The sequence below is a fragment of the Rattus norvegicus genome, chromosome 5, assembly GCF_036323735.1.
Source record: "Rattus norvegicus strain BN/NHsdMcwi chromosome 5, GRCr8, whole genome shotgun sequence".
Taxonomy (NCBI): domain Eukaryota; kingdom Metazoa; phylum Chordata; class Mammalia; order Rodentia; family Muridae; genus Rattus; species Rattus norvegicus.
Window position 1 is genome coordinate 47737265 of NC_086023.1, and position 288358 is coordinate 48025622.

General features: G+C 38.0%; 1 protein-coding gene, 1 long non-coding RNA gene and 1 other non-coding gene across 12 annotated transcripts; 2 read left to right on the top strand and 1 right to left on the bottom strand.

The window, feature by feature from the left end:
* Positions 1-34511: 34511 nt before the first annotated feature.
* Positions 34512-187925, top strand: Epha7 (Eph receptor A7). Of its 10 annotated transcripts, none has more exons than XM_006237962.5 (17): positions 34524-34942; positions 38861-38925; positions 42397-43066; positions 93299-93454; positions 94208-94543; positions 157202-157326; positions 159937-160120; positions 164099-164207; positions 164814-164869; positions 169026-169139; positions 170049-170234; positions 170773-170834; positions 172041-172250; positions 172949-173098; positions 181468-181661; positions 182611-182766; positions 184162-187802. In XM_006237962.5, exons 1-17 carry the CDS (start codon positions 34846-34848, stop codon positions 184274-184276), a joined length of 2985 nt encoding a protein of 994 aa, XP_006238024.1. In that variant the 5' UTR covers positions 34524-34845; the 3' UTR covers positions 184277-187802. The 10 variants fall into 10 exon arrangements, with proteins under 10 accessions (XP_006238026.1, XP_006238024.1, XP_006238025.1 ...); XM_006237963.5 differs by having other exon boundaries at positions 34551-34942; positions 159937-160105; positions 169014-169139; XM_039109224.2 differs by having other exon boundaries at positions 34551-34942; positions 159937-160105.
* On the top strand, positions 107367-107473 carry LOC120103208 (U6 spliceosomal RNA). The gene has a single exon (XR_005505302.1). It is a non-coding gene; the product is annotated as a U6 spliceosomal RNA (small nuclear RNA).
* LOC120102846 (uncharacterized) lies at positions 143097-164066 on the bottom strand. The gene is made up of 4 exons (XR_005504678.2): positions 163931-164066; positions 162862-163024; positions 160129-160241; positions 143097-143595 (listed from the first exon to the last, which is right to left on the bottom strand). It is a non-coding gene; the product is annotated as an uncharacterized LOC120102846 (long non-coding RNA).
* Positions 187926-288358: the final 100433 nt, after the last annotated feature.

A 288358-nucleotide genomic window follows, 5' to 3' on the forward strand; every position in this document is an offset into this window, starting at 1 on the left:
ACAATATTTTTGAACCTTGTAAAGGTAGTATAGATGCCCCACCTATGAGACAGTACCAGTAATTAAATATCTCACAATGAAAGTACCATGGGGCCAGTTGGATACAGAACAGAATTCTAAGAGAACTTTCAATTAAAGATTAACATCAATACTCCTAAAATTATTCAGGAAAGTAAAAAGGAATGAACACCTTCAAATTCTTTTTATGAATCCAGTATTACCACAATACTCAAAAAACAGAGGAAGACATAACAGAAAAAGAAAATTATAGGTTAATCTCTCTGCTGAAAACAAATGAAAACTATCAAACCAAATTCAAGAATATTTAAAAAATAATTTCTATCATGGTCAAGTCAGCTTTATCTCAGAGATGCTGGGATGGTTCAAGATATAGGATTCAATAAATGGAATCCACCGTATAAGCAGAATGAAATACAAAAGCCACAGGGACATCTCATTAGATATGGAAAAGGCCTTAGGCCTATTCCAACAACCTTTCATGATAAAAGTCCTGTAGACTTCAGCAATATTGTGGTCATATTTCAAGATAATTAAGGCAATGGGATACAAGCTCACAGCAAACATCATGCTAAACTCAGGAAAAAACTCAGAGCATTTCTGCTAAAATCTATAACAAAACAAGGATGTGCATTCGACTCTATATGTTCTAAGTAGTACTTGAAATCTTAGCTATATACAATATTCTATACAAAAAGAACAAAAATATGCAACCAGAAAGCTTTTGCAGCTGATAATTCACTTAGTATACAACAGGAAACCAAAGAAATACAAAAGTAAGTAGCCTTTCTGTATACAGCCATCAAATAAACTGTGAAGGAAACTAGAGAACCAAAAATGTCCAGAATAGCCCAAAAGCCTATCTTGGAATATATCTAAGGGAATTTTATAAGCCCTACATCAGTGGTTCTTAATCTGTAGGTTCCAACCCCTTTGGGGGGTGGGTGGAGTCAAAGAACCTTTACCCAGGAGTTACCTAAGTCTATTTAAAAACAGATGTTTTTATGTTACCATTCATGACAGTAGCAAAATGACAGTTAACAAGTAGCAACAAAATAATTTTATGGTTGGGGCTTACCATAACATGAGGAACTATATCAAAGGGTCGCAGCATTAGGAAGGGTGAGAAGCACTGCCCTAAAGAACGTCCACAGAATACAGAGAATATGATCAAAGTGCCTAACTTTTCAGCGGATTAATAATATTGTTAAAAGAATTAGGAAAAAATGAGTGAAAACTCTACTCTCTCTTAGTAGTACAACATTTTAAAAAGATTTCAGTGAGTCTATGACATAAAGAAGTAAACAACTTATGACTTGACTGGGATAAAACAAAGTTAAAGGTTAATAACAATAGTAAGTGCACTTATAGGCTCTACAAAATAAAAATGTTCTTAGAAAATCATGGCAGGCATTTTTTTATTTTTTTATTTTTTATTGGTTATTTTATTTATTGACATTTCAAATGGTATCCCCCTTCCCAGTTTCCCCTCCACAACTCCCTATCCTCTCCTCCTTCCTCCCTGCCTCTATAAGGGTTGCTCCTTCACCGCCCCCCCCCACACTCCTGCCACAGCGCTCTAGCATTCCGGACCGTGGGTCATTGAACCTCCACAGGACGAAGGGGATCCCCACCCAGTAATGCCCCATAAGGAAGTTCTTTGCTACATTTCAAGCTGGAGCCATGGGTCCACCAACGTGTACCCTTTGGCTGGTGGTTTAGTCCGTGGGAGCTTTAGGGTGTTTGGTTGGTTGGTATTGTTTTCATATAGGGTTGCGAACCCCTTCAGCTCCTTCAGTCCTTGCCCTAACTTCTCCTCTGGGGTCCCCACGCTCAGTCCAATGGTTGGTTGCGTATATCTGCACCTGTATTGGTCAGGTTCTGGCAGAGCCTCTCAGGGAACAGCTATACCAGGCTCCTGATAGGAAGCACTTACTTACATCAGCGATAGTGTCTGGGTTTGGTGTCTGCAGACGGGATCGATCCCTAGATGGGTCAGTTTCTAGATGGCCTTTCCTTTAGTCTCTGCTCCACTGTTTGTCCCTGCAATCCTTTTGACAGGGGGAATTCTGGATTAATATTTTTGAGGTGGCTGGGTGGCTACATACCTCAACCAAGGACTGTACCTATCCACTGGTTCTCTCTCCCCTTCGTTGAGTATTTCAGCTAATGTCCTCCATCTTGGGTCCCTGGGACTTTCTAATGGCTACCACCAGTTCCCCCTCCCCCACTGCTACTCTCCTTTCAAATTCCTGACCCTCTGTACTTCACCCCCATCTCCTCCTGTATCTGAACTAGCACCCCATTTTCTCTCTTCTTCCTCTCTCTCCAGATCCCTCTCTTTCTATTTCCCGATATTATGTTCTTCCTGCTTCTGAGTAGGACTGTAGCATCCACACTTTGGTGTACTCTTCTTTCTTCTTGGGTTCTATATGATCTGTGAGTTGTATCATGGGTATTCCAAATTGCTTTTTGGCTAATATCCACTTTCGGTGAATACATACCATGTGTATTCTTTTGTGACTGGGTTACTTCACTCAGGATCATATTTTCAAGTTCCATCCATTTGCCTAAGAATTTCATGAAGTCATTGTTTTTAATAGTGGAGTAGTACTCTGTTGTGTAAATGCATCACATTTCTGTATCCATTCCTCTACTGAGGGACATCTGGGTTATTTCCAGCTTCTGGCTATTCTAAATAAGGCCACTATGAACATAGTAGAGTATGTGTCCTTGTTATATGTTTGAGCATCCTGTGTGTATATGCTCAGGAGTGTTACAGCTGGGTCCTCAGGTAAAACTATTTCCAATTTTCAGAGGAACTGCCAGACTGATTTCCAGAGTGGTTGTACCAGCTTGCATTATATACATATCATGCAAATTTATATGTGTGCACATCAAAAAGCTAACTGTAATAAATTTCCTTCTATACTCAAACGAATAACTTCAAACACATACCTAGTTAGCAAAAAGTAATTGTGAGAAATATTACACATGCATTTCAAGACCCCTTACAGTGTTCACAGTCCTTTTATAAAAATAAAACATATATTTCCTTTTTTAAGAAAGTAACAGCGTGGCATGGCAGAGAACTCAGAGAGTAGGTCCAAATGAAGCAGAAACGCTCTTACAAACTGAGAGGAAATGAGAAAAGTTGGAATAGCCTCTAATGGAATCAGAAATCACTACCCAAGTCTACCACAGGAGAAGCAAGGAATCAAACCCTGAGTGCATTTGAAAGCTCATGATTGTGCTTTGTTGATCTTTTAGCATTGACAGCAGTCTGATAGAAGCAGCAAACTACATGGGCAGAGAACAGCGTATGCTCTGGAGTGAGTGGTCTGAGAGCCAAGAAATGGTGTGTTGAGATGTGTCACATTTAAATGGGTGGGCTAAATTCCAGTCAAGGAAACAAAGCAATGGAAATGAATGAAGCCGCTTGGACCTTAATCTGATCTCACCAGGAAAGAACAGGTGTGGAGAATATGCTTAAATGCAATAGTTATATTTACTGTGAGACAAACTCCGAAGGACAATTGAAAGAAGGGTGTAGGACGAGCCCTGCAGAGTGGACAAAAGGATGTGAGAAGCTCTGTTTGGATTCAGACAAAAGTCAAAAGGGAGTTTTTCAGAGCAGGTGTTAGATCCCAGCAGGAAGGCTGGGCATGGTCATAACCTGGTTAATGGGCCAGGAAATTTAGCAGAAAAAAAAAAAAAAGATAAGGTAACTATTCAGAAACAGGTCTGTAGGCGGGGAGGAGGAGTTCAGTTAGTAGGTGGGTGTTTAGAAGTAACACATTTGCACTCAGTTAAAAGGAGTGGAACTATTTAGCTCTTTTGGAAACGAATTGCGGAGACAACAGTCTCTTTGACTCCAAGGAAGCTACTGCAGAGCTTCTCCATATATGGGTAGTTCAGGCTAAAAGTTACCGGACTAAGGTCTTGAGTAGCTCTTGCATGGTTGACAGTGGTGCAAAAGTAGGCTGACCACACAGAGTACGCATATGGACTGCAACACTAGTGTTAGAAAATAAAATTAGGTTCTGTGAGGAGTGTCTGCGTCAGCATCAGGTCTAGTCCACTTAGATTTCAGGGCCACCAATCGATGAGGTTCTCTAGCTGTGACTGATTCTCACCATTGGTCATCTTCTAAGTTGTTGTTAGTCTGTGTCTCTACCAAAGCGGTACCAAATGATTTGTAGACATCGCTTTCTTTATATTTCTTTCAGGACATACTTCCCTACCACATTCATCAGAATATCTGTCACATCTCTTTTCAAAGGCTTGCACAATGATTCATAGAAGCATTTCCTAAGTCATACTGTCATCGAACTAGAAAAATGACTCAGTAGTGAAGAGCACTTGCTGTTCTTGCATTGAAATTAAAGCCATTTCAAATACCCACATGGTGGCTCACAGTCATCTGTAACTCCAGTTCCAGGGTGAGCTGATGCCCTCTTCTGGACTCTGTGGATGCCAGGCATGAGCTTAGTTCTCACACACACACACACACACACACACACACACACACACACACACACACACACACAGAAAAAAAGCATACATATAAAATAAAATGAAGAAAAAGCATACATATAAAATAAAATTGAAAATAAGTATACTATTACAAATGAAGGTGACATATTCACAAACAACAAAAGCAAAATTAGGCAACAAAAACAACAACAACAACAACAACAACAACAACAACAACAACACGTCTCAAATCAATTTCACCTAAAAATGATGGTGAAGCAAATGCTTGCAAGACCTTGAAATAGAGGAACATGGTCAATCACTTAGAATGGTTAAGAGGGGGAGGGGAGTGCATGTGAAGGATATGAGAAGTGAAAAGAGTGAAACTCAAAAATTGTAGAGAAATACCCAAAACAAAGGGGTTAAAGGTACATTTTTCTTGACATAGTTTTTGCATTACGTTTACTGTAAAGAGATTGCACATGAAAATTTCGCTACAAAGTCCACTGTTATAAAGAGCATGGGAAGCTACTTAAATCTAATTGAGCATCATTTTAAGAAGGATTATTTAGGAAAGTGGCAATTTTGTTTTTACACCTGTGTGGTACCTCATCATTAACTCTGAGTATAGAAAATTGAATGTGCATTTATTTTGCCTTGGATAAGAACTCACAACTTATTTTATTTTTCAGTTCGTTGTCCTCGCAGATTAATGCTTTATAGCTATTTTTGTGATACCTTATGTTTTTAAATTTTATTGTAGTCTATATAGAAATGTTCAAAAATTGGGTTGGGGATTTAGCTCAGTGGTAGAGCACTTGCCTAGCAACCACAAGGCCCTGGGTTCAATCCCCAGCTCCAAAAGAAAGAAGAGAAAAAAATTTATAGGCTATTCATATCTTTCTCCCTATTGATATTGATTACTATTTGCAGGAAGTTTTAAATTTACACTTTATGTATTCTGGGTACAAAGACTTTGTAAAAATTTTTGTAGAAAAATATTTGATGCTTTGTGGCTGGACCTCTCTGTGTAGCCCAGACTGCCTGAATGGTGTTGGCATTGTGTCAATCACTGCATTCACTACACCCACCTCAGCAAGCTTATTTATCCTCGGAAATATTCTAATATATTTTAATTGACTATCATTCTTGAATAAATGATCTTACCAAACGGATTTTCCTAAAACCTCCATCTACATTATTATAGTCTGTATTTCAGAAATAAGCTTATATTTTATAAAAAGCACTTTATTCCTTTTAGCTTTGTTTTGCACACACCCTTGCCTCGGAAAACTAAACTTTTCATCATGTCGGGGGGTGGGGGTGGGGGAGAAAAAACAGCAAAGGCCATCATGACTAAATTTCTTAAGTAGAATAAGAAATCATGAAGGTAGAAGAGAACGTTATGAGTCAGAATCTTAACAAGAAACAGATGCTCAGTCAAATCGGAGTACTCAGGCAAAGTACACAGGCACGGGGCCGTTTACAGACGCAGGGCAGAGGAAAGCCCCTAACTTAAGAGTCCTAAAGCTGCCAGCAGGATTCAACCTAAAGAGATGGAGGGAGCAATACAGGGAGAGAGCTGAGCAAGACTAACCCTGAGCGCACACCTTGCCCTCCTGAAGATCTTCTCGGGCCAGGCACAGGCATCCAGTTTGTGGGGATGGTACTTGTTCATTTCTTCAGACACATAACTGAGCTGGAAGGGTAAGCGGAGGGTTTAAAAGGGTAAAATGCAAGGGATATGGGTAAAATTTTTCTCCTGAACTTTTCCTCTGAAGTCATCTGTAAGGTGTTTGCATCATCAAAAACATTCAACCGGGTAACTAATTGTGGACAATAACTACTTTGATTGAATTCTTTCTGTTTCCCTGTCATGGTTAGTTGAGTCCATGGTTTGGTTTAAGAGAAATCTTTCTTATCACTAGATCATAATCACGAAAGATAATTACATGTGCACGTGCACACACATGCAGGGGCGCACACACACGCGCGCACGCACACACACACACACACACCGACTTTAAAAATTAATATATTCAACAGCTAGTTTCATCATTCATTCTTTCGATCATTAACATGCACTCTGCTAGACACTAGGGATTTAAGTGGAGGGAAAGTCAGAGTGTGATGAAGGAGACAAATTTAGCAAGTAATTAGAATACAATGTAAGTGAAAAGTAGTTAAAGACCTCAAAACTGGGAAACCTTTACAAAAAGCTAACTTTTGACCTGGGGCTCTATGAAAGCCTTACTCTAGAAAAGAGGAGAACTTTGGCAAAGCAAAGAGAGGGTCTGATATGCTTAGGAAACCACAAAGAGCACAGTGTTGTGAGTGAGAAACAAAGACACAGATGTGGCGAAAGATGCTGTCGGACCAAACAGCACAGGCTGCTTGTGATGTGAGCAGCGGATGCTTTGTCCTGAGAGAAACTCCTTTGAAACTTTTGCCAAAACATTAATGCAGAAACTAAAGCCGGTTACTGACCTTTTGGGTCTGTCCACAACACCTGCCTCAGAATTCTGCTCCAAATCAAAAGAAAAAGTTCAAGTTGTATACTTTGTTGCAAAACTAATGAAGAATTTGTATTCTATATTTTTCTACTTGATAACATGAAAACAGATCCTTTGACCTATTCAGAAAGGAGTAAAATAGATGTGAAGGAAAACTTCACCACACCCAGTTAAAGGATTCTAAACGCCCCTTGAATAACCTACGTATTCTCTCACCAGAGCTTTGGCAAAGCACATTAGTTAAATTGTGTAAGAGGCAGAGGAGGACCAATTGAAGTTTAAATATCCAAATAGATACAGCCAATAAAACTTTTCAGAAATAAATAATTCAATGAAAGGAAGACCGACTGAAATCACTTTACAATATTAGGTTCATAATAGAAACAGTGTAAAAGTCAAAGCATTTCTTAAAAATGTAATATCTAGTGTCTGGAAAAGGGGGAAAAGAAGGAAAAGGAGGGAGGATGATGTTTTCAGTGTTGCTAGCATGGAAAATTGTTGGTGGCATATACGGGGAAAGGGTAGGAATTAGCAATAAACAGTGAACACAGTGCAGAGCATACTGAGTGCAATCAAGGAAAAGTCACACTGCAAGTACAGCTTCTGCAGGACTGATGTTAAATCAAGTTCTCATAAGAAAGGCTTAAATTTACAGTCAAATTTAGAAATCCTTAAACTCAATCTGGTCTTGTGCGGTCTTCGGAATGTTAAGAATCCTTATGCACTAGCATCTAGAGATATGGAGGCTGACTTGAACTTTTTCTAATGTTTGGGCAAACATGGGCCAGATCATGCCATTACAAATGGGCCACATATGAAGAGAAGGCTGGGCTGCTTACCCTGGTAGCCTCCCTTTCTTGCCCAACTGCCTACATGAGGGCATTTTGTAAAACTAGGTGGAAGGGAAGTACCCAGCAGTGACAATGTGAAGGAATTGTGACAGTGGAAGGGCCAAATCCTGGGCAAACAATAGGGAATGAGGAAAAAGAACAGGGTGGAAGTGTGCTTTCCATGATGTGAAGGCTGAACCCAACCAGGGAGCCAAAAAAACATCAGACTCAGTGCCTTCATGATGTCATCTGGACTTTATCTCCCATTTGTAAGCTCCTCTAAAATATAAAAGGGCACAAAATTGTGTCACCATAAAAGACTGAGCAGCAAGAAAGGTAGGAAAGGGAAGAAAAATATTCTCCAATACAAAAATAAATGCATTTCCCATCAGTCAGTAATCCAAGGCCTACATTAATGCCACTTTTTCAAACTAAGATGTGATGTCTCTGTAGCCCCACTCAGATGGCAGTCCTACCATTTTCTTTCTTGCTATCTAGAAGATTGTCACTGTTCTACGTTTTGTAGCTGCTTGCTATACTGGTTTTGTCTGTTTTGTCGGAATTTAGCTTTTTAAATTCAAAGATCTCACCCTCTTGACACTTACAGGTAAGGAAAGGTTCCATCCTTCCTCTGATCGTTCAGAGAGGAGTAATAAACTTCTCTTTCTACCACTTGCTCTGCTGTCCAGATTTAAATGAATTCATAAGGGTTTGAAGATGAACCTTCATAGAAGGATATTGGCATGTGCAATTCTGTGTTCAGCAGTGTCCTGTAAACCAGATAGTGTAGCCTACACCTAAGCCATGCCCTATGGAGGTGGAGGAAGAAGGATCAGAAGTTCAAGGTTAGTTCTGGTTAAATTGAGTCCCAAGCTAGCCTGGGCTACAAAGTTCCTGTAGCGAAGATTGATTCATTATTTAATTAACTAATTATTTAAATGACCTGAATTTAAGTATCCATTCCAGTCCTCTTAATATAGAGTATGCGAACAAAATTAACTATAGAGCCCAGATTTACTCTAGAGAGAGTGCCTCCCCTACACACACACCTTTTTGTCTCAGCCTGGCCATATAATCCCAGGAAAAAATATTTAACTCCTTCCAGTACTTTTAATGCCTCCAAGCTAGGTTCTGAGGTTTCTCTGAACTTATACAAGCATCGCAAGTCCTCCCACAGAATGTTCTTCTGCATTTTGTTTCCTTTCCTGGAGAGAATCGTACATGCAGTGACTGTTTGCAGGATTCAGCCACAATCTGGATGACACTCAGTGAAGTGTTGCTGTGGAACTGGTGAACTGGACGCTTCCTCATTTGACACCCATTTGCCTCCATTTTCCTTTACTTGGACACTGTCCTCTGCCGTTTTCTTCATTTTGGCTTCTCTTTCTTGTTTAATCTATTGGCAGCAACTCTAACATCCTAATTTCCTTCTGGGGAGTGTTTTAATAAAGTGTTGAGCATGTAACTGATAGAAGATTGATATGAAAACAAATCCCTCTTCAAGTACCGAGGTATTTTCTGTGCTGTTCGGAACACATGGATACTCTATCCCAAGATTCTTAGCAGTTGAGTGACTGACTGCTTTGCCCACCAGTCTTCATGCTAGGATAGGTGGGGTAATTACATTTTACACTTGCCAACCACAAAACAACAGCTCTGTGCATGCCTATTTTTGAAGACATTATCTCCTTCGGTTTGAACACAAAGCGAGTTCAGTCAGCTTCGCCAAATCGTGGTTATTCAGTGACAAAGTTGGGACTGAACGTGAAACTTCCACCCTCAGCTCCTGCTCCACCACGCTATCTGACAGTGACAGCTACCTCCTTACAGATCTCGACACTCAGATATGAACGTGAGAAAATTAGTGGCAGCAGTCATTTCAGTGACAAAGGTACAAGACACTACATGGCACCTCAGGTTTCAGGATGAGGCTTTGACAGTATGAGAGGTGCTTTATTAAAAAGCCATGACTCTGATTGGATTATGCATGAAACATCTACTAGAACCCCTCTCTTTTAAATTACCGTTTTACTTTTTATGGTACTGATAGAAGGGAAATTGTATAATTTGCTCGTGTGTCAGAGGTAGGCTGCTTGTTTACTGCTAATGATAATCAAAATAGCTGACGTTTAATAATGTTCTGGTAACACTTAAATCAAACTGATTATACTGGAAATCTAATAAAGGGTAACGACGGCATTTTTAATATGCTTCTGGCTGTTGAAGTGCTGCCAATCTGTAAAATATTTGAATTCCAAACCACAAATGGATATGTATTCAATTGTATAATCAAAATAGAGGAAATAAAAACACAGCTTTGACTGCATTGGCTTTTAACATTAAATTAAAGGAAAATAACTGAGAATCATAAAAATATGCTTCAATTTTAGATGTTAATTTGGGGGAATTAATATTGTCTCGTGAGCAAGATGAGTTTCCCTGATGTAACTGAATTCTTTTTGGTAATCAGGTTTCATAGGTGTGAGTAGAAGCAGCTGCAAAAGCAAATGGAGTTTGCTCAGAAAGAATATTAATAGTATTCTGAAATTCCTCATTCCCGTGAGGAGAGCAAAAACTTTAAACTAAATACTTTAAAGAATACACATTTTACATGTTTCTCTTATTAGTTACGAGAGTTGCTTATTAATCAATGTTTAACAATGTAATTACAGCTGTTTTAGTCTCACCAGATAACAGAGATTAATAAATGACCTGCAACTAGTGAAGTGTGCAGGGAGGGTAATGAATCCTTCCATCAGCACATTAATTTATTAGTAATAAACAAAGACCATGATGAAGTAGGAGAATTGCTGGCTTTCTGAATGCTGAAATCAAATTTCCAGATGAAAGCATTTAATCATTCGGTTTTCCCTCATTTCGTTCTCTTCGTGTTTGATAATGAGTTGGGATTTGCCTTTTTGGACTGTGTTAAATAGTTCATCTGAGGCTCGGTCTCTTCTATTATTTTCAAGTTTACATCGATCCAGCATTCATTGTTATATATTAATTTTATCTAGCAGTCAATGCAGCATAAATATGATTTCAATGTATTGAATCCCTTACATTGAGAACAGCCCTGTGTCCAGCTCTGTAAGCTACTGTGGGATTAGCCGTGATCTTGCATATTGAATCAAAATGCCTATGTTATCACAAACATCCTCAAAAGTGGAAATGAATGAAATGTATTGCTACATGGATATATTGATCACATATTATATACATTATACACACATATATACATATGTCTATACAGAAGCACTGCACAATGATTAAAGTATGCTTTATGAATATTTTAAATAGTAGTGTACTTTTAAAATTCTATGATATTTAGCTGTTTGAATATAAATTTTTACCCCATGATGTTCATAGGCATGAGAATATATAGTTGTTTTGTTACTTTAATTTTGTGTTAAAGGTTAAAGTGCGGCCTAAATCTAAGTTTTTTAAATTAGAAATGAAACTTGCTCTCAAAGAAAATAGAAGTCCGTGTTATCACACACTTTTTGAATATGTGATTTGGTGGAAATCTCAAATCCATACATATTTGCTGAACTTCATTGTAAGGTTTACATTCTGAAAAGAAGGTATACCTCCCTTCAGGTATCAGGAAGGAGTGTAGGCTAGACATAGTAGATAAGAACTGTAGCAAATGAAACTTACAGTAATTTCTCGCTCAGGTGGAAATGAACTGAGCAAGAAAATTATTCTCCTCTGATGAGAAAACGTAAATTATAGAATTTTTCATAGGGCCCTCGGAGTCACAATGGTCGCTGTCTGTACCTATATGGAGCTAGTTCTCAGGCTGTCATCTTATCCTGTTGCTCATCTAGCCTTCTGTGAAAGGAAGGCTTCTCTTCCATGTAAGAGAGGCAAGAATCAGAGGAACTAGAAGAAAATAAGATTTTTTCAATATTGTAGAAATTAACCTATGAAGATGTTTAGTGTCAAAATTGTCCTGAAATACAGATGTGTTTGAGGAGAAATGGGGGAGGGGAGAAAGTTAAGTAGTTTTATCTTAGGACATTACTGACTCACAATATAAAAAGTATTCCATTTTTCACATTTTTTTCTTTTTTTAATAACAACGAGGGCACAAATTTTGACATTTTCCTGGCATGGTTAACCAGGAATTCAGAAAGATATTATGTCAGGTTTTTCTTGTGATTCCCCCCTCTGGGATAGCCAGCATATTCCACTTGCTTGCCTTATGTTTTGCTTCATTTAAAACTTGTTAGGTACTTTCTGTCTGGAGTGAGTGTCTCTGAGTACTGATTGAACCTAGACCCTCATGAAGGTTAAGGAACTGCTTTCCTGCTGGGTTATACCCCCTGCCCTCTTTTTCCCTGCTATATCTTTGATATATGATCTCATTAAGTTACCCACTCTGATGCAGACACATTTTGTACCCAGTTAGACCTGGAGCTCCCCGTGTTAACCTTTGGAATAGCTGGGATACCAGACCTGTTTCACCAGACAGATTGGAGGCGCATGTATTGTGCAATCATTTTACCTGTGTAACGGCTACGATAGTAGCTTCTAAGCTGATAGTACAGGAATCTCATCTTTGCTTTTCTACTGTCGCTATACAATGCCATGAACAAAAGCAATTTGTGGGGGAAGGGCTTATTTTAGCTTGTAGGATTAAGGAAGCCAGAGCTAGATTTTGAGACAGGAACTGAAGCAGCTCTAACAAAAGAATACTGCTTACCACTTTGTTCTGTTATACAATCTAGGAGGACCAGCCCAGGCTGGCACTGTGCACATTAAGCTAGGCACTTTCACAACAAAACTTAATCAAGAAAATGTTCAATAATCACGCCCACAGGCCACTCTGATAGAGACGACAGTTCCTTAACTGAGGGTTCCTCCTCCTAGGTATTTCTAGGTTTGAGTGGATTGAGAAAAACAAGCCAACAAAAGAATGGTATACTGAGCAATGTCTCTTTGGAGGTTTGTAAGTTTCATAATCACTGTAGCATCAGGAAGCAGATGAAATAAATGTTTGATTTTTTATTTTATTTTATTTTATTTTATTTTATTTGCACTAGTATGGTACCTGAACTTTAAAAACAGAGGTTAGATATTTGAAGAATATAAATTTTTGAGAAACCTGAGATTCCACCTTACTCCAGTGAGAATGGCTAAGATCAAAAACTCAGGGGACAGCAGATGCTGGGGAGGATGTGGAGAAAGAGGAACACTCCTCCATTGTTGGTGGGATTGCAAGCTGGTACAACCACTCTGGAAATCAGTCTGGCACTTCCACAGAAAAATGGATATAGTACTATTTGAGGACTCAGCTATATCACCCCTGGGCATATACCCACAGGATGCCCCAACATATAACAAGGACACAAGCTCCACTATGTTCATAGCAGCGGAATGTCCATCAACAGAGGAATGAATACAGAAAATGTGATACATTTACACAGCGGTATACTACTCAGCTATTAAAAATAATGACTTCATGAAAATCACAAGCAAATGAAAGGAACTAGAAAATATCCTGAGTAAGGTAACCTAATCACAAAGAACTCACATGGTATGTACTCACTGAAAAATTGTTGTTAGACCAAAAATGCTGGGGAAACCCACAATACAACTCACAGACACAGAAGATTACATCAAAGTGTGGACGCTACAGTCCTACTCAGAAAGGGGAAGAAAATGACCTCTGGGAAAGAGGTATCTGGGTGGGAGAGAAGATAGGGAGGGAAAACGGGGAGAGGCAGTTCAGATATGGGAGCAGATGGAGGAGAATTACGGGGGGGTCAGGAATTTGCAAGTAGGTGTGTAGCAGTAGGGGAGGGGAACTGGGGGTAGCCACTAGAAAGTCCCAGATGCCAGGGACCCAAGAGGTTCCCAGGACCCAACTGGAAGGACATTAGCCAAAATACCCAACAAAGGGCATAGAGAACCTGTAGAGACCATATTAGTGGATAGGCATGGCCCCAGTCGAGAGATGGGACCCTCAATAATATTAATCCAGAATTCCTCCTGTCAAAAGGAAATGCAGGGACAAAGAGTGCAGCAGAGAATGAAGGAAAGGCCGTTCAGGGACGGCCCCACCTAGGGGTCTATCCCATCTGCAGACACCAAGCCCAAACACTGTTGCTGATGCCAAAAAGTGCGAGTAGCAGAATTCGGCAGCTTTGGCTGTGTGGCTCTGGTTTAAGAGTCAACAATAGAAAGGGCTACTGGGATAACTGATGTTAATTTGCTGGAGCTAAGACGTTAGCAGTGACTAAGAAGAAGCCAGCAGCACTAAGAAAAAATCTGATGGGAACTGTTTTCTGAGAGCGTCGAGAAGCTGTGTTCCAAAGGTAGAGAAGGTCACACCGTGTGCTGCAGCTGTACGCAGTAGTGTGTAAGAATCACCCCGGTGGTACTGGTTTTGAAGGCATGAAGAGGTAGTGGAGAGCAGCTGAGTCTTGGCACTGGGAGAGGCCATGGAAAGCCACTGGGAAAGGTACAGATTCAGTTGACAGCCAGGACTGAAGGGATCATGCAAAGAAGTTGAAGTTTATTACTGTGAGGCGAGCCTATGGGAGACTATTGATAGGGTTTAGTTGCAGCAGAGCACCCCAACTTATTAGAGATGCCGGTGCCATGGGAAGATCACCACGAACAGCAGCACCAGTGGTGTGGAGTCAACCAGAGCATAGAATGCTACAGAGGGCGGAGCTGGAAGAGGGACCCAAGGCTATATGAGAAGCCCAGAAGATCATGTGTGGGTCACAGACATTGGAGTAAGAATCTGTAAAGTTGAATTGCCATGGAGCCCACAAGATGTTAGAGAAGCTAGAGCCATGAGATATCTCCTGAGGGAAGGTGCTAACAGGGTGTGGAACCAACCCAGGAGAAAGAAGTTATGTTGCAGTCAACGGAGATAAAAGTAGTTAGTGATCTGAAGAGTGCTTTGACATTAGACATTGAAATGCAGAGTTTGGACCTTGCCCAAATGGTTTCTTGTTTTGCTTTGGTCCAGTATTTCCTCACTATGAAGCTTTGGAATGGTAATATATATCCTGTAATGTTGGAAGTATGTTATCTGGATTCTGATTCTGATTTTATACAGCATTGCAGTTAAGTCACTGAATGAATCTCAGGAAAAAAAAAACTTTTGAGGTTTGGACTTTTGACATTGTTGTGATTGCTATAGACAGTGAGCACTTTTGAACTTTCAGACCCTCCTCCTAGCCACATGGGAGCTAGTGTTCTCCTGTTTGCCTTTGAAGCAAGATGCAGAACTCGTAGTTCCTCCAGTGCCATGCCTCCCTAGACACTGCTATGTACCTAATGCCGAGAATGGACTGAACCTCATAACCTGTATGCTAGACCCAATTAAATGTTGTCTTTTTATATGAGTTGCTAGCCTAGAAGCTTAGAATACCTATGATATGACCCATAAACCATATGGAGATTAAAAAGAAGGAAAACCAAAGTGTGGATGCTTCAATCCTACATAGAAGGGGGAACAAAATAATCACATGAGCTAGAGGGAGAGAAGAACCTGAGATGGAAAGAAGAGGGGGAGGAAAAAAATGGGGCAGGATCAGGTATTTGAAGGGATAGGAAAGAAATACAGAGGGTCAGGAAATTGAATAGAAATATGTAGCAATGGGGGGTAGAGAACTTGGAGTAGTCATTAGAAAGTCCCATAAGCCGGGGAAGTGAGAGGCTCCCAAGACCCAACATGAATGACTTAATAGAAATACACAATAAATGTGACACAGAACCTGTAGAGGCAATATCTAGTAGATAGGGCATGGCCTCCAGTTGAAGGATGGGCCCACTGACCCATCTCAAAATTGTTAACCAAAAAATGTCCCTGTCTAAAGGAAAGCCAGAGACAAAAAATGGAGCAGAGACTGAAGGAAAGCCCATCCAGAGACAAACCCACCTAGGAATCCATCCCATCAGAAACCAAACTCCCATACTATTGCTGATGCCAAGAAGTGCTTGCTGATAGGAGCCTGGTATGGCTGTTCTCTGAGAGGTTCTACCAACAACTGACTAATAACGATATAGATACATCCAATTATCAGACTGAGCTGGGGACCCCAGTTGAAGAGCTAGGGAAGGACTGAACTCCTTCCCCATAGGCAACCCCATAGGAAGAGTAATATCAACTAAACAGACCACCTCCAGAGCTCACAGAGACTAAACTGCCAACCAAAGAGTATACATTGAGGGGTCCATGGCTCCAGAGACATATGTAATAGAGAATGGCTCTATCTGACATCAATGGAAAGGAGGCCCTTGGTTCTATGGAGGCTTGATGCTCCATTGAAGGGGAATTCTAGAGCAGTGAAGCAAGAGTGAATGAGTGGGTGGAGGAACACCCTCATAGAGGCAAAGGAGAGGGAGAAGATGGGGTATTGTGGAAGGGCAATCATTTCAAATGAAAATGAATGAAATGATTAATAATAATAATAATAATAATAATAAAGAGTTGCCTTTTTAAAGACATTATGTTGTCTCTTCACAGCAATGAAAAACATAAATAAGACACAGCACTACAATTTCAGAATATGTGCTATAGGACACACTAAAAACCTTTTGTGTGGGGTTGGGGATTTAGCTCAATGGTAGAGCGCTTGCCTAGCAAGCGAAAGGCCCTGGGTTCAGTCCCCAGCTCCAAAAAAAAAGAAAAAAGAAAAAAGAAAAAAAAACCTTTTGTGTTCTGAATGTGATTTTAGGCTGTTGTAAGAAATGAATCGTAAAGTGTAACTAAGGATTTACTATGTCCCATTTGATAGGCTATGGGTGAAATCTGTCACTTTCATTTAAATTGAATTACATACATATAGTAATTAATTTTATATTACTTAAATTTATCATTGGTATACACATAAAAAGAAGAGTCAAAATATTAAAATTCACAGACAAATTTATTGATTTTCAGAAAAGATGGCCAAAAAGAGCATGTGCTTAATTGAAAAGGCCACAGATTTTTCTCTCTTAATCTTTTATGTTCCTGTATCAAAATGTCAGCAACTATATGAATTATAAAGAACAAATGTTTATTATTTCTTTCCTGTACTGGAGGCTGGAAAGTATAAAATTAAGTCCCCAACAAACCCAGAGTTCTGATTGAAGCCTCCTTGGTTTGTCATTCGTACAAGGGACATTCATAAGAGCCCAACCCAATGAGCGAATCTGTTGATACCGTGGCATGCTTGCTGCAAACTGTCTTTTCAGTTCTTCAACACAACCTTTAAAGTGAAAAACATCTACACATTTACATAGTTTGTCAATAACAAAATTAAGATTATGACTGACAATCTACAAAATAAAACTTATAACGCGTATGAGGTTCTCTTTAAAATTGCTGAGAAGAAATCATTTCTAATAAAAATCTAGTCTTGATATTACAGGGGAAAAATAAGTCAGTGAAATAAAAAAGAATTCAAAAGTAGATAAATTGGAAAACTCACAGTAGTGTATAACTGTTTATGTAGTTGAATTCAAGGAAAATATGAACATTAAGTCCAATTAGTCACTGTATATAATATTTATTTTTAAGTGGAGCAAATGTTTGAATCATAAAAATAACTAAAAATTGGCACATATTTTACACAAGTAATTCATATTTGAAGAGATGAATTATTAGGTATAAATCAGGAAGTAACATCTTCCGGTGACTATTAAACTATTTTGTAAATCTCAGCAAAGTATGGTGGCATCCTCCTGTAATCTCAGTACACAGGTAGATGATGCAAGATGGATGCTTTAAGTCTGGGACCAGTCTAGGTTATAACATAGTAAGTAGCTATGTCAGAAAAAGGGACAAAACGTTTTTTTAAATGTCTTCATTACGTATATTACTCAGTTGTAAATCAGTACACACTGGATTTCATATTATTTGAAATAAATTACAACAAAGAATTTAGATTTCTTCCAAATCAGCACTGTGGCTTAGAAATAGAAGAATGCATAAAATGTCATAAGAAAACCTACTATAAGAATTGAAGCTCTTCAATCATACAGGAAGTTTTGATAAAGAAAGCACTAAAAGGAAATTAATGGATGAGTCAGAAATCTAAGGAACAGAATGAGATCATGTAGATACTCTTGCTTTCATTGAACTAGCCTGAGGAGAGTCATTTACAAGAGTAACAATACGAGATTAAAGTAGATAGCTCAATGACTACTAATTTGATAGTTGTCATGAGGGTTTTGACAAGTTGCACACAAATCTAGACATACCCAGCACAAAGGAGTTCTGAAGACTTGCCTCTGTCAATTGGTCTGTTGGCATGTCAGTCTGTCATTTTCTTGAGTGCTAATTGATATTTGGCAGTGGGGGCGGAGCCACTCTGTGAAATGTGTTATCCCTTGGGAAACTGGACCTGAGTCATATAAGAAAGGCAGCTGAAGAAGCTAAGGGGAGCACGCTAGTAAGTAGCATACCTTCATGGCCTCAGCCTCAATTCCTGCTCCTAGATTCCTGCCTTGGCTTCATTTGATGATAGACTGTATCCTTTAAGTTAAAATAAACCCTTCTCCACATGTTGCTTTTGATTGTGGTGTTTTCCACAGAAACAAAAGCAAACTAGAACAGAAGTTGGTACCGGTGAGTAGTTAGTTGATCTAATGATCCTGAGCATACTGTTTGGGGGAAGACTGTAGACGCATTTGGAACTGAAAGAGTCACTGAGTGCTATGAACTTAATGGGCTGTTCTTAGGTGCTTCAAAGAAAGTTAAGAGGAATTCAGGCAATGCAGTCCTGGCTTGGGAAGTTTCCCAAGAAAGTTTGAGAGTTCCTCAAAGAGTCTTATCTATTCACGTGATGCACTGAATAGAAAATTTTTGGGTTTTGGTGGCTGGGGGTTACCAATCAGCTTTTATTTTAAAAAGGTAACATCATTCAATTGAAATTTTTTCTTTTGTGGGACAATGAATGCTGTTTAGTTTTGCAGAAATGTCAGCTGTGATTAACTGAGGTGAAACCTTTTGAGAATTACCTCATCCCCAGCACATAGAAGCTGTGGTGCAAATAGAGTGACTGGTACACATCAAGCATGCACAGCATGACTTGGCCTACAATGTATAAGGGTCTCCCACATGGTACTGGTTTGAAGGCGTGAAGACACTATGGGAAACAGCTGTGTCTTGTCATTCTAGAAGGGTCAGGGTTATCCTTTGCAGAACCTTCTGTTCTCTAGGTTAGTTCCAGCTTGATTTTTCTATGCCCAGTAGACAAGACAGGTGGTGGTGTCTTTAGCAATACCATCTGTCTTAGTTAGGGTTTTACTGCTTTGAACAGACACCATTACCAAGGCAAGTCAGAAGACAGGACAACATTTAATTGGGGCTGGCTTACAGGTTCAGAGGTTCAGTCCAGTATTATCAAGGCTGGAACATAGCAGCATCCAGACAGGCATGGTGCAGAAGGAGCTGAGAGTTCTACCTCTTCTTCTGAAGGCTGCTAGCAGAATACTAACCTCCAGGCAGCTAGGATGAGGGTCTTAAAGCATAAATCCGCAGTGACACACCTGCTGCAACAAGGCCACACTTCCTAACAATGCTACTCCTTGGGTTGAGCATATACAAACCATCAAACCACCTACTGTCTAGGTCTTGGTGACCAAAAGTACTGGGGAAAAATTATGGAATATTTCCCAAAGATTTATGTCTGTTAAAGCTTGACTTAATGCAAAAGTCACAGCAGTTAAGGAGCAGGCACCATTAATTCTGTCCCTTTCATACATTTTTTTTTCTAGTAGCAAAGTATTAGAACTTAGTCAGATTCAAGATACTGAAACTATAGTTGTTAAAGCCTTTTTAAAAAGTAGATGAAGGCTAATGGTGAGATAATAGACAAAATATATTGGGAATGTCTACATGTGGCAACAATGGAAACTAGGAAAATAGAATGTAATGCAGCAGTGTCTTGGGCTATGTTATAATGCAACTTATACCTGAATAGACAGAAATGAGACCTAATAATGAAAATACATTTTTGTCTTGAGAACAATGTCATACATACTAACACAAAATTTATATGAAATGCCATAAGCCCCGCTGATGGGGAAAACATTGTAATAAATAATGTTTCTTTAGATGAGAGATTCATATGCATGTGATCTGCACATGACAGATCACGGAGATTTCATGATTTAATGCTCCCAAAATTAAAATGGCTTCCAATTTTCTTTGCCTTTAAAGAGAAATAAATAGGATTTTTAATAGGACTTTTAAGTAAATATTTTATACATTAATAAATAATATTCAATAATATATTACTAAATAAATAGGGCTTTAACACATTTTGATTATATTCCATCAACTTACTATGTGCAACCAAGTAGGTTAATTCTCAGCCAGTTTTAGCTGACAAGCAATATGTAAAGAGAAAGTATTCATCAGTTAGCTCTTTGAGAGTAAAGAACCAGCAGCCTATTGTATATATGTTGAAAATATTTCTCTGTTCAACTACAGAAAGATTAAAAGTATGTGAGTGTATGTGTGTGTATGTGTACGTGTGTGTGCATTTGTGTGTGTGTGTGTGTTTATGTATGTGTGTGTTTGCCTATGCTTATAAACTATAATGTACACATATGTATATTGTATGAAGTTACATGATTTTCTTCTAGGTAATCTCACTGTGAAAAGCTAAGAAGACATTGTTTCATCCAGTATTGGCAGGCTGCTTTCATGGGAACATCATCTTCTCATCAGTTTTTAAGAGTTTTTCTTTACAAGGGACCTCAAAATTTCATGGCACAAACACTAGTGTTTGCTAGTGTCATTTGACCATAAGTAGAGAAGGGCTTAAGCAAAGACTTAAAATTGGGCTTACCACATCTTTAAATAAGAATTTGTTTCTAATTTGGTTTTAACTTACTTTCGTGGTTTATTTATTTTTGTTTGTTTCTTAGTTTTTTCCTACTGTATATTGATAATAGTTAACAAGGAACTCATACATAAGATGTTTTATTACTGAGACCAATTTAACCAAAGAATGCTAAAGCTAGATTTCCATGAGTAAGAAAGCATCGACTTGAAACAGGTCTCTGATTTTGGTCTTGAATGTGTTCCTGCAATAGCTTTATATTTTAAAACGATAATAATACCCAGTCTTTTAAAAGGGCAAGTAGGTGCTGTGGTGGTTTGGACAGAAAATATCACCCCAAAGGTTTGTGTGTTTGAACATCTCCTCGCCAACTGATGTTGCTGTTTGGTGATTTGGTTCAACCCTCTCACTGGAATATATCACTGGGGGCCAGTTTCCACATTTCATAGCTTCAGCCCACATCTAGTTTACCCATTCTGCCTTGTGTTAGCAGTTGAACAGTGACCTCTAGGCTTCCTGCTTCTGCTGTTACACCTGCTACTTGTTGCTATGCTTTCTACCTACCATGATGGCCTCCTTACGCCTCTGACCATACAGCCAAAACAAATTGTTGTTTTTAGAAGTTGTTTTTGGTTATGGTGTTTTACCACAGCAACAGAAAAGTAAATAACTTACTTAACAATAAGTACTTAAACAATATCTAGGCACTTACTTAAACAATATGTAGACCTCTTTCTGAAATTTATATATTTTCATTTAAAAAAACCCTCAAATTCAAATTCTTTGCCTCTTATAGAAACCCACAAAAACTTACACTGAGAGTAAACCTAGGAGGTACATAGCATTTGTGCCTAAGTATGCTCATTTTATGTATATAAAGTGCTCATTTTCATGTATATAAAGAGATGCAGCCAGCTCTTGCTCCCTATCAGCCTATTTGATGGACGGAAGGAGGAAATAATAGTGGGAGGAGAAGCTATCTCTTTTCACTTGCCTTTGTTGTCTGCCTATAGGACCCTTGCCTCCTACTGGGTTGCCTCATCTAGCATTAATAGGAGAGGAGGCACCTAGTCTTGCTACAACTCGATATGCCATGGCTGGCTGATATATCTATGGAGGCCTGACCTTTTCCGAAGAGAAGCAGAGGAGGATTTGGAGGGAGGGGGCTGGGCTTGCAGGAGTCTGTGGATGAGATGGTAAATACATACACACACACAGACACACATATATATATATGTAATATATATAATATATATGTAAATGTATATATGTAAATGTATATATGTATATATAAATATATGTGTACATGTATATATATGCATGTATATTTGTATATATATACATATATATATATATATATATATATATATATAAAATAAGTTTGATTGCAAGCACGACACCCTGATTTTGTCTCATCTATACCTGTGGAACATCTATTATCATGCAGCTACCTCCTCACAGCTGGGTCCTAGAGCATGCAGGCGTTCTATTAGCTTCAGACACATGTGACATCCAATGAAGCAGGGGTAGAAGGGCAAGTAATCTAGCAATTGCTCACCTCCTGACTTGCTTAGAAGCTAAGAGAGCATCAGCCTTTGGGAGAAGATAGACTTCATTGTAGTTTTATCAACAAGAAATTAGCTTAAATCAAGTGTCATCACAGGCCAGAAGCAAAAGAATTCAAATAGAAATATGGGGCTAGTTGGTTACAATAAGAAGTTGTGTGGAGTAATCTGGTGTAGGTAGAACATTGTAGATAACCCTGTTTGATAGCTGTTGTCTGAAGACCTTCTCATGTCCACACTGTTCTTCTCATTTTCCAGATCCTCTTCTTAGGAAAATTTTAATCCCCCACCCCTGTCTTGAGATCATTTTACACAAGGTCCTAAGGCTCAGAACCTTTGTCCTGAAACAAATCTTGAATAGATTTTAGTAAGTGGGAAGTTGAGATTTTAGGCTCAGTTTCAAGAGCCTCCCAGTGACTGATTCCTTAGCTCCAGTTTATTCACAAGGCAGCCCTGATCTTTTAATTCATTACATAAGGAAAACTTATTTTTTAACTAGTTTCAACCCTTACTTTCTAATCTTACATATTCTACAATATCATGAAACATCACATGATGTATCTTGTTTCCATGCCTTCTCTTTAGATAGTAGATCCTATGGTGGGGTGAGTTGTAGAGTGTGCTTAGTACGTGCAAGGATCTGGACTGGATTTTCAGTCCAAAATGGAAGAGAAATAGAAAAAAAAATTCAACAAACTTATTTTTTTTTCTGCTTAGGTAACATGGGGATAATTATTCAAGTTGCCTTTACTAGTTTTCAGTGTAAAGCTCTTCCCTTGTATGCCTGCTTCAGATTCTCGTGCCTGATCTCTGGGGAGCCTTTGGCAGAGCTGAGCATTTTTTCTTGCGACTTGTTCTATTCTGAACACCATGATTTCTCCTCTTTGATATTTCCTTCCTTGATTTCTTAACCAACTCTGAGTAGTGAAATTCCATGTACTCGCTTCCTTCTTGATTGTCTGTGTCTAGGTCTAGCCTCTAACTGTTATCGTTTGTGGTTGTGCAAGGAGCTTCCTCTCTGATCCCAAGACTTATACCTCTGAGTACTGGGTAATGTGTACAGTAAGCATATAAAGTTAATAAACCCAAAATAGACACTAGATTCTCATCACCTCACCTAACCTAGTTTGTAACAATTTTGCTGTTCTTAGTTAATTGGATCAATTAATCACAATAATTCATCTTTATCTTTTTATAGCTCAGTGCCCACCCCTACATTTTACTACAAGTCCTGTACTGTATTGCAAAATATCGCCTTACCTCTGCTGATGTTATTTTCATCCATATTTCCATTATCTGTCATCGAGATGTCTTCAAACATTCACTACCTGTTTTCCACATGTTGTTTAATCCATTACCCAAAGTCACATCTTAAAATGAAAGACACGTTACTTCCTTATTTAGAGCTTCAAATTAAGAAGCCTTACCATTTAATCGAAAACTTCTTGCCTGGGCCTACAAGATTCACCTAACCTGGCCTCATGCAATTAACCCCCAATTAGTATTAAACTCTCCTTTTCAACTTTAGTTGCACTGACTTTCAATGTATTAGTTAAAAATATCAACTTCAGTGACAACTTAGGGACTTGGTAGGAATAGTACTATTGACCTTGGACAACCTTTCTTCCGATTTTAGCCTAGTTTCTTCCTTCATCTCATTATTCAATTTAACAATGCATATGATTTCCTAAAATTATTTTATTGTACCTTGATTTAAACATTTTCCAATCAATTTTATATTAACAACATTTATTATTTCCAAGCATGATTCTTTGAACTTACGTTATCCTTTTTTTCTCACAAATTGGTCAAGTATGCAGAATTTATGAACCATGAAAACAAATTTCATTCACTCATTGCCATTTCTCTAGTATCTATATCCATTGTGAGAAGAAAAGGAAAAACAATAATTAAAAACAGACATAATCGTGCACTCAAAAGTGGAAAAGAAAATAAGGAACATATTTGTATATCTAAACTTCAACTCTGTTATCTCCAGGTAGATCCCAAAACTCTTGCAATGTGAATTAGTAGTTTACCAGAACATGAGTTTGTGATTGAGCAGGTGTCTAGGTTGATAGGGGAACCCATACCTAAATATCATATCTATAAAAAGTGGATAAGAGACTTACATTGCAAATGTGGAACTATGAAAATTTAGTAAAGACCTAAGGAGCAAATGTAAGGTGAAGAGTTGACAGGCAACAAAAGCATAAACAACATATTAATTTGAGCTTAACCCAATTTCTTGTGATTCAGTGCAAAGATTGAAAAACTAGAAACCAGGATATCTTTGTAAAGCACGCATATCTATTATACATCCAGAAATCTCAACAGCTTAATTATTTAAGACATCCAATAGGAAAATAGGGCAAGAAAGACAGAGACATCTCACCGAAGAGTACATACAGATGGCAAGTTATCAAACTGAACGTTATGACCATCATGATACATTGGTAACATGGAAATTAAAACTGTAGTAAGAAATCATTTAATACCTAAAGTTAGTAGCGAAAAATAAACAGTAATGATAGACCATCTCAGCAAAGTTACAAAGTAGCTATACTTGCTGGACAGAGCGAAACACATGCAAACATTTCTTTGGAATATTTTCACATTTTCACAATCATATCATAAAATATGATTTTGATTGCCACTGTAGTAAGTTTTATGTATCAGTTTCACATTGCTTAGGATCACTTGTGAAAAAAGTCTCACCTGAAGGATTACCTAGGATGACCTGTGACTATGTCTATAGAGAATTGTCTTGATTGTTAACTGATGTAGGAGGGTCTAGTCTACTGTGAGTAGCTTTATTCTCCAGGCATATGGTCCTGAGCTGTATAAGAGAACAAGCTAAACAGGGGTTGGTAATGTGTTATCCAGATTCCTCAGTCGTTTCAGCTTTATGCTCCTGCTTCAGTTCCTGCCCTGATTTCAGCCCCTGATGGACTGTGACCTGGAAGTATAAGACTAAAACCCTTTCTTTTGTTAAATTTCCTCTGGTCAGAGCGTTTTAATGACAGCAATAGAAAAAAGCCAGAATAGGCATCTATTCCACAGAAATAAAAATATATAATCCTACCAAAGTCTCTGTGTATGAACATTGCAGAAGCATTGTGTGTAATAGTCAAAGCATAACACACTGGGATGCAACGCGGAGTTATAACAGCTGCCTGGAATATTTGAGACCTTGCGTAAATCTCAAACACCAAAATAATAATAAGGAATAAAAATTTTAAAGGAAACTGTTTTAATGTCTTTAATGAGTAAATGACTAGCCAAGTGTTTTTCAGAGTATAAGTTGGTCAGTTACTTGTGGTCCTTCCTTGAATGAGCTCTCAGAACATTCAGCAACTTGTTGGAACCTGAAGAATATTTGAGAAATAAAACCAGCTAACCTTAAATGTTGCCTATTCTATCATTTTATTTGCAAGTCAAAATATCAGAAAAATGTCATTTATTCAATGCACATTGTATTTTGCAATTCCTGTAGAAACTGTGGAATTTTTGCAGTTCCAAAATTCTTTCAAAATAAAAGGTATTATTTTTAAATCTTTTTTCTTAAGTTTCAGAATTTTATAATCATGTTAAGAGCACAAGCCCAGGCCTCACCTCAGATGAATTAAATAAGAATCTTTTGTAGAATCCCATCATCTTCATGGGAAAACTTATCATGTTAGTGTTGAACACGCCACACTTGAAAGGTAGTGCTTCCCAATGCAGTTCCCTGGATCTGAGCCCTGGATCAGAACTTTTCCCATCACTTTGAAATAGGTTAGTTATACACAAGTACTTGCTCCTCTCTTTATGCAAGATGCGTTTTGAGAAGATTTGGGGATACTCTGACACATATTCTCCCGCAGAGGAAAGCATTAACCACGTGTGATCCAGAGAATTAGAAACTTGACTATTTACATGCATTGAAACTACAGTTTCCATAGACTAGTCTAGACAAAAATAATTATTAAAACAAAGATAACTATTAATTTCTATCTTAATGTGACCGTTAAATTTTTAACTGTGCATAAAGTTCACGCCGTGTATATATTGAAGAATGATGCTCAATAGCTAGCTTCCCCATTAGGAGTACACAGTACAATGATTAAATGAATAAGTAAATCACATGACTGATGATGAAGCCCTACAAAGCTTCCTGGAGGATTTCAGTATGCTGTCCGTATGAGAATCAGGGATAGATCTGATTGCTTTTGACTGGGATGTTCCTGAGGGTTGGGTTTGAGAAATGCACCAGAATAATACTTACGCTTATTCTAGAGGTTTCCTAAGAGCCCCTGCTCTAGTGCTTTTATGAGACTTATTTTTAGGCAATTGGGTTATACAGGATAGTTTTTATGAACTAAGATCTATGCCTTTGTTATCATCCCTCACTTCTAAGTAGACCAGCTCAAGCTGGATGAGCTCCTGGGCTTCATACTGCCAGGGATTTTTTTTTTAATTAATGCACTAAGCATTTATAATGAGAACTTATCCTGTTTAATTCTCCCATTTCCCTAATAATTATCTTCCCTGTTTTAATATTTATAGCTCTCTTTAAAAATGAATATACATCCTCAGATATATTTTTCCTCCTTTGAATGTTACATATTAGAGACCCTAGCAATCTGTAGATCTGAATTGTTATTACTAATGGCGCTGCCTAAACTCTTGCCTCTAGACAATCTAGATGGGAGGAAACGTCTTTGCCAAACATTTCGGTAGAAGTAACCTTTAAGAGATAATGACAAATTGCGTGGGAAAACTAATTGAAAATTATTTATTAATTTATTCAACAACTTAGTATTTAGTGCATATTCAAGCAGTGATGTAGGTGCCATGGAACTTAAATTAAAATTCCTCTGTCTTCATGTCAGACCTTCAGGTTAGAGACACGAGAACAGCGTAAGTAATAAGTATACTCTTTGGCTGTGAAAACTGTGGTAAAGAACAAAAGGAATAGAAGAGCCCAAGGCAAACTTGAGCAAGCAGAGGCAACTGATAGACCTCAGTAGGTGAAGGACAGAGGCGCCAATCATAATCTCGAAAGACAGTGGCAAATCCTCAAAGATCAAAATGCCTAGCATCAAATTCTCCAAGAACTACCCAACACTACAATTCAAATGATTAACACCTCAAATGCTGGAATCCTGAAAGCTGAAATTTCCCAAACTGTGTAATTCCTCCTGGAAGAAACCAATGAAAGGCTCTAGAAGAGGATTATAAGGAATCTCCAGAAACAATTAATATGATTTCAATTGTGGGTACAGTGGTTGATTCACACTAAGCAGAACGAATCCTTAGAAACTGGTAAGGCACTGCTTTTTGTTGTTGCTGTTTTTTGGGGGGTATTTTGGTGGTTGCAGGGATGGTGGTGCCTGCCCTTAAGTTTTTGGTTGCGAGCATGCGTGCGTATGTGTGCGTGGATGCCTGTGCGTGTGCGTGTGCGTGTGCGTGTGCGTGTGCGTGTGCGTGTGCGTGCGCCTGCGCCTGTGCCTGCGCGTGTGCGTGCATGCTCGCGTGCATGCGTGCGTGTGTGCATGCGTTCGTGTTTCCAGAAGAGATTAGTGTATAAGAGTAATCTAGGTGGGAAAGATTTATTGGATAGAACAAAAATATGAATATATTATCTGAAGTGAGTCATATAGGGAGGGGTGCATTTATTTGACATAGTACAAGACTTCAAAATTTAGCTGTCCTGAAGAGGGCCATGTCTTCAAACTGTATCTGTCCCTATGGTGTTTCATTATAATAATCTTTTATGTGAGTTGAATTTACTTTGAAGTTTTTGCCCCCAAATTATGGACAGCCCCGTCTTTTACCATTCACATTTCTATAACTTTCGTCATTACACCTTTTTAAATAGTGGCAGAATGAACCGTGTGAAGTCTTAGATGTTTTAATTCATCTCATGCATTGTCTGGCTGTGTACAACACTGGTTTGGTGTGAAAAACTGTGAATTTAGATAAAAATGTTGAAACTTCAGAAAAGAGTATGTTTTGGTTGTACATTTTCATTCTCAGGGTCTCCGATCCTTAGGCATCTATGAATGAGGCAGTGATCCAATGCCATTTCTTGATGGATTAGGTCAAAAGACTTGGAATATCTCATACAGTATTGCTCAGGTTTATGGTTGTTATTCAGTTGATGAATAGAGTTCACGACCTGAAATGTGTAGAGGAGCTTTAATCCAACAACATGGCTGCTCCGATCACATTCAAAGACCTTCTAGGTCTGTGTGATCTGGCTGCTATGAGACCCATCCTTATTCCACACCTTTAATCCCAAACCAGGAAGGTAGAAGGAAGCACCCATGTTTGAAAGTGATGTCTAATTGAGAGGTAGACAAAATGACGAATCAGAGAAAGATTGGACAAGATCAGATATGCCCAACTCCTCGTGAGGAAAGAGAGGCAACTTAAGAGGGAGAAGTGCAGAGGGAGAGAAGACAGTTTTAGCTGGAGAATTTTACAGAGACAGGATGAATAGAAAATGAAAGGTAGAGACAGAATGAGCCAGAGAATGAGAAGGAGACAGATGATTAGAACATATTGTCAAAGTTAGAATGTGACTGAGCGACGATTCAGGCAGAAGCTGAAGGAAGTTTGAATCAGTTAATGTGGAGAGGAGTTTTGGGTCAGAACAACTGACTTGACTAACTAGCCTGAAGTCAGAAAGGGCCAGAAAGGGTGAGCTTATTCAACAGTAAGTTTCAGAGGCTAAAAGCATTCTCTGATTCTAGGGCTTGATAAGATTTTACAGAGGCTAGAAACTTCCAGAACAAGGCCTAGGTTGGCAGATGGAGGCCGTAAGCCTCAGAACAATTATATCACACTAATAAAAGATTGTTTTATAGAAATGCATTGACAATTTTTACTCTTTGATTTACTTCTGTATGAACGCACTTTATAAGGTCATCATTATTGTATTCATGGGTTTGCTGTTAATATACTTGAGTACTCATGCCTTAAAATGTATGTTATTAGTGTCTATTTTATTATATAAAGACTTCTGATGTGATTTGTCATGATTTTTCTTGCCAAATAAATTTTTAAAAGGCAGACTAAAAAAAGGAAAGATTGCAAAGAAGAAAAAAGAAAGAAAGAATGGATTAGTAACTCCAAGAACAGACTTCTTTGTTATATTATGGTAACTACAGAATGCAGTTCCTAAACATGAAGAATAACAATTCTCTGGCCTCTGATTTCTAGCAACAAAGAACACCTCTATGTGAAAAGGGGGAACAGACAAGTTGCTAGGTTCTGAGGCCTTGAATCCAAAATTCAGGCCTTTAGCCAACAAATTTCAAGCTCAGCCCTGGATTTTTCCTTGCAGGAATACATTTCTCAGGTACTTGGGACCATTTTATTCTCAGCCAGACTCTTCTGATCTGCTGTCCCTTCCAACATTGTTGATATTCAGACAAATCTGAGTGAGAGTCCTCTACTTCCAGGACTGTTTTTGTGTTGTAGAGATATGACTGTTTCTTCTCAAAGGACAAACACCTGTTAGGTCAGTGCATACTCTGAGGTCCAGCCTTCAGCAGAACAGAGAAGAGCAAGCCAATAGATTTTCAATTTTGCAACTAGGGGGCACCATGCATGCATTTCATTCTTCATAACAGAAACTTTTGTGAACTAAGAGGAGACAGTGAAGTTCCTTATTATTTAGATCTTTTCACAGGGCCCTTAATGTCAGCCAGACATTCTTTACAATCCCAGTTGTAGTATTAAATGTGGCATAAGCAAAGGTTGAGAAAGGAGTCTCTGATACAGTCTTCAATTTAGAGAGTTGCAAGTTTCTTAAGTTGAGCTCTACTGAGGGGTCCAGGCCCAGAACACTCTTTCAAGGGAGGAAAGTGAGCTCTATTTCTAGGTTAAAAGCTCTGCAGAGAACTAGGTGGGCACTAAGGAAGAGAAATGCTACCAGGACTTCAACCTGAGGCTACAGGTGCGCTCAGACACTTCCTTTTAAAAAATCATTGAGAGATTTCAGTGAAACATGTTTTACCTTTTAAGGTTTCCTTTTACCTGTTCTGTTAACTTGGCCTCTGTAAAATGAAGTTGGTTACATCACAATATTTTTATGAAGGCTTTTGGTAGGTGGATACAAATATAAAGAAGTCTAAAATTATCAATAAGGATATATATATATATATATATATATATATATATATATATATATATATATATATAAAATTTCTTAGGGTAAACTTGATTGGTCAGGACACCCAGAGGACCTGATGCCCCCTGGTGGTCACTAAGTTATCACTGCTTTCCTTGACAGCTAAATATCTGAATAAAGAGATGCTAAATTTTAAGATGGTAAACCATGAAATTAAGAAGAAACATTCCACATAATTTGAATTGTGTTTTCATATCCACACTGGTAATTTATGAAAAAATAAGGCTGAATACTGAATAGGAAGAGACTCCTCACACAAAATTACTTTTTAAAAAAGTCTTATTCTTGAAAATATTAACCAGGTATAAAGTGATCTTGAGTAACATGTGACACGTTTTTCTTGTAATAATCAGATCTCTTAATATTATTCAAATAATGGTATATTCAAAACACTTTTGAGTTCTTTGTATGACCTAAGCAATACAGTAACACATTAGCAGTAGTCCAGGAAACTCTTCCTAATTAATCTGTATTAAACTAATTTAATGACTGCAGTTGAAAATTATGATTGAAATATTTTGAGCTTTGCCACTTATCCTATGCCCACCCAAGTGAATGCAGTCTCATAAAGACGCAAAGTATACTCTTGGCTAGTTGCCAGTTAAGTCTGCTGCTGAGAGAACAAGGTGAAATTATTTTGTGTGTGTGTGTGCTTTATATTTTCATTAGGCTGCATACTTGTAAATGTTTTGTATACAGTACATAAATCATGTTAATGCAAATATATAAATGATTTTGTTATGCAGTGGAAATGTTTACATTTTGATTGAATTTACAAATTGAAAATGCAGTTTTCAGTATCTATTAACTCAGATACAAGGTTTCTTTTTCTTTATGGTTTTCTTCTACAGGGTAGCCTTTCCAATTCATTTAAGGAGTCCTTCTTCTCTGAGGAACTTGCATTTGGACAGAAATGGTTCCAGAAGCAGCTCAGCCATCCATTGTTGGTGGTCAGTATTTAGCTTGTCAGCCTTGACGTGGTAAGATGCTAGAGGTCCAGGTGTTTCTGCACCTCTACAGATGTAGTTACTAAACATGCACAGATGAACTCACTGAACCACTTTTGCTATTAGAAAATTCATAAACCTTACCGCCTGAGTGTACTATAATACATTGCAGTATTTAAGAAGGGAAACCTAACTATTTCTCTTCTTAAGACCCTAAGCTATTTTAAAGGCATAAATACTAAAGGAAATATCAGTATTGCAGAAAGTTAAAAGAAAATAACAGTTGTCTTTCTCACCTGGAATAATAGAATAATGGAATAATGGAATAATAGGTGACTTAAGTTATGTTAATTTTTATGTATTTATAATTATGTGTGATTACTAGTAAAGTATTAGAGAAATGATGCAAACTGAATAAAATTCCACACTGCTTTTGTATTTGAAGACAGGCATATTTTTAAAATTCTTTTTATTTTGTCTTTATGGTAAATGTTTCAAAAAGAAGATACACAAAAACAAGATCTTATTGTTTATTCCTATGGATTTAAAATTTAGAACTTGAGATAGACGATTTTAGCAACAACAATTCAGAATGAGTAAATAAAGACAATGAATAAAAATACAAGAATTTTCAAAATTTCTAGTTTTTGTCAAACATGTTAGTTTTGTACATCATTGGTGCTGCTCAATAAAATGAATTTGTTTTTAATTCACTTTGTGTATGCACAACATTAATTCCTAAAATTTACTAAAAAAATAGTATGTATAAAACAGGTATCCAACTAAACTATTTTTAAAAGATGTAAGAAAATTTATTATGTCATCTTTTTAAAACATTCTTTTGTGACTGTTTAATTTTATTAGCTTTACATAAAAATAGAGTCATATATGTTATGCTGTTCATAAATTATGCTTTAATATAATATAAATTTAAATATTAAGGCATGCTATAAAACATTATACATTGAACATTCTCTTCTTCACTGTCACACTTTTTCATTTCAGAATCCTTTCTTTCTTTATCAATATATCTACATACCACAAAAGAAAGAAGGTTGGTGGTCCTAGAAATGAACATCATTGCCTTGCTCTGCAGGGAGAATGTTAGCAGCCCAGCAAAAGAGCAGTTAATCTGGAACTTTCATCTTTAAAAATAAGGGTGTGGCTCTAATTGTACCTGTGTCTGCTGGGAAGAGTGGTATGCAAACAGGAGTCTCTCCACTACTTATACTCCTCAGGGGAAACAATACATTCCTTCGCAGCTTCCTGGTTTAATGGGGAAGAATTTGTATTCCTATCCCTGAGTTGCAGTCATCTTCTGAAAGGGGTATTTTAAACTGTCGAAGCTATCTGTCTTGGTGGCAATCTAGGACGATGAGACCTCAGAGAAAATGTTGAAATCTTGGAAAATTTATTTTGACTATGAGGAAGTGTTTAACACATGTGATCTTGTGATTTTGTGAGTTTTCAAAGGTTAAAGTGTAGAGAGTTACATCTTTAATTCTGACTGTGAGCTTCCAATTTTATCCTGATTGCATCTGTTTTGGTCAATAAGGCTTTGTCTTCTCTTTAACCAGTGTGCCTTGCCTACAGTGCTTTGTCTCCTTCCAAGATTAATCTATTAAGCCTTTTTCATTTTCTATGCATCTTTTAAAGGGCACTTAAGATGCTTTTAAGCATAATTTCTAAAATATTCAATAGACCTAATGGCTAGCAATACGCAAAATTTAATATATAAACGATAGAAGCAACGTGATTAGAAATGAAGCAAAAGTTCATTTCCTTTTTTGGTGTAATTATATTAAGCAAGTCAAACAACAGAAGAAAACCATAAAAAGAGCAGTGTCTGGGGGCCCTTATCTCTTGCTATTTACAATATCCCTAGTGCACATGTCAGAGAGGACCCAGCACACATTTTCAGAGGTCAATCAGTAAGTCCGAGGTTGAACTTTTTGTCCATCAGGAATAAAGGCTGATGAATGGTTGAAAGGATGAATGGTTTTTTTTTTTTTCATTTTTCTTTCCTTAAGAAAGAAATATAGAACAATAAAGAGGCAAAATCATCTTAAAATATGACGTACTTATCTACCTTGACATAGATGATTTGGCCATTACATTTTTAAGGTTTTCATTTTACAATGCCAACCACCTCTTGCTTTGTAAGTGTGCAAGACTGCCTAATAGAAAACAGATTTCTCTACGCACTTATCCTTGAAGCTCGGGTTGGATGAATTCAAGTGGAAATGTTGGTTACATTTTTATTCTTAGCTTTTTTTTTTAAAGAAAGATAATTACAGAATAATTATGGACTAACTACAGAAAATAGTAAATGTTTGCCCAAGTAGAAGGAATGACTATGAGAATTTAGTACCTGGCGGCTTTCTTTAAAACTGAAAATTATTTACACAGTGAAATGGAAAACAATTCAAGTGGGGCAATTTACGAAGGTCCGCAGAAAATGAGAAGCATATAAAAAAAATCGACAGGAAACATTTTCTAAGGTCCTACTTGCTCGGGGGAGAAACTGAAGATAGAGCAAGAGAAGAGCATAAAACAAAAGACTTCCTTTCTCCAGCCCCACTTTCCTTGTTTCTTTTGTCATAGGTTGTTACAAACTCTGGCAAGCATTGTTTGGGGGGGAAAATACTTTTGATTCATTTTATACCTCAAGAGTTTGAGGGGAGTCGTAGCTAAAAGTGTGTCTCGAGTTACAGAACAGGAGTTCAAACTTTGCAAAAAAAAAAAAAAAATGCAGAAAACCTAAGTTATGCGACCCGCAGAGGTAGCTAACAACAAAAAAGTAAAGGCGTTCTAAAAGCATAGCTCAATTTCACTGTTCGGGTTGAGGTCGGTGATTGGTAGTTGAAGGAAGGTTGCTTCGCCTCTGCCTTCTTAGAAGACGTTGAGCAGCACTGCTATATACAGGAGTGGAAGTCGGGAGAGTTATTCTCGGGTTTATCCAGCTCAGTGAAGCTGCAGTAGCTAAAAGCTAAGTGCTCCCGACTGCACGCCGCTGGCCTAAAGCGGCTCAATCCCCACTTTCCCGGCAACCGATCTGGGAGGGAATCCTGGACTCGCAACCCGACTCCGCTCGGCGCTGATTGGTTCCTGCTCAGGACCCCGCCTCCAAGCTAGAGGCGGCCACTTCGTAGGGACCCGCCCCCCAGGCCCTGGGAATCGCCGCCTGGCAGGCGGGCTGCGTCTGCCACTCAGTCGGAGTGGCGGAGGCTCTGGGTTCGGAGCCCCGCCCCCTCCCCCCCTAATTGATATTATTGGAGTGTGGAGCAAGCGGCCGGTCTGCAGTCGGAGACTTGCAGGCAGCAAACACGGTGCGAACGAACCGGAGGGGGGAAAGAGAAATCAAACGAGGAGCAGCCGGCCTGGGACCCAGAAAGGGATCGATGAGAGGAGCGCAATAATAACAATAATAACCCACTTCGGAGCAAACAGCATCTAAAGAGCTGCGACCCAACTGCAGCCTAAAAAAAAAAATCAAACCTGCTCATGCACCATGGTTGTTCAAACTCGGTACCCTTCGTGGATTATTTTGTGTTACATCTGGCTGCTTGGCTTTGCACACACGGGGGAGGCGCAGGCTGCGAAGGAAGGTAAGGCCAGAGGAAAGCAAAGTTTGTTCTGACTTATTTATTTCGCTGTCTACCTGCACGAGCCGACGGGTCCGCGGCGCTGGCCGCCGCGCCTCCGGCGCCGGGCGACCCTCCCTCGACCCCCGCCCCCTCCCCGCCCTCAGTTCCGAGCGACCGGCGGCGACCAGCCGGGACTAGTCGGGGCCCCGAGCTCCAAGGGGTGGCCAGGGACGGGCGCGCGCTCTGCAGCCGGGGCAGCCGGGGGGGCCGTGGTGGCGAGGCTGACGGGCGAGCGAGCTCCTTTGCATCCGGCGTCTCGGGTCTTCGGCTCCAACCGCCGCGTCTGGTCCTTCTCTTGCTGTCGGCCTGCGGTGGACGCCACAGGGAGAGTTGGTTCGAAACCTGGGGAGTGGAGCTCCGCGTCGCCCCCAGCCTCCCCGGAGGGACCGTGACTTCGGTAGCTTGCGAGCGCTCGGGCTCCTGCCGACTCGCTCACTGCGGCGGCGGCGACGGCGTCGGCGGCAGCGGCGCGGGCCTGCGGTGGGCGCTCGGCTGCCGCTCGAAACAATGCGGCCGCGAGGGGAGGCAGCGCGCGCGGGGCCGGAGCTCGACCCGCCGCCCGGAGGACTGGCCGCAGCCAGCAGTCTGCACTGAGAGGCCACAGAGTAAGAAGTCTCCAGTCACTTGGCCCAGGTCCGGTACTCTGGGAGTCCGAGTAGCCAGTCCTGGCCACTGGGGACGAGTTCTGGTACGCCAGGGGAGGCTTCTTTTGACCACAGGATACGCCTGTACGTGGGTATTTTTCCCTGCGTCTCCTTTGAACCATTGGCAAAAGGTAAAATACCTTTCGGTGCCTGTAGTTGGAGCTGGGGAAAAATAAATCCTGTCAAAGGAAGTGTCTTGCTGCTAAAGCGGTGTCACAATACCGGTACCTCATCTGACACGCTTGCGTTTCCAAGGTGGATTTCTTGGATACTTTAGAAGCCTGTTCGGGGGTGTGGAGGAAGAGAGATCTGTTAGATTTAGGTCATGGCAGTACCAAGGGGGGGGGCACATTGGTCCTCGATTCTTTTATTCATAAAACTTAGGATTTCACGCGGTTCTTTTTTATTCTCTTCGTCCACCCTTCTTCGGTCACTCAACGTCCCCAACCCGGTGCAGTATCCTACTTTGGAACAGCCTGACCTTCTGACCCCTTTGCACATCTGCAGTCTGTGTTGACGCTGAATCCATTCAGAGAAAAACGTGCCTCTGAGCTGATGGTTATGTATGCAGGTGGACCAGCGTCTGCTACACACACACACACACACACACACACACACACACACACACACACAGCAAACACCAAACACATTTCAAGCCTCTTGACTTTGGCGACCAGAAACAGACACCCTGCCACCTTGTCCTGATTCCTCCGGAATAGCGGGATCTGAGGAAAAGTTTGCCCCGCATGGCGAAGCGGCGCGCGCGAGCTCTGGCAGACTCCAGCAGGAGTTTGAGCTATAAATAACTGCATCACTAGGGGGAGAGGTGCCTGCAGCCAGCAGGCCTCTCTTGCTCTCCTCCTCCGGTGCTACGTGGAGAGGGTTCTGATTCTCGGAGCCCGAGTTCTTTAGATGCAGACGAGATGTTTAAGAGGCAGGTGGTGGGAACGCGCCCGACTTCTCGGTGGCGACGCTCGGGGCGCTCGGGCGCGCAATCAGGCGGTGGCGTTCCCTGAGCGCTGCTACCCGGAGGTGGCCCGCGGCATCACGGCAACCAAAGAGCTTGGCCGGCAGCGCCGTGAGCAGGTGCGCGGCCTCTAGGGCAGCTAGGGTGGTGACTGACCTCCCGGGTCCCCTTTCCCGGTTCCCTAGCGCCACTGGAGTGGCCCGGGAGCCTAGAGGCTAATTGCCGCTGCTGCTTTCTATCCCGACAGTACGACCGCCGCTGCGCCCTCAGAGGAGGCGCTTCCCGAAAGCCCGTCTGTTCCTGGCGACTCCAGCCCAGGCTGGGCGCCACCCGCTCCCTGGAGTCCCAGGTCTGGAAGTGTAATGGACGCTAGGTTGGCGGGCGCAGCCGTCTGGCTGCCCCGCCCCGCCCCGCCCCGCCCCGATGCTCGGGCAGCACCGGAGCCACCCGGCTCGCGGCATTTGCCGCGGCCCTGGACCCCTAATAGCGGCCAGTTGCCCTGCGCCATCTCCGGGGCGCGCGGCAAGGCAGGCTCGGTGCTGGAGTCGAAAAGGAAGACGCTCTCGGGGCGATTGCATTCAGCATTCCAGAGCCTCGGAAAGCATCACCAGCTCGGTGGCCACCTTCCACTTCCTCTTGATTTGCCAATTTCTCTGCTAACTTGCCAGCCAGCAGGTAGCTGAGGGGTAAAGGAGTAGCAGGAAAGGATAATAGCAGGGTTTATTTCATTCTTAAAACTAACCCCAGAAGGTCACATAGGTTTACAATCCACTGGGTGTTGTCAATATAAAAGCTCCCCATCCCCCACAATAAATTCCAAAAGAGAGTTCTGTGACTTGAATTTGTTTCCTTAGCCTTCATCCTCCTCAAGGTAAAACAATCCTTTCACAATTACTGTGCTTGTAAATACACTATTCCAACGACTTATTAGTGTTCCAAGTTAGAACAGAAATTGAAATTTTGTAAGTGATTTGTATTTTTAATTGAAAGGGAGTCGATCCCCCTTCCCTGACAATTTCAAATGTACTACACTAAAACCAACCTCATGTCTTTGTATCTGTTTTCTTTTACTGGGGAGAACTTTAACTCCTGGTGAAGAGACAGAGTTAAAGTCTACTCATCTTTGGCCTCCTAACATTGTCGTTTTCTTTACCTTACAAAGCACACACATTTTAAAATCGGAGTCTGGAAATGTTTCAATATTAAGAAGTTTATATGAGTACATATTTTCAAGTCAAAATGTGAACAGTTTCCTTGAGGTGATATTAAGCATATGTAAAGAATATTCACGATGATTTCTGTACCAGTGGGTCATTTGTGATGATTCTGAGAGTCAGGTATATTGTTTTAAAACACCCAAGCCATGTAACTCTAAAATCAATTCGGTCGGTAAGTATTTGATAAGAGTAATTATCTTAGAGCAACATCATAAGCAACTGAAAGCATAATGGGTTATTACAGGTAACATTCTAATGAATTATTCCATTAATACAAATAATACTTTAATCACAATTTTCATAAATATTAAATATGTTTTTGGTAGTCTAAAGATGGAATACAATTGCTTGTAGAAGTCAGCTTGGAGATTAAGCCACTTAGAGAATAGTGACTACGTTGAAATGTATCCAATTTAAAATTTCATATATATATATATACATATATATATATGCATAGAAGCTTGACTAGTTCAAAAGCACAACTTGTAGATAACAGAGACTTGTTTCTCATGGTAACATTGCTTAACATGGATTTAACATTTCTGTATTCATATTGATTGAAAACAAATTGCTATGAGGGTTTTTCCCCTTTAAACATTAAACTCCAGTTGTCGAGAAATGATAGGAAATAGTGCTTGTAGAATATTGAAAAGTAGAACCTGGCTGAATAGTAGTGAAGGGGTTATACCTTAGTAGGTTTGTGTCTTGAAGTAGAGAACTCACTGACTTCCAAAGCTATTGGGTGTTATTATTGCACATCCACTGTACCTGATTTTAGCTTTCTACACTCATTTTTGTGTTAGTGTTTCACTGAAAATTTGCTTTTATATTTTAATTAGAGGCTGTCAAGTGCATGTATAATTTAATATATTCCCCCCTCCAGAATGTTTACTATGCCTATATTATTTGGCTGTTCACTGCTCAAATCATTCATATAAATGGCTTAAGCCATCAAGTAGCGATTTTATAAAAAACAAATAGATTATCGTGAGGTGTTTAGAAATGTGTTTAATTTTTTGGTAACATTGGAAATAAACCTTTTCTTTTTCAGTACTGTTACTGGACTCGAAAGCACAACAAACAGAATTGGAATGGATTTCCTCTCCACCCAGTGGGGTAAGTACAGACCTCATACAGTATGATCGCATCTGTTCAGAGGAAGACAAGAAACCTTCCCCCAGAGGAGCTAGTCACCCCCACACATTTAAAATGCTGAAAAGTTAATATTATTTGTTCAGTGTTTTATTTTCTACTTGAGATACTGGATTCTCAAAGTAGAGAACGCATACTTTGAACTTTGAGAAGTGGGAAACTAATCCAAGCCCAGAGTCTTTGAGGGTTTTTTTTTTTTTTTTTCTGTGAGTCGTATCAATCATGCCTGTGCATTCAGGTTCTAAATGCTTACTAATTACAGGAGCTATTCTTTTCCCTAACTCACTTAAGCCTCTGCAGTTGCCTTATGCTCCTGTGTCATAATCGCCAGGTAGAATCTGTGTAATTCTTTAAAACAGTATGAAACCTGTTTTCATCTTCTAAAAATAACCTTGACATTGTCCAAAGTAGACTCCAGTGCGTAACAAAAAAAACCTATAAGAGAATATTGAGACATAAGATTTGCCATAAAATATTAGTTTCTTAATATTTGTGTTGTACTATCTGCAGTTATTAACCAAAACTAATGACAGGAATGTATCCACATTACAGCAAAATCCAGCTGGAGTGAGCAGGACTTAACATTAAATAAGTCTGTCTAAACTGACGTAGAACCTTAATTTTTAACCATTTTTAATATATTCATACAGATGTCTTACTTAAATGTAGTTCAACATCATCTTTATGAGTTATTTCTGATGATGAGCTAGAACAAATTGTTCAATTCTGATAAAGCCAGTGGACTATGAGAAAGAAGTTTTTCTTTAACACACAAGGAAATCTGGGGCTAATGGGGGTACAGAATATCAATGAAGATATAAACACTTTCAACTGATTTTACAATAAAAATGAAAGTCCAGAAACAAAATAATAGAATCAGTATAACATTAGCTGAAAAATCACTGGGAGAACGTCCAGTTTAATACAAAAATGAGAAATTTTAAGCATGCTTAAAATATTCAGAGTTTCTGTTACATTAAAGTCTGAGAAATTTTCCCTGAGATCATATTGTAATTATCTGTATTGGTCATAGGATGTTATGGTAAAGTGACAGATAATTTACCAACATAATCCAAAAGTCGAATGAATTTGAGGTACTTCCTTGGGTGTGAATTCCTTTTTTCACTAGAAGATATTATTGTAGAAAGAGGTTTGTGGTTAAAAATAAATAAATACCTTTCTTGCCAATGACAGATGCAGCCCATTTTCTACAATCCATCAATTAAAGTAAATAGATTCAGAAGATGGTTTTTATCTCTGAGAAGAAGTAAACTGATAAATGATTGCAGTACTTCATCCATGTAATCCACAACATGATGAATTATGACTGTCACTGTTATCTTGGACTCAAATGAGCAGTTTATCAATCCAGAGAATCTTGAGTTAAACTTTAACCGTGTGTGTGTGTGTGTGTGTGTGTGTGTGTGTGTGTGTGTGTGTGTGTTGTGTCTAAGAATCAATAATATGTGAAAAAAATATTATCCCAAGCATTTTCCTTATATGACAGATTTATTCACATGTTCTTAAATAAAGCAATATTTTTGCTGAGCAAGGAGAAAATATTTTTATAATTTTATAAAAAATATTGCACAATATTTATAAAATCCAATGTGAATTGAGACATCTATCCCAGTAGTGTGTCATTTGTTGAACGCTTTGAATCTGAAAAGCTGTGCAATGAAACCATGACATAAATATCAAATAGTGAGAGTTTCCTGTCATGGATTTCTTGAAAATACACTATTTCATGGGCAACAGCATTGATCTCTCATATCTGTAATAATGTAATTGCTCTCAAAATTAAATGAGTGAATACTTGAGATTAGTCCTTCGAATAATCAGTCTTGATATTGCCAAGCTGAGGGATGGTCAGAGAGCACATTTAACTTGGGTGCTTTGGTAGACAGCATAACTGTTCTTTTCTGTCTTTTAATAACTTCAGTCAGCTTAGGAGACATAAATCTATCTACCACTGGAGGAATTTGAGATAATTTCTTAGTTACATACAAGCAGACTATAAGCAGATAACTCAGGAAATAAATGGAAACTATGCACAGTGCTATGCAGTGAAAAAACTGTGCCAAGAAGCATAGCATGAAAATCAATTCTTCCCTGTTTGAGGACCTTTGGCAGCATTAAGCTGTTAAAATAAAAATGTACTAAATACTACATAGCTCTCTCCTACTTGAGACATTTCTGATTTGCCGTATTTTTCATCATTTTTGTTAATTTTATAAAAATGATTTTAGAAATACACAGTAAGTTGATGAAGTGGGTTTGAATTAATGGATACTTTGATCAGGTTTTACAAATGAAAATCATTTCCAAATGTGTATTTTGCATGGTTTTCATCTACATTCTTTGAGTTAATAGATTAGATAATCAGATGCCGGGAGGCTTCAGACTTAAAATACACAATATTTTGTACCTAGTATTTCTAAGTGAGGAAAGGAGTGTAAATCTATAACAGTTTCATTATTCAGATATCATACTGTGAGTTGGGAAAATTTTCAATCCTAGTAAGAGAGGATAAGAATAAATATTGGTGTGAATAATTATTGCTGAAGCCTTTAAAACTCTTGGACATGTGGACCTTGTTTGCTATGAGCAGTAAATAATAAACATGACTTGGTCATCTTTAAATTTGTTGCTGAACTATCTGCCCCATGTTTTTGTGAATGAGTATAAATCAATTCACTTGTAGAATGTATTGCATCACAAGATAAATGGGCGTTTTAAAACCATTCATGCATAGCTTGCTAATTTGCCATGCATCTTTGGCTGTCCGCTGAAAACAATTTGTTTGTACGAGTGAATTTTCCTTTCAGAACCACTTGATAATTATATATGGTTTTATGTACAATTTTAAAATGATGCTGGAAAAAAATAAGTACCTCTGTAAAAGATTTAAATGTTTCTTACTTACATCTCATTTTCAAAAACAAAAATTGCAAAATATGCGCACACTGTGAATTGCAGCACATTGTTCAGTGTTTCTACATTTCGGTACGTTTGGAATCTTGTTCTAAATGCTTGCAGGCGTCTCTGAATTTGAGAATGCTACTGCCACTTAGAATGTCAATTGAGTTATCAGTCCTTCTCCTCTGCATCTGTGCGCTTTGAGGGGTAATTTTAATAATCATTAGCCTTAGCATGTTGTAGTCTCACTAGAGACTGCAGACTTCAAAACATGAAAAAGAGATATTAGTGCTCTCATAGCAGATTTAAAACAAAATGAAATGTTCTTTGTGTGTTGAAACATCGGCGATGCTCACCAAGGTACTGCAGAGTTGGAACTCGACCATCGCTGACTTCCAGGGATCCATACTTGGGGCTCCGTGTTTATTCATCTTATTTGGAAAATACAATGTATCTTTTTTTTTTAACTGAAAGACTGATGAACCCCCTTTTCCCTCTTTTTCAAAAAATTTACAGTGGGAAGAAATTAGTGGTTTGGATGAGAACTACACACCAATAAGAACATACCAGGTGTGCCAGGTCATGGAGCCCAACCAGAACAACTGGCTTCGGACTAACTGGATTTCTAAAGGCAACGCACAAAGGATTTTTGTAGAATTGAAATTCACCTTGAGGGATTGTAATAGTCTTCCCGGAGTCCTGGGAACTTGCAAGGAAACCTTTAATTTGTACTATTATGAAACAGACTACGACACCGGCAGGAATATACGAGAAAACCTTTACGTTAAAATAGACACCATTGCTGCAGATGAAAGTTTTACACAAGGTGACCTTGGTGAAAGAAAGATGAAGCTGAACACTGAGGTGAGAGAGATTGGACCTTTGTCCAAAAAGGGATTCTATCTTGCCTTTCAGGATGTAGGGGCTTGCATAGCATTGGTTTCTGTCAAAGTATACTACAAGAAGTGCTGGTCCATTATTGAGAACTTAGCTGTCTTTCCAGATACAGTGACTGGTTCAGAATTTTCCTCCTTAGTTGAGGTCCGTGGGACATGTGTCAGCAGTGCCGAGGAAGAGGCAGAAAATTCACCCAGGATGCATTGCAGTGCAGAAGGAGAGTGGTTAGTACCCATTGGAAAATGTATCTGCAAAGCAGGCTATCAGCAAAAAGGGGACACTTGTGAACGTAAGTAATATTTGCTATTAAAATTCTTTGAATTTTTAGTTATTAGATATTTTATGCAATAATGACTATTCAAATCTTTTATGCCACTCGCCCAATTCATTCTATCTAAAAGTCACTACTAAACACGATGACTACCTATAGTGTATCTTCCCTGCTGGTATGCAACAGATATTGGTGATACTAGGCATTGTTAGTAAATTTTATTTGTAACATTTAACACATTTGCTAGCATGGATGGAAGTTTCGCAGTGAACTGTGAGGTTTTCAAGAGGCCATCAGCCAAGTGGGCTTTCCACAGGAAAGACTGAAGGAATGTCAGTGGGGATTCTAAGAGATATGACTCCTCCTGTTTCTTAACCTGGATCCTCTGAGCCTTTGATTAGCACAAAAATAGAAGGAACAAGAGCTTAAAATGATGAGCTCTATTCTCAAAGTCTTAGCAAATATAGCACACATATTTAGAATTGTCACTTATAAATAAGGGGATTTTTAATGTGACAGCACTGTTTCATCTCCTTAATTACTTACATTTGCCAATGATGTCATGGTTTTCTGGAGTGAAGAAGAAAAATGGGTGCTCTTCTGATTAGTCATGCTGGAGTGGTGGATCATACTGTAGAAGGGGTCTGAAGTAAAGTTTGAACTATGACGATATAGCAATTGAGTTGTTCATATTTGTTTTTGGACAGTAATAGCATATATTTTCAGTAAGCCTTTTATTTTAAAACAATTTTCTATTAAGTAGCATTATGTGATTAACTATAGGCCATTATTTTTTATTTAAAATAAAATCATGTGTACCATTGTTTCCAATCTAGGTTCATATATTATATATATGTACATATATATATATATGAAGTTATATGGTTATGCAGTTATAGGACTTAATTTTACTATTAACTTACAAACATAATATACACTGTGAAAATGACTTTTATGTATTTCTTGTACTGCTGGGGTGGCAACATCATTTAACTATTTGCAATGAGTGGTTAGTTTAGAGATGACTATAGCTAATAATTGTTCTAACTAAATACATTTCCATTAGCTACTCTGGGTACTCATCCTTGTGTTTCCCCTATATTAGCTTGCTTGATGAAGTAGGTGACCTTGTCCTATCTGCTTTATACAATGGAAAGGGGAACCTAGGAAAAGCAAATAGATAGCTTGCTGTTATGTTAATAACTTTGTGTTAGTCTAATATTCAAACTTGACATTTTCTAAATCTCGAACCTGCGTTTTTTTAAGCAACATTACTATTGTAGTTTTGCTCACAAAGGAAGGATCATCCTAACAAAACAATCTTTCATTGTTAGACTTAAATGTTTCCCACAAAGTAACAGGCTGCCCCTGGTATATGTCAAGCACATTTATTTCTCCCCCCAAAAAACTTAGAAGACTTTTAAAAGAATAAATAATAATCTAAAACTATTTAGATTTCAGAAACCAAGAGTCGTGGTGTCCCTCTTTAATCCCAGGGCTCTGAAGACAGAGGCAGTTGTATTTCCAAATTCAAGCACAGCTCAGTCTACATAGTCAGTTCAAGGCCAGTCAGAGCTTCATGGTGAAATCCTGTCTCAAAACAAACAGAAGAAACAAAACTAAGTTATGATTCTGAACATTTATTTAAGTACATATGATTCTTTGGATTTTTTTTAAATGGCAATTCTAAATTGAGACCCATTATAATTAGAAATTACATACTGAGTTTCCAAGAAATAAAAGAAAACATGTACAATTGAAATTATCAGTATTCAATATAACCTGAAATAATAATTTAGTTGTGTTGGCTTAAATTTAATATTGCATCAAAACTATACGGACTATAAGAAAGGTGTATCCAAAGCAAGCTGGGACAAGCCTGAGGCTGCCATGGAGTGCATCAGGACACAAGGCTGTATGTACAAGGAGACCTGTTGTTTTGTTTGGTTGTTTGTTTTGTTTTTTTTAGAAACCCTTTAAATATTTATTTAATATCTCCTCTTTTGACATAAACATAAAAGCTGAGCTCTTACAGGTTTCACCCGTGTTTGAACTGCTGAATGCATGCAATGGATTAGGACAGATATAAAGTGTTTCCTCCCCAGCACTTAGTTATTATCCGCAGGGCAGATAACGCTGTAAAGTGAATTCAGAACCAACACGTGGAGCTTCTGCTGGCTTAGGTCTATTAGCAAACACAACATTCTCTTAGGGCCCCACCATCCAGACCCCGCTGTCATTTCTCAGGAGAGCACTCAATTAGAAAATCTTAAGATTTCCATCTATGAGAACCACAAAAGTGATACAAAGAGGTACCACCATCCTTTGGAGAAATGAAGTCTTACTGGATAAACAGAATCGTTTCTGTAATGAGCTAATCAGATAGAAGAGGAAGTTTTTACCTAGTAGACATTAACCGTCACTGGAAAAGTAAGGTCGAGTCCAATTGTAAAAATTATTTAAAGATTTCAATAGCAACAGTCCATTTTTTTTCTGTAAAGCACAAGATAATGCTAATATTTTAATTAATGTGAAAGAAAAATTTAGGTTCTGCACAATTATAAATGTGGAAAAAGAAACAAATCAATTTTATAAATATATATATATATAAAACTTCACAATTAAATTTATCTGATAAATAATATTAAAGATTCCAGTTCTTATTTGAAGATTTAAATTTTTAGTGAAACTTACAAATCATTTTGTTCTATTTTATTTTATTTAATAGGAAATGTTTGAGTTGTACCATATTAATAGAAAACTTAACGCAAATACCTTTCACCATAGTTTAAAGATCCATTTGCTATGAAGAAAAGGCCCCAACTTGCCCCAACTATGCAAACCATTTTGTTTAAACATGGTACAATAACCAATAATTATTTTTGGCTTAAGGAGTTAGTACTGCATTTGATGACCAAAATTACTATCACCTGTGTACTACATCTCGGTACCTGAAACAAAAGTGATAATTCTTCATAGTCATCTATCTGAAACTTTGCCATGTATTAGATGGCATCAGCATAAAGAAATACGGTGCCTCTATCTGCCCTTATGTTTGTCTTATTATAAATCAGTGATATTAACTGTGACAAAAATGTTCTTGGGTTTTAAGCATTGGTGATACGGAAGGAACTCTGCTCATTTGTGGAAACCCTGCTCCTTGGCAAGTTTCCAGTGCATGGCTGTGAGGGTGCTTGCCTCTGGATTTGGTCCAGGTCTGCCTTTCTAATATTCCTTCTGTTCCCTCTCAATGATCCTGTTAAGAGTTGGAAAACAAATCCAGTCCCGTACTGAGGAACACTGGTGTTTTGAGAGGGGATGCTGGTATGTCCCCAGCCAAATGTGACTGATTAGCCACTTTAAAGCCTAGTTTATCTGGGGGGCTGTCTAGCGGGTCATTCTAATGTGTATTACAGGATAATGGAAAGGTCAATAACTGTGAAAACTGATCACATTTTTTGTTACTTGATACCAGTTTATTTTGTGAACTTGAAAAAGTAAATCTGTTCCTAAAGCCACATGTTTCTTAAATCCCTGAATACATGAAGAATTTCTATTTAATAATCAAATACTGTGGCTTTTAAAAGCAGACACTTACAATTACTTTAAAATACATAATTCCAATTTTAAGATATTTCTTGTCAAATATCCTTTTTGAAAAATTGTCTTTAAACTGAAACTCGAGTGAAAGAAAACTAGCCAATATATTTTTCTAAGAAAGGACAGCAATTTTTAAAAGAATTACATTTTTAAATTACATTTTGCAATATGGGAAGGTTAGTAAAATTGTTTTGTGAAGTATATTTGCATTTTAAGATTTTTCTTTTGCCTGATTTTCACTATGCACATCTGGAGCTGAGATTTCTTCTGGATTGCTCTAGGTAATTTGCAGTAGATGTTAAACAATACTGGGCCTTCAGTTTCTCATTTAATTGCTGAAGCTCCACCAAGAAGCTGGATCTCAGAGAGATTATTAAGTCGGTGCAGTTAGATGAGCAGATCTGATCTTCATTTTACTCTGTCTTTCCTCAACTCTGCTACATGCTTCCAAGAGATACATTCTGGACTGCAGTGTGTAGGTTTGAGTGACTGCAGAAAGGATCCCGTCTTAGTTTATGGAGAACGTCTAAGTAATTATCTTTCTCAGACGTCTGATCTTCGCTTTTAAAATGTTCTTTCTGACTTAAGCATAGAATTTATACCATAAAAATTATAAAACATGATAATATTATAGAGATTTGATTTTTGTGTGTGTGTTTATATTGCTAAATTCCATTCTTTGGAAAGAAAAATTTGGAATTTTTTTGTGATTATTTGAAAAACAAATTCAAAAAGTATAGACATAGTTTTTATTATGAGGCCTTTCTTCAGTTGTGTCTTATTTTTTTCATTTGATAAGGTAGTAAAATTATTTTAGTAATATGCATATAAAGTTGTAACATACACCATTGTAGAACTTCATTTGAATAAAAAATGTTAGCAATATTTAAAATTACTTCTTGTTTACACTCTGAAAACCTTGGCCATGCTTGAATTTCACAGGTATGAATTGTACCATCAATTTCCATGATAGCCAGTGAGTCTTTGAAGTATACTGCATTGCTAAATGACTATGACAAAAAGTGTAATCTCTATTACAAGTTAAATTGCTGTGATGCAGAAATTATGGAAGCTTCATTTTCTGGATCCACACCTTGCCAGGTGATTAAAGTAGGACATTCTAAACTTTAATTTTCTTAAGTTTAAATTGGGGCTAATAAAAATAGTACTTCCCTCATGGGGGTCTGGTAGGAATTGAATGGAATAATAAATGTTAAACCCTAGAAATAGTATCTGGGACATAAAAAACAATCAATGAAGGTATAATGTTATCATTATTAATAATACAGTAGTATATAATATATAATATGTCATATACAGTATTAATAATACAGTGTTATATATAATACTAGGTAAAGAAATATTATGGCAATAAATAAGTGAACATGTATTGTTCAGGCTGCAGCCAGCATATTATCTTTTAACGTAGCATTCTAACTCTGACAACACACCAAAGGGCATTTAAATAAAATAAAATAGCATTTACTCATCCATTCTCATTTTAAACAATGTATGTGTCTGAAATATTACAAATAACTCAAATGTCCAACGTTAAGGTTTTACGCCACAACCGAACTTAGTTCTTAAAATATCACTGTTCCTGTATATAAATTTTGAATTTTTTTAAAAGATTTTTGAATGAAATCTCAAGTAAAAATGTGTATAACATATTTAGGGAGAAATAGCTAGAATTATAACTATAACTATGATTCTGATAGTCTGCAGTGATTTGAGGTGGTATCTTGTTCTCTCTGCATTAAAAATATCTAGAATATTAACTTTATTATAATTAGTATAATTAATTACACTATAACTAATCACAATTATTAATTATAGGTAATCATATAATTCACACAAGATTAAATAGGAGTGTGTCTTCAGAATATATATTCCTAAAGTGGCATTAGTTTCTGCATAAACAATACAATATTCAAAAGGAGCCTGATTTGGGGTTTCTTGGTAAAACAGCTCATAGATTTTATTTGTTTAAATTTTGGTTGCTAACAGATAGCCAGCCACTCCCAGGTACTATTTTAGTAGCTAGAGATGTCACTGTATCATTCAGCCCAAAAGGCACTGTTACCTGATGTGAAGAACAAAAGCGTTATAATTGAAGTAATAACAATTGGCTTCAATTCTAATGCTTTGTCTCAGGCATGTGCGTCATGTGCGTGTACATTTTATTATTTCTTTATTTTGTGCACCTCTGTGTGTGTGTTCCTGTCTGTGCCACAGTACATGTGGGATGGGAGGACAACTTAGAGGTGCCAGATCTCTCCTTCTACCATGTAGGTTAGGAATCTGAACTAAAACTCTCAGCCTGGGTAGCGAGTTTCCTTACCTACTGGCCAGTCTTTCTCGCTCATGCGCATTGACTTTTTACTGTAAAGAAGCAGGATCACGATGAGGCTGGGATAAGGACCCACCATCCCAGAGAGTGGGAGGCTGCTCTTTAATCAGGCTGCTCTGTCTTCAGGATCCCCAGAGTACCTGAGTAATTATGGAGGACCACATCAGTTCCATCAGTTGCAAAAATCATGTTAATTGAATTTCAGAATATTTGGGAAGCTGATCTAAACCTCAGTATTTTCCCCCATTATGACTATTTCAAAGTATTTGTTCCTGTTTTCCTAAGCACACTATATATACATTCCAAGTCCTTTTCATCTTCCTTTTGTCCCGGTTCTTCAAGTGGCAGCGAGAATGTGGTGTGCGAGACACTGATATGCAGTGCTCTGTTATTACTTAGAAGCTTCGTGCTGCTCGCTGCCTACCGAAATTCCCTATTTTAAGGCTGGCACTTATATCGACTCACCTTAAAGATGCCCATTTTTGGTTGTTTGCTTGTTTGTAATTTCAGTGCATATTTATCACTGAAGTATTGCTGCCTTTTTCCTGATACTCCCCACTCACCGCCTTAAAAACTGGTTGTTTCCCCGCACCCCGCCCCTATGTCCCATGATTTAATGTTTGACCTTAAAAACAAACCTAGTTCTCATCACTACCTCTGTGACCTCACTGTTAGCTTCTGAAGTCCTGCTTCTCCGTGAAAAAGCGTCTGGGACTCCTTCTGTGGCCTCTTTCATGACTCTGACAGGAGTTTATACCTCACTAATTACGGTAACCTGCTTTTTACCATGGGCTGCTTCTTTTCTTCTGGTTGGGGACATGCTTAGAAAACAGGGGGGATCTGCTCTGTGACTGAGGAAGTAGTTCTTAGAGAACCGCTGTTCATTTGTCCCTTTCCTCTTTCACATTCCCTGTCCCCCTTTTTGTGTCTTCCTTTTCAGCTTTCTCATTTCTTTCTTCTGATGAAATAGAGGCCTGGCCTCCTCTTCTCTCTGGTCAGCCTCTTGAGAAGGGAGGGGCACTAAGAGCCCGAAGGACATTTTCTAAACTGAGGTCTGAAGCCTGTTTATAGTCACTATGCACTAAGAAACGTTCCACAGGTACATCTCCCCGCTTGCAATTTATACCTTTAAAATATTTGTTTTAATGGAATGCAGACAAAAGAGATTTAAAAATATAAAATGAATTTTCTGACCCCTGTCATTGGAGACACATCTATAGTCCGTATTCTATCAAAATATTTCTCATTTTGGATTTTATACCTCTAACTACCCCATACATTTCTCATTTTCAAATTCTCAACATATAAAAGCCTTTACTTATTGAATACATGCTTCAATAAACAATACACAGATATGGAATAAATATCTGCAAGGTCTTTAGCTACTCTCGCAACAATCAATTGTTATCTGTGCTTTCCAGAGATACTTGATCAAGCTATTTTGTGCATAGATAAACATTATAATACTTAAAATTTGACTCATGTCACAGCTTACAATTAGAACACCTGTAGGCGTTATTTAAAATTATACAGCTTTTTATGATCTTTGGCCATCTCTCTATGTATGAATTGTTCATTGAAATGTTATTTTTTTCAATAAATATAATAGCAAGGAAAAAGGGGATATAATGAAAGGAAGTCAGGAATGTGAGGTTGATATCTGATTAGGGTTTTGATGATTTGTGCATTAGCATATAATTTTCAAACATTTTTGATTAACCTAGTTTTAGTAAATTTGTGGTGCCTTTTTATATATCTAGTAGAAATTTAAATCGGCTTGAATTTCTGGCATGCAGTCCGGATATAAATCAGTGATCTGTTTAAGATGACTTCCCCATACAACTCCTAGCCCTTTTCTCTAAGATAATTATAACCTATAAAATAATTTGCTGCTGCTGATTTCTGTGTGATAATTATTCTAGGGCAATAATACTTTATGAGAAATTTCTCACTGATATATGATGTATAGTGTTCTTGCTGGTTATAATGCATGAATAAGGGAGGAAAATTTCAGAAAAAATATTTAAAATATCATATCAACTGCATGGTATCTTACACATTTGGAGTTGAACTTGTGTCCTAGGGCATTTCTGTAAGTTAATACAGTAAAGACAGATTTTTTTTTCACATGCAGAATTTAAAAAGTGAGGCTTATATTCATTTAAATCTCTCTCTCTCTCTCTCTCTCTGTGCGTGTGTGCGTGTGTGTGTATGTGTCTGTGTGTGTGTTTGTGTGTGATGCATGCAGTTGTTGGCAGGGTCTACAGCCTTTAGATAAGTAGAAATTGGACATATAGGTAGTTTTTGACATAAGTGTTGGGAACTGAACTCGGGTCCTCTGGAAGAACAGTTGAAGCTCTTCTGAGAAGTTTCTTCAATTCCATGCATATAGATTTTTCTAAATCCAGTAAAAATAATTTGACCTTGAGTTTAGTTCAAATTAATGATCTATAGACATTTTATGTTTTAGCTACAATACAAACTGTTAAGACTTATTAAATGCGAATCGATATGCTATAGACTAAATCTAAAATATCAGCATTTTCTAGGAACAAAAATTTTGCTTGTGCATTTAAATGATGTACTTTGAATAACGATATTGTATATCAGTGCTGATATCTTAAAAATTATAGAAGTCATGAAAGGACCCAGAGTATGCTGCATTCTACTTAATGTATCATCTAATTAGGACTTAATTCTTTGCCCTCACCTCTAGGGGTGTGACCCTCACTCCTGAACTGCTGGAGTGAAGCCATAAAGAACACATCGAAGAGTTTGTTCAGCTTTTATAGAAAATCTAAATCTGGAGAGGAGAACCTGTGATGATTTTTACTTTAATAATGTACAAGAATTGATGAGATACAATATTTAACTATGTATTTCCATTTATTATTGAAGTTGGTTAACAACAATCTGTTATTATAACTTACTCTATTTGGTAGGATCATTCTTTGTAAGAAAAGCATAGGAGAGTATTTGGTTTAGAAGTGGCTATGCATAGTGTCTTTGAAAGATTATAGTCTTGTTAGTTTGGGGACAAAATAAATGCTTGTTTTGAAAAAAAGATGAAATATTAGGGAGGCTCACTAAATTTTCAGTTCTTTAAATGCTCTGTGTTTATTTAAATACTAGTTTACTGTTATTAACTGAACCACTTCCCATGTAGACAATTACACCAAATGATGTTAATGACGTTAATTTAAACTAATAGCTAGGTTAAACAAATAAACCAAATGGATTCCTTAAATATTTCTTTGTATCTCCTACTTTTAACAGGATGGAATAACTAACATTTCATAGCTTGTCTAAGTTAGATGCTAGTTTGCTTAGGTTGTCTGTCTCCTGGAAAAGAAATATGAGGGAGGATGTATACATACATACATGCATACATGCATACATACATACATACATACACACACACACACACACACACGTATACCCTTTACTCACCCAAGTAAAATACATTTGTAGCATGAAGTTTTTATGGATATTTTGTACTTTAATACATAATGTTTTACAAGACAATTAGGTTGATAAATTCATGGGATGCAAATGTGTCCTGAAGATCATGAACTATAAATTAGGAAAAGGTCATAATAAATGGACAAGTAGCTTCGTCATTCATAATGTAACATTTTTGAAGATTATTTCAAAGGTAAAGTCACAGCTTACTGTTGAGGGTCTTTTTTTTTGTTTAAACTTATCTCAGAATTGCACAGTCCGTAAATGTGGTACTTCATAAATATACACATACATGTGCATACACACACATCACAAATAAACACAACCATATGTGCATGTGTGTATATATGTGTATGTGTTGAATATGTGTGTGTTGTTATATATATACATATATACATATACATATGCATATATATAACAACAAAATAAAAGCATAACTCAACATAAAAATAAGATTTCTTTCTCCTTATTGTCTCATTTTTAGATGTCTTTATTGATATGCACTAATTCCTGAATCTATCAGTACCAACTAGTTCTATTTTTTCCTCTGTAGAAGTCACACTTACAAATCACAAAATAAATTGAAAAAAAAGCAAAACAAAACAAACAAAACATTCCTGTAAGATATGTTTAAAGTATTGCACACTTTAAAAACAAAACAAAATAAAACTACTTCGGTAATATAAACTGCCAAGCTGAAAGTTTACAAAATTCACGTTTCCCTCATTTTGTAGCAGATACTTATGGTTTCCTAGGATATATGTAACAAATCAGAGCTGCTTAGGTATCGACTAAGGAAGAAAGTGAATTTCATGCTATGCGTTCCACAAATTCCGTTAGCGTTTTGATTAGCAGAAGGCCACCATTAGCAATTCGCACAAGTTGATTATTTTGACCGTTGGATGTAAAAGCTCTTTGAAGTAAAATCAGTGGGTATCGCATATAATGTCAGTCACCTAGGCTTTGGGCAGAGGGAGATGCTGTGTTATTTATCCTTCTACATGCACTTCCTCTGCAAAGTCTTCAGACTTGACCGGTCAGCACTTTCAGGGCAGAATGGCAATTTGACATTTGAAAAATCTCTATCCCAAAACCATCAGAATCTATTTCTCAAAACTGACCAACTAGACAGGTGGTATTTCAGTTTGCAATGAAAAGGTAACCTATGTGCTTACACGGCCCAGCCCTCCCCTAATGTTTTTACTTAGTTATAGTTAATTAAATACATTAGGATGCCTAGCATTTATTTTGTGTAAAGTTAAGTACAGGAACTCTGCACTTACCTGGTTTCTAATTTCGCGTGTAGCATTTTCCCCGGACAGGATGACAGAACCTTTCCCTGTTGACTGTGCACGGAACATCATTCTTCATCATCAGTGTCCCCCACTCCTCATTAAGAAAAAGTAAATGCTCGTTGATGTCTCCCCTCAGTCTGATTTTTCTTTCTTTTGTTCAGGCATGCTCCTTTACAATGTTTTAGACTTTATCAGTTGCTTTCATTTCCTTACACTATCACATGCTTTAAAACTTCAAAAAATACACTCAATCATCTTAAGTGTGTGTGTGTGTGTGTGTGTGTGTGTGTGTGTGTGTGTGTGTGTGTGTGCATCTAACCATACATATACAGAGAAAGGTAGTCTCTTATTTTTGAGGGGCAGGATCTCACTATAGAGCTGAGTTTGACAACCTTGCCTGAGGTTTTTCCTGCCTTACCCTTCTAAGTACTTGGATTTTTAGCTGTACATTACCAGACCTGGCCTCTCCTGTCTATTAAATGAATCGAATAGTAAAAGTACACTTTTTTCATTGTGTCCTCATTCATTAGAATGTAAGTATATGTAAAGAGAATTTTAATATATGGTTTTGTAAAGAAATGGAAGAATTTTAGATTTTGCTTTCCTTCTATGCCAATAATTTTGCTTATCATAGCCCAGTTCTGAACATACTAGTATTTAAATAAAAGAACTGGACTCTGTTATCTCACATTGCTTATGAGATTTACACAGGTCTCCTCTACTGGTGATCTGTTTTTTAGGGTGTTTTTTTATGTTTTATTGAAAGTGCGAGAGGCTGAACTCAGAGGTCTGTATGTGTTAGACACATACACCTCTGCAGAGATGAGGATAATCACTGATCTTTATTTTGAGATGGAGTCTTTTCATGCCAGTGAGGCTGACTTCAAAATAGAAGTGATTCTGTTCCCTGAATGCTGGGATTACAGGCTTGTACTATCATGCAAGGCACTGTGCCTTTGTGCTGTGAAAAGTAGCTCACTTCCTTGGGGTCTCTTATAAAAATCCGTGCATTCTTTAAATCATTGACATTACTCATTATTTACAAAGCTTCATGATATCAAACTTAGGAAAGCAGTGTGATAAAGGAAAGTGAAAATTACCCATTAAGTCAGCACAAGGTAAACTTTCTATCTCTCGTCTTCTAACCTGTTTTATCATGGTAAGATGCTCACGGAGCTGTGCTCTGTACTGTAGGTTTTTGTCCCTGATGTAACAGTAGGGGGGTTTGGCTGCTCTGTGTAAGCTCAGAATCGACATCTCAGGATGAGTACTCCATCAAGATGTGCAGATGAGTGGCTTACAAGCAACACTCTGAGCCTTATGTCTTCAAAAGCTGTAACATCAAACCGCCATGTGTTGAAATTTGAGAAAGAGAATTGATGCTAACAATAAAGAAGAATTTAGTGATGAATTAAGAGGACCTTTTTCTTCTGTAATAATAATAATAATAATAATAATAATAATAATAAATAATGGTAATGAGGACACTAAAGGGGCAAGGTTGGAACACTGTCACGATTTCTTTTGATCCTTCATTTTAAGGTGTCCCTGTCATCATACACCTTTTCACAGACAGCCAGCAGTGTTATTTCTTTAATAGAGCATAAATATTCAAGAGCTTGTAAAAATAGCTCGTTTAAATTCATATAAACTGGGACTCGATCACTTGTTGAGAAATGAAATAGAGTAAACCAGCACTCACATTAAGTGTGATTTTTTTCTCTATTGTAGCCATTTCATTTTCACTTCTGTTCCCTGTTTTCCTTCTCATCCTCATTCTTCTCTTCCTCTTCTTTTTCTTAACGTTAATTTCCTAATGTATAAAAAAAAATGTCAGGTCAACTTTTGGACGTGGGAAATCTGCAAAGAACAAAATGTATAAATCTGCAGGGCACCTGTATTTATTATTCATTACTGTCACTTGCCAGTCACCGTGGGATCTGATAGATTGCTGCCATTGGCTGACGGGCATATTCATGGGAATATATATTGGCAGAGTGTGTAGGTCACTTGAAAACAGACAAGCACCCCGGCTCAAATTTGAAGATGAGGATTTAATCATCTTGCTGACTTTTCTTTAAATAGTATCAGTCAAATTGATATTAAATTATCAATACCACACTTGATCCACAAGATTAATTTTTGATCTTTAACACAACTTATAAATCAGAGAAGTGACTGTGATTTTCCAAGGGAAACAGGTCCCTAGTGTGTGACCTGCCTTTCAAGGAAGAACTTTAATTTGTTCACTATAGGTTAAACAAAGGCTATTCAGAATAAATTTTACAGTTCTTTTTTACATTAAAACTCTTACAATTTTTGAGGAAATACAACTTAATTGAAAAATAAAAATAGAAAGTCTATATACTCTGTGGCTTTGAAAAGAATTATACTCATGCATTGCTCTTAGAATAACTGCCAGTATTCTTTTGAATGGACAGACTTGTTCAAATGAAAACACGTATAATTTAGTCTGTAGCTACACTTGATATAGACTAAATGTCTTTAAGAAATTTAATTGGTAATTTTCTATAATAATTTTGTGAACACGACTGAAACATACAGAATTTTAGGATCTTTTAATCTAGGCTTAATATCTTCATTTCTAATAATGGAAACTGGTTTTTAGTAATTTTTTTTCACCCTAAAAAGGGCTGTCATGGCTTGGAATTAGTAACATTGTTTTCATCATTTTTAACAAAAATCTAACTTTATTATCCTATTTCCTACTCCATTTTTTACTGCATATCAGTAAATTTATATATGACTATACTTACCAACTACCAAAAATTTAACATTCTGGAACATTGGAGTTCTAACCACATGTATGATTTAAAATAGTAATTTCTTCAAATAGCGCAATACCGATATCTATGAGCCAAAAATTCTTTATCATCTTTATAACGGAATTTTTGAATATTGGGTTGTAGTTATGTAATTTTCTTCATATTATTCAACTTTTAGTAACAAATGCCAATACTAAAATTGTTCATGGCCGGGTCATGGTCATCCACCATGCAATCCTTATGACCCTCTTAAATTATCTTCCCTAGAAATTAAATATTTTTATATTTTGTTTGGTCTTTTTTTCCATCTGGGATGGTTTATTTAGTGAGAGAAAGCAAAAAAAAATTAATTCTCGAAATTGTGTAGAATTTTTTCAAGTACATGCATTTTAAATTAGAAATGTTGTGTACTCCTATAAAAGGAGTCTGAAGAACTTTCTCCATATACCTAATGATTCTTTATAAAAGTTTTTGTATTAGTTAGCAGGTGACACTGAATTTGAATAGTCATTTAGAAATGTGCTGTGAGATCATACAAGGGCTACCTTCTGCAGATAAATGACACTGATCTTCATTGCAATGACGTGGGGAAACAGATACAGAGTTCAGCATTTTCGTGGTTGACCTGATCTTTGCCTGTCTGATTGCATCCTTTCTAAAGAGAGCGAGGATGCGATGAAAAACAAAACAAGACATCTGTGCCCAGATTTAGTTAGCCAAGAAGGGCAAGATCTTGTGTTTAAAGCTTAGAGGACCCATTTGATGGAAATGTCTGGACTCGTTAGCACCAATGAAGCTGAAGGCCACTGGGAAGCTCAGGGAAGGTACTTTGCTTTGGAGACAGGAAAAAAAAGAGGCAAACTATGACACTTGGGGGGTAGGCCAGGAAGAAAATCATCTACTCTCTTTCCTGGCAGGTTTCTCTCAGATTCTTGCTCTGTTCAGTGGATGAACCAAGACTCTACTTTTGATACCAACCAATTGTCACCCAAGTGTAAATGAAGCTAATATTCACTGACCTTATGCACAGCAAATGAAGGCCTGTATGTCATTTGGAAAATAATGTTATATGACACTTCAGTAAGTGAGTGGCATTCAGAAGGAAGGAAAAGGGAGAAAGATGGTGAGAAAGATTGATGATTGATTGGTTGTTTTGATCAAATACTGATGTACCTTTCAGCTACTCTCTGTCTCTAGGTGACTTTTTGGACACGATTTTGGCTGTTGTGTTTTTATTGTCATATCACAACATTCCACACAGAGCCAGATCATGCTGTAATGTAAGGCTTCACTTGGTTTTCCTCTGTCTCTGCATCCAATACCTAGTCACGGAGACAGGATTCACTTTTTGCTAGTAGAAGCTCGAGACTTTGAAGATGATTCTGATTTGTTAGGTCACATTGAAAACAAGACAAGACAGAATTTTTATCATTACAAATGTGGGCTGCTCTCCTTAGAGGAGATGGAAAGGCATTATTTTGTTGATTGGTTTTTAAGCAGTCAATAAGTTCTTTATCTTCTAGTTGGAATTGTCAATTATTCTTGTTTTCCATTGAATCAAGATTTTTGTCACATTTTCCTCCTTGAAGATTATATACTAATAATATATTTGGGGCTCTTCTACTGAAAGAATTCCCATCAGTGTCTTAAAAAGTTCTCATAAAATGACGGTTAATTTGCAGCAGCACCCTTAAATATCTGTTACATGAACACTGTGAAACAGTAGCTCAGTTTTTTAGATAACACCACCACCAGCAGAATTGGAAAGATAACTTTATAAAAATAAAAAATGATTTCCAAGAATGAGTACAATTTGGGGATTTGCAGAAAAAAAATCAATTAAATCATCATCCTGAGTTTCTGATTTGGGGAAGGTGATTTTCTGCCATAGTAGATTCTGTGAGGATCACCAGGAGAGACCTGCGTCTAATTGACACCAACCACGTTGGAACTGAAAATAAACAGTTGTAAAATTTTGCAATCTGTGGATGGATTCTGGTTCACCTCATCAGTCTTGTTTATTTGTACTTATTAAAGAAGTGAACGCGTTTTGGTTTTTTTTTCCTACCGACTTAAAAGGCACCACTGAATCAGTCAGATAATTTTCTCTCTGCTCTCTCTCAACAAGTAACTGAAATCAGATGCGATCCTCCATTGTGCTCCCGGCAGCACTTCTAGCGCCCTCAACCTCCTCACACAAAGACGCCAACCATGAGGGCACCAACTCCTTAGTTCTTTTCTTTTTCACGCTCAATATTTGTCTCAGTTAAAGCATCCTTCAAAGTAAATGAAGTTTCACTGAGTTCTGACATTCCTCTCACTAGTTTCTTACACTGTGAAGAATTTGCTAACTGTGTTTTTGTATCTCTGCATAGGCCTACATTTGTGTAGGAGTATAAGAATTGTACAGACCTGTTTTAAAAATATTTTGACCAGTGGTCCTCTTTTTCAGTATGTCTTTTAATTCAGAGATTATGATATAATCACACCACTCTCTCTTTCCTTCCCTTCCTCCAGACCCTCCCACACAGCACTCTTTCCTCCTTTCAGACCTATAGCCTCTTTTTTCACTGATTGTCACATATGTATTTGTGTTTGTATGTACATATATATTCAGAAACGCAGCCTGCTGTATTTGTCAATGCCTGCACATAAACAGCAAATTCAGTCAACGAAGTCATTATTTTTGAAGTCATATCAGGACAAATGTTTTTGTTAGTGTCAGCAGTGGTGGTTATGCGGTAACTATCACTGATATTCAAACATTTTGAATGACAGTAGTCAGTTTGTATAACGTCTCAGACGTAAATGCAACAGTGCAGAAATGAAAAGCACCTCCTCCTTTGGTGTTGTGCTCGGGTGACAGAAATAATGCTATCCAGCTTACCTCATAAAAGCTGTGTCAAAGCCAGTGTGTGTGTGTGTGTGTGTGTGTGTGTGTGTGTGTGTGTGTGTGTGTATTCACCATAAATACATACCTTTATATATTACGTATTTCACGTGGACTTTCTCTATTTCTTCAGAAATGTCATAGAAAGACTTCCATAATAGAATAAAAAAAGAAAAGAAAGACAAAGAGAGGAGGCAGCAGTGTTGGTTAAGCTCTTAATGCGTCCTGGAGGTCGTAATTCATTGATTTAGCAGGTGTTTTGTGAAAGTGACAGACCACCTCTCCTTCATGAAGTCCTCTTGGATGACTAACACTGTGAGTTAAAGAGTGCCATTTTATACTGTGTTAAAGAAAGTTGCAGCTCCTCCCCTCAGCTTGTACTGCCTCCAGTCTGTACCTGTACTGCTAGCCGACTATAGGGCTGGTTTTTAATCTTTGGTCGATTGATTTGTTTTCTAAATTGAAAAATCAGTACAGAAAGCTTCTGATAGATTTCCAAAATTATTCTTTTGAGCTAGTATTACCATATCATGGGACGTCTTGGTTTCTCGGAAAAAGAAGTCCGAATTGAAGTGTCATTCACGTCTTGCAATAACAACTTTTGCACTACAATATCAATGATCGCTGAGGCCCTGTGCTTACAAAGCACCTGTTAGGCCTTTAGGTTTTGGTCACACTGCCTTAGTAGATGACGGCTTTGATTTGCAGAAGAAGAGTCAATAGAAGATTCTTAAAGATGCCTTCTAAGTCCTACAACTTCCCACATGAATTATAGCCTCCTGAGCCAGTCCTAAAATGTGCTTCACAGATCTTCAAACTTGGTCAGACAAGAAACAAAGCATTTTATTCGTAGTTAATTGTAATTATTATCTATTAAGAAATGACATTTTATTCTATCTGATATTAATTTCATGGTTCTGAATAGTAAGACTATTAAAATTGACTTATTAAATGAATTTATTAAATATTTCCAGCAGTTTTCATTTATCTTTAAAATAAATCATGATAAAAATTATCGAAGTAAGTTAAACTTTAATTTATCTGTTAAGGTTATATTTTTAAGTTCTTACCTAGAAAATTAATGTTATCAAATAGACAGTATAGGGCTAGGGAGACAGCTTGTGGTAGAGATTTGGCTTAATGATATCCTAGACCAATACCTAGTACTAGAAAGGTAGGGAGGGCATGGAGAGAGGGGGATGGAGAGGGAAAGGGAGAAAGACAGGGAGTGCAACCTTGTGTTTATTGTTTTTACAATAGCAAACAGTGCTATACTGTGTATCAGGGTTGGATTTTTGTATTGTTAAATAGAAAAAAATGTCATTTTTCATTTAAGTAAAAAGGAAAAAAATAGTGAAATATTCCTTGGTGCGAATTTTTTCTGTCAGTGACTTCATATCTTCAAGGAATATTTATGGGAAAACAAAGTGAATGGATAGCATTCTGTCTTAAGTATTTCTGCGTTTCCTACTTAGAACGCAGAGGTGAATGTGAGATAGCTTTCGGTAGCATAATCACCTGGAGAATGATAATGAAGCCAACAGTGACTTCCCTCACTCAGAGCCTCAGAAGTGGCTGTCTCTCCTTTGGTGACAGTGGTGAGGGATGAAGAGCAGCAGTTCCCAAAGAACTGAAGCAATGTGGCCCCCCTTTCCTGCTCAGACAGCCAGCAAAAGTGCACACGCTGACAGAAAGGTGACCATTCCTTTAGGGCAGAGTTGATTTCACTTCTGATTCTCACTGTGCTATTGGGGTCAAGGAATTCTGGAGAAGTTTAACCAGTGTTTGCTGTAGGGAAAAAGGAGTGACTTCCTCGTTCCAACCTGCAGATCTCCAAGGTGAGGTGTAGACCAGAGTTTATTCTGCATTCCTTTGTCAGTACAACTCAGGCTTTTTTTTTTTTTTTTTGACAGTGGTAAGAGAATCCTGTGATGAAGGAATTCTAAACTGCCAGCTATAGAGAGATCAGGGGACCGTGATGTATGTGTGGATATTGCATTATACCACATACATATTTAAATTTAGTTCATGCCATTTTATATTTAAAGAAATCAGCTCTTAACGCTGTCTGCTGTGCTCCAAAGTATGAGCATAGAATGAATGAAAATCAACTTTACTTCAGTCCTAGATATTTTCTGCTATGTCTGCTCTATCTCTGGAACGACCTGGGTTTTAATTTTTAAGTAGCTAGAAGATAAGTTGGCAAGTGGTATGTTTAAAAGAAAGCCAATGGTTGTAGTCTATGCTCTTAATTTCTGGCTAATTGACTGAATACCTCTCTTCCCCTCCATTTCTTCCACCTCGAATCCTTTCTCCTTCCTTTTTGTCATTTAAACTTATAAATGGAAGCAGGTAGCTCATATGCATATTGGCACGTTCATAAATATGCAGAGCATATCTGAGATCTGTTGGTGCTGCAGTTGTCCCATTTTATCTGTGTCATTTCCCTGTTTGAGAAAATTATCCTTTATGTACTGCCTGCCCGAGCCACCTTCCTCAAGCCGTCCTCCCTCCTCCCTCCTCCCCCGTGAAAGCACATTGCAAGAGTAAGAATGATCACCATGGTGTGGCTTGTTCTGAGTAGAACCAGGTTACATTTTCTCTTATGACTGCCACAGAACCTTTTCCAGCTTTTTCTGTAGCTGGGCTTTTCTTGTTTCTACACAGTGATATCATAGAAACTTTTCCAGAATGGTTTCCATTCACACTTTTAGAGTTAGAATGACCTTTCTTTCTCTCAAGGTAGAAACACATGTTTCGGAATCTGTTTGAACCTCCAGGGCGATAAGGCCTGGTGAAAAATTCTGGAGAGATTGCTCTCGTTAGATACACTCATAACACGTTTGCAAGGATGATCCTGGCTACATTGAAATAGTTGGTGACAATTTAAATTATTATCAGAATTTAATGGATTTTACTGAGGACAAATGCTGAAAGTGACAAGAGTATAATATGTGCAGGTGTTAGGGATTCCTCCTTGCAGCACGGAGAGTTAAAGACCAAACGCAACAAAGACACAGACATTAGCAAGCATTAGACTAAAAAGGCTGTTGGGGAAAGATGCTTGGGACATAAACCAATCCAGACCAGCTTAAGAAGCATATCTTCAGAGTGCTTTGTCTGTTGAGCTGTATAAAGGTATTGACGGTTGATAAACTTGCATATGCATCTCTAAATTTAATGTTAACACTGTAGCCATGTATTTAACTTTGGGTAATCAAGTTTACCATGAATTTTAGCTTACATAATCAAATGTAAAACATAGAAAGAATAATATTCTGTATACCCTAATATCGTCAAACTTCCTAGTTCTTAAGTTTTGACTCACTGTAATCAAACCTGTCCATCCTCTATGAGTACGTGTGATTGAAGTAGAGGCTGGAAAATTACACACATAATGACAATTAGTTCCTAAATACGGCTCCTGTACAAACACAAAGCTGTATTTTAAGCACCAACAATTTAATACTCTATTATCCACAGCACATTCAGTTTGCGGCTCCCTCTAAATTTACAACATCCAGTTGGGGATCACACAGTTGGGCCTCACATTTTAAAACCTGTGTTTTATTTTTTTTGTCACAGTGGTTTTTTTATAAAAACTTTTTATTTATTCTGTATAAACTTCATATCATGTACCCAAATCCTACTCATCTCTCACCTCTCCCCATTCCTCCAAATCATCTCTTTACTCTTGTATCCTCTCCATCAAAAGGAAACAAAAAAGAATATACATATACATATATATGTGTGTATGTATGTGTGTGTGTGTGTGTGTGTGTGTGTGTGTGTATACAAATACACACACGCACTCACAGTCACCATGGAACTTTCTTCAGTGTCCAAACAGTTTTACTTAAAATTGTGAGTTCAAGGATTCTGCTACGCTATCAATACTAGCTCCTTATGGGGACTCTCTTAGACTGCCTGTTCTTGCCCTAAGTCATGGAGACCCTGAAGCTTTGGGTCTGCTTTTTTTTTTAATTATTTTTATTGGATTTTTCATTTACATTTCAAATGTTACTCCCTTTCCCAGTTTCCTGTCTATAAACCCCTATCCCATTCCCCCTCCCCCTTCTTCTGTGAGAGTGTTCCCACTCTCCAATCATCGACCCCTTCCCGCTTTCCTGCCTTGACATTCCCCTACACGGGGTGGGGGGTGGTTCATGAAGTCGTTGTTTTGATAGCTGAGTAGTACTCTATTGTGTAGATGTACCACATTTTCTGTATCCATTCCTCTGTTGAAGAACATCTGGGTTCTTTCCAGCTTCTGGCTATTATAAATAAGGCTGCTATGAACATAGTGGAGCACGTGTCTTTGTTATATGTTGGAGCATCATTTGGGTATATGCCCAGGAGTGGTATAGCTGGGTACTGTGTCTTATTTTCTGAGGAATCTCCAGACTGATTTCCAGAATAGTTGTACCAGTCTGCAATCCCACCAACAATGGAGGAGTGTTGTTCTTTCTCCACATCCTTGCCAGCATCTGCTGTCACCTGAGGTTTTGATCTTAGCCATTCTGACTGGTGTGAGGTGGAATCTCAGGGTTGTTTTGATTTGCATTTCCCTGATGACTAAGGATGTTGAACATTTCTTTTTTTTATTTTTATTTTTATTTTTTTATTTTTTTAATTTTATTTTTTTAAGGAAAAGTCACCTCTTAAGATATTCCACATTCTATATTTGTTTAATATTTCCTAAGTCTTTCATGATTAGGTCCAGATGACAGTTTTTGGAAGAGAGAACTCACACCTGCCCACCCACCACCCTCCCCACTTTTCCTGCCTCCAACTTTTCCCATGAGACCTCCGTCTCCGTCTGATTCTCCAATGCTCCCTCTTGACCCATTGACCGCTTCTGTATTTATTTTAGATGAAGTCAATATTTGAGTACTCATATGGACATGTCTTTATAGCTGACGTAGATAACCTATCAGGGGATTGGTCCATGAAGAAAGCTAACTCTTACTCTCACAGGCTATTGATTTCTAGTAGGTCTTCATGTAAGGATGAGGCCATGAGAAATCTCCCATATCGATGTTGACATGACAACTGCAGCCATTGCTCAGGTCTTTTTTAGAAAACCATGCTACTTTTGTTTGGGGGCAGCCTCTCTTTCATGTAGAATGTACTCCTTTGCAGTCGTCCTCCAGGTCCTCTGGCTATTACTGTGAATCTCCCTGAGCCTAATGTATAGGAGTTGTGTTTTCGATGCACCAGCTGGGGCTCTACCCCCACAGAAACTTATTATTAGTGCATTGAGCAGTTGTAGATCGCCTCACTGAAATGGCGTCTGCTGCAAAAAGACGCTTCCCTGATGAGAGGTTAAGAACTATATTTACATGCAAGTTTCAAAAAAGAAATCTTAATTTCCATTTGAGAAGAATGAATTGAGTATTAACTTTCTTTCCTTTTTTATTTTTTAATTTCATAATTTGACCCTAATACACTGTAGTTCACTTTACCCTTTTTTTGTTTGTTTCTTGTCTGCCTCTCCTCTGGAGAGATCTTGAATACAATTTTATTTTCTATGAAAGCTCTGTAATAAGAAGGGACTTGATTTTCAGAAAAGTTTTTGAGATGGCTTTTAGATTTATATTGTCTTAGGGAAGTGACATTCACTCCCCCCTCCAAAAAAAAAGTAGAAATAGAGGACTTCCTGCCTAATTAGCCATGTGAATGAGTAAGTGACTTTAGTTGCTGATGACTTTCTTTTTTCACACTGACAGTAGCCTTTTCTAGACTTCGAATGTGGACCGCATGATCTAACATACATGTGACAGAAGCATACGGGAAGTGGTCAATAAATACGCACGGAAATGAATTGTGTTTGTGAAATATTTAAGGATTCTTGAGCTCATGTAGTGCTATTGATGAGGGTGAACTGTAATTGTTATTTTTCTGAAAGTTGCTTTGTGGGTTCGTATTTTAACAAATTTGTCCGGAAATGATCCGTAACTCTTACCGATTTTTTTCTTTTTACCCCTGCAAAATTTCTCCAATCTTCTGTAATCAGTTTCTCTCTGTTGCTGCTGTTTAGTTCCAGTCTCTGTTCTAGCTTAGAGATATCCGTGACTTCTTAGTTACGGATCTGCACGTGCCTTGTTTCTCACCAAGTTTTTCTTCTTCCCCTTTGTTCTGCATTTATTCATTGACTTCTGTGTATGTTGCATGGCGTGTATCCGTGGAAATGTGTGTGCTACTCTCAGGTGTCAGTGTTTTTCATCCGCAGGGACGGAACTCGTGTCCCAAGCCTACTGAGCCATCTTGTCAGTCCCATGCTTTTTAAAAGATGTTAAATGTTTATGTTTATGAATATTAAATGCTTATATTTTTAAAGTTAAATAGTCACTTACTTTAAGTGCACCATTTCTTTATGTAATACCCAAGGTATTTCTTAATATGCAACTGAATATCCTTTTTAACTTTCCAATGTCTACATTTTACATGCTATCTCCTGACCCTGAGAATCCCCAGTGGTTTATTTCCCCTTTTACCGTCACATGTTGGAGTTTTCTCTTGGAAGATGTCATTTCTCCCGAGATTTTTCTCGCCTCACTGTGTTCTTCTCTGGTCCCTTTCCAACAAGGCCACAGTTTTGCCAGTCAGATAGGATTGCAGTTAGCTTCATGAGATCATAGGTTTCTAGAGAACAACGCTATTTCTCTAGGGCCCTTGCCCTTGGCATTCTTCTAGTCTTGCCTATTGGAAATGGAACAGTTAAAGACATCAGTGACATTATTTAGCTAAAGCAGGGAAATGAGGTTACATTTTCTTATCCCAAATGCCATGCCTATGTGAAATTTTGATGATATTAATTCAGATGGTAATTTTAAAAAGCCTGATAATTCTTAAAGGACATTTCAAGTAAATGTACAAGAATGAGGGTCTGCGAAGACTGTGAATCTCGATGGGATATTCTGGATTTTTAGATCTTGTTATTAAGTTATATTTATTTCCACAAGAATATGGTCAAAATGCTAAAGTAATTCAAGAAGCAATTTACAAAGTTCTGTGGTATTTTATGGCAAAGATGGAAACATACCGAATGTGTTAATGTGGTTCGTAGGTAGCTAGTGGGCCATATGGATTTCCATATATTCTCTTTGATTCCTTTGTGGACAATGCAAAAAACAAAAAACATATGCCATGTACATCTCTATATAGCCAGCCTCCTACTCATAACTTTAAGTGGAAAATAAGATCATGAAAACCAAGTATGATACCAACAACCACATCCTTTCCTTGTTTTTCAGTCCTGTTAGCATATAAATTAAATGGACATTTTTGCTAATTTTGAGCAAATGTGGGATACTGTTTGTATTGGATAACTATTGGTGTTGATACATGCAATGGTCTTTATTTGCAGAAATATTTTATTCTACATTTAAATTGCAGTTCTGAGAAATTTAGTAACTACGCTATTGATACAGAGAGAATGAGCTCCGCAGAGTTAAATGTAAGAAGCATTTAATTATTCATGATACATTTTCAGCTTCCTGATGGCATAGGGAGAAGTGTATTATTTAAGCACATTACTATATAAGATACTTTCCTATATGTAATTCCATGTAAATACATGAGAGTTTTTGTAATAGTGGTCTTTCAGCTATAGCTATTAGTGACATGCCATTACAATTTTGATATCAGTTACAGTGTTTTTTACTCAGTTAATATGTTATCTAGGGTAAGCCACAAATGAGTTATAGATGTTTTACCAGCTTTTATGTCATCATTCCTCAAAGACACTTTTCTTAAGGAAGAAATTGGTATATTATTTCACATGACTTCTAAATAGAATTAGTAAATCATGGCGTAGGTATACACAGGAGTAAGTGCAAGGTTAAAATCCTCACTGTGCCCTTGATATTACCATATTCGGTGTATCACATATGTATTCAACTCTATGACAGAAATGAGCTTTGCCTGTCAGATATTGTACATCACAATCTCTTGTCATTCTTCTTATTTTTTCAAAAATACAGGGTTTAATTTTTTTACTCTAAGAAATTAACTCAGGTTTCTATTAGTCTACAGAAAATACTTTAGGTAAAATATCATCTTTGAATTATACATTAGAATCTAATATGCTGCAGCAGTTTAAAGATCACGTCTGTCGCCCCTGGTCCTGTTTAGGTCTTTGCTTTTTGGCCAATCAGCTCTTTCTATCCAGATATTCATGACATAAATGTTATTTCAGGATTCGAATACTAGCAGTTTCTGCAGCATAAGAATCCTGTGATTAGTGGGAATGATGGAGAAATCTGGCCACAGTTTGCGTTTTCCCATCACCGCAGCTGTTGCCCAACAGGAAACTTCCATCAGGAAAACTTGGGCTCCTATTGGTAATCTTCACAAAGTTATCTCTTTATTTATGACCTGGAAAATATTTATGACCAGAAAATATACAGTGTATGTATTCTGTACACCTTGCTAGAATTTGTATTTTCAGGAGAGGATGCGTGTATAAATAACAAAACATGACATGTGTTAGAAAATTATAAACTGACTGAATTTTTAATTTCATTTGGAAGCAACATTTCAACCTGAGGAAAGTAAAGGCTTTCAGAGCATACTATAATGTTTCAGTAGACAAGTGTGAGAGACTCTCATGACATTTTAGCCATAGTGCCTATTAAGAGTGAAATGGATGGTGGTAGACCAGATAGATGGGTTTGTATGAGAAAAAAATATACTGCTAATACTAAGAAAAACAATGTTTTATCCAGCCGTTATCTGAAAGAGTTCCTTTTGCAGCAGAGGAAACTAATACAGAGACCCACACCCAGAGAGACAGAGACAGACACACACACACACACACACACACACACACACACACACACACAGAGAGAGAGAGAGAGAGAGAGAGAGAGAGAGAGAGAGAGAGGGAGAGGCATACACAGTTCTAAATGAATGATCCCCATCAAGTCACCTTCCATCAGAACTCAGTGAACCCCACAGAGGAGAAAGCTGAAGGGTATAAGAATCAGAACGGGACTCTCTGATTCAACCCAGCAAGGCTTGCATGAGCTCACAGAGCCTGAAGTAGCAATTGCACGATGTACCCAGGACTGTACCAGGTGCTCTGCACGTATATCATAGCTTTCAGTTTAGTGGTTTTTAGGGGTCTCCCGAGTGTGTGGATGAGTGGTTCTCTGCCTCTAGTGCCTTCTCTTGAGCTTCTTTTTATGCTTCTCTTCCCCCCCCCAACCCCCCCGGAGCTGAGGACCGAACCCAGGGCCTTGCGCTTCCTAGGCAAGCGCTCTACCACTGAGCTAAATCCTCAACCCCTTTATGCTTCTCTTGATTTACCTTGTCTAACTTCGATATGCCAGGTTTTGTTTTACATTGTTACATTTTATTTCTGTTAAAAACGAAGCACAAAAAATAGCTAGATTAAGTTCCGGTGGGTTTGCCTTGGAAGACTCCTTGAGAATTCATCACAATGGCTTTTAGTCTGAGCTGCAGACATTAAGAAGAGGGGAAGACATGATTAGTTCCGGCGAGATCTAGTACATCCAAAGTGTGAGGCAAAGACACAGAGGACGAGACTGGCTGAAAATAGAAGGGAAGGGATACATTTGACACACATTTTGGAGACAGAACTAGTGCTTAGGAAAATGGTGGGACAGTGAGGGTTTCGTAGGATCTGGGATTTGGAGTATTTCGCTGTTTCTAAAGCTTGTTCTTTCTAAGCTTCCTCCTTCAGCCAAAGTGCTTCAGCCAATGATGCTTCTGATTCAGACTGGGTTTTCCAAGTGCAATGCTTAGATTTTATCTTTATTTTTTTTGAAAGTTCATGTGTTCACTTTCCAAGGCTCTTTCTTTGACTGTCAGCGTTGTCACTGATATCTCGCTACCTAGAAGTCTCTGAATATTTCATTTTATTATATTAATGCACGTTGTAGGTTACAGTTCTCTAAATAGGACCGGAAACCTAAGCCCCCCACCCCTCCAAAAAATTAAACTCTTACTGTAGCACGTCCTAGTCCTGACCTCAGATTACCTCATTCCATGACTTCCGTTCTTTGTCTTAAATTGAAGCATTAAGATAAACTCCAGCCTGAGAGATGCTCAATATGATTTTAATATGAAGTCTAATAACAAAAATATATCAGTGACACTCCTGTCCAAAATAAGTAAAAGTTAGTTTAAGTATCAGGCTGTTTGTAAGCTGATACTTGAGTTCCATAAATGGAGGGAAACTGTGCAGGGTGAAACTCCCCTGTCAATTGATGGCCTATTCAAACCAAGAAATCTTCATGGTGGCTCTCTAGTTTAGGACTCAGACTTCTCATTGGATAAAGAAAGATGAAAGTTCTAAATTCAAATATCCATTTTCCTCAAGATCTCACTGTTGATGATTAGGTGTTCTTACTTCTGACTTAGAAATATACACGGTGGCCATGTACAGTATTGGTGATCCCACTAAGCTGTGACTTGAGCATGCTGTGGATTTTCAGAGGTGTGTTTGAAAATAATGTAAGTAGAGAAAAATGAATGGGAAGAGATGATTAAAATTAAATCCCAGTGCACTTTTTCCACACGCATGTGGTGTGGTATAAGGAAAGCCTCATCCCATCACCTATGATATGCTGAAGGCAAGAGAATGTTTACAGGAAGCAAGGCTTGAGTGATAAGGCAGAGGGCTGGGAGCAGAGAGTTCATATCTGTCCTGAAGAGAAAGTTGAGTCAGTGAAGCTTAGCCATTTGCATAATCCATGAAATAAAGACATTTTTCTTTCTTTGTGGGGTGTAAAGTATGAGACAAAGGTTTGAGAAAGGTCAGTTTCAAGTTATCTTCCTAGTTTGCCAAGCAATACAGTGATTAAGACTATAAAGAGTTAAACATGTGCTTTTAAATTGCTACTAAGGGTTTGGAATAGAGTTTTTAATACCTCTGAATATTCCTGGTGCTCTCAAAGGAGAAAAAGTTAGGGAATACTATTTAAATGGGAAGAAAGCAAACTTCTAACTGAAATCAAAAGAAAGGATTTCAATTTTTAACTGGGAAATGAAAATTCTGATTCCTCATGTTAGCTTAAATATGTTTTGTTTGTTAGCAGATGGGCAGGCTACCAGTTTATCTTGGCAAAACACTAAACAGAGGTACACGGCTCTGAGGATGACAGGTATAAAAACAACACCCAAAATCTCAAACCAAAACCAACCAAACCAAACAAACAAACAAAAACACTCAAAGAGCACTTTCTCAAAAGATTCTCTTCTGTCATTTATTAGGTCAATGGTTTCAATTTTCAATTTTCAATACACACACACACACACACACACACACACACACACAGAGAGAGAGAGAGAGAGAGAGAGAGAGAGAGAGAGACAGAGACAGAGAGAGAGAGAGAGAGAGAGAGAGAGAGAGAGAGAGAGAGAGAGAGAGAAAGTTTCTGTGTACCTGCATTGAAACAAATGTTGGCTAATTTAATTTGCAACGAACTTGCTAATTTTTAACTATCTAGTTCATTATCCTAAAATACATGTGTTAACAGTAACAATACTGACAGAAGAGTTTTTTGTTTGGTAGAAAATGCTCTCAGGACATATTTTAAAGTGATAACAGTTTTCTGAAGTCACTATTTTCAGAGAAAGTAGTAGCACAAAACATCACAGAAAAGCGACGACAGAAAATAGCACAGAAATAGTGATGTAAAATATCAGAGAAAGTAGTGATTCGAAATGTCACAGAAAGTATCCATACAAATTACATTCTTTTAAAGCCATTGAATTTGATCGTGCAAGTTGCCCACCTCTTCTCGAATTTAGGTTAAGTTATTCCTGGAATATCTAATAATTTGCAGTAAATATTTTTATTTTTTTTCTTTCAAGTTCAGAATTTATAACATTGCAGTTTTCTTTGCTTGGAACTGTGCTGCAAAGGGCAGGTGTCCGTGGAACAAAGACCACGCATGAATGTCAAACTAGCCGTTGTGATCCTTTGAAATGGACACATACCTACACTAAAATCTTAGAAACCCCTTCCATATATCATTTCCAAACAGGACATCATTGTGCTTCCAGAGACTTTCCAAAAATTGAAACAAAAAAAATGTTTAGGGAGCATTGCCTGACAACAGCTAAAATAAGTGCAAGGAACATGGGGACATTCAGTCGCCTTCTTCAGAAACTTTAATAGTTTCAGGAAAAGTTAAGGAGCACCTGCCATGTTGAATTTTATAATTATGAGTGATGCAGGAGTGCTTGCCAGTACATTCATGAATAAGTGGGGGGGGGGGGGAAGAGGGGCTTTATAAAGTAACAGAGTCCTCCAAATGGAGTTTAAAGACAAGGCGCTTCTTTACTGGGTGAAAGTTATCTGCTATACAGAAAGGCCTGCTGAATGAAACATTTGTCCTCAAGTTCCTTTTAATCTGCTCTGGGGTTCTGACTGTTACCTCACTTGGAAGAATGTGCCAATTTTGTAGGGATGAAGAGAATCGTATCCGTGTTTTGTTCCCTTAGCTCCTTGATGCGTGTTTCCTTGAATTTCACAGTGCCTGCATATTCTTAGCAGCTCTCATTTCAGACTATCACTTTCTTGGAGTAAAGTGTAAGAATTGATATTCACGTCTACTTGGTGCAGAATATTCAAGAAATGCAATCCCAGTGAGAATGCCACTTACTAATGGATATTTCTTTCCCTGGGGCACCTTAAAGAATCCAGTTATAGAGTTTCGACCCTTTAGTGCCTTTCATTGCTTACCAAAATAGTTTATAGAGCGTCTGCTAACCTGCAAGGTGGCTTATAGGAGCGTGTTGCGTTTGTTTTGTTGGTAGTTGTTATTCACAACTCAATTTTCTTACTTTACTTAAAAGGATGTTCTTTCTCTATCAAAATATTGACTTTGTCTTCCAACAGTTTAGAAGTGTTGCACAGGTATCGTGGGGTATCTAATTGGATTGGATTTGTTTTCCCTTCGTTCTTTACTTCCCTAAGTCAAAGTTAAGGAGCAATTAAGCAGAATTGATCTCAGTAAATGTTGCTGGAAACTGAAAAAAAATTAATAACTTTGGCGAGCAACTCAGACTCTCAGCAGTAAAGGACACCTTTCGTCAGTATAAGGATATGGTCAAACTAACAAACCATGCACAGTTCTAAGCTGAGTTTCCTTGGAAGTGTTACTGTGGAGTGTACTAATTCTAATTCCCACCCCAGGACTATATCACCTGGCTGCTAAGAGTTAACAGAAGGTCCCAAATCACCAATGTGGGTACATACAATAAAGTTGGGTTACTAAGAGGCTTACTAAAGTAACTCAGAGAACCTTTATGAAGCCCCGTCCTCTGGCTGTTATCTCATTGCAGTGTATGAAGTAACACATGAGTGAATCTATTAATAGCTACCCATTCTTTTGCCCTTGAAAGTTCTTACAAAATATATAATGACCTCTCATATACACCATTTGATTTCTCTCCAAACATTTTTCTTTCCAGAATAATTATAGTTAAAATATTACTTAAAATATTTACTTTCAAAATATATTCTTGTGAACTTCTGGTTTGTTATTTTTTTTAAATAAAATCATTTCATCTACCTATTGTATCTACAATCCTAGTTACATGCATGTAATGGGTAACTGTACCCAGTAACAAAAGTTAACCACAACATCCCAGTTAAGTTCTTAAACTGGGGCCAAGTGTTCATACTTCTCGATGGGAAAGTGAATGTAATATTTTGGTCTAACTTAGGGCTGAGAATGTAAAGATTGTAGAGTTACTTGGCAGAAGATACTGAATGTGCAAAATGAAATAGATTCTAGAGGAAACCACAACTTATTTGTTTTATGTGTCTTTTCACCCTCTGGAATTGACCCACATTTAGAGCACAGCTATATTCACACACACACACACACACACACACACACACACACACACACACACACACAGAGCTTACACGTTATGTATTTATATTCAGAATGCTGTACCAGGTCATTTTAATCTGACAGTACTTTGAAATATCACATCCCTCTGTTGATTATATTATTTACACGTTTTATAGCACTGATGGTTTAATGTAGGATCTTTCCCAGGCTAGGCAAGCCCTCTTCTCAGCTATGTCCATCCTATCTTTTCTCGTATTATTTAGAGTGATTACATATTTGCGTATGCTTTTATGTTAGGTATATATGTGCTTTATCTGCATTGCTCTACGGAATGACTTGTCAGTAAGCAAATGTGTCTGTGCACCTTTTAGAAAACTGCACCTCAGTAAGTCGATACTGGATTGTATAATAAACAGACAGAAAGGTAGAACTCTGGGCACAGTCCAGAAGCAGGATCCAGAATCCAGTATTCAAGATCGTGAAGCACGAAAATCTACCGGAATCGTAAATGACTGTAGAAATAGAAGACTGGCTTCCAAACCGAATTTTATCTCCAAATTGTGTGGTTCCTTCATCTCTCTGAGTCCGAGCTCTCACCGTGCCATTTATATGTTGCTGGATGCTACGAGATCCAGTTCATGGTTAAGTCCAGCTACACTCTAAGTTTCTGTGTTTTTAATTTGAATCCACAATTATGTGATGTGCACTTGAAAAGCTTACATGCTGAAGACTGAGATGAACGTAGTCAGAATTGTGGTGTTCTCTCTCAGAGCACTCTTAGTGTCCTCTGCTCTTAGAATAGCCACTGTATCTTGGGGTCTTTGCCATCATCTGCCCGTGTGAATGTTTGCAATGTTTTTCTCCTTTCCCCGTTTTCTTTTTTCTGCTAACAATGTCTTTAAAGTCACAGATTGCTTCCTACTTCTATTAGAGTAAAACACAGTCCCTGACTCCTCTGGCCCCCTTTTCGTCTGGTTTCTGGCCTTGCCTATACTTTTATTATCACCTCTGTGATGGCACCATGGGCTTTGCTGGGCTGGTCATTACACTGCCTGTGGTTTGCTTGCCTTATAGTTGTTTTTTATTTTCTTGAATATCTTTTACTTACTTTATGATTTCACTTACACCAGAACAATGCCAACTATCGTGTTCCTTCATAGAGCATAACGCCTTATTAGAACTGCTTGTTTGATTGGTGAATATCTGCAGATGGAGGACGCTTAACAGCTCTCACTCTGTCTTCCTACCCTGAGCCTTGTTCTTGGTCTAAAGACTAAGGGAGAAGCTTTATTGTATTTTAAACAATTAGCAAACCGTTACATTAATTAGGAATATAGGAAAATAACTGCACTGCTGTTACACTGCATGGATGTATGTGATATGGATTTTGAAGGAACAATGGAAAGAAATTATTTAACCCAATATTGGAAATGGAGTAGAGAATTCATTGTTTACTATTGAAGAAATATTAAATTCCTTTCATATTTTGAAACAGACGATAGAGCTATAAAGTAAGGAAAGTGGTAATATAAATGTCTGTGGACTGAAAAATGGCTACGTTACCTCAATGCTTGCCTAGCAAATATAAGAACGTGAATTCAACTACAAGAACCCACATAGATAGAAGCCAGATGTGCTAGCCTGTAATTCCAGGCTTGGAAGGCAGAGACAGCTGGACCCTGGGCCTTGGGACTCAGAGAGTGTAGCCTGATTATCAGTTGACCAGCTTCAAGCCAGACCTCCCTCTTGCCACCACAAAATGGTAGAAACCACTGAAGAATGAAGCTGCTTGGTATCTCGGTCTCTAGGAACTCCCAAGGTCTGGATCAGTTGACACTGTTGGTCTTTCTGTGGGGTACCCTTCCCCTTCAGCTCCATTAGTCCTTCTCTACCCTTCCATAGGGGTCCCCAACCTCAGACGATAAGTATCTGCACCTGTTTCAGTCAGCTGCTGGATGCCCAGTGTGGGGTGGGGTGTAGCACCCTCTCAGAGGTGGACGGAAGGAGGGATGGGCTGAAGAACTTTGGGAGGGGGCACCTGGAAGAGCAACATTTGGGATGTAAATAAATAAAATAATTACTTTTAAAAATTAATTTAAAAGCAGAATGACACTGGGGATTATTCTCTGTCATCTACCTGCTTTTCGAGCAGAATTTACTTTTTTAAGCAGTTAATCTAGATACTTAGAAGATAAACTTACCTTTTCCAAGAATATTCTGTTGTTCTTGTTGATCTACTATTTTTGAGAATTCAATCAAAGCCCTCATTTGCTTTGTTAGTCACTTCATATACATGCAGATAACATAGTAACTGAAGTAAAACTGTTGCCCGGTGACAGTAAAGATGGATTTCTAAACAGTGGTATATTGGGATACCATGTATGATAGACAATTCATTGTCGTGCAAAGTTTTTTTTCCTTAGTTTGAGGAACAATACCCACTTTATGCCCCATTGCCAAAACTAAATGCAGTTACAGAAGTTTCAAGGCACTGTTAAAATTACCCCCACATAGAAATTACATCAGCAGAAGAGATCTCTGCCATCTTCCTTCACGGTAATTAGAATGTGAAGCATAATTACTCTCAAGTATTGTCAGGAATGGAGAGTTGTTAAGGATCGATCGTGGACAGCTTGTCTTAGGTAAAATGCAAACACATCTTAGAAATGGAGGAGGTGAAGAAAACTTATAAAAGGAAGGTAATGAGTTTGTAGATTATTTTAGAGCAAGGGTCTCAAGTTTTCTAATCCTGGGATCTTTAATACGCTTCCTCATGGTTGGGGACCCCAGCCATAAAATGACTTCATTGCTGCTTCATTACTGTAGTTTTGCTACTGTTATGAATCATTATGTATAGGGGTCATGACCCACATGTTGAGAACCACTGTAGTCTACTTCAAGAGTGCAAGAAAGAGTTAGAGAATATGCCTGGGTATTTGGTTCAGGCTGGATTCGGATAGGAGGGTTAAGGAGCCCATGCATCTTCTAAAATATGGAACTCCTGTTGCCAGTGCTCCTTTCGACATATGATCTGATTGAATTTCTCAAATCTATGGGTCTTAGTGTCCCTTTACATTTATTTTTTTAATTAAACAATACAGCTTTCTAGAAAATACACCGTAAATAGGGGGATCATCTTACAGTTCATGTTCTCAAGAATTATTATAAGGTGTCTTTTCAAATGATTTATAATAGATGTTTAGTTGTAAGATTCCAGTTCTGAATTAATATTTAATATTGCGACTCAAAGGAGACTGCACTGCCTGGTTCCTGGTAGTGACAGTGTGCTTATTCTCTTCAATGTGGCCTCTCTCTGAAAGTTCTGTCTTAATTTCACTATTTATCACAAGAAAATGCCCTCCTCCTATTTTTGTCTAATCTCCACCACTTCTATTTATACTAAATCATCTCTATTAAGACATCTGTGAGCACACTGGCAAGACAGACAACAATGGCTAAAACCCTAAAATATTTATCTATTTGTTTGTCTTTTGTATCTTTGAAAGACAATAATGCAAGCCTTTATTTTCCCTAGTGTTTTGAGAAAAAAAATGATGTTCCCCAAGAATGTATGGAAAATAGAATGATCCAAATTTTTATTCCTCATTTGCTAAAAAATAAACTCTTATTCTTTTCTCATACATTAAACTAAGGGACCACAGTTTCTACTCCTTTCTCTCTTGCCAGTCCCTTCCCCTGCCTCCCTTTTCACCCAAATGAACTTCTTTTTTTCTATTAAAAAACAAAGCAAAACAATCAAAGAGAAGTGAGAGAGAGAGAGAGAGAGAGAGAGAGAGAGAGAGAGAGAGAGAGAGAGAGCGCACAGGCCTCCTAGGGATATTGGATATCAACTGATACACAATAAGCAATAAGACTGGGCACAAACCCTCGTATCACAACTGGACAGGGCAACACAGTTGGAGGAAAAGGGTCCCAAGCACAGTCAAACAAATCAGAGACACCCTAACTCCCACTGTTAGGAGTGCCACAGGAACACCAAGCTACACCATCATAACATAGGCAGAGAAGCTAGGTCAGACACATACAAGGTCTGATTTTGGCAATTCAGTGACTCTCTATGAACTCTGCTTAGTTGATTTTGTCGGCCATGTTTTTCTGGTATCCTTAACCCTTCGTTCTCCTACAATCCTTCCTCCCGTCTCCTAAGGAACCCTTCCAATCTCTTCTGTGGGTTTCTTCATATGCTCTCATCTGTTGCTATTATCCATCATTCTTTGTAATTAATTAATTAATTAATTAATTAATTAGTTTTTACACTCCAGATTTTATTCCCCTCCTAGTCCCTCCACCCCACCTGGAGAGTTCCATATCCTGTAACTCCTTCCCTTGCCCTCCACATTCCCTGTCCCGGCCCCAGGGAAGAAGCTGAGCTGGTTGAAATACAAGTTGTATTCTCACCAAAAATCATTGACTGTTTTCTTTCTACTAGTTGTCTACATGCTACTAGAGTATCTTAAGAGTTTCAAATCTCTAAAATTGTTCACACTTTGTTATGTTAATTGTTTCAGCAATGTGTGGCAAGTTACATTAATTTAAACATGTGTTTAGCATATTTTATCCACTGTGGAATAATTGATAGAATTGTTCCACTGTCAATATAACAATGTATTAGGCCAAGAAATTTTGGTCAGGATAAATAAAGTCTAATGAAAACAGAAGGGATAGTGGGTGAAATTTCATAAACTTAAAAAAATTAGTTTGCTCTTATTGAAAGGATCCAATATATATTGAAACTACTCAAGAGACTTAGGGTGTACATTTAGCTAGGTACATGATTTATATACCTAATTAAACAGAATTTTTATAAGACTGGGAATATATATATATATATGTTATACATTATTATACAGTATTTAGTTTTATTTCATACATTAAAAAATACCTTTGGAGAACATGATGAATCCTAAGCCAGGAACATAAACTTCACATTATTATTAAAATGTCATATTATTTCACATAATGCTATGTCAGTTCTATGTGTTAAACCACCTGCAAACCAGTAATATTGAATTCCAGAACATAGGTGGTGGTGAGAAGGAGAACATGTTCTAACCTGTTTCTAAAATAATGCTGAGTGAGAGAAGCATGATTAAATGTGAGGCTTCCTAGTCTCTCAGGAGTGGTTGAAGAAGTCAAGTGTTCTATTCCATACCTGTCAGGTGATCTTCTCATTTGACCGATTTGTAGTTTTAGGTTCTTTTTCTCTCCCTCTGTCTCTAAGTCATCTCTGTCTCTGTCTCTCTGCCTCTCTCTCTCTGCCTCTCTGTCTCTGTCTCTGTCTCTGTCTCTGTCTCTCTCTCTCTCTCTCTCTCTCTCTCTCTCTCTCTCTCTCTCTCTCAGACATGGCCTTATTCTTTTTTTTTTTTTTTTGATTCTTTACTCTTTTTCCTGAGTGTGGAAATTGAACAATGTGTGCCACCAAGCCTGGCTGGCCCATTCTTTAAATAGATTTCTTGCATCAAAAGTTTTGATATAAAGAAAAAGTTGATAATGATTGCTCATAAAGTTCTCTGTTAACTTTAATTTTTGCCTTTTGGTATCAAAGTAAAATGTAGTAATTTTCAATATAATAATAAAATTAAGTATAACATATACAACAGAAAATGTATGTCAAAGACTGTTCCTCTATATATCTATATCATATGTTTATATATCACAGCCATTTTAGTAGAAAATATTATATGTTACCTCTTCAGCTACTTTGGCTGTTGTTTTAATTTATGCATTAGCATAGTAGATGTATACAGTATTCAGAAGAGAGCAGTTTTGAGAAATTTGCAGTTGTCTTGGGCTTATAACTTTATTTAAATGGGTTCTAGATCTAATAAAAATTAATGGATTTGCATTATAGGTATAAGGATGTGGTTACTACATAAGCATATGTAAATATTAAACTTTCTTTGTGGGAATAAGAATGTTAAACTAACCATATTATAACACTTAGGTTATTAAAGCTTAAAGCACAAGGCCATGCAGTTAGGTGCATGGATACTTTCATGAGTAACCAGAAAACTGAGTAACTTAGTAACTTAGATGGACATCTTATAAGGCCAGTATTTCATGCTGATAACAAAAACAGTATGTCTTATTTGTATGACATTATTTTCTTTGAACTCTAGCTTTGTGAAATATTTTATGACACTCAACACTGTTTATATAAAAAGAAGAATTTAAGTCTGGAAATCAAAGAACTAAGCAACCTTTATTGACATCATGTCTAGACATAGTCCTTTAACGTCTATAGCTTGAAAGGACTCACCCTCTACCCTATTTTTTAAGAACTTTATTTAAAATATACTAATTTAAGCTACAAAATAATCATGTCAGAAATGGCAGAGGGAATGTCTGTATTCTCTTAAGTTTAGAATGTCTTCCCTCCATTTTCAAACTGGTTTTCTCTTTGACTTTGCCACTGGTGTTATGTTCACTCTAGAGAGATCAAAGCAGTCATGGAAAAATGTCTACTATAAAATCTTCATCCCCCCTGTAATGTCCGTTCTGTCACGGAGTGCTTATTTCAGAAAGTACATAATGCTCTGTTCTTTTTTTTCCTAAAATTACATAGTACCAAATTATTTACCCTTCAGCCTATGTATATTCTGTTTATTGAGATATATTTATTAATTTCTGGCTATAATTGGATGAACATTGACTCGAAAGGGTAATCCAATTTGTGTTTAATAAAGTCTATCCTAAAATTTTTATTAGGCCTATGCCGCCATTGCACAGCATCTGCCTGTGACAATTTTCTTCTTTTATATTATATCACGGCCTTTTTATCTTCAGCTCTTCACAGGCGTGTACTGTCTCAACGGCCTTTAGCTGTCTTCTCTCTTCTAGTTAGCACCGATGGGCATTTCCATATTTGCAGTCAGCTTTTGGATTGCTTTCATATTCCAATATTAAGATAATTTAATACACTCTCAGCCCTCCATCCATAACACTGTTTTATGGCACCATTAGCCTAGAGATAAAGCACGTCGTTCTAACCATTTTTCCTTTTAATTATAATAATGATTGATACATTTTTTTATTCGGATATATACAGTCTACATTATTCCCATGAGAAGACCTGTCAGTTACTCAGGTTTTCTACATCTCTGTATGAGTGTTGAGCACACTGCTTGGCAGAGCTAGCCATTGCCTTTAGTGGGGTCAGAGGAACTCAATGGTTTTATGCTATCTTGGCTCCAGTGGAAACCTACAAAAGATGAACTAGCATGGGGACATGCCAATAGATTTAGATCACCCACGTTTTGTCCTATGTATATTATAGGCCAAAGATCAAATTAATCCTTTGAATCCAGAGACATAATGGTAAAAATGCAAGTATATATAAAAGGACAAATTGATGTATATGCGTGCTTGTGCCTATAATCAATGGTAACAAAAGATGTAATGTCCTATTGTATTTAAGTTAGCCTTTGTTCACTCTACAATAATTATTTTGAAGAGAGCCAGTAAGGAATAAATCAAAGGGGTTTCCATAACAAAGGGCTTTAGTGATATTTTGTAGTTACTAAAAGAAACCTTAATTATACGAATTTATTTTAATAGTGGCCTGTCTTGTTCCAAGTTTCTATACAAAAATGAAATTTTTATATACTTACCATGTGACAATGCTGGGTAATCTAAAATTAGATTTTTCCCCCTCACATTTAGGTGTATTATATTTGTGGGAAAAATAGTCTTTAAAAAAATAAAGCTCAGAGCCCCGGAAAACCGTTACCCTTTTACTGTTTTACTTTTATTCCCTTTTTTATTGGATATTTTTTATTTAAATTTCGATTGTTATTCCCTTTCCCAGTTTCCTGTCCATAAGCCCCCATCCCTTTCCCCCTTCTTCTATAAGTGTGTCCCCCCTCCCTCACCACCCCCCCTTCCTGCCTCCCCACCCCTACACTTTGGCTTTCGATAGAGCCCTGAGCCAGTAACATTTTCTTTCCCACCTGTGATTTACAACTGAATTGTTTTCCTTTCTTGATTTCTCTCTTTCATGTTTAAGGAAGATGTTCCAATTACATTGATAAAATATTTTCCTTGTCCTTCTCACATTTATTTATGCTGTTCTATTAAATGTGCTTATAGAGTCATGTTAGGTAGCAATCATGTGAAACAAACAGGGCTGCCGTGCTGTCATTGGCCTGGGCAGTGTATCAGGGAGTTTCATTAGAAGCAGAATCAGTGGCCTGAGGTAGTTGATGTCTCCCTGACCACCATCAGAATGTCACCTGCCAGTCCCATTGGTTGGACTTTTATGAAATATTTGGGTAAAAGGAGTCAGTAAAGTAGTCTTTGAAGGTGCTTGGCATTTCGATTGCTGGTAAGAATGCAGATTCTTTACTGAGGGTAGGTTATCCAGTCTGTGCTCCAGGGACGCATGTGTACCAATGGCATCATCGCAACATCAGCACTTACAGTGAAGTAGATGACACATACGTGAAGAATTAGTTATGGCACAGTGAATTCTGTGACTTTGGTTAAGATATATTAAGATATACAGTGAAGTCTCAGGAAGCCAGGAACAACAACAACAACACCAAAAACAACCAAAGACATGCTGCTTTTAAGTGATAGGCAATTCTCACATCCTTAGTGGTTATTACTTTCAAAAAGAATGAACCCGTGGCGAGTGCTTCTTTATGTATCTCACATGCGAACATTTTAAAAGCAAGTTGGAAGGACGTCCTTCATGTACCTACCTGTATTTTGTGCTTGCGGATTACTGTGGATACAGAGTACGCGGGAACTGAAAACCAATGGGCCATGTACTTGCTAGGTGTGAAGATAAGACCAGCTATTGATTAGCTGGTCTGCTATTACAGTGTCACAACTGTGGACTGCAGGCAGAGAGCACCTCAGACAGATGCAGGCAGAGAACACTGACTGTCTCTCATCTCACTGATCTCACAAATCTACATGTGCAGGAGTGTGTGGCTATCTCCTTCCTTCTCTCCTTCCTCCTGTCCTTCCCTCCCTCCTTTTCTTATTTTTTAAAAGTTTGTAGCTCCCTCTTTTTTCTTTTTTCTCTTTTTTTTTTTTTGAGGAAAGAAGTATTGAGCCCAGAAATACCATTCATTTTTTTGTAAAGATTTATTCTCCTTTTATTTTCAGGAATTAAGGATGAGTGAACCTCTTCACCATCCTGATGCATCTTTTTAAAATGTCCTGCTTCAGGGTAAACGGATTTCTTTATGATCTCTGGAAAATTTTCCCCTGACATAACAGAAGTGATTATCTCTCCACATGTTCAAACGGCCTTAGACTGCTCTGGGGTTATTTGCTTCACGAGGCTTAGCGTTGGTTCACATTTTATAACCAACTAAATAAGGCAAACACAGACTCAAAAAAATAGCTGTGAAGATTGGTTTCTAATATGTTTTGTTGCATTCCTTTTGAAATTATTCTAGCAAACTTATTATGAAAATCCCATGTCGGACTGCTTTTCATCATTTCCTGGTGTTCATTGAGAAATTAAGGAGTCTCTATCCTTTTGGCTTTGTGTTCTGCCAGTACGTTCTGTAAATATGTATGATCTAAATACACCATGAGAGAACAAACTGTTTATCTTGACGATTTTTCCATGGAGTTAAAAGTATTTGTTTCCTTAAAGTCAAGCCCATTACAGATGCTTGTGTTCGTGTGTATTTCTTGTTGAGTGCAAATATGTGTAAACTTGAGGTCATCAGCCCCTGTAGGTTGTTATTGTGTTATTTCCAGAGTCACCAAAAGCATCCTTGAAAGCCAAACCTATAGCTATCAGAAATAGCACTCCGGTTTCAATATAAGTGGTCAATAATAGTCTTTACATGCGCCTTCTGCTTAACTAGCTGCACGGCGTAATTTTCTCACTTCACATGGATGCAGCACTATGACTCTGGTAGCCAGGGTGACTTTGTTTTCTCTGTTCTCAACCGGAAGTCGGAGATAGTCAGGCAGTTGTAAAATAGACGTACTAAGTCACAAAATATATAATTTATGGAGGCCACTTCCTATAATTATTAGAAATTCAGTGCACATGGGCTTATTGCTGAATTGTCAATATCATATAAAGCAGGTATGTTGACGAATTGTTATTTTTTGAGGTTATCATACCTGCTTTTTGAGATAGCCTTCAGGTCCATTGCTTAGCACAGTGGTGGACACACACTGGCACACCATAATTATTCAGTCAGGGAACCAAACAGTTGGCTGCATTTGGCTAACCATTTGGATTTCTTGCTGTACATAGTGCATACCTGTTAGCAGACATACATGATACTCATCAAATATAGAAAATTGGGTGGGATCGAACACTTGTGCAGAAACTGACCCACAAAGTAATAATTGTTACCTATTTATTGTGGGCTATCCCACAATGCCACATCGAGCCCCATGGCTTGTCTTTTATTTTACTAGTCTCTACTGAACCACAGCAATGTTGTTCAAGCTTAATTCCTATACTGTAGACCAGAAGAATGGGCTCTATGAACTTAAACATGTTTGTAAAGCTCATGTAAAGAATAAATGCAACAGAAAACCTCATGTTGTAGGGATGGGGCATCCTGAATACTCACCCTAGAGCCTAGCATGTGCCTGGCATGTATTTGACCCTGTGTCAAACACCTAGCTTAAACTGACAGGCATACTGCCTTTTAGCCATGCAAACAACAGATAATGTAAAATCTAAAATGTTAGTCCTTTAGACTTTTTCAAAGTTTTATTATTTATTTATTTACTCTGTGTGTGTGTGTGTGTGTATGTGTGTGTGTGTGTGTGTGTGTGTTTTGTGCCACATGTGTAGACATCAGAGGTCAACTCGTAGGATTCAATTTTGGCCCATCATGTGGGCTCTGGGGGCTCGAACTCAGCTCTTTAAGCTTAGCAGCAAGTGCCTCTACCTGCTGAGATCTTTTGCTGGCCCTAAAATACAAAGAGAAGGCTTTGAGAAATACTTCTATAAAAGTTATTACATAATGTGCCCTGCTCTTTAAAAGGAGGAATTCTCACTCAGAAAAGTTAGATATTTTTGTGTATGGTCTATGTTGCCTGACCTTTCTCAGTATTTTGTAATAAAAGGAGTGAATAATATAACTGAATTTATAAGTTATATGGTAGATATTGTAATGAATGTAAGAAAAATACTTGAAAGTACCCTTGGCAGTGTCAGGAATGCTATAGCACAGTCAATTGTGCCAGTGACTAGAATCCTCCCTGCTGTACGGAACCTCTCTGGTCCAGCCTGTTGTTCACCCATACTTAGAAAAAGGTCATTTAGTAAATAACAATAAAGTTGTGTCTCAAATAAGACATAGTGCATAGTTACTACAGATTAATACATTTGAGTGTGCTAACCTAGCTGCCCTAATTTAAGGTTTAGCCAATAAGAAAACAACAACAACAACAACAACAACAACAACAACAATAATAATAATAATAATAATGATAATGATAATAGTGCACTTTACTATAGACTGTGAGTAAAGGTAACATTCCTGGATTTTGAATTACTTTTTAGTGCAGTTACCAAATCTTGATAGTAACTAATTTTCAACACACATATGCATGTTTGCGCAGAGAGAGAGAGGGAGAGAGAGAGCTGCAGTCCTAGACTGACATATGGATAGAACTGAGTGAGACTCGAAAGGGTAGGCTATGCTACTTTCAATATTTCTCCTTATTGGAGCTGACTGTTGTTGTTATTGTTTGTTATGATTTTTAATGAGATATTTCTGCATTTTTATGTACAAGAGTTCCAAGATCATTCAGATCTTGGAAAAGAATTTTAAATAGTGGCTCCAGAGAGCTAGACGTGATAGACTAGAAAACGTGATAGGCAGCCAGGGACTGTAAGGGAAATTGATGTGTACATGCGAGACAGCCTTTCTCTTCCATGTTCTTGCTGAAAGACTGAGCAAATGCCCTGCATTTGCATACCACTTTCTGTGATGCTCGGGGAGGATGTAATAGAAATATTCATGGCTTTGAAGAAACCATTTCAATTAATCAGTTTTTAGGTCACTTGGCAGCTAGACAAACTAGCGCTGGTCTATCCTTACACCTTTCCAAAGAGATATGTGACATCATAAAAATGAATTAAACAGGACAACAGAACCCACAAATATTTTGTACTTAGTGTTTTAGAGTTAATAACGAAGCAACAGAGGAAATTGAAACCTACTGCTAAATGGCTTCCCCTCAAGAACATTCTTTCATGGTCAAGTAAGACTTGAACACAGGTGTTTAAAATCGAATTCTCTTTCTCTGCATCACATTACCTCTCTGTCATGGTCTAGCATTTAGAGAGGAAAATAAAGAAGACAAAAAGGGACTAGAACATTTCCACCATACTTTTTAATTCTATTTTTCTACCATTTTGATAATGACATGCTAATCACAATGGGATTCTGGTAAAAAAAAAAAGAGCGCTTAAACATCTCAACTTAGCAAACGAATCACATCCAAATCGATAATTCAGTTAAAACTACTTTGCATGCAGGTCTGTTTCATTTCACATTATGTATTTTAAAAATAAAGCTTCCAAAGCTTTATTGTTTTCATTTCCACCTTATAACATACATACATTAAATACTCAATTAAATAGCCAAAATAAATAACAGACATTCATGCACTCACTAAATTCCCTGCAATGAATAATTCTTTTCAGTTTTAAAACTCTGAAATTGTTTCCAGGCACTTAAGTACCTGCTCTCCTCGAACAGAATATCCTTCATGGTCTCTTTTCTACATTTTTGCAAGTTAGTTATAGGGTAATGTGGATGGTGCTTCACAGACCGTAATGCACTCATTACATCATGTTGCTCTTATCCTCCCTGCCCGCTGTTCATTCTCAATGTGAAAAACTGTAGCCTATCAGTGACAGGAGGTCTGGATTCAAGGCTGACTTTTGTAATTATTCCCACCGCGGGCCTGTCAATAGGATTAAAATACAGATTCTGGATCTGTCTCTTCCAGATGAGGTCAGCACATTGAGCAGGGGGAGTACTATTTCTGCAAGCTGTGCTCCCTCTCTGCCTTGTGGAAGCAGAGATATTAACGTGACACAAATATTTGAAAGCTCCTATGGAAACAAACTCCCTGTCCTGAATTAAGCAAGAATATCCATCTGCAATAAATAAAATGATGGCATTCATTAGAGGGCTGGCCATGTATGTACATGGATTCTGAAATAATATTAAAGGCCAGAAAGTTTCAATTACAGAACAATCCTTTAGTTCATAATTAATAAACTCTTTGCAGCTGTGTTACTGTGGCCGGAAACATCTGCAAAGCCTCATATTTAGCACACAGACACACACAATTCCTTTAGAAAAAGTTCAATTGTGCTTAAAAATCACAGGTCTAGAAATGGAGTAGGACCTGAGGAAGAAGAAGCCAGTTTTATTCAATTAGCACACAGGGAGTTGGGGTGTGGATGATGCAGGGGAAGCAAACGACCTCTGCCTCACTAGGTAACAAGGGAAACAGGGAGACTGTGCGTGAGGAGGTCAGTTCCTCACTCAGAACCTGATACCTGACGTATTTAAGGTTGCTCCTGCAGTCAGACATTGTAGTTCATGATTGAGGCCAGCAAAAGTAGACACAGACGACTGGAAGTTTGACGCTGCGCCAGCCTCTACTGTTCCATGTGTTTGAGACAAGTTTGGCCTATATAAGACACCGTAGCAGAACAAATGAGCAAAAACTTGAATTAAAAATATAAAATCATAACTCTGAATTTGGATTGTTAATCATTTCTTTTACACCATCAGTTTCTGTGCATATAAGACCTATGCTATGCCACTGTAGACTGCACAGTGAATGAGCATGTGGGGAAAAACGTCGAAAATGGAAGTTTTTAGTGGTTTGCTAGTAATTCCTTACATATAAATTCTCTATAAATGTTTGCATACAGACTATATTTGTTGAAAAAAAATTTATATGACCAGTTAAATCTTTGTATTTTTCCTGAAGTTTCCCTGCTGGAACATTTAGATACGAAGCTATATTAGTGTTGGGTTTTATTATTAAAGCTATTATGCAATTCAGTCCGTAGGTCGTATAGAGTAACTGTAGAAGGTCAGAATTTCAGTTTGCAGGGTAGTCGTAGCCCCTGCACATTGCTCTTAGGTGGTTGACATCACCATCACCAGGAAGCCCTTCCCACGAGCAGCACTTGCTTCTGCCTATTGCTCCTCCTGGTGACCATAAATCTGCATCTGTGAATAGATACGTTCTGCTTTGGATATTTCATATAAATGGATTCACATATGTTATAGTCAGTAACTTTGTTCCTACATGTGTCATGTTATTTGTATTGTCCTGTGTCAGTATTTAGGTTTTTGGGGGTTTTTTGTTTGTTCGTTTTTTAGTTTTTTTGTTTTTTTGGGTTTTTTTGATAAATACGTTATATCCCATTACATTTCAAGGCAACAATGTTCACCCACTTGAAGAGCTGTCACATCCTCATGGCCACAGTAGAGCCACTCACTCTAGTTCCCCTTTCTCTGTTTTATTGCTAATTTTCGCCTGGTGGTTTTGAAATACTTCGTTTTGCTTTTATTTATCCTGTGGTAATGTTATACCCGATTATATCTACTCCAGACCCCCTTCAGCTCCTCCAGTGCCCCTCCCATGTGATTTTCCCACCCTCATGCCTTTTTCCAGCTCTCCTTTTAAATAGCTTTTTCAACTGTAGCCATCTTCTTCAATGTCGCTGTGTCTCGTATGCCTTTGATATTGTCTTCTATAATGACCAATGCTTTTCTACATCCTTTTATGCACCTATGAACCTTTATTTATCTTCTGTAAAGAAATATTTTTTGTGATTTCCTTAAATGTGTTTTAGTTTTACAGTAGTTATTTATCTCCGGTTTTGATTGGCTAATAGGTGTGTTTTAATTATGTAATATTTTTTAAAGCCTCATGGCTTGTGTATCTTCTTATTTCAAAACATGATCTTACAATTTGAGATAAGGTTACTTTTTTGTTGTTCATCCTACATGGACATCTATAATTTAAAGAACAACTTAGGACCTTCAGAATACTGGCCATGAATATGCGATTTACTTTCAAACGCATAAATGTCCAGTATGAGCAAAGATTGTGATGTACGTGAAACTGCCATACATGAAATCCATTATGATTTTCAATTTTCTTTGTGGTATATGCATGTGTGTGTGCAGATGTGTGCATAGAAGCCTGAAGTCAATATGTAGCAGTGTGCTAAATTACTCTCCACTTTTAGAAAAAATATCTAGGACCCAATCATGATTTAATAACTGTTATTCAAGGCAACCGAGTCTTTCAAAACTCTCCTAATGTACAGTCAGCATGAGTCTCCAAACAAGATATGGATTTCTACTCAAAATGTCAAGGAAAATGTCAAGTGTGCCTGTATAGGTGGATGTCCCCACTCTCAAGCAGGAAGTCTTTCCTGTCTACAGAGGATCCTTAAGTTCGGTGGATTGTATAAAGAGGATCTTTGTGTGTTTGTTTGTTCATTTATTTATTTCAATATGTCTTGCGAAATAGAATTGCATTTCTTCCCATTTCTTCCTTCCCTTCCTCTCATGTACCCTACCTCAGTTCCTCCCACTGAACCCTCAAGTTAGTAACTTTCTTTGATTTTATTTTTATTCACACACACACACACACACACACACACACACACACACACACACACACACAGAGAGAGAGAGAGAGAGAGAGAGAGAGAGAGAGAGAGAGAGAGAGAGAGCTTTATCTAAATATAACCTGTCAAATCTAGTTCTGTTGGTGGTATGTTCAAGGCTGATAACTAGGCGTGGATAATCAATAAGGATGCTCATCCCTGGGAAAGGCTGATCTTTCTCTTAGCAGCCATCTTTTACCTTCTCGTAGTTCCTTGTCTATGGGTGGGATACCAGAATTTTCCCCTATCCACTTTGACATGTCCATTTGTACTTCCATTGTTCCAGTCTTGCTTATGCACTAAATAATTAGATAGGCCATTCCCCGGGTTTACCTCTATGGGTTATAAACTAAAAGAACCAAATCCAGTCTTGGTGTTTGGACACAGGTGAAGAAGGGAGAGGAGCCATTTTAGCTTATTGCTTAGCCTGGAGCAGAGTGAACAATGCTTAGTGGTTTCGTGCGGACTTAAGGAATGTTCATTTAGAGCATGCATTCTTTCAAACAGAGCTCCGATTGTTCTGCTGACTGCATTAGACAGAAATCAACTCAGAGGCCAGGGCCCTCATTGCTCTAACACCTGGAATCCCGGGACGGCAACTGTGGTAATGTGATTTGTAGGAATGCAGAAGTAGACCCAAATACAGGGCTTCAGAATCAACTGTCCTGACTATTTTTGTATTTGGAGGTTAGGTCCATTAATGCTTTTCTTGCATAATTATTTTATAAGTGGTAAACCGGACTGGCTTTTTGTGCTTTGTTAATGAATTTGAGTTGTAAATATAATTTGAATAAGTCTACTATATAGAAGGATACATTGTCATTAAAAATAATTGAATGTTAAAGTCCAGTTATTTCACAGCAGCAAACAACAGCTCTTACTGTATGCTATCATGAAATGTTGTCGATATTACAGACAATTCTTGTAGTCTAGTATAGGGAGCACACCTAGACTCTTTCTTCATCTGCTTTTCTGTTTAAGGAACAGACAAAATAAGCAAAACTCACTTAGCAAAAAAAAGTTGAATTAGGATAGTAAATTTATTTTTTCATTAAGGTCTCGAGGATGGAAAGACCAATCAAAAGAATCAAATTCAGGGCTTTGCGATATAACACAGAAAATTATTGTTAAAGTCATAGGTGAGAATTTATTTTTATATAGACAATTAAATACATAACCATTCTCCATGAGTGCAACACTATGCTCCTTTTCAACTAATGTTCAATTACAAAATGTGACCGCTTAAACAGGAAGGACCTAAAATTTTGATGTTGCTTATTGCAATTTATTTTTCCATAGGATAGAATGCCATTAATGGTTGCTTTGAGTTCAAGCTTCATGGGTCAAATTTAGAGATAAAACAAAAGAAGAAAATTCGCAGTGGTTATTCCACAGTTCCTATGAAGTTTTTCTTAGAGAAACCACACTTCCATGTACAGAAAATGTACCTTTGTGCATTTGCATGTGTTTACCTCCCAAGTCTTCTCCTAGTGCATTTTAGAAAACCACCTGTATTTTCAGAGCGAAAAGTTGCCAGAGTCCCTGTGCAGACATTTTGTAGTAGTTGGGGGACTAAATTCTGTTTCATGTTCATTCTAGATTAGGCCACTTTATAAGTTTATCTCATCGAGTATTTGACTTTAGCTATTTTGCATAGATAGCTTATCTCGGTTTCTAATTTTAAGAACATCTGTTACTTCCTTCCCAAGGATTTTACCACCCACTTGCTCACTGTTATCTCAAGATATAAAGGTTCTGCTTTTTACATGCTCCTGCTTTTATTTTAATATCCATCTTCTAAAGAATTGGTACTTACTTTTAATAACTCTAAATTGCTAGTTTCCTGTGAGGTTAAATAAACTTGCTTGTTACAACTTATAATTTTCAATGTTACCTGCACTACAACCAAATATTACTTCGAAGGAAAAAAATTAGGAACATTTTTCTTGTATCACCCTTATTTAATTATAGCCATGAATTCATTCCATAATTGTGTGCCAGAATTCTTAGTGAAATTGAGATGGTCTACTTAATATCTTTCATTAAAATGTATTGAGACTTCTAAACCAAAACAATAGGTAGTAACTTAGTAGCAGTGCATAAAAAGATAATAAATATCTACTGAAAATTGCAAAATTACTTAGAGGAAGTAAAATTCTTGAGAGCCAGCCCGAAAAAGGAACTCCTGTAGTGAACAGCATACGGTTTTATGTGTGCAAACCTGTATTCTAAATCCAGTTTTAACTTAGGCAAGTGGAATTATTTGAAGAATTCAGGTTACTTTTGCTTCAAATCTGTTTTCCCATCTGTTAAAAGGGAAACACAATTTAATGCAATGTGAGAGATGAGCAGAAAGGCTGAAATTTCTCAACATTACATATGATAGATGCATTCCCAGCACCGTGCGTGTTCATTAGGAAGCTCGCTTTCTAATTTGGAGGCTGATGGGGTTAGCAACATGGGAGAAAAACCCAGAAGGATTCCAGTCGTTAGCCTTAGCTTGCTGCCTGAACTCTGTACCTGCTAAATATCAAATCGCAGTGCTATTGTGGTTCTCGTCCTGCTTTCGCCCTCCACTACTGTCTGTTAAAAGTAAATGATATCAGTGATATGAAGAAACTCCCTCTGACATTTCTAAGCCTTGCTGTTTCAAGAAGCAAGCCCTTCTTTGCCCTCTCTCATGAATTCTTTTATCCTTGTGTACAGAAGGAACAAGATACAGTGGATATGGATAAAGTAACGATTTTGTGTGAAGTGGGGCTGAGAAGTTTAAACTAGACTCTATCATGCCAGTGAATATCTTTGCTAGGGCAAGATCAAATCTGCATGTGTCGCTAATTTTGCTGTGACATTGTATTGGAGCTGCCTGTTTTCTCTGTACCTCGTGTGCCATAATTGCTGCCGAGAATACGTAAGGCTGCAATTGTGTGTCTTTGTCTCATATGATTGTCCCCATTTTCCACTTGTGTAAAATGGATAACACAGTTTAAAGGGTCAGCTTCTGAGGGCAGTAGTGTTATATTTACGAGATCATGGGAGCGTCCTTGATTGTCTATCATAAGGTAGTGCATGTACAAATTAAATGCGTGTTATGTTATACGCCTAGTTTGTAAACAGTCCTAATTTCTTGAAAGCTAAATAATAATGAGCCTTCCAAAAAACTAAAGCTATATATAAAATACCGAGCATGTAAACAGAAGCAAAGAATGACTCCAACTTTTTGGAAATATGCCAACCCAGTACTATACTTTCCACTTTCCACTATCCATGGAGTTAAATTTGAAAGTTTTTTTTCTGAATAGTACATGGGGAGAGCGAACTAGACCTTCAAGTAAGAGATTAAAACTTTAGAGCTGGGTGTGGTGGCACATGCCCTTTTTTCCCAGCACTTGGAAGTCAGGATGATATCTATAAATTCAAGGCCACTCTGGTCTACATCATGAGTTCAGAGGTATACAGGACTACACAGAATGACAGACGCCCCCCCCTTTAAATTTAAAATTTTAAAATAGGTTTGAATACAATATAATCATTAACTCTTCTTTAGAGAGATAGCTGTTTTTCAATAGAACTTAAAGTACTTATGTTTTATTTTAATAAGTATAAGTAATTCTGTTTAATATGTTTAGAGTACTCTTAAATAATAGTAATAATGCTGAAATAAAAAATTCAAGTTGCAAAATTTGAATTAAAGATAAATATGAGCATATAAAATATCTGAGAATGTTAGATGAGGTGTGGGATCCTCACGCAGTGGGTTCTGAGTGAGTTGCAGTAACCACCTTGGGAAGTAACTGAAGCATCTTTGACTCTCTGCTCACTGCCTACAGCATTCAACTTCCCCCAGCCCAGACCTGGAGCACCATCCGCTCCAGGTCATATCGGACTTTCTCTGTAATGATTGGCCATCTCCTTCACTTAGTATTTAAGTATTCCTTTTAATAAAAATGGTTATATCATGGAGAGAAGCCTGCTGAGTAACTGTCGTATGTTCTACTTGGAGCTTGGAGTCCCTGGAAATTGGGAGCAAAGCTTTTCGGCCATATGCAGATGAAAGTTTGTGTATCATTATTCAGTTCTGGTGTGCAGTTCAGATGTTGGCGTAAAGGTGCTCCGTTTTGACTTGAGTCCATTATCCGACTCTTCAGTGTTCTAATTAGCATTGTGCTTAGCCCAGCTGCAAGCACAAGTTTTCTCTATTGTGTGTTTGTATTATTCTGTTGTAAAATGTATCATGGCTTTCCCCCTGTGCATTTTTTTTTTACAAAAGAAATACAATCTCTCATTTTTCCTGAATATCCCCAGACATAGCAATACTGGCCCACTTCTTACTCTGCGCTCCCTCTCTCCCCTCAGCCTGTGGCCGCAGGTTCTACAAATCTTCCTCTCAGGACCTTCAGTGTTCTCGTTGTCCAACCCACAGTTTCTCTGACCGAGAAGGATCATCGAGGTGTGAATGTGAAGACGGGTACTACAGAGCTCCTTCTGACCCACCATACGTCGCATGCACGAGTAAGTTCAAGCCACAGGAAGAACGGCTTAGATCTCCTTGCCGTTCATTGGTAGCACTCAAGGGAGCATCACACAAGCAGGCCTTACATTTGAAACTTGTAAATTTTTCCATAAGTAGATTCAGTTAGGTAGTAATGTTAGGATAACTTTATCTTGCCACATTTAAGAGGCATTCACTAACATTTTACAGATGCTATTTCTCAGAAATCATTGTAAATTATTTGTCATACTGTAAGTCAAATGTAGTAGTGTTTTCTGAATTGAAATCTTGGTGATAAACAATGACCAGTCTTACATGTTGGTGCCTCAAAATTGATGATTATTTGAGAGGACCAAATAGAAAACAGACCCAGTCATTGCTATCAATAACTCTTGAGCATATTATGAGTGAAATCAGTGTGTTTACTGTAATATGGCTCAAGGAAAAACCATTTAAACAATCATATAACGTTTTTCCTTTTTAACTTTCTTAATTTCTTAGAAGAAACGCTGTGAATCACTGTGGCAAAAATAGCAAGGCAGTCCTTACCCTGCTCATTAAACAGAAAATAAATAAAACCTATTGTCAAGTGAAGTCATCGCAGGGGGCTCGTGTAGCTTCTCTAGTAACTACAATTCAGTGCTTATGTGAAAGAAATCATGTTAGCCATATTCTACTTTCATATTCTACATAGATGCTAGTGTTCATTTTGTCTGCATTTATTTGTCTTCTTCCTTTTTGCCTACTTGTTTATTTATTTTTGGCTTCCAAAGGGCCTCCCTCTGCACCACAGAACCTTATTTTCAACATCAATCAAACGACTGTAAGTTTGGAGTGGAGTCCTCCAGCTGACAACGGAGGAAGAAACGATGTCACCTACAGAATATTGTGTAAGCGGTGCAGCTGGGAGCAGGGAGAATGTGTACCATGCGGAAGTAACATTGGATACATGCCCCAGCAGACGGGATTAGAGGATAACTATGTCACTGTCATGGACCTGCTTGCCCATGCAAATTACACGTTCGAAGTTGAAGCTGTAAATGGAGTTTCAGACTTAAGCAGATCCCAGAGGCTTTTTGCAGCCGTTAGCATCACCACTGGTCAAGCAGGTATGTGCCGCGAGTTCTTACTGACTTCAGAATGTTGGACGGTATTAGTTAGTGGTTTTGCTTGAGTATTTAGTTGACATCATGATATGGATTTTTATTTTGCCAGCATTTTGATTATTTAGCTTTTGCTTACTTCTATTGCTACCTGTTAAATGACATCTCTAGTTATTAATAGCCCCACAGTTCTGGCAGGGAGAGGAAGGGTGGCTGCATTCTAAGCCAGTTTTAAACCGCCGTACTTCGAACCGTTTTGTCGAAAGCTCTGAAGGAGGAGTGCGAAACTACTGTCGAGATACTGGATAGTATTTCCTATGACCATGTTCTCTATGATGATAAAGATAGTGAATGTGGTTGTTGTACTGTTGTACGTTGCTTAAGCAATTTTTTTTACTGCATAGAATTCGATTGCCTTAGTTAGGGTTTTTATTTCTGAGACCATGACCATGGCAAGTCCTATAAATGAAAATGATTAGGGGTGGCTTACAATCGCACAGTTTTAGTCCATCGTAGTCATATTGGGAAGCCTGGCAGCACACAGGCAGTCATGGCGGCGAAGAAGAAGCTGCGAGTTCTACGTCTAGACCTTCAGGAAATGAACTGATTTGAGCTTCTGAGACCTCAAAACCCACCCCTTAGTGATATATCTCTTCCAAGGAAACCACACCTACTCCAACAAGGCCATACCACCTTAGTGGTACCATTCCCTGTGGGCTTATGGGGAACTATTTTTATTCAAAACACCACAAAGATGTTTGAAATGTCTTAATTTTGCTTTTTGAATTTTGCATTGCTGTATTTTAGTTGATCAGTAGATGTGGAATCCTGCAACTGTCCATATTTTGTAACACATACTTGGCCAATTTAATGAGTATTTCAGAAAAATGATAATTATGAACTTGTAGCTTAGCCTAATACATGCTTTCAATTTTTTTTAACTGATAATTGAAATACCTTCCTTAGTCAGCTTTTGTTACAGTTAATATGTTCTGAAAAATGCGTGTCAGGAAGTCAGTTGGAGACGCCAGGCATTTCTAAAACCACCAGAAAAAAATCTTATTACTGGAAGGAGTTTCAGAAATTGGAGCTTTTCTCAACTGACTCTGTTGAAAGATGCTGTGCAGTCGATATTTAGTAGATGTCGCTAAGGACTAGGTTATCAACAGTCCTAAAAGTGGCCCTGCACCCGATTATGAAGTTTGGCGAACATTGCAGTAGGCTTATAAGAAGTTCTTTGTGGTCGTCAGCTGAATCTGAAAGCAATCAGCATGCTAAGAGCTTGCCCTACCCCTCCTTTCTTTGCTAATTTTCATGCCCTAGTACCTGTTTAAATGACAACTGCATATGGACCTGTGGTGTGGAATGTGTGTATATACATCATACTTTTAAAAAAATATAGTCCACGGACTGCCATAGTGTTCTGGAAAGCAATGGGAAGGAGTTCAGGTAAAAAACTGAAACTTTATGAAGAAGTAAGTAATGGATTATTTCCCTAATCGGGTTTACTAAGAAGCAGGCAGCGTGGTGGTGTTCAGTGTTAGGAGCTTGATTAGGGGTGGGCTTGAGATTAGACAGCCCCGGAAGAGGAGAGCAAACAAAAGTGGGCAGCTGGGAAATTGAACTGTGATGCAGTCATGTTGGAATCTTCCGTCTCCAGGGGATGGTCCCCATTTAATGAGCTTCCATGTTATCCTTTATTGAAATGAATTTTACACTTCAGTTTCTCCCAGATATTGACTGTAAGTTTCACTAGGAAGGAATATCATTTTTCAGACCAAAAAAAAAAAAAAGAATTCTGATGAAAGCAGGAAAGTGAGTTCTGCTTCTTGGCAGCTATCTCAGCATCTGGTAAAATAATTTCTTTTGTCCTTCACCAAGGGGACTGTGACCACCACATCACAACATCCATTACATAAAATTAAATCATGGTAAAAAAATATATATAAGGGAGCAAAGTTCAGGCTGTGTTTAGAGAAAAGATGATCTGGGCTGGGTCGGTAAAGATTTCCCTGATGGGCTTCGTGGAGCCATGTGTTGGGAAATCAGACCTGATGTAGCAAGAAGTGCTAGGCTTAGGAGTAAACATGTTGTTGTTGTTGATGGAGTATAAATTTTTGTGTATTTTTCATAACACATTTACATATTAGTTGTAGCTGATTTGCCCCTTTTATTGAAAATTGATTCGCGCCCTCACATAATATATCCTACTCACAGTTTCTCTTCCCTGTATTCTATCCATTTTTCTCTCCACCTCCCCGAGCATTCATTTCTGTCTCTCATTCATTATTATCCCTTAGGCTTCTAAGGGATTATAATAAAATATAAGATAAAATAAAAGCTAACACACTGGAACTGGACAAAACGAACAATGGGAAGTAAAAGTGCCCCAAGAAGGCACAGGGAGCAGAGACCCCTTCCCCCGCCCACCGTGAACACTCAGGGGTCACCAGGGCTACAGCTCCATGTTCAACAAGTTCTTTGGATATTGCGTTCAGCTGTGGTCCTTGCCGTAAGACTGTGGAGATTACCTTTTAGTCTTGGCAATTGCCTGGGTTATTTGGGGGTTCCCATGGAACCCCTTTGGCTAACGGGTATATTAGGCGTGACCTAAACCCAGGACTGGATGCTTCCTTTGGTAACAAGAGACGGCCAGTTTGGGCTTTATCTCTTTTTGTCATTATTTGGCAACTCCAGATAGAGTGCCATAAATACCTCTCTAAATTAATTCTGAAAAAGCCAAAGACTATGAAGCAGATTATTTTCTGAGGGCAGGAGGACATATCTGGGCATCAGTCGGCGTCTGGCAGACACAATAACTTCCATTGGTATCTTAAGTGTCTTTTCTCTCACGTATTATGAGTTTGATTGTATGTTAGTGAATAGCTTCCTTAGAACTCATATCGTACCATTAAAAGTTTGAATGATTTTGTGAATCTTTACAGATAAAACATTGAATTTAAGAATGTGACTTTAAAGGATGACCAGTAAATTGTTTGACCTATATTGTTGCAACTTATTATACTGATTACCTGAGAACTTTCAATAGGGTGCATATGATTATATCAAAGTTTGTTTCTTAAATCTCTTAGCTGTAGAATTCACTGCACGGGAATTCTCATGGTTAAGTAAAGTATGAACTATTCACAAGAAGGGGATCTATTAATGTCTGGTGGACATTAATGACAAAATACCTTTGAGAGTTAATTATGATAAACATTATTATCTCTGGTTGCCATTTCATTCTCTCTCTTTAAGGAAAAATAGAATTACATATTTTATTTTAATTAATTTTATGTTTCTCAATTCCCAGATCTGATTTCTCAGTCTAAGATTTATTTCATGGATCCCTTTAGTTTGATTTGCATGTTTTTTAATGTAATGTTCCAAATTAAGTACATTGGTAACATCATATGATACAGCATAATACATAAGCAAAGCTATACTAAAAAGATGCTAGCATGAGCCTTTATTTTTAACTTTCAGAAATAGCCTTATTCACATGAATTAATGTGATTCAACTAGGAATAATTTTCTCAAAAATCAACCCAAATCGTCTTTTCTATGATTTAAAACGGACACAAATCAACTTACATAGCTGATACATAAAATGAATTTGTTCCGTTTAAGTTGATACATTTTATTATTTCCTGGAAATCTAAACCTTGGTTTAGATTTAAAGGAAACATGCTATTAAGAAAATACATCTTCTGTTTCTAGACCCTTAACTGGTCAGAGTAACATTAAATTCAGCAATCTTCATAAAATATAATTAGTTCACCACTAAGTATGAAAATTTGCAACTACAAAAAACCAATAAAATCATTTAGAAAGTATGTTAATTTCTTAAAGCATACACGCATAAGCAAACCTATGTTATCGACAGCAGAAGAGCTGGGATCTCTACCCTTTCTACGTGCTTATGTTGACTCTTTGACCCCCAATGTGTCCATATCAAGTGATGGGCTGCACGTGGAGGAGAGAGGAAATGATGTCTTCCAGTAGTCTGGTTCCTCACAATCCATGATATAATAAGTGACCCTAGTACGTGCCCTTTCACCCCTCCCCCCTCCTTCCTCTCACATGAGGACAGGCTGTAAGAATACATAGATGAAAAACCGCAATCTCTAAGCCCCAAAGTGAAATCTTGGCAAAGCTGAGCCCTGTTGGGCTTTACTGGGGAATTTTTTAGTCCCTTCAACTGTAGGAAAATAGCTTCTTTAAGTGAGCCTATGGAATGTTCTAGCAGACCATGCTCATTAATATAACTATTCGTATGTGAAATAATTGGATTTCACATTATTTTGAAAGAAAATATTTTTTCTATGAACATGAGGTTAAATAAGGCATCTGGTCCTTTGGGTACCAGGCAAAATGTGAGAGTTGTAGATATTTACATGTTTTCGGGATTTTCCTTCTCTAAAATTTTGAACTTGTTTAGTGAGAGCCGTGGTACAAGGCCAACTGACCTGTAGTCATGCTGTGTGTGTTCTATACTCAAGACAAGCTGATTACTTATATAATGAGCTATGCAGGCTGTTCTGTGATGCTGCCATATAACTCTATATGAATTAGTTAGGAATTTTTGTTTCTGTTTCTAAGCTTAAAACGTTTGTCATATTCTTGGCGATTTTAATCTAGTAATTTGCACACGATTAAGAAGTAAGTGCTGTACATACATTCTCATGCAATATTTTTATAACTATGTTTTAGAGAATTAAATTTGTGACTTATTTAACTTTGAACCACTTCCTTTAAATAAATCTTGGATCGATACCCGTACACAGTCTATAATGACAGCATTATGTACAGGAATTCTTATGCTACGTATGGCCCTTCATGAAAGCTCTTTCAATTTGCTGTTGAAATTTTCTTGAGTCCAGGCACTAGCCAATTGAACTAAATTCCATAAAAGAATATTTATAAAGAAATAATCACTCCATTTTTGGTAGTAATAATAATAAATCAGTTAAGTGATAAATAGAAAGTTGCCTTCACTAAAATGTGCCTACCTCTTCTTTCTTCTAAGAAAAAAAGATACAAAAACCATGTTCACTTAAGGACCTAAATGAAATGTGCAAGAAAACAAAATTTCAGGATATAATCTTTGGTAGATATCTGTTGAATGGGGAATCTGTTTCTGAAGTTTCCAAACAATTAAAAGTAATTAAAATAACAAGTTCATTACTATTCTAGTAATTGAAATGCACCAAGAGTTTTTAATATGAATTAATTCAGAAGGTGCCTTTTGTTAATCTTTATTTTGTCCAAACCAGTTATCTCCGTGATTACTTTCCGATGTACAGACAGCTTTGGTGTGTGAGTCATTAATCTGTTCTTGCGGAGCCAATGGCCAAACCATTACTGTTACTAAAATAAAAGCTTTGTGGAGGCGCACTGCATTTCAGACAATGAAAAGCCCAAGAGTAGAGACCCACATAACCTGTTTGTGTGTGAACGAATTGTACAAATGGGTAACCAGGATGCTAATAAGCACACTGACCCAGGTATTAGTGGAGCACAGTTCTTGCCAGCTCCAGTTTCTATGCACTTTCCATCTCACCCATGCATGCCCGTTGAGTTCCAGAATGTACATCCTGGCAGCACCTTGACAGCAGGAGAAGATGGTCTTTACATTGATTAGCGTTTGGTTGTTCCGATTCTGCAACAGAAAGAACCATTCTCTTTCCTACTGAAAGAGAGAGTAAATGTTGATTATTTTATTTCTTGCTTTGTTGGTGACGAATTGAAGCAAATTTGATTCAGACAAGCAATCCGGTGGAATAAGGCAGAGCTATCCAGAAAACATCTGTATTTATCTACCAATGCAGTAAATTAGACGTACCTAGAAAAGACATTGATTCACGAGAATCATTAACAGTTCTAACCAACTGATCCAAGTAATAGGGTAAAGGGGAGAACACTATCAAGATCTTGCTTCTCGGGGCCTGTCAATTGGAACTGCAATGGGCCGATCTTTACTTGTTTAAATCTCTTTTATGACTTTGTTCTTTTAGAAGCAATAGGCAGAATCAATTAAGAGGTGAAAGATCCATGAAAAATTATCCAACTTTACTGCACTTCATTTACAAAGAGGTCAATCAGAAAGGAAGAGATAATTGCTCCATCCTAACAAAATTAATCTGGGACACCCAGAGCAGATGATGTATGCTCTGTGACAAAATAAGTGACGGAGACGCACGTGCAAACCTGTAGATTCTTGTCCTGCCGCAGACTAGGGGTGCGACCTAGAAGGGGTGTCTCCAAACAGTCGCCATAGGTTTAAGGCATGCGGTTCTAAATTACGCGTTGCATTTGACATCTTTTAGTTAGTATCTCAAGCTTTGATAGTGTCTAGTCATGAAATTCAATGTATAGAAAGAGGAAGAACATTGAGCATAGCATGCAGCAAGACAATTATATATGATAGAAAACAAACACTGGTTTAGTCATTAGCACCAGTGGTTTATTCAAGTGTTTTAATACTTTTAATGACAACTACCAACTCTGATGTATGTTTTTTACTGCACGGATATGAATATAAATGGTAATGGCTCTATATATGTGACCAAAAAAAATGCTTCTAGAGCTCCCACTGTTACAAGCTGGTAGAGCACCAAGCTTACAGGATGCAAATGTAAATGGAGTAGCATCTGAGGTAGATAGCAAGGTGAGCACTGCACAGGCAGAAAAGGATGCTTTCTCTCTTTCAGCCAGGCACTGTCAGATTCAAATGTCTTAGGAGGTCACCCGAATGAAGACGGACGTAAGTCCTTTGCAGTCAAACATTTGGAGCTATGAAAAACAGTTATGCTGAGAAATTTGAGGTAGAAAATATCATAATCCTATTTCCATGGTCAGAAACAAATACAGTGTGGCATATGCAGCAGGCCTGCTCGGGGTTGGCTGGACTGAATTGTAATAGATTGCTTTTTATGCTGATTTCATACAACATTTATCAAACCGCTAAAGACTGAGATAGAAAATGAGTCTGGGTTTGGTTTGGAAAGAAATGGCTGCCGTCGTTCTTCTCTAATGCATTACCATAACCTTGTTTTCTCCTTGTTTTGACATTTCATTCTATTTTCTTACATGCCTGACATCACTAAAAACCCACATTTGGCCTCACATAAATTTTACTGTTGAGAACCATACAACAGCACAAAGAGAGGTCGAAAGAGGAGTGCGTTAATTCTATCAAGAAAACCTGTACACTTACAACCATCTCTCCTGTTATACATTAGCGTTGAACGCTATAAATTCAGTACACATCACATGGAGAGCCTTGTGTCTGTACATATATTGCCATGGATATTAATATAGCTTATAGTGACATAATGCTGTTTTACTGTATAGTTTGTGTTTCCCGTGTCTTTGTTTTCTTTTCTTTCCCATGTATCATAACCTGTGCACCTCAGTGCGTGTTCACATGGTTTAAACATGGACGGAGTTTGATGGATGCATGCTGGGGTGACAGAGGTATGATTGGTTAAAACTCTGTGTGGGAGTGATTACCTGACACTCTCACTCACATTGCTCTTTAGGAAGATACACAAACACACACACACAAAACACTAATAAATACAAACATACACACCAATACACACACAAACACACTAGTAAATACAAACACATCAACATACACACACACATACAAACACACACAAAATACTAATAAATACAAACATACACACCAACATACATACACACACAAACACACTAATAAATACAAACACATCAACACACACACATACACGTACACACACACGCATACACAGACACGTATACACTAAACCAGAAAATTGCCTAAAAGTTTTGAAATGATTCTTGCTATTTTCAACATCTGTTACCACTGAACAAACTTCGTTTTCTCATTTAGTCATCCTTTTAATTTAATTTTAAGTTTTAAAATTTTACAAACAGAATGCCAGGAAGACATTTCAAGAACCCTTGGGTTTTAATGTCATTTTCCCAGTAAACCTGCTACACCAAATGCTGTCAGGTCAGACAAGATACTGACTGCCTTCCTTTAAACTGCTGTCCAACTGTTTGGAAGTTACATTTTTTATTGGACCAAAGGTGGAAATGGGTGAGTGGATTGTAATTATTGTAACCTGGTGACTCTTCAGTCTGTTTTCTGGACAGACCTCAGCTAATCTGTGGAAGCAAGAAGAGTTGATGTTATATTTTATTTGGTATTAAGTTACTAATGAGGGACCTCAGTGGATTTGAAGAACATCGTCTTTTAAAAAAATACATTGGGTGTTTGCTGAGCCCATTTAAACTTTAATCTATAACTTTATGAATAAAGGGGATTCTGAGGGTGTGTTTATGTTTCTTCCTTCAGTACTAAAGAACTAAGCACTCTGCCTGAGTTTCTATGTTGAAATCTCCTTTTGTCTGTTGTTTGCCTCTGAGCTTTCCTACTCCTGAAACTAGAACCCTATGAAATGTATTTTTCTATAAAACAGCTTAGAATATATCTTCATTAGGACTAAATTAAATATTTATATATAACCTTTTAAGTCTCTTATGGACCAGTGTAAAATCTATTTTGATTGCATTATCTTTTAGAAACTTGAAATAGTTTTATTTTGTTTTTGAGAAGATGGAGTTTTTAGTGTATTTGTATTCAGAGTTTTTCAAGATGTGATTTAAATTATAAAAGTTTAGAAAGTCACACAATTATATGTTTTTAAAAGGGAATCAATAGTAATTTGGGGGGGTTCTTGTTGGCTTTTTTTTTACCATATCCAGGATAAGTATGTATTTTTTACTAAGCACAGTTATGCTATCTATCAAATAGGTAGGGTGCGTGTACAGCATCAAGCTTGTTTTCGGAGAGAAGGAAACTGTTATATGCATTCATAACAGAAGTCAGTAAAAGAAAAGTGTGTTTATTATTTGAAGCAGGCAAATGAGTAACATATAAAACTTTTTATTCAACAACCATCATTTAATTGGACCTTTTGTTTTGTCTGTCTACTCTTAGGTCTATAATAAATATATCTAGGAGACTTGAACACAGAAATTAGATTTAGTGTTCTTCTGGGTAGCTGAAATTACCCTTGCCACTGTTACAAAACATTGTTTTTCTGTTTTTTTATTGTTCTTAGGGTGTAAATAAATGTATTGACGGTAAAGAATTAATAGCACATCCAGAAAGACTTTACTTAATAATAATGATGCAAATAGTTTTTATGCCATTCGATTTATCTAATTTATAACTCTGTTTGATTGCCACAGCATGCCTTTCATCTGTAAGAATTGCACCCTAGGGAGTAGTCCACTTATTAATTCATCACTTGTCTTTCTTTATGGTTGCAAGTCCTATTATAGTATGAGCACAGAGTGACACTCTTTTCTGAAAGCTGCCAGCCAACTGGTTCCAGTCTAGCTGACCTTTTGTTTGTAACCATGATCCTAATGGCTTTCCTATTGGCTTCTGGTTCTCATAGATTACATTACAATCTACCCTTTTGTCTTATGGTATCTTGATGGGGACAGAACAGCAAGAGTGAATTGCACACCTGCAATTACAGAGCTTTAAAAAGAGGAAGGACCTGTTTCAAGTTAACCTGTAGGCTTTTTTTTTAAATGCCTTTTGATTTATCTGTCACTTGATCCATCAGCAATGAATAATTTTCATGGAAGGTGCACTTTAATTACACTCCCATTTGACTTGCATTATCAACCCCTATCTAGGTAATTAATCTCACCAAGTATCCAATTTCGGCCTTTATTGCTGGCAGGCAGACCTTCTGAATTATGTGTGCTTGAATGGATCTTGGGTCTTTTCACCAAGCCGCCCCTGAAAGAGATCTGAGACTCTCCAAATCCCAAAACTATGTCTTAGATTTTTTTTTCCTAAGAGATACTGTGAACAAATTATATTTGGTGTCACACATATACTTCCATAACTTATAATTTTGTATTATATTTAATTATGATATAAAACTAGGTCATAGGTACCTGGGGTACCCATATGTTTGTCATTTGTCAGGAGAAGAAGTGTGCTAAGTTAGTAAATTCAGTGAACACTTGTGTCCCTCTGCTGATGTAAGTTAGATAATAACCATCTTAAATTTCAATGGGTTGTTTTATTTTCAGAGTTTGTTTTTTCTGAATTAATGTAAACAACTGGGTTGAAGATAAATCAAAATCAGAAGGACTTAAAATTACCTTTATATTTTATATTGCCAAACTCCATTTTCTATAATTTTCCCCTTTCTGAGTTTAGGTATTTGACCTACAGCCTAACTTTGAACTTTTAATTGCTTAATTTCCCCACTGACTAATGCCAAAGATGGCTTTTGCTGTTTTAGTTTGCATGTGCAGTTATGCACAAATACTCTGAAATATTTAATTGTCCTTTTTTCTCCCCCCAAAAATGGTTGGACACTGATGGTTTCCAGACCTGAGAATTTTGCAGTATTTTATTTCTCTATTGAGTACACTTCAAAAATGTGGAGAACTTCTTGGGAATAAATCAGGACGGAAACATCACGTTGGCTCTTTGAAAGTCCTCTAAATCCATGACACAGTTTTAAGGGCGGATTTGGCTGCTGTGCAGAAGTGAAGGCCATGTGATCAGTGCACTGGAGAGGTTAATGTGTCACTCAGGAAAATATCTTGGAAGACAGGGATTATGATAGTGGAGAAAAATCCAGTGCTCTCTCATCACATACAGAGCTATCTGCAGAGTGTGGGCTTTGTGTATTTGGAATCTTTTATCAGGTGTATCAGGTGTGAACTTATTTAAAAAAAGAAAATTAAGCTGCTGCCTTGACTGTGTTGGTTGGACTCCTATTACATGCAGTTTGTATGTAGGATACAATTAATTAGAACTTGTTGGAGTTTAATGACTCCATGTGTCTATCTGCAGTTCTAAGCCCTGTCAGGACACCCTCTTATGTATCTCCCCAAGTCCACAGATTATGATTACATTTATAAGATCAAATACAACACCATTAAAATATGATTTTATTTTAATCTTTTAACATGTGTGTAGCTTTAATTTGAGCATTTTGATTACAATAAGTGAATACATTATAATATATAATTACGTATTATGAAAACACTTGACATCTGTCTATAAAATTCCAATTTCTTTTTAATCCAAGCATTGTTTGTCTTTTTATATTTGCAAACAATTTTTCTCCTTTTTTATTTTAGTTTAATTGCATTTTTCCACCCCAAATATTTCTCAAGAAACATTCACACTCACGCACACACGTGTTACATATTTTGATAAAACATATCATTACCCTATATTTATCCTAATAATCAGATATAAATGTATAATTTTATATTTTTTTAAGCTTGGGTTGTTATATTGATCCGTTTCGGGACATCTGAATCATGAAAGTGTGTGTCTTTAAATAGTTTTGTTTTTATTCTCTAGAACCCTATTTAAATTAGAATATGGACATTTCTTTGATAGTTAGAGATAAAGGAATCGAAGTTAAGTAACAGAGACTTTATATAATGAGTCCACGGGCTCTTGACTAGCATTTGTGAATGATTTAAGAGGCAGAAGATTTTTTTTCTGAGTTCTTTTCTTTCTCACTACATATCCTTTAGACATGCTTTTAAATATATATCCGAAAACATGCATTACTTTGGTTATTGAGGCAATAAATATCTTGAGCTGAGATTATGTTTCTATAGGAAAATAATCTCGGTTTCTATGTAGTACTACATCCATGATGCGATAGACCATAGAGACAATGAAGACGGCATGACCACTGGATTTAGAGTTTTAAGTTTGCATTTCAAAGTAATCACTTGCTTTTGGTGCTTGGGCAAATACTCTAATTTATAACTTTAGTTAATCACCATGTTATGTAAGCAGTTATGCATTGGTGGCAATAATGAGCCCAGGTAAATTTTTGAAAAGTTGTGGTATAATACACCTATAGCACAGCAGAATCTTGTTAAAATTAATAAAACGATGTGGATAATTTTATTTATCGTTAAAGTTGCCTCCACTGTTCTAACACATAACACTTTTGATGACCTGGACTGTAAAAGAATTATAAATTATTGACCCTTCTTGGAGCAAACAGTACTACCATGTGTTTGGTATCTAAATAGATCTTCCATAGTCCATACTGCCATGAAATAATAGAAGTTCACTAATTATAGTTCATTTGAAAAATGGCATTATTTCTCAATAAAGTGGTTTCTCTGATGATATTTTTAAGATTCTAAGTATGCATGAATTTTATTTTAATGTACTTGATGGATAAATTGTGTGACAGATGTAGAGTCTTTAAAATACTGTATCAAAATGCACATCATATATATGTATAGATTTTAATATTTATGCAATTTAATACAAGGATGATCAGTCTTTTTATATAAATTTATAATATATAGTTATATATTATAATATATTATAATATGATAATAATATGTATAATATAGTATATATAATTTGTCAACAGAATACAGGAAATAGTCTACCTTTCTACACAAGTTATATTTTATTTTTAAAGACAGATAAATAATATTTAATGATAATGATATTGTAGAACTGACAGTGAAAAACTTCTGATGATCAGTAATTTTTACTTGTTTATGTTTATAAAGAACTATTCTTTATCTCTCTCCTTCAAGCAGTATGAACGTCCAAAGTAGCCTAGTTTCGTTTTTATTGCTATTCAGACAGTTAGCATCTTTGTGGAGTTTTATATATTTGTAAACCTTTATATTTAAGTTTAAATGCCACTCGTCAAGAGACTCAGAGCTGTAATTTGGTACAGTGCTAGTCTGGAGAGAACTGGATATTGAATGACATGAGTCACGTTCTCAGAAGCCAAGTATTGTGCTCGCTTCGGCAGCACATATACTAAAATTGGAACGATACAGAGAAGATTAGCATGGCCCCTGCGCAAAGAAGCCAAGTATTCACTTTCCTAGTTCCAACTAAATTTACAAGGTACCTAAACACTCTTCTTTCATTTAATGTATTTGATTTGTTTCTACTCAAATTACTCATTACCCATTGACCAAAATGAGCCTTCTGTTTGCAGGTTGCTTACCCATATGCAACGTTTTTACACTTTCAGAGCCTTAAGTGGGAATTAGGAAACTAAGTGTGCAACACTTACTAGGGAAGCTGGAACCTTATAATGGGATTCCATGCACTCTTTGGATTTGCAGGGCATAACAAAGGCAGTGGATTCGGACCTTCCTCTACATAGAAAATTGCTCTCTCTGGCTTTAGATTTATTCCCGTGGCATGGCCTGCCTTGTTAGTAGAATTACTCCACATATTTCTTAGGCTACCCAGTCTCTGCTTCTTTGTTGTTTTACCAGCTTTCCTCATCAATCAAATCTCTCCTTTCTTCTGCCCCACCTGCCCTCTTCCTCCTTTCCTTTCTTGCTGGGTATTTTCATGGAGGGTCACTAAGTGCAAAGGGAAAGACACTTATAAGTTTATAACACAGTCAGTATTTTTAGAACCACAGAGGTCCTGTGGATGATGAATGCAGAGCCTGCATTACCTGTTTTATTTTTTCTCTAATTATATTTTTAAAATCCATTGTGATGATGATGATGACTATTGTTGAAAGAGGAGAGATACAGAGACAAGAGAGACAGAGGGGCGGCATGCCACTGCACATGTGTGCAAGTAAGAGAAGAACTTCGTGGAGTCTTTTCTTTCCTCCTGCAGCTTGTGAGTTCCAGAGACTGAACTGACTACTAGACCTGGGTCCCAAGTACTTTGATGTTCTGAGCCTTCTTGCTGGCCAGAGTTTATTGATTTGTGACTGCTGCCTTGTCCTGTGATATTTACTTCTCCTTCTGAGCTGCTTCCAGCTCAGAGCTGCAGTTTTTGAGACCAGAGCTAAGAATAACAGCAAGGCTGTCTGTGCTACTCTTTATTAGTTGATATGAGAAAAATGGAGTATTTTCTTTTTTACCAGTTCCCTATGAGAGAAATCTCTCACCCACTGAACACAATTATATAAACCTCAAGAAAAAATTTTAAAATAGCTGTTTGAGACTCTTTGAAACAGATTTCGTATCTTCCCACTTATAAAAAAATTCAATGCAACAGAATGGCCAAACCACTTTTATATTTGGAAAAGGCACTATTTTTATGGCTAGAATTGGTCAAAAATGTATGGAGAAATAGGTCCAGCTTTTAATCTGTATTCCAAAGAATAGAAATGTTCTTTTCTTACTTCCCAGTTAAGTCCATGTGCAGATACATTCACTTGCTGTAAGACCTGTGATTCTGACCTGTGGGAAATGCTGTGCAGTCCCTAGCACCTCGCTTTTGACCACTGAGCGACCTTTTCTGTGAACATCATCCTCTATTGTTCTGCCTTTCTCATAAGAGAAAAATAAGGCTTTGAACTGTACATTTGATAGCAGTAGCATTACAAACTTGTGATTTAAGGAGACTTTCTATGACGATTTTGACAATAATCATTGGGTCCTATACAAATACAGTGAATGATAGCATGGGTTCCTTAAAGTGATTATTTATACTTCACTCATTTTTTCTCTAAATACTCCAAACCCACACTACTCTAAATGGCAAACCAAAGAACAAATGAGCAGATTTAGGTCTCTTCGTTCTGTCTTTTTTATGCTGTCTCTATTGCTCTGAACATCCTTCAGGTATAGGCTAACAGTACTGAATTGGGAGAAGAATATCATACAAGGGAAGAAGTTGCTATTGTGTGCTAGAGCACACTGGGAACCTGTTGGTAGGGTGAAGCTTTCCATTCTGTTCTTATGAGGTGCCTGTGTTTTCTGAAACACATTTAGCTGCCCCTGTGGCTTTCAGCATGATGACACCTAATGTTCAGGCCACTGTAACGTACAGCTTGTGAGTAGAACCCAGAATGTTCATATATGCTGTCAAGTGTGGAGTTGTACGTAAATCGTGTAACCGTTGTTCATTATTTTCTCTCGTATATTTTAAAGGTTGTAGGAGGAGAAAAACTTGATAGTTTCATTCAACACTTGAGATGGTTTTCTCGTTTTACTAGGTGGCTTTATTTTTTTTTTCAGTATATTTTGTGTGTCTGTGTATGTGAATATGCATACATGTGTGTGCACATGCGTTTGGAGGCCAGAGGTCTCCTTGGAAAACATTCACTTTGTTTGGGGGGGGTATAGTCTCTTTGAACTGGAGCTCACCTAGTAGGTTAGCAGAACTGGTCAGTGAACCCTGAGGAGCTACCTGTTTCCTCCATATTAATCCTGGAATGAGAGACTGTACCACTTTTAGGTGTGTTTTAAGGTTGACTCAGGTACTAATGCCTGTAAGGAAAACATTTTACCCCATGGTCTACCATTCTAAGAATTTTAAAAAGACACATTTTACAATTGAAACTCATGCAGTTTGTGTTGAATAGCAAGGATAGTATCTATGTCTCTATATGTATTGCAGTAACAAACATACATTGTGTTTCAATCACATCCTATGGACAGCTGTCAGCCAGCCTTCTCTGTAGACTATCAATGAGAAATCATGGAATTTTACTTTCTATGACTTGAGGGTAAATAATCTCAATTTCATTGAAGAATAGAAGTACGATTTCTTTTTATATTTCACAAAGCATCAAGGAAAATATGTCAATCCTTAGTTCTCTAGGTCTTGATTAAACATGGGTCTTATAGTTTTATTAAAAATATAGAAAATATGATAGTTTCCTAGTCTCCATTTTAGAAGGGCCTATGAATAATATTTTTTAAAGGAAACTCCAACTCTGGGTACTGTGTATGCTATCATTATCATCTTGCCTGATTCATTTCAGGGTCAATACTCTTTCCCTTCTGTGACTTTCTTTCTCTTACTGTTCTATAACTAATCTGCTAGTATCTCTTGCAAATCACAGGTGCTTTTTAGTAGAAGTAGAAGTGGTAGTAGTAATAGTAGTAGTAGTAGTAGTAGTAGTAGTAGTAGTAGTAGTAGTAATAAATCATTGTTTTTTCTCTTTAAAAAACAAAACAAAAAGATGGAGTTCTTTATCTTCTTCATGGTGCCCAGAACGTTAATAAATCCTTGGGAATTATAATGTAAATACCAAAGAAACTGTTAAATTTTAAATAGACCTCGTGTCTCAGGAATGATCATAGAAAGAAAGATTATGTTACAGCTGTAGACAGATAATACAGCACATGTGTGGATGATTGTGCCATACATTAGCTGCAAACCTCATGCTATTCTAATAGTAAAACCAGAAGGAAGGTATTTTCTTTCTTCCCTTTTTTCAGTATTTCTTGAGTATCCCCATATGTTCTTGAAGGCAGAGAAATTAAGCCTTACATAAAAAGGTTTCAAGAGAGATCAGTCCTTCCTGTTGTTAACACTTTAATGACTAATTAACAGTCAAACCTACAGCATTTTTTTTGTAGGAAATATATTGTTCAAAATGCAGGTGGAAGGGAAGTACTTGTCCAAGATGAGAGGGGCCATGAACCCCGAAGAGGACACTGAACAGGAGGGGCCATGAGCCTCTGGCCCCGCTCAACATTCCTGGTTATTTTTCTTTTCCTGTCCTTGTATTTCATGCCTGTCCTCAGTCTGCAAACCATTGTGATAAATACGAATGCTAGTCATTGTGGAAAGCGTTTGAATGAGGGCACACATCACGATTCACACTAGTTTTGTGTAGTATTAAGACAAAAGGTGAAACATGCAAATGTATTCATGGTTATCAGGGAAGGAAATGAATTTGCGTCAGACTTTTAACCTTGATATTTGTGATTTGATTCAGAGCATCCTTGTTCTAATGCCTAGAAAAGCCAGAGTAACAGGAATGACATCTCAATGTGCTATTTTGGGTGATCCATATTAAGTCCACCTGCTATTAATTGTACAGAGTTTTTAATTGTTCTGTTAATGAAAACGACATTTTGTGAATGAAATAAAAACAGCAATTTGATTACTATTTTTATATTTAATTTCATTGCCTTAAATCTTTTTTTGTAACACAGTGATGATCATACAATTTTTTTTAATTTGGATCTCAAAAATATCCTACATAATGTTGTATTCGAATCTGCTAATATTCAAGTATGTTGTAAAGTATATTTTACGTTTGCCTTCATAATTTAAGCTGTCTTGGCAGTATGGACACAAAGTAGTAATGTTTACATAAACTAGTTTATTTTTGCTGTAGATAAATGTGTCATACTATATCCTACAATAAAGCTTTATTTAAGCACAATCGTGCCTCTGTATGGCAACTGAAAGGAATTAAAAAGTAAGCGACGTAGCAAGGGAAATGGCATGTTCTGGTGTTCTTTAACTTCATACCTGATTAAAGGGCTCAAAGATAGAAAGCACTGGTTCTGCAGGTTTACTGTTCACGGTGTGTTCTCTTCACAGTGATAGCTAATAGCAATTGGATTGTGGAGTTCAGGTGTAATGATCGTGGCTCACGGCACGTATAACACCAGCACCATAACAGAAAGAGAGAGTTTTCCATTAATGTGCACATTTTATTCCACTAATATTATTCACTCAGTATTTCTTCAGACATATTGGTTATTTGGACCTGTTTAGTTTAGTTCTACTCTCCCACGAGGCCAAGGCCTTCTTCTCTGGTCCGTTGATATTAACCTGAAGTAAGGGAGTCAGGGCAGTTTTCTTATGTTGAAACGAGTTATTCTTAAATATGTGCACATAGTAAAATGCCTTCCGAGTCAGGGCCGTAACAGAGTAGCTGGGAAGCAGTTGTGTGTTATGTATTCCTTGGTTGATAAATTATTTCTCTTGAATTATGTGAAGAAATGAAGCACACTGTTGTCTGTTTCCCTTCAGGCAAAGTTGTATAATCAAAGCTTGTTCAGTCAGTCCTAGCTTCAGGATGCTGAAAATGACAGGATGGTTTATGATAGCCACCAAATAATAAAACAGCACCTTTGAAGAAATAATTATTGATTAACAGGGTGTACTGCATAGAATTGTTTTCTATGCGGGTAAAGCTTACAGTGCAGAATGTCTTAGATTAGAAGGGAATGTTGCTTCTTCGCACATTTTATTTGAAGTAATTCTTACCCTTGGCTGTTCTCATCATTTCGTTAACTCTCCACAATCATTTTCAGAACAAAGCAAACATTATCTGTGCATATGAAATATGTTTGTAATCTCTTCTGTAAAAAGGTATCTTTTTCTACGTTTTTCTTAAAAGGCTCATGATTGCATTTAATACGAGGAACTTCAGCCCTTGATTTCTTTATCATCTTCTAACTATATAAAGTGTATTTTTAGGAAGATAGGTTGTTAAAAGTTGCAGAATTTTGAAAGGGCTTAAGGATGAAGGCGACTAAGGAAAATCCTTTGGATTTCACAGAAAAGTATCTATCAGTGAAGATCATTGAATATACAGTTTTCTTTTTTTTAATTTAGGGTTTTTTTTACACTCAAGATTTTATTCCCCTCCCAGTCCACTCTCCTACTGTTTCACATCTCATACCTCCTCCCCACCTCCCTGTCTCCATAAGGATGTCCCCACCCCAGCCACCCCGCCATACCTCTAACTCCCTTGGGTCTCCTGAGTGTTATATACAGTTTACTCATAGAGTGTTCTTGTATATGTGTGAAACAAGAGGACATCTGTTAGGCTATGTCATCTCATTGCTTTTCCTAAACATAGTGGTGACATTCATTCTGTCTGATTGATTTGTACATTCTTTGAAAAGTTATATCCAAGGTGTTACAGGCTCACCGGACTCCCATGGTACTAACTTAACACTGTAGCATCTCTAGTACCATTGAAAACTTTCAAATATGTCGTTTTTTATTTCAAAAAGAATTGACTTGCCATACTTAATGTAAATTGTTAATACATGTTACCCATAATCATGTCCCTTCATTCCAAACGTTTGCACCCCTTCAGTTTCGCTTGAACGTAGTGGAACTGAGGATCTGCTCATACTTGAGTGAGTTTTTGTTGCTAAAAGTAGTCATTAGCGTTGTGGCTCAGTATCTTCAGATCCAAGCATCTCTTCATCTAAATCACATTTAAGCTGCTCCGCACTAGGAAGAAGATGGTACATTTAACAACACACCAAGTTTCATTTTCCAGTTGTGTCACATTTTTATTATATAAAGGATGTTATCCATAGAAAAATATTTTACATATTATCAAAATGTTTATATTTTATGTTTATGTTTTATGTTTATGTCTATTATTTGAGAAAAATCCAAAAGTGTTCAAAAGCTCATATAAATTCATTGATACTGTTCAGTAGCTAGAATGCATTATTTAAGAGACTTTTTTTTAAAGTTGTACAGCAAATAGCCAGTTTTAAAAAGTCACTTGAATGACAAATGTATGCATATCAATATTTCTTATAGCTCTCTATTTATTAGTTGGGGAATATGATTTTTAGAAGGCTTTTAGAGCATGTGTTGCTGCTCTGCTAGATTGTATAAAAAGCACGTGTGTCTTTCCATATTTTCATTGATGTTACTTGTACTCTGGTTTAGAAAATAATGATGAAGCCTTCCAAGCATGCTTGACGTAAACACTGTGTACAACTCTGACAATCAGAAGGCTCATTGCTGCTGTTTAAAAAGAAGCGAGATCAACGTGCTCTGACTTTGTGGAGCAATCTCTTCAGTTATTTATGTTACTTATATGTCTTCTATGATCTCGCAGCAGATCTGCAGAAAAGAAAAAGAAACACTCACTTAATTTAATATAGCTAAAAGTTTAATGTAGTAAAACATGTATTCGAGTAGTTCCTTCAACTATGTGGGTGAAGAGCTAGCGTTTCTCTTGCTGTGATCAAACAACATAGTCCAGGGCAACTTGGGGTGGAAAGGATTTGCTCAACTTAAAACTCTCAGGTCTCACTTCACACTGATTCAGGAGTTCAAGGCTAGGACCTGGAGATAGGAACTGAAGCTGGACTGAGGCAGAGGTTGAAAGATTTTAGAGACTCCAATGGTAGTATATTAAGTCTACAATGCAGTAGTTGCCTCCTGATTGGTAAAGCAGTCTGCAAGGCAAATATAAAATCTAGTCAGAGGTGTAACATTGCCTTTAGTTCAAATCATAAAACTAAGAAGAGATTAAAATTATAAATATACATAAAGAAAGAAAGAAAAAGGGAAGAGATTAAAAACATAAATGTAAACAAACAAACAAATAAATAAATACATAAATAAGAAAAATCAAAGGAGAATGCCCAGGCTGGTGGAGAACGCTCAGAAAAGAGCCAGAGCGGTGATGACCAGTGAAACAGGAAGGAAATTTAGAATTTGATGCCCCAAAGCAAAGCATTGGTATTACAAAGAGAAGATACGTCCGATGATAGTGAGGGAATCACACAGGGGAAGGAGCGTGGAATTCTGAAGGTTATCAGAATGTCTCGTGTCTCATTTGTCTGTACAAATCCAGCTAGTAAATGCAGCTGACACCTCTGTCTCGGAGTCATCCCTGCAAACCTGGACAAGTTAATAGAGGCAGCACATTTAACTGTTACAGACAAATAGATCCTAATGTCATATGCTATACAAAGCAATTTACAGTTATCTAATTTAAGACCCTTTAGATTGTTTTGACTAACTTGGAAGAAAGAGGAAGGAGTAATAGTGATCTTCTAAAAAGTCTGCAGCCTCCTGTCTTAGAAACTCTGACACGCAGTGACAGTTTGTCTCATCGATTTAATAGCTCTTGCGTACTTTGGATGAGTCGCACACTCTCCTAAGCGGTGGTGATGAAAACGTATGCCAGGAAAACAAGGTTTCCGTGTAACGCACTAAATGATGATGTACTGTTGTGATATCCTGGGTCCCCTAACTTTTCTGTAATTTCGAAAATTAAATATACAATTTCTTCTGCACCTTATATACCAAGTAGCAGCCCTGGAATGTGAGTCTGTTCATAAACTTGAGCACGCAATACAGCCTCATGGGCCACTCCAGAAAAATGATTGTAAAAGGAGTAAAAGGAAAGACATTGTTTTTTGCATCTCTCCGTAGTGTAGGTTCCACGGAATCTGTTTTTGTTTCTCTGGAGGGTTTCATGGCAGGTACGAAGGAATACAGCCTTAAAATTTTGAAGAAGAAAACAATTTCTTAGTTTAAATATTGCTTTACATTCCATCCCCTTGACATTTTCAGTAATTTCCTTGATCATTATTTGTGGCTGATTTATGTCAGGCTACTCAAACTTTGTTCTATGTAAATTCTAGCTGTGTGTTTAGTTTTATGTCTAAGGTTAACATAAGAAGTTGTAGCCATATAGTGTCTATTAATAGAAAATTCATTTAAAGTAGTAATTGATGACAGGAGAAATGGCTTAGTGGCTGCCTGCTTCTCCAGAAGAATAGGATTGAGTTCTCAGCACCACATGGTTGTTCACACATATCTCGGTAAAACTGTGAAGCTCTCTTCTGGTCCCCACCGGCACTGCACAAGTTTAAGATCCCACTGAATTGCTTACAGGGTTATATACAGGAGTGGAATTTGGTTTGACCCATTTGAATGATGTTAACTATTATCTCATGGTGTACAGGTAATCTCTGAGGGAAACAAACATGGATTCTAAGGTGCTCTGACTAATGGGGGATAGAGATTCCACTTTCTACACTATTCATGTCTATTAATAATATTTTAAGTGTCTTGTGAGATTTCTCCGGGATGAATCTAAGCTTATTAATACAATCTTTTATAAGACTGCAGAGGGTGATGATCTAAGTTGTTTTATAAACCTAGAAATATTATTCCTGAGCCATCTGTAGAACTTACCGATGGGGAGATACGTTATTGAATCATTGACTCAGTGAATATAGGCATTATAACTATATCTCTCTCGAGCTAGAAAAGAAAACATTATTTAACTTCATGCATTTGATAATAACTACTTTTCTTGGCAAATATTTAATGCACATTTTTCTCGTTGATGTTTTCTTTATTCAAGCCTTTTTGTTTACATATATATGTAAACAAATATATATATTTATATATATGAGAAAGTGAGATGGATAGATATAGCTTTAGATTTGGATTTAAAAATGTTAAAATAAAAATGTAAAATTAAATACGGCAGTTAAAAAAGATTATTAACAAATTAAATATTGACTAAATACATACTTCACAATATTCAAATAAGTGATAGCTTGTTTTGTTAGAATCTTGCTAAGATTCTCTTCCTTTTCCTCTCCATTTGTTTTTACCTGGGGACTCTTAAGTAGTGTGGTAAGGGCAGGACTAAGTATGGAGAGTGGAAAGAAAAAAGTACACTCAGGAAGTATTCTGCTTTCCACTGCTTTGGACAGTTTTGTAATTGAACAAAATTTGACATAATTGATCCTAGAAATAGTTCTTTCATGTCCTTTCCCCTTGTCGGCTTTGCTTATATCACCATATAGCTTAGGGTATCTAACATAATTTTGAATGTCTTGACTGTTTGGCAGTCAGGAAGTAAGGCTCTATGTGTCCTTATGTATATCTTGGAACCATTATTGACTATTTCTTTTCTGACTAACACCCAGTCTGCAAGAATGACCAGCATAGTGACTTGCTCTATGTACATGATGTGGGTTTTTTTCTGTTTGTTTGTGTTTGTTTGTTTGTTTTAGAAGTCTGGTGAACAAATTTCGGGTGCCTGGGTGTTGTGCATGTGCTTTGACTAGAACAAGAATGAAATCTATGTGCATTAAAAAAGAAATCTGGTCACCAATGTTCTTTGCAGATACAATGTGCCATTTTAATAGACTCCAGTTCCCTATGTCTCTTGCATGAGTTCACTTTTCCACAGGACTATTATGAGTTCTGGAGTCATAATAGTCACTTCCCCCGTATCATTATACTTAACCCTTATCTGTTCTGATGACAGGTTTTTTTTTTCAAATGATTCTTCTCCACATGAGAAAGTCTAGTAGCCACTGATTTAGGGACTAGTCCTTGGAACTACCTAGAATAATTTTATTTTGAACTAGAAGATTGTTTTATTTCTTGAGATTTCCTTGCTCCGTCTGAATAGATGGACCCTAATTACAAAGACCTTGATTAAGATGATAAGAACTTATTAAAACACACCGAGACTGTTGACACCTTCATCTTTTGTAAAGGAAGTTACATCAGGACAAACAACATAGATGCTTTCTACTACTCCACCTATCACATTAATTTTGTATTTTCCATTTGATACATGTTGATACATTTGTCAGTATTAGTTTTGCTAGGGTGAAATCTCTCAAAACTGTTGCTCTAGTCATCTTTCCCCTCATTCATGATCTCAGATAAAGTCATCGACTTAAAGCAGACCACCTGAGGATACTTGGAGGTAGTTTTGTTTCATGAGGAAACACATGAGAAAGATGTAAGTGGAAGGACTCCTGGAGTTCAGATTTTAATATTTCAGTTGTAGGGAGCTCTCTTTGAAAACATAGCTCTTTGTACGGATTTGGTGTGAAAATGTTTAGTGGAGCAGATGGAGATCCAGCTGGTAGAATATATGTTTGTCAGGGTATCTGGCATTTAGCTACATCCAAAAATGCTATCAAACTGAAAGACGCTAAAGAGCAGCGCTGTGTGGAAGCCAGTGTGATCAGCCAGGGGTAGAGTTCCTTCGTCTCCCATTCCTAACCTTGTAGGGATACATTTTAACACGCGTGGAACTTTCAACTTTAAAAATAAACTCCGAGAAAATGTAAACAAGATTGTCAAGCAGCTGCCTTTTCCAACTCTTGATTTTTGTAGGCGATTTTTGTGAGCACGCTACCCTGTGTTGAAATGTAGTGTTTAACGAATTGTCTGCCTCTCTGAGCGTACAGTAAACATGTGCACTTCACAGGACTTTGCATTCAGCACATTGAAAATCATCATTTTGGCTTCTTGGGCTTAACTGTAAGAAGTGGGAGAAGATACTCAATAAGATAATGAGGAAAGCAAGGTGAGCAGCCCAAATGTGTTTACAAATATTCTACCCAACAGGAAGCCGGTGTTTAACCACTACTGTAGAAAATGGAGGGTCCGACTACTTAGAAAATAATGTGCTCACTACTGAGTACTAAGACACACACACACGTGTGTGTGTGTGTGTGTGTGTGTGTGTGTGTGTGTGTTCATAATGTGTCAGACATATGACACTGAAATTGTTTAAATTTAGAACATTTGGACAAAAGAAATAATTCCACTTGATGAAAGAGATTTCCCTCATATTTTTGTTTTGTTTTCCATTTTTTATATTAATAAAACAATGATTCACACCCTTAAATTGTACTCACCACAGGGGGACAATTTGCCAATTTGTTTTATTGTTTTTGGATTTAATTTTTACTTAGTACGGGGGTTCACACCTAGGTTCATGTTCAAGGCCGGCAGATGCTCCACCATTGAATCTTTACTACAATCTTACTGGCTGCTGCTGTCTGAATCCTATACACTTCTGTGATGATATTGTACACCACGCTGAATCTTGAAACTCTTTAGAGCAGTGATCAAAGGTATCTGTGGAGTGTTTTTACGAGTCTTGTCTCAGGAGTCTATTTAAATTACTGAGTCCATTGGAATTTTTAATACTTATATTATCTAATGACCTCATGAAGACAGGTTCTACATATTTAAGGTGTAATAAAAAATAAAAGAAAAACAAGGTGTCACTGACATTAGCAAGAACTCTGAGCACAGCTCTAAAATCTCACCTTATCAAACTCTTGAGCACTGAGACACATTCTTATTAGCATACACGAATGAATTAGGACAGTTAATCATCAAAAGTATATATCTGAAACAACAAATATTTATCAGAGGAGCATCCCTCTAGAAATAATAAATTTTAGGAGTCCCTAAGAAGACACATATCTTACAGAGTAGGGTAAAAATAAAATACTTATTTTTGCAATAAAATTCCTGGAAGTCTTTATTGGAATATCTTCTCTTATACTTAAAAGGAATATTAATACCATATTTCCCCTTCTCAAATATCATCTTAAACTATACTTAGTTTATAATACTTTCTTACAGTACAAATTTTATATAGTATAAGTTAAACATATGTGATATGAATTACATGCAATCTAAGTTATATATTTGTATAAATTTATCTATATGCATATACTTTAGAATACATGCATCTATGAGGTATGCAAACTTGTGTGCTTAATTTATACCATGCCAAGCCTGGTGTTAGAGTCTGTGTATGTGTTATTTTTTATCCTCATTAATTAATGTTCATTTGATTAAGTTTAGAGATGGGAAAATAAAGACATAGGGAATTTGAAAACCCAGATTAATACAGAAGCAAGAGTATAGTATGAAACTATGGTCCTTTGAATTATTTTTTAATTTGTATAAAATATAATTTTACTTTCATGTATATTCACTATCCTTTATTAATTTCTATTATGTAAAAATTCTAAAGGATATGTCTACATGTTTACCTGAGGGACTGACTGATTAGTTTAACGACTTTGTGAACAGCTCACTGAGTATGTTGGAGCGAAGGGAGAGCTGTGTAGATTGTGCTGCTGTGAAAGAACTGGATTTCTCTGTGTTTTCTCTGAAGATGCTTTCTTGCCCATTGGAGCCAGATATACAAATTCTAGAAGACAAAGTGGATTTTTTTTTCATTCAAATCCCAGGTTTTCCAGTCTTGATGTATAAATTTTACTACAAACAGCATCCTTATTGTGTCAAACGACTGATCTAAAAAAGTATTTTCATTAGTGAGATCAGCTACAGGCAGACATTGATGGCTGAATTACTTGCATAATGACAACCTGAGAGCTCTAGCAGGCAGAGAAGTAGGCACAAATTTTATTTTTTGGTTGTAGAATTAATGCCTTTCCATATTGGTTCTGTGGCTGTGAACCACAATTAATCTTTTCTTCTTCCGTATTATTTAAATACTTTATTATCAAAATTTTATCCCAAAATGTCGTGTTAGTTACTTGTTACAAACATGGAAATTCTGATTTTGCTGGTACAATGGGCAAGAATCAATTATGTCAAGTTTACATGTATTGCTAGCTTTCGAATTATTCAGTATGCATATCAGATATTTAGTGGCAATTTGATAAATGGAATTACTGACCCACAAAATATAAATTCATATTCCCTTCATGTCATAGTGTGTTTTGAAGAGCTTTAAAAAGAATTAAAGTGCCCATTTTAAGATGCTTTGAGACTGGATGCCTGCGTTACTCAGCAGTTCCTGCATGAGAACAAAATGTACACAGATTATTTTCTAAATCATAGAGCGTTTTAAGGATGGTTCTTTTTGAATTAATCTAAATCAGTTTTAAAACTGACAATTGGATGAGCTCCTAAAACCCCATATTTCACACTTTAATTCTGCCTCAGGACTTAGCTAATTAGGTTAGATAACCTTGGTCCCTAAGACACTGAATAATAGCAAACCTATGTGAGCTGTAAGTATGCTTTTCCAAGTCATATTCTAAATGGATTCTCATGAAATTTAGCTTATTATAAAATACGACAAATTTATTTAGTATAAAATCTATTTTTCCTTCTTTGACTGTGCATCTAACATGTATCTAGTAGTATTTTAATGAAAAACGATAATTAATATCGTCCTTCTATGGGCTATGTTTTGCTAGCTCCATCCCTTACGTAATTGTTAAATATAAAAATGATTTGCTTGCTCTCCAAGCGAAGTACACTTGTGGCACAAATTGTCTTGGGCTGATGACTCTCTTCTTTTAAAATAGGTAGTCATGTCTGGTTCTGAGCACGTTGCCTATGCATTGTGTTATATTACTGTGAAAGAATTCTTTTTGGAATTCAGTCCTGAGACCATTGCTAAAGTTTTGTTGAACGTGAAACAAGCACTCTGCAGGCTCACAATGACAGAGAACTCATGACTGACCATTCTCTCTGTGCTTCCCAAACCCTGGGACCTCAGGCGTGCCCCGCTGCACACTCCGTATATTAAGTCTTTATTTGAATTTTAATTTTATATAGAAATGTTTATCTAAGCTTTTATTAAGTCTGGTTAATATTCCAACACGGCACAGCTTCTTGTGGTTAGAGTACAACCTTCATTAAAGCGTGTCTGAGTGAAATGAAACTGCCACAAAAATATCCTATCAGGTGCACTTTCTATAGTTTTGCAAGAAAAGTAGCTAATCGGCGAAATGGGTCCATGATTTCTTTTTTAAATGAAGTTTTCACTAAGACTACAAAATTCATTCTAGAGATTTTTGCCATGAGGCCTATTTTTATCTTATGTTTTTTTTTCTTTTTGCAACATGTCACCTCATTTAAATATATGCAAGTAACCATAATCTGATTTCTTTTTTGCTATGGATCAACCCCAGGACTTTGCACATGCTATATAAGCTGTCTACTAATTGCATATATCTCCATTGCTCATTATATATGTACAATAAAGTTATTAGATGTGTTAAAAGTTGATTTTTTTAGGGCCCCCAGAATGAAAGACATAAACTCCTGTGGTTTATAGAAGTCCCGTGTATATTTGCAATACTCATTTATTGGTTGCTATTTTATTATACGTACACAATCATATATGTATATGTTCCCATGTATATAGGTAGGCAAGTATATATCCATACATGTGTGTTGAATTCAAAGGACAGACTCAAGTGTTGTTCCTTACATGCTAACTCTTATTTTGTAGAATAGTCTCTCACTGTCCTGATGCTTGCCAAGCCGTCACAGCCTACTCAGCAGCAAGCCATAGGTCCTGGTGTGACTGTGTCACCAGCACCAGTTTGCACATCATTCCCAACTTCTTAACTTCCATTTTGGTGATCAGCTTAAGATCCTCCTGCTTGCACAGCCACTGTTTTACAGAATAAGATAACTACCCAGTCAGTAACGCCTACTACACTGTTGCATTGCCAATCTCCACTCCTGTCAGAGTCTGACATCTACTGTCAACCTACTTGTGACATTGATGTAGAATGGTATAGATGATATTGATACACCTATAACCCGAATACTTTCTTTCCTTCCATGACCACCCATCCACTGCTAGAATTTCTTACTTAGATCGCTGTAGATCTCCATTCTAGAACTTAGTATCTTACTTCCAATTCTGAATAATTTTATGAAGAATAGACAGTCTGCAGCTGTGGAGGGCACCTGCTGGGATTCCCATCTCACTCTGAGTAAGCATCAGGGTCAGCCACATGTGTTGCCCTATGTCCTACCCATCTAGGCTCACTACCTCTCCACTCAAGCATTCTAACAATGGCGGTCTCTGTTGATCTTAAACACATGAAACACATGCAGCACTTTTGGACCTTGGCTCTCTCTCTCTCTCTCTCCACTGTGGCGCAGCCATCCTCCACTGGTTATCTGCTTGGCTCTTTCATGTCCTTCCTTCGAGTAATTGTTCAGATCCTCCCTTCTCCAAAGCTGTCTCCTGTCAACCTTTCTTAATGTGCACGTCGTAAGTTAGCGTTGGCAAAGCGAGTCAGCTCTCACCCTCCTTCCTTAAGGAGCCTTACGAGCATCATTCCAAAGGTATTTCTTTTCCCGATCTCACTTTCTTAACACTGCAAGGCCGCTATGAGCATATGAGGCTCACAGTAAGTATTGAACTTAATTTTAGATTGTGTCATTACCGAGAAGAAAGATTATTAAGTGTATACAAGACAGACCTGCAATTCCAATCTCATTTATGTGACAGCAGAGTGGGAGGCTGAAAGATTAGAAACACTAATTGTACCTATGACTAAAAACCCACACCTTTGGTCATGTTTTCCCTATTCTACCGTTTTTGCCTAATTGTAAAACTAAGAAAAAACATTTTAAAAAACAGACGAGGTAATGAGTGGCCAGCCTTTTAATGTTTCCATGAAAATTATAGGAAGCTTTGAGAACCAACTCTACAGGTGTGAATAATAAAGACAAACAAAGTTTAAAAAAGTGACAGAGAACTTACATTACCAGAGTTTCTCAAAAGCAATCATGTTTAAAACTGTAAGCAGGAGGTATGACTGAAAAGTTACAGACATGTATTATGTTACATACTTTCACTCCTTTGTAACATACTGACTCACCTTGTCCTCTTTTCACTTTCTGGTGAAACATGAAAGGAGCCACAGTTCTTAGATGAAGTTCAGAGGAAACTGAACTTAGCTGCTCTAAGTTAGTGTACTTCTGAGCTCAATGCTTGTTTCCAAGGAGCCTCTGTCTGTACACACCTTTCACTTTCTCACCAAGCAGATGGCGGCATAATGGCAAGCTACGCAGGCACGCAGGCCAATTTATTCTGCCACACACTGGAAACTGTGCTAGATTTTGTGGGCAAAATAAAAACAAGAGAAGGGAACTAACACTTTTGAGAGCCATATTACAAACCAGGCACTATGTTGCTGTTTTCATACACATATTTTTTTTCAAGAAATATTTGCATTAGCCAGGGCCATATGTTAACACGCAGGAAGGGTACGGAGAGTATGATGAGTCCAATTTTAAAAAGTGCATAACCATCATTATTGTTCCGACGTCCTGCTGTATGATCTTTCAATCTTATTAAAAGGGTGGATTTCAGACATACAATATGGTGACGGAGAAAGGATGGACGTTGAAACTAGAACAGGGTTTTGCAGGAAGATTGAGACCTGCAACTGCTATGTATCTTTCTAAGATCCGATGCTTTCCCTTTTAGAGCCTGTGTTTCACCAAGGGATTCCTTTGGCAGCTGTGATGGCAGCAGGAGCCAGGCTCACACCATGCAAGTGGTGGGCAAGGTCAAAGATTTCTGCCCAACAACAGCTGAGGAGACTGAAGAGGAGGGCAGGTGGATGAGTTGAACTGGAAAGAGAATACACTTTAGCTGCGCTTTAATTCTGCTAAAATGGATCTACTCAAGGAGTTCATACTTAATCGTGTGATTATGTATAATCCTGTGACCACGTTTAAATGCAGCTTAAGATTAAATCTATGGCAAAGCCTCATTAAGCGAAAGTTTGTAGCTGAATTAATCACTTGGCTAATAGTAAAAGGAAAGCCTGAAATATGTGTCAGATAATTAATTCATGCATTCAAAAGGACTAAGGTCTATAATAGTAGACCCTATAAAAGGTGCTCCCCAAATGAGTGCCTTTACTTTATGAACACATTTGGCCCCTTAAGTTATTTATTCTAGATACTTAAGCTATGAGCGTACTTTCATTTACCATTTTGAATCCCAAAGACAGCAAATTGGGAAGGTCTTCTCAAATTATTTTCTATCTAACCAAAAATAACCAAAAGCAAAACCACTTTAAAGAAGTTGCTGCTTTTACTCTAGAACACAGAGGATTAGGGGCGGTGAGGAAGAGAAGGGAGATCCCCGAATAAAGTCACTGCATTACACTGTTCTGTGATTGAGTCTTCTACTGGTCAAAAATAATCATTATTTCTCTTTGAGTTTTTAAGTGAATTTCATGTTTGTTTGTGCAGTTATATCTCTTGTACTGTATGTATAGAGGCTGTATGTATAGAGAGGGCATTGTAAGTTCTTTAAATAAATATTTTCAGTTTACAAAGTTGTCAATCAGATAATCAGGAAAATATATAATTCACCAAGGAAATAATCATACATGATATAAATTAATGCCTTGCTTTATCTAGTTTCACATACTAGTATATAATTGCATCATTTGTATTTTATATGCATATTATTTATACTTATGTATTCATATGTATTATATATAATTAATATATTAATTTATATGTATTATATATAATTATTGACATAATTTGGATATGATATGAAGACATGTAAAATAATAGCCTTTACAGTGTAGGCATGTGCAATGAAATTGTCCTATAGATACTCCTCCATAATGTATAAAATTATACCTAACAAAATACAAAAATGTTATATTATTTAATCGTGAGAGATTCTCCTGATTCCTCAAATGACTACTTACTGTTTTGCTAGGTATAGTCGTTTGGGCTTGCAACTGTGCTCTTTAATAACTTGTAGGACTCTGGCCCCAACCTATGTGGCTTTTATGGTCTTCATTGAGAAATCACATGTTAGTATTATGGGACTGTTGCTTTAAGTGACCAAATCTTTCTGTCTTCCTGCTTTCAATACTCTTTCTGTCGCCATTGTTTTGTGTGCCTAACGATTTGACTGCGATAGGGTATGGGGAGCGTCTTCTCTGGTCTCATTTATGGGTTGGTTTTCTGTTTGCCTCTTCAGATATTATAAGCATCGTTTCCCTTAGATGAGATCTAAGAAATCTATCTTCTATGATTTTATTGAAAATATTTTGTTTCCTTGACTGGTATCTCATCTCTTTCTTTTATACCTATTATTTGGATGTTTGGTCTCTTTATACTGTCTCAGAGTTCCTGAATATTCTATTAATTTGTTTTGGCTTCTGGGGATAATAGTTTATTTGACGGAGTAATCCAGTTCCTCTCTTTCGGCTTCAAGACCTAATAATCTATCTTACGTTTGATAACAACCATTAGTGAAGCTTTTTTTTAAATTCTTTCTGTAAGTTTTATTTCATTTGCACTTTTAGTCCAAGAGTCTCTTTATTAAATTATCTTTTCAAATATTGTTTTTTTCTTTTCATTTAATTAGTTGGTGTGTATGTGTTTGTCTGTTTGTTCGCACGCACGTGGTTGTGTCTGTTTCCAATTGGATCTGATTTTTATTCTGATATTTACTCATCCATTCTAAGTTGCTTCATCATATTTATTATTGTTATTGTTATTTGAAAGCTTTGTCTTATATGTCTTTTAAGTTTCTTTGGGGCCTGTTACTATGGGAATATCATTTTATAACAAAATGTCTTATTTTCTTATTTGTGCTTATGTTGTTATGAGGAGGCCTAACCATATGGAGTTGGGTTGTTTGGAGTGTCTCGTGGGATGGGAATCTTTAATCTGTTCCGTTGAGTAGATGTTTGAATCTCTGCTTTCTACTACCCAAACTTGTCATTATTGAGACAAGCTGACTAGGGCTTGGGGCTAGGGACAAATTGTATATAGATGTTTAATACACAAGAGGGTATCAGCAATAGTCTAGGCTAAGAACATGCTAAGTGAGGTTTATAAGACCAAGAGTACATCTTTGATAGAATTGTAGTCTTTGTGGTTACTCAGAACTTCTCCTTAGGAAACAGAGACTATTAGAGTTGGTGATGGAAGTCTTCAATGAACCACAGAGACCATTGCTGTAGTGGAGAGGTTAGAAGCCAGGCCTCTGGGATGGTGGAGTTGGCAGCCTGAATCTAGGGTCCTTACATGGGAAACGGAATCATTGCATGTGGTGCTCAGATTTGGGGCCTTACCAGTTTTGGGGAAACTGGCTTGCCTTGTCCTCGTCATGCTATTGTTGGCGTGTCAGGACTTAGGCTGGACCTTTCTGTGTTAGCATAGTGAAACAATTGCTTCCTTTCCAGCCATGCATCCTCGTTGTACCTCTTATTACTTCCAAAACCTGGACATTGTTCATTTCACTTTAAGCAATTCCATCTCTACAACAACACCAAGAACATTTCCTAACCAGGTATGTTTCCGGCCACAGGTAAAGTTCTCTAAAGATGATCGGAAACTGAGATGGAACAAATAGTCTCTGAATTGCAAGTAAAATTAAACATCTTCATATTCTGAAATTTGTATCACGGAACATAGCGTTTCATGGGCAGGAACTTGAATAAGGAAAAAGAGTCAGTGTGTTGATATGGAAATCAAGTGTGGACATACAGGAGCCACATCAATTATAGGAGAAAAACAAGAGTTACAATTTCCTAATCTTTTTATTTATTAATCATTTTATTTGCTTACATTTCAAATGTATTCCCCTTTCCAAGTTACATTTTGAAACAAAGAGATAGACTGCCCTTTGTTATAGCTACCAGAGAAATCAGATGAGACTAGAGTAGGCTGTTGTTGGAAAGAAAGACGGGAAATTTTGTGCACCATTTTGGATTGTTAAGTATTTAGTATTTTTTCTTTAAACATGTTTTAATTTGCATAAACTAGGCCCCTGAGACAGGGACAGATCCCAAAATGTGCTGAACACAGTCTTGATAAGCTTTTATTCTAACGTTAGGTATATACATTTGAGATATTTGATAATCAGATTCAAAGAAGTTAAGCTAGTTTTATTCTAGTTTCAGTGTCTAAGCAATACACGTGTTAAAAAAAAATAAAACGGAAGATGCTGGAAATAAATGTGTGAGGAACAGGGCGGGGAGTATGTAATGGGGGAAAAGGAGTAAATTGCAAGGTGTGAACAACATACAGTGAAAGGAAATGCCCGTCACCTCATGCTGGACTTCACTCAAGGCAGTCAATGTGCTTTCCACTGTATTGAAGGCCATTTGAAGCTGGCTGAGAGTGGGTGAGGAGACATCTTCCTGTTGTCTCACTTTCTTCCTTGGAGAATTGAGACCTCCCTTCTGGCGTGGACTTCCTAAGAAGGACTTTGAGTCCTTCCACACCGGCGCTGCCTCTTTAAGGACTCCTTACCCTTGATGATTAGAACTCTCAATTTGTTTGTGTCCTTAAAATCAGAAATCCCATGGAAAGTCTCCCACCTAGCAGAGCAATGTGAAAGCATGTCTTACTTGGTAATTGTTTGCCAGATGAATGTCATGTCATATTATGCAAAATGAGGGTGTTTTACTATCTGGAGTTCTTTTATGTTAGAGTATCTGGTTTCAGAGTATGAGGATAAAATTAATTTGGTAGTGAATATAGCACATTCAGATATGTACCGTTTTAAAACATGGAAGAGCATTGCCAGCTGCTATGTACTCAGAAGTTTGCATCAGATTTGACGTATTCGATTGAACTCATTTTTTTGGGACTATATAGTATTATTTTTATGGGACTAAAATAGTTCTTTAAAATATAACTTGCAGTGTTTTCATAATAGTCAAGGGGTAGGATTTTTAACCTGTTTTCTACATTCCACTACGGCAGATAACTGCTTCAGTCTCTCTCTCTTTTTTCTTTTCCTTTTTTTTTGATGGATATTGGATACTTTTTTATTTACATTTCCCCCCTTAATTCCCTACCCCACCCCCTCCCCCTTCTTCTATGAAGGTGTTCCCCCACCCATTCACCCACCCCTTCCCGCCTCCCTGCTCTGACATTCCCCTATGGGGATTGGGGGTGTCCAGCCTTGGCAGAACCAAGGGCTTCTCCTCCCATTGGTTCCCAACAAGACCATCCTCTGCTACATAAGCAGCTGGAGCCATGGGTCTGTCCATGTGTACTCTTCGGATGTTGGTTTAGTCCCTGGGAGCTCTGATTGGTTGGTTGGTTGGTATTGTTGTTCTTATGCGGCTGCAAGCCCCCTCAGCTTCAGTCTTAAAATTAAATTTGTATAAGCCAGTTTTTCGTTCAGGACACTTTAAGAAGCCAGGGGCTCGGTTGGGACTTGGTGAATAGTGCTAATTGACTTTGCCACGAAAGTGGCTCTCTGCATATCTTGGTGAAGAGTGCGTAGAAGAACCTTCTAAAAGGCTTCTCGTGTTTTCTTTTAAGTTGAGACAATAAAGTTTGACACTGTTTTTGAAAATCCCATTCGTTTCAAGGATTTTTTTTCTCGCCACTTATTTTCGTAAGCTGTCACAAGGAAGGTGAAAAATCGGTTTTAGTTGAGAGCTATTGCCATTGAGACCATAAACTGAATTTATGTGAACTTCACTTGTGATACAGCACATGCAGTTTCGTCTCAAATTTGACATCATCATGTAAATTAAATTCAATTAAATAATTCATGTTTATTGAAGTATATAAAATTCATAACCTATTTTAGGCTCTGTCTTTTTAAATGTATTTGAGAGACGACTGATATAGCAACAAGGCAATCGAGAATTTTAAGAACGTGGCTCCGTTATAAAATAACTGAACTGTAAAAATCCACTCCTTAAGAAGTAATTGTCCAAAAGAAAAAAAAAAGTCATGGTCCATGCTTCCATCACCGTTTTCTGCATTTTCCTTTTAAAAATGTAAAAGCAGAAAAAGGTTCTACTCCTGTTAGAGGTCTATGCCTTCCATTTGGTCTGTGCATCAGGCTGCTGACTGACGCTGCTATTTTGATACGGTTAAGTCACTCCTCTGACAACCATTTCTCCCACCCCACAGCCTCTACTAAATGAGGCACTTCAGGACCATATTGTCTTTATTCTTGGGATGACGGCATCTCAACCAAAATGAACCGATTCAAATTCGCTGGGAAAATGTCTTGCCATCGGAGAACTGAATAATGGTGATTCGCTATCTTCACTGTTGTTAAGTGAAGACAAGACTTAGCCAGTGCAAAATCTTGTTTCATGCAGGCTCCAAACATATATGACAAGTACCTTCCCCCAAATGAAAAGGACAGACCATGTCCGAAGGGTCATCAGGTGACACAGAACCCAACTGGCCTACAATGATGACTGCTCCCCGCTCTCTTTCACTGCTACGTCCATTGTCTACACACTGCCTAATCTTGAAGCCATGACAGTTTTTTAGCCAGTGTGTGCTGACCATGAATAAATGGCTCAAAACCGTATGCTTTTAAATATAAGCATTAGATTCACGTTTTATTTTTTTATTGAAAGATGAGAGCTCTCAAAAACCTTTTGATAAGAAAAATAAGTGTGGGCCTAAGTATACCGTTGTTTTCATGACACGTTTTCCTAAAAGAACAATAAATCTTCTGTAGAAATATTTGTTAATTTAGTCCAGAAATATCTGAATATTATCATAAAATTTTATGCAATATGTTATCATAGCCCCAAACTAAACTTTTGTGTTTACCAGAGTCAGAAAACTCTCAAAGAATTGTCCAAGATTGTTTTAAATGCTATTTTTTACTGAGGCTAAGTAGAATGGACAGCATATCATTAATGAGAAATTTGTAATAATGTTCACCATGAGGATATTTTATTTCTGGTAGCACATATTTTCACATTGCTAGATTATTTTCTTACCAAAAATACTTATATTTTCATTGCAATGTTGTCATGATTTCAATTTATGTTCATAATAGGTACACCTTGTATAAACTTACTAATTAAAAATAAATGTAATATATGCTAATTATGTTTAGATCCTATTTTCAGATATGATATTATTTTACTAGAATGTTTTCATACAAAATAGTGTTCTCTCAAAATTAAATTAAGCTATGGCTAACTGTGAGTATGCCTATTCATTATGATATATTTGTTAACACTAATTATATAAACATCTATATATATTTATATATATTTATATATTATATGTGTTAATATATTTAGCGTTTCTTCATAGAAAGATATTTTTAAATCTTTTCTTATTTTTGTTATAATTGAAGGAAAATTTCATTTCTGTCACTAGACTCATAAGAACTTAGTGCTCTTATAGTCAGCAACAGAATTGCACGCAACTTTTATCCTAATGGAAAGGTGGTAGATGAGCAAATGAGCATTGCTGTGTGCTTAACGGACGTGTATTTGCATATCTATTCATAAATTGTTTTGAACTGCGCATGAAGTTTAGCTAAGAATATGGGTTTTGTTTTGTTTTGTTTTGTTTTGTTTTGTTTTGTTTTGTTTTGTTTTGTTTCGGAGCTGGGGACCAAACCCAGGGCCTTGCGCTTGCTAGGCAAGCACTCTACCACTGAGCTAAATCCCGAACCCCAAGAATATGTTTTTAATGGGAGAAAACCCATACTCAGTGTTGCAACTCTCTCAATGAATTAAATAGGATGTGGACATTTCAATAGAATCTCTGGCACATAAAATGAAACCTTCAAATTAGATTCTCATGAAAATTTATTATAGAAAACACAAGTATAAGTTTGTTATGGAATTCAAGATCTAAGACCTATTTACTTTACTTTATAGTTATTTTATTCTTATACTTGGTATGAGATTTTTGTGAGTTTTAGGTTTTATAAAAACATGTTTTCTTTTTCATATTTACCCTGAATTTCCCAGAATCACCTCTTTCCCTGTCCTTTCAACATTTTGTTTCTTCTTCTTCTTCTTCTTCTTCTTCTTCTTCTTCTTCTTCTTCTTCTTCTTCTTCTTCTTCTTCTTCTTCTTCTTCTTTCTTCTTTCTTCTTTCTTCTTCTTTCTTCCTCCTTTTCTTCTTTCTTCTTCTTTCTTCCTTCTTTTCTTCTTTCTTCTTCTTCTTTTCCAAATTCTTGAAGATCTGTTTGTTCTGCTCATATACTCTTGGATATGTGGATACACCCTTAGCGGGGCAAACAACCTATTCTCTCCCAGCAACTAACAATTTCCACTCACTCCGTGTCTTAGGGATGAGACTGTATGTCCAGATTCTCTCCATGCTGAAATTTAGCCTGATTTCAGTTTGAACCAGTTTTGAACATGCTGTCAGAACCTTTGATTTCATAAATTCAGCTGCTTCGTTGTGACCAGAGATGTCTCCTTGTTTTCTTGTCATCCTCAACCTTCTCTGGCTTTTATACTCTCCCCACCTCCTCTTCCATAATAGGCAAGGAGCTTTGAACCTTGGAAAGGAAGATGTAGAATATTTGTTCCCTTTACAGATAAACATTTTATAGACTCTTACTGCATCTTGGCCAGTGGTGGGGCTGTAGCTCACCATAGAGTCATCTCAGATGAAACTTGAGAGACGAGTTTCTTTATGGAGATAATAATAAATCACTAGAAGTCAGTTTAATACTATGCCCATTTAGCAATAATAGTAGTAATGTTCTCCCCTGGGACCTAAGACATGTCTAGGCATAGGTTCTTGGCCTGATAATCGTGCCAGGTATGAGTTTCTTCTTGTGGACCCGGACTTGTTGCTCCCATGATATTCATGCTACTATTGTGCCTATGGGCATGTCTTCCTCAGGTCATTGGCGTGTAATACATGCCTCACAGTGGGCATGACTGATGTTTACATTTCTTCTTGGAGAGCTTGCATAGCACCTTCCAGTTTTCTAAGTAGAAATGGAGATGCAGGGTCAGTAGCAGCTTTACTTCATATGGACAATAACTCAAGTATTTGCTGTCTTCTGCAATTGGAGTTAGCATCAAGTTCTAGAGGGTAAAAAGAAATGCACTCACAGTAGCCTGTCTTTGAGCATCTGTGGGGCTTCATTATCTAGTAATTGCAGAAGAAGTAACACATTCCTGGTACTGATCCTCTTATTGGTTAGCCTCCAGTGCCTCCTGAGAGCATTATAGGGTAGCTCTGTTTAATATATGTTTACATATGCCTTTTAAAAGCTCTTTAGTTTTATGTATTCTTCCCCATATTTCTTCTTTTAGAGACATATGTGGATTCATTTAGTTCAAACAGATGCATTTTTATATAGTAATTTCCACATGAATTTTTGATCATTAATATAGATATAGTGACATGTGTTCTATTTTCTTAGATTAAAAACAGATTATGTTCTACTATGTTAATATGATACCATACAGGTCAACCTATTTTTAAGCAACACAATTCTGGATCATAACTGTGTGTCAGTCATTAGAATAATAACTATCAAATATTGAAACGTATGTGCAAGCGTTCTGGTTACATAAGAGGAAATATTGTTTTCATTTTTCTGCTTGCTGTGGAAATTGTTTACAAATATGTCACTTAATGGTATTGACAAAGGCAAATCAACTCTACTCTCATTGGTAATAGAATAAACTAATTGTCTGAGATTTCCATCTACTTGGAAATGAAATATATATATATGTAAAACTTTCACAATGCCTCAATTTGTCAGGTAACTCTAAAGTAGCATTAAAATTTATTAGAGAACAAGAGAGAAACTATCTTTGTGAAAACTTAATTTTTCAGTGTGTGTGTGTGTGTGTGTGTGTGTGTGTGTGTGTGTGTGTGTGTACGCGCGCGCGCATGCGCTCCAGAATTTTTTTCTCAGATTGGCACTTTTAGATTCAAGTTGCTCAAGTATCTCTTAAAGTTTATCGTAGACAAACAAAAATGGAGGCATAATGATGCTTTGCTTTTTTAAATTTTAACTTTTTAAAATCTACAGATTTTATTCCCCTTCCGGTCCACCCCTGATTGTTCCACATGCCATACCTCTTCCCTGCCACCCACACCCCTGCCCCCCGGTGTCTCCACAAGGATGTCCCCACCCAACCAGAACTCTAAACTCCCTGGGGCTTCCAGTCTCTTGAGGGTTGGCTGCATCTTCTCTGACTGAACCCAGAGCCAGGAGTCCTCTACTATATATGTGTTGGGAATCTCATAAAAGCTGGTATATGCTGCCTGGTTGGTAATCGAGTTTCTGAGAGATCTCAGCGGTCCAGCTTAATTGAGACTGCTGGTCCTCCTACAGGGTTGCCCTCCTCCTCAGCTTCCTCGAGCTTTTCCCTAATTCAACCAGAGGGTCCGCAGCTTCCAGTCATTGGTTGGGTGCACAGATCTGCATCTGATTCAGCTGCTTGTTGGGTCTTTCAGAGAGCAGTCATGATAGGTCCCTTTTTGTGAACCCCATCGCTTCAGTAATGGTGTCAGGTCTTTAAAATGTGATTACCAGTGACCTTTATTAGCATCTTGGAAATCTCTGTGACTTCTGTACCCTAGGGCTGCTTTTGTGTCATCACATGCCACCAGCTTTCCTTAACTACTGTCTTTTCTTAATTCTACCACCTCTCTTTTCTTGTCTTGCACTTCTCTGTTTCACAATCCAATCTTTTCATGCTTTTCTTCTATGAATTCTGTCCTGCACCGAATGTACACATTACAGACCTAATTGTGGCGGAGAAACTTTCCTCCAGGAACTGATATTCTATTGAAGTTAGTTAGTTATCTGACCATTTAAATACATTAATAAGTTGCACTGTATTTTGAGAATGATGAGTAAGAACAGGGGTTGGACCGGAGCAGTGAACCATAGAAATTCAATGAGAATTTTAAGCAACAGAAGCGGCCCGTGTATGCATCCAAAAGACTGTACGCTGCTTCGTGAGTTCTTGTAAATAGAAACTGTAGGCAGGCAACAGAGAAAGTCACACTCAGTGGACTTGTGCCTTTTCACTTAGGTTGCTGGAAAGCCTTGGGCTGGTTTTAGAGAGCTGTGATGTAATCCGACTCTAGAGCCAAGACACTGTAACAACTGTAATCGTATTCCTTGGCCCAGTCTCTTCCTTTCATATCATGGCTAGATGTCCCTTTTATCCAAGGAAAAGAGATATAAAATCCTACTCTACCCCCCACCCCAGCGTACCATAGAATCTAGGACTAAAAGGTACCAACATTGGTTTAAAAAAAAAAAGAATGATTGATTTGCCTTGGGAAAGTGAAAATAAGCCCTAGTCTCGGCACTGGCATATCTCGAGGTAAATCTTCACAGATGTGTTAGTTTGCCAATAAATGCAAATAATCCAATAAAACTGTTTGCACCGTTTGTGTCTCCAGTCTAGAACTAAGAAAAAAATCCTTAAATTTTCAAACTCTCAAGTCCCTCTATTGTCTTTCAAAATATGAATATCAAGCAAGTATGCCAAATGTAGGCGGATTTAGGCACCTCCACGCCTCCCTCCCAAAATGCCTGTTCAAATCAATTAAAATGCTTCCTCGATGCCCTCATTCACTGGATTCTGTGATTTTATCAGAACGTTTCCATTGTCTCCTTCATTTGAATGCTGTGAAGGGCTGTCTTAAACAACAGATGCAAACCATCTCTCTCCTATTCTCTTCTCAGACATTTATGTGTTGCAGCATGTGAGGAGCATATTAAGTGGCCTTCAGGTAATAGAAGTAAGGTTTCCACAGATAGTGCTTGACAATTCAATCAAAGAAAATCAAGGGGAACGATTTATGGAAAAGGGTGGCTTACCGTTGGCATTCCTGAGGACATTTACAGAATAAAGAGCAGCCCCTTCCTTGCTTGTTACAGTATAAAAATTCAACAGCTGCATAAATCACCTATATACAGGTGAGCTTGAAGTATTTAAAAGGCCAGGGAAAGCCTACTTAATTTCTATTTTAAAATCTAGTACAAATAGTATCTATTTTTAATAATGTATTGGTCATGTAGGTATTCTTTTTTCCTGTTGCTTTAAAATGGAATATATTATATCTAGTTTTATATATCTTCACAGTGGATTTCCATCTCTGGTTCATGACCCCTTTGGGGCTCCCATATCAAATATCCAGTATATCAGATACTTACATTATTATTTATAACCATAGCAAAATTTCAGATATGAAGTTGCTATGAGGCAATTTAATGGCTGTGGGTCACCACAACATGAGGAACTGTATTAAAGCGATGTAGCATTAGGAAGGTTGAGAACGCCTGCCGTCAAGTTTTTGTGGGCTAGATCTAAAATGGTAGACATTACTAATAATTCCTGTCTCTCTGTACAGACTTCATATTAGCATGACTCTCTACTAACATAGCATGTCTTGTACCTATTCCTGGCATCCTCTCTGAATTTTATTAGTATATAAGCCCGGGTACTTTCATTAGAAGAGACTGAGTGAGATGATTTGGTAACAGCAAGACATAGCTAGAGCAATGAGAGAGTATAGTGCTGTCGCCTATGGTGTCAAGATAGTCTGCCTCTTTCGTTTTTGTTTCCTTTCCTTCCTCCAACTCTCCCATATAACCCCTACTTGCTCTTTTTCAAATGATTTTAAAATATATTTTAATATATTACATATATATATGGATATTTCAATACATATATAATATTTTCCATATATTTTCTGGATATATGTCTTAGAATACATAAAGAACTACAAAACAAAACAGTGTACTTTTTGGAAGAGAGAGTGGGAAAGCTGGACAGACTCCTTGAGATAAAATAAAAAGCATGGTGTGGAATACAACTCCTCGTTTCTGATCAGTGTGACTGCAAACAGGGTTTCAACTGAAACAGCCCGAGCTGTAAGCAAATCAGATTGAGCTTCAAGGCAGGGCAGTTGTGTTTGGAAAGTCATAACTCTGAGAATAAAGTTTGACATGTATGGAGTTTATGGCCTTGTGATCTCTGATTCGACGTGTGGTTTCCTTACTCTGTGTGAAATATGTAGCCACACTTCAGGAAGTGGCTTTGAGGCTAGACAGTCTGCTGGCACCTGGCTGCGTATTCGTAATGATGTTAACCAATAAGATATGGCTAAAGTCGGGGAACATCTTCTCCCTTTCTTTCTATTTTAGATGTGCTCTCCATAGGGCTACATCTCTTCATGACTCCATGTCCCTCAATGCAGTACTCTCTTCCAGTAACTGTTTTTCTCCAGCTCTTCCCCACTAAGGTCACAAAAGCAAGGATAACTTCATTTATAAGCTTTTTTTAGCACCCATAATAAGAATCAGAGCTACTTGTTTCCAATACTGGATTTTCTATATTGGATCCAGTTGTATTCAATTTACAGGAAACGCTAATAAATAAATCAGTCTAACTCAGAGAGTCCTATGTCAGTGGTCACCACCAGCATACATGAGTGAGGGTAATGGAATCTTAGGAAGGGAAGCGAGAGCGGGAATGTAAATCGTGGTTTGGTAAGGAAGGCTGAAGCCTAGGCTGACCCATGTGATACTTAGAGAAGTGACCAGTGGAGAACCAGAGATCAAAATAGTAAGGGATCATGACTACTAACGCACCACTTCCATGGTAGTTAATGTCGGCATGCATTGTAACAGGACGAGCACGAGCCCTGGAGTGTGTAGATGATGGCAACTTCAGATAGAAAGCGTGTGACCTCGGTATGCCTATCAGCCTATCAGCTGCTATGTAAACATAATCCTGATTCAGAGCTTGCGAATAAAAGACTCAAAGAACAGATTTACCCAACTGGCAAGTTTGGTGCTCTGCTAAAGAGACTGCAAGCTGAAAAATAAGCAAGTTTTCTATATGGAGGCAAGAGTTTTAGAATTACTGACCAAGCCCAGCCATTGGTGGCACACACCTTCAATCGCAGCACTCAGGAGACAGAGGCAACGGAATCACTTGAGTTCTTGGCCAGTGTGATGTACAAAGCAAGTCCCTGCGGCAGCCAGTGTTACACAGAAAAACCTCATCCCAAAAAAAAAAAAAAAATCAAACCAAAACTACTACTACTACTACTAATAATAATAATACAAAATAAAATATAATTACTAATTGTAGACTGATACATTTTATAGATGTCTGATTTATTTAATAAAGATTATAAAGTTATTAACAACAGACATTTATTTCTAAAATTTTACTCCTTGAATATCACATATAGTTATGCATTTGTAGAATAGATTTTCATTTTAGGAAATATGTTTTAGCCTCTGAAAATTCCTGGCCCGCTCTCTACACTATGGGATTCGCGTCAGGAACTTGTGAATATGTTCGTTTCATACAATCAGAGAAACTGAGAGAATAATTTAACCAATTTAAGAATTTTCTCATATTTTCTAACTAAAGTACTTTACATGAATTTGCCATGTTTGCATAATATACTACTAAAATAGGAAGTTCAGTTGGGATCAATTTTAAATCTGTGCGCGTGTGTTTCAGACTTACTGGTTGATGGCTGTGATGTGCTGGGAAAACCTTATTCATAAATAAGTTAGGAAATCCTCACTCCTGTGTTCTTCATTTCTTAAATGGCTTAAGTTTTATGTTAAAATTTTAACTTATCAAGATGTGTCTAATGTGGAACTGTTCCTGACTCCTTTCCCACTAATCTCTCCAAGCTCTTTGATGCTATTTACTGTAAAGTGCCTCCTTCACACAGCCTTTTGAAATGCTAATTTTTTCCCAAGGCTATATAGAGATGAAGCCAATTTCCAGACTTTCTGATCTTATTTAATTCTTCATTATTTGTCTCGTTTGCCAAATGACATTGTTTTACTTATCAAAGATTTAGATGTTTATATTTTATAATTTGTGTCACCTAATTACAGTTATCTCAGTTTTATAAACTTTCATGAACCATTCGTTTTTTTACATCTGAATTTTAACTTAATTTTAATTTTTTTCGTGTTGATTTATTTTTTTCTTACCCTGAGGACATTGTTTAGTTATGATCTCATTGAAGTTATGAATTAATTTGGTTACAATTGATATCAGTCCAACACCAAATTTCCCATCAAAGAACATAGGACATCACTATGTTTAATTAGATAGATCTTTTTATAGTCCCATAAATATCATATTCTTTATATAAGACCTAAATGATTAAAGACAAATAAAGATTGACGTATATAATATAAAGGCTAAAATTTTCCATTGATAAAATTACAAATATTTGCTTTATTTTAAAAATAAAATAGGAGTGTCTAGGGGTGAAATATTTCACAAATCACAAAATAAATAATCACTCATACAGTCTTCCCCAGTGAACTTTTTCACTAGCAGTGTCTACACCACATCAAGTGTTTCATGCTGTACCTAGATATGTAGCCTTTCAAACTCTACAAGGAAAAGAAATCTCCCTGGTTCCAACCCAGGAATCACAGTGTAGCAAAACAGAAAAATCAATGCCCAAAATACAAGAAAATCTGAATTCTATGGAACTTGTACCAAAATTCTATCTTCCTTTTACCCTTTCCTCCTTTTTCCTAATGATTTTTAACTTTAACTAAAGTTTAATTACATCACTGCTCCTTCCCTAATGCTCTCTCCAACCCCACTCCTTCCAATTTCTCCCACACCTTTATTCTCTCAACTCTGTGGTCTTTCGTCTTTGATTATTGTTGTCAGATAGATACAAGTATAGATGTAGCTACAGATATGAATGCATAAATATATAAGTAAACCAGCTGAGTATATTTAGTGTGGTGTGTGTGTGTGTGTGTGTGTGTGTGTGTGTGTGTGTGTGTGTGCGCGTGTGTGTGATTTCAGGGCTCGGGTAAAAAAAAATCTTCAACACAAAGCAAGTTAAAATTCAGATGTGAAAACTGAACTGTTCATAAGAGTTTATAAAACTAAGGTAACTGTAATTAGGTGACACAAATTAGAGACTAATCCCAGGGGAAGTGGAATTCTTACCTCTCTCAGCAGCCCTTAGTTGTCTGTGGTTCTTTGTCTAGGGGTGAAGCGCCATGTGATTTCCCACTCGCAACATTAGTATATTTACTCGTGCTATTGTTTGGATAATGTTTGGGGAGGAGTATTGTAAATACTCCTGTATTGTATTGTAAATTCCCTGTTCTTTCTAGGAGACGTATTCTCACGGTTATTTTACTTCTTGAAACTCGGGGTCTGCATGTAATTTTCTGATTTGCTCAATAAGAAAACTGAACTAAACTCTATTGGATAAAGAGTCAGCAGATTCTTAAGTTTTTCCTGTGACATTAGTAAAAGTTGAGAAGAACTCAGCCATGAGTTATAATCATGGCAAGTATTATAAGCACTGAAATTCAGTCCCGGGCAAACCTGTGATATTTCATAAACCAAGAAGCTGAGGTAAACACAATATATAAAGGCATATATATATATATATATATATATATGTGTGTGTGTGTGTGTGTGTGTGTGTGTGTATACATATTTATATATATATATATATACATATATATATATATATAATGTCTTACACATGTAAAACTGTACCCCAACCTTCATCTGTGTGACATAAGTAAATACCTTATCTTTGTGGACTTTCAAACACCCTTGCATAAAACATCTCTTGACTATATCACTGTTTTCTTCGAAACTTGTCAGTTTTGTCCATGTCCATTATACCCTGAATTTTCTTCATCTGTGTATTATATCTTAACTGTGTGCTTATCTTAACTCAAAATTGTCAATAGGCCAAAAGCAGAGGAGATGAAAGAAAGTCACAGAAGGAATCCCTGGCTAGCAGAGTCAGTGGATACCACATGTTTCTTTGAAACGTACCCTGTTGGGTGGTGAATATCTAAAGGTAACCTTTGCTCAGCAGAGGAGTAATGTTGCTCATACTCACAGAATCCTGAGATGATTCCTTTCTAAACCTGCGCAGAATCGCGTGCAGCATATTAATGTGGCAACAGGGATGTCTTGAATGTTCTTGACAGAGATGTATGCTGAGGTAGAAACTTAGTAGCTTACAAAGCAATTAGCTCAGGCTTTTGTAGTGTGGCTTCATGCAGGCTTGGAGTTGCAGTATATCTGAGCTTCAATTACTGAGTTCCTGTTTTCGGTAAATAGCTGCCCTGTAGGTTGCTAAGTGCTATGGCTGACAGGCTGTATATGAAAAAGCTTTTATTTTAATAACCAGTGGCAACTTGCACTTATAAAAAAAACCTTTCATTTCTCAAAATACTTCTTTGGTTCAAACCCACTGAAGAGAATTGCAGTCACCTCTGGGAGAGTAGACCTAAACCAGTTATTAACCAAGGACCAAATGGGACATCAAAGAATAGGAGTTTCTAATACCAGAGTCAGGGAGCAAAATGGATCCTTGAAATGAGCCTTGGGGTCTGTATGTCTCAGTTCCAGAGACAGGAACCAGAACGCATTCGTGAATGAGGCTTAAGGTTTGTGTGCCTAAGATTGAACAAAGAGAAGTTATATTTCAAAATGTTTTATTTAAGACCACTCTACAATAACCTGGAAATAAGCTACCTCATCTGTCTCAGTGAAAAATCAAGTGTGCCCAGACCATGAAGAAGTGGTGGTGTAACTGTCAGCTGTTAGAGCCATGTGTTTTGTGAGCTTAGAAATTATTTTAACCCATCTCTTAGTGACAAACTGGCGAGAGTGCCTTTCCTAAAGATAACTTATATTAATCAATTAGGAGAATGTTTTTGGACTTTATCAGTGTGTAGCATAGGGAAGTTGGAAAATCAATAGAAATCCATCAAAAACATATTTTGGAATAAATTTCAAATTTTAGAATAGATAGATTTTGTGTACTAAATTTATGAAACGTTATGAGATATAAAAAATATGGCCATTAGTATTGTGAAGCAATTTGACCTATCCAGTCCTTACTGTTTCCTCTCATTTTTTTATGGCAGAGGAAGATAAAATCTTTTTTATGAGACGTCTCCAGTACACTACAGCCTCAAACTTCTATCCTCAGGATCTACATTTTATGTCATGTATCCATTGCACTTGGGATCCGTGTCACTCATCTACATGTCACTTCTACCCCACCTATAATATACATAGACATACACTTACATACAAATACACATACATATGTATATATATATATATGTGCGTGTGTGTATGTATATAATGTTTTCATTATCATATTCATGTCTGCTTTAATGTGTATGTTTATGACATAATTGGTTGATTTTCTGAATTAATTGGAAAAGGAAAATGACTAGGGAGAGCTAAACCAGCTTTGGAGGAAATCATGTGAAGATGTATGTGAGAATGGTCCAATTCAGAAAATTTATTCTGATGAGAGTGAAAGCTAAATAACATAAAGGGATAGAAGTTCCCTACAATTAGAAGAAACAGATATTCAGTTAACTCACTAGTTTACACATAGTAAATAAAAATCAATTTCATGGAAAACATTGTTAAAACCAAAGTGTCCTTCTGACACTTGATTCAATAAATAATTATCAGGGAAACCCTCTCTATGATAAAAGTTTTGATACAGATGACTATAAAATAAAAATATTAATATAAGCCACTTACTGGGAGAAAATATCAAATATGTGAAACATATGGAATCATATTATTTATATATTCTTAGAAGTAACAAAAATCTTAAAACAAAATTATGAAGAAAATATTATAAAATGTGAAAAACTGAACCAAGAAGAATGGGTAATAATTTAATAAACGAGAAAAAAATGGCTCACACTGAGAGTGTGGCGAGATGGCTCTGTAGCACAGCCCATGCTTGTCATCTCAGCACTGGGAGGTCTAGAGCTTGCTGGCCTCCCAGGCTAGCCAAGTCAGGTTCATGGAGAACCTCTCCCCATCCTCATTCCTGCCCTCCCTCCTCCCCCCTCCCCCTCCCCCTCCCCCTCCCCCTCCCTCCCTCTGCCATCTCATCTTCTCACAGCTTTCCCCTTCCCCTTCCTTTTCTTCTCAATTTCAAAATGTAATCAAGATTGTAGGATTTGCAACGTTGTTCTGGGTTCCACAGAATAAAAGGGAGATCATAACCTTTAAATAACAACCTTTAGGAATTAAATACCCAGCAGACAATCTCATCTAGCTTGAGAAAGAGTTCTCATGTTCCACGTGACTTCAATAAGTTGTGTCCAAACAAAGCCATGTATGGAGTAATATTCTATTTACTCCATGTTCTGTGGCCCTCACATTTGATTTTCAGCAATTCCTCATATGAATTTTAATTATATAAAACTATATAATAAAATGAAAATGTGTGGGTATGAATATTGAAAAAATATAATCATAGTTTACTACACTGAAATACATTTTATATTTATAATTATATATAATATATTTGTAATGAAACTCTCTAATACAAATGCATACCAATGTGACATTTTTGTTAAAATCTCTGCACTTTGGAAAACTCCCTTTAATAAATATCCAACTAGTTTTTCTTCAAAGAATAGAAATCGTTAGTTAGATATGGTGATATATGCTATAACAATAGTATTACATGAGTCCACCATCAGCCTGATGTATATAGTAAAACCCAGTTTATTTTTTAAATATGTATGTTTGTATATAATATATAGATAAATAAATTTTTAGAATATATATGATGGAAACATATTCTTCAGTTTTAGAATGTTAAAACATATTTAAATTAATATTTATTCCTTCAGAACATTTATTCCCTAGCAAGAATGAGTAGATTCAAATTTAGCTACTTTAGTTTTCTCAGATATATCACCCCCTATACACTTATGACTCAGAGTCCATCGTTGAAACCTAGGCTATATATTTTCATCTCTGCTTTCAAAATCTTAGCGTATTAAGACTCTCCTCAGCTGACATCCTTGAAGTTGACATCGTCCTGTGACTGAGTAGATAGCAGCAAGAAATTCAATTACAGCAAGTCAGCTCTGTCATTGCACCTGTCGGCTTGCACGGAAAATGATTTGTAAATTGGGCTTTATCTTTCCCATCCCATAAATCTGCTGTCCATAATTGACACTTGTCAACATAGATGAATAGTGGGAGAAAGAAAACAGAAAGTAAATGAGTGGCCCACCTGGGAAAACGATGTCTTGCTGCCCGTGGGAGTCATTTACAAACAGCAGTACCCAGGAACCGGAGTGTGTGTCCCCAAGCAGGTGGCCAGCATTTTCTTCGTCAGAAGTGCAGTCCAGGGCTGAATCCTAATGAAGACAGAACGCAGTAATAGCAATTAACACTCACTCAGCATTTTTTCCAGAGGATATAAATATTACTTCCAGGAAAACAAGGGCTCCCTTCCTGTGTTGAAGCCGAACACTGCTGCACATTTCTAAGTACCGGGTTTGGTGTCTGACCTGTCAGAATGCATTCATGAGGCAAGCATTTTGCCTGTCTAGGGAGTTGATATTGTCACTTGTTACACAATTCAGCATCAGTTCAAAGTTGTTTGATACCAGTGTTGACAGATTGGTTTTAAAAAAGACATAAAAACGATGATATTTTCTTTCAAATCTCAAAGAAGCAGGGTTTCATAAAGACAATCTTGGGAGCAAACACTAACCACGTACACATGACAGAAAAGCCTTCAGGTTGCAGTGCCTACCTGGCTTATTTAACTCCACATCTTCTTCTTCCAACGTTTATCTTAAATTTTGAAGCACTCAATTTTAAACGAGCAAAGTTATTTCGAAAATGCATTAATAATCTTTTGATTATAAAAAATCATTTTTAGACTATCACCCAAAGTATAATGAAAATATAAATGCATAAATGTAAGTGATAACAGATTGAGCACTTTGCAAACTAAATTAGCAAGCTGAATTACGGTTTCAAATCATTAGCCATACAACATGATTTTACACTCTCTTCTCCACATACCCAGCTTATCAACAACTCGATTCTTTAAGTATGCCCTTTTTATTTTAAAATGTTTAATTTTTTATGAAAACAGTTTTTAAATTGCTGTGAACATTTCATGTCCAAATCATTGTCATTTTTATAACTTGAAAGCGTAACGTTTTCTTTACCCCTTTGCTTTCAACAATCAGCGTGAATATAAAATTTGCATCTTCTCCAAAATGAGAGCAGAGCATTAGAAATGGAGCATTGGGGGGAGGATTATTTATGTGACACAACCCCATCACAATTCTTCCTCCCCTTCAGTGCTGGCTCAGTGAGATTTCTGTTGAACTAGGTAATGCTTGCAGAAGTGAAGCGTGGTTACATTTATATGTCAGAGGAACCAATATGTTATTGTCTAAGAGGTAAGCCACTTCTCCATGCGGTGGCTATGGAATAGCTGATGTATAGATGCTGGAATGACACCTGGGACATTCTTGTAGAATGATAAAATAACATGTATTCACAGAATAATGTAGAGATCAGCAGTCAAGGTCAGCTTGTCTTGAAACTCTCATCTTCCTCACTCTACATCCTATATGTGCTAGTCATGCTTGGTTCTTAACATATGTGTGTGTGTGTGTGTATTATAAATGTATAACGTCTATAAAGTATATAATATATTTTATATATTATAAGCTATATATAATATAATAATGCAATACAAGAGTTGAATTAAAGCACTTTAAAGCATCCAAGTAACAAAAAGAAAATTGGCTTCACTTTAGAAAACTTATTGTAAGAATTATAATAATGATTTTGAGTCACAATTTTTATCACTTAGCATAGGAAGTCTTTGAAAAGAAAATTCACTATAATCTGAAAATATCAGGCTGTAATAAATATTCAGCATTTGCAATACAATACATTATGTAGTCAATATTATTCTTACATGAAAATGTGTGTTTATGAGGGATATGTAAATTTAGATAGCTTCTACAAAATCACGTGCTAAAAGCAGTGAGTTGTTCCAGCAAGTAGGGAACCTGCCAACCGATTCTGAATCCTAAGGTTTACTTCCAAGGAACCCACGTAGTAGATGAAGGAAACTGATTCTTCGAGTTACCCTCTGATGTCCACACCTCATGGCACACATGTGCATGACGTGCATAAATAAATATAGAAACGGTAGTCATATTTTCTGTTAACAGATAAGGTAGAAATTGGCATCATTATAAAGTTTTAGCTAGCATTCAGATGAAATAACGGGAATGGATTAATTTTCTGTTATGTATTGTGAAGTCAGAGTTACACTTTAATTTCTTCCTTTCCTAATTATTCACATTATTGCCAAACATCGCTCATTTTTCAAAAATCATCGTCATCATTTCTGTATTTCGTACTAAGACATGTGGTTCCTGGCAGCTTAGCAGTTGTGGTAAGATGTCATCATTAATAAGTGAGAGTGCAGTCACTGAACATTTTGTTCATGGCTTCAAGTCCCATGGCTTTCAAGCCACACTAGACTGACTTGGAAATGTGATCTTCCCACTCTGGGATTTTATGCAATTATTCAACTTGATGTTCATTATGTATGGTGCTCATGTGTATGCAGCCACATGTTTATGTGCATGTTGGTGACTCCGTACTCCGTGTTGTCTTTATGTGAGGAATAAGGCATAACACAATTCTTCAAACTGGCTAGTACGATGCAGAGTAACAGGAATCCTTAGTAGCTTCCAAAAATATTTGATGCATTAATACAAACATATTTATGTAATATTTTGAAAAATCTATATGTTATATGGTTTTATGCATTCTATATATTCAACAATTATCTTTTTTATTATTTTTATTGGATAGTTTTTAATTTACATTTCAAATGTTATTCCCTTTCCTGGTTTCCAGTCCATAAACTGACTATATTTTTAAAGTTTCATAATCCTTTTATCATTTTGAGTTATGTGTTGTTATCAATAGTCACGTTGGTGATTAGTTCTTTCAAAACAGCAGTAACCTGGCACCAAACTTAGCATTCCTTATGTTTCTTTTTAGTGGTGGAATTATAATATATTACTCAACATTTGTTAAATATTTGTTTTAGCTCTATGATTATGTGCCTAATATTAACTGTCTTTTACCATATATATATACACATATGCATGTATACATAATACATGTTATATTATATAATATAATATATATGCATGCATATATGATGTAAGCATATATGAATCATGCAATGCATACACATATGAATTACATATATAGGTATATATGAGAAGTCCTTTAAATTCAGAAGAACGTACTTATAAAATATAGTATAAAGAACTGGCTATTCAAAATAAATTCTTAATAAGTACCAACCACAGAAAATATGACTTTCATTTTTCATTGATATGAGCAGTTTCTAAATAAAGTATGTTTCACGATTGCTTTGTTTGCCATCTGTGACACATTAAAACAGGAGTGAGAGATGTTTTCATAAGTATTACAGAATTTTTCAGAGAGGGGTACCACTGGAAAATATTTATTACTAGACCAAATGGAATATGTACTCACTTGAAAAAGAAATTGAGCATGTTGGTCACTAAACTGAACAGATTAGGTGAGCATCTGCAGAGTAATATTTGCAACATCAGTTATTGGGATGTCTCAGGTGCGGAGTCAAAATGTGTCATTGTGGACTTGTGTTTTTATTTCTCTACTAATAAGGAAATAAAGATCAGATCTATAATATGAATTGCCTAATACTCGGGTTGCTTTCTGCTAACCCCTGAGTCTTAAAATACGAGGACATTTGTCTTCGTGAGGAGCCCAGCGGGCTGTTGCAGCAGGCAAGCGAGAGCGAGCATGTAAGGAACCCATCAGCTTCACATCTCAGGATACAGACAGACGTTGCCAAAGCTTGGTCACAGTTTGTGAATAGTCTGCCAGTTTAAGGGAAAGAATCTCTTTAAAAGAATGTTTAACCTAAAATTAACACTGAAATGAGAAAATGAGAAAGGGTTGCTTTTTATCTATAGGAAAATCTAGTGTGGTTTAAATCTTTCCCCAAGTCCTAGTTTGTGAATCATCCACAACCGTGGTCTTTACCTACCTGAGTCTTACACAACTATGTTGGTTCAATCAGATGAATCCTGTGATGATTTTGAAATTTAAAAAAACTAATAAGCAGAAGGGAACAATACTGAAATGTTATATTTTATTGTTGGAATATAATAGAATCTTCTATCCCTTATTTAAAAAAACCCTCATTCAAGTAAAAGACAACATCCTCAACTGAAAACGTTTCTCTGCCCTGTAAGAGGTCATTGTCAGTGTGCTTATACAAGAGTATAAAGACCATTTGTATTTTTAGAAGGTCGAGAGCCAAGGCTTTATATCCTGACTGATAAAAATCCATTCTGTAAATATTCTGTCTCTAAAGCAAGGCAAACTTTTAATAGTTGTCGGTAGTTTAAATAAGGCAGTGGATGGCTTTAAACTCAAGGAAAGTTAGAAATGGAACCCGGTTTTCTGACAGACCAAGCAAAGAAGTGGTTCAGAATATGTCTCAAGTTTCCTCAGCAATGAACAGTGAAATCGCTGGGTCTTTATTTTCTATACCACATAGTGTATGGCATTTGTTTTTAAAGGGGCATGTCTTGATAGCGTTCTCCCCACTAGAGTAATTTTATTTCATTTTTACTATAAAGTATCCTTTTGAAATTACTTAAAATTTAGGTTTTTGCTTTCCATCTTGCTGTTAGTGATGAAGTAGATCATATTATAAAACTGGGTCATTTATTTGATAAAGCTATAAATGTATTATTTACGTATCTAACAAAGTCAGCATGTGTTATGAAAGGCAGTGGACTCACACCTTAAAATGGCAGTGTAAGTTCCTGACCAAACTTCAAAGGAATCATTCCTAAGCCCAGCTGCTTATCACCGTACACACGCATTCATCTATGCACGAGAAAGACAACTGTGCCAGAATTGGAATTTAGAGTGTCTGATTTTAGAAGAGAATTATTCTGGAATGGGTCCCACACAACAGTTATCTTAATAGAGAAAAAATAAATAGATTTTTTTTGCTACATGCCAGAACTGATTTTCAATATTTAATAGTAATTTAGACATATATTTCTACTATAACCTATTTGTAAACTATGGATATTTCTCTTTGGATCTCAGAATCCCCAGCACCGTGCAGTTCATTTTATTGCTCAAGGTCACACAGCAAAGAAGCAGTGAATCCCACTGCAAAGCCAGCAGTCTGTCTCTTAACCCTTCTGCAACAGTATATCAACATTTCAGGAAAATCAGACGAACTGGGGAAATAAAATATGAACTCATGTGTGATTCCTAGCAACAAAAATTATATATTAGCTGGCATAGGAGAAATGGTGTTTTAACTAGTTGTTACTTAAGGCTGCTGACCAGAAAATCATGAGCCCAATCCTTAACCTGGTTTGATACTGCCTCCACATTAGCATAGATAGATGGGTAGATAGATAGATAGATAGATAGATAGATAGATAGATAGATAGATAGATAGATAGATAGATAGATGGACAGATGGACGGATAGATAGATAGATAGATAGATAGATAGATAGATAGATAGATAGATAGATAGATAGATAGATAGATAGATAGATAGGCAGATAGGTAGACAGACAGACAGATAGACAGACAGACAGACGGACGGACGGACGGACGGACAGACAGACAGACAGACAGACAGACAGACAGACAGACAGATAGATAGATAGATAGATAGATAGATAGATAGATAGATAGATAGATATAGAAAGATAGAGAGATATATTATACATACAATGCCACCAGATCTTTGATAACTAATTTGGATGCATATTCCACTACCTAAACATGCAGTTATAATTTATAACACTAAAATCAAATGTTTTGTTGTTTCCCTTTACACTGTCTCCAAAAGATTTGCTGGCCCCTGGCTTGCATTGTGTCCACTGTGTTTTGCCTTCTAATTATGTGTACGCACCTCCTTTGACCTTTTTGTGAGTTAAGATTTCCTTAATGGGTATTTACTATGTAGCTTAGTTGATGGAGTGTTTTTCGATCATGTATTTAGCTCTGGGTTCAATGCTCAGCACTACAGAGCCTCGACATGGTATTGCCTATGTGTGCCCTCAGGATTCATGAAGCAGGTACTGAAGGATGAGGAGTTCAAGGTCATCCTCAGCTATGTAGAAGGTTTAGACCAACCTAAATTACCTGGGACCCTGTCACAGAAAGGCAACTGATTTTTTAGAAGGCAGGAGGTCAGACTTCATTATCTATCATCTCTGTAGTCCATAGAATTCTTTATACTATACTATACCATTATACTATAATCGCTCGTCGAAAAACTATGTGCTGAAGTTCTGAATGAGCAGAGCTCACATCCAAAAATCAATAGGAATGTTAATGGCGATCTGCTTTGGGGCATTTTAGTATAACAGTGAAGGGTACTTGACTAATACTGTAGTTCTCTGAAAAGACGCTGCTACTCAGAATGTCAGTATAGAAGAGATAAGTAGCTTTTCTCAGAAGGAAAGCATTCGAGGAAGCTGTATAGAAAAATAACTGCTTCTTTCACTAAGAAACCTTGCTTGAAAAAAAAATACCAGTTAAGCAACACACAAAAGCCGGCCTTATGGTACGGTCGGTGTATATCTGACACAGGCCTTCTCAGCAAAGTATGGAAACTGTCCTTGAGTAGTCAGTCTGTGCCTTAGAGGGCGCCTGCTCTAGAATGCTTTGAATAACAATGATTTCAGTATTTGTTTCCTTTTACAACAGTTATTCTAAGTGAATCTTTACACTTCACTCATCTTGCCCCTCGATCATAGAGCCTTATCCTCCACTTTCCACCCGTAAAGAGAAGAGTCTAAAACATTTCTTTCTCCTTAGAAAATTTGTATTAACTAACTGGTGCATGGGCAGTTTTATTCATATTAATCTATTACAGAAAGTGGTCGGAAATTCTCATGCTCATGTTAGTGAGGACATGGTCCAGTAAACAGCATATATATATATATATATATATATATATATATATATATATATATATATATATATATATATATGATTGTTTGTTTTTTTGTTTTTAATCTCTACTTGGTCTAATCTCTTCAGGTACCAGCAGATGGTACAAGTATTATTTTTCTTTTTGTATAACAGACACCCACGGTGTTTCCACCTGCCCTTCTTAGCTTCCTCCCACCAAGGCAGAGCCTCTGTTATAAATGAGTTAATAGGAAAAAGGGTATTTTGGCTCATTGTTTCGGGGGTTCTAGCCCCAATATGATCATATCTGTTGATTCTGGGCCAGTGGAGAGGCACAGAATTATGGAAGCTAGAACATGTGGTTGAGGCTTTTGACACCATTGCAGACAGGAAGCAAAGAGAGAAAGAGAGGGAGGATGGAAGGGAGGGAGGGGAGAAAAAAGGGAGGGAGGGAAGGAAGGAGGGAAGGAGGGAGGATGAGAGGATGAGGACCACGTGCTCTTTCAAATGCATGTCCCAGTGACCTAGTTCTTCCAGAGATTCCCCAGTATATACAGTTTCCAGCACCTCCCAGAGCAGAATCTCACATGGGGCCTCTAATTATGCTTCTGCTGCCTACTTTCAGGAGACGAAGTACCTGGAATTATTAGTCAGGTAGGAGCAAAAATGAGAAATAGGATGTGAAAGTCTAGGCTTACCTGGAGCCTGGCTCTTTCTCATAACCTTCACGGTGTCTATATTACTCAACTGCTTCACGGTGAGATAGAAATCACAATATCTCTCCACCTTGTAGTGTTATAAGGTAGAAAAGATAATTCAAAATGAAAACCCTAGAATTATATGGATGTGGGTAACATATGAGCAAAGAATTTTCCAAGTTCCTAAGGATCAAAATAATTTCTAAACTAGTCAATGCCAAACAAATGTTGGTGGAGAGCAACTAGACTAATAAAAACAAATGGCTCCTGAATACTGATTAAAAAGCTAGATACCTCCGCTTATAGGGTTCCTTAACTTCCCCCATTGTCCTGTGAGACTGTTCCCTCGTTCCTCTGGGAATAACACTACAGGAGGAGGAAATCTCACTAACGGAAGTTGCCTGGTTGGTACTTGCTATATTTGGAAGTTTAAGGCAGGAGGGATAATGGCTCAGTGGTTAAGAGTGCAGGCCGACAGGAGCCGGATGTAGATCGCTCCTGAGAGACACAGCCAGAATACAGCAAACACAGAGGCGAATGCCAGCAGCAAACCACTGAACTGAGAATAGGACCCCCGTTGAAGGAATCAGAGAAAGAACTGGAAGAGCTTGAAGGGGCTCGAGACCCCATAGGTACAACAATGCCAAGCAACCAGAGCTTCCAGGGACTAAGCCACTACCTAAAGACTATACATGGACTGACCCTGGACTCTGACCTCATAGGTAGCAATGAATATCCTAGTAAGAGCACCAGTGGAAGGGGAAGCCCTGGATCCTGCTAAGACTGAACCCCCAGTGAACTAGTCTATGGGGGGAGGGCGGCAATGGGGGGAGGGTTGGGAGGGGAACACCCATAAGGAAGGGGAGGGGGGAGGGGGATGTTTGCCCGGAAACCGGGAAAGGGAATAACACTCGAAATGTATATAAGAAATACTCAAGTTAATAAAAAAAAAAAAAAAAAAAGAACTCTGACTGCTCTTCCAGAGGTCCTGAGTTCAACTCCCAACAGACACATAGTGACTCATAACCATCTGTAGTGGGATCTGATGCCCTCTTCTGGTGCTGTCTGAAGACAGCTACAGTACATTCATACATAAAGTAAATAAATCTTAAGAAAAAAGAAGTGCTTGCTCTCTCTTGTTTCCTCCTGCTCTTTTGCTCCTCTCCCCCCCTCTCTCTTTCTCTCCTCTCTCTCTCCCTTTCTCTGCCCCTACTATCCTCTTAACACCCCTCCCATGCCCTAAAAAATTATTAAATATAAATATAAATTATTAAATATAAGTAAATAAATATTTAAAAAAAATTAAATCCAGAGAATTTTTTTGAAGATTAAAAATGACCAGGAATTACAAATTACCAGTTGACGCTTTGATAGTCCTTCATTAAAGATCAGCAGAATCACATCTTCAGGAATTCTGCCAGAAGGAATCTCCAAAACTCGGGACACTGGCCCTGAACCACTTTTCTGAGAGATTTTGCTACAAAGGTCAAACGCTTAGACTAATTTCACATCAAAACAATAGTAAGCGATTACCTAGTGATTCTAGAGAAGAAAATTTGATTCTCGTTGATATATTGACGGATCCTTTCTCTAACTGTTGTTTTAAGATATGGTATTCTGATCAAACCGTGCGGCAGACATTGGCCAGGTCTGAAAATATGCTGGCATAGCTCCTGCATGCGCCTGAGGAGGTGTCTGACCAGAGCACAATTCTCCCCAGCTTTGTCAAGTAAACATCGTGCTCACTTTCTCATAGATCTTCACATTGTAATTACAGCTCCTGTGCAAAATATCTGCTCATTTCATACTGATTTTCTTCAACTGCTTGTTATAGAATGACATTGGTTTATTTTAGCCTAAAAGCACCCTTCCCTCAACCCAGATGATTTGTGGACCAACTGTATTACACAGCGTGTTCTTGATTGCTGCAAACTCAACTCCCTTTAGTCTTTTTTATGAGCTAGAATGTTTCAGTTACTATCTATAATATGCTATTAACCCTTCAGAGGTACTTAAAGGCCAGTGCTTAGTAAAATCACGCATTGGCATTGTACACATACTCCTACTTGCCCTAGAAATCAATTTGCTATACACACAATACAACACTGGAGCAATTAGGACTAGTCCTCTGTAAGTGAAATAAATTATATGTATTTTTGTTTATTTTAAGATGTAAAAACAAATGCCGTTAGGGACTAGAAGAAGGCTAAATATAATACAATGAAATACTAAGGTACTAATGACGCATGTACCTTTCACTTCAAAAGATGCTTAAAACTGAATCCTGTATTTATAATGCATGCTGGCAAGTGTTTAGTGAAAGAAAATCGTTGTGCTATTCTAGAATATTATAGTACACAAGGTTCTAAAGAATCTTCATGTCAATCCTTTCTACAATGTTTCGTCAGGCTATGAGCTGATCTGGCCTAGCCTGCTCGCATGCCTGCCTTCCTGCCTGCCTCTCTGCCTCCCTTCCTTTTCTCTTTCTTCTTCCCTTTCTTTTTATTTTCTGTTCTTAGTTTTTTTTTTGTTTTTTGTTTTTTGTTTTTTTTGCAATTCGGGAAGCTTTAGGGAAAAACACATCCATGATCATTCCGTTCTTTGGGACTGAAGAAGTATGCATCTGTCTGCTGTCACCCAGGGTCCTGAAAATCTGTTTTCCTGTTTTCTTGTTTTGCACAGTACCTCCCACCAGTGCTACAGTGCCTTCTCTTAACACAAGTCACTGACCCTCGCTGGACATTTCAAATAACTTTATACACACACACACACACACACACACACACACACACACACACACACAGAGAGAGAGAGAGAGAGAGAGAGAGAGAGGCATTCTTAACATTTTAGCAAAACAAAATGAAAGCCTTGATCTGTGATCTAAATATAACTTTGAAATTGAATCAGGAATTAAGATAAAACATTGTATATGGCTGCATAGAAGCTCAAACTGTATAAAATACCTTTATACGTCACAATAATCCGTCCTGGTGAGGGATTATAAATCCAAAGCTCGATCTTACCAGATCAAAACCAAAACCATAACTTTTCTGCCTCTTATTTCACTTTGAATTTCTGGTCTCATAAAAGTTACCAACCTGGTTATCATGCCACTGAGATTTACTATTTTCTTCTGTGGAAACCATGCCTTCATTTCGTAAGATCGTGTTTTAGCTATCATTTAGTATAGATTCCAAATACAATTAACAAGTCTACTACATGGCTTGGTGTTGCATGGTGCATTTTATACCCTCCCATGGTTCAGAAGAATTTTCAAAAACCGAGGAAATCTTATCTATTTCTCTAGTTGAAGTTCTCCTCTTTGACTATTTCTGTACATATTGATGGGAAATGTGTCTGTCAGTCATTCAACAGAAACTCTAGCAAAGGCTGTGGGTGGCTCTGCCGTGGTAATATTTTTTTAACAAATATTTCCAAGTTCATATTATCGCTTACTGCTTATTAGTCTCACATTAGTTCCAATCGAATTATATATTGATTTCATTTTAATAAGTATGGACATTATAAATTAGTGTCATACCATGCAATTGGTTGTTAAACGTTATGTGATTTAGTATTAGATTTCATTTTCAGAAACAAACCATGGGTTATAATTGACTGAGCCCTCGGCCTGAGTAGATTATTGGTGGAACTGTTATACTGTGTTGCAGACAGTAGATCAGATATGGGAAGGTAACCACAGGGTATTGTGTTTTAATGTCAGCCCACCTATGACACGCTCTTACATCAATGACTTCTCCCTTCTCGGAATCCGACTAGTTCAGAGTGATCTGTGTTTATAGATGGCATACTTTGGAGACGCATATATTCTATGCCTAAAATATTAAAACTCTGGGAAAATATTATCAGTTTTTCTGAACCCAAACCTTGTATTTGAAGGGCCTTTCTGTCACATGGCCCAGCATTCTCAAGCGTAGTTGCTAACACTTCTGTCTGTGCCCTCTGAAAGCATGTGCCGGGATATACTGTCAGCAGGAGTTTAAAAGTCAAATAAGTATTCAAAAAGATCAGCGTGTCCCATATAGGCATGGCTTCCTATGGAAGAGAGAAGTCTGTTGTGGCATAGTGCACCTTTAGAGCAATAGGATGGATTTCAAAATATTACACATTTCAAATGGTTTTTGGCACCCTCTTCCCCCATATCCTCAATTACCATAATTATATCTGCAAAATTTCTTTTACGGTTTCACGTAGTGAGCGTAATTTTAGTGTAACTTTCAAAACTCAAGTCTTCTTTTACAGTAGAGCTTGCTCTACGTGGCAGAAACTAAGCGAGGTGTATTTATAGCCCGCATTTTCTCCGTAACACTGAGAATCCAGTTTCGAGAAGGAAACTGAGCAGAGCTTGAACAGTCATGGAAAACTCCAGTATATGGCGTATGCTATCAGTATGTGAAAGTAGCCCGAAGTCTTAAATGTGTTCAACCACATCACCCATTCCTTCCCAACTTGCTTTAACGTGGCACACCTAAATTATATGCAGTAATCAGAGAACAGCAGTCCTGGTGAGCACTGCCTGTGCAGCTCTTTTCAGTATTTCCACATGGGCTGCGTTGTAGGCTTCAGAACAAATGAGACTTTAGGAAACTGTCAAATGCAACATCATCTTATCCGTGGTTGGTCTTGGCACTTCCCGAGGCTATGGAGACCACTCACACATCTCATTGTGAACTGGTCTAAGCATGGTATTCATCAGTTTAGAGATAGGCTTACACAGGTGCTGCAAAGGCAGAAACGTTGCAGAAAAACGGGTTTCTCGTTGCAAATTTGCTTCATTGCAAATGTATCAGATATGCATTTATACCTGTAAATACAGTATTCGGAGAACCTCACCTGAATTCTCTTCAAGCGGAAGCCGTTCCACTTGATCTGCCTAGGTATTTTTTATTAGTAATGTGGACAGAAATAGCTGTCTTGAATCTTCCCTGCCCTTCCTTCCAAACCGCAAAAGGTTTGCACAAAATGTGTTTTCCAGACATCGAGGCAAGAAAGTATTACGAAGCAGAAGAAACAAAAAGCCACAGGGATAAACATCAGAAATTTGCTTAAACGGCTTTGGTCCCGTATAATTGCTTTTCTGTCAGCAGGATTATTAACAATTTCGGACATCTGAAAAATTAAATTAACAGCCTGAAAATATTTTACAGAATGAGATAGAGCATGATCCATGAAACATAATGACCCCACTGAAACTCAGCCAAGTCGGCGCAGCCACTCACTTAGGCAGAGTAGACAACTAGTAAATCATCACCAAGCAAATTGGACAGAGCAAATTAACTTACTGAATTCCAAAGCCTTAGCTACCAGAAAGAGGATACATACGCCACTAGTTAGAACGAAGGAGCTCAATGCATACTATTATCAGCAAAGAAAGAGAGAGCAAGACTTTAGCTTTGAACTGCCTCCACAGAAGCTTGCGAGTCTGGATTACAGGGGTGCATTACATATGTCAAGGTACAAAACCGGTGGTACACCATGCCCTGCTTGACATGGGAGACGCTTCACACTTTCTAGCATGTTCACCTAATGAAGTGTAAAACTTTTCCCCAAAGCTAGTTGCTATTTGTTCAGAATACATATACCGGGACAGAGATAGATAGGTAGGTAGGTAGATAGATAGATAGATAGATAGATAGATAGATAGATAGATAGATAGATAGATAGATAGATAGAGAGATAGAGAGATAGAGAGATAGATAGATATAGATAGAGAGAGATAGAGATAGAAATAGAGATAGATAGATTCACATACACAGATAAATATAAAAACATTTTAAAGTATGTTCCCTTTTAGTGAAGATTCTACTTCGTGAACTTTTTTTTCCTCTACTATATTCCAATTTTTATTTCATTTGAAAAGTGTATTTTTGTTTTGTGTGAAATAAATATTTGGACTCAGTTTATCACTGGAGATTAATCTGAAATCATATTTTCTAGCCATAATTAGCATTCATTTGCTTAATTGTCATCCTCAGCCCCATCGTTTTTCGATTTTCAGTAACTTGAACAATGCTATCTTCTGCTGTTTGCACTTTAATTTAAATTTCTATTAAGGTTTATGAACAGTAATAAGGTCCTGTTTGAATATTCATTAGCTTTTGAATTGTGAGTTCTGAAAAGGTGCTTTCTTTTACCTTAATGAAGCTGGCGCAGCATGGGACTGATCAGTTGTGACATTTGATTCGAGGCACCCGGTGAATTTTCTCATTGTTTATTGACACATCTTGTCCAAACAGCTCCCTCGCAAGTGAGCGGAGTGATGAAGGAGAGAGTGCTGCAGCGGAGTGTGGAGCTTTCCTGGCAGGAACCAGAACATCCCAACGGAGTCATCACGGAATATGAAATCAAGTATTATGAGAAAGTAAGTGTGAGAGAGCCGTGGTGTGGGCAGTCCCATGCCCGATGCCAGCTAACTGCACTGCACACCAGTGCTGGTCATTGCCCTGCGTTCGGAGCTACTCCAGGATCCGGACTTACAATTAGTAACCATCTCTATCGACTCTGGTTTATGACTGAGTCCAAGATCTCTATCTGTCAGCTTTTGGTGTCACATAAGTGAGGATATTATATTTGTAGTGGATTTCTTGAGATTTTTTTTAATTATTCAATAAAGAATGCTTTAATGACACAGAAAGTAATCAATCCAATCCGTTTGGGAAAGTGTCCCCTCTCAGTTGATTTGTTCACTTAACGACACTTTAGTTTAGGGCTTTCATAGGACCGATGTTTTCAAGTACTATTGTAATAGCTGATGATATTGTGCGTCCTCCAACACTGAGATTGTGATAGTATTCTGTTCCTTTACGTTTTCTAACATACGTACTGAATTATGATGTCACATGCCTCTCCTTCTATAGAAAGTCTAAAACTCATGTGCTGCTCCTTTCTCTACGAAGATAGAATGGCCAGGTATTAATCTGGAAGGACCTCTCTATTCATCCATGGCTTGTTTAGAAAGGATAAAACCATCAACTTTATTTACAAACACTTACGTGAGTTTTTACCACACCGAAACACATCACTCAAAATTTAAAATGCAGAACCAACCACTGTTGAACAGTGTGACTTTAATTGTAATAAGCGATGCTATACCCATTTAATGGAGTTAGGCCAGTGCCCCAATACATCGAACCACTTCACTCTTTCGATGTGACTGTAAAATAAATGCTAACATTTTGGCAAATTTTGTGGAATGATAAACTTCATTGAAATGTGTCTAATTGAAGGAAGTGACACTCCACACCAGGAAAGGGAAACCAATGACAGTTTTAAATATGGGAAGTGTCAATGTTCACATTAAAATACTTTGGCTTACTATTTTCATTCCGATTTGGTTTCTTCTTGGCCCCAGCTGCATTTTTATGCCTCAGCTTTGTAGCAAAAAGTACACTTCTTGTCCCATCAAATGTGCGTAAAGGGGATCATTGTTTTTAACGCTGCTTTTGTTATATTGGTTACACCGTAATCCCTAATAGTTATGGTCCTTCCAGAAATTGGCAGATTTTAAAGTCAATAAAGCACATTTTACAGTACAATGTGGCAGAGTTTCTCACAGGGACTCTGCAATCTTTTGCAAATCTTTACTCTGAAATAAGTACATTCAAATTGCTGGGGTTTATTTGCATGAAAGAAACAGAATATATTTACAGCCAGTAATGTGTAAAATAGGCAGTTATTGGAGTGCAGTATTGGAGTGGCAAGACGGTGCCGTGTGAAGGCGCAGGACCTGGGCATCGCTGCTCACCGGCTGTGAGTCCCTCTACCTCTGCTCAGATATGCCTCAACTGTCTGTAATTACACACATACAATACCCAGGATCATCTCTATTAATGGTTATGCGGATGGCTATCATGAATCATCTCAATAAAGTTAGTCCAAGTTTTATTTCCACTTTTGGAAGTATCAGTGTAATGGTAAATAAATCAGGGTGATATTTTCAGATTTTAGTAAATAATTTTAACACTGGTACTTACAGAAGAAGTCGTAAACTACATACATATATTTAAAACATATACAAAAAATACATATATTTAAAAACATATTACTTTTTCAACTTGTCTTCATAAATAGCTTAAGAAATTCACATCAAATGAAAATTCAACTATAACTCTTTTGAAATACTGTTTTCAAGAGTTTTTATGTGCTTGAATTTTCATATTTAATTCTTAAGCTTATCTCATAAATGTGTAGAAAATTTCATATATGTATATAAAATGTTCTTAATACTTATGAGATTCCAAAAGCTACTATATATTATATCATTATGATATCGTTATATATTATAATATTATATATATTTTGGTATATATCAAAAGCATATATATATGTATATATATATATATATATCTTTAATGAACTTTCAAAGTCTTGGTGTTTACATTTGGTAAGTGAGTAAATAAAGTTAAATTTAAGATAATATCAAACCACAACCATGATTCACATTTACTCTCAGACCGAAATTTATGATTTAAAAATTTTACTAAATACTATTCAGTGGATGTAGTTTTCTTCCTTTTTATTGAGAGCAACTGGTATGTCATTATGGTTGCAGAAGTTAGCTGAATTTCTTGATTTGATAGGTTGCTTAATCTTTTTAGTACATGAAAATATCACTCAGAAAAATGTTCAAAGAACCAGATTGCTCTATGAAGTCCTGTACTAAACCAGAGGTTTCCTGGATGTACCTGCATTTTAGTCAATAGAGAAATGTGGCGAAAAAGTTGTGGCCATTATGTCCTGTCCCAACACAGTAAAAGCCCAAACACTGTGATCATTCTAATGAAATTACTTCTCTTTGAAATGTATACAACAAAGGCACAGTTCTCATTGCATTCCATTTTACCTCAGAATCAGTCTTAGAGTATTCCAGAAGGTTCCATGTAGCCCCGGCTAAACAAAAGCAAAGCAGTACGTTAAAGTCAATTACCAGAATCAACTGCTGAATAAATTTTCTCCGTAAATATCATTGCAGGATCAAAGAGAAAGGACGTACTCAACACTGAAAACCAAGTCCACCTCAGCCTCCATTAATAATCTGAAACCGGGAACAGTGTATGTTTTTCAGATCCGGGCGTTCACTGCTGCCGGCTATGGAAATTACAGCCCTAGGCTGGATGTTGCAACACTAGAGGAAGCTTCAGGTAAAATGTTTGAAGGTAATTACCATATTTGGTTCAGATTCTTCACATTGTAAATGTTTCACTGCTTCTTGGGTTAGGATTTCTTTTTCCATTTGGACTGAGGGTGATGATTTGGCATCGAAAATCATTTTTATATCTAAAAAAAGAATATATTTGACATAATTGTTTACCTTATAAAGACCACTCCTTAAAATAATTATTAAATATCTCTTTTTTCAACAGTGTTCAAAATTTCTATCAGTCCTCTAAATGGACACTGTAATGGACATTTAAGTGTCATTCAATTTGTGTGTTGACATAAGGCTTTGTTATTACTTGAATTATGTGCATCAAATAGACACCTTTACATAAAGACCCCAAAACGGTGTCATGAGAGTACCCTACTCATGATTTTGTTATTCACGCTCTATGCTTCTAGCAATGGTCTCCAACACTGAGGGTTTAGAAAGATCTCAAAAACGCATGGCTTTTATTTCGACTCTCTTTTTTTTCTACTTTTGTTATGAATTATTTCAGTTTGACTGGAGAATATGAAGTGTATATGAAATACAAATGAATAGCCTGGAACCCAGCACTCATCCTGGAAGTAGAACATAGTCAATGAGTGTTAAGCCCCTTTATCAATTGTTCCTGTTTCACAATGACTATGTTACATGTCACATAGAAGCAGTGACAGCTTAAGGTGTAAGTTTCTTTTCAGACTGTTCTGAGAGAACTGTGAGTACAGCTTCTGGTGATTCCTCACCTAACCTCAAACCTTGCTGTATTTCCACATTTGGGAGGCTCTTGATGCCCGCTGCTGTTACTTCTTAGACACCAGGCTTACCCATGGTTCTTTCCTGTTGCCCCTTCTCCTTCTAGTATTCCTCTAAAACTTTACACAAATGTGAATGAAGACCATGATATTTCTTTCTTTTTCTTTAGTTTTAAAAAAGCTTTTAAAGTGACAAAGCTTTGATCAGAATTATTTTGACCTCGGAAAAAAATTATAATTTTTAAATGATAGAATAAAACTGATAAATATGCTTTGTCTAAATTGAGGCTTGGTAAATTTGTTAGCCATAATATCTTCTTTTAAATATTATTATATTTTAAAATACATATCAAAAAGTATGTATTAAATGAATATGTACTATCAATCATTTGTAGCGAATCATACATGCAAAAGTGTCAGGTGAAAAAGTTGCCATACTGTGGCACAATGTATTAAATGCCATTAAGTTTTATCAGTATCATTTTTTATGGAATATATAATAGCAAAATTAAGACTGTCTACATTTACTAGCTCCCAAACATCTATTAAAGCAATTGAAGTAGGTATTTTAGCCCTGAAACAAAAAAGTTGCTTAGTATTGAAGTGTATTGCCATAATTTTTAACTGACATTTTCCTAATATCACCTTATGCTTTCTAATGTCTAATGAGATACTTCAAGTTTTGATATTTCTTCTTTAGCTATGAAAGCTTGAAAATGAATTTGTATCCTTTCCTGACTTTGTAAATTTAGACAAAGTCTTTATTTATTGAATTTGGACATTCATTAATACCATTTTAACTACTTAAAAGGAAGTAACTAAGACTTCTAAATTAAGGTGAAATGTCAGATACAGAGTAGTCGTGTGAAATTAATGTTAAAAATGATATTTTGCATTAGGAACCATATGGTAATTTTTATTATCAAGATATCCTCTTCCATTAAAATGTAAAATTGAAGAATTTGCCTTGTCAGTGCCCACTGTAGGTTGTTGCATAGAAATCACTCAATGAATGAGAACTGCCCAGATCACACCAACACGGGCTAGGTTGTCAGGATAAATCAGTGCTCTGACATAGGCGTTAGGAATCTCTCCTTGCTTTATCCATGTGTTGTTCCAGATGCGCACCTCCTTCCCTGAGTGCTGGGCTAGTAGTATCCAAATTAAATGTATACATATAAAATAGTGTGGATAGTGCATAGTTTGGAATATCTAAAGGTCTAAATAGTTAGCCAAACTATTCTCAACAATTTCTTTTTCTCAGGAGCACTTTTACTCTTTATTGAGGAGCCCTCTAAAGGTTGTGTTTATGATAAAACATGCCATATTCACCTCACCTCCTTTAGCCATTAATGTAATGTCATTAGGTCATGGAGCTCCTGATACTGCATTTTTAAGCAAATGAAAGTGTAGAGAAACAGCAGTATATTCATATTCTCGGAAAATAATGCTGGTCTTTCAGATTTCCTGGAAAGCTCTCAAGGACTCACAGGGATGCCTAGTCTAGTCCCTTTGAGGCCTGCTGACTCAGCGAATGAGCTACTCTAAGACTTAAGTACCCACTAAGATGTGAGGAACTTTTAGTGTCCCTAATCTAAGCGTAGTGAAAAGGTGTGCCAAATTTATTAATTCTGGCCATGTGTTTAACTCGAGCAAAAGTCACAATGCACTATTACCGCTCAAAAAAATGGTGATATGCTATACTCAGAAGCAAGGCAGAAGGGACGATTCTCCCTGGAAGAGGTCACTTAGACAATGTTCAAAATGAAATTGCCAGACTATCCCATTGCGCATGCATTCCTAGTTTCCCTTCTCCTTAGTCAACTTACTGTTTTTGCAGTTGCTACAAGATGGTCTTCTGATTACGGCCTCACTAATTCTATCTGAAATTGTCTACCCTTGACATGGATGAAAATATTAGTAATACAAGTCAACTATTGAGAGGCTAAGGTTCAACACTAAGTAAGCACGTGTGAATAAACATTCATAAATGGTGACTTACTGTTCAGCTGAGCTCAGTGTTTCCATTGGAGTCCTGCCTGAAAAGCTAAGGGAAGAACTGAGCCTTAGACAAGCAGAGAATTGACCCCTTGGGATCACTGAACACAAAGCATTTCTACACTTGGGTGTATAATTGTTTCCTTTCCAGTGAGAATCGTTTCACTCTGTATATGCAGAAAAAAGCCAGATAGAGAAACAAAGAGGCAAACATAAATGAGAAGGAAAACAACTAAACTGAAAAGTCATGCTATCTTAGTCATTTGCCTATTAGACTGTGGCAGCGTTTAGAACTTAAAGGTGATTTACTAAAGAAATAAACTTTCCTTTGTTTAGTTCTCTCTAGAGGCAGGTCACCAGGTGACAAATTAAGGAGAGTGTTTAATACACACATTCAGAAACTGTATGTCTAGATATCTCTATATGTTTCCTGTATAATATATGAGTTATCTCTTTAGGGAAGTAAAAGATACATTCTCAAATGGAGACAGAATGGATAAAACAGACAAAATCTTTTGAGGGGTTGGTGCTATTGGCTGAGGCAAGGCATTTTTGCATACATAATATTTCCTGCCCTAGAGACCCGGTCCCTTGCTACCAACAAGAAAGAGTAATGTTTTCCATCATGCCTTGTATGAAAGATTATAGTTGTTGACTATTTTAGAAGTAGGCAAATTATATTGATTTGAGTTTATACGTTACACATTTGTAACTGGGTAATTTTTGGATGTAAGTTTTCATTGTATATTGTCTGTCATAATTGTATCTATCTGTCTATCACCTAACTTGGTAACAAAAATGCAATGCTATAAATAAAACATAACAATTGTTACAGAGCTGGAAGTGATAGGCTCCTGTTTCTTGAAACATCCTGAGTCACGAGCTGCTTTAGAGCAGATGACTCATGGGCTTATCCTCATGGAGACCTTAGAGACCAGCTGAACTTCTGTTAATGATCTTGGCTAGGAGAATCATTAGTGTGTATAGGAAAGACTACAATTCAATAATTGTAAGATATTTTTAACTAGTTGGAAAAGTTTGTTTATCATAAATATATTATTTGCCTGTCTAACCTTGCCACTTCCTTAAAATCCACAGATAAGCATGTATTTAAATGTATATTGTTACTTAAAATGAATTTGAAATTCAAGATGAAGCAAATGATCTCTACTGCTTCATAGACAGCCTTTCCTGTTCCTCCTAACAGTGAGTGGGTCTGAGCCTCTGTATTCTGTTTGTAGCAACAGCGGTGTCCAGTGAACAGAATCCCGTCATCATAATTGCTGTGGTGGCTGTAGCAGGGACCATCATCTTGGTGTTCATGGTGTTCGGCTTCATCATTGGAAGAAGGTAAAGCAAAGAATCTTCTAGTATTTGACATAAAATATGTTGAATTCCCAAAACTGCCAACCATTCATCCTATTAGAATGCCATTAACAGATGTAGCACTCTTTTCTGACATAAATATTAAAGGTCAGTTCGTTGCTTTTATTTCCCCCAAATCAACATGCATTATGAATTTGATCACTGCCTTCCGTATAAAGTGAATGATTGCTGCAATTAATATTGGACAAATTTATATCGGTTACCTTCCATTATTTTCATAATAAATACAGAAGAAACCTAGAAAATGATTTACTCTTTTAGCTGTGTTTTATCAACCTTTGTGAAAACCATTTAAGATTCGTAAACTTTTCCAGTTAAAATATAAAAATGAATACTAATTGATAAATCTAACACCACAAAACTTTCCTGTTATCTGATTTTACACATAGTCTCCATTTTCTGTGAAATCATGTAGATTGACACATTATTATCAAGTAGTTCATAACTGGTTATAATGTATCTGTGTTTATTTATAACTCTAACTAGCAGTGGTCCTGATGATGTTGCAGTCTATTCTATGAGACAAGATCATCCTGCAAACTTTCCACAAATTTACTTTTGTCCCTCCAGGCACTGTGGTTACAGCAAGGCTGACCAAGAAGGGGATGAAGAACTCTACTTTCATTGTAAGTGTTTGGCTTTTCTTTCTATCAGTATACCCAGGTTTGAACAGAATAATGATTCTTCCTATTCGCATTAATGGATCCCTCATGCATCATACTTGAAATTCTGCAATGAACTCAAAATGTAACAGTCACATTACTTCAGAATATTCAACTGCTTTCACATCACAGATTTTGCCTTTTGCAAACCCTGCCCAGGTGTTCTTATTGCTACAGTAGTGAGCCATTACATGAAGCACATCCCTCTTTTCTAGTAAGGGGTGTCCTTGTAAGTTACGATAGGCCCGCCGATATCCCACCAAGTGAGTGATGCTCTCAAGAATCACGCAGCACAGGAAACTAGTATGAATTACTATGGAGAGAGGTGTCGTGGGACATAAATAGTATAATGTTAGTCTCCAATCCTCTCAGGCTTCCCTGAGAATGTGAGGTAGCTGGTTCTTAAAAGCTCATGCTAGAAACCAATTCTGAAGGAGGCCTATCAATCCAAAGAAAAGAGCAGTGCATCTGCGTTACTTTTCTTGCAGAGTGAATGGCAAGTGGAAATAAGGGCTTTGAGAATAAATGTTGATACTTTTACAGATGAAATAAAAGCCTCAGAATCAAATTATTTCAGTTCTGTAATCAATGACATTCAAAACCAAGCATCTTATTCCTAGTTTTAAGCCATGAAAATATAAAAATCCGAGTGTATTCATTATTTTTAATTTCTATACCTTTTATGACATTTCTTTTCCATAAATTCCTAAAATTATATGATGAGTAATTATTATCCAATTGGTCACATTATTCTGATGGTACCTAAGAGTATATTATAATGCCCCTATTCTAAAGTGGTGAGTGTCTAAATGGCATTCAAGGATGTCAAATCATAAGAGTGTCCTCATAATTCTTAAAAACGGCACTCATACTGAGGGTGTGGATCAAATTCAAAATACTTGTCACTAAATTTTACTCCTTTGCGTCTGTTGAAGCAGCAGTCATTTCAACTTCTGCTTTTTGAAAGAGATGGTGTTGTGTAACAATGGTCCAAACTGAATGGGAAATTCTGTAGAATCTTAACACAGAAGCAGGAGGGCATGCTCACAATTGCACAAGTCAAAGGAGAGATGACTTTATCATAAAACCTAGGCTTCAAGTATTCTTTTGTTGAACCCTTACTACACTCTGGGAGGTCCAAGCCTCTCTCTATGTAATTGTATATTTACTCTCTTTAAGTTGACATCCCAGATCATATACAGTTCAAACATTACATGCTGTGAGTCTCCCTGCCTCCATGTGATTCTGTTCCTCACTTAGGACCATTGACTAATTTGCCAGTGAGTTCCCTAAGAAAGCATCATTAATGAGAATCCCATAACCAGTTTATAGGTAGAAGAGAAGGATGGTACAGCTGTTTTTGCCTCCTTTGTGACAGAAAAACAAACAAAAAATTAGCACTTCCCAAAATGAGGAAGAAACCAGTGGGATATGAGTGCCTAAGTTTGTATTTGCATTGAAAAACATCTTCAGAATAAAAATCTAAGACCTGGATAGGATTGCTGGAATCATTCATCATGCCACAGGTGGATAACTTATTGGTGCAGTTGTTTAATATCCCACCATCAATATGTCACTTTTTCTGTCATCTAAGGGATTTATATAAGACATTCTCAAATCATCAAATATACTCTAGGTCATTTGCTTTTAGCTTGTAGAATGATGCAGAATTTAAACGGAACCACAATTTAAGCAAAATTCATGGTATAGCTTTATGTTTAAGAGTCATCGTTCAGTTTTAATATTTCAAAGTCATTCACTTTTTTCAGGTTTTACATCTAACTTTTAACCAGAGCCATTCAGAATGAATGTTTTTATTTGTTAATCTAGACAGAGTGAACTTGCTGTATATAAGTAGTTTCCATCTCCTTGGCAAAATATCTGTGGTGGTTTTGAAATATTTAACATTTAATAGAAATGTAAATGAGGTATAAAACACACACACACACACACACACACACACACACACACACTTATTCTTTTATGTTGGACCAAGCAATAGATGGGAATAATCAGAAATTATTTCAATATTTCCTTTAATTTAAAACATAGACTTTTAAATGGATACTGGAAAAGTGAAGTGTGCTTGATTGCTCTGTTCTATTGAATCCTGTGCATTTTTGACTCATTCTTTTTACATAGCTATCCTGTCACTCGGTGTGAACCACACACTGTAGCCCACGTTATGGCTTTATCTAAAAGACCTAGCTATTTACTCTACATGCTGGGGTCCTGTTAGTCCCTCAGGATATTGGAGATGCAGAGAAACCAGATTTGATTTTTACAGAAATTTGAAAGCCCCAAGTTTAACAGAAGACCCCATTTGTACCAGGTGCCCTGGGCTCCTGAGAGCCCCCAGTATCACGTTTTAAAATATAAATGCAATGGAGGAGCTTAGGGAAGCAATCCCAATTTGCATTTCGTTTCCTCCCACCATTTCTTGTAACAATGTCTTAGAATCCAAGCTGGGTAGTATTTCATGTTTTTATGCCAAAACAGCTTTGGCCTGTCAAAATGTTTTATGACAGCTTGAATAAAGAACCATGAGAGACCCATTTGAGATGCAGAAGGCTACTCCCAATCTAGCTTCCTTATCAAAAACAAAAGGAAACAAAAAAAAAATGAAAGAGAGAGAGATACTAAAAAGGGAGAAGATGGCTCTTTCTCCAACTGCCTGACAACCTAGGAGGTTAACCTATTGTTTTCTTCCCTTCTTTCTCTTTCCCCTCCTCCCTGTACTCCTCTTTTTTCTCTTTCTATCCCCTCTCTCTCTTCCCTTCTTGTGTTTTTTTTTCCGTGTTCAGCTTTAGTAACAAATGAGCATCTGTCAGTTTTATAAACTGCAACAATAACTGTTTAAGACAATCAATTTTGGATAAACAATCAACTACAGCAGAATAAATCAAGATTTTTAAGTCCCACTTTCCTTTATACATTCTGCTTATGTTGTTATATGTTTATTTTTTAAAATCTGATCTTGATTGAATGTGATGCCATAAGCACAGTTAGGCTGCAGTGTAATATATAAAGACATTGTTCTGAGAGTAGTACGATTTAATGGAAAGTTTGTTTGGTGGCTTTGTTAAAAATAATAAAGAATTTTTAAGGATATAGTGTAATTTTCTTCATTGCATTAATATAACCAACTATGCCTACCTATCTTTGTCTTGAACCAAATGAGTAGATTTGGAATACTCTATTGTAATTGAATTTGATATAAAGTGACTTAGCATTTATCTGTTACCTGCATGCTTCTGGGTGCATTGAAAGATTTTAACTTTTAAGATGATACTATGTTGTTGAAATTTTGACTACCTTTTGTGAGGCATACTGGCTACCTCCTCCTATTAGCTGAGATCTTCCAAAGCCTTATAATGAAAAGTTTATATAAACCATTTCTCTTTCAAATCACTGTCATACTTGGTAACGGATCCCAGGAATATTGTAAATTTTCTAATTTACTCTGCACTTTGTATATCCAGCCTCTCTTACCCTCAAGGTGAATATAAATCTATGTCTTTTGAATATTTCTCTTTGATTTTGTGATAGCAGCCCCTCATATCTTGTACTAATTTTATGTATATGTCAACAGTGGTTGGTCTTTAAAAATAAATCAAAGAATAAGTAAGATGTCTAAATGTTTTTAATATTGCTGTCAGGGTAGTGGTCTACCTGTAAACGAAATGTCTTATTTCCCTGGTGTATTAATTTGATGGATTGACTGACTGATAGATTTATCAATGTGTCTACAAGTCCATTCCCACCCTCGGTATGGCTTGAAGTAAGCTGTGATGGCTCTGAGTTTAATCAAACCCTCCGGTCCGATAGGCACAGGCACGCCAGAAATTTCGGTGGATGTCTTTTGTTGATTTACTGGAAAAGCAATTCAGTTAGTAACCTATGAGTTGGATCCTATGCTACCTATAGAAGCTTGCAGATAATACCTAGACGCCAGCAGACTGGAGTAGTCTGTTAAAACTGCTGTGAATGAGGTGATGTGGAAGCAAGGTCACTGTTCCAAGGAGCACTCTGCATAATGACATTCCTGGGCTGACTGCACAATAAGTGCTTTGCTTCATCACAGTCATGCTTTCTTACATCATTACAGTTAAATTTCCAGGCACCAAAACCTACATTGACCCTGAAACCTATGAGGACCCAAATAGAGCTGTCCATCAATTCGCCAAGGAGCTAGATGCCTCCTGTATTAAAATTGAGCGTGTGATTGGTGCAGGTAAGGCTGTTGTCGCTTCCTTATTCAGCTGTTCTATTTAGCCAAGATCGAAAGTCATATATCATAATGACAGCCAAATAATTATACTTCAAGTATAGAACTCTTGCATTTACCTGAACTATTGGAAGCAATGAGGCTGTACTTGTTTATGAAATCTTAAAAAAAAAAAAAGAGAGAGAGAACCGGAATGGGAACGTGTAGTCTGAATATATGTGATTTCAACTGGGGTCTTAAGATGCTGTGTTATTCGCTAACTCGTAGTAACCTTTTGCTGTCTTTCAAGAATAGCCTAGAATGTTAAACATCAGAGTTTTCTTGAATCTTCATATATTGAATCTTGATACATTTCTGCCTTTAAAACTGCCCTTTTTCTCTCTTATCTGTAACAATTAACCATTGAGCATATACATTGATGTAGAAATGTGTATATAAATTAATTACATGGAACACTGTAAATTTAATTTTTTCAGCCAAAGGTGCTTATGCCTAGTAATGTAATGCATATAAATTTCATACTTTAAAAATCTTTAATACATACCGTTCCTTAGACTGTAAAAACAACAGCAATGTTACAATTCGGTAATGTTCCCTAATGCTTTAGTGATTAGATATTTTGATTCAAAAGGCTGACTCAGAAAGTGTGTTTGTTAATCCAACTGAAAAGCCTATGTAACAGTTTAGTGAGGCTTAACTTCTATGAATGAACAAAAGTGTGTCTTCAATTTCAATTTCTTTTTGCCCTTCATTGCATATGAAAAATAAAAATCTGCCATCAATTTGAATGCATTTGTTTTCATTTTAGAAAAAAATCTATTGATTAAAACTTATTTTAAATATTTTGCTTCATTTTCTTGGAAAACCTGCACTAGTTCAGCAATTAAAACGTGCCTGCTTGTTCTTTTACTTCAGGAGAATTTGGAGAAGTTTGCAGTGGTCGTTTGAAACTTCCAGGGAAAAGAGATGTTGCAGTGGCTATAAAAACCCTGAAAGTTGGTTACACAGAAAAACAAAGGAGGGACTTTTTATGCGAAGCAAGCATCATGGGGCAATTTGACCACCCAAATGTCGTCCATTTGGAAGGGGTTGTTACAAGAGGTAGACACCGGTGATATCCTTCACTTTCTAATATGCTGGAAATTAGTAGCGTTGCTTATAAGATTAAAAATCAAATTCTGAGTACATTACATTTCTAACTGATTTTTTACTGGTGTGTAACTAACAAAAAACAATTATTTTTGCTGCTACTTCAGAATATAATCAAGGAAAACACAGGATTAGATTTGAAGAATGAGTCTCATGGCTAGGATGACTGATTAATGTCTGCATTTATCTTCAAAAGCCTTAAAAGTTTTGTAGCTCCTCCATATTGTATATAAAGTTTCACTTGTGTTGTTTTATTGTTGTTGCTCACAAAGTACAAAGGCGAAGGGCAGGGAGTGGCCATGGGTAAAAACCTTTCACAGCCTTGCATGTCTGCCAAACCTTAGCCCTACTATTAGAAACTATCACGTCTGAGCCCCTCGGCTCCTCCAAAGAGCACCATGGGGTTTCGGGGTGAAAGAATGAGAAATTGTCAAGCGTAGGGCCTAGCTTGTGAAATAGCATTTTCTCCTTTTGTTTATCTTATCATTAGGGAAGCCTGTCATGATCGTGATAGAGTTCATGGAGAACGGCGCCCTGGATGCATTTCTCAGGGTGAGTTCTCACCGCATTCTGCCGTGCACGTGGACTGGACCTAAGAGGGGCGCAAGTGTGTGTGTGTGTGTGTGTGTGTGTGTGTGTGTGTGTGTGTGTGTGTGTGTGTGTGAACTGTCTCAAAGTGTGACATATAAACATGGAAACTGTATGAAGTCGGAAAATTATCTTTGAGAGCAACCATAAATTTTAGATTGGGCTACTGAGAATATTTAAGAAAATGTCTTATTAATATTGTTACTTGAAGTGTTAAGGAGAGATATACCAAAGCTGTGTGATTTAAATGTCTATCGCAGTGCAGCGAACAGTTTTCAACGAATGGTATGTGATGTTTTCATAAATCTTTAATTATTAGCAAGCATAATTTTACTGTAGGAAACTTGTCTGTTCAAGATAAGGACATACTAAGATTTTTCTGAATGGAAAAACAAAGTAGGTAGGGTGACCTTCTTTCTTGTAATGTCTTTTGTTTGTGATCTACAGTGACATATTTAACTTAGATTCATAAACAGATCTTACTTGTTGATCACTGTGCTGTGAACAGTACACACTTTCCTGAAGTAACAGACAGGAATATAGACATTTTCATACCAACATCCTCCCAGGAGCATGTCTGTATCTTTTCAGAACTGAGTGGTGCCCCTTTTGGTTTTAAAGGTCTCTCCACACAGTTGTGGGTGTTGTGTTGATGCAAGCCCTGTGGCAATACAACCAAAGGGACAAAAACAAAGTAAAATCAGCCACTGTTAATCATCTTCTGTCTTTAATTTTTCAATATGCTAAATCCAAAGTTGACCTGTTTCCTTTTTTACTATTTGGAGAATAAATAATACATGTGCATCCTGGCCCGATTTGCTCTTATTGGCATACAATGTTTTAGCGTATAGGAAACATGCATCCAAGTTTATCTTTGGAAATCCAAAATCCTGGCTTTTGTTGGAATTTTAGCATATAAACAAGTGGATTTTTATAATAGCCAATTATGTTCAGTTATCAGGAAAATAGCAAATACATGTACACAACTAGGTATTACCGCAGACCTTTCATGTTGACTATCAACTAAACCAACATGTGCTATTTTTCCTACTAACCATCAACATGATACAGAAAATTAATTAACACTTTCTATTTTAAAATGATAAATTGCAAGTGACTTTTTGTTCCCTTAGAGTCCCATTAACTGGACCTTATTTCGTCTTCCTACAGAAACATGATGGGCAATTTACAGTCATTCAGTTGGTAGGAATGCTGAGAGGAATTGCGGCTGGCATGCGCTACTTGGCTGACATGGGATACGTTCACAGGGACCTTGCGGCTCGCAACATTCTTGTGAACAGCAATCTTGTTTGTAAAGTGTCCGATTTTGGCCTGTCCCGGGTTATAGAGGATGACCCCGAAGCTGTCTACACGACTACTGTAAGAAAACACCTATCAGTATGCTTCTTATACGTGAGCTCGCCCAAACATGCCACCCACAATGGCTTAATGTAAAGTTGAGCACCAGGGGACGTGCAGATTGGCCTCAGGTTTTTCTTTCATTTGAGGAAGCTGGTGTTATTATTACAGTCTACACATAAAACCACAAAGTAAGGGAGACGAATAATAATGTTACATCTTACCCTGGTGTTTCACTATCTGGGCTTATACTATGTAAATATTATTTAGTTAAATACGATATCTACTTACTGGCATATTGTCACAGAAGTAACTATAAAGGTGTTTAAGTACAGACACCAAAAGCTAACGTGCGACTTTTACGATATTAGTTAGAAAGGATAGCATGTGAAATTTTACTTAAATGCCACATTTTTCACTCCAGTTTACTGGCAGTGCGGTCAGATTTGTCATTATCTATTCATTAGACTCTCGCCCTGACACACGCAAGGTCCATTAAGAACAGTTGCCTTAGAAATGAACGCATAATGAGCGCCTAATAGAAAGATTGGTAACTTTGAATACCGAGAAGTTCAAGGTTCACAGACCTGATGCTGCTGGGCTGCCAACCCATGGTGAAACATTTAACATAGCTGATGGTCTGCCCATGAATGATGTATAAGCCATCGTGCATACTTAAAATGTCAATGTCTTTTTTCTTTTTTTTTTTTTTATACCAGGGTGGAAAAATTCCAGTAAGGTGGACTGCCCCTGAAGCCATCCAATACCGGAAATTCACCTCAGCCAGTGATGTGTGGAGCTATGGGATTGTCATGTGGGAAGTAATGTCTTATGGAGAACGACCTTATTGGGACATGTCGAATCAAGATGTAGGTGACTCGTTGTACAGACAAGACTGACACATTCACACCCACTTCTCAAGTAACAGTGTCAAGTGGTTCATTAAGCACATATTTATTTTAGATTTATAAAAATATAGTTTGCTGGCTTCCCATCATTACCAGTGCCAATGATTTTAATAGTTATCACGAATAAGACGGTTTCTTTTACTTAGAATGAATATGAGGGTTTTTTAGTCATGAATATGAATTTTTTTTTACTTTTTTCATTTTAATTCTGTTGGTACAATAGGATGGTGAAAGTGATATTTTTTTCCTTACTGATGATAATGGTACAAAGGGAACCTCTTAAAAAAATTGGGTAAAACCAATGTAGCAGAGCATTGGTCTTCGCTGGCATTTAGAAGGATGCTAGCAGTAAGTGAAATAGATTTGTACTTCTTAAGTTGAGAGAGACATAGGCAAGGAGAGCCATCAGCTACAGCTAAAACCCAGGTATAGATGGCTATCTTTGTAGTTCAGAGTCCCTGTGGCTTTTAAAGGCGTGTGCTGTACACAGGATGCTTTGCGATGCTTCAGATCTCCGCATTAACCGAAAGGCACGCGCTTGAGAAGAGGGAGGTGCTTAATCATTTATATAGTTTTTTGAATTGAGCAATACACCTTTTCCTGGCTTTGCTTTGTTTTTAGTGTTTCAAAGACAAAAACCTAAATGACGCTTCCTTTTGGCTGAGGCAGACTTGCTAATATTTGACAGGTTTCAATGTCAAAGATTTCTTGGACTGTCAGAATGCGGCAAACAAATCCTTGGGGTAGAGAAAGGGAATATTTACATCCCCAGATACTCCATGGAGTTTCATCTCTGCTGACAACTTTCCTCTCGTACTAGTCTCAAGCCTAAAAGGATTGACAGCAATGTGAAATGACTTAAACTCAAAGTTTACTTAACTTCTAAACATGGTAGAAATGGTTGAGGAGGAAAAAAAAAACACTTTTAAGTTTTAAGTTTGGAAATTACCTTATTTGTTTGTTTGCTTGCTTGCTTTTCTTTAAAAGGAACATCACAAAGACTTATTAGGACAGAAATATTTTTGTTGATCAAATAGCGTTATATCTGGAGTGGGGAGAGTTCTGACTTCAGTGTCTAGCACCAACCTTTTAACTTTTTCATCCTGATGGTCTGAGGTCAATTTTGGCCTGGGGTTTTTCTAGTACACAAGATTACCTACTCACTGAGTTTATAAAGAGACATGTATGTTAATATTGAAGCATTCTTTGTTTTATAGTTGAGCATTAATATATAACTTAAGGAATTATGCTTCATTTTCAGTGTTGAGATGGAGATAAAATTGATTTTATTTTTCAAGAGAAAAGGTTCTCTTTTGGAGTCTGGCCAGAGTTTATAGCCAGTGGGTAGATCTGTGGATTCCCTGCTATGTTAAAGGCTTCACCGTGTAAAGAAACACATTGCGTTTTTGGAGATGGTTGCTCTAATCAGATCTTTTCATATGTGCAAGTGGCCTGCCATTGAGTTACATTCACAACCGTCCGTCCCGATAGGTTATTAAGTGAACTGATTCATTTGCATTCTCTAAAGTTAGCTGCCGGGCTTCTGTGGAGTATTTTAGAAAGGCTTCAAATTCCAAATCCACTGGATTCTAGAAGACTTTTCGTAAGATACTATGAAAACGCGATGTAAATTGATGGCTGTGTTCCTACACAAATCTTCAAAAATCTAACCCAAATATACCATGAAGTGAAGTGCCCACACTCACAATAAGGAGATATAGAATGGGGAGGTGACAAAGGGGTCACTGGTGCTGAGAGTTGACTGGTGCTTTTTCTTCACTCTGGACAGAGAAGAAAGCAGGAATATGGGACAAGAAATTAGTAATATGGATGGCCAATATATTCAAATAACTTATCACCTCAGAAGCATTTGAATAAGTATTTTTTTATTTTCCATTAGCTATAACTTTCTTTAGTTTCAACTGCAATCGAAGCAGTATAATTTGTAATATGAAATCAAGAGGGTAAGCTTTTCCAGTACATTTACAGCTTTCATTTTTGAGAAAGAAGTGTGGATAGTTACCTGTTTTATTTAATAGCCTTTCAAAGAAAAAAATCTTTATGTGTTTACAAGCAGTCAAGCACTAGGATAATTGCAAAGTTTGCAAACATTCTCTTGACCTTCATAACAACTGCCTTTTAATTGGATTTACCTGGATTGGTCAAAATGAAATATTTATTTTCAAGTGACAAAATTTTAATATTACTATATAGTCATTTTCTGTTAGTAGTACTTGAGAAAGTATTTTCTTGTTTTGTTTGTTTTGTTTTTATGGTAATCAAAGCACAAGGTAGATAAATCATCCCTTTTACTTGTAGGTAGTTGGAAGTGTGATTTAAAAAAAAAAGAATGAGCTTCCATAAAGATGATTTCTTAATTTCATCAGTTAGGAGGTCACTCACGAACTGCAGCGATGCCTCAGAGGACCAGAGCTTTGCTGCTCTTTCAGGGAACTCAGATTCAGTTCCCTGCAATCAGTTAGGGAAACTACTCACAAACACTTCTTACTGAAGTCCCAGGCTGCTGACACCCTCTTCTGATTTCCATAGATAAATCTGCACATAATGCATACAGACACATACTCCTACACATAGAAGAAAGAGAAGGAAGGAAAGGAGGGAGGGAGGGAGAGAGAGAGAGAGAGAGAGAGAGAGAGAGAGAGAGAGAGAGAGAGAGAGAGAGAGGAGGGGGAAGGGAAGGGAAGGGAAAATGGAAGAGAGAAGAAAAGGGAAAAGGGAAGGGAAGGGAAGGGAAGGAAAGGAAAGGAAAGGAAAGGAAAGGAAAGGAAAGGAAAGGAAAGGAAAGGAAAGGGAAGGAAAGGAAAGGAAAAAGGAAAGAAAGAACACAGCTTTGCAGAGATAATATACCTATGCCTAAGTTTATTTACAGGTAAGTTGTGAGCCATCAACTTTTACCTTTTAAAAGTTGAGTCGTATTTTATGGCTTTATTTTTATGTATATTAAGATAGAAACAAAAATTGCAATTATTTTCTGTAATTTTTAATGAAATCCCACAAGTGGAGTCCAGCATGTCTAGTAGCATGCAGCAGTCTGGAGGGGTCAGAAGTTATCAGAAGTAAAACTTAGCATCGAGAAACTCTAGAGCCAGTCATGCTTTGTCCTATTTTGAATTATTCTAAGCCTGTCACCAACAGACCTGTGTTATTTCTTCTGTTAACTCTGGTGCCCCTACTGTAGTAATAAGGGGACACTATAGTGGCAAATTTTATATCTAAATCATATTAACAGTGTAGACAGGTTGTCTCTGTGACAGGAGTGACGACAGATCAGTGCAGGCAAAATCAACATGTTTCTGGTAAGTTCAGAAAATATGTTCAGAGTAAATTCGCAGAATACATAGGTCACTTAATATGTATGCTTTGTTTGTTTCCAAGAATGTGTAAACACTTGGGAAAAAAATAACACTTCTTAGTCTCCTAATGGGAAATATAAATTAGTTTATAGCTGCATGGTCTCTGGTCAGATCGCCTACATCCAATTCCCTAATGTCTTGGGATCTTACTGCTGTGAACAGACACCATGACCAAGGCAACTCTTATAAGGGCAACATTTCATTGGGGCTGGCTTACAGGTTCAGAGGTTCAGTCCATTATCATCAAGGCAAGATCATGACAGCATCCAGGCTGGCATGGTGCAGACGAAGCTGAGAGTTCTGCATCATCTGAAGGCTGCTTGAGTGAGGGTCTTAAGCCCACACCCATAGTAACACACCTACTCCAACAAGGCCACAACTCCTAATAGTGCCACGCCCTGACCCTGTTGCATGTAATTATTATAAAAACAATACAGGCTAATGCTGGATACGCTCCAGTAATGCAGTCTCCCCTCGCTGCAAGCCACGATCTTCCCTATTTCCTGCTGATCGCCTGCCTCTGAACTAATATCTTCCCAGCCATCCACCCGCTGTGGCGAGCTGTCACAAATCCCTGTGACCCAGTAAAATCAAAACTCCAGAGGCTAGTAATTTATCAGCCAGATTTATAACAATAAATTCTCAACCCACAGAACGCCCACACAAAGAACTCAAAACTTAATTGATACCATTACAAGCTGCACACCTAGATTGGACAAATTGCCCCATATTATTTAATGCTCTTCTATGATATCCATAGCTACCTGTGGCTGTTTCAAGCCACGTGGATCCGGTTCGTCTTCCTCTCCTATAGGTTCCATCCTGTCTCCCCATCTCCGTCTCCCTCTCTGTCACTCTGTACCCATGTCTAAAACTCTTGGCCCACCTTCTTTATCCACTGCCCAATCACAGGCTCCAGCCTTGTCTTTTACCTGCCCTCACCTGCTTACAGACAGTAATCTACACGGCCCAAGCATGCACAAACCATCACACCTAGTAACTATGAGAGTTGAGCACTTTTTAGGTGGTGAAAACTCTTTATCTAACGTCATGATACTAATAGTATTTGCTTAATATTGTTTCTGTAACAATCAAGATAATTCCACTTCAGAGCCATATTCCTCATACTGTAGAAATGGTTGTGTCTTCAACTGTTGGTTGTTTTTCTGATGAGCTAACAGCAAGAACAAACTCCAGAATGTGGAACATCAGTTTCCAGCAAGGTGCACGTTTGTTGACCAGTTTATCACCAAAGAATAAAACATGACTTGGAAAAGCATTACCAGAGAGTCTCTGGCACTGCTCTGATGGAGGCCAACATTGTCAGTGGAAACGTCTGGGTCCAACCTGAGGTCTCATGTTAGGATGTGGTGAAGATTTGTACTCTGGTATCAATGCCGTGAATATCTAGCCCACTAAGCTTTCAGCAGTCAGAAGAATTTTGTTTCCCACGGAGGTCAGTAATTTTTATCAGGAGGCTTCATAAATTTCTAGAAGGCAATGGGAATGCCTACGAAAGTTCACTAACTCCTTCCTGTAACGTATTAGTAGTACTTGCCTCATTGGCCCAAAGTTCTAAACAGTCATGGGATTCTAAGCTCAAGAATCCTAAAAGACATCTTGAAAGCTCAGAGCCCTCTTGAAGTGTACGTTGCGATGCCAGACGATCATAAAAATCAATGTATTTTAAGACATGATTTTGAACAAAAGGAAAAATAGGAAGATAATTCTTCCTGCATTATTCTTCTAAGGTAACCTAAAACAGTACAGACAGGATAGGGCATGGAGGAGATGCTGGGAACTGAGCAAATGCTGTCAATATTGAAGTGGAATTTTTGTCAAATTAGAAAAATATTATATGTGTTGTGTATAAGCAACCTTGGGTATAAAGACAGTCACTCTTCCCAATGGGGGAAATAACTTCCCACTTGTTTATTGTGTGGTCATTTTAATGCATAAAGTTTTGGGAGCTATTTTTTATTTTCGTTCCACAGGTTAAGCCTCTGTTTAAATCACTTAGCCTGGATAACTCAAAAGTACACCTACTTCTCTCTGAAGTGCTTTGCGAACTGCACTTCAATCTAAGAACAGCATTGTTGCGTGAATGTGAGATAAGTTTTTGTTATAACCCAATGATTACTTGCACTTAATACTTTTACAGAGGACCTGGGTTCAATTCCAAGAAACAGTCTCACAACCATGTATATATATTCAGTTCCAGGGGATCCAATACCCTCTTCTCATCTCTGTAGGTATTAGGCACACACAATGCTACTGATATAAACATGTAGGCAAAGCACCTATACACATAAAATAAAAAAAATAAAACTTTAAAAATATGATTCCATATGTATATGTACAAATATTTGTAATACATACACATATATGCAATCTTTATAAAGTTCCCATTTATGTTTATTTATCCATGGGATAAATAGCATGACAAAGATGTATTTGGGGTGAATGTTTTCAGTTTTATATGCTTGCAGTTTGGGGAATCATCAGCGCTCATATAACTTCTATTAATGCTCATAATCATCGCTACTAAATGTTTCCCTTTTATTGTTCAAAAATAAGCAGTACTTGTAGAAACTTACCCTGAGACCAAAACAGTAGTCTACAAGATGTAGAGCAGTTGTTTCAGGATTATATTTTTCAGGACTTAGAACCATGGAAACATGGTATCTAGTTGCCTTATGCATACAAAACAGAACTCAATACCATTCTCAGATTTCTGGCCAGGTTAACTCTAAGTTACGTTGGATGAAACAGAAAAAGATCGAAGGCAATAAGATACATTCAATTTTAAATGTATAGATTGTGATAAACCCATGAAGCCGATGGGCTGAGATTTGAACTAATGTAATGCAGTACAAACAACTGTACAATCTGAAAAGATTTGGCACTAGGATTTTATGGTTAACACTTTGTTAAGTTTATTTACCTTTTCACATTATACTGTATGCACACACGTTTCTCTTAAAGGACAAAATGGACTCACCTTTATTTTCTGTGTGTATAATTGATTTTCCTCCTAAATGAGTGAGTGCTAGTTGTCTGATACATTTCACCCTCCTTCTAACACATGTTGCCATGTGACATTCCTGTAAGCGAACATATATCTTATTGATAAGTGTCCCTAACAATACCAAAGTCATTAACATTTATTAATGTCAGTTCTTTGTCTGACTTTATCTGCCTTTTTTCTTTAAAAACTCAAGGTTAGTTTTATGTAGTTTCTGTTCAAAAAGTCTTTTGAGATTGTAATATATTTATAAGATTTTCTCCCTTCTATTTTCTTCCTTCAAATATATATCCAAGCTCTCCTTTAATTTCATGCCCTGCTCTTTAATGAGTTATTACAAGCATGTGTGTGTGTGTGTGTGTGTTCCCAAATATAATCTGTTGATTCTATATAATTTTACTTGCATGTATGATTTCCACGCTGACAGTTTAGCACTAGACAGCCCATGGGAATGCTCTTCCCTAGGGAAGCCCACTTCACCTGTTCTTATCTTCCCTCAGTTGCCTACAGTTCTTAGTATAGGGTTGAGGACTCATGGCTTTTTCTCATCTACTGTGGCTTACTCATCAGTGTCATCCTTGTTCAGTTCGTGTCTTAGTGGTCACATTGGTGAAACCGTATGTGGATGACCCCTGCCATTGCTAAGAGATACAATCCTAGAACAAACTCCCTGTTCCTCTCTCTTACAAGCTTTCTTACCCTTCTTCTACAATGAGCTCTGAGCTTGAGGGGGAGGAGTGACTTGTAGACGTATCCTTTGTGATTAGGCTCCACAACTGTGCATTCTGGTTGGTTGTAGTTTTGTATAGTGGTCTCTGTTGCACAAGTGAATTATGGTTTTATAACCACAGTTTACTAAATCGTCATAATTCCTAACAACGATCTATAAACATTTGCCCTTACACCCACTGGCTTTTCTTAAAATTTTAGTACTATCATGACAGTAAATGTCAAGGGTTTCTATTTCTCCTTCAGTAATATTTTTAATTTCTTTTTAAGCCCTTATCTAAGTATTGCTTACTTTCCTATTGCCTTCCCTGTGCTACTCTGATTCATAATAGTTTTAGATTTTTAAGATTCCTTTTTCCGTTTCCTATAACTAAGAACACTGAAGATAGGAAACATAAACTCTCAATATCTCTTTAAAGAAATGTCCATGCAAACATATTCTATGTTTGTAATTAATATTCAAAATTGATACAAATAATTTTCCTGGCAGTTATTTATCTATAAAATGCCTATGGTAAAAATTTTTTTTTAAACCAGGGCTATGAATCATTAAGCCTTGACTGAAAACCCATCTGTTTTCTGTCATAAGACATTCTCGATGCTTGTCAGATAGGTGAATGTGGAGACGCACCAGAGCAGACTGTATCCAGCAAGCACTTGAGTCACATTTCCCAGAGCAGTAGCCTTCTCGGGAGTTAAAAGAACAGTGTGTCCCATAGTAGGTTCTGCCATGGCATTCACAGCACGAGCTCTCTTGTTTGAAGAGTGTCATCTGCTCTCATCGAAAAGTGCAACTCTTTGACTTACTTTCAGTAACTCAATTTCCTTTTCCACTTTCATTATCTTTAACTTCTATGCACATGTGTATTCTTACAACTATATTTGGCCGAGAGAGTTCCATAACATGTCCCCTTTCGAAAACCTCTGGGGTGGCATTAAAAATATTTCCATCTCTTGCTCCCTGTGTGAGCTTAATTGCTGTTCCCTATTGCTGAATTAACTAGGAAATGTCATCATATCCTGCACCTCCTGGACCCCATAATAACATGCTTTATATATTCATGAATGTTTTGGAAAAAAAAGTATTTATAAGCAATATGTCTCACTCTTATCTGGATAAATCATTTTGCCTTCCAAGCAGTTCATTTTATTGTAATTGAGGCTCAGTTGGTAATCTTTTTTAATGTTCTTTTGGCTATCAGGTCATTAAAGCGATAGAAGAAGGTTATCGCTTACCAGCACCCATGGACTGCCCAGCTGGTCTTCACCAGCTAATGCTGGATTGTTGGCAGAAAGAACGGGCAGAGAGGCCAAAGTTTGAGCAGATAGTCGGAATTCTAGACAAAATGATTCGAAATCCAAGCAGTCTGAAAACACCCCTGGGAACTTGTAGCAGGTAAGAAATCTCCAGTGAGATAGAACTGAATGAAATTAAAATATCCACATAAACCATTTACGTCATCACTCTTTCCCCAAAAGCAAGCTGACTTCTGTGTTCAGCCATAAATCTATACCAGAATGCTATGTTCACAAAGCTTTATTGGGTTTTTTTTTTAGATGATTTACCTTACTCACTATTTAACAAAATCCTTTCATTGTTGTTGGACTTCTTTTTCCTTAGGACTTCTGAGGACATCGGATGTCTTTCTCAGAAAGTGCCGCCTGGGTCTTTGTGACCAGCTCAGTTTCTCAGTCACTCAGTTGCCTTCAGGCCTGCATTGTTGCTATCTAGCTCTTATTATAAGGCGCTGGCTTTGCTGTAGAACGTAACTTACTGCTTTTCTTTGTTATCTGATACATGCTTCGGTGGAGTTAGAAATTATCAAAAGTAACTTGGCATAGGCTGTGCAAGATGTGTTAAGAACAATCCCCTCCCTCCTAGCATGGGACACAGCAGTAGTTTTTCAGCTCCAGCTGCAGAAAAGCTTGCCCCTGGGGGCTGCACTCAATGGGGTCTATTATCTCCATGGGGCTCCCAGTATGTCATCAAAACAGAGAATGTTTAATGCTCTGAATAGCACCTTGGCGGCCTGTATGAGTTAGGATACCGCCAGATACTTGTACTCTCAACTACTAGTAAAAAAGCCAACGAGCGTCTATAACTCCCCCAAGCATCATCACCTTTGTGGGGTTTGTGAGCTTGTAGAAGACACAAGCCAGCGAACACTCTTACAATGAAAACGAACATTTAGGTATTTGTAGTTTCCGGTTAATTTACTCTGTTTGGGTTTTAGTTAAGACATCTTACTGTAATTCCTATAACATTTGCCTTGTATGCATCCAGACAGCCTTTTCTGGTAACTGCTGAGGATACGTTTTTAGTGCTGTGTTTTACTCTCACCTAGACCCATAAGCCCTCTTCTGGACCAGAGCACTCCCGACTTCACTGCCTTCTGTTCAGTGGGAGAGTGGTTGCAGGCTATTAAAATGGAGAGGTATAAAGACAACTTCACAGCGGCAGGTTACAACTCACTCGAGTCGGTGGCCCGGATGACCATCGAGTAAGTTTCTACTTACTAAATTGTATTTAATAATTGTTTGGGTACAATTCATGATTCATTATCCTATTTAGAATAAAAGTCTGTAGATCACAAGTTCGAGGGGGAGAAAGCATTTCTTTAAAAAAAATGCTTATGTGACAACAGTGCTTTTAAATAAGTTTTCTTAAAGAGACTACTATTTTATGAAATCAATAGTCACATGTTAATTTTGTAAACTATAAAGCTACAACTCAGAAAATGTAAATATCCTTTACGGTAGACTCAACGGGAGTTTGACATCTAATTTTCTCCATAGCCAGCATTCTGGAGCCTGCACTTTGGGACTTCCTTCTTATTGACGACTGTCTCATTCAGGTTTCCATTCACTGAGGAATAGTTCTGCACTCAGCTTTAAAATGACTATGAATAAATAAACTCAAAAGACCCAAGTTTTCCTTTCTAGTTCATTGATTAAATGGTCTTTAAAACTCTCTTAAAGCCCTCTCAGCCTAGCAACTACATAGTCTTTCTGCATACAACAAGAAATGACATACATGTGAACTTAAGCACACGATCCCCTTCCGTTTTCCAATACATGAGGTTGGCGTGCTTATACCTGGGTCCCCAAAGTAATCTTTATCCCTGTGACTCTGTGCTTTTGAAAGAACCTGCCATGTAATACAATAGCATTACATCATTGCAGTGTTTCTGGAACTTGGAAATATCTAAGCTCAATTCTTGCGGCTATCAGAAAAGGCACATAGGAATAGTTATAGTTAACTTACTGCACATGTGAGCTGTGACTGTAGCATTGTGCGTATATGTAGCAGTCCTACTCTTGCTATGGAATTGAAGAAATGCAATAGTTATAGCTAGGTATACGTGGTCAACGTTACTCACAGAATCCAGCCCACTGCACACTTTTCTGTGACATGTACTTCCTGAGCTTTCTCCTGGGCTCTAAAACCTATTTCCATTGTTATAGCATCCCATTTTTTCCAGTTACACAATTTAAAACGTCCAATATTTCAAGTAACATTCTGCCACCTTTTTCAATCGGGAGTAACATTTTAAGGTTGAAACAATTTTCATATAAACTTTCAGGTGAACTAAAAAGCAACAGTATGGTAAAGTAAGAGAGAGACTCGTCCATCCAGTTTTTTGTTTTTTTTTGTTTTTTGGTTTTTTTTTTTTTTGGGGTTTTTTTTTTTTTGGTTTTTTTTTTTTTGCAAATGAGACTGTCCAAACAAGTCTGTGTACGACTTTCTTAGGAGTAAGACTGTAGCCCCCAAGAGTACTGTTACTTAGTATACATCAGCCTAAAGGTAACAAAATATGTGAGTGACTGTCAATGAGCACATGGTGCTCATCCATTCTTTGTAACGTATCTGATAAGCATGCCCTTGTCTTTTGCAGCGATGTGATGAGTTTAGGGATCACACTGGTTGGCCATCAAAAGAAGATTATGAGCAGCATCCAGACTATGCGGGCACAGATGCTGCACTTACACGGAACCGGCATCCAAGTGTGACACATCCGCCTCCCTCAGTGAGGCTTAAGACTGCAAGAGAACAGTTCCGGCCTTCAGTATACACATAGAATGCTGCTAGAAGACAGTTTGATATACTGGGTCCTTCCTACAATAAAGAGAAGATTTTAGAAGCACCTACAGACTTGAACTCCTAAGTGCCACCAGAATATACAAAAAGGGAATTTAGGATCCACCACTGGTGGCCAGGAACACAGCAGAGACAATAAACAAAGTACTACCTGAAAAAAACATCCCAACACCTTGAGCTCTCGAACCTCCTTTTTATCTTATAGACTTTTTAAAATGTACATAAAGAATTTAAGAAAGAATATATTTGTCAAATAAAATCATGATCTTATTGTTAAAAAAATCAATGAAATATTTTCCTTAAAATATGTGATTTCAGACTATTCTTTTTCCAGAACCATCTGTGTTGATTCTGCATAAGGACTTTGTTTTAGAAAGTTATTTGTAGCTTTGGACCTTTTTAGCGTTAAATTTACGACACGTAACTACACTGGGTACCTTTGAGGGAATCTCAAACTTAAAGGAAAACAAAACTACGGCACATCGTTGAGGATATGACTTTGTCCTTCCTGGCTTTGGTATCCTGGCTGTGTCATTTTGTTCTGTTAAACCAGTGATGTTTTGTTATTGTTTGCGAATTGGCAGGTAGTTCAGAATTGCAAGTTGCCAAGAGCGCTGATATTTTTTAACGGGAATTTTTTTTTCTTTGTAAAAATCAGACAACATACTAACTTTTCAATGAAAAAGACAAAGCAATAATGATCCATAAATACTATAAGGCACTTTTAACAGATTGTTTATAGAGTGATTTACTAGGCAGAATTTAATAAAAAAAATGTCAAATTTTAGGTTTATGTGTATATGATAAAAAGGCTGAGGCTTTATCTGAAGAGGCTGGTGAAAGTGTTTCTGGAGGCAGAAGCTCTCCAGCGTTGGCTCACCCCGTCGGAGCACATCAAGAGTTTCAGTCTTGTGACAGTAAGAAATTTAGGAACATAGTTGACCTATATTTTGTATTCTTTCTTGTTGAATGCAGTCCAAATACAAAAGTAACGAATTCAGTTTTCTACTGTTACTCTGAAGCAAGATCACAGGGGGCAGTTCACTTCTCACCACTCACAGACTAATGTGCAGCAAATACTTCTACCACTGCAGTGAGAAGAAAGCAAAACAGAGGTATTTTATCTATGAACAGTCACACACACACACACACACACACACACACACACACACACACACACACCCCTTTTAGGTCAAAATTCATTTACCCCAGAAGGAAGAAGTAAAGGGTCTGGCTTTTCTGTTTCCACTTTATTTATCAGACCATATTATTTGGTTACTGTGTTAGAATTTCATAAGCAATAATTAAATGTGTCTTTATAGGTATTTCAGGAATGTATACATATTTGAGTAATGTTTTTCAAAAGTTAGAAAAATCATGAACTACCCCAAAACCGAACTGTTGTACTTCCAAAGAAAATTGGGCTGTTTATAACAATTTTACTAGAGAAAGATCCCAGGGATCGGTCCTAATTGGTGTTGTTTGGTAATGTGGGCCTCCACAAACAAACAAACAAAAACAGGTAACACGCGAAATCTGTAAATGTTCCTTTGTAAAACTTGTAAATTTTATTTATACCGTCTTGTTTTGTATACACATTTCTCAGTAGTGGCTCCAAGTACATGAAAATGCACTATATTTTTCTATTTTACTTGCAGAGCTTCTCAAAGAAACAGGTATTTTCAGTGCTACATAATGTGTTTTTCCCACATTTAGGACCAAAGATGGCTATAGAAAACTCAAATGGATTGCTTCCCAAACCCCTCCCTATCCATTTTTGTTTTTTTTTCTTTTACCACTGTACAGTGTTATTTGATATTTTAATTTATTTTTTTTGATTGAATAGAAAACTCATTTTAATTTCTCTAAAAATGTTTTTGTCCCTAAGGAAAACAAAAATCTGTAAAAATAATTTTAATTAGCGTAATCCAGTCACCCTAGACACTTCCATTTGTAATCTTTGTAATAGACTGTAAATATATTTTTGGAACTATAACACAATGTGCTTGAGGGTTATTTTTCAGTGTGTGCAGTGTATACAAAAGTGTTTATACTCAGTACAGCACTTTACAATTCTAATCAGTAGCGTTGGCCTTTGTGCGAATGAGTGCGAGCTTGAGCGAGTGTTCTCTAATTCCGTTTGGATTCTGGACTCACTAATAATGAAGTTCTTTTCTTGTTCATAGCTTAAGGTGCTTATTTTTTCTATTAAAAATTAAATTAACAAAAAAGCCATTCTAGAAATAGAAGACGCAGTATGGTACATGCAGACAGAGTCTTTCCTGCTTTTTCTAGTAATAGATTTATAGTTGAGTAGTCTTTCTTGAGTAGAAGGGCAGAATAAAAGTGTTTTGTTTTGTTTTATTTTGTTTTTAATTTTCTTTTCAAAAATAACTTTTTCCTTCAGCAATATACCTCATCTGCCTTAAATTTTTTACAGCTCTTTACAGGGAAAGGGGAGAAGGGATGGGAAAGACACAGCACAATAGGAAGTGGATGATTGCATCGTGCTCTCTCTTTTGTAGGTTTCTTTTTCTAATCAACACTATGATTTTTGAAGTACGCGAACGTGAAGCAAACATGGAGAGATGAGGAATTAGCATTGTGAACCTGATTGTAATCCTCTCTTCCAGTAAGAGATGAGACGCTATTGCAGTGAGAATGTACAACTTGCTTGCACCTTGAAATCTTTTTTGATAATTAGTGCTCAGGGGGAGGGAAGTAGAGAAAGCAAACGCCCAACAGAGAATTCCAAAAGGACAGAACACACAACAGGAAGTTGCCTCCTTGCTTTAATGTAGCCACCTTTTTTTTATAGAACACCGCCCACCCACACCACCTGGTTTGCATTCAGTTCTGAAATACTTACAAGTAACTTGTTGCATTGAGAACGAGTCTTTTCTCAGCAATGGATCAGGGCCTCGTTTTCTAGACTGGTGGCTCATGCTTCTCAGAGCACTATTGGTTGAATCATATTGTATACTTATGTAATCTACATTAGCTAGTACTCTTTAGGACTATATTTTAATTGCTCCTCTTCTTGGTGTTTTTAAGACAATGGAAAGGGTGTAAGTCACCTCTCTTTTATTTAGGTAATGCTGATCCCTCCCCTTTTGTTTCCTGAGCAGCCCAAAACTGTACTGCTCCCCTATGTGCATGTTCCAATGAATTACTGATGTGTATTTTTTTTTCCTTTTTTTGCTATATGTGGAGAAATCATGGGGAACTCGGGGCGAAATATGCTTTTTGTTGGTTGAATTTTGTCCCTCCTTGCCTAAGAATTACTACAGGGGTCATCCTTTTATAAGGACAAAAATATGCTTTTGAACAGTGTCTTCAATGTATCAAGCACAAATAACTCTTTCTTCAACACGAATCATAAGTCTCTTTTTACCAGCTTAAAATAATAAACAAGTCTATTAGACAATGTAAAGAAAATCCTGTCTCCAGTCATTGGTGGGCTCCTTCACATTCCTTATGCTTTCCTTTCCTACCTAAGAAGATTTTGTGAAAATAGTTCTGCGGGGCTGATCAGAATATGAATAAAACTGATTATTCCTATTCCCCCCTCATGGATACTGACCTAATTTCGCTCTAATCCTTTATTATGGAATAACAAGACTGTTTACAAAGGGCCAGATTGTTGAACATTTGAGTTAGAATCTGGTTTTGTTTGTTCCTGAAGCAAGTACATGAGAATACCAAGACTATTTGCATACGAAAGGAAGTAGGTTGTTGCTGGCCCTTGACAGACATGCTAAACATCTGACTGAGGAGAGTGACACTGGGAGCATTTGCATTTTTACTACTGGGTAATGCAAACAGGAACCTGGCTTAGTGATCAACTTGCAAAGGAAACTGAGAAAACCAAGGACTCTTACAGCAGCAGCATCTAAGGGTACAGAATGGACAGAAAACACATAAAGAACAAGTGCTGACTAGTGCTGACTCAAGGCGCTCTTATCTGTGATGACGCTGATGCTGGTCTGAACCAAAATGCAAGGAGAATTTTGAAACTCAGGCCTACCCTGCCAATTCCTCCTGAAAACACTAACAATATAACAGACAAAGGTGTAAGGCAGTAAGACAGGGAGAAAAGCCCCATCATTAGTTGAATATATAAATGATTACGGGGTTGGGGATTTAGCTTAGTGGTAGAGCTTGTGCCTAGCAAGCGCAAGACCCTGGGTTCGGTCCCCAGCTCCAAAAAAAAAGAAGGAAAAAAAATGATTACACACTTGAGAACACAGAGGCAAATTTCTAAAACAAGCAGAAATTTATTAAAGTTCTCTGTCTATACGTGCTATAAAGTCATCTTTTTTATCACCACTGTCTTTCACCAGGATTTTAAAGGTATAATTCATAAGCATGTGACCACTACGAAGCAAAAAAATTATTTTAGTATTTACAATATTCATCATTTTTTTTGGTATAACATTTATTTTTTGTTTCAATTAAAAACTCGTTATCAGTTCTGAGAAAACCTTCTGAAGAAAGACATAAAAAGCAAAAAGCAAAAGGGGGAGAATCATGTCTCTAAATACAGAGATCATAATTACATATATTACCAAATGATAAAAGCCAGCACGAGGTGACTAGGACATTTTAAAACTACATGTCCTGTCCTCAGGCCCTTTTCTCCGGTCACTTTGCTGTGTGTATCTCAATATAGTTTGATGAATAAGGGCAGGAAAGTAACATTGCAGTACAAATTCTTTAAGTTGCATTAGAGTTAAGTGCTGTAGGGGTTTTTTTTCCAAGTTCAGTGATTGAATGTAATTAAATCTATAATTAAACAATAAAGGGTCCCTTTTGATTGACCTTGAGGTTAAAATAAATATAGTTAATTGACTCAGTTTAATTGGTCCTATTGCTCAGATGCTTTGTGGGTAAGAATAAGAAGCAGTTGTCTAGTATTTCATAGATTGGTAACAATCAAAGGAATTCCTAAGATTTACCATAGTTATAGCAATCCTAAATTTGATACTTTGGCAAAATATTAAGGTGTGATTTATTATGAGCTTCCATGGATAACTGAATTCCAATGAGCATGATCTGCACTTATATCGGATTACTTCAAATGCCCCAGGTTTCTGAAGATTATTTTTGCTTTCCTTTTAAAATCCGCCACCTGTAATAAGATATGTCTATAGATTTTGTGTAGGGCCAGGATAAGCAAACATTAGTGCATGGGTATAAACAGATGTGACTACAGAACTTACTTAATGATGCTCCTGAGAAGAATGGGGCCCGTTTACTTAAAGTGCTGTTCATCCTAGTTTAGGTTAAGTAAAGAACATGTTCAAGTCTCACCACTGTACGACATAAGCCAAAGTACATGAAGTGCATGCTTGGATAACAAACTAGAAGAACGGACAGAGAATTAAAGTGGCTATGCAGAGCTGGCATTTCTATGTCACTGTTAATAATTTCTGAAATGAGACAAACAGCTCAAAAACATTATTTTCTGGGTGACGTGAATTTATAAACACATTGCATGCATACCGTAGGCTTCTGCACAAATTATGAAGAAAGCCTAATGTCAAATTCCTTGGGCAATATGCTGAAGACAGAAACTGCTTCCATTAAATACATAGAAATGTATGGCTCCAATGGACTCTTTCGGGTAAAAGAAATGCATACCTTGAGCTTGAATACTCACAGGATGTTGTTGATGTGCTGGCCCAGCATTGCTGTGAGGCCAGGCTTTTGCTTAGCTCCTCAGCAGCCCCATGCCAAGCTCCATCCATTAACTAGAACTCAGTATAACAGAAATAGCAGGAGTTGAATGCTACACACAGTCTCAGCCAGACTTGAAGTGAACACATGTAAATGCTTACTACTGCTGTTTCCAAGGCCTACAAGCTAGGTTTGCTATGAGAGAGCTGTACAAGGTACACATCTAAACATTAGTTCTTCAATAATGTAGAACCTCTCAGGGTTTTTGTTTTTTAATTTAGTTTTACTGTATAGATGAAGCTGGCCTTGAATTCATAGCAATTCTCCTACTTCAACCTTCTCTTTTAAGGATCCTCCTCTCCCACAATATTTTCTCTAGACTTTTTCTAAAACTATGAGTCAGAATTAGTTCTCTTCTTTGTGCTTTGCCACCTTGCAAGTATTGAGGTCACTCAATCCTGTTCTCCAGATGATTGGAATGTTTCTCTCCTGCACTAAATAGATTAAGTGCTCTTGGTATGTAGAAACCAAATGGAATCCAATGCCAGTGTTTCCTTACACTCGGTAGATGTTCTATTTTTTTAATTGATTTTATTTTTATTGGTTATTTTATTTATTAACATTTCAAATGTTATCCCCCTTCTCAGTTTCCCCTCCAAAATCCCCTATCCCATACCCGTCTTCCTGCCTCCAAGAGGGTGCTCACCCAAGAGGGTGCTCCACCACCCACCCATCCACTCCTGCCCTACTCTCTAGCAGTTCCCTACCAGGGGACTGGAGACATCGAGCCTTCACAGGACCAAGGGCCTCCCCTCACCATGATGTCAGATAAGGCCATCCTCTGCTACATATGCAGCTGGCACCATGGGTCTCTTCCATTGGGGTCCCACTGCTCAATCTGATGGTTGGTTGCAAGCATCTGCTTCTGTATGGGTATGGTTCTAGTAGAGCCTCTCAGAAGACAGCAGTATCAGGCTCCTGTCAGGGAACACTTCTTGGTATCAGCAATAGTGGCTGGGGTTTGGTGGCTGCATATGGGATGGATCTCCAGGTGGGGCAGACTCTGGATGGCCTTTCCTTCCGTCTCTGTTCCATTCTTTGTCCCTGTATTTCCGTTAGACAGGAACAATTCTGGGTTAGAATTTTGAGAAGGGTGAGTGGCCCCATCCCTCAACTGGCCCCATGCCTAACCTCTGGATATGGTCTCTACAAGTTCTCCCTCCCCTTTGTTGAGTATTTCAGTTATTGTCATCCCCACTGGGTCCTGGGAGCCTTTTGCTTTCCTGGAGTCTGGAAATCTCTGTTGATTACCCCCAGGTGCCCATCCCCCATTACCACTAGCCACCTCTGTTAAATTTCGTGACCCTTTTCTCCTCCACACCTGATCTTGTCCCCCTTTTTCCTCTCCCTCTCCTCTCTTCCTCCCAAATCCCTCTCACCCTTCTGTGATTATTTTGTTCTCCTTTCTAAGTAGGACTGAGACATTCACACCTTGATTTTCCTTCTCTTAACCTTCATGTGGTCTGTAATTTGTATCATGGGTATTCAGAGCTTTTTCCCTAATATCCACTTATCAGTGAGTGCATACCATGTGTGACTGTGTTACCTTACTCAAGATGATATTTTCTAGTTACATCCATTTGCCTGAGAATTTCATGAAGTGATTGTTTTTATTGGCTGAGCGGTACTCCATTGTGTAAATGTACCACATTTTCTCTATCCATTCCTCTCTTGAGAAACATCTGGGTTGTAATTTCCAAAACAGGAAATTTACACTTCAATAGTATATCTAAACTAAGTATATATAAGCTGGTCTCTACAACTGATTTAGCCACTCATCCTCTTGAGGCCAATGTCCGTGCCATGTCACAGAAGTTTCTCAATGGCTATACCATGTCCAATTACAATAATTCTTCATTTTAGCTGACTTAAAACTCTAGACGGCAATATCACAATGCTCAACATGTGTCCTAATATCCAATAACCTCAGCATTCCAGAGTTATATGTTAGTTGATGTTTATGTAAAAACATTATATTCGTATCCATTTAACTGCTCATAAACTTTTGGGTTGGTAATATATATATTATATATGTGTATATTAAACATGCATGCATATGTATTTAAATACTATTCATATAAAATATTTATATGATATATGCATATATAATATATGCATATAGAGTTAATAATACATTACATATATGAATTAAAATTTGTATGCAAATAATTCACACTTATCCTTTTTTCTTTTTTCTTCCTCCAATAGTTATACAAATCATAATTTTCTTATCTTGTGACCACTTCTTTCCTTTGACAAGACACACATGTAGCTGAACCTAAGGCAATGTCACATTATTAAAGTTCCATTATTCTGTTTAACACTCTTACATGTGTGATTAAATTATTTCATTTTATTTATGTAGATTAAATTAAGTTATAAAGATATGCTGCTGTAATTGTACATCTGTATTCTCTGGCTTCCAACTAGCAGCAAACTTCCTGCACAGGAGACCTAAGCAGAGCCTTTACACAGTTAGTATCAATGATAAACCTCAAATCCTCTAGAATCCTCTAGAAGCATGGATTTCATGATGCTTTTGTCTTCCAGGATTAATTGGTGTGTGTGTGTGTGTGTGTGTGTGTGTGTGTGTGTATGTGTGTGTGTGGGTGTGTGCCTGTACATGCTTGTTTATGGCCTTACCTCTGTACAAGATAATCAGACATGTCTTTAAACATGATTAAAACAGAAAAATTGAAAGTTAACTACCCTGAAGCCCCTCAGAGCAAGACAACATAATTTATTCATGTGGAAGTTACAGTAGTTAAACTCGGAAACATTTTGTAAGAGTTGGTCTGCCTCTCATACAATAGGAGTCTGTGTGCAGGTGCAAATTCAAAAATTTTCTTGCTTAGCTACTGATGCTTACTGTGATGTTGCAGTGTATGACTTTCCATGCTCTTAAGGTCATGAACTCTACATTATGCTTTCTACACACACACACACACACACACACACACACACACACACCATTACACAGACACACACACACTACTACACATACATGCACACACACACACAACTACACACACACACACTCACACACACACACACACATATATATATGTATATATATATATATATGTATGTATATGATCTTTCCATTGTAGTAAAGCAAAGATTATCTGCTTATCTGCATTTCTTTATGATCATGGCTTCACTTCCATGATTGTTCAGTTCCATATATTCATAATTACTGCAGAAGCTAAACAATGTCTGTACATTCCATATCAATAATTTTAACTGAAAGAACAATTTTGTAGCTGCGTTTGGTACTAAAACAACGTACCACACATGGAACAAATACAGTGAATCACAAGTTTAGGAGGACCTAAGTCTTGATTAATCAGCTAAAATTATCATGTGTAGACCTATATACACTGATATCAAAAAAGAAACTTTATATGTTGACAGGATAAAAAGAACCAAAGGTGAGGAGAAATGTTTAGGCTTTCTACAGCAGAAGCAGCCACTCTGGCTCTAACACCCACTGATTCCTTGACATCTGGTCAAACAATTTAACCCCATTAAACACAATTTCCCCATTCATCAGAATGGAGAGAACTGCTTTGCTTGTTTCTAATTAAGAATACATGGAATTAAAAGGATAAATGTAAGCTTTAAATATTATAGAGCAAATTTAAAATAGCATGATGAGTATCATTTTTAGAAGATGTTACCTACTTTCTAATTGACTTCTCATACACATCAGTTCAGCCTCCTAAATTAGGAAGTATTAGGAAGCAATAAAAAAATTACCTGTTAATGGCACTGGTATATTTTCTTGGCATTTTGTGGGGATTTTCATCTCCATTGTGAATTTTGAAGCATAATGACTTGGATGTGAATAGTCCAAAGGTCTCAGTAGAACTTTTGCTTTGATTTTATTTTGATGGCTTCCAATTAAGCCCAGGTTCAAATTCAAAGTTTTTGTCTCTTAGCTACTGAAGCTTGCTGTGATGTTGCAGCGGGCCACTTTCGATACTATTATGCTCATAAAGTCTATATCAGGCTTCCTGCTTCCCAATTGGCACGTCATTTTCCGGCTCCGGAGCCCGTCCTGGAGTTTTGTGGCCATCAATATTCTGTGTGCAGAACCACTAGCCTATGACAGATAGGTAGGATCCAACTCTTACAGAATGTTCCTGAATTTAACTTCGGCATGAAAAAATATGTGTGTGTGTGTGTGTGTGTGTGTGTGTGTGTGTGTGTGTGTGTGTGTGTGTTTTCTTGGTCTGTGGGGCTCTGGTGTAGGCATCTTTCTATTTTTTTCTGTTTAAATGTGTTTAAACATATGTCTGTTCATCTTGTTTATTCTAGCTCTGTGTGGAGAGAGGCAGGTGAAGCCATAACTGATGCCTTGCCCATTATGAAATTTCAGTGGCAGGACTAGAGCATAATGCTTGCACGGAAACAGAAAAGCTAAGGCTGACAGGATTGCTTTGAAGCTTTGGGAAACTTCTGTGGTTTAGAACTTAAACACAGACATTCTCATCTTACCCTGCCGTGACAGGCTGCAGCTTGCTCTGCTCACTGTGTCTTTAGTTATTAGAAGATCATCGTGTAGGGTGCTTGGCATTTTATGGACTTTCTATTGGGTACATGGTTATTTGTTGACTAGTCATCTGGCATACCAAATTCACAAAGTATGCAGCACTATCATGGCTTTGTTTTTAAATACTAAATATACACGTAGATGTCCAAATAGCAATACCTTAAAACCAACCACTTCAAAGCGACTAGTAGATAAGTAACTGGGTTTATAAATGCTATTGAGATTAAAGAGGAATACTTCAAAGTATCATTGAGACAAACTTGTTGGCTCACAGTCTCTCAAGCGTTATGACTTACACCCTTTGCCATGCACAAGTCCATGTCAGTTTCTATATAAAACTTAATGCCTTGATTCACACCATGGGACTTTATAAAACAGGCTGTCTTCATGGTACTGGAACCGCTCAGTTAGGCTTATCATATCACAACAGTTTTCCTTCTCTGTTATATGTCACAAAACCCAATGACAAAAAAAAATCAGGAAAATCACTTATTTTGTTTCAAAAGTATATATGTAAAGCTTTACCATTGAGAGAGCCAAAGACAGAAGAATTAAGTCTCTTTTACTCTTATATCTTCAGGGAGAAGAACAAGATTGGTCTTCATAATTACTTGAACACTGTGGAAGGGGTGGCAATATTTGTTAGTATTGGAAAGCCTTGGTTTGTTTTGCACTATGATACTGCTGGATTCTAGCCCTATAATCATGGAGTAGTTGCAGAAGTATCCTGGGAATCATGCTTCTCCATTGCAAATGAGAATGAACAAATGAATGTAACATATTTCATGAGGTCACTAGTAGGAACATATACATGTGTGTGTTATTTAAATATATGTAATGCATATGTATATGTACATGTATGCATATTTATTCTACCTTATATATATGAATATACATACACAATATTCATTCTTGGAAGAGTGAAAGAGTGTATGACTAGTGCTATTGCAATTGGTAAGCTCTATTGATAAGATCCTGTGATATACATATGTTCAGATTGAAGCAGTATTAATCTGAGGTGAAGATGGTGTGTTTCATTTCAAACACTCAAGTGATTCTCTGACAATGGGTAAGAGTAAAGCATTTCTTGGCTCAAAGCTCAGTGAATACAAACGATTGAGCAACACCAAGTCCAGAGTCTAAAAAAGGTTTGAAAGACCTTTTCGAAGAAGAAGCTGAGACTGACTTCAAACGACATAATTTCTTTATGCTTACGGTACCTCAGCTATACGAACATGAAGAATTCTAGAGTAAGGAGTGGCTTCCAGAAAAAGAATTTGACTCCTTTGTTTCTGCCTTTGGGCCCCAAAGTAAATAAGATTAACTCCACAGACACAGGGGACAAAGGCACATTTTGCTCTGTTAAAGCCTCTGTCATTCACAAAATACTAGTTCAAGAAAGACCTCAAACTTTTGAAATCTTTCATTAGCAAGCAAACAACTAAACTATGTTGCCTTCCATTGCTGCTTTAAGGGGCAGGTGGGGGCTAGTAGGATAAAGCAAACCACAAAAGACAGAGCTTCCCCGGCACACTCTCTGCTATGGACAACAAAACAGGTACTTTCCTCAGTTGAAACAAAGTCTTTACAAGATGTACAGAGTGCACATCGTGTCCTTTTCTTCCTCTATCAAGATCTTTTCTGAGTGGTTTGAAAAAGAACTCCTGGCCATGGATGCAGGGGCCATAATAACAGCGTTTCAATGAGGCACACAAGACATCAGATAATCTTTTCTCAAGATGCTGGGAGTGACATTTCTATTCTACACACTCTCCACCACTGCTTCCCAACGAAGAACAGGTGATCATTAAGATGTCAGAATGTTTGAAGTTATAACAAAAACTTTAGAGTCCCTGAAATCAAGAGTAAGCATGTGCTAAAATCCAACTAACATCACAAATGTACAGAATCAAAATAGAAAAAGGAAAAAAGATAAAAAAGACTTTCGGTTCATTGAACAAAGTTATATGATAGAAGAATGAGTAGAGCTAAGTTAATGAAGCATGCGCATATACATATCACAGACATGCACACACTAATATATATGTATATATTCATATTATAACACATATACATAGTACATGTATACATGAATATGTACACATAATACACACATGAATTTATGTACAGTTACTACAGACATTTACATGCCTACAAGCACATATACACAAAAACATACACATATACATATACATCTGTTTATATGTAGATAACTCCAAATATATACATGCCAATGTGTTCATGGAACATAAATATGCACCCCAAATATATGTACAATATGCATGTACTTACATACCTCATACACAGTTACATACACCTCACACATGCACATGTACACAGTCAAGTACCTAAATGGGTTATTAGTTAGTATTAAAATAGCCTGATATCTATAATCATACATAATCTAATAACAAACAGATAGTGTTAAAAAGACAGTATTTTAACCCTGTCTCAAATCTCAATGTAATTTGTAATTTAGTAGTGAAAATTTAAGCCCAGAATCTTGCTTTTTTTTTTAAATAATTTTATTTTTTTTTGGCTCAAACATCTTTTCTTTTGGGGGGGTCAGGACTCACTGACAGCTAATTTTCAAGAAAACATACCAGCAACCAGTCTTTCTAAAGTTGAATTGACCTATTAAGCCTAGCTATATTGTTAATAGCTCCAGGCAAACTCATGCAAATTATATTATGCAACCTTGATCCTCTTTGGAGAGAGAGAGAGAGAGAGAGAGGGGGGGGGGAGATCGAAAATAAGCTTTACATAAATGCTTTTTAAATGGGAAAATGGAGAGTTTGGTAGGAAAAGATCTACCCACCAGACTAAGAAATCCCAGTGAGGTTGATACTGTGCTGGGGGGAAATCCACATGTGAAATCATTTAAAATCATTTTAAACTGATTCTTTGTTCATAGAAGTTGGGCTTCTTTTCTTTTAACAAGAAACTTGAAATATTGTCGTTGTTGAAATCAGGCTGTGCCCTTTTCTCTTTCTTTATAGTGTGGCTCCCTGAGCTGTGACTTGTCACAATCAATATTTGACTCCATTGTGAGTTAAGTACAGAAGTAGGATGACCCTCTTTGTTGGTGGATGTGTGAAAGACCATCCAGTGGCTACTACCCAGAAGGCACAGCCAAGAGAAGTTTGCCCCTGTATAATGTCACAACAGAGGACTCATGGGGGTGGGGTAGGGCAGACATAGGCAGGAGCCTGCATGGGAGAGGGGACTATGGGGGAAAAGGGGAATATGATCATGTATTGGGGTGGGGGAAACAGGACTGAAGCCCTGAGGGCCAGCAGAAAGAATGGATACAGGCGACCCTGGAAAGTAGGAGGTAGGGGGGCTCCTCTACAGTATATCAGAGACATGGGAGATAAAAGACTGTCAGGACTCAAAGGGAGGGACATTAAGATAATATGCCCTACAGCGGGGAGAGGAACTCCCCACTGTAAAGTCCTCCTCCGGTAGAAAGAAATCAAGGCATCAAGTGGAAGGATGGGGTTGCCATCCACAGTCAAAAACTCTGACCCAGATTTGTTCTTGTCTGAAAGAACTGCAGCTACAAAAATTGAGAAAAGCCTGAGGAAAAAGAAGTCTAACGACAGGCCCAAAGTGGCATCAAGCTCAAGGGGAGGCCCCAAGGCCTGACACTATTATTGATACTGTGGAGAGCTCTCAAAAAGAGGCCCAATATGACTGTCCTCTGAAAGACCCAACAAGCAGCTGAAAGAGTCAGATGCAAATACTTATACCCAACCAATGGACAGAAGATGGGGGCCCCTGTGATCGAATTAGGGAAAAGGTGGAAGAAGCTGAGGAGGAGGGCGACCCCATAGGAAGACCAGCAGTCTCGACTAACTTGGACCACTTAGATCTCTCAGATACTGAGCCACCAACCAGGCATATGAAGCTCCTGACACATATACAGCAGAGGACCACCTGGTCTGGCCTCAGTGAGAGATGATGCACCTAACCCTTGAGAGACTTGAGGCCCCAGGGAGTGGAGAGGTCTGGTGGGGTGGGGATTGGTGGTGGGGACTCCTCTTGGAGTCAGAGAAAGAGGTATGGGGTGAGGAACAGTTCAGAGGATGGACCAGGAGGAGGATAAAGACTAGACTGTAAAAAAGAGATTAAAGGACAGAAAGAAAGGAAGAAAGGAAGGAAGGAAAGAAGGAAGGAAGGAAGAAGGAGGAAGGAAGGAGGAAGGAAGGAAGGAAGGAAGGAAAGAAGGAAGGAAGGAAGGAAGGGAGGGAGGGAAGGAAGGAAGGGAGGGAGGGAAGGAAGGAAGGAAGGAAGGAAGAAAGGAAAGGAAGGAAAGAAAGAAAAGGAAAGAAAGAAAGAAAGAAAGAAAGAGAGAAAGAAAAGAAAGGAAGAGATTCAAAATTGAGACGGTAGATTTAAGCACATGAGTGTATTAAAATGATATCAGAAAACCTGGACCTGAGAACTTACTATATGCATCATGGAGAGGAAATGTCTTAGCTGCTTCACCTAGATCCTAAAAGAAGGACCCTATCTTTGTGATAGGACCCAGAGACCTGTCATCTGGCCACACAGAGTGTGCATCAAGACACCAACAAGTTAAACTCCTCATGCACTAGGAGCTACACTCGGTTCAGTGGCTAGCAGTCTACCAGAATTGTGTTGTAGTCTACTCATTTTTCTGGGAGGACTTGGAAGTGTCCTTTACCAGTGTCGCCTCCATGGTCCTTCACTTGGCTTCTGCAGCCCAACTTGACCCTTGGGATTGGCTTAGCTCTAATTCTGAAACTTGGCTGTGGAACGGAGTCCATAATGGGTCTCCACCTCATCATAGGCTATTTGATATCTCTATCAGCTCTCTAATTTCTGCCTATTGAGGCCTATCTGAAATTCTTTGAACTCTGCTATAGTCACTTTGTTTAATAAGTTATGTTAAACATTTTATATGACTATCAATGTAAACCCTAATTTTCTCAGAAACAATCTAAACCCAATCTTCTAATTCTCTTGCCATTAAGCATTAGAGACCAAGACTTCCTGCTGCTCATAAAATCTGAAATCTTGTTTTTAAAGCTAATTTTACAATGTTTTTGAGAATTTGAAATATCTACACACCAAAGCATGATTACATCCACCTCCTATTTCCCCCTTTCAAACACTCCACACATGGCCTCCTTCCAATTTCATGTTTTATTTTTGTTTGTTGTTTATAACTAAGTACAATTCCCTATAAGTACTGGTGGCCTCATTAAAAGATAAAAATAAAAATAAAATCTCTGTACCCCAACAGTAATCAATTTTATGTAGCTTCTTGGAAAGTGATGGAGTCTGGAGAAAAACTTCCCCACCTATGACAGAATTTTGGCTGGAGTGATTGTGTGCAAGTCTTTTGTATGTAAACATAGCTCGTGTGAACTCATGAGTGTAACAGCCAGGTCATGTCCAGATGTCAGCATCTTGCAGTATTTTCCCCATCTTTAGACTATTACATTCTTCCTCCCTTCTTTCCCAGATATTCCTTGAGCCTTAGTAGTAGTGGTAACCCAGGTAGGGGTTTAGAAAGGTATATTGATTCTCACTGAGCACTCGGGCTTCTCTTCTCAGCATTTTGACCTGTTAAGCATCTTAGCACTCACTGACTGTTTACATTACAAAAAGAAGTTTCTATTACCAAAATTGAGAGAAGACCAGGTCTGTAGACACAAGTGGATAGGTAATTTGATAGCATGATCATTGGGCAAAAGAACAATATCAGGTTTTACTGGAGGCTCTATGACCCCCCCCACCCATGGACTTCTCACCTGGATCACAGAATAAGTTATAAAATTCCCTCCTGAGAAGGAGGCCCAAATACAAACAGAAAGCTGCTATCTCATAAGAGTTGTACCACTATTCAAGCAGTGAAGAAGTATATCTTACCTGGAAGGTCAGTCATATGGAATGCAAGAACTAACTTCAAGTAAAACAATTAATATCTTTCTCCCCATACATCCTCTATTACTATGAAAGCTAGCCCTGTGTGAAGAAGTTTCTTGTTTGGATTGAGATTGTTTTCTGCTTGTTTGTCTTTCATGTCTTATGTGATGTCTTCAGCAGTAGGGTCTTACAACGTAGTTATGGTGGATAACCAAGAGCAATGGCAGTAGCCTGTGTTGATTGGGACAACTGTGGGGCAACCTCTGTCCAATAACTCTAATGACTTGAACGTTTTCATTGCATAATTCCAGGAGCATTGTTTATCAATATAGAGTAATAATATGCAAACACTTTATGCTTTAAAGTTCTATTTTGAAATAATAAATTTCCCTAGAGACTTTTCATGCATCCTAAATTTTAGATAACCTACTCTACCACTCTGTTATCTCCCCCTCCTTCTCAATCACACTCCTAACTGCCTGCTCTTTCTTCATAAAACATGTGTTCTGCTATCCCTTCAATAATATTTTAATTAGGATGAGATACATTAGACTGTCATATATGTTTTCCATATGGTAGGCTTCCCTATACTGTATTGCTATCTGAATCCTGTTCCCATAAAACTTCTTCTGGGAGAAATGCTTCTGCCTGCACACGGAATGCTCTGGGCAAGATTCACAACCACGCTGCCCATGGGTAGTTGAGTTAACACACTTTCTTCCTACTGAATAAGCCTTAAATCCATTAGACAGTCATTGGCTACCCCCACAAAGTAAGTGCCACTAATGAACTTTTAGAAACATCTTGGTATTCTGGTCATTGTTGTGAATCATGGGTTCTTCAGTTGGGTGTACCTATTGATTTATTTCCTCCCTTGATAGGTTGCCTAAAACTTTTCAGTTCTATGAAAGCCAGGCCTCAGGGAGTCTCTAGGTTGCAAATTATGTGGTATCTTCTGCAATAGAGTCTCACTTGCGTCAGCTAGGAGGCAAGTAAGGGCAAAAGCATTAGCTTATAATGCTTAAGGATAATTTCTAGAACTCCTCTGAACAACAACTCAAATGAATTTTCTTTTTATATAACTGAAACTGAAGTTTTGTGTTAGTCTATAACTACTGTCTGGAGAATTATCATCCCAAGTGGGTAGTGTGTGTGTGTGTGTGTGTGTGTGTGTGTGTGTGTGTGTGTGTGTGTGTGTGTTTGTGCATGCTCTTATATATGTAGTATATGTAGGTAAATAGAAAATATTATTATTTCCTGTATCTTCTTCTGACATCCTTAGTACTATTGTTCTCTTTTCCTGTAACTTCTGTATTTTCCCTCCTCCCCATTCCTCTTTGAAAGCCTCCCCCTTCCACCCCGTCTGTAGCTATGATCTCAAGTTAATACTTAAGCCAATGATCCCAAGATTTGGCACACGCCTGAATCTTTTAAAAGAAGAAATAAAAATCACACACAGAAAAGCAGATGCCTTTCTTCTTCCATAAGCAGTTTGATTTTCTGGGTCTGGGACATAAGCACCACACTGGGATTTTACTTTTTTAATCCAGATAATTTTATAAGGCAGCCAAATCTCGGAAGTACTGACTTTGACTACAGATTTACAGTCTTCCAGAAAATTCAGCAAATTCTCTTCCAGAGCTTTCTTCAATCAGTTCATAAATGATTATTTCTTGCAAATCTCCTTTCTATCTCCAGCCATATAACCTCAGAAGAAGAAAAAAAAGGAAACAGTTTCTCTACCTCATGATTTTTCATAAAACTTTAGACACATCTACAGTGGAAGAATGTTCTAGGCTGTTCATCGTGATTATGCTAATCCTGCTCTGCCAGAAATGGGAAGTTGAGATCATCCCTCTGGATCAACAGAGATATGTTTATCACTGCCACAAAACTGTTCAGGATAATATGAATACATCCTTTGGGCTTGGAAAAATTCATGCAAAAAAAAAAAATCAGTGCATTTCCCCATGGGTCAATCGATACTTCATAGAATACTAGAGAGTATGACTAAAAGAAGAAAACATTCCAAATATTATTCTCAAAATTTCAAGGAATTTCCTATACATGCACAGCTTTAACTCTATTAGTTATTGTATTTTCATAAAAATTATATTTGATTAGATTTCTTCAGTTAGATTTTAAAGTAAACACTGTGGACATGTAGAAAAATGCTTTGAAACATCTTTCAGGACAAATATAGAAAATGACCCTAAAGTTTTATTGTTTTCTCTCAGAGATTTTTGAGGTCATGGAATAGGATGAAATTCATTTCCATGACCTAAAGTAAGCTGAAGGATTTAATTAATACCAGGATCTACATCCCGAAAATTTTAATATTGTAATGTGTTTCTAGATAGATAATAAACAATGTATAAGAGATTGTGGATGATTATCTGTTTCCTTTTCTTGCTGAATATTAATTAAACAACTTTTAAAAATATAATTAAATATGTAAAAGTTACTGTTAATATTCTTAATGATAATACAAACAGAATCATAATATTTTGCAAAGATTATCCTAGCATAACTTATGAATCATAACTATGTCTTCAAAAGCTCAATAAAATGAACATTTTTACTACCCACATTATAAGATGGAAAAATAGAATTTGAACACTTGATTGGCATGCCTAGCTTACATAGAAACTAAAGCTAGAATTTGACTCACAGCAGACTATTTTCAGAATCTATGTTTGATATGATACAATGCATAGTTCCCTGACCTGAAAGTAAGAAATCCAATGTGGTATTTTATCAATATATTTCAGAATATTAATGCATATTGGTTTGTGTTCATTCCTGTCACTCATGTGTAAAAGTTTGGCTTAGAAATAAACAGAACATTTTTAAACAGAATAAATCAATATTTCTATTTTTTCCCTTTTTTTCTTTATTAACTTGAGTATTTCTAATTTACATTTTGAATGTTATTCCCTTTCCCGGTTTCCGGGCCCACTTCCCCCAACCCCTCCCTCTCCCCTTCTGTAGGGGTGTTCCCCTCCCCATCCTCCCCGCATTGCCGCCCTCCCCCCAACAGTCTAGTTCACTGGGGGTTCAGTCTTAGCAGGACCAAGGGCTTCCCCTTCCACTGGTGCTCTTACTAGGATATTCATTGCTACCTATGAGGTCAGAGTCCAGGGTCAGTCCATGTATAGTCTTTAGGTAGTGGCTTAGTCCCTGGAAGCTCTGGTTGCTTGGCATTGTTGTACATATGGGGTCTCGAGCCCCTTCAAGCACTTCCAGTTCTTTCTCTGATTCCTTCAACGGGGGTCCTATTCTCAGTTCAGTGGTTTAATGATGGCATTCGCCTCTGTATTTGCTGTATTCTGGCTGTGTCTCTCAGGAGCGATCTACATCCGGCTCCTGTCGGCCTGCACTTCTTTGCTTCATCCATCTTATCTAATTGGATGGCTGTATATGTATGGGCCACATGTGGGGCAGGCTCTGAATGGGTGTTCCTTCGGTCTCTGTTTCAATCTTTGCCTCTCTCTTCCCTGCCAAGGGGATTCTTGTTCCCCTTTTAAAGAAGGAGTGAAGCATTAACATTTTGATCATCCGTCTTGAGTTTCATTTGTTCTAGGCATCTAGGGTAATTCAAGCATTTGGGCTAATAGACAGTTATCAATGAGTGCATACCATGTGTGTTTTTCTGTGATTAGGTTACCTCACTCAGGATGATATTTTCCAGTTCCCCCCATTTGCCAATGAATTTCATAAAGTTATTGTTTTGGATAGCTGAGTAATATTCCATTGTGTAGATGTTCCATATTTTCTATATCCATTCCTCTGTTGAAGGGCATCTGGGTTCTTTCCAGCTTCTGGCTATTATAAATAAGGCTGCTATGAACATAGTGGAACACGTGTCTTTTTTTATATATTGAGGATCTTTTGGGTATATGCCCAAGAGAGGTATAGCTGGGTCCTCAGGTAGTTCAATGTCCAATTTTCTGAGGAACCTCCAGACTGATTTCCAGAATGGTTGTACCTGTCTGCAATCCCACCAACAATGGAGGAGTGTTCCTCTTTCTCCACATCCTTGCCAGCATTTGCTGTCACTTGAGTTTTTGATCTTAGCCATTCTCACTGGTGTGAGGTGAAATCTCAGGGTTGTTTGGATTTGCATTTCCCTTATGACTAAAGATGTTGAACATTTCTTTAGGTGTTTCTCAGCCATATGGCATTTCTCAGCTGTGAATTCTTTGCTTAGCTCTGAACCTCATTTTTAATAGGGTTATTTGTCTCCCTGCGGTCTAACTTCTTGAGTTCTTTGTATATTTTGGATATAAGCCCTCTATCTGTTGTAGGACTGGAAAAGATATTTTCCGAAAGTGTTGGTTGCCGTTTTGTCCTAAGCACAGTGTCCTTTGCCTTACAGAACCTTTTGCAGTTTTATGAGATCCCATTTGTCGATTCTTGATCTTAGGGCATAAGCCATTGGTGTTTTGTTCAGGAAATTTTATCCAGTGCCCAAGTGATCGAGTTGCTTCCCCACTTTTTCTTCTATTAGTTTGAGTGTATCTGGTTTGATGTGGAGGTCCTTGACCCACTTGGACTTAAGCTTTGTACAGGGTGATAAGCATGGATCGATCTGCATTCTTCTACATGTTGACCTCCAGGTGAAACAGCACCATTTGCTGAAAATGCTATCTTTTTTCCATTGGATGGTTTTGGCTCCTTTGTCAAAAATCAAGTGACCATAGGTGTGTGGGTTCATTTCTGGGTCTTCAATTCTATTCCATTGGTCTATCTGTCTGTCTCTGTACCAATACCATGCAGTTTTTATCACTATTGCTCTGTAATAATGCTTGAGTTCAGGGATAGTGATTCTCCCTGAAGTCCTTTTATTGTTGAGGATAGTTTTAGCTATCCTGGGTTTTTTGTTATTCCAGATGAATTTTCAAATTGTTCTGTCTAATTCTTTGAAGAACTGGATTGGTATTTTGATGGAGATTTCATTGAATCTGTAGATCGCTATTGGTAAAACGGCCATTTTTACTATAATAATCTTGCCAATCCATGAGCATGGGAGATCTTTCCATCTTCTGAGGTCTTCTTCAATTTCCTTCTTTAGAGTCTTGAAGTTCTTATTGTACGGATCTTTTACTTGCTTGGTTAAAGTCACAGTGATGTAGTTTATATTATTTGGGACTATTATGAAGGGTGTCGTTTCCCTAATTTCTTTCTCGGCTTGTTTCTCTTTTGTGTAGAGGAAGGCTACTGATTTATTTGAGTTAATTTTATACCCAGCCACTTTGCTGAAGTTGTTTATCAGCTTTAGTAGTTCTCTGGTGGAACTTTTGGGATCACTAAAATATACTATCATATCATCTGCAAATAGTGATATTTTGACTTCTTCTTTTACGATCTATATCCCCTTGATCTCCTTTTGTTGTCTGATTGCTCTGGCTAGAACTTCAAGAACTATATTGAATAAGTAGGGAGAGAGTGGGCAGCCTTGTCTAGTCCCTGATTTTAGTGGGATTGCTTCAAGTTTCTCTCCATTTAGCTTAATGTTAGTGATTGGTTTGCTGTATATGGCTTTTACTATGTTTAGGTATGGGCCTTGAATTCCTATTCTTCCAAAACTTTTATCATGAAGGGGTGTTGAATTTTGTCAAATGCTTTCTCAGCATCTAATGAAATGATCATGTGGTTTTGTTCTTTCAGTTTGTTTATATAATGGATAACGTTGATGGTTTTCCGTATATTAAACCATCCCTGCATACCTGGGATGAAGCCTACTTGATCATGGTGGATGATTGTTTTCATGTGCTCTTGGATTCGGTTTGCCACAATTTTATTGAGTATGTTTGCATCGATATTCATAAGGGAAATTGGTCTGAAGTTCTATTTCTTTGTTGGGTGTTTTTGTGGTTTAGGTATAAGAGTAATTGTGGCTTCATAGAAGGAATTCGGGAGTGCTCCATCTGTTTCAATTTTGTGGAATAGTTTGAATAGTATTGGTATTAGATCTTCTATGAAGGTCTGATGGAATTCTGCACTAAACCCATCTGGACCTGGGCTCTTTTTGGTTGGGAGACTTTTAATGACTACTTCTATTTCACTAGGTGTTATGGGGTTGTTTAAATGGTTTATCTGTTCCTGATTTAACTTCGGTACCTGGTATCTGTCTAGGAAATTGTCCATTTCCTGCAGATTTTCAAGTTTTGTTGAATATAGGCTCTTTTAGTAGGATCTGATGATTTTTTTGAATTTCCTCTGATTCTGTAGTCATGTCTCCCTTTTCATTTCTGATTTTGTTAATTTGGACACACTCTCTGTTTCCTCTGGTTAGTCTGGCTAAGGTTTTATCTATCTTGTTGATTTTCTCAAAGAACCAACTTTTGGTTCTGTTGATTCTTTGTATGGTCCTTGTTGATTTCAGCTCTGAGTTTGATTATTTCCTAACTTCTACTCCTCTTGGGTGTATTTGATTCTTTTTGTTCTAGGGCTTTTAGGTGTGCTGTCAAGCTGTTAACATATGCTCTCTCCAGTTTCTTTCTGCAGGCACTCAGAGCTATGAGTTTTCCTTTTAGCATAGCTTTCATTGTGTCCCATAAGTGTGGGTATGTTGTACCTTCATTTTCATTAAATTCTAAGAAGTCTTTAATTTCTTTCTTATTTCTTCCTTGACCAGGTTATCATTGAGTAGAGCATTGTTCACTTCCATGTATATGTGGGCATTCTTCCCTTATTTTTATTGAAGACCAGCTTTAGCCTGTGGTGGTCTGATAGGATGCATACGATTATTTCTATATTTCTATATCTGTTGAGGCCTGTTTTTTGACCAATTATATGGTCAATTTTGGACAAAGTACCATGAGGTAAGAATGTAAGAAGGTAAGGTAAGAATGTATATCCTTTTGCTTTAGGATAGTATGTTCTATAAATATCTGTTAAGTCCATTTGGTTCATGACTTCTCTTAACCTGTCTACGTCTCTGTTTAATTTCTGTTTCCATGACCTGTCCATTTATGAGAGTGGGGTGTTGAAATCCTTACAATTATTGTGTGAGGTGCAATGTGTGTTTTGAGCTTTAGTAAGGTTTCTTTTATATATGTTACCCTTGTTTTTGGAGTATAGATATTTAGGATTGAGAGTTCATCTGGGTGGATTTTTCCTTTGATGAATATGAAGTGTCCTTCCTTATCTTTTTTGGTGACTTTTAGTTGAAAATTGATTTTATTCAATATTATAATGGCTACTCCTGCTTGCTTCTTCAGACCATTTGCTTCGAAAGTTGTTTTCCAGCCTTTCACTCTGAGGTAGTGTCTGTCTTTGTCTCTGAGGTGTGTTTCCTGTAGGCAGCAGAATGCAGGGTACTCATTGAGTATCCAGTTTGTTAATCTCTGTCTTTTTATTGGGGAGTTGAGACCATTGATTTTGAGAGATATTAAGGAATAGTTATTATTGCTTCCAGTTATATTTATATTTGGATGTGAGGTTATGTTTGTGTGCTTTTCTTCTCTTTCTTTTGTTGCCAAGTCGATTAGTTTCTTGCTTTTTCTAGGGTGTAGCTTGCCTCCTTATGTTAGGCTTTACCATTTATTATCCTTTGTAGTGCTGGATTTGTAGAAAGATATTGTGTAAATTTCGTTTTGTCATGGAATATCTTCGTTTCTCCATCTATGTTAATTGAGAGTTTTGCAGGATAACCTGCACTGGCATTTGTGTTCTCTTGGAGTCTGTATGATATCTGTCCTGGATCTTCTGGGTTTCATAGTCTCTGGCAAGAAGTCTGGTGTGATTCTGATAGGTCTGCCTTCATATGTTACTTGACCTTTTTCCCTTTCTGCTTTTAACATTCTTTCTTTATTTTGTGCATTTGGTGTTTTGACTAATATATGATGGGAAGAGTTTCTTTTCTGGTCCAATCTACTTGGAGTTCTGTAGGCTTCTTGTATGCTTATGGGCATCTCTTTCTTTAGGTTAGGGTCGTTTTCTTCTATGATTTTGTTGAAGATATTTACTGATCCTTTGAGCTGGAAGTCTTTACTCTCTTCTATATCTATTATCCTTAGGTTTGATCTTCTCATTGAGTCCTGGATTTCCTGTATGTTTTGGACCAGTAGCTTTTTCTGTTTTACATTATCTTTGACAGTTGTTTCAATGATTTCTATGGAATCTTCTGCTCCTGAGATTCTCTCTTTTATCTCCTGTATTCTGTTGGTGATGCTTATATCTATGGCTCCTTGTCTGTTCCTTTGGTTTTCTATATCCAGGGTTGTTTGCCTGTGTTCTTTCTTCATTGCTTCTATTTCCATTTTTAATTCCTTCAATTGCTTGATTGTCTTTTCCTGGAATTCTTTCAGGGATTTTTGTGATTCTATAGGCTTCTACTTGTTTATTTATGTTTTCCTGTATTTCTCTAAGGGAGTTCTTCATGTCTTTCTTGATGTCCTCCAGCATCATAATCAAATATGAGTTTAAATCTAGATCTTGCTTTTCTGGTGTGTTTGGATATTCAGTGTTTGCTTTGGTGGGAGAATTGGGCTCCGATGATGCCATGTAGTTCTTGTTTCTGTTGCTTGGGTTCCTCTGCTTGCCTCTCGCCATCAGATTATCTCTGGTGCTACTTTGTTCTGCTATTTCTGACAGTGGCTAGACTGTCCTATAGGCCTGTGTGTCAGGAGTGCTGTAGACCTGTTTTCCTGTTTCCTTTCAGCCAGTTATGGGAGCAGAGTGTTCTGCTTTCAGGCATGTAGTTTTTCCTGTCTACAGGTCTTCAGCTGTTCCTGTGGGCCTGTGTCCTGAGTTCACCAGGCAGGTCACTTGGTTCAGAAAAGTTGGTCTTACCTGTGGTCCGGAGGCTCAGGTTTGCTCTTGGGGTGTTGCTTATGAGCTCTCCATGAGGGCAGCAACCAGGTTGACCTGTGCCGCCTTTTCCAGGAACCCCCATGCACAGGGTCCCAGAGGGCATTTGGTGTTTTCTTCTGGAGTGAGAAATGTGGGCAGAGTGTAGTCTCTTCTGGCTTCCCAGGTGTGTCTGCCTCTCTGAAGGTTTAGCTCTCCCTCCCTCGGGATTTGGGTGCAGAGAACTGTTGATCCAGTCCCTTCAGGTTCAGGAGGTGTCTGTGGCGCAGGAGACGTGCAGCTCCAGTGCCCCTATCTTCCAGTTCTCAGAGGCCGTATACAGTTTCCTCTTGGGCCAGAGATGTGGGCAGGGGTGGGCAGTATTTGTGGTCTCTTCTGCTCTGCAGTCTCAGGAGTGCCCACCTATCTGGGTGGTGAGCTCTCTCTCCCAAGGTGTTTGGGAGCAGTGAGCTGTGGGCGGGGATCAGTGAGGTCAGGAATCCAGCTAAAAACTGGAAGTGTTCGGTCCTAGAGGAATTTTGCCTCTGTGTGTCCTGAGACCACCAGTCAGGTCACTTGGAGCAGAAAAGTTGCTCTTACCTTCTGTTCCACGGCTCAAGTTTGCTCATGGGGTGTTGCTTTTGAGCTCTCTAAGAGGGCAGCAACCAGGAAGACCTGCGCAGCCTTTTCTGGGAGCCCCTGTGCACCAGGGTCCCAGATGGCATTTGGTGTTTTCCTCTGGAGTCAGAGATGTGGGCCAATCAATATTTCAAAAGGAAAGATTCCATTCCCATTAACCATTGGGACATACTTTAATGAAAACTTTAAAAAAAATGTGAAACTACAGTTTCCCAAATGTGGAATAGTTATGGTCATGTTTAGAATTCCCACTCTCACATTCCTCAAATCCTCTTTATTATCTGAAAATCACACTAGCTCAAATAGACCAGCTCAGCACCTACTGTCATACACTTCAAGACATCCTAAGGTTACTCTTAATCTAGTAGTTTGATTCACATACTGGTACGCATTCTAATGTTCTGAGACAATGCCTACAAATCAGCATGCTCTTTCATAACTTATTGTCATTCTACAACTGCAGAAAGAAATTAGCATTCTTCTTGGATGGAATTTTAACAAGCCAAGTGTCTATAATTTCAAACAAGAGTTATCCTTCAAAATGTAAACTCTGTTCTCAATAGAGCCTGGAAAAAAATGTATCATGAGTATTGATAGGCAGAAATGAGTTACAAGGATAAAAAAAAAAAATGAAGGAAACTCAGAAAGGATGCTGGGCAAAGAAATGGTGTAGAAAACAAAGTACATATATTTGTTATAAGTACACAGCACAGAAAGGGTAGCCTTCTGATGATAAAGTAAAAGAATATGTACATGTTATAGCTAAACTTTAGTGAGCAGTTAACTAGTGAGACATTAAATCACAGCCATTTGCAACAGAGGTTAATTGCTATGCTGAATAGATATCTTCGTTTTATTTATTATGATAATTCTTGGAGGGAGATATTATTATACTCAGCCCCATGACAACAAAATCAAGTTCTAGAGAAGTTAAGTAGCATTTTGAAGGTCATACAGCCTTGAAGCTACAGCTGGCTCTAAACCTGTCATGTAGCCCCTGGCATTTCACACTAAGATTGCACCTTCCTGATTCTAAATGTTCTCCCTTCTGAGTAGTAGAGAAATACAAGTATTACTTCCTTGAATTTCATAATGTTTCCATAGTGTAAAGTGTGAATGCCTTGCTTTTCTATTAAAATAAACCAGCAGCTTACATGGGAAACTCACTCAAAATCTTTATTTCTAAATTGTTAATTCTTACAAAATTCTAATTAGAAAAAGTTTCCCCAAATTAGTGTATTTCAGTTCCTGCATTAGAAGAATATTTAAAAATTTCAACAACAACTGTTGCAGGATATTTGATCACTCTGTGAATAATAAGATTGTGCTGTTTATTGGGAAAACTTGTTTCTAGTTGTGGTGTGACTCGGGCTTAGCACATACCTTTAATCCCTCTGGCTGGAATACAGACACGCCCTTAGTCTGTACACATTGACAGTACAGTTAGTTTGTGGGTGGAAGCAGCCTTGTTTGAAAGTGACTTCTAATTGAGGTGCAGAAAAATTGACAAATGAGATTTGACAGAATGAGTCAGAGATACAATATGCCCAACTCACACAAGAACAGACAGGAAGGAGAGGCGACTTGAGGGAGCAGTGCAGAGAGAGAGAGAAGCAGGCAGTTTTACGTGAAGAATTTTACAGATAGAGGCTGCAGAGAGAGAAGGCTAGACACAGGCCAAGGCAGAATGAACCAGACAATGAGAAGGAGATGAGTATTAGAACATATTGCCAAAGTTAGTATGGCCAGGCAGAGCAAATCAGGAGAAGCTAAGAAAAGCCAGATTGAATTAGTTCATGTGCACAGGAGTTCTGAGCCAGAATAACTGACTTGAATGAACCAGAAAGAGATCAGAAAGTATTAACTTTGGTTGGTGGCTTAGTCTTTGGGAGCTCCCAGGGGTCCAGGTTAGTTGACACTGTTAGTCTTCCTATGGGGTTGTCATCCCCTTCAGTTCCTTCAATCCTTTCCCTAACTTTCCCATGGGGGTCCCCAACTTCAGTCCAATGCTTGCCAGTAAGTATCAGCATCTGTCTCAGTCAACAGCAAATAAAGCCTCTCAGAGGATGTCCATGCTAGTCTAGTATCCTGACTGCAAGAACAACATAGTATCAGTAATAGTGTCAGGGTTTGGTGTTCGCCAATGGGATGGATGCAAAGTTGGACTGGTCCAAAGACCCTGACATATAAGTAACAGAAGACTGCCTTGTCTGGCCTCAGTGGGAGAAAATGTGCCTAATCCTTTAGAGACTTGATGCCCCAGAGAAGAGGGATGAAGGAGGGGTGGGCACCCTCTTGGAGGTGAAGTGGGGAGGGAGGATGGGTATATGAGCTCTGGGAGGGGAAACCCAGAGCAGAGGCAATGTTTGGGATATAAATATATAAAATAATTAATAAAAATAAATATTAGAAAAAGGAGATCAGAAAGAACTAGGAAGGACTGAGCTAATTAAGCAGTAAGTCTCAGAGGCTGAAAACATTCTGGGCCTAGATTAGATTGTACTGAGGAGACTAAAAGCTTCCAGGACTAAGTCTAGTTTAGTGGACAGAGGCAGTAAGCCTCCAGATAATTGCATCAGGTGAATACAAATTGTATTTACAAACAATAACAAAAAAGTCAAGTAGAATTTCTCTCTCTCTCTCCCTCTCTCTCTCTCTCTCTCTCTCTCTCTCTCTCTTTCTCTTTCTCTCATTCTCTCTCTCCTTAGAGGATCAGAAGTCCCTTCCTTGGTTAGATAGAAATCTCTAGCCCAAAACTGAGTTACATGAGAACCTATCTAAAACCAACCAAACAAAACAGAAAATAAATAGATAAGGAAATAGAAATTCAAAAGGAACACCTCAATAAAATATAGTAAGAAACATGGGAAGATTTTAAAAAATAAAAAAATAAAATAACTCTATTTTCTTAATACATATCATAATGTTTCCAAACCAGAAAGACATCTCAGTAAATGGAGATGCTTGAATCCAAGCCTGATGACTTGATTTGGATCCCAGGATCCCCATGTTCAAGGGAAAGAAACGACTTCCTGTACTTGTACCTTGATAAGCATGTAATCCCTCTACACACACAAAAAATAAGAAATAAATGTAATGAAAATAGTAAAAATTTCCAAAAGCTAGTTTTCAAGTGCCAGTGCTTAATAAACATCATTTAATAAAGAACACAAATGGCATTAATCAGAGGAAATTGAAAATTACTTACAATGAACCTTGAGGAACTACAGTAATGTTATACTCCCGAATTACTAATATCTACAGTTAATTTTGTTGTTGCTTTTGATTTGTAACCTAACCCCTGAGTCCATACCTGCATCTGACGGTGATCTCGAAGGCTGGACTGCTAAAACCACAGAATGCTGGCCACCCCGCCTTGCTTCATCTTGTAGACTTCAACTGACAACTATCTCAAAGGCTGGGACAATATTGCTGAATGCTGAAGCTGGCCACTTTGTCTTACTTCATCCTACAGACTTCAAGTGTGTTCTCTAGCCTTCAGAGAAAATGATTCCCAGATTCACGGTTTAAGCAATCAGGTAGCATGTGCTGTCCTTTGAGGTTTTTATCTTAGCCATTCTCTTGGGTGCAAGGTGAAATCTCAGAGTCATTTTGATTTGCATTTCCCTGGTGACTAATGATATTGAATATTTCTTTAAGTGTCTCTCATCCTTTAGAGACTTCTCTAGTGAAAATTCTCTGTTTAGCTCTACACCCCATTTCTATTTGAGTTATCTGGGTTGTTAGTGTCTAACTTCTGGGGTTATCTTAGATATTAGCCCTCTGGCAGATGTAGGCTTGGCAAAGATCTTTTCTGTAGGCTTTCATTTTGTCTTACTGACAGAGTCCTTTGCCTTACAGGCTTTACCGTTTCATGAGGTGCAATTTTTTAATTGTTGTTCTTAGTGCCTGGGCCATTGGTGTTCTGCCCAGGAGTTGTCTCCTGTGCCAATGAGTTCAAGAATATTCTCCAATTTCTTTCCTATTAGATTTAGTGTATCTAGTTTTACCTTGAGATCTTTGATCCACTTAGACTTGAGCTTTGTTCAGGGTGAAAAATTTGGATCTATCTGCTTTCTTCTACTTGCAGACATCCAGTTAGACCAGCCCCACTTATTGAGTGAAGATGCTCTCCTTTTACTATTGTATGGCTTTGGCTTCCTTGTCAAAAAAAATCAAGTATCCATAGGAGTGGAGGTTAATTTCTGATTCTTCCATCCAATTGCCCAAAAGAGTATACTAGGGGATACAATGTGACATACTACAGCTTCCACGACCAGATGTTTTCTATGTTTTGCTTTGTTTTTTAGTCTTTGTTTTTTTAATTTTCTTTGGGTGGGGAGTTTGCACAGGAATAGGGTGCATGTGAAGGGATGGGAGGTGAGTGGCACTGGAAACTCACAAAGAATCAATAGAGTTTTTAAGAAAAAGAATTCAGGCAAGACTCTGGGGGATAAAAACAGAACCATCCCACGCCCCCCACCCCATGAGTTCTAATATCAATTTGAAATCAGTTTGAAAGATGTACCTATTGACTTCAGTGCCCCTGAATTTCTCTGTTTATCTAGAGATGATTGTAACTGAGCCTGTGGCTTTCAAGCAGCCAAGTATTTGCTAAAGATGGCACCACCCCCAGAACTCTGCTTTACTGCACTTGAGGCAGGAATTTCTGCAGCAGACAAGTTCACAAGGGATGCTCTGGGCTGGTGTGAGGGCACACCCTAAGTACCACTGATTAGGATGAAACAGAAATTCATAAAGGTATCGAGCGTTTTGACATGTTATATGTTGAGATCCCAAAGTAACTTCCTAATATGTCCTCTCGTACTATAACTTTTAATAGCATTTTTATGCTTTTTCACTGCATGAGTAGCAGAACAAACATACCCATCTATCATCAGAGAATAAAGTATCCAGAGACAGGCAAAGACACTTTCATTTTCCAGAATCCATTCAGAAGAATAAAGCCAGTGCCTAGCCTACTGCCCGCTGTCTATTGATTTTATTATTGCTTCTTTTTTTATTGTTTTGTTATTCACAATAACCAAAACAGAAACATCAAAGTTAAACAACTTCTCCCCAGAGCTAAATGATGAAGAGAAATTTCAAACAACTCAAATCCTTTTCTCGGGCCACAAAATTATCCTTTAGTTCAATCTCTTCTTTGAAATGAGCCTGATAGTATATGTTATAAAGAAGTATTTTGGAATCATTTTAGTATCTATGTCTTCTCTAGACATGAATAGATTCAAATCTGAATCATCACAACAATCTCAAGGTGCAATTTTTCTGGGTAATAGTGTGAACGGAATGATACCAACAGTCAGAATAATTATGATCATAGTCTCACACAGCAGTTTGAATGTGTATCTGATGTGTCAGCTTTGATATGAGTTCTGGGTGTACTTATCAGTTTTATAATGCATTTTTTCCCTTTCAAAGAGACAAGTTCAACAAGAGCTCTTTAGCAGTCATGAGGCTGGGACAAGGTTATAGAGTAGCCAGATATCTCGGCTGCTCTCCTGTCACCAAGCTCTTTCTGCAATACTTAGCAAATAATTGTCAGCAAGAGTCAGAGGAGGAATGCAAGGGCAGATATATGCACAAAAGGGCGATTCTCTCCTAACATCTACGGGACTCAGGACACCCTGATCATCTTCCTGATGGCAGACCGAAATTAGATTCCTGACGTGGGTAGATTGATGGGAAAATTGTGCATATTCTCCCCTCTTTCCTCCTCAATAAACACAAAATTTTGGTGTGAATTAGAATATTTTTTTTCTTGTATCTGCAGCACAAGAACAATGCTAACGTGCTCGTATGGAGGAAGGAGTCTATTATTCCTCTCTGACAGTCTGAGGTTACCTTGAGAGGTGAGACTGAGCACAACGCCCATGACAACAGAGCAGATTCTAGTCCCCAAGGAAGGCTGAGTGTGACAAACCAGTCCTGTACCAAGTTTTTACATTGTCCTTGATTGACAAATTGGTGTTCTACCCTGGCTGCTAGAGACTGAATTAGCTCTTTATTCTAATTTTTGGCTATCTACAATGTGTCACATTGTCTTCTTTTTAAAAAAAATATTATTTAAACTTTAATCTTTACACTCCAGATTTTATCTCCCTCACGGTACACCCTTGAAGTGTTCCATATCCTATACCTCCTACCACCTCCAATACCACCCCCCACCTCTAGTCTCCACAAGGGTGTACCAATCCCTCATCCCCCTCTCCACCAGACTTCTTCACTGCCTGGGCACTCTAGACTCTTGACGGTTAGTGCATCATCTCTGACTGAACCCAGACATGGCAGTCCTCTGTAGTTGGGAGTCTCATATCAGCTGGTATATGCTGCCTGGTTGGTGGTCCACTGAGAGTTCTCAGGAGTCCAGGTTAGTTGAGACTGCTGGTCCTCCTACAGGGTCATCCTCCTCCTCAGCTTCTTCAACCTTTTCCCTAATTCAGCTACAGGGGTCAGCAGCTTCTGAACTTTGGTTGGGTGCAAGTAACTGCATCTGACTCTTTGAGCTGCTTATTGGACCTTTTGGAGAGCAGTCATGGTAAGTCCATTTTTGTGAGCACTCCATAGCCTCCGTAATAGTGTCAGGCCTTGGGACATTCCCTTGAGCTGGATCCCACCTTAGACCTGCCAATGGGCCTTCTTTTCCTCAGGCTCTTCTTCCTTTTTGTCCCTGCAGTTCCTTCAGACAGGAACAATTAGGGTCAGAGTTTCTGACTGAGGGATGGCAACCCTATCTCTCACATGATGCCCTGTCTTTCTGCTGGAGGTGGGCTCTCCTAGTTCCCTCTCCCCATTGTAGGGCATTTAATATAAGATTTCTACCTTTGAGTCCTGAAAGTCTCTCACCTCCCAGGTGTCTGGTACATTCTGGAGGGTCCCTCTACCTCCTAACTCCCAAGGTTGCCTGTTTCCATTCTTTCTGATGGCTCTTGAGGCTTCACTCCACTTTCCCCACCCAATACCTGATCCAGTTCCCTTCTTTCCCATCCATGTCCCTTTCTCCTTTCCCCCTTGTCCTTGTTTTGTGTTCCCTCCCAAGAGGGACTGAGGCATCCACACTTGGGCCTTTGGGCTCCTTAACCTTTCTGAGTTCTATGGACTGTATCTAGGGTATTTTGTACCTTTTTTTTTTTTTGCTAATATCCACTTATTAGCGAGCATATATCATGAATATCTTTTTGGGTCTGAGTAACCTCACTTAGGATGATATTTTCTAGTTCTACCCATTTCCCTGCAAAACTCAGAATGTCATCATTCTTATTAATATTCCATAATGTAAATGAACCACAATTTCTTTTTTTCTTTTATCTTAATTTATTTTTTAATTGGATTTTTAGCTTATATTTCAAATATTACCCCTTTCCCCATTTCCCATCTATAAATCCCCTATCCCATCCCCCTCCTTATTCTATGAGTGTGCTCCCCCACCCATCCACCCACCCCTTCCAGCCTTCCTGCCCTGATATTCTCCTACACTGGGTGTGGTGGTGGTGTAAGGACCAAGGGCTTCTTCTCCCATTGGTGCCCAACAAGGCCATCCTCTGCTACATATGTAGCTGGAGCATGGGTCTGTCCAGGTGTAGTCTTTGGGTAGTGGTTTAGTTTCTGAAAACTCTGGTTGGCTAATATCGTTGTTCTTATGGGGTCACAAGCCGCTTTAGCTACTTCAATCCTTTCTCTAACTCCTCCAATGGGGACCCCATTCTCAGTTCAATAATTGGCTGCTAGCATTCACCTTTGCATTTGCCATGCTTTGGCAAAGCCTTTCAGGAGACAGCTATATCAGGCTCCTGTCAGCATGCACTTCTTGGCATCAGCAATATTGTCTGGGTTTGGTGACTGTATGAATATGGGCTGGATACCCAGGAGGGGCAGGTTCTGAATAGCAGTTACTTCAGGCTCTACTCCAAGCTTTGTCTCCATATCTCCTATGAATACTTTTTGTCCCCCTCTTCTAAGAAGGACTGAAGCATCTGCACTTTAATTGTCGTCCTTCTTGAGCTTCATGTGGTTTGTGGATTGTATTTTGGGTATTTCGAGTTTTGGGGCTAATATCTACTTATCAGTGAGTGCATACCATGTGTGTTTTTCTGAGACTGAGTTACCTCACTCATGATGATATTTTCTAGTTCCATCCATTTGCCTAAGAATTACATGAAGTCATTGTTGTTAATAGCTGAGTAGTACTCCACTGTGTAAATATACCACATTTTCTGTATCAATTCCTCTGCTGAAGGGCATCTGGGTTCTTTCCAGCTTCTGGCTATTATAAATAAGGTTGCTATGACATAATGGATCAGATATCTCTGTTGTATGTTGGAGCATCTTTTGGGTATATGCCCAGGTAGTGCAATGTCCAATTTTCTGAGGAACCTCCAGACCGATTTCCAGAGTGGTTGTTCCAATTTGCAATCCAACCAACAATGGAGGAGTGTTCCTCTTTCCCCATATTCTCACCAGCATCTGCTGTCCCTGAGTTTTTTATCTTAGCCATTTTGATTGGTGTGACGTGGAATCTCAGAGCTGTTTTGATTTGCATGATGACTAAGGATGTTGAGCATTTCTTTAGGTGCTCCTCAGCCATTTGATATTCCTTAGTTGAGAATTCTTTGTTTAGCTCTGTATCCCATTTTTAATAGGGTTATTTGATTCTCTGGAGTCCATCATCTTGAATTCTTCATGTACATTGGATAATAACCCTCTATCAGATGTAAGATTGGTAAAGATCTTTTCCCAATCTGTTGGTTGCTGTTATGTCCTAATGACAGGGTCCTTTGCCTTAATAAAAGCTTTGCAGTTTCATGAGGTCCCATTTGATGATTCTTGATCTTAGAGTATAAGCCAATGTTGTTCTGTTCAGGAATTTTCCCCCAGTGCCCTTGTATTTGAGGCTCTTCCCCACTTTTTTTTCTATTAGTTTGAGTGTATTTGGTTTTATGTGGAGGTCCTTGATCCACTTGTACTTGAGCTTTGTGCACAGTGATAAGAATGGATCAATTTGCTGACTGCAAGTTGAATCAGCACCATTTTTTGAAAATGATTTCTTTTTTCTATTGGATGGCTTTAACTCTTTTGTCAAAGATCCAGTGACCATAATTGCATGGGTTCATTTCTGGGTCTTCAGTTCTATTCCACTGATCTACCTGTCTATCTCTGTACCAATACCATATAGTTTTTATCACCATTACTCTGTAACACAGCTTCAGGTCAGGTAGTTGTTTTATTGTTTAGCATGGTTTCTACTATCCTGGGTTCTTGTTATTCCAGATGAATTTGCAAATTACTCTTTCTAACTCAAGGAAGAATTGAGGTGGAAAGTCCCACACCCGCGGATCCCGGCCCACAGCAGCTCTCTGCTCCCAAACCCCGTGGGAGAGAGACCTCACCGCCTGGTCAGGTGGGCACTCCCGAAGCTGCATAGCAGAGGAGACCACCAACACTGCCCACCCCTGCCCACATCCCTGGCCCAAGAGGAAACTGTATAAGGCCTCTGGGTTCCCGGAGGGGAGGGCCCAGGAGCGGCAGGACCCCTGCGCCTGAGACACCGCTGGAACCTGAAGGAAACAGACCGGATAAACAGTTCTCTGCACCCAAATCCCGTGGGAGGGAGAGCTAAACCTTCAGAGAGGCAGACAAGCCTGGGAAACCAAAAGAGACTGCACTCTGCGTACATCCAGACGCCAGAGGAAAACACTAAACACCATCTGGAACCCTGGTGCACGGAGACTCCCGGAAAGAGCAGCGCAGATCTTCCCGGTTGCTGACGCCACAGAGAGGACTTAGGCAGTACCCCACGAGCAAACTTGAGCCTCAGAACCACAGGTAGGACCAACTTTTCTGCTGCAAGTGACCTGCCTGGTGAACTCAGGACACACAGAGGCAAAATTCCTCTAGGGCTGGGCACTTCCTGTGTTTACCGGAAGTCCCACACACGCGGATCCAGGCCCGCAGCAGCTCTCTGCTCCCAAACCCCGTGGGAGAGAGACCTCACCGCCTGGTCAGGTGGGCACTCCTGAGGCTGCAGAGCGGAGACCACTAACACTGCCCACCACTACCCACATCCCTGGCCCAAGAGGAAACTGTGTACAGCCTCTGGTTCCCGTGGGGGAGGGCCCAGGAGGGGCAGGACCACTGTGTCTGAGACACTGCCGGAACCTGAAGGAAACAGACCGGATAAACAGTTCTCTGCACCCAAATCCCGTGGGAGGGAGAGCTAAAACTTCAGAGAGGCAGACAAGCCTGGGAAACCAGAAGAGACTGCACTCTGCGTACATCCAGACGCCAGAGGAAAACACCAAATGCCATCTGGAACCCTGGTGCACGGAGGCTCCCGGAAAGGGCGGTGCATATCTTCCAGGTTGCTGCCGCCGCAAAGAGCTCATGGGCAGCACCCCGCAAGCAAACTTGAGCCTCGGGACCACAGGTAAGACCAACTGTTCTGCTGCAAGTGACCTGCCTGGTAAACTCAAGACACAGGCCCACAGGAACAGCTGAAGACCTGTAGAGAGGAAAAACTACACGCCCGAAAGCAGAACACTCTGTCCCCATAACTGGCTGAAAGAAAACAGGAAAACAGGTCTACAGCACTCCTGACACACAGGCTTATAGGACAGTCTAGCCACTGTCAGAAATAGCAGAACAAAGTAACACTAGAGATAATCTGATGGGGAGAGGCGAGCACAGGAACCCAAGCAACAGAAACCAAGACTACATGGCATCATCGGAGCCCAATTCTCCCACCAAAATAAACATGGAATATCCAAACACACCAGAAAAGCAAGATCTAGTTTCAAAATCATATTTGATCATGATGCTGGAGGACTTCAAGAAAGACGTGAAGAAGTCCCTTAGAGAACAAGTAGAAGCCTACAGAGAGGAATCGCAAAAATGCCTGAAAGAATTCCAGGAAAACATAAATAAACAAGTAGAAACCCATAGAGAGGAGACACAAAAATCCCTGAAAGAATTCCAGGAAAACACAATCAAACAGTTGAAGGAATTAAAAATGGAAATAGAAGCAATCAAGAAAGAACACATGGAAACAACCCAGGATATAGAAAATCAAAAGAAGAGACAAGGAGCTGTAGATACAAGCTTCACCAACAGAATACAAGAGATGGAAGAGAGAATCTCGAAGCAGAAGATTCCATAGAAATCATTGACTCAACTGTCAAAGATAATGTAAAGCAGAAAAAGATACTGGTCCAAAACATACAGGAAATCCAGGACTCAATGAGAAGATCAAACCTAAGGATAATAGGCATAGAAGAGAGTGAAGACTCCCAGCTCAAAGGACCAGTAAATATCTTCAACAAAATCATTGAAGAAAACTTCCCTAACCTAAAAAAAGAGATGCCCATAAGCATACAAGAAGCCTACAGAACTCCAAGTAGATTGGACCAGAAAAGAAACACCTCCCGTCACATAATTGTCAAAACACCAAACGCACAAAATAAAGAAAGAATATTAAAAGCAGTAAGGGAAAAAGGTCACGTAACATATAAAGGCAGACCTATCAGAATCAAACCAGACTTTTCGACAGAAACTATGAAGGCCAGAAGATCCTGGACTGATGTCATACAGACCCTAAGAGAACACAAATGGCAGCCCAGGTTACTGTATCCTGCAAAACTCTCAATTAACATAGATGGAGAAACCAAGATATTCCATGACAAAACCAAATTTACACAATATCTTTCTACAAATCCAGCACTACAAAGGATAATAAATGGTAAAGCCCAACATAAGGAGGCAAGCTATACCCTAGAAGAAGCAAGAAACTAAGCGTCTTGGCAACAAAACAAAGAGAAGAAAAGCACACAAACATAACCTCACATCCAAATATGAATATAACAGGAAGCAATAATCACTATTCCTTAATATCTCTCAACATCAATGGTCTCAACTCCCCAATAAAAAGACATAGATTAACAAACTGGATACGCAACAAGGACCCTGCATTCTGCTGCCTACAGGAAACACACCTCAGAGACAAAGACAGACACTACCTCAGAGTGAAAGGCTGGAGAACAACTTTCCAAGCAAATGGTCAGAAGAAGCAAGCTGGAGTAGCCATTCTAATATCAGATAAAATCAATTTTCAACTAAAAGTCATCAAAAAAGATAAGGAAGGACACTTCATATTCATCAAAGGAAAAATCCACCAAGATGAACTCTCAATCCTAAATATCTATGCCCCAAATACAAGGGCACCTACATACGAAAAAGAAACCTTACTAAAGCTCAAAACACACATTGCACCTCACACAATAATAGTGGGAGATTTCAACACCCCACTCTCATCAATGGACAGATCATGGAAACAGAAATTAAACAGAGACGTAGACAGACTAAGAGAAGTCATGAGCTAAATGGACTTAACGGATATTTATAGAACATTCTATCCTAAAGCAAAAGGATATGCCTTCTTCTCAGCTCCTCATCGTACTTTCTCCAAAATTGACCATATAGTTGGTCAAAAAACGGGCCTCAACAGGTATAGAAAGATAGAAATAATCCCATGCGTGCTATCGGACCACCACGGCCTAAAACTGGTCTTCAATAACAATAAGGGAAGAATGCCCACATATACGTGGAAATTGAACAATGCTCTACTCAATGATAACCTGGTCAAGGAAGAAATAAAGAAAGAAATTAAAAACTTTTTAGAATTTAATGAAAATGAAGATACAACATACTCAAACTTATGGGACACATTGAAAGCTGTGCTAAGAGGAAAACTCATAGCGCTGAGTGCCTGCAGAAAGAAACAGGAAAGAGCATATGTCAGCAGCTTGACAGCACACCTAATAGCTCTAGAACAAAAAGAAGCAAATACACCCAGGAGGAGTAGAAGGCAGGAAATAATCAAACTCAGAGCTGAAATCAACCAAGTAGAAACCAAAAGGACCATAGAAAGAATCAACAGAACCAAAAGTTGGTTCTTTGAGAAAATCAACAAGATAGATAAAATCTTAGCCAGACTAATGAGAGGACACAGAGAGTGTGTCCAAATTAACAAAATCAGAAATGAAAAGGGAGACATAACAACAGATTCAGAGGAAATTAAAAAAATCATCAGATCTTAGTATAAAAGCCTATATTCAACAAAACTTGAAAATCTACAGGAAATGGACAATTTCCTAGACAAATACCAGGTACCGAAGTTAAATCAGTAACAGATAAACCAGTTCAACAACCCCATAACTCCTAAGGAAATAGAAGCAGTCATTAAAGGTCTCCCAACCAAAAAGAGTCCAGGTCCAGACGGGTTTAGTGCAGAATTCTATCAAACCTTCATAGAAGACCTCATACCAATATTATCCAAACTATTCCACAAAATTGAAACAGATGGATCACTCCCGAATTGCTTCTATGAAGACACAATTACTCTTATACCTAAACCACACAAAGACACAACAAAGAAAGAGAACTTCAGACCAATTTCCCTTATGAATATCGATGCAAAAATACTCAATAAAATTCTGGCAAACCGAATTCAAGAGCACATCAAAACAATCATCCACCATGATCAAGTAGGCTTCATCCCAGGCATGCAGGGATGGTTTAATATACGGAAAACCATCAATGTGATCCATTATATAAACAAACTGAAAGAACAAAACCACATGATCATTTCATTAGATGCTGAGAAAGCATTTGACAAAATTCAACACCCCTTCATGATAAAAGTCCTGAAAAGAATAAGAATTCAAGGCCCATACCTAAACATAGTAAAAGCCATATACAGCAAACCAGTTGGTAACATTAAAATAAATGGACAGAAACTTGAAGCAATCCCACTAAAATCAGGGACTAGACAAGGCTGCCCACTCTCTCCCTACTTATTCAATATAGTTCTTGAATTTCTAGCCAGAGCAATCAGACAACAAAAGGAGATCAAGGGGATACAGATCGGAAAAGAAGAAGTAAAAATATCACTATTTGCAGATGATATGATAGTTTATTTCAGTGATCCCAAAAGTTCCACCAGAGAACTACTAAAGCTGATAAACAACTTCAGCAAAGTGGCTGGGTATAAAATTAACTCAAATAAATCAGTAGCCTTCCTCTACACAAAAGAGAAAGAAGCCGAGAAAGAAATTAGGGAAACGACACCCTTCATAATAGACCCAAATAATATAAAGTACCTCGGTGTGACTTTAACCAAGCAAGTAAAAGATCTGTACAATAAGAACTTCAAGACTCTGAAGAAAGAAATTGAAGAAGACCTCAGAAGATGGAAAGATCTCCCATGCTCATGGATTGGCAGGATTAATATAGTAAAAATGGCCGTTTTACCAATTGCGATCTACAGATTCAATGCAATCCCCATCAAAATACCAATCCAATTCTTCAAAGAGTTAGACAGAACAATTTTCAAATTCATCTGGAATAACAAAAAACCCAGGATAGCTAAAACTATCCTCAACAATAAAAGGACTTCAGGGGGAATCACTATCCCTGAACTCAAGCAGTATTACAGAGCAATAGTGATAAAAACTGCATGGTATTTGTACAGAGACAGACAGATAGACCAATGGAATAGAATTGAAGACCCAGAAATGAACCCACACACCTATGGTCACTTGATTTTTGACAAAGGAGCCAAAACCATCCAATGGAAAAAAGATAGCATTTTCAGCAAATGGTGCTGGTTCAAGTGGAGGGCAACATGTAGAAGAATGCAGATTGATCCATGCTCATCACCCTGTACAAAGCTTAAGTCCAAGTGGATCAAGGACCTCCACATCAAACCTGATACACTCAAACTAATAGAAGAAAAACTAGGGAAGCATCTGGATCACATGGGCAAAACACCCTGAACAAAACACCAATGGCTTATGCTCTAAGATCAAGAATCGACAAATGGGATCTCATAAAACTGCAAAGCTTCTGTAAGGCAAAGGACACTTTGGTTAGGACAAATCGGCAACCAACCGGTTGGGAAAAGATCTTTCCCAATCCTACAACAGATAGAGGCCTTATATCCAAAATATACAAAGAACTCAAGAAGTTAGACCGCAGGTAGACAAATAACCCTATTAAAAAATGGGGTTCAGAGCTAAACAAAGAATTCACAGCTGAGGAATGCCGAATGGCTAAGAAACACCTAAAGAAATGTTCAACATCTTTAGTCATAAGGGAAATGCAAATCAAAACAACCCTGAGATTTCACCTCACACCAGTAAGAATGGCTAAGATTAAAAACTCAGGTGACAGCAGATGCTGGCGAGGATGCGGAGAAAGAGGAACACTCCTCCATTGTTGGTGGGATTGCAAACTGGTACAACCATTCTGGAAATCAGTCTGGAGGTTCCTCAGAAAATTGGACATTGAACTACCTGAGGATCCAGCTATACCTCTCTTGGGCATATATCCAAAAGATGCCCCAACATATAAAAAAGACACGTGCTCTACTATGTTCATCGCAGCCTTATTTATAATAGCCAGAAACTGGAAAGAACCCAGATGCCCTTCAACAGAGGAATGGATACAGAAAATGTGGTACATGTACACAATGGAATATTACTCAGCTATCAAAAACAACGGCTTATGAAATACGTAGGCAAATGGTTGGAACTGGAAAATATCATCCTGAGTGAGCTAACCCAATCACAGAAAGACATACATGGTATGCACTCACTGATAAGTGGCTATTATCCCAAATGCTTGAATTACCCTAGATGCCTAGAACAAATGAAACTCAAGACAGATGATCAAAATGTGAATGCTTCACTCCTTCTCTAAAAGGGGAACAAGAATACCCTTGGCAGGGAAGAGAGAGGCAAAGATTAAAACAGAGACTGAAGGAACACCCATTCAGAGCCTGCCCCACATGTGGCCCATACATATACTGCCACCCAATTAGAGAAGATGGATGAAGCAAAGAAGTGCAGACCGATAGGACCCGGATGTAGATCGCTCCTGAGAGATACAGCCAGAATACAGCAAATACAGGGGCGAATGCCAGCAGCAAACCACTGAACTGAGAGTAGGACCCCCGTTGAAGGAATCAGAGAAAGAACTGGAAGAGCTTGAAGGGCCTCGAGACCCCATATGTACAACAATGCCAAGCAACCAGAGCTTCCAGGTACTAAGCCACTACCTAAAGACTATACATGGACTGACCCTGGACTCTGACCTCATAGGTAGCAATGAATATCCTAGTAAGAGCACCAGTGGAAGGGGAGCCCTGGTTAAGACTGAACCCCTAGTGAACTAGACTTTTGGGGGGAGGGCGGCAATGGGGGGAGGGTTGGGAGGGGAACTCTCATAAGGAAGGGGAGGGCGGAGGGGGATGTATGCCCGGAAACCAAAGAATTATTATTAAGTATTAAATAAATTAAAAAAAAAGAAATGTAAAAAAAAATTAGACAAGATAGATGAAGCAAAGAAGTGCAGGCCTACAGGAGCCGGATGTAGATCGCTCTGGAGAGACACAGCCAGAATACAGCAAATACAGAGGTGAATGCCAGCAGCAAACCACTGAACTGAGAATAGGACCCCCGTTGAAGGAATCAGAGAAAGAACTGGAAGAGCTTGAAGGGGCTCGTGACCCCTTATGAACAATAATGGCAAGCAACCAGAGCTTCCAGGGACTAAGCCACTACCTAAAGACTATACATGGACTGACCCTGGACTCTGACCTCATAGGTAGCAATGAATATCCTAGTAAGATCACCAGGTGAAGGGGAAGCCCTGGGTCCTGCTAAGACTGAACCCCCAGTGAACTAGATTGTTGGGGGGAGGGCTGCAATGGGGGGAGGATGGCGAGGGGAACACCCATAAAGAAGGGGACGGGGAGGGATTAGGGGGATGTTTGCCCGGAAACCGGGAAAGGGAATAACACTTGAAATGTAAATAAGAAATACTCGTTAATAAAAAAAAATGTAACCGCAAAAAAAAAAAAAAAAAAAGAATTGAGGTGGAATTTTGATGGGAATTGCATTGAATCTGTAGATTGCTTTTGGCAAAATGGCAATTTTTACAATATTAATCCTGCCAATCCGTGAGCATGGGAGGTTTTTCCATCTTCTGAGACTCCAATTTCTTTCGTCAAAGCTTTGAAGTTCTTGTCATACAGATCTTTCACTTGCTTGGTTAGTTTCACACCAAGATATGTTATATTATTTGTGACTATGGTGAAGGGTGTCATTTCCCCAATTTCCTTCTCAGCCTGTTTATCCTTTGAGTAGAGGAAGGCTACTGATTTATTTGGTTAAGATTATATCCAGCCACTTTGCTGAAGTTGTTTCTCAGGCTTAGTAGTTCTCTGGTGGAACTTTTGGGGTCACTTAAGTATACAATCATATCATCTGCAAATAGTGATATTTTGACATCTTCCTTTCCAATTTATATCCCCTTGACCTCCTTTTGTTTTCTGATTCCTTTAGCTAGGACTAGTAGTACTATATTGAATAGGTAGGGAGAGAATAGGCAGCCTTGTGTAGTCCCAGATTTTGGTGGGATTGCTTCAAGTTTTCTTCATTTAGTTTGATGTTGGCTACTCATTTGCTGTATATTGCTTTTACTATGTTTAGTTATGGGCCTTGATTTCCTGATCTTTCTAAGATTTTTAATGTGAAGCGGTATTAAATTTTGTCAAATGATTTCTCAGCATCTAATGAGATGATCGTGTTTTTTCTTCTTTTAGTTTGTTTATATAGTGGACTACATGATCGATTTTCTTATATTGAAACATCCTTTCATCCCTGGGATGAATCCTACTTGGTCATGATGGATAATTGTTTTGATGTGTTCATGAATTCAGTTTGCAAGAATTTTATTGAGTATTTTTGTGTCAATATTCATATGGGAAGTTGTTTTGAAGTTCTCTTTCTTTGTTGGGTCTTTGTGTAGTTTAGGTATAAGTGTAATTGTAGCTTCATAGAAAGAATTGGATAGTGCTTCTTCTGTCTCTCTTTTATGGAATAGTTTGGACAGTATTAGTATTAGGTCTTCTGTGAAGGTCTGATAGAATTTTGTACTAAACCCATCTGATCGATTTTTAATGACTGCTTCAATTCTTTAAGAGTTATGGGACTGTTTAGATGGTTTATCTGATCCTGATTTAACTGTGGTACCTGATATCTGTCTAGAAAATTGCCCATTTCCTCCAGATTTTCCAGTTTTATTAAGTATAGGTTTTTCTAGTAGGATCTACTGATTATTTTGGATTTCCTCAGATTCTGATTCTATTGTTATGTCTCCCTTTTCATTTCTGATTTTGTTAATTTGGATACTCTCTCGGTGCCCTTTGGTTACTGTGGCTAAGGGTTTATCTACCTTGTTGATTTTCTCAAAGAACCAGCTCTTGGTTTTGTTGATTCTTTGTATAGTTCTTTTTGTGTCTACTTGGTTGATTTCAGTCCTGATTTTGATTATTTCCTGCCATCTACTCTTCTTCGGTGTATTTGCTTCTATTTGTTCTAAGCTTTTGGGTGTGCTGTCAAGCTGCTAATGTATGCTCTCTCCAGTTTCTTTTTGGAGGCACTCAGAGCTGTGAGTTTTCCTCTTAGCACTGCTTTCCTTGTGTCCCGTAAGTTTGGGTATGTTATGCCTTCATTTTCCTTAAATTCTAAAAAGTCTTTAATTTCTTTCTTTATTTCTTCCTTGACCATGTTACCATTGAGTTGAGCATTGTTCAACTTCCAGAAGTATGTGGGCTTTCTGTTGTTTTTGTTGTTATCGAAGACCAGCCTTAGTCCTGGTGATCTGATAGGATGCATGGGATTGTTTCAATGTTTTTTAGTCTGTTGGGGCCTGTTTTGTGACCCATTATATGGTCAGTTTTGGACAAGGTACCATGAGGTGCTGAGAAGAAGTTATATTCTTTTGTTTTAGGATGAAATGATCTATGGACATCTGTTAAATCCATTTGGTTCATAATTACTGGTGGTTTTACTGTGTCTCTTGTTAGTTTCTGTTTCCATGATCTGTCCATTGATTAGAGTGGGGTGTTGAATCTTCCCACTTTTATTGTTTGAGGTAGTGTGTGATTTTAGCTTTAGTAAAGTTTCTTCTATGAATGTAGGTGCCCTTGCATTTAGAAAATAGATATTCAGGATTGAGAGTTTATCCTGGTGGATTTTTCCTTTGATGAATATGAAATGTCCTTCCTTATCTTTTTTGATAGCTTTTGGTTGAAAGTCAATTTTATTTGATATTAGAGTGGCTACTCCAACTTACTTCTTGAGACCATTTGCTTGAAAAATTGTTTCCCAGACTATTACTCTGAGGTAGTGTCTATCTTTGTCACTGAGGTGTCTTTCCTGTGTGCAGCAAAATGCTCTTTACGCATCCAGTTTGTTAGTCTATGTCTTTTTATTTGAGAATTAAGTCCATTGATGTTAAGAGATATTAAGGAATAGTGATTGTTGTTTTTTGTTATTTTTGTTATTAGAGGTGGATGTTTGTGTGTCTCTCTTCTGTTGAGTTCATTGCTTTCTTGCTTTTTCTAGGGTGTAGTAGCCCTCCTTGTGTTGGAATTTTCCATCTATTATCCTTTGTAAGCCTGGATAGCCTGGATTTCTGAAAAGATATTGTGTAAATTTGATTTTGTCATGGAATATCTTGGTTTCTCCATTCTTTCTTTCTTTCTTTTTTTTTCTTTTTTTACATTTATTCATGTGAGTACACTGTCCAACCTTCAACCTTCAGACACACCAGAAGAGGGCACCAGATCTCGTTAGAGATGCTTTTGAGCCACCACCATGTGGTTGCTGGGAATTGAACTCAGGACATCTAGAAGAGCAGTCAGTGCTCTTAACCACTGAGCCACCACTCCAGCCCACCCTCCTCCATCTATGTTAATTGAAAGTTTTGTTGGATATAGTAGCCTGGGCTGACATTTGTGTTCTCTTTGGTTCTGTATGACATCTTCCCAGGATCTTCTGACTTTCATAGTCTCTGGTGTGAAGTCTGGTGTAATTCTGATGGGTCTGCCTTTATATGTTACTTGACCTTTTTCTCTTATTGGTTTTAATATTCTTTCTTTTGGTGTTTTGAGTATTATGTTATAGGATAAATTTCTCTTCTGGTTCAGTCTACTTGGAGTTCTGTAGGCCCCTTGTATGTTTATGGACATTTTTTTTCTTTAGATTTGGAAGTTTTCTTTTACAATTTTGTTGAAGAGTTTTTACTGGCCTTTTAAGTTGTGAATCTTGGCTCTCTTCTATACCTATTATCTTTAGCATTGATCTTCTCACTGTGTCCTGGATTTCCTGGGTTTTGGGCTAAGAATGTTTTGTGTTTTATATTTTCTTTGACAGTTTTGTCAATGTTTTCTATGGTATCTTATGCCCCTTGGATTCTCTCTTCTATCTCTTGTATTTGGTTGGTGATGCTTGCATCTATAATTCCTATTCTCTTTCCTAAGTTTTCTATCTCCAGGGCTGTCTCCCTTTGTGATGTCTTTATTATTTATATTTACCTTTTTATATCCTGGATGTTTTTCTTCAATTCCATCCACTGTTTGGCTGTGTTTTCCTGTAATTCTTTAAGGGATTTTTATGTTTCCTCTTTAAGGGCTTCTACTTGTTTACCTGTGTTTCTATAAGGGAATTATTTATGTCCTTCTTAAAGTTCTCTATCATCATCATGAGATACGATTTTAAATCCAAATCTTGCTTTTCTTGTGTGTTGGGATATCAAGTGTATGTTTTGGTGGGAGAATTGGGCTCTCTTGCTGCCATGTAGTCTTGGTTTTTCTTCCTTAGGTAGCTGTTCTTGCCTCCTGCCGTCCTGTTGTCTCTGGTGTTAGCTGGTCTTGCTGTCTCTAACAGTGGCTTGACCCTCTTATCATCCTGTGTGTTAGTGCTCCTGGAGACCTGCTTTCTCCCACTGGGATCTCGGTATGGAGAGCTCTGTCTCATGGTCAGCTCTGGGCGTAGGTGGAAACCTGAAGGTTCCTGTTCCAGACTACTCCTTGTTTCCTGTGTCTGAAGGGTTCCAGGCAGATTCTTTTTGGGCCAGAAATGCGAGCAGAAGTCTTCTGAGTGTTTTCAGGATTGCCTGCACTTCTGATAGTCCAGCTCTATCCCTGACGGGATCTGGGTATAGAGAGCTATGAGACTGGGTCAGCTCAGGGTGAAGCGAACCATATTTTCTGTATCCATTCTTCTGTTGTAGGACATCTGAGTTTTTCCCTGACTTCTGACTATCACAAACAGGTTGCTATACGTGTAGTGGAACAGGTGCTCCTGCGGCCTGGTGGGGCATCATTTGGGTATATGCCCAAGAGTGGTATAGTTGGGTCTTTAGGTAGATCAACTTTCAATTTTCTGATGAACCTGCAGATTGATTTCCAGAGTGGTTGTATCAGTTTGCAATACCATTAGCAATGGAGGAGTTGCCAGTATCTGATGTCACGTGAGTCTTCGAAATCATCTTCTAGGTAATTAGAAATTTCTTCTTATAGCTGGTGTTATGATAAGTAATGAAAATAGTAAGAAGTATTTGTTAGTGATGATTTCAGGCACCAATTTACAGTTTAGGAGAGAGAATTATAAGCTTTCAAGATTCCAGTAGGTTTTAAGCTCTGCAACTCTCATCTTGTTTTCTCTGAGAATATGTTCCTATCAAATTGCCATCACATGTGATGTGGGAGAAACACTGTTTTATTCCTTTCTTTTTTCTTTTCTTTTTTTCCTTCTTTCTTTTGTAAATACAAACAAAAAGTGTACTTAAATTAAACAAGGTAGAGGATTCAGCGAACAAACTTACTAACTTAAAACTTGTACAGATTTTTCCTAATGTCTGCATGATATTTTTGAAAGAATTACCGTACATGTTAATTAATACCTGAAAAGGACAATCTAGCTATGTGTACATGTGCATTTTATGATTTCTACCAGGCTAGAAAAAAAGTAAGTATTTTTAAGTCTATCTCCTCCATATGTAGATGGTTAATATTGATCAACTATACAAGATATCCAATCATCTGAGAGGCAAATCTCTGAAAACACCGATAAAGGTTACCCTAGATTGGGTTACTCTTTTCTGAGCCTCTGAAGCAATATCTTAATTAGATACTTGAATGGAATGAATAACCCTGAGCCTTGCACTGTTTAACATAAAAAGAGTTAGCTGGTCAGCTGCTTCCTTAGTATACTGTGTTTCCTTTCCTGTATGCTCCTGGCACCAAAGCGCTCCTGTGTGATGTACTATATCTTGAAAATGTGAGTCAAAATAAATTCTTTCTCACTTAAGTTGCTTTTATTGTGGTATATTTATCAGTACCTCAAGAAAAGTAACTCAGATATCTATGCTTATATGAGCATCCACTTATTTAATTTAAAAGTGTGTCATTTTTGGTTCTAAAATTTCCTATAGTAAGTCTACTTTAAAGCCCTACTTGGAAGGCAAAACATTGAAATAGTAAGCATGAATGTGAAAGAGACTCCTCCTGCAGGGCCTTCTACTCAATAGCTTTTCATAAAAGGATTCCAGCATCCAAGAATGCTGACAAGGTAGACTGTGTTATTGTGTCAGGTTTTTGTTCCTGTGACAAACAACTGAAAAGAATAAATATGTTTTGGCCTATCTTCAAAGGTCTCAGCCCTAGTCATTTGGCTCCAGGGCTGTGGCTCTAAGGGAAGCACAGAATCATACATAGCATGGAAGGTTTATGCAATGATACTGCCTGCTTCATGTGGCAGAAAACAAAAATAAGAAAGGATCATAAGAGAAAGTAAATTTATTTTGGACATGTCTTCAGTGACCTACTACCTCTAGGAAGACCTCTAAATTCACAATTATGAATGGATTATTGAGATCACTCCACAGGCCTATGATCCATTCTCCGCTCAATGATCAGAGCCACTATGTGGAAACATAACCTTTGGCATATGCATGTTTTACAGTTGCTGTCACCCATAGATATATCAAGTCTTTTGAAAAAGGTAGCTCGGCCATAGAAAGAAGAAATCCAAGGTTCCGTGCCTATATATTTCAGCCTCCTCACTGAGTATTTCTTGACGATACCCTGCTATGGTATTTGTGAATTATCATCTTTCTATCCATTTCTTCACACCATCACCTAAAACTCCTATTTTTTGATGAATAATCACTTTTCAACTTTTTATCTGAGTAAAGTCTTATATCAATTTTTTATTTTATTTTATTATTTGAATATTATGTTCTTCAGTTTTTGTTACTTCTTATCCCTGGTTCTTGATAACCTGATCCAAGTATTATCCTATTTGTGTATATTCAGCTAGCTAGTTAAATAGTTGCATTACTTAACCCCAATACTCAATGTCTTAACTACTATGAATTTGTTAATATATTGGTGATTATTATTCATATTTATATTGCTAGAAATATAGTTAATACACATAGTAATTCCTAAATATTTGATAAAATGCTACAGTGGGTGAATAGTTTCTGCCTTTTACTTTGAAGATCTAATCTCTATTCACTTTTCATGATATTTTAGGTTCTAGTGGAAAAATTTCCATGCAACTAGCCATAGGATGGGAATGTGACAAACCATTCGTCTTCCCACTATGAGTAAACTAAGGATGTGAATCTTACTCAGAGAACAACAAGATGCTGCACAGCACAAATAAAAGCAGAATGCACATCATCCTCAGAGTGGTTAGCTTAGAAGGTAGTAACTTTGAGTCCTTTTCCAACCTCTCCGACTTTCTGTGCTTTGTGCAGAATGTCTAGTTATATAAAAACAGGATCTGCAAACACATCCTTAGGGAAGCAGAAGAAACAGTCTTAAAGTCCATGGATTATGTTTAGGTGAGGACATCTCACAAATCCTTGGATTATATTTAGGAAAGGGCATCCCCAAAGTCTTTGGATCACATTTAGGAGAGGATATACCCAAAGTCCTTGGATCTTGTTTAGGAAAGGACAGCCCTAATGTTCTTTCTATTCCTATTAAAACTGACAATGAACTCCTTTGATTTGTTTATAAATTTTATGTGGCTTTTTATTAATTTATGGTAGAAAATAAAATTATTTCTGCTAGAAAATGAAAACAATCCTTTTGAACTGTAATCTTTAGTAGTGAATAGGTACAAACATAAATTTTATTCACCAGATCTAATTGTCTTAGAAGCTCACTGATGAGTAAGTTCATAGTTTCTAGTTCTTATTTCTGCTAGAAAGTAAAAATAATCCTTCTTGAACTGTAATCTTTAGTAGTGGTTAGGTATAAACATGTTTTATTCACCAGATGTAATTGTCTTAGAAACGTACTGCTGTGAACTGAAGTTCAGTTTCTAGTTCTTTCTGAACTCTGATTGGCTAGTCAACTCACCTGTTTTGGCTCAAAAATCCTCTCCAAGCTGACAGATTCAAACTGTCTTTTCTTGGCTTCTGATTGAATTGCTCTATTTGGCCTCAAACTAACTCGGGCAGTCAGTTCTAATCTTCTGGCTCCTTCTCATTCTCTGACTCATTCTCATTTCACCGGCAACCTGTCTCTGCAAAACTGTCACCATAAAACTGCTGCCTCCCCACTTTCTTTCTCTCTGTGCTGCTCTCTTAAGTTGTATTTCTTTCCTGTGCTGGTCTCATGTGATTTAGTTGTATCCTATCGCTGATTCATTCTGTCAAACCTTTCTCTGATTCATCACTTTGTCTGCCCCTCAATTATACTTTCAAACATGATTTCTTTCTTCTATAAACTAACCTTAATTTCATCAGTTGAGATTAAAGGTTTATACCCAGGGCATGCCTGTATTCCAGACAGAGGGATTCAAGGGGTGTGGCATGTGTGCATTCCAGCTGAATCATATAGATTTAGAAAGTCCTTGAATGTGATCCCTTTCTAGACCAGCCATGTTTCTGGATTAAAATTCCTCTACAGAGGAGTACTAATGTCTAGAATTTTAAGCTCTGCATATAGTTAAACTGTTTAGATTCCTAGTTCTTGTCATACTCGTAGATACTGATTCAAAATTTTCTCCAAGATGATTGATTTGACCTAGTTTCTCTTGGATTTTGCTCTACATAGCCTCAAACTAACACTGGCAATCTGTTTTAATCTTCTGGCTCTTTTCTCATTTTTTTTGTCTCATTCAGATTTCACCTGCTGCCTTCTCCATACAATTGTATTATATAGGTCATCTACTAATGCTGAAAATTTGCTCATTCAGTTATGATGACTTTCAGCATAAAATATGTTAACTTCCACAATAAAGTTAAAGTAGAATTGGAACATATTTGGTAATCAGTATATCTAACTACTAATGCCTTTCTTTTAAATGTAATTCTAAACGTTTTCTCATATAACTCATGTTTCTACATAGTATAACTGAGTATAAGAACAGTTACAGCTACATATTCTTTTAAATGTCTGCATTTGTATAACAACTAATGACTGGAAGATGACTGTACAAGAGGACACAGTTCTAGGATGCAATACAAAAATAAATAAAAACTTTAATTAGATTTAATATTTTATATATGGTTGGGATGATGTAAAAATCAATCAAAATGATTCAGAATAGTACACTATATGTTAGAGTTTAACAAACAGTTTTAGAATAATACAATTAAAAGGGTAGAGTTTTACAGGCTTTACTGGTACCTAGGCATGTGTGTCCATTTTAAATAGGTGGTTGAAGACCTCAGCACAAAAGTAGAACTTTAGCAACCTCCTTTTGAGGTGAAAGACAAGAGCATTGATGCAGAAATGTCTTACACAGATTGAGATCACATCTCTGAGAAGGAACAACTAAAAAAAATTGATAAATAGTAAGAAGTAAGTAAAATTAAGAGAATTAGAATGGGGTACAATTGAAGTAGAAATTTCTAGCCCACTGTAGCAGTTGTGACTTGAGATTTGACTGTGATGGCGAGAAACCTAAAGTGATGATCTAGTCTTGGTAGTACTTATTGCCTCTTTGCCCTGACTACACTCATGAAGTATCCTAAACTGCAGTGGGTTTCTATGTATACATGATTACTTGATAGAGCCACTAGCCAAAAAAGTGGATGCAAAATAACTTTGAGATGAAACAATATATATGAGAAGAGAAATAAAATGGACCAACAAGAAAATGGAAATGCTCTAGAATTCAGAGTGAAAAGAAGCCACCAAGGTTCCATGATATGGAGGAACAATTACTGAAGTGAGAAGAACATCAGAGCAAAATGTTGTCTCTGAATACAAGAGCCAAGGCACTTCATGGATTGATATGGAGAGGCAAATCCTGTCAAATACCACTCTTGAGTCAAGTGAGAAGAGACCCAGTCCTAAAAGGGAACATTTTGTTGTTGTTGTTATTTTGTTTTTGAGGATGAGGAGGTAACAATTAGAGTAGTTTGAAGAAAGAGTAACTGCAAAGAATGAAGGAAAGAAAGAAAGAAAGAAAGAAAGAAAGAAAGAAAGAAGGAAAGAAAGAAAGAGAGAGAGAAATTGAAAATGCCAAGTATGGAGGTTAATCGTTCACCAAAGATATTCATATCTTAATCTTTTGGAAAGATTTACTTGCTATAAGACAATTACTAGATGTATGATTTACATGATAATTAATTTAATAAGTTCCTTCTTAACATCTAATAAAACATCTGAGCCATTTAGTCTGTTGTAATGATTGAGATGTATGGTACATAGTAAAAATTTTAATAATGCTATCCTCTTTAAGTCTAGTCTAATTTCTGATTCACAATATTAAATAACCTCTTAATCTCTGAGCCAAAACGTCAACCAATACTTTGGATTGGTTGTCTATAAAGAACATTACTTAGCTGGTTTACTTTCCTTCAATATAACTTGGCTCATCTCTGTTTGTAGTAAATTGCTTTCCATGTAGGAATACCGTGTGTGTGTGTGTGTGTGTGTGTGTGTGTGTGTGTGTGTGTGTGTGTGTGTGTTAAATTCTGGCTAAAATCTACCAGTGCAGAATCTTTCCTGTGTTACAGATCTCCTGACTTTTCATCATACAAGGTTGGGCAAAATTCAATCTTTTTTCTTTGTTTCCAGGAATCAGATTCTTTTGGCAATAATTCTGTTTCACTAGTATCCAAGGTGTCCCACTCTGGGTGCTTGCTAATGCTGAGCCATTGTTGATCAATTTTTGAGTCATGCATTCATAACCCTGAGCGTAGCATATCACCAGGCAGAAAAATGAGTGTTAGTTATTTATTCTAGGAAATGCATTTATAGCAACTGACTTGGTTTTAACTTTAGAACAGGTAAATTTTAATGATATTAATATAACAGATCCCACAAAGAGTCTATGCATTGACCTTTTTGTTGTTTTACTTATGGCAATTAGTAGATAAATTTATCATCACATAAGGTTATAATTTAAGACTTTTTTTAAAGGTATAACTTCAAACTACTTAATAACCTCATTGCTTTCACATATAATTTAAATGGATATGTAATTATTATATTACAAGAATTTATTCATCTGATTATAGCAGTGTAACCTTAATAATGGAATGTATAAACAAAGAAAATACTAAATACTATAGAAAGAATAAAAACCAACTCCTGCATTAGTTGTACATTTTTTATTGTCACAATAAATATATCAGGCAAGTTGATTTATACAGAAAACTAAATTTGTTCTCACACTTCGAGAGATGACAAGAGTAGGGTGCTGGCAAGGCTGGTGAATGGAGATTTTTTTTTTTTTTTTGTCAGCTCAGCAAGATGTTCCTTCTTTGTTTGGGTGTGGACTTTTTTCTGCATTTTCTTTTTCTTTTCTTTCCTTTTTTTTTTTTATTATCTTGAGTATTTCTTATACATTTCAAGTGTTATTCCCTTTCCCGGTTTCCAGACAGACATCACCCTCCCCCCTCCCCTTCCTTGTGGGTGTTCCCCTCCCAAACCTCCCCCCATTGCCACCCTCCCCGCATAGTCTAGTTCACAGGGGGTTCAGTCTTAGCAGGACCCAGGGCTTCCCCTTCCACTGGTGCTCTTACTAGGATATTCATTGCTACCTATGGGGACAGAGTCCAGGGTCAGTCCATGTATAGTCTTTAGGTAGTGGCTTAGTCCCTGGAAGCTCTGGTTGCTTGACATTGTTGTACTTTTGGGGTCTCGAGCACCTTCAAGCTCTTCCAGTTCTTTCTCTGATTCCTTCAACGGGGGACCTATTCTCAGTTCAGTGGTTTGCTGCTGGCATTCGCCTCTGTATTTGCTGTATTCTGGCTGTGTCTCTCAGGAGCGATCTACATCCGGCTCCTGTCGGTCTGCACTTCTTTGCTTCATCCATCTTGTCTAATTGGGTGGCTGTATATGTATGGGCCACCTGTGGGGCAGGCTCTGAATGGGTGTTCCTTCCGTCTCTGTTTTAATCTTTGCCTCTCCCTTCCCTGCCAAGGGAATTCTTTTTCCTCATTTAAAGAAGGAGTGAAGCATTCACATTTTGATCATCCGTCTTGAGTTTCCTTTGTTCTAGGGATCTAGGGTAATTCAAGCATTTGGGCTAATAGCCACTTATCAATGAGTGCATACCATGTATGTCTTTCTGTGAGTGGGTTAGCTCACTCAGGATGATATTTTCCAGTTCCAACCATTTGCCTACGAATTTCATAAACTCGTTGTTTTTGATAGCTGAGTAATATTCCATTGTGTAGATGTACCACATTTTCTGTATCCATTCCTCTGTTGAAGGGCATCTGGGTTCTTTCCATTTTCTGGCTATTATAAATAAGGCTGCGATGAACATAGTGGAGCACGTGTCTCTTTTATATGTTGAGGCATCTTTTGGGTATATGCCCAAGAGAGGTATGGCTGGATCCTCATCAGTTCAATGTCCAATTTTCTGAGGAACCTCCAGACTGATTTCCAGAATGGTTTTACCAGTCTGCAATCCCACCAACAATGGAGGAGTGTTCCTCTTTCTCCACATCCTCGCCAGCATCTGCTGTCACCTGAGTTTTTAATCTTAGCCATTCTCACTGGTGTGAGGTGAAATCTCAGGGTTGTTTTGATTTGCATTTCCCTTATGACTAAAGATGTTGAACATTTCTTTAGGTGTTTCTCAGCCATTCGGCATTCCTCAGCTGTGAATTCTTTGTTCAGCTCTGAACCCCATTTTTTAATAGGGTTATTTGTTTCCCTGCGGTCTAACTTCTTGAGTTCTTTGTATATTTTGGATATAAGGCCTCTATCTGTTATAGGATTGGTAAAGATCTTTTCCCAATCTGTTGGTTGTCGTTTTGTCCTAACCACAGTGTCCTTTGCCTTACAGAAGCTTTGCAGTTTTATGAGATCCCATTTGTCGATTCTTGATCTTAGAGCATAAGTGTTTTGTTCAGGAAATTTTTTCCAGTGCCCATGTGTTCCAGATGCTTCCCTAGTTTTTCTTCTATTAGTTTGAGTGTGTCTGGTTTGATGTGGAGGTCCTTGATCCACTTGGACTTAAGCTTTGTACAGGGTGATGAGCATGGATCGATCTGCATTCTTCTGCATGTTGTCCTCCAGTTGAACCAGCACCATTTGCTGAAAATGCTATCTTTTTTCCATTGGATGGTTTTGGCTCCTTTGTCAAAAATCAAGTGACCATAGGTGTGTGGGTTCATTTCTGGGTCTTCAATTCTATTCCATTGGTCTATCTGTCTGTCTCTGTACCAATGCCATGCAGTTTTTATCACTATTGCTCTGTAATACTGCTTGAGTTCAGGGATAGTGATTCCCCCTGAAGTCCTCTTATTGTTGAGGATAGCTTTAGCTATCCTGGGTTTTTTGTTATTCCAGATGAATTTGCAAATTGTTCTGTCTAACTCTTTGAAGAATTGGATTGGTATTTTGATGGGGATTGCATTGAATCTGTAGATTGCTTTTGGTAAAATGGCCATTTTTACTATATTAATCCTGCCAATCCATGAGCATGGGAGATCTTTCCATCTTCTGAGGTCTTCTTCAATTTCTTTCCTCAGTGTCTTGAAGTTCTTATTGTACAGATCTTTTACTTGCTTGGTTAAAGTCACACCGAGGTACTTTATATTATTTGGGTCTATTATGAAGGGTGTCGTTTCCCTAATTTCTTTCTCGGCTTGTTTCTCTTTTGTATAGAGGAAGGCAACTGATTTATTTGAGTTAATTTTATACCCAGCCACTTTGCTGAAGTTGTTTATCAGCTTTAGTAGTTCTCTGGTGGAACTTTTGGGATCACTTAAATATACTATCATGTCGTCTGCAAATAGTGATATTTTGACCTCTTCTTTTCCGATCTGTATCCCCTTGATCTCCTTTTGTTGTCTGATTGCTCTGGCTAGAACTTCAAGAACTATATTGAATAAGTAGAGAGAATGGGCAGCCTTGTCTAGTCCCTGATTTTAGTGGGATTGCTTCAAGTTTCTCTCCATTTAGTTTAATGTTAGCAACTGGTTTGCTGTATATGGCTTTTACTATGTTTAGGTATGGGCCTTGAATACCTATTCTTTCCAGGACTTTTATCATGAAGGGGTGTTGAATTTTGTCAAATGCTTTCTCAGCATCTAATGAAATGATCATGTGGTTCTGTTCTTTCAGTTTGTTTATATGATGGATCACGTTGATGGTTTTCCTTATATTAAACCATCCCTGCATGCCTGGGATGAAGCCTACTTGATCATGGTGGATGATTGTTTTGATGTGCTCTTGAATTCGGTTTGCCAGAATTTTATTGAGTATTTTTGCGTCGATATTCATAAGGGAAATTGGTCTGAAGTTCTCTTTCTTTGTTGGGTCTTTGTGTGCTTTAGGTATAAGAGTAATTGTGGCTTCATAGAAGGAATTCGGTAGGGCTCCATCTGTTTCGATTTTGTGGAATAGTTTGGATAATATTGGTATAAGGTCGTCTATGAAGGTTTGATAGAATTCTGCACTAAACCCGTCTGGACCTGGGCTCTTTTTGGTTGGGAGACCTTTAATGACTGCTTCTATTTCCTTAGGAGTTATGGGGTTGTTTAACTGGTTTATCTGTTCCTGATTTAACTTCGATACCTGGTATCTGTCTAGGAAATTGTCCATTTCCTGAAGATTTTCAAGTTTTGTTGAATATAGGTTTTTATAGTAAGATCTGATGATTTTTTGAATTTCCTCTGAATCTGTAGTTATGTCTCCCTTTTCATTTCTGATTTTGTTAATTTGGACGCACTCTCTGTGTCCTCTCGTTAGTCTGGCTAAGGGTTTATCTATCTTGTTGATTTTCTCAAAGAACCAACTTTTGGTTCTGTTGATTCTTTCTATGGTCCTTTTTGTTTCTACTTGGTTGATTTCAGCTCTGAGTTTGATTATTTCCTGCCTTCTACTCCTCCTGGGTGTATTTGCTTCTTTTTGTTCTAGAGCTTTTAGGTGTGCTGTCAAGCTGCTGACATATGCTCTTTCCTGTTTCTTTCTGCAGGCACTCAGTGCTATGAGTTTTCCTCTTAGCACAGCTTTCATTGTGTCCCATAAGTTTGGGTATGTTGTACCTTCATTTTCATTAAATTCTAAAAAGTTTTAAATTTCTTTCCTTATTTCTTCCTTGACCAGGTTATCATTGAGTAGAGCATTGTTCAATTTCCACGTATATGTGGGCATTCTTCCCTTATTGTTATTGAAGACCAGTTTTAGGCCGTGGTGGTTCGATAGCACACATGGGATTATTTCTATCTTTCTGTACCTGTTATTTAGGCCCGTTTTTTGACCAATTATATGGTCAATTTTGGAGAAAGTACCATGAGGAGCTGAGAAGAAGGTATATCCTTTTGCTTTAGGATAGAATGTTCTATAAATATCCGTTAAGTCCATTTGGCTCATGACTTCTCTTAGTCTGTCTACATCTCTGTTTAATTTCTGTTTCCATGATCTGTCCATTGATGAGAGTGGGGTGTTGAAATCTCCCACTATTATTGTGTGAGGTGCAATGTGTGTTTTGAGCTTTAGTAAGGTTTCTTTTACATATGTAGGTGCCCTTGTATTTGGGGCATAGATATTTAGGATTGAGAGTTCATCTTGGTGGATTTTTCCTTTGATGAATATGAAGTGTCCTTCCTTATCTTTTTTGATGACTTTTAGTTGAAAATTGATTTTATTTGATATTAGAATGGCTACTCCAGCTTGCTTCTTCTGACCATTTGCTTGGAAAATTGTTTTCCAGCCTTTCACTCTGAGGTAATGTCTGTCTTTGTCTCTGAGGTGTGTTTCCTGTAGGCAGCAGAATGCAGGGTCCTCGTTGCGTATCCAGTTTGTTAATCTATGTCTTTTTATTGGGGAGTTGAGGCCATTGATATTGAGAGATATTAAGGAATAGTGATTATTGCTTCCCGTTATATTCATATTTGGAAGTGAGGTTATGTTTGTGTGCTTTCATTCTCTTTGTTTTGTTGCCAAGATGATTAGTTTCTTGCTTGTAGGGTATAGCTTGCCTCCTTATGTTGGGCTTTACCCTTTATTATCCTTTGTAGTGCTGGACTTGTAGAAAGATATTGTGTAAATTTGGTTTTGTCATGGAATATCTTGGTTTCTCCATCTATGGTAATTGAGAGTTTTGCAGGATACAGTAACCTGGGCTGGCATTTGTGTTCTCTTAGGGTCTGTATGACATCTGTCCAGGATCTTCTGGCCTTCATAGTTTCTGGCGAAAAGTCTGGTGTGATTCTGATAGGTCTGCCTTTATATGTTACTTGACCTTTTTCCCTTACTGCTTTTAATATTCTTTCTTTATTTTGTGCGTTTGGTGTTTTGACAATTATGTGACGGGAGGTGTTTCTTTTCTGGTCCAATCTATTTGGAGTTCTGTAGGCTTCTTGTATGCCTATGGGTATCTCTTTTTTTAGGTTAGGGAAGTTTTCTTCTATGATTTTGTTGAAGATATTTACTGGTCCTTTGAGCTGGGAGTCTTCACTCTCTTCTATACCTATTATCCTTAGTTTTGATCTTCTCATTGAGTCCTGGATTTCCTGTATGTTTTGGACCAGTAGCTTTTTCCGCTTTACATTATTTTTGACAGTTGAGTCAATGATTTCTATGGAATCTTCTGCTCCCGAGATTCTCTCTTCCATCTCTTGAATTCTGTTGGTGAAGCTTGTATCTACAGCTCCTTGTCTTTTCTTTTGATTTTCTATGTCCAGGGTAGTTTCCATGTGTTCTTTCTTGATTGCTTCTATTTCCATTTTTAGTTCCTTCAACTGTTTGATTGTGTTTTCCTGGAATTCTTTCAGGGATTTTTGCGATTCCTCTCTGTAGGCTTCTACTTGTTCTCTAAGGGAGTTCTTTATGTCTTTCTTGAAGTCCTCCAGCATCATGATCAAATATGATTTTGAAACTAGGTCTTGCTTTTCTGGTGTGTTTGGATATTCCGTGTTTGCTTTGGTGGGAGAATTGGGCTCCGATGATGCCATGTAGTCTTGGTTTCTGTTGCTTGGGTTCCTGCGCTTGCCTCTCGCCATCAGATTATCTCTAGTGTTACTTTGTTCTGCTATTTCTTACAGTGGCTAGACTGTCCTATAACCTGTGTGTCAGGAGTGCTGTAGACCTGTTTTCCTGTTTTCTTTCAGCCAGTTATGGGGACAGAGTGTTCTGCTTTCGGGCGTGTAGTTTTTCCTCTCTACAGGTCTTCAGCTGTTCCTGTGGGCCTGTGTCTTGAGTTCAACAGGCAGGTTTCTTGCAGGGGAAAAGTTGGTCCTACCTGTGGTTCCAAGGCTCAAGTTTGCTCGTGGGGTACTGCCTAAGTCCTCTCCGCTGTGGCAGCAACCGGGAAAATCTGTGCCGCTCCTTCCAGGAGCCTCCGTGCACCAGGGTTTCAGATGACGTTTGGTGTTTTCCTCGGCGCCTGGATGTGCCCAGAGTGTAGTCTCTTCTGGTTTCCCAGGCGTGTCTGCCTGTCTGAAGGTTCAGCTCTCCCTCCCACGGGATTTGGGTGCAGAGAACTGTTTATCCGGTCTGTTTCCTTCAGGTTCCGGCAGTGTCTCAGGCGCAGGGGTCCTGCCGCTCCCGGGCCCTCCCCTACGGGAACCCAGAGGCCTTATACAGTTGCCTCTTGGGCCAGGGATGTGGGCAGGAGTGGGCAGTGTTAGTGGTCTCCGCTCTGCAGCCTCAGGAGTGCCCACCTGACCAGGCGGTGAGGTCTCTCTCCCACGGGGTTTGGGAGCAGAGAGCTGCTGCGGGCCTGGATCCGCCGGTGTGGGACTTCCGGTAAACACAGGAAGTGCCCGGCCTTAGAGGAATTTTGCCTCTGTGTGTCCTGAGTTCACCAGGCAGGTTTCTTGCAGGGGAAAAGTTGGTCCTACCTGCAGTTCCAAGGCTCAAGTTTGCTCGTGGGGTACTGCCTAAGTCCTCTCCGCTGTGGCAGCAACCGGGAAGATCTGCGCCGCTCTTTCCAGGAGCCTCCGTGCACCAGGGTTCCAGATGGTGTTTGGTGTTTTCCTCTGGCGCCTGGATGTGCACAGAGTGCAGTCTCTTCTGGTTTCCCAGGCGTGTCCGCCTCTCTGAAGGTTCAGCTCTCCCTCCCACGGGATTTGGGTGCAGAGAACTGTTTATCCGGTCTGTTTCCTTCAGGTTCCGGCAGTGTCTCAGGCGCAGGGGTCCTGCCGCTCCCGGGCCCTCCCCTACGGGAACCCAGAGGCCTTATACAGTTGCCTCTTGGGCCAGGGATGTGGGCAGGGGTGGGCAGTGTTGGTGGTCTCCTCCGCTCTGCAGCCTCAGGAGTGCCCACTTGATCAGGCGGTGAGGTCTCTCTCCCACGGGGTTTGGGAGCAGAGAGCTGCTGCGGTCCGGGATCCGCCGGTGTTCTTTCCTTTTTTTAAACAAGACTTTATCTGCCCCTCCTTCGCCCCACCCCCCATGAAATCTACACACTTTTCTTTCCCATTTTTATTAACTTGGCTATTTCTTATTTACATTTCAATTGTTATTAACCTTCCCAGTTTCCAGGCCAACATCCCCCTAACCAGTCCCCTTCACCTTCTATATGGGTGTCCCCTCCCCATCCTCCTCCCATTACTGTACTCCTCCCAATCACGTTCACTGGGGGTTCCTACTTGGCTGGACCAAGGGCTTCCCCTTCCACTGGTGCTCTTACTAGGATATTCATTGCTACCTATGCAGTTGGAGCCCAGGGTCAGTCCATGTATAGTCTTTGGGTGGTAGCTTAGTCCCTGGAAGCTCTGGTTGGATGGCATTGTTGTACATATGGGGTCTCGAGCCCCTTCAAGCTCTTCCAGTTCTTTCTCTGATTCCTTCAACAGGAATCCCATTCTCAGTTCAGTGGTTTGCTGCTGGCATTCACCTAGGTATTTGCGGTATTCTGGCTGTACCTCTCATGAGAGATCTACATCCGGTTCCTGTCACCCTGCACTTCTTTGCTTCATCCATCTTATCTAGTTTGGTGGCTGTATATGTATGGGCCACATGTGGGGCAGGCTTTGAATGAGTATTCCTTCTGCCTCTGTTCTAAACTTTGCCTCGCTATTCCCTCTCAAGGGTATTCTTGTTCCCCTTTTAAAGGAGTGAAGCATTGGCATTTTGGTCATTCATCTTGAATTTCATGTGTTCTGTGCATCTAGGGTAATTGAGCATTTGGGCTAATATCCACTTATCAATGAGTGCACACCATGTGTGCTTTTCTGCGATTGGGTTACCTCACAGAAGATGATATTTTCCAGTTCCATCCTTTTACAAATGAATTTCATAAAGTCATTGCTTTTGATAGCTGAGTAGTATTCCATTGTGTAGATGTCCCACATTTCCTGTATCCATCCTTCTGTTGAAGGGCATCTGGGTTCATTCCAGCTTCTGGCTATTATAAATAAAGCTGTGATGGACATAGTGGAGCATGTGTCTTTGTTATATGTTGGGGCATCTTTTGGGTATATGCCCAATAGAGGTATAGCTGGATCCTCAGGCAGTTCAATGTCTAATTTTCTGAGGAACCTCCAGACTGATTTCCAAAATGGTTGTACCAGTCTGCAACCCCACCAACAATGGAGGAGTGTTCCTCTTTCTCCACATCCTTGCCAGCATTTGTTGTCATCTGAGTTTTTGATCTTAGCCATTCTCCCTGGGGTGAGGTGAAATTTCAGGGTTGTTTTGATTTGCATTTCCCTTATGAATAAAGATGTTGAACATTTCTTTAGGTGTTTCTCAGTCATTTGGCATTACTCAGCTGTGAATTCTTTGTTTAGCTCTGAGCCCCACTTTTTTAATAGGGTTATTTGTTTCCCTGCAGTCTAACTTCTTGAGTTCTTTGTATATTTTGGATATAAGGCCTCTATCTGTTGTAGGATTGGTAAAGATCTTTTCCCAATCTGTTGGTTGCCATTTTGCCGTAACAAGGGTGTCCTTTACCTTACAGAAGCTTTGCAGTTTTGTGAGATCCCATTTGTCAATTCTTGATCTTAGCCTAAGCCATTGGTGTTTTGTTCAGGAAACTTTTTCTGGTGCCCATGTGTTCGAGTTGCTTCCCCACTTTTTCTTCTATTAGTTTGAGTGTATCTGGTTTGATGTGGAGGTCCTTGATCCACTTGAACTTAAGCTTTGTACAGAGTGATAAGCATGGATCGATCTGCATTCTTCTATATGTTGACCTCCAGTTGACCCAGCACCCTTTGCTGAAAATGCTATCTTTTTTCCATTGGATGGTTTTGGCTCCTTTGTCAAAAATCAAGCGACCATAGGTGTGTGGGTTCATTTCTGGGTCTTCAATTCTATTCCACTGGTCTATGTGTCTGTCTCTGTACCAATACCATGCAGTTTTTATGACCATTGCTCTGTAATACTCCTTGAGTTCAGGGATAGTGATTCCCCCTGAAGTCATTTTATTGTTGAGGATAGTTTTAGCTATCCTGGGTTTTTTGTTATTCCAGATGAATTGGTAAATTGTTCTGTCTAACTCTTTGAAGAATTGGATTGGTATTTTGATGGGGATTGCATTGAATCTGTAGATCACTTTTGGTAAAATGGCCATTTTTACCATGTTAATCTTGCCAATCTATGAGCATGGGAGATCTTCCCATCTTCTGAGGTGTTCTTCAATTTCTTTCTTCAGAGGCTTGAAGTTCTTATCATACAGATCTTTTACTTGCTTGGTTAAAGTCACACCGAGGCATTTTATATTATTTGGGTCTAGTATGAAGGGTGTCGTTTCCCTAATTTCTTTCTAGGCTTGTTTCTCTTTTGTGTAGAGGAAGACTACTGATTTATTTGAGTTAATTTTAAACCCAGCCACTTTGCTGAAAGTGTTTATCAGGTTTAGTAGTTCTCTGGTGGAACGTTTGGGATCGTTTAAATAAACTCTCATGTCATCTGCAAATAGTGATATTTTGACTTCTTCTTTTCCAATCTGTATCCCCTTGATCTCCTTTTGTTGTCTGATTGCTCTGGCTAGAACTTCAAGAACTATATTGAATAAGTAGGGATAGAGTGGGAAGCCTTGTCTAGTCCCTGATTTTAGTGGGATTCCTTCATGTTTCTTTCCATTTAGCTTAATGTTAGCGATTGATTTGCTGTATATGGCTTTTACTATGTTTAGGTATGGGCCTTGAATTTCTATTCTTTCTAGGACTTTTATCATGAAGTGGTGTTGAATTTTGTCAAATGTTTCTCAGCATCTAATGAAATGATCATGTGGTTTTTATCTTTGAGTTTGTTTATGTAGTGGATTATGTTAATGGTTTTCCATATATTAAGTCATCCATGAATATCTGGGATGAAGCATATTTGATCATGATGGATGATTGTTCTCATGTGTTCTTGGATTCGCTTTGCAAGAATTTTATTGAGTATTTTTGTGTCGATAAACTTAAGGGAAATTGGCCTGAAGTTCACTTTCTTTGTTGGGTATTTGTGTGGTTTAGTTATAAGAGTAATTGTGGCTTCTTAGAAGGAATTCGGTAGTGCTCCATCTGTTTCAATTTTGTGGAATAGTTTGGATAGTATTGGTATGAGGTCTTCTATGAATGTCTGAAAGAATTCTAAACTGAACCCATCTGGACCTCGGCTCTTTTTGGTTGGGAGGCTCTTAATGACTGCTTCTATTTCTTTCGGAGTTATAGGGTTGTTTAAATGGTTTATCTGTTCCTGATTTAACTTTGGTATCTGGTATCTACCTAGGAAATTTTCCGTTTCCTCCAGACTTTCAAGTTTTGTTGAATATAGGCTTTTGTAGTAGGATCTGATGATTTTTTGAATTTCCTCTGATTCTGTTTTTATGTCTCCCTTTTCATTTCTGATTTTGTTAATTTGGACACACTCTCTTTGTCTTCTGGTTAGTCTGGCTAAGTGTTTATCTATCTTGTTGATTTTCTCAAAGAACCAGCTTTTGCTTCTGTTGATTCTTTGTATGGTCCTTTTGGTTTCTACTTGGTTGATTTCAGCTCTGAGTTTGATTATTTCCTGCCTTCTACTCCTCCTGGGTGTATTTGCTTCTTTTTGTTCTAGAGCTTTTAGGTTTGCTGTCAATCTGCTGATATATGCTCTCTCCTGTTTCTTTCTGCAGGCACACAGATCTATGAGTTTTCCTTTTAGCACAGCTTTCATTGTGTCCCCATAAGTTTGGGTATGTTGTACCTTCATTTTCTTTAAATTCTAAGAATTCATTAGAATTCTAAATTCATTAATTTATTTCTTTATTTCTTCCTTGACGAGGTTATCATTGAGTAGAGCATTTTTCAACTTCCATGTATATGTGGGCGTTCTTACCTTATTGTTATTAAAGACCAGCTTTAGCCCGTGGTGGTTTGTTGGGACACATGGGATTATTTCTATCTTTCTGTATCTGTTGGGGCCTGTTTTATGGCCTATTATATGGTCAATTTTGGAGAAAGTACCATGAGGTAGTGAGGACAATGTATATTCTTTGTTTTAGGATAGAATGTTCTATAAATATCTGTTAAGTCTGTTTGGTTCTTGAGTTCTCTTTGTCTGTCTATGTCTCTGTTTAATTTCTGTTTCCATGATCTGTCCATTGATGTAAGTGGGGTGTTGAAGTCTCCTACTATTCTTGTGTGAGGTGCAATGTATGCTTCGAGCTTTGGTAAGGTTTATTTTATGTATGTAGGTGCCCTTGTATTTGGAGCATAAATATTTAGGATTGAGCGTTCATCTTGGTGGACTTTTCTTTTGATGAATAAGGAAGTGATGGTAAGGAAGTGTCCTTCCTTATCTTTAAAGACTTTTAGTTGAAAATCAATTTTATTCAATTTTATATTGGCTACTCCAGCTTGCTTCTTCAGACCATTTGCTTTGAAAGTTGTTTTCCAGCCTTTCACTCTGAGGTAGTTTCTGTCTTTGTCTCTGAGGTGTGTTTCCTGTAGGCAGCAGAATACAGGGTCCTCATTGCGTATCCAATTTGTTAATCTATGTCTTTTCATTGGAGAGTAGAGTCCATTGATGTTGAGAGATATTAAGGAATAGTGATTGTTGCTTCCTGTTATATTTGTATTTGGATGGGAGATTATGTTTCTGTGCTTTTCTTCTCTTTGTTTTGTTGCCAAGACCATTAGTTTCTTGCTTTTCTAGGGTGTAGCTTGCCTCCTTATGTTGGGCTTTACCATATATTATCCTTCGTAGGGCTGGATTTGTAGAAAGAAATTGTGTAAATTTGGCTTGTCATGGAATATCTTGATCTATGTTAATTGAGAGTTTTTCAGGATACAATAACCTGGGCTGGCATTTGTGTTCTCTTAGGGTCTATATGACATCTGTCCAGGATCTTCTGGCTTTCATAGTCTCTGGTGAGAAATCTGGTGTGATTCTGATAAGTCTGCCTTTATATGTTACTTGACCTTTTTCCCTTACTGCTTTTAATATTCTTTCTTTGTTTTGTGCATTTGGTGTTTTAACTATTATGTGACAGGAGGAGTTTCTTTTCTGGTCCAATCTATTTGGAGTTCTGTAGGCTTCTTGTGTGTTTATGGGCATCTCTTTCTTAGGTTAGGGAAGTTTTCTTGTATGATTTTGTTGAAGATATTTACTGGTCCTTTGAGTTGGGAGTCTTTACTCTCTTCTACACCTATTATCCTTAGGTTTGATCTTCTCATCGAGTCCTGGATTTCTTGTATGTTTTGGACCAGTTGCTTTTTCCATTTTCCATTATCTTTGTCAGTTGTGTTGATGATTTCTTTGGAATCTTCTGCTCCTGAGATTCTCTCTTCTATCTCTTGTATTCTGTTGTTGATGCTTGTATCTATGGCTCCTTGTCTTTTCCTTTGGTTTTCTATATCCAGGGTTGTCCCCTTTGTGCTTTCTTTATTGCTATTATTTCCATATTGCTTCACCTGTTTGATTGTGTTTTCCTGGAATTTTTTCAGGGATTTTTGTGATTCCTCTCTATAGGTTTCTGCTTGTTTATTTATGTTTTCCTACATTTCTCTAAGGGAGTTCTTTCTTGAAGTCCTCCATCATCATGATCAAATGTGATTTTAAATCTAGATCTTGCTTTTCTGGTGTGTTTGGATATTCAGTGTTTGTTTTGGTTTGACAATTGGGCTCTGATGATGCCATGTAGTCTTGGTTTCTGTTGCTTGGGTTCCTCTGCTCGCCTCTTGCCATCAGGTTGCCTCTGTTGTTACCTTTTTCTGCTATTTCTTACAGTGGCTTGACTGTCCTATAGGCCTGTGTGTCAGGAGTGCTGTAGACCTGTTTTCCTGTTTTCTTTCATCCAGTTATGGGATCAGAGTTTTCTGCTTTCAGGTGTGTGGTTGTTCCTGTCCATCGCTTTCAGCTGTTCCTGTGGGTGTGTGTCCTGAGTCCACCAGGCAGTTCAGTTGGAGCAGAAATTTTGGTCTCACCTCTGTTCTCAGGCCTGAAGTTGCTCCTCAGGGCTGGGTTTCAGCTATCCCTGAGCGCAGCAATCAGAATGTCCTGCCCCCACTTCTGCATCCCTGTGTACAGGGGGCCCAGATGGTGCTATGCATTTTCCGCTAGAGACAGAAATGTGAGCAGAGAGTAGTCTTCTCTGACTTCCCAAGAATGTCTGCCCCTCTGAAAGGCTACCTCTCCCTCCCACGGGATTTGGGTTCAGGCAGCTCTTTGACCAGGTCCCTTCAGATCCAGGCGAGTTCTGGACTGCAGTGCTCCTACAGCTTGAGTGCCCCTATCTTCTGGTTCCCAGAGGCCCTATACAGTTTCCTCTTGGGCCAGGGATGTGGGCAAAGGTGGGCAGGAGTGGTGGTTTCTCCTGCCCTGTAGTCTCAGGGGTGCCCACACATCTGGGCGATTAGCTCTCTCTCCCACGGTGTTTGGGAGCAGGGAGCTGTAGGCTGGGATCAGCAAGGTTCTGGTGCCAGCTAGAAACCGGAAGTGTCCAGTCCCAGAAGAATTTTGCCTTTGTGTGTCCTGAGTCCACCAGGCAGGTCACTTGGAGCAGAAAAGTTGGCCTTACCTCTGGTCTCAGGCCTGAATTCGCTCCTTAGGGCTAGGTTTCAGCTCTCCGTGAGGGCAGCAACCCGAACTTTTCACTTTTTTTGGATATTTCATGCATTTACATTTCAAATGCTATCCCTTTTCTGCCCTCTTCCTTCCTCCTTCCCCCTCCCCCTGTTCTATGAAGATGCTCACTCCCACTTCCACCCACCCAGTCCTACCTCAACACTTTGGCATTCCCCTACCCTGGGGAAATGATCCTTCGCAGGAACAAGTGCTTCTCCTCCTATTGATGCCAGACAATGCCATCCTCTGCTATATATTTGGCTGTTCTTAGGCAAGATCCACTGTACAAAAGCAGTTCGACCTGCTCAGTTCTGCTTGCAGCCCCGACACCCAGAGGCTGCAGGGATCGTGAGCTGCTCCTGACAGCATTTTTCTCCTCCTCAGAGGTCAAAGTTCATCTGCCTAGCCTTGCAGAGGACTCCTTGTATCCCTTATCTTCATGGGCCTCTGTGATGGTGTTATTGGTTTTTATCAACAACCACACTTATTTTCAAAATATATCTTAAAAGCCTTGGTAGTGTGCAAATGTCAATTTTATTTAAAGTTTGATATAATTCAAATTTCTATGTAGTTGTCTGTGACCCGCAGCAAAGACTGGAAATTGCTGAGAATAAATGCTGCAAGAGGATTGTTCTGTTTCTTTTGTCTACTCCTCCAATGTCTCTAAAACTTCACGGCATACTTAACACAATAGCACTCTCTGGAAGTCCCTAATAAAACAGCCCAAGCTAATTCCTTTGTTTTTGCCATGTTTATAAATTCATGTGTGTATACAACTGGGGATTCTAATAGTTATTCCTGGTATCTAATCAAAACGAATTAATTGTGACATACAAGGAGGAAATGCATGGGAGCATAAACCTCTGCAGAACTTAGGAAGGCAGCTGTGTGAAGGCTTTGCTCACTCTGTCTTCCAGAGCTCATGTTAGCAGATGCCAGCAATCCAGTTGGTGGTACCTTCACTCCTAACTCCAGCGGCACATTTACATATTGGATTGTGTTAGTGATACCTACTTTGTTTTGGGGGAAAAAATCAAGTTTCAACAGTGTGTGTAATGGTGTATCTTCTGTGAAAGTCGCACAAGACAAATGCCATGTGAGAGTCCCCATCTTATTACTGATCACTTGTAACTTTCTAACTATGAAAACTGGGAATTCTCAGCACAGCAACTTAAGAATCATTTATTGCAGGTCCAATATGTGCCAAATTCTCTTCTTCCATTATTTTGTCCTATGAATGGTAGTATTGTTTTCTCCCTTTATGGATGGTAAAATTGTAAAACACAGAGTGACTGAATCACAAAGCTGGCACATATCAGGTATGTGATTCAATTCTACATTTCAAATGTCAATCATTAGTTATGTCTAAAAATGAAAATTTACATATTTTACAAAATGATATTTTTACAGAAGAAGGAGAAGAAGGAAAAGAAGAGGAGGACGAGTAAGAAGAATGGAAGTAATACTTTTGTCTATACATGGGCTATGTGGGTTACATGGGAAAAGTTTTGTGTGAATTTTTTGTTGCTTTGTGAGTTTACATCCTGCCTGCACTGGACAACTAGTGTCCTTATGCTCTTCTACACTTCAACAGCTCGTTCACTGTGGTTGCGATGTCGACAGCAATGTGGGTTCTCGTTAGCATTGTAGTGACAGCAAGGAGAAGCTACCAAACAAGGCACATGCAAGAGGTAAAGCCAGCTGATAAAGTGAGACTGACAAATATCAGGAGGTGACTGCACACAAGCTTTCTCTCCCTGTCTCTCTTTCTCCGCCTCCCTCCATCACTTCTTCCTTCCTCCATATTCTCCTCCCTTCCTTTCTTCTCTTTTATTTATTTATTTTTCTTAAAAGAGAATTCTTCACCAGAAGCATCCTCTGCCTGCTTGTTAATATGCTGTGGATCATGGTAATGTCTGGGTTGGCTGGTACTAAAATAGATAGTGTGAGAGATATTTGAGGGGCACACTAGATTCACAAATAGAGCCTCCAATTTGGTTGGAAGACATCATTAACTACTTCTAGAGAGCAACAGCCCTGCCCTTTTTCTTCCTTCCCAATTGCTTACAGTTGCTGCATAGGCGTGCCCAGGATACACATGTGAACAGAGTTCTGTTTAATCCACTTAGAAGACTTACCCCCTAGCTCAGCCTGTGCCAGCAGACATACCAGCAGATAATAGAGATGTCCTTGTGTGAAACACATGTGATCTCCTATATTTGGTAATGAGAGTTACCAAGGAAACACTTTTGACGGCCTTGAACTCAAGTGTTCTCATCTCTCAATCAATGAGCTGGACAGTTTAACCACAGGGGGCTCTACTGGACAATCGGGTCTAGACTGGACAAAATAGATAGCAAAGAAAAATGTATCACTTCCTTGGATAGGTTTTCTGGTCCATTTTGCAAGCTGTATGAATGTGTGGCAAACTATACGAAGTCCCTCATCTGCTTCATCCAGAATAAGCCCGAGAATGAAGAGGTTCACATTGGACATTTCCTCAGCACTCTGGGACTAAGCTCACAAAAGGCTTTACAAATATATTTACGGGAATCAGTGCGTAGGAAGGAATTGATTTGTGTGTGTTTTTGCATGGTTGAATCACTCACATGAAAACACTGCATCAAAACCTGTCAGGGAATCCTTGCAGATCCATGGAAGGATTCTTACCAGTGACCGGGGATTTTTTCCATTTGGATTCTTGTCTTTTGAATTTCCCTTGAATTTGATTTATATTACCACTATCATCACATGCACATGTAGAATCTCCTATGTAGTAGTGTCTGTGCAGCCTGTAAAGTGATTTCCTTTTTACCACCTGCCTTATATTCCTCCTGGTTCTTCACAGCCCCTATTTATGTCTTCTGTGGTTCTGACTGATCCTGTGGACTCTTTTTCTTTTCTGGATCTTTCTAGCTCTCATTCCTTCCTTTGCCTAACACTTTGGCCTTGCTTCTGATACCTTCAGTCCTCAGGCCCTGTCAAGCTCTTTTTACTATAAATTTTAACTTTCAGTTGAATAAACAAAAGATTTTTTGTGAGACAATCACCTTCAAATCACTATCAATTCTTTAATAGCCTTCTGTGCTTTTTAGGCTGGGGGATTTGTCTGAGAGGAATGGCACTTGCTGGTGTGATCTGTTTCCCTGGGAAGAGCACAGATTGAAAGAGAGACAGAGAACTACTAGGGAACCCTGGCCACCACTGACACAGAGCAGTGCAGCTTTCTCCTGTCCATCCTCAAAAGTGGTGTTGTCGTTCAGCAATCATCTCAGCAGCTGTTCTGGGTGCACGATAGGCCAGTATCTGTGTGAATGCAGAAGCAAGCTTCCATTACTCAGCGAAATACTAGAAAAGTGAATGCCACTGGGCAAACAAGACTAACTCAGGGAAAGACAACATGTAAAGGAGCACTGGCAACATCGAACACATTCAGACCTGGAGCACAGGAAGAATCCCCCAAATCCCACATAAAAGGCCTCAGGCTGGATTGAAATTGTGCCTGAAACCCTGCTTTCCTCACCAGAAACTCTGTGTGCTGCTTCTGAAATATTTTATCTGTCATGCTTTAGAAAGACATTGGAGGAGGAGTTTGTTGTTGCTGCTGTTTATGCAAATGTGTACAGACTGGGATAGGTAAATGTATGAAATGGTAGCATCACATCAGACCGTCACATGAGTCTACCAATGCATGCTGCATCTATAAATCATGAACATGGTCAACCAAATCATGTCCAACTTGGTTTCATTTAAATTAAAAAAAGAAAAACTTAAAATGGTTACCTTCCAACTTTAGCTTCCCTCAGTACCAGGCTGCAGATTTCAGCACTGCTAAGGGTTTGCAAGAACGCCCCACCCTCTGTTGTCTAACCAAGTATCAAGAAACACTGCAGTGTGAAGAAAACAATGCCAGGCTCTCAGCCCATGGCCTCAGACAGCCTAGCCTTCTGCTCAGAACATGAAAGATTAAAGACTAAAACCGAGGAAGACTAGGAGTTTTTAGAACTGGGAAATTAAGTCTAAAAGATGAATCGAGGCAAGCTGATTGTGGCGGCTGAGCAACCTTTAGAAACTTTAAGCCTTGAAGGAATAAAGCATGTAAGGTTTGCTGCAATATGTTCATGGTACACGAACTATGAAGAGTTCTTGTTTACAATTCTTCTAACAAATATTTCCAGAGAAGAAGGGAAAAAATTCCCTAGCTTCCAGAAGACTAAGTTTTAATAGCCAGACATTTACAGACACGCACTCATACATACCCACATCACACTTCAGGGTTTTATACATGTTATTTTTAAGGCATAACTGAGTACTATATTCCCCAACCCTCCATAAAAAGCAAAACCAAAAACAACCAAAAAAACAAAAACAAAAACAAAAAAAATCCCAAAACAAACCAAAAAAAAAAGTCCTAAAACAGAAAAAAAGACCCCCAATCAATTTATCCTCTCTCATAATCTAGAAAACCCCCCTCACCCAATATACAAAGTATCTGCACAGCTGGGATGCCCTACAGCCACAGGGCATGCTCAGATGTTGCCAGTTCATGCTTCATTGGCATGGCAACAGGTAGGCATATGAAATCCTCCTAGTGTTTAGTACAATCACACCACTGTGAATTAGGCTTTGAACAAAAGTATAATCTATGGATTCGATATTCAGAATCATGTATTTTTTAAGACAAAAGGGAAAGGAAGTTCAAATAGTAACATGGCTCTTGACAGCTTGGCATCACAATACTCAAAAAACCTAAAACCCCCTACAACTCCCCATCTTCAAGTAACTCAGCAGCTTCCTCCAGAGAGAAAATAACAATATTCTACCCTTAAGAGCAACCAGTGGCTTTAACATTCCCTTCCCTTTGGTAAGAAGCATGTACTGCGTTTCTGACCTCCATCCGCATACCATGAAGTGCCAGCCTCCATTTCTTCCTACCCACTCCCAGGTAGCAATGTTTCTGGTGTAGATTCTGGTGCTACCTGTAAAAAGAACTGTCCAAATAGGGACTGACTACAGCAGCAGCAAGTTTTCTGCTGCTTCTATTCAGGTCTGCTCTGTCAGGGGCCCCTAAACCCGAGCTTTGTTTACACTATTTCCCTCTCCAACCTGCCACCTACATGTTTGTGGACATAAAAAAAAAAAAAAAGCCCATTTTGAAAAGTGTCACCCGTCATGGTGGCATTAATCCTAGCAGTGTGAGGGGGAGGGGAAGGAGGACTCCCAGCCATACTACAAAGTGAAACCAGGCTTCAAAAAAATGTCAAGATCAGCTGACTATATTCATCAAAAGTCCTTCTAGATTATAACCTCAAATTCCACTGATTTTTATGTTGAAGAAAGTGCTATTTGAACTAGTACCATGTATAAGCTTTGAAGAGAGAAGAAAATCAGTTGTTTAAAAAACAACAAAATATGAGATTAAGATATGTAGTCATGTAGCAATTTTGAGGCTAGCCTGGGGTACATTTCTAAGTGACGTGTTACATCAGTTTAATCTATTTCTGCCTAACCATAGCATGAGAACTTTTATCATAGTATATTACTAATCTCTCCTCACTATTACTGCTATGGTGCATTTAAAACAATTTATTAAAACATCATTGTGGCTAGTCAGTCGTGGTGATGCCTGCCTTTAACACCAGCACTCGAGAGGCAGAACCAGAGAGATCTCTGAGTTTAAGACCAACATGGTCTACATAGTGAATTCCAAAACAGCCAGGACTAAACAGAAAAAAATCTGACTCAGAAACAAAACAAACAAAAATAAACAACATGTGCCCATGCATGCAAGTGTGTGTGTGTGTGTGTGTGTGTGTGCTTATAAACTTCTTGAAATAAAATTAACATTTTGATCACTGTAACTAACTCCATGAAGCATTGATCCTAAATTGTCCAGCCAGGAATAATCATTAGTAACTGTTCTTCTTTTGTTTTTTTCTAGTTTTGGGAGGGTAGAAATTTCCATGCATTTCCCTCACGTGGATGTGATCATCAGCATTGTGCAACCAAGATGGGACAAGTTGAGGTGCCCAATGTTCTCTGTCAATGCATCATTTTCTTGGCTAACTCTATTCTAAATCTCTAGCCACTTGGTCTTTCCTGTTTGTCAGCTGTGTTTCTTCAACTCTGAGGGCCTTCTATCCTCACAGTTGTCATTCTTCAACAACAGCCTAACCAACCCTCAAGCAGCGCATCAAGGCAATTGAAGGACTCAACTATTCTCTCTCTCTCTCTCTCTCTCTCTCTCTCTCTCTCTCTCTCTCTCTGCATACATGTATGGATGTGTGTGGTGTTATGGTTGTCGTTGATGTTGCTCAATGTCCACTGTTGTTTATTCCTCCTCATTGTCTTCTCTTTCTTCCCTCTTCTTTTGCAGTTTTGTATCCTTTGGTAGAAAGATAAGTGTCTTCTGTTCTTGATAGCATTTGGACTGTATAAGTGGAAGTCATGAAATTATCTTTATAAGTATAAAAATAATACCTGAATATTGTTGGACTAAGCAAAATGCTGGTGGATATAGAGAAAAAAATAAGCATAACAAACAAACAAACAAGACACGAAGCCATCACTTTTCCAGTGTTTAAAAAGGAATTCTAAACCATCTTAAACACTTAACAAAAAACATGGAATGTGTTGTGCAGGAATTCCATTCATAACACATGGATTTCTTCACTGGAATTCCTTTATGACAGGTTAAAGGATCCAGTGCCCACTCTTCCCTGGGACTATTCCTACACAGCTATGTGGGCCTTCTCTTTTCTGTCTGTTGTATATCTCTTCATTCATAGTTTGAGACAGATACCTTTCTAACAGAAATTAATAGTGTGATATGTCTGCCTTACAAAATGAAAATTTTATACAGTTTTTCCATCTTGTGTCTCAAGTTGCTCTTCCACAGCATCGATGCATAATAAATAGTGCTGTTTCAAACAAAGGTCAAAAAGTATGAACTCAAAAAAGTGCTGTATGATCAAAATGTGCCCAATAATATTTTATATTTTAATAAAACACAGACACTTTTATTTTCTCATAGTTATCATATATTTTAATCTACAAGAGTAATAAGTGTGATTAATTACTATTCTAATCACACACATAAAAATACATGTCCACTTCTGGTTACTAAGCTCTCTTTCAGACTTACAGATCTGTAAGGCATTTGAGTTAAAGACTTCTACTTCATGTCTATTTTTATAGGACTAAACTACAGGTGTCAAAGGGAATAACTGCAAAATATGGCAAGGTGGGAGATTGTCTGAATAATCGCTACTAGGCAAAGGCAGGGCTCTCAGTAAAAATAAGGGGAGGAAGATCAGCAGAGGATCCATTTTCCATTGTCTTTGACAGTTGTTTCGATGTTTTCCATGGAATCTTCTGCTCCTGAGATTTTCTCTTCTATCTCTTGTATTTTGTTGGTGGTACTCACATCTTTGACTCCTGATATCTTCCCTAGGTTTTCTACCTCCAGGGTTGTCTCCCTTTGTGCTTTCTTTATTGTTTCTATTTCCATTTTGAACTCCTGGATGGTTTTGATCAATTCCTTCTCCTGTTTAGTTGTGCTTTCCTGTAATTGTTTAAGGGATTTTTGTGTTTCCTCTTTAAGGGCTTCTACTTGTTTACTTGTGTTGTCCTGTATTTTCTTAGGGGAGTTATTTATGACCTTCTGAAAGTCCTCCATCATCATGATAAAATGTGATTTTAGATCTAGATCTTGCTTTTCTGGTGTGTTTGGATATCCAGTGTTTGCTTTGGTGGGAGAACTAGGCTCTGATGATGCCAAGTAGTTTTTATTTCTGTTGCTTGGGTTCCTGCGGTTGCTTCTCCCCATTAGTTTGTCTCTGGTGTTAGATTTTTTTTTTTTTTTTTTTTGCTGTTTCTGATGGTGGCTTGACTCTCCTTTGGGTGTCAGCACTCCTGTAGACCTGTTTTCCTGTTTTCTTTCAGCCAGTTATGGAAACAGAGTGTTCCGCTCTCAGGTATGAAGTCGCTCCTGGCAGCTGGCTTTCAGCTCTCACCAAGGGCAGCAACCGAAACGGTCCTACCCCTTCTGCTCCTAGGTCCCTGTGCAGAGTGGGCACAGATGGCACTAGACGTTTTCCTCTTAAGTTGGGAATGTGGGCAGAGTGTAGTCTCCTCTGGTTTCTCAGGAGTGTCCATGCTTCTGAGGAATTTGGGGTGCACATGAGATTTGGGTGCAGGGAGTTGTTTGATCATTCAGTTCAGATCTGGGTGTAGATCTGCACCGTGGGGGCTCCTGCAGCTGAATGCTCCTTATATTCCTGTGTCCAGAGGCAACATGCAGTTTCCTCTTGGGCCAGGGATGTAGGCAAAGGTGGGCAGCAGTGGCATACTGTCCTGCAGTCTCAGGGTTGTCCGTACTTCTGGGTGTTCAGCTCTCTCACGCATGGGATTTGGGAGCAGGGAGCTGTGGTACAAAACATACATTTTATTTATTTATTTATTTATTTATTTATTTATTTATTTACTTATTTACTTATTTACTTATTTACTTATTTTATTAACTTGAGTATTTCTTATTTACATTCTGAGTGTTATTCCCTTTCCCGGTTTCCGGGCAAACATCCCCCTCCCCCCTCCCCTTTTTTATCGGTGTTCCCCTCCACATCCTCCCCGCATTGCCGCCCTCCCCCCAAAAATCTAGTTCACTGGGGGTTCAGTCTTAGCAGGAACCAGGGCTTCCCCTTCCACTGGTGCTCTTACTAGGATACTCATTGCTACCTATGAGGTCAGAGTCCAGGGTCAGTCCATGTATAGTCTTTAGGTAGTGGCTTAGTCCCTGGAAGCTCTGGTTGCTTGGCATTGTTGTTCATAAGGGGACTCGAGCCCCTTCAAGCTCTTCCAGTTCGTTCTCTGATTCCTTCAGCGGGGGTCCTATTCTCAGTTCAGTGGTTTACTGCTGGCATTCGCCTCTGTATTTGTTGTATTCTGGCTGTGTCTCTCAGGAGAGATCTACATCCGGCTCCTGTCGGCCTGCACATCTCTGCTTCATCCATCTTGTCCAATTGGGTGGCTGTATATGTATGGGCCACATGTGGGGCAGGCTCTGAATGGGTGTTCTTTCTGTTTCTGTTTTAATCTTTGCCTCGCTCTTCCCAGCCAAGGGTATTCTTGTTCCCCTTTTAAAGAAGGAGTGAAGCATTCACATTTTGATCATCCGTCTTGAGTTTCATTTGTTCTAGGCATCTAGGGTAATTCAAGCATTTGGGCTAATAGACAGTTATCAATGAGTGCATACCATGTGTGTTTTTCTGTGATTGGGTTAGCTCACTCAGGATGATATTTTCCAGTTCCCCCCATTTGCCTACAAATTTCATAAAGTCATTGTTCTTGATAGCTGAGTAATATTCCATTGTGTAGATGTACCACATTTTCTATATTCATTCCTCTGTTGAAGGGCATCTGGGTTCTTTCCAGCTTCTGGCTATTATAAATAAGGCTGCGAAGAACATAGTGGAGCACTTGTCTTTTTTATATGTTGGGGCATCTTTTGGGTATATGCGCAAGAGAGGTATAGCTGGATCCTAAGGCAGTTCAATGTCCAATTTTCTGAGGAACCTCCAGACTGATTTCCAGAATGGTTGTACCAGTCTGCAATCCCACCAACAATGGAGGAGTGTTCCTCTTTCTCCGCATCCTCGCCAGCATCTGCTGTCACCTGAGTTTTTGATCTTAGCCATTCTCACTGGTGTGAAGTGAAATCTCAGGGTTGTTTTGATTTGCATTTCCCTTATGACTAAAGATGTTGAACATTTCTTTAGGTGTTTCTCAGCCATTCGGCATTCCTCAGCTGTGAATTCTTTGTTTAGCTCTGAACCCCATTTTTTAATAGGGTTATTTGTCCCCCTGCGGTCTAACTTCTTGAGTTCTTTGTATATTTTGGATATAAGGCCTCTATCTGTTGTAGGATTGGTAAAGATCTTTTCCCAATCTGTTGGTTGCCATTTTGTCCTAACCATAGTGTCCTTTGCCTTACAGAAGCTTTGCAGTTTTATGAGATCCCATTTGTCAATTCTTGATCTTAGAGCATAAGCCATTGGTGTTTTGTTCAGGAAATTTTTTCCAGTGCCCATGTGTTCCAGATGCTTCCCTAGTTTTTCTTCTATTAGTTTGAGTGTGTCTGGTTTGATGTGGAGGTCCTTGATCCACTTGGACTTAAGCTTTGTACAGGGTGATAAGCATGGATCGATCTGCATTCTTCTACATGTTGCCCTCCAGTTGAACCAGCACCATTTGCTGAAAATGCTATCTTTTTTCCATTGGATGGTTTTGGCTCCTTTGTCAAAAATCAAGTGACCATAGGTGTGTGGGTTCATTTCTGGGTCTTCAATTCTATTCCATTGGTCTATCTGTCTGTCTCTGTACCAATACCATGCAGTTTTTATCACTATTGCTCTGTAATACTGCTTGAGTTCAGGGATAGTGATTCCCCCTGAAGTCCTTTTACTGTTGAGGATAGTTTTAGCTATCCTGGGTTTTTTGTTATTCCAGATGAATTTGAAAATTGTTCTGTCTAACTCTTTGAAGAATTGGATTGGTATTTTGATGGGGATTGCATTGAATCTGTAGATCGCTTTTGGTAAAATGGCCATTTTTAGTATATTAATCCTGCCAATCCATGAGCATGGGAGATCTTTCCATCTTCTGAGGTCTTCTTCAATTTCTTTCTTCAGAGTCTTGAAGTTCTTATTGTACAGATCTTTTACTTGCTTGGTTAAAGTCACACCGAGGTACTTTATATTAATTGGGTCTATTATGAAGGGTGTCGTTTTCCTAATTTCTTTCTCGGCTTGTTTCTCTTTTGTGTAGAGGAAGGCTACTGATTTATTTGAGTTAATCTTATACCCATCCACTTTGCTGAAGTTGTTTATCAGCTTTAGTAGTTCTCTGGTGGAACTTTTGGGATCACTTAAATATACTATCATATCATCTGCAAATAGTGATATTTTGACTTCTTCTTTTCTGATCTGTATCCCCTTGACCTCCCTTTGTTGTCTGATTGCTCTGGCTAGAACTTCAAGAACTATATTGAATAAGTAGGGAGAGAGTGGGCAGCCTTGTCTAGTCCCTGATTTTAGTGGGATTGCTTCAAGTTTCTCTCCATTTAGTTTAATGTTAGCAACTGGTTTGCTGTATATGGCTTTTACTATGTTTAGGTATGGACCTTGAATTCCTATTCTTTCCAGGACTTTTATCATGAAGGGGTGTTGAATTTTGTCAAATGCTTTCTCAGCATCTAATGAAATGATAATGTGGTTTTGTTCTTTCAGTTTGTTTATAAAATGGATCACGTTGATGGTTTTCCATATATTAAACCATCCCTGCATGCCTGGGATGAAGCCTACTTGATCATGGTGGATGATTGTTTTGATGTGCTCTTGGATTCGGTTTGCCAGAATTTTATTGAGTATTTTTGCATCGATATTCATAAGGGAAATTGGTCTGAAGTTCTCTTTCTTTGTTGGGTCTTTGTGTGGTTTAGGTATAAGAGTAATTGTGGCTTCATAGAAGGAATTCAGTAGTGCTCCATCTGTTTCAATTTTGTGGAATATTTTGGATAATATTGGTATGAGGTCTTCTATGAAGGTCTGATAGAATTCTGCACTAAACCTGTCTGGACCTGGGCTCTTTTTGGTTGGGAGACCTTTGATGACTGCTTCTATTTCCTTAGGAGTTATGGGGTTAAAACATACATTTTAAATAGCTGTGTTTTCTTTGGAAATAGAAGACAAATTTGTATTCATAACGTATTCCATGGCTTATATTTATTTCAGGGTTTGAAACTGACTGGTGCCCTGATAAATGCATATGAACAAATATGGTGTATCCAGCCAGGGTTCTCAATTGTAAGAGAACTGACAGAATGAATACACACTCAAAGGGTGGTTACTAGAATCATATATATGTTACAGTCTTACTGGAAAAGCTGACAACATGATAGCTGCTCTCAGTTCATTAGTTAGAGTATCTCTGCAGTCCTAGTTTAGAGCTGAAGGCCTGCAGGATTCCTGAGAGCCACTGGTCTTCACTCCACATTGGAATCCCTAAGATTACGGGTTCTGATGTCAGGAAAAAGATGTCGTGCAGCAATAGCAACAACAGCATAGATAACTTTCAATGGAAGCAAAGGCAACAGGCAAAAACAAGCTTTTGTCTTTGACCCTCATTTAACCTGGGCTGCCACTTGTCTTCCCACTGCAATTAAGCCTGATAAAAATAATCCCTCCTGAGAGGCACACCCAGAATACAGCAAATAAATAGGCTAATGCCAGCAGCAATCCACTGAACTGAGAACGGGACCCCTGTTGAGGGAATCAGAGAAAGGACTGGAAGAGCTTGAAGGGGCTCAAGACCCCATATGAAAAACAAGAGCTTCTAGGGACTACCCAAAGACTATACATGGACTGACCCTGGGCTCCAACCTCATAGGTAGCAAAGAATAGCCTAGTAAGAGCACCAGTGGAAGGGGAAGCCCTTGGTCTTGCCAAGACTGAACCCCCAGTGAACGTGATTGTTGGAGGGAGGGTGGTAATGGAGGAAGGATGGGGAGTGGAAGCCCATATAGAAGGGGAGGGAGAAGGGTTAGGGGATGTTGGCCCGGCAACCGGGAAGGGGAATAACAATCGAAATGTAAATAAGAAATACTCAAGTTAATAAAGAAAAAAAATAATCCCTCACAGGTATTTGTCTTTTTATTGACTCCAAATTCTGTCAAGTTGACTACCAGTATCAAATATCACTGATGGATGCTTTACCCAGAAGTTGTTTGACTTAAGTGAATGTGATGTATCTGTGAATTCATGGGGTCGACTTTGTAGATTACAATACATAAACACAACGGAATTATATGCAGTAATAAAGAAGTTGACAGTAGAGAGCCATCAAATCAATTAATTAAAGTTACTATGAATAATATATGTACCCATGTCCACTAATCAATACATAGGAAGGCATTCTTTGTATTATGTTGTGTGTTAGTATAGATGATAGAGAATGGAACCAGCATATGAGAAGTAAATGGAACATTAATGTTTTGATCTGGTTACTTCTGTTCATTAATCAAGTCTTCTACATAAAAATACATGTATCTTTCCTTACATGAATATATTACCATTTAAAAATAACATTGCTAAGAATAACAGAAATTTAAATTAAAAAATGGAAACATTTAGAATGATTGGTCAAGATCAGGAGTCTTCCTAAGGCTTCCTTGCATAATACTCAGTTACCAGGAAATAAATAAAAAACTACAACCTAGCCTGAGAATTATTTGCTTAAAATGTATAAAAATAATAATCTCACGATTAAATTTTTCTGCTAAAATTTAATTTGGTTATCAACGAAGTATTTTACCTCTTGCAATTATTCTTTAAACAATAAGAGAATGTGTAATTACTATAATTTCTCTTTTTTTGGTAACAATTGCACAAGAAAAGGTTTCAACAAACATTATAAAAGAGGAAGATTAATTTTGTTTAATATTATCACTAAACTTACTTTGTGTGGGTTGATTCTTAGTATTGGGGAAGAGATAAACTTACCTCTTGATATTTGCAACAGGGGCTCAGTACAGGCTTGGTGGCTAGAAGTGTCTCGGTGTCCTGCTGCCTGTCTCTCTCTTGACTTTTCTCCTTTCCTTTCATTCACTGAATTACCAAATCAAGATGCATTAGATTGGGTTCTTCTGTTACTGGGATTAACTCAAAGGACACTCACAGAACATTTTGAAACATTCTTTTCAGGGAAGTTTTGGAAAGAGCAGCCTCAAGTTCAGTGTCGCCAGCAATACCTCAACCACGTTTTCCACCTTTGCCCCTTCTGCTTTGACCCGTAAAATACCAGATGCTGCTGGGTATAAAATGAAAATTCTTATGTCAGTCAATCATTCCTTGAATTTAGACGTGTCCCTAGGAAGTAACTGATCTTTTCTCAGGGCAATGTCTTTGATGTTGCTGGTGTCAAAAGTGCCATCCCCTCCCCTACTAACAGGACCGGTATCGCCTGAAACAGCTAAGTTTTTCTCTGTCTACCTTCTTGAGTTACATCTTCCTGTCAAAAGCCTGTAAATTTGGCAGTAGATGACATTTAACACAACAATTTTGTAAACTGTGTATGTTTTATTCTCGTGTAGATATCTGAGCACCTTTTTTTGTCATTTTTTTCTAAATTCTGCAATGAAATTAAAATCATAAATTAATCGTAAAAACTCTTCCAATATTTACAAAATCAACACTGTCTTTCCAATTTCAGGTATTAGTGGATTTCTTCACCTTGTCTTTTATGAAAATGAAATTTATTCAAAACTGTTAAGGGGCTAACTGTAATAAGCCTGGTGCTCGGAGCTTTGCTGAAACCAACCCCAGTGCTTAACACAGAAAAGCTTCCCCCACTTTTCTAGTTAGTGTGAACCAGTACTGTCTCTCTATTTGAATTCCATCCGAGAAACTTAATTTTACACACTCTTCTCCTGGCTTCAAAGGTGGAGATCAATGGGACCGGAGAGAGATATACCATCAGTTAAGCAGGTAGGTGGCTCCCCTGAAGGAGCACGATTTGATTCCCTATGCCTACGTCTTAGGTCACAGCATTTATAACTCTAGTTACGTGGAATCCATCCCATTCTTATATCCTTTGTAAGAATTGCAGACACATGGTACACAGACATGCACACGGGCAAAATATACATATACAGCAATGACATAAAATAAAAGTGATAAGAAAGAGAGTCTTCCAAAGATGGGTTGGGTGCATATTGCAGCATGCCACTGTGGCAAGGTGCTTGTCCTAGATTTTATTCTTCCATTAATTTAGGAAAATGAAAAACAAAATCGTACTTTGTCTCTGAAAGATCCCACCTCTGATACAAATCCAGTGCCAGAAAATTGTTAAATGTGACCAGTTTCAGTTCTTCAGACATTGCATCTAAAAATCCGAATTCAGAAAGGTCACTAACAAACTGGTGCTGCTGTGGTACTCCGACATCTGATTGTCACATGACATTGTCACCTGGGAATGAAAGCTGGAGATCGTCACAGGATTCAGTCCAACAGTATTTACACATGAGTGTGGTTGTGGGCATTGTGGTGGGCTCAAAAGGGATAAGCATGACATAGCACATACGGCCCATCCCACCCAGTTACACTTAAACCATTAACGAGTGCTGGAGGAGACTGTTGCAGTAGTGTGGCTGCCTGTAAGGTACTCATGCTTCTATACACAACCCCTCACTGATGTTTCTGTAAGCATTCTCCCTTGAAATGATTGATTAGTTCACTCACTTAGACATGGGTAGGAGCATTTCTTTGACCTCATGGTGGCTTTTTAATCTGGGGTGAATAGAAATCTGTCTGTTATCCCAAGAGAAAGAGAGCAACAGATACTTTGTTGACTAAGCATTTGCAGAATGATGGCACTGTGCTAGGCCCGGTTCTAGTTACTAAGTTAAGAGGTAAAGAGGGAACCAACCAAGCCTGTAAGACCCACAGAGCATGATTGCAGTGCACTGAAAGTCTAGCGGATGCATGTCAGATACGTGGTATTCTCAAGCAATCCTTCTTGGATGCACCCCATGCTAATGTCCAAATATCATTCCTGACACTGCAGACATTATTAAGTTAACAGAATATTTCGAGTGCATGTATGCCTATGTACCATCCATGATTGGTACACTATAGGTGTAAAGAGGACATAAGATTGTCTGTAACTGAACTTATAGAGAGTTCTGAGATACTATGTGAGCGCTGAGGTTGAACCTGGGTCCTCTGTGTAGAAGTAAATGTCGCTTTTATTTCCTCAGATGAAGGGCTGAGATGAGAGCTTGTGTATGAATGTGCATGAATATGAATACATAGCTTGGGCTGAGCCCAGAGTATTTCTTTACTAAGTATCATTAGGCCTAGGCCTTGAAGCTTCTAGCCTCTGTTCAATATAAACTTCTAAACTGATTGATTCAATCTGGCTTCTTTTGGGTTCTCATTGAATTGCTCTAACTCTAACTCTAGCAATCTGTCCTAACCTTCTGGTTCCTTCTTATTTTCTAGCTTGTTCCAAGTTCATCTGCAACCTGTCTCTAAAATTGTCCTCCTCCTCATAAACTGCCTCTCTCTCTCTCTCTCTCTCTCTCTCTCTCTCTCTCTCTCTCTCTCTCTCTCATTATCCAGTGCTCTTAAGTACTATACTCTTAAGTAACTTCTCTTTTAAGTGCTGTTCTCATGATTTGGGCGTATCCTATCTCTGACTCATTCTGTCAATTCTCTCTGATTTGTCACTTTTGTCTGCCCTTTTTAAACATGGCTGCTTCCTTCTGCAAACCAACTTTATCTTCATTGTTTGGGATTAAAGGTGTGTATGAAGGGTATGAAGGGTGTGTCAGTATTTTAGTCAGAGGGATTAAAGATGTGAGGCACATCTGCATTCCAGCCAGATCACTCAGACCTGGAAGGTCTTGTATCCTTTATCTTGCTCTATTAAAATTCTTCTATACTCTGGAAGAAAAAATATTGTTCTTAACCACTGAGACAACCATTCTTATATACCTACATTTTAACCATCAAAGGAGTAGGAGCAGGGAGATGGGATTACTCATGTCTGCATACCAGTGGATTCACACTAAAGCTATTTGACAAACATCAAGTTGAGCCATGTCAGACAGAATCAATGCTATTATTCATACAAGATGAAATTCTACTTAATACTCCCTACAGTTTTGGAAAACAGATAAATTATATTCATAGATTCCTGAGAACTGGTTCCTAAAACAAAGAATTTCTAGTATGTGAAGATACTTTGGATTATGCCATTTTTGTGCTGGCCAAAGGCCAAGGTAAGAAAACTGCTGCAGAACATTAGTTATAACTGAGAAACATCAGCATCACCCAAAAAAGGTAGGTGTTGTGAAAAGGACATTAAAAATTCCATGGACTGCCCTATGAAGCAGATTTAGTACACTAAGCACCTCATAAAACAAACTTAATAGACCAAATATTGAATAAAAAGGAGAAACAACCACATGTGCGATAGATATAAAACAATAACAATATCATATACAATATGTCAATAAGCTTGTAAACATGAATAAATTTAGGAGATATGGTAAAATGCACATTATGGTACGAGAAGACACAATAAAATTGTATAGGTTAATAACCAATACCCAAATGTTAATATAGTTAAAGACATTCTCTTCAAGTATGCTTAGACCTGGAAATTATTATTACAAGCAAATACTCGCAGATAGTCAGTGACAGCATTTACTTTTATTTTCCAACATTATTTCTGAAAATTAAGTCATAGAATAAGTTTAATCATTTATTATTGTACATTGTTGTCTATGTGCAGGTGAGGGCAGACACAACATAAGGCAATGCCTGTGATTGGGCACAGAGTTTTGGAGAGAGGATTGAGAGAGAGAGAGAAAGGAGAAAGGAAAAGAACCAAGATTGAGGCAGAGAAGGACGACTGAGATCTGTGGGGCTACAGGTAGTTATGAATATTTCATAAAGGATGGAATTTCATAGGACAATTTATCTTATCTAGGTGAGCAGTTTATATCAAGATTAATTGTTTCAGAGTTTATTGTGTGGATATTTTGTGGGGTGAAAGTTTACTGATATAAATCTGATTGATAAATTACAAGCTTCTAGGGTTTTTATTTTACCAGGATACTGAGAACTGTGACTATAACCACAGGAGGTGGATGCTGAGACTCTGAACAGAGTTCACAGCAGACAGTCGCAAGAGGGTGGCTGCTGCTGGGGCCAGAGAGTAGCCGGTGACAGCTTGGAATGGAATTGGAAACTTAAGAGTCAGATTGAGATGCTTTGCTGATTGAGATGAAAATACCTTGCAGATGCCATGTGGCCCTACACTGACTGTGCTGCCAGTGTGTGTACATGTGTCCAGATTTCTTTTTTTTTTAGTATTTACTATAACAAATTATGTTTTGCTCTGATCTGTAAAGTGGCTAAGAATCTAGTCATATGAAAGTTTCAAATATAGATGTCAAAATTTAAATTAATAGCAGTAAATCAAGAACTCCAGGGTGTTAAAATAATTAACTTTAATTACTAGACGTTTGCTAAGGAAGTACAGGTACAGTTAAGCAGAGTATCTCTCAAGCTTTTCCACTGCAAAGATGAATGTGAGAAAAAACAGTTTTTAAATCTAAATGTGTGATAATCATTTAAAAACTTCAACATTTATTTACCAGAGAAAATTTCTTACCTTTGACAGCAATCACCTCCCTAAGAAGATGTACAAAGGATTGATGCTGGTCCAACTGGATATCTGCCTTTAGAAAAATGAACACAGATCATTATTTATCGCCCAGCAGAAAACTCAAATCCAAGTGGACCAAAGACATCAACATAAAACCCTACACACCAAGTTTAATAGAAGAAAAAATAAAGACATGCCTTGAACACATTGTTAACAAGTTCCTGAACAGTACAGCCATAGCTCAGGCACTAAGATCAACAACTTTGTAAATGGGACTTCGTGAAACTGAAAAGCAAGGTAAAAGATACCATCAATAGGACAAAATGTCAACCTAGAGATAGGGAAGAGATCTTCACCAACCCTACATCAAAGAGAGGAGTAATATCCAAAATACGTAAAGAAGTCAAGAAATTAAACACCAATAAATCAAATAAGCCAATTTAAAAAAATACAGTACAGAATTAAATAGAACTCTCAACATAGGAATTTCTAATGTCTGAAAAGAGAAACACTTAAATAAATGTTGAACATTGTTAGTCATCTTGGAAATGTAAACAACTCTGAGATTTTATCTGATATCCATCAGAATAAGAAAGATCTAAAGTTTGCCTGACAGCACATGCAGGTAAGGTTGTAGAGCAAGGGGAACACTCCTCCATTGTTGGTGTGTGTACAAACTTATACAGTCACTTTGGAAATCAGTCTGGTGGTTTCTCAAAAAACTGAGAATAATTCTACCTCAAGACCCAGTTATACCACTCCTGGAAATAATAAAAAGATTCACCCTACCATAAGGACATTTGCTCAACTATGTTCATAGCAAATTTATTCAGAATAGCCAGAAACTGGAAACAACTTAGATGTCTCTCAACCAAAGAATGGATAAAGAAAATGTGGTACAATTACACAATGCATTACCATCCTAACAAAGACACTATGAAATTTGAAGGCAAATGGATGGAACTAGAAAATATCATTCTGAGTGATGTAATACAAAAAGACATTTCATTCATGGTATGTACTCATTCATTTAGATATTAGTCCTAAAGTACAGGGTAACCATGCTACACTCCACAGACCAAAAGAAGCTAATTAAAAGAGAGGACCTACGGAAGAATGCTTGAATCTCACTCAGAAGTGAATATAAAGTATATATCAGTGGTGAATAGAAGGAGAGAACTGGGTGGGCAAGGGGGAAAGGGGATGGAGATCAAGTGTGGGAGGATGTGGGAGAGGGCTGGGAGAGAGAATAGAAATCCTTTGGGTGTAGGGGGGCATCTCTGGGATGAGCTAGAGACATGGGATGCAGAGACTCACAGGAGTCTATGGGGTAACCCTACCCGAGACTCTTAGTAACTCTAAATATAGAAACTGAAATGGAAGGAGGGACTTCCAGTGGAAGGAGGGGAACCAACCTACTCACAAAACCTTTGACACCAAATCCTGCCTACAAGTTATTCAGAAATACAGATAGAGTAGAGATTGAGGGAATGGCTAACCAATAAATGACCTAACTTGAGCTCCATCTCATGTAAGAGACCCATTCCGTGGTATAGAGCCAACATCTGACACTATTATTAATGGTACTCTGCTATGCTTGCAGACAGGAACCGAACACAACTGTCTTCTTCCAGCAGCTGATGAAAACAGATGCAGAGACTCACATTAAGTAGAGTTCAGTTTGTTGAAGAGTGTGTGTGTGGGCATGGGATCTTGAGGGAGTGGGAGGGTTTAAAACACTGCATGAAACATACAGTCAAGTAACCTGGAGCCTTGGAAGCTCACAGATACGAAACCACCAACCAGAGGACATACCTGGATTGGACATGGGCGACCTACCTGTTTGTAGCACATGTAAAGCTTTGTCTTCATGTGTATCCTCTAACAACTGGTGTAGGGGCTGTCTTTGACTCTATTGTCTGCTTTTGGATCTCCTTCCCCTAACTGGGTTGTGGCTTCCATTTCTCTGAGGAGAAGAGGAGGGGCTAATGTGGGGAAGAGTACCTGATGGTGGAACTGTGAGCAGAGGAGGAAGACAGACTATGATCAGGATGTAAAATGATTAATAAACAGCATACAAGAAAAAATAAATTTATAATAAAATAAAAAATAGAGAAAAGGAATTTTAGAGATTTTCTCTTTATAGTTTGATAGACACATGTATTCTTGCCTATATTAAAAAATTTGCTATCAAAGTCATCAGAAAACCTATGCAAGTACAAAAAGAAAGCCCTGCCTGCTATTGCTTCTATATATCTTGATAATACATCTAAAGAAACAAAGGAAATAAGCAAAAACAGTTATTGAAATGAAGTAGGCTTCAGCAAGATTGTTTGATTGAACAAAGTAGTCCAAAGTCAGTGTCATCAATAAGCAGAAAGCAAAGACAATATAATGGAAAAGGAAATTCTATTGAAGGATACATTATCAAAAAATGATATCCGTAAGTAGTGAATGTCATAAGTGAATGCCAATAGTGAAATAAAGAATTTTTAAAATAAGGCATTAGCACATAGAGAATGAACATCTGGATTTTTAACTTGATTTTTTTTTCTTGAGAGAGTCACATATGTATGCAATGAAATATGGGCATATAAGCATGTATATATGCTTCATACTTTATCCATGTGTGTATGTGTGTAGGGTCATCCACTAGGGCATGTGAATCCTATAAATAGCCATTTCTTAAAAAAAATATATGATCCTCTTTCCCCAAGAAAATATCAACTGCTGATAGCTCTTGAGTAAGGGGCAAGGACTGGAAGTCAAATGCCACATGTAATCTAGAATTTCGGCAGGTTTTATCATGTGCAGGTTTTGTGTAAATAATCCAAATGTTGTCATTTTATGAATGTAATGTGCATGCCATGTCCATAAGACAGCATTTTACAGGACTCTTTCCAATCCCCATGCTACGTACATTCTTTCCGTTTCAGTGATGGCCCCTGAACCTTGATATAGATGTCCCCTTATGACTGAGCGGCACTCAATACTGTAAGACTCTGTCCATTGCAAAAGATTTTTTTTTCTGTTTTGTTTTGTTTTTTTGTTTTTTAATTTATTTAATACTTAATAATAATTCTTTGGTTTCCGGGCAAACATCCCCCTCCCCCCTCCCCTTCCTCTTGGGTGTTCCCCTCCCAACCCTCCCCCCATTGCCACCCTCCCCCCAAAAGTCTAGTTCACTGGGGGTTCAGTCTTAGCAGGACCCAGGGCTTCCCCTTCCACTGGTGCTCTTACTAGGATATTCATTGCTACCTATGAGGTCAGAGTCCAGGGTCAGTCCATGCATAGTCTTTAGGTAGTGGCTTAGTCCCTGGAAGCTCTGGTTGTTGTACATATGGGGTATGTTGTACATATGGGTCTCGAGCCCCTTCAAGCTCTTCCAGTTCTTTCTCTGATTCCTTCAATGGGGGTCCTATTCTCAGTTCAGTGGTTTGCTGCTGGCATTCGCCTCTGTATTTGCTGTACTCTGGCTGTGTCTCTCAGGAGAGATCTACATCCGGCTCCTGTAGGTCTGCACTTCTTTGCTTCATCCATCTTGTCTAATTGGGTGGCTGTATATGTATGGGCCACATGTGGGGCAGGCTCTGAATGGGAGTTCCTTCAGTCTCTGTTTTAATATTTGCCTCTCTCTTCCCTGCCAAGGGTATTCTTGTTCCCCTTTTAGAGAAGGAGTGAAGCATTCACATTTTGATCGTCCGTCTTGAGTTTCATTTGTTCTAGGCATCTAGGGTAATTCAAGCATTTGGGCTAATAGCCACTTATCAGTGAGTGCATACCATGTATGTCTTTCTGTGATTGGGTTACCTCACTCAGGATGATGTTTTACAGTTCCAACCATTTGCCTACGAATTTCACAAAGCCGTTGTTTTTGATAGCTGAGTAATATTCCATTGTGTAGATGTACCACATTTTCTGTATCCATTCCTCTGTTGAAGGGCATCTGGGTTCTTTCCAGCCTCTGGCTATTATAAATAAGGCTGCGATGAACATAGTGGAGCATGTGTCTTTTTCATATGTTGGAGCATCTTTTGGGTATATGCCCAAGAGAGGTATAGCTGGATCCTCAGGCAGTTCAATGTCCAATTTTCTGAGGGATGTTTTTGTTTTTGTTTTTGTTTTTTTGTTTTGTTTTTTTTTTGACAAAGATTTGGAGTAGCTGAGCTTCGTTGGAACAATCATGGATAGTTAGAAGACATCCTGGCAATATGACCATGTAGTGACTTTCAGTGGCAAATCTTACCCTAGAGCATATGCCTTACCCAGCTATGGGCCTTTGACTGATATTACATTACCAGACATAAATCTCCCTCCCAATCAGAAAGTGGCTAGTTACTCCATATGAGTCATGCAATGTTGCACTGTGGGGATGTCTTGCTTAGGTCACTGCTACACCGTTATAGGATCCAGGAACTTGCTTCTTTTTTCTTAACCTTCGCACCCTGCATAACACCTTCCAGCAGCATTGAGGACAATTTTTGGTCAGTTTTAAATTGCTTCCTCTATGTGCTGCAGTCAGTGTGGTGTCTTTTCCCTGTAGTTATTTGTGGGTAACCCACAGCAGCAGCAGTAGCCTGTGTTATTTTGGAGACTTCTGCATCCCTACCTGAGAGTTATAAGAGGAAATGAACTCTTTTCCTCTTACATTATTTTTGCTCATGGTGGTTTCTCACAGCAATTGAAACAGCAACTAAGACAGTGAAGGAGATAACTCAGGCCCACAAAGGCTGTGATACATGTCCTCTCTGTAAATGAATCCTAACTTTAAATCTTTGTATCTCCATTTAGTTTCTCTACTGGCTGGTTTTGTGTATCAACTTGACACAAGCTGGAGTTATCACAGAGAAAGGAGCTTTCCTTGAGGAAATGCTTCCATGAGATGCAGCTGTAAGGCATTTTCTCAATTAGTGATCAAGGTGGGAGGGCTCAGCCCATTGTGGGCAGTGCCATCCTGGGCTGGTAGTCCTGGGTTCTGTAAGAGAGCAAGCTGAGCAAGCCAGGGATGCAATCCAGTAAGCAGCATTCCTCCATGGCTTCTGCATCAGTTCCTGTCTTCAGGTTTCTACCCTGTGTGAGTTCCAGACCTGATTTCCTTTGGTGATGAACAGCAATGTAAAAGTGTGAGCTGAAGAAACCCTTTCTTCCACAACTTGCCTCTTGGTTATAATGTTTGGTGCAGGAATAGAAACCCTAACTAAGACAAGTTCCATAGCTCATTTTTCAATTGTGTTGTTCAATTTATCAATGTCTAGTTTTATTATTTTTGTTTTATTTTTAATGTACCATCAAAATTGGGAACTTTTTATGTCCAATGTATTTTGATCATGATTTTTCCTCCAACTATTCCCTGATGCTCCCCCAGACAGAACCTCACATTTTATGACTTCTAATGATATTCTATTATATTCATAGATCAGTGCCCTATCAAGTAATTATCAGAGTAGTTTCTTAAGGCAGCAGATGGAAACAGGTACAAGGAACACCAGCCAAACATTATGAGAAGAGCAGTTCTAAATAAGAAGTCTTCACTGAATCAGCACACACACACACACACACACACACACACACACACAGAGAGAGAGAGAGAGAGAGAGAGAGAGAGACAGACAGACAGACAGACACATAGACACACAGACACACATAAACACATACACACACACACACACACACACACACACACACACACAGATCAGGGGACCTCACAGAACAAAAGACAGAAAGAGTGTAAGAGTTAGAGTGGATAGATGATACAAGCAAGAACCTTTAAATCAAGTAAGCAAGGTCACATATAACTTCTCAAAGATTTAAGCAGCAAGCACAGGGTCAATAGAGGAGTGCACCAGGCAGATATATGTATAAGTGTATGTGTGAATCTGTGTGTGGGTATATGTACATGTACATGTATATGTAGATATGTAAGGTATATGTATATGCTTAGTATTGTTATGCAACTACTGAATGTGAGAATGAGTGGGACTCTCATGTCTGCTCCTGGAACTCTTTTGTTGTGTTGCCATGTCTAAATTCGATATGATAGTATTTGCTTCATCTTATTATATTTTTTGTCATGTTTAGCTGTTGTTCCTTAGAAGCCTGTTTTTTGTTTCTTTGATTTTTTGGGGGGGGTCTATTTTTTTGTAAGAGATAAAAAGTGAGTGGATCTTGAGAAGAGGGGATGTAGGGAGGAACTGAGAAGAAGAGAGAGGGAGGGGAAACTATAATCAGGATAAATAGAAAGAATATATTTTTAAAAACAATTTAAAAATCACCACAAACCAAAGAAAATAACACACACAAAAAAATCACAATAAATGTATTGACCATATCATCCTGAGCATGCGACATGCCCTGAAATGTCATTGGTATACTCAGTATTACTTCCTTGAACAAAACTGATTTCCCCATTCTCAGTAATTATCAATTGCAAATGAATATCTTCTCCGTTAGAGATGAGAGTTCCTTCACACATTCCCTTGTCTGTGCTGGAATTCTGTTTGACTTAAACTTGTACAGGTCTTTTGCTGACATCATAGGCTCTTCTGAGGTCTTATGTGCAGCTGACCTGTTAATGGGGATTTGTGTTTGCAGTATCTGTCGACCACCTCTGGATTTTACAGTCTTTCTACCTCCTGATGTATAGTGATCTCTGAGCATTGGTGGTCAGCGTGTGATAAAGATATATATCGTTTAGACTTGAGTATTCCCAAGTCTGACTCACTGCATATTGTCCAGCTGTGAGTTTCTGTTTTAATTATCAGCTATTGCAAGGAACTTCTCTAATTGGGGCTGAGTAAAATACTGATTCAGGGAAATAACAATATGCCCTAAGGGGTATATCCATTTAGCAGAGCAATAGTAGGTATTATGCTAAGTCCTATCACCTGTATACTCTCTGATTCTTACCCTTATCAACAGTGTCAGGACTGAGTTCTATCTCATGTAATAGGCCTTAAATCCATTTAAAAAACTAGTTGGTTATTGTCATAACATTTGTGCCATTATTGCACCAGCAAGTATATCTTTTAGGCAAGTCACTATTACAGCCCACAAAGGTTTGTGGCTAAGATTGAATGAATGATTATCCAACAGCAGTATCTTCTATGAACTAGTGAATAGGAGGTCAAGCTTCTCGTTGAGCACAAACTCAGTTTCTCCATGTTTGATTACATAAGTGCATGCTGTCTTCAGCAATAGGATGTTCCTGATATGTTGTGGAGAGTAACAAATAGCATTGGGAAAAAGCCTGTAATATTTTGGGGTGGTGTTGAGACTGAAAGAATAAAGATTTTAAACTATCCCCCACTGACCCTGCTGTGAGGACAAGTGCACCTCACAGCAAAGAATAACATAGCATATTTTGGGGATGTAGCCTGGCTATAGCCACCACAAACCATCTGGCCTCGATAAGGCCTTACTCAACAGTCCTCAGAAAAACGAGAATTAGCATAAGCTTGCCCCAGAAGCAGGGCAGCCTAGTATTGAACTGAGCCCAAGTTACAAACCAATGAAATTGCCTTGTGTGACTGTTGCCAACTACCTATGTAATTTTCCCTATAAATCCCGTCCCCTAATTGGGCTCGGGGTCGACTCCTCTGTCTCCTGTGTAAGATACGTGTCGTCCCCAGAGCTCTGTTTCCTCAAATACACTTCTTGTTTATTACATCAAGACTGGTTTCTCGTGAGTTCTTGGGGGTTGCGTCATCTCGGGATTTGAGTGGGGGGTCTTCCTTACCCCGGTGGTCTTTCATTTGGGGGCTTGTCCCACCCACAACTCTGAAGACCTTCTTGGAGGTAAGGGGAATCCCCAATTGTGTCTGAGTGTGCGGTCGCTGTCTGTGTCTGTCTCTGTCTCTGTTTTGGTTCCGCTGTGTGTGTATATGTGTGTGTTGGTACCGGTCTGAAATAGGAGAGGAGAGTGGATGTGGATTCCCACTCAGTGTTACCTCCTAGGAGAGTGGATGTGGATTCCCACTCTGTGCAGCTGCCTCTGTGGTCCATGAGGACCCTCTGACCACAGAAGGGGGGACGCCCAGAGCCCGCAAGCTGCAACACTGGAAGACATTCCACGGGTGGAAAGCAGTTGGGAGAGCCCGACTGTGGGAAGTTAGGAGGACCTGACTGTGGTTTTCTGGAACAAAGGAGACGGAGTGCTCCTTTTACCTAGGCAGGAGTGGACGAGGAATCCCACTCCATCAGAGGTCGCATTCGGCTGCCTATTTAAGTCTAGGTGTGGATGAGTGTGCTTGGATGTGTTAGTGTCTGTTGTCTGTGTTCTGTTTCTGTATTTGGTGTTCTTTTTCTTTGCCATGGAGCAGACTGTGACAACCCCTTTGTCTTTGACGGTGGACCATCGGACGGACATTAGGGCAAGAGGACAATCTGAAATCCTGTTGGGAGGTGGAATCAGATGGTCCATCTCATCCCAGAAGCAACTAAAGTTAAGCTGCAGTTTGGGCAAGGTACTGAAGGTACCAGGCATCTGTGGAAATTGGTTATAGGATACTTTGTCTTGGTCTTTCAAGACCACTTGACGAATGACTCAACAAGATATCACCCACTCTTGGTAACAGGGTGTTGGATTTGTAATATATGTTTTCTTGCTTTGGCATTGACTCCTCTATTATGTAACTCCATTACATTCCTTTCACAGATATGGATATAGATATAGACATGTAGTATAGAAATTTATACATATATTTTTAGAAAGCTTCTATAGTAGTAAGTTTCCATATGGATTTTAAAAGTCTTTTATTACTAGTCATCTCCATTCCAATATTCTGTCCTCTACTCTGTTTTTCCATCTGTCCCTCCAATTAGTCTGTCTATTCTTATTTTCCCTTAAGTCCTTTATAACACTTTGGTCTATTTTTCCTTCCTTAGAGGATCTCCTTGGTGCCTCGCTATTCTCAGTTATCTCTGTTTATATTATGATTGAAACATATGCATCTAAAACTTAAAAACTAACATCTGTACAAAGAAAAAACTTATGTTCATATTTATGAGTGTGACTGTACCTCTATTTAGATGATTATTTCTAGTCTCATTAATTTACCTGCAAATTTCATTTTTTTCTTAACAGGAATAATATTCAGTTGTATAAATGTATCACATTTTCATTATGCAATTATCAGTTGATGGCATCTAAACTGCCTTCAATTTCTGACTGGTCTGATTAGAATAGCAATGAACATGGATGCACAACTATTTCTATAGGTAGCTGGAGAGAGCTTTTGGTATATGTTTAACAGAGGTATAGCAAGATCATGTGATAAATCTATTTTCAGCTCTTTGAGGGAATCTACACTCATTTTCCCAATGAATATATCAGTTTTCACTTACCAACAATGAATAATTCTTGCCCTTCTCCTGCATCCCTGCCAATATTGTACTTTTGTCTATGCACATTTTTTAGGCCACTGGGCACAAGCTGTGGATGCTCATGCTCTGTTTCTACCCTCAGGGTGTCCAGGTACTGCTACACATCAGGTTCGAAAGATGAAGTGGACCGCAGAACAGATGGGGTCTGCAGATATCTGTGAATCTGAGAGTGAAGGGTGGAGGAGACCTTCTCTGATAATTCTAGTGTTACGGTTCTTTTAGACAGCTCTCTTGGACTATCTTCAATGAAACAACTAGTGCACATATACTTTATTGGGATGAACGAAGACAATATATAAACCTTGGTGAGTGAGAGGAGGTCTCAGGGTGAATTTAAACCATTGTCTAGAGTTTAAAATACTGAGAATAACTCATTTGCATGGAGAGGCATTCCATAAATCCCAGGTGGATTCTTATTGGGGAAAGGGTAAGTTGAACTTGTAGATTTACCAAGGACCACATGACCTTCCTCAAGTATAGGGTATGGGGATCAGGTTCCCCAGATATGTCAGAGAACAGGAAGCCCTGTTGGAAAGGGGAGTCTGTTTTTCACAGAGCTCAGATGAGCTATCCAGACATGATGAACTGGGATCTTGAGTAGCAGAGTTTCCCAACAAGCATGATCTGTCATTTGTTTTATTGATCTTGACTATTCTGACTGTTGTAAGATGAAATATGAAAGTGCTTTGAATTTCATTTCTCCAATGATTAACAATGGTGGACATTTTTAAGACATTTTCCAGTCATGTGTGCTTCGTATTTTGAGAACTCTCTGTTTATTTCTGTAATCTCCATTTTTTATTATTTATATTTATTTACATTTCAAATGTTGTCCCCGTTCCCAGTCTCCCCTCTGCAAACCCTTCATCCCCTCTTCCCTCTCGTTTGCCTCAAAGAGTGTGCTCCCTTATCCACTCATCCCCTCCTGCCTCACCCCTCTAACATCCCCCTATATTGGGGCAACATATTTTTAATTGTTTTTTTCTTTGCATTCATTAGTTTTTGTATAATCAGGATACTAATTCTTTAACGTTTTATCAGATGTATAATTGGTGAGTGATTTTTTTCCCAATTCTGTAGACTACTTTATTGCTTGCATGAAAGTGTCCTTTAGTGTACAGAAGCATTTTAGCTTCAAAAGGCCCTAGCTATTAATTGTCAGTCTTAATTCTTATGCTATTGTCTTGTTTAGAAAGTTCTTTCATATGCCAATGAATTCAAGCATATTTTTTACAATTTCTATTAATGTCTTATTTTGAACTCCTTTATTAACTCCTACATTTATCAACTTCTATAAATTCATTGTTATGGTGTTTCCCCTTGCTTCTGATTAGCTCTTCTAAGAATCCTTATTCCTGTATACTGTTGGGTATAATTAACCTCTATATACTGAAGCTTTTCTTATAGAGCCTACAGTGAAGCTGAATTAGACAGAAATTGCTTAAATTTGTTTTCCTTAATTCACTCATCTGTGTGTGTTTTAATGATCTTCATTGAGGCATGTGCTCATATCTTTTTTATGATCCTTGAATATATTTATATTTCATATTTTGAAGTTCTTGTCTTATGCTTTAGTTAACTTGCTTTTCCTAGCACCTCATGGGTCTTTCTCCAAAACTTTTGTTTTGACAGTTGGCTGATGTATTCTGAAGGAGGCATATTGTCTTGGTTGGTCATGTTTGTACTTTTATGCTGGGATCCACCATCTGTATTTATGACATTTGCAGTGTTTCTTAATGTAGATGTCTGGTTTTGCCTTTGTTTCATGGGTTTTTCTAGCCAAGTGTTTCAGCTCTGGGGTTACTGTTAAAGAGAAAATCTATGTGTCTAAGGGAACTCATAAGAAGAATGGAGTTGGGTTAGTAACTGTGGATGGGGAGAATTATGCAGATCTTTATACTGTAATAGGAGCCTGAGTTCCAAGAAAATTGAAATGTTGAGCTATTCTTACATGATTATACTATGATGAACTTAGTTTTGGTAAATTAAATTTTTTTTCTTTTTTTTTTTTTATTAACTTGAGTATTTCTTATATACATTTCAAGTGTTATTCCCTTTCCCGGTTTCCGGGCAAAATCCCCCTCCCCCCTCCCCTTCCTTATGGGTGTTCCCCTCCCAACCCTCCCCCCATTGCCGCCCTCCCCCCATAGTCTAGTTCACTGGGGGTTCAGTCTTAGCAGGACCCAGGGCTTCCCCTTCCACTGGTGCTCTTACTAGGATATTCATTGCTTAAATTTTTGATGTTATGTTGAATTTAGTCTTTAAGTATTTACATAAGGTTTTTGTTTGTATCTATGTTCATTGGACAGATTTGTCTGAATTTTTACATGATATTTTATCTTAATTTACCAACAGAATAGTATTTGCTTTTAAAAGTGAGTTAGAAAGCATCCTTCATATTGTTTTTGTTGTAGAATTTGTTATATAAAGATTGGTTCTACCTTGAAGTTCTGGTGGAATTCTGGATTGAATTCATCTTGGCCTAGGCTTGTTTTAGTAGAGATTTTATAAATTACTATTTCAATCTCAATGCTACTTGTAGACTACTTTTCAGATTATTTATTTCTTCTTGGTTCAATTATAGTATTAATATGCATTTAAAATTCACTATTTTTCCAAGTGTTTCAACTTAAGGTTTGTCTTCATGATTTTATAAATTTCACTGGTACCTGTAGAAATATTTTCATTTTCAATTCTATTTTTAAAAATGTATATCATCTTCCTGCTCTTTTAGCTAATTTATCAAAGAATTTGTCATAAATTTTTTTGTTATTTCAAAAACCCTAATCTTCCTTTTAATATTTTTATATTGTTTTTATTTCTATTGCTATGATTTTTTTGTTCTGATTTTTCCTCATCTACTTATATTATATTTAGATTGTCCTTATTTTGCCATGGCCTTGACATGCAAAATTAATTTATTTATGGTTTCTTAATTTTTTAGATATAATACTTTTAAACGTTCTCTTAGAACAACTTTCATTGTGTCTCATTTATTTTTAACTTGAGTATTTCTTATATACATTCGAGTGTTATTCCCTTTCCCGGTTTCCGGGCAAACATCCCCCTCCCCACTCCCCTTCCTTATGGGTGTTCCCCTCCCAACCCTCCCCCCATTGCCGCCCTCCCCCCAACAGTCTAGTTCACTGGGGGTTCAGTCTTAGCAGGACCCATGGCTTCCCCTTCCACTGGTGCTCTTACTAGGATATTTATTGCTACCTATGAGGTCAGAGTCCAAGGTCAGTCCATGTATGGTCTTTAGGTAGTGGCTTAGTCCCTGGAAGCTCTGGTTGCTTGGTATTGTTGTACATATGGGGTCTCGAGCCCCTTCAAGCTCTTCCAGTTCTTTCTCTGATTCCTTCAACGGGGGTCCTATTCTCAGTTCAGTGGTTTGCTGCTGGCATTCGTCTCTGTATTTGCTGTATTCTGGCTGTGTCTCTCAGGAGCGATCCACATCCGGCTCCTGTCGGCCTGCACTTCTTTGCTTCATCCATCTTGTCTAATTGGGTGGCTGTATATGTGTGGGCCACATGTGGGGCAGGCTCTGAAGGTGTTCCTTCAGTCTCTGTTTTAATATTTGCCTCTCTATTCCCTGCCAAGGGTATTCTTGTTCCCCTTTTAAAGAAGGAGTAAAGCATTCACATTTTGATCATCAGACTTGAGTTTCATTTGTTCTAGGCATCTAGGGTAATTCAAGCATTCGGGCTAATAGCCACTTATCAATGAGTGCATACCATGTGTGTCTTTCTGTGATTGGGTTAGCTCACTCAGGATGGTATTTTCCAGTTCCAACCATTTGCCTATGATTTCATAAAGTCATTGTTTTTGATAGCTGAGTAATATTCCATTGTGTAGATGTACCACATTTTCTGTATCCATTCCTCTGAAGGGCATCTGGGTTCTTTCCATTTTCTGGCTATTATAAATAAGGCTGCGATGAACATAGTGGAGCACGTGTCTTTTTTATATGTTGGGGCATCTTTTGGGTATATGCCCAAGAGAGGTATAGCTGGATCCTCAGGCCGTTCAATGTCCAATTTTCTGAGGAACCACCTCACACCAGTGAGAATGGCTAAGATCAAAAACTCAGGTGACAGCAGATGCTGGAGAGGATGTGGAGAAAGTGGAACACTCCTCCATTGTTGGTGGGGTTGCAGACTGATACAATCATTCTGGAAATCAGTCTGGAGGTTCCTCAGAAAATTGGACATTGAACTGCCTGAGGATCCAGCTATACCTCATTTATTTTTAGATATGTATCTTTCTTTTCATGTATTTCTAGAAGGTTTTGTATTTTCATTTTGATTTCTTCAGTGACACATATGTCATCCAATACTATTGTTCATTCACCCTTAATATGTGCACTGTCTATTGCTCTTGATATCTAGTCTTATTACACTCTTATCAGATAGAAAACAGTGTGTTTTTTTTATAGTTACTCTGTATACTCCGGGGGGGGTGGTGGTGAGAAAAATATTTAGTCTTTAGTGTTTGTGTGGAATTCTCTGTTGATATGTAGATGTGTATTTGATCAGCTTGATTCTCTCTCTCTGTCTCTCTCTGTCTCTGTCTCTGTCTCTGTCTCTCTCTCTCTCTCTCTCTCTCTCTCTCTGGAAGGACTCTTGATGATCATTGTATTTGACTAGATACTATAGTCCTTGCAATTCTATTATTGTGTTGAGTTTTAATACGTGGTTTTATAACCAGTATAATTCATCATGTGAAAATTGGGCATGCCTATATTTGGTGTATATCTGTTTAGAATTGTAATATACTCTTTGCTTATTATTCCTTTGATGAACATAAGTAACTGTCTGTGATGGCCAATCGTGCTTGCCCAATTGACTGTACCTGGAATTAAATGAATCACAAGTTATAGGGCACTTCAGTAGATTTCTTGATTAGATTATTTGAAGCAGAAGGCCCTACCTAAATGAGGGGCAGCACCTTCTAATGGCAGTCTACACAAAAGAACTTGGAAGAAGTAAACTTGGTTTTCTTTCCGGCTTCTCTTCATTTTCACTTACAAGTTCATTTATTCTGTTATTGAAACCTTTTTTCCCCTGATATTAGGACTAACTGCTTTGTGCTTCTACCGTGACTGAAGATCATCAACTATATGAATTCACAGGCCTTCTGTGCCAAATTGGTACTGCCAAGTGATCATTCTTGTGAAATGAGTTACCAGATTCATGACCTCTCCAACACTAGATATCCATTGCTTGTCTACCAAGACCCTATGCTGAAAGAGAATCTAATAAATCCAAGAATAACATGTATTCTGTTTCTTTGTAGAAACCTTACTAATGCACATTTATCTCTTTGATGATTTTTTATTTAAAATCTATTTTGTCACATATTAGAGTACTTACACACTCATGCTTCTTGGCTCCATTTGTTTAGAATACCTTTTTATATCAATTTACCTTAAAATCTTTGGTTTTAGTGGTTAAGTGTATTCCTTGGAGGCAGTAAAACGACAGATACTATTTCAAATCTAATTGCTAATTTATATTTTTTAATGAGGAATTGAGAAGCCTAATAGTCATATATAATTAAAATATGTGTATTGATTCCTGTCATTTGTTGGTTTTGTGGTGTTTTCTTAACCCAGGTATTTTCCTGGTATTTAATTAATTATCTTAATATTGCAGTAATATCTTTTTTGGGTGTATCTTTCTCTTCAAACATTGAAAGAGTACTTACAATATCTTCTGTAAAATTGGATGTTTACAACTTTTTCATAAAAAGTTTTATCTATGCTCATTGTCAACAGACAGTTTTGCTGAGAATAATATTCTTGGTTGGCAATTGTAGTCTTTCAGAACCTGAAATTCAACTTCCTGGATTCTCCTCCCTTTAAATGTTTCTATTAAATCAATAAGGCACTGTTCTGACAGATCTGTCTTTGTAGGTGACTTGACCCTTCTTTCTGCACCTTGCAATGTCCTTTATTTTGTCTCTATTTTTTTACTCTTTTAACTATAATATATTATGTGTTTTTCTTTTCTCATTTTGTTTATTTGGTGTTATGCAAGTTTCTTGTACCTGGCTGGACATCTCTTTTGGCAAATTTTGGCTATTTTCTTCTATAATTTTATTGAAAATATCTGCTCCTGCTCATAATTCAGTATTTTCATGATACCCCCAGAGCTCTATCATGTTTTATTCATAATTTTAAAAATTGTTCACTGTATAATCCAATTTTCCTATCTTGTCTTCAAGTCCAGATAATCCATTTGACACAAATTTATTCTATTGCTGAGACTTCCCACTTAGTTTTTAATCTGAATGTTGAGTGTTTCACCTGCAGTGTCACGTCAGTTTGGTCTTTCTACAGGAGTTCTACCTCTTCATTGAACTCAGTTTTTATCATCTGAAGTGATGTCCTTATTTGATTCAGTTCTTTGTTTTGTTCTCCTGTAGTACACTCACACCTTCTTGAAGTCATTTAGACATAGTTCTTCTAAAGTTCTTTGGAAGTCTTTCCAAATAGTTCTCCTAGAAACAACAAATACAGGATTAGTAGGGAAAATAGGTTATCATTGGGTTTTCATGTTGTTTTTGCTTCTGTACTGCCACTTGTGAGTCTAGAGTGAGTCAGCTGGGCTTTCCCTTTTTTCTTTTTTCTTTTTCTTTTTAATTTTAAAACCCAAACTGCCCTCCACCCTAGTAGTGTTGCTTGAAACTTTCAGAAGAGTATTCATAGTAGATGCCATTTCCTGTGTGGAACTGGAACTTAAGACCAGAGGTTCTATCTCTGTTCTTACTCATAGTCCATGTGTGAATTCTGCCTTCTGCTTGCATCTGCAAATTTTGACTCTTTGTAGACCAAACCAACAGTCTTATGTTCAGGTTAGTCTTATGGACATTGGAGGAGGTTGTGTATACTTATGGAAACTATAGATCTTTATTTTCATAATGTCCCCAACCTAATCCCACAACTTCCCATCTGGATTTATTTTATAATGTAAGGAAACACTTCATTTAAAATTAAATTTATAAAGTAAATGACAGCTATTAAATGTTTGTAAATGATATACAGAAACATCAATAAACTGTTACTTCTAATATATATTAATAGGAAGCATCTCAATAGGAATATGGTGGGATGGTTAAAAAAAAGCCACCTTGAAGGGCAATAGAAAAGCAATAAAATGACAATTAAAATGTAAAAATTAAATGCATATACTTATAACATAGAATAATTAATTAATATCTATGTAAGACTGAAGTATTCATTTATAAGGGCCAGTGACACTTTCACTAATCAAATCAAGAAAAGTAATGATATTGAACAGTTTATTGATAAGCTGGGCATTGATTTTCAAACATTGCTGTTCTCCAGAATCACTCATAGAGCCTTATATTTTTAATAGTAGTGCCCTATCCCACCATTCTTACCTAACTGGTTTGTAGACCTAGTCCTGTGATTTAATCTTAAACAGAGAAATAGTATGTGAGATGTTTTATACAAATTCAAGTATTCAAAGACATTTTAGATATGTTATCTTATGAATATGACCAGAGTAGCATTACTAGGAAATTGGAACTGAAAAGAAAAGAACGAGACTTAGCAGTGCTGTCCAGGAAGGCTTTATTTGAAAACTATACTCCTTGGAAATGCTCAAGTAGAAGGTGAATTATATTATGGTAGGGTTCACAAAAAAAGGGGGAAAATCAGGTTATTACCTTCTTAGTTGAATAGATAACCTTAAAATGACCTTATGACTGTGATGTTTGTTGTAGTTCAAACCTAGGCTTTCTGCTTTCTTTTGACTTTCCCATAAGTACTCCTGATTCAATCAATCTTTCTTCCTTTCTTTCCTTCTTTCTTTCTTTCTTTCTTTTTTCTTTTTTTCTTTCCTTCTTTCTTTTTTCTTTCATTCTTTTTGTCCTTTGTTTTCTTGATGGTTTGCATTCTCATTAGTTGGAGAAAGAATGATAGAGTGGTTCTCTTTCTTTCTTTCTTTCTTTCTTTCTTTCTTTTTCTTTCTTTTTTCTTTCCTTCCTTCCTTCCCTCTTCCTTCTCTCTTCTTTTCTTTGCTCTTTCTTTTTTCTTAAAGTAATAGTAACCAGAAAAGAAAATCAGGTAGTCCCAAAATACTGTTTCAGTTATAGCATTTCATTGGACTCTGATTACCAAAATATCTTACCCACAGAGGCACATGACAAAATATTTTTAGTCTTCAAATAAAGTAGAGGTTTAGTATGCTTATGATGCTTATGTTAGTTCATTAAGACTCATTTAATAAAATGCTATAGACTTGTGTTTTTATGCAACAGAAATGATTTATAGCTGGGAAATTCAAGATCAAGATAAGTTCCAGGGAGTGAAAAGATGGCTCAGTGGTTAAGATCATGCACTGCTCTTACAGAGGACCCTAGTTCAATACCCAGCTGACAGCTCACTAATACCTGTAACTTCAGCTCCAGGAGTTCCATTGTCTCTGGCTTCCATGACATTAGCATGCCAATACATATAGTTACATACATATACATGTAGTTAGAAAGAATAAAATCAATATTTCCTTTTAAAATTATGTTCAAGATGAGAAGATTAGCCATTTGTCGAGGGTGTTCTACTTGAGATGTAAACAACTTTTGTGCCCTTTTATGTATGGAGAATTAAAAGGTTGCCATCCCACCCCCATGACTCTTTCATGAAGTTGTGAAAATAATCTCTTCAAAACTATGGAGCCCTCTTGACCCAATCAAACCCCTGAAGTTTTTGTCCTATTGCATTGGATTCTAGCCTCCAGCATGCACATTTTAGAGAAACCCAAAGAGTCAGTCCATGGACACTTGGCTCCTTATCAAGGTCCAGACCACTTCTTGTAGGATAGTCTTGGTTCTTAAGAGGTCTGGAATGTTCAGGTTAGTCTTATGGACATTGGAGGAAGTTGTGTATACCTATGGAGACTCTAGCTCTTTATTTTCAGTTGTTTAGTATTCACAAAGATGACACAAACCTTTGCTTATATTGAAATTCTCAATTGAGTTTGGGTTTTGAAGGTAATAGTTAATATATCACCATGCAGATAATTCCATTGCATGATTTACAATTGTTTAATTTAAAGCACAGCATATTATGTGAATGGTTATATAATGTTATCCATGCCAAAGACATGAGTAATTCTGTATAATATTGAGTGCAAAAGGTTACATTTGGAAATAGATGAATATCCATACATACTAATATACATAAATATATATTAACATATACACATGTTTTATTGTTGTAACTTTTCTGGAAGATTGCAGGCAGAGTGTTTGGCCAAAATATTGAAGGCTCTACACAACCAAAAGAAGGTTTCCCAAACTCCCATTCTATAGTTTGCATAGATACTGTAGTTGAGTTATCTGTTACTACAAACTCTTGTCTTCAATATAGTGTCTATAGGGTCATTCTTA

Excerpts from the sequence above, each read along its gene's own strand:
- Epha7 (NM_134331.2), top strand. The coding sequence starts at position 34,846 with ATGGTTGTTCAAACTCGGTACCCTTCGTGGATTATTTTGTGTTACATC. Across the intron at positions 170,235-170,772 it reads GGAAGGGGTTGTTACAAGAG|GGAAGCCTGTCATGATCGTG; the intron begins GTAGACACCGGT and ends TCTTATCATTAG. Across the intron at positions 173,099-181,467 it reads GGGACATGTCGAATCAAGAT|GTCATTAAAGCGATAGAAGA; the intron begins GTAGGTGACTCG and ends TTTGGCTATCAG.